Source organism: Numenius arquata, chromosome 10 (genome assembly GCF_964106895.1).
Source record: "Numenius arquata chromosome 10, bNumArq3.hap1.1, whole genome shotgun sequence".
Classification (NCBI taxonomy): Eukaryota; Metazoa; Chordata; class Aves; order Charadriiformes; family Scolopacidae; genus Numenius; species Numenius arquata.
The window spans coordinates 42,056,964-42,301,486 of record NC_133585.1 but is presented as its reverse complement, the minus strand read 5'-3'; the positions used below and the strand labels follow the sequence as shown (position 1 = coordinate 42,301,486).

Here is a 244,523-nt window from a genome sequence, read left to right as displayed (position 1 = left end):
AACCTGCTTGGCTATCTAGTTCCCTGGCTCTCCTTATTGCTGGGATATGTCAGGTGGCTTTTTGGGGGTGTAACTTCTACTGCCTCATCTTGATCAGGGTATTACTACATTAGCCAACAAGAACCTGACTCTTCTTTTTCCCCCCTCAAGGGGAAGAAATGATTTTTCATTAATAGTGTGGCCAGCAGGACTAGGGAAGTGATCGTCCCCCTGTACTGGGCACTGGTGAGGCCTCAGCTCGAGTGCTGTGTCCAGTTTTGGGCCCCTCCCTACAGGAAAGACATTGAGGTGCTGGAGCGTGTCCAGAGAAGGGCAACGAAGCTGGTGAGGGGTCTGGAGCTCAAGTCTTATGAGGAGCGGCTGAGGGAGCTGGGGGTGTTCAGCCTGGAGAAAAGGAGGCTGAGGGGAGACCTTATCGCTCTCTACAGCTACCTGAAAGGAGGGTGTAGAGAGGTGGGGGTCGGTCTCTCCTGCCAAGTAACAGGTGATAGGGCAAGAGGAAATGGCCTGAACTTGTGCCAGGGGAGGTTAAGGATGGATATTAGGGAAAATTTCTTCACAGAAATGGTTGTCAAGCATTGAAACAGGCTGCCCAGGGAAGTGGTTGAATCACCAAGCCTGGAGGTATTTAAAAGACGTGTAGAGGTGCTGCTGAGAGACATGGTTTAGTGATGGTTTTTGTCAGTGTTAGATTGATGGTTGGACTTTATGATCTGAAAGGTCCCTTCCAACCTAGACAATTCTATGATTCCATACACCTGCCCTCACGCAGAAACCCCCCTTCACGGAAAGCCACCTGCTCTGGAAGATACCCTGGAGCTGCTGACTAAAAGCCCGCCCGTGAGGGGGGCACCGGCGTCGGCCCGGGGGTGGGTGAGGGCGGCAGTGGTGGCCGACGGCCGCGCCTCACGCCCCGGCCGGCTGGCGGGCACACAACATGGCGCCCGGCCCCCCCCTCGCCTCCCCTCAGCCTCGCCCGGCCCCCTGCGGGCCGCGGCGCTGGGCGGCGGCCGGGGCGGAGGGAGAGGAGGGGCGGCGGCGGCGGCCGGCGGCGGCCGGAATCGTTTCCTGGGTAAAGCGCAGCGGGCTGGGAAGCGTTTCCGGAAGGCTGGCCGCATCCCGCAGCAGGCTACCGGCGCCTCCGGGGCGGGCGGCGGAGCGGTGAGGCGGGCAGGTGCGTTTTGCGGCCGGGAGAGAGGGAAGGAAGGGAGGGAGGACGGGCAAGGCAGCGCTGCCTGCCCCGCGGCGGCGGCGGGGCTCCCGGTGCGAGGCCGCCCGCCGTGCCGGCCCGCCCGCTGCCGGCGGGGGGAGTCCCGCCGCCCTTGCCCGGGGGCGGCTGAGGCGCATCCCCGCCGCTGCCTGCCCCCCGGCGCCCAGAGGTGCCGCCGCCGCTGAGGAGGGCTGGCCGGAGCCGGCGGGGGCTTCCACCCCGCCGCGGTGGGAAACGGCGGCCGGGCCGGGTCTGCTGGGGATGGGGGGGGACGGACGACGATGAGGTAAAAAAGCATGAAAGGCAGTAAAAGTGCCTGTAGAACTACCTTTTTTTAATTTTATTTTATTTTTTTTGGTGGGTATTAGAGGGGGCTGTGCGAGTTCTGCGCTGTGATTGAATCGTACTTGAGGGTCGCAAATGGGAGTGTGCAAAAAAAAAAAAAAACCAAACCAAAAACGGGACTCGGAACAAAACCCCCTTTAATCCCACTGGAAGTTTCTCGGGGAAATCACTTGGGTCCCACGGCGGCAGCGGAGCCGCTTCTGGTTGCGGCTAGAGGGGGAATGAATTCGGACAGATAAGGTGGAAAGTGTAATGGTTCGTATTCGTGCTTCATTGCTTTGCCGGTTTGTTTGCAGCGTTTTATGATTCTTGGCTGGGCTCCGACTTGCTAGAGAGAATAAGTGCAGGTCTGTGCTTTAAACACAAAATGACTAAACTCAAGAAAAAAAACCAAAAACCCAAGCCTGCAGCGGTGATGGGCTGGTAGGCGTGTGTTGTGGATGCTGTTGGTGGCCATACAGGATAACGGGGATCTGCAGTAAGTTGTGCAGGACAGCAGTATCTGCAGCAAGGTTCAGCACTTCACCAAAAATCTGCTGTATCGCCCCAGAAGCCGAGGTGCGGGTTGCTGCTGAGCTGCTGCAGGCTTCCCGTGTCCTCTGTCTCTCCATCGTGTTCCTCCAGCTCGTTCTAGGTCTGACACCTCCTCATCCTGCCATCTCATGCTCTGGTACTGTCTGGAAGCTTGAATGAGTTGTATGTCTTGAGTTTAAAACTATTTTCTGCCTGTATTATTGCATTTGGTTAAAATAAGCGTGCAGATGTCCTGGCACTTACAGGGAGAGACATCCTCTTACGGTGACCTTGGGACAAAATCTTGGCTGATTAACTTCCTTGCCTGGAACAGCCATGCTGAGTGTGGGTATTTTTGTTCTTCCTTTACAGCGATGAGTGTTTGATGGAATACTTTCTGGCTTGTATTTTGGGGGTTTTTGGCCACTTATGGGAGACTGAGGTTTGGAGAGGACTCTTTGGGAGGAAGAATAGTTTTATCGTGTGTTAGGAAGAATAAGAATGTAACAAGGAGGAGGATTCTTGGCTCTGAAGCAGCATGAGTGAATGTGCCCTTCCTGGTGAAGGAAGCATCTAAGCAGTGGATCACAACAGTGTGGGAATCACTTCCTGGGAGAGGGGATATGTGACTTGAAAGCCTGGATCATTTCTTTTTTTTTTTTTCAGTTCTGCAGCTAAGTCAGGAACAGTGACAAAAATGGTCATTTTTGGTGGGGTGTTGGGTGGACTCTCCCGTGCCCTTGGAATGGTGGCTTCCTTAGAAAATGCCTGAGGAACGTAGAGAGGGCTGCTGCAGGTTTTGAGCTGAAGAGAGTGGTGACTTGGGGAGCTAGTTAGGAAGGAACGTGAGTGCTTGAGATTGTCTACTGCAAGGATTATTTTTTTTTTTTAGCAGAGGCTGTGAAAAACGAAAATGAATCCTGATGGTTGGTAGGTAATCAACTGATTGCATCTCCGTCATCTGTCAGATGGCAGATCTATGGGATGTGCGGTCACACCTGAACAAATCATCTGTGCTGAAAACAAACTGTGCCATATGTGCACCCCTGGCTAGGAGAAGAAGACGAGGTTTTGCCTTTGTTCCCTGCTGCAAGCAAGGAGCTCGGCTGCTGGGGACAGCAGAGCAGGAGATGTGCTGGATGTGTTAGCTCGTCGCCCACCAGGCTGCTGCTGTCCTCCTGCTGTGGGGAAAGTAAAGGCGATGGTGGGGTGTGTTAGGCCAGGACATGGGCAGGAGGGGTGGTGGGATGGCTGCGAGCTCCTGGGGAGTGCCAGGCATGGGTTGGGCAGGTGCAAAGAGGGGCTGGGGAAGAGAAATGCCAATTTTTCTGGAGGAGATGAGGAAAGCCTGGCTCGTTTAGCCTAACAAATGAGGCCTGAGAGGGGATACGATTGCAATCTGCAAATACAGCAGCAATATAAACACTAGAAAGGGAGAGGAGCTATTTAACCTAAAGAACAATGTTGGCATGAGAACAAACGGATACAAACTGGCACGAAGAAACTTAAGCTGGAATTTAGACAGTTTCTTCCCTAAACAGAGTGAGGTTCTAGAACAACCTTCAAATGGGAGAAGAGGGAGAAAGCCCACTAACTGGCTCTTGAGGATATACTGGGGGAGTTTGTATCGCGAGCTTGGCTGTGGCAGTAGGAGATGAGGCTTAGTGACTCAGGAAAAGCTTTTCTGTACATCTGAGTTAACTGAATATAGATTTTCTGCGGTAACGTTTTTTATTTTTAAAATCTGACATTCAAAACTGGCATAAAAATAAAATGCTTGCTCTACAACTTGTATTGCTACTTAGAAAGGGTTGTGATGTGCTTAGTGCCAGAAAGTGCCGCTTTCTGAAATGTTTTGCAAGTTAGCTTTTTTCCCCCCCTCTAAAATAGTAAGTGTTGGCTTACAGCTGCATCTAATTGTGTGGAAATTCCTTTTTCTTTAAGTCAAAACCATGCAAAAGGAGACTATTTATTAGTGTGTGTGTGTGAGCTGTTTGAGGTTATCCTTCAGGTTAAAAAATGAACTGCAGAAAGCCTTATATTTTTTTTCTATTTTCTATTGAAGTAATTCACAAATCTTCTCAAAAAAGGAGTTTTTTGGGGGTCTGTACAGCAGACCCAGGTGATGTGAACTGAGCCCAGTGCTCCAAGTTACACTGTCACTAGAGGACTGGAATAGATGAAACTTAAAGCAAATTTGAAAACAAGTAGTTGAGCTCGTTGTGCATGGGGTTTGTCTCATTTGCTGTTATGCAGAACACCCGGGAGCTGTCTGCTGTGGTGGTTGCAGTGGTTGAACTCGTACAGAAGTCTGTAGTCGGTTCAAAAAGTACTGTGTGTGCAACAGAGAATACAACCAGCCATGGATGCTATATAACAGCTTCTATGACTGTCAGCAGTACCTGACTGCTTCTAGGAGATGTAGTGAGAGTAGAAGAGCAGCTGTGGTCAGTATGCCACACAGGACTCGAGCAAGCCATGTGGTGGCTGGTTTCACCTCCAAGCAGCACCTCAAAGATGCCTCTGAGTGCTTCTGTGTTGTTTCCTTGCCCTGTGGCAGAAAGGAAAGTGGTCTCTTGCCATCGGAAGGGATGAGGAGCTCTTGGAGGCTGACTTATACTTTAGGCTAGTTTATCACCCACTGAAATCAAACATGAGAAAACTAATCAAGGAGGGGTGAAAAGGGGTGCATTTATGATGTGCTTCATTGACTCTGTGACTCGCATCCCTTTTGCTGGGAAAAGGAGACCTTGACACGTGTACATCTAATGCATGAGGCTGCGGTTCCTCTTCTGGCTCCTCCAAAGCCTCTTCCTGAGCTTATGGGTGGTTTTTTTTTGATTTATAGTTTTCCTATCTGCCACCTTATGAAAGAATGGGATCTTCTTGCCAGCGTTCTTCTGCTCCTGTCTGAGCTGGCCACAGCTCCATGGGCTGATCGGCTCCAGACTTGATGGGCAGGATCCCAGCATCTCTATACCTATTCCTCTTTCCTTGTCTCATCATAGTTCTAGGCAGAAGACTAATTGCTGCTGCCTCAGAGCTTTAAGGAGCAGAGGGTGCTGTTGAGATGCTGGGGGGGTGTGGTCCTGCTTTAGTTTTCTAGGGTTTTTTTTAACCCTTCACCTTCAGCCTGCACCCTTTTTGATCTGCTGTCTTCTGCAAACTTTCTTTTTTTTCCCCTCTTTTTTCTTTCTTTTTTTTCTCTCCTTTTAAGCAGGTGCCCAAGGAGAAATAAGAACAGGATGACCTTATTCAAGACCTCCTCTACAGGTGCTCTCCGAGCATCTATAGATGTTGTTCTCAGCTTGGGGTTGCTAGAGCTGGGTGCAACCTTTCCCTGTTTCAAAACGTTTGGTGGCTTTCAGTTCCAAATGCTTGTCTGGTCTGTCTGCAGGCCCCTGGGGCCTCCTTGCAGCCTCCATGGACTTTGGTCAGGAGTGCTGCTTGTTCTGTGGGTCTGCTGCTGGCTGTGTAAAGAATCCCCTCCTCCTGCTTGTTCTAGGCTGCCTTCCTTTATTTGGTGGTTCCTAGATCTTGTGGGACAGAGATGGTTACTGATCCTGCATTATGCCGCTCATGACTTTGTAAGCCTCTGTCTTCCTCATCGAGTTGGCTTCTCACCTGCTGAAGAGTTGCCTACTCAGATATTCTTTGTATGGAAGGCATTACTGACCGCAAGCATCCCTTTCCAAGAGTCTGTCCTGGTTCTACATGCCCTTTTAGGATGAGAGCATCTGGACTTTTCAGGATGTAGCGATCAGTTTTCAACATGTAGGGTAGCTTTGGGGCTATACAGTGGCATAACTATGCCTTGTTTTCTTTCTTAATGATTTGTAACTTTTATTTGTGTTTTGGACTGCTAGTGAGTTAATTTCGTGAATCTGTGAAATCGTAATGTCAAGATGTTGTTCAGGAGTATGGTCAGTTTAGAATCCCTCGGTTACGTATAGCCATGGCTGTGTCTTTCCCATGTGCATCTCCTTACATTTCTTGTGTTTATTTGCATTAACTTTCCTCTGCAGTGTTATTGACTCCAACTGTCTGGAATTCCTCACATCCTGGCCTTGCTACCACAATATTTATTTATGTTTTTTTTTATCATCAACAAACTTCTGCAACTTGCTGTTCATTCCCCTTTCCTTGTCTCACACAAATGAGTCAAACAGCCAAAGTCTGAGCATGGGTCTCTGCTGAACTTCATTGGTGACGTCTGTTTGCCCCAAGAAGAGACCATTTACTCCCATCCTTACCCTGTTTCTATTTTTTAGCCATCTATCTCTCCACACAGGACCTCTCCTCTTACCCCTGTCTGCCTAGTTTCCTTAAGAAAGCCCTTAGTTTTTGTTGAGGGACTTGGTTGAGTCCTTTTGGAAATTCACACAGATCAGGAGGAGTGGGTGTACATTGTCCATGTTTGGCACCTTTGATGAACTCAGGTTTGTTAGCAGGGTTTCTCTCCATACAAACTGTTCTGACTCTTCTCCAGCTGACTGTATATCCAGGTGACCAACTTCTTTCCTTTTATCACTAACATCAGTTGAGTTAATTATTAGCCTGGTAGAGGTGCTGGCTTTGCCACTGTCCATTCGCCTTCTGCAGAGGATGTTTCAAGTGGGAGGTTGCAGAGCCCTGGCAGAAGAATTTGACCGAAGCACTGCGGAGAGTGCCCTGGGGTTGCTAATGGACCCTGGTTTAGCCATGCCTCCTTGGGGTGGTCCTGGTTGTAGAAGCCTGTCTCCAAGGGTACAAGGGCAGACCCTGCAGCGAGGTGACTCTAAGTGAGTGTAGGAGCCTGCCCTGACAAAACAGCAGGCACTTGGCCTCCATCCCCTGCAGGATGATGAGTAGACCTTGTGTGGTGGTGTGTTTTATGCTTTGAAAAGATCAAATTTGATTTAGCTTAAGATCTAAAGTGAGCCTCGAAGTTCTGTCTCCTACCATCGAATTCCATTTTCATTTTTTAACTAAAATGTGCTGAGCTTCAGTCTCCCCTTAAAATGTGAAATTTGTTTGGGTAAGCATTAAGATGGTGATTTTTACTGCTGAACGCACTTTACATCTGTGTATAACACTGATTAGTGCATTTTAAAGTGGTCGGCGTAACAATTAGGATGATTAACTAGATGCAGATTTCTGCCTTTATCAGTAGTCTGCGCTGTGTTTGATACTGAACACTGATCTCGGATGAATGAAGTCAGATGCAGGTTACTCTAGGATATGCGTGAATGTAAACTTGGGTAGCGGTGCATAAGAGTAATAATATGTGACAGAGTACGGTTTGCTACAAAATAAAACATGTAAATTTTTGTATCTGGTCTCAATACAAGGTAGCCAGTGTCTGTAACTGGTTTGTTTTACCTTATGAATAGCGCTGCTGCTGTAAAGTGCTTTAAGCAAAACTCCTGGCAGACTTACATTTGACACTTTAATCTTTTGGACTTCAAAACTTAAACCTCTGCTAAAATGTCAGTGGTGTCCTCCTGTAGCTTATGCCAAAACAGAGTTGTAACCCACTGATTTAGTCAGCTAGTTCTTAGTGTTTGGCTGTCCTTTTTTTCCTGTAGAAATCTGACAGAAATCTTTCTCTCTTTCCTTTGTCTTCCTTGCTGGATTATATTGCACCCCAGGTAATGTATCCCATCAGACAAACATCAGCTCTGCTTGCCCTTGGGAAAACCCTCCCAGAAGCAGTAGACATGCTTTGCTGTGATACGCTTTTAACCAATTTTGTGGTGTGTTTAGTTCTTTCATTGAAGTTTAGTGGTTTTGTTGTTTGGTTGGTTTTTTTTTTTGGTTTGTTTTTTTGTGTTTTTTTTTCTTTTCTTTAGTGCAAGGGCAGTTTAATTTTCAAAGGCATCAAAAGGAAAACTTCTAAACTACTTCTGCAGATTTGAAGCATAGAATATGTGTTTAAAAGTACCCCTTGGGTTTGGTATCAGTGCTGAAATGTGTTTCATGCATGACTCTGTTAGTCACAACTGTTTGTGTTTTTTTTTTTTTTTCTTATGTCTATTAGCTGGTTATGGAGAGAGGTTTCCTGGTATAATTACTGTGTCTAAAGGACAGATTCCAAAGGGAAGGAAGTTGGCAGGCACTAAATGTTCCCTACCTTTATGAATTAACTTGTTCGAACAGAAAAAAGCTACCATAAACTTTACATGTTTTGTTGTTGTCTGTTGTAGAAACATGTCATTCCTTTGCAGCGTTCTCAGGGTAGAAAGCTCTCCAAACAGTTATTAAATGACAGTAATTTGGTGTGACTAATATTGGCACAAATTAGTTAAGCCTTTATCAGAACCCTCCTAAGTATAATTTCTCGGATGGGTTGGAGGGAGATGCTGCAGGGTGTTACTGGCCAGCTGCCTAATTCAGCGAATGAGGAGCTTGACATTAAGCCATCCTGTGTATTTAATACAGAATTTCATTATATGGAACTGGAAGCAGCAGTTTGGGCAAATATGACAACTAATTCATTGCTCTCGTGTTTGCATTTGTCTTGTTAATTCTATTTGCAAAGAAGATTATTGTTAGGAAGGGATGTTTCTTAGCAAGGTATTGGATTCTGTAGCTGTGGAGGAAACTGCACAGAGAACCAACATGAAAGATGAAAAGGAGCTGCAAGGAAGAGAAATAAGGAGGAGGGTTGCTCTCACATGGAGAATTCGGCGCTTGCCGGATTAAATTGGGACTTAAATGCAGCATAATGGAAAGATACCTTAATTAGGTTGTTTAAATGAGTTGAAGATATATGTATAGGGTGCAATCTATGAACTTATGGAAAGTCTCATCTGGAACTAAATACGGTAGGGAACCTGGGTGTTTGATACACAGGGTATTAAGGAAACCTCCAGCAAGACCTTGTCTCGTTAGCATCCCACATGCCATGTGCGTGAGCAGGCAGGAGAGGCTGGATTTCCATGGGATCGTTTCCCTGGTACCCATCTGGGTGTAAAACGGTGCTCTCTGGGGAGCGGGGAGCCGCAAGCCAGGGGTGTCCCACTGGTTTTGTCATGGGAAACTTCTGTTTGCCAGTGAAATGTCTGGCACTGGGTGCTTGCTGTCTACACCCTTGTAGTGATACTGGTCAGCAGAAGGAGGCACAAGGGTAACAGTATTAGGACAGAGTTAAATTTTGGTAACTCCCTTTTAATAGAATGATGTAAAGTATTTCAAAGGAATGAAAGTAATCTATGCAAAAGTTTCTTGCTGTTTTTTCTTCCCTCTTGAAAGCTTAAATGGCCATTTTTCCTGAGTGTATAAAGCTGTTTTCCTCTGACACAGGAAAATGTGAGAAATGGACAACAGACAAAGTCTGTGTTGTCGTACCAGGAGAGTCTGAGGTCTGTTTTAATGCCTTAAAGCCTCCCTGCTAGGATAGAGGGAGTTGGGGTGATGGAGTGGGTACCTGATCTCTGGGGAGGCAGAGGGGCGGTGCGGAGCCGAGGTGGCTCAGAAAAGGAAATCCAGCGCTAGCAGAGGGACTGTACTGTGGCACTAGCCCTTGTCCTGCCTTCGTCTCCTTCCTCTTCTTGCTGCAGCTCTGCCCTCTCCTCTCCCGTACCACAGAGACCCGCATATGCCAGTGTTCACCACTCATGGTCCCATACTGCTTCAGCCTTGTTGCTGAAGGACAGGGCTGTTATCTGGGAGAGGAGGGTTCACCCGAAGCGTGGGGGATGTGGGGTGGGAAGCTGTACTGCTCTTGCTTTGACGCCTATTGGAAATGTTGACAAATCAGAACCCTGTTTCAATGATATATAATTTCACAAGATAGTGGTGCGCAGTGGTGTGGGCTTGTGTAAAATGTCAATACCCCACCCAGATTTTCTGTTAATCCAGACTGACGAAAAGGCATCATACTCTCCATTATTTACTGTTAATTTCTTCTTATGGTGTGAGGTTTTTAGAAGAAATTGAAATGTTTCAAAAAATCTTTTCCCTTTAAGAAATTAAGTTTTATTCTGATATTATTTTTCCCCAAAAGTATAAATGTAGAAGTAATCTTAAAAATAAACCAGAAATGGAATATCTACTGATGGGTAAAGAGAAAGGGAAAGGTTATAAAGATCATTTCAGTTGACTCTGAATGATAGTGTGGATTGTCTGCTTGGGAAATAACTCATATTTTTAGAGTCCTGTGGGAGCCTGCTTGCCCCCTTTTTTTTTTCTCTCCTGTTTTTTTCCACCACACTTCAGGAAAACAGTGAAGCAACATGAAAACCATCAGTAAAGGGAATGGCTTAACTCACATCTGTATATAAAAAGCTGTATGTATTCAGGCAAATCAAATTTGAGGAGTTTGAAGGTTGTTAGCTTAAAAAGTTCTCGAATATAAGAAAAATGTTTGACGATACCTATGTGTTTGAAAAGAGAAGCTTTCAATTATTTGATGTTTGCTTGTCAGAAATTCAGAAATGTTTGCGATTGGTCTTATTGTTAGATAAGTTTGTAGGCTGCTAAGATGACTACGCAAGGATATTGAAATAACTTGGTGACAAAGCAATGTTTGCTTTAAACATGTGCTGTTATTTAAGCATGTGCAAGAGCTGCTAGCAAGACACACTTGACTACATAAAAATAAGGTTAAAACACATTTATAATCTTTGCATGCTGTTACATCAGCGCTCATCTAGCTGTATTTTTTGCCAATTCTTGGCACTTGGAAACTTTTTCAGTAAAACATCCTGTATGCTTCCCTTTGCAAGTATGGATTTAAACTTGGGTAAACATAATGGTCCTATATGTGTCAAAATATAGGAAGTTCCCTGGTAGAGGCATATGGGTGTTTAAGGACCAGTCAGTCTTTTTTTGAAAATCAATATAAATATGTTCTAATGTGGTAAAGATGGTGCTGTTTGTCAGGGAAACTGCGTAAGTGGTCCCTGGGAAATGTATCTTTGCAGCCTAACAGCACGTTGGTATTATGAGGCCTTGCACCGAAGTGTAACTCTAATGGAAGACCACAGAAAATTCTAATATTCCTGGGGAAGGGGGATCAAGAGAGATGATTGGGAAGCTCCTGGGGATGTCAGCGAGACTTGGTGCCAAGGAAGTCCTGGAGCGATGGGGCCCTCAGAGCATCATTGAAGGTTTGTACCTCAGGCGGGAGTCATGTTTCTGTTGTTTCCTAGCCAGGCTCTGTTTTAGCCCTGCTCTGGGCTAAAAATCAGCCGGCACTATGGTGTGCTGGTTCTGAAATACAGTCTCCAGCCTCTGGTTTTGGCCAGCCAGTGTGTGGGAATAGATGGAATGATGTGATGTGGTTTTACTTATTCATTTTTGGGCAGAGAGAGGGGGATCCCTCGGTGCTTTCCCAGTTCAGCCAGCAAGTCAGGAGGAGATGCTCTTTCTTCTCTCTCCTTTCCAACGTGTGCGCACGTGTTGCAGTGATGGGAACAGCTGACAGGCAGGACATGGCGAGGTGCCTCCCTAAATTTGCGACAGACCTTGCTGGTAAGAATTGTATGAAAGTGTTTCCCTGGCAGCAGTGGCTTTGGTGACACTGGGAGCCCCAGAGATGCCGCAGCCAAGAGCTGCCTCTATCCTTGCCTTGCAGTAACCCAGTGTCTTTAATGAGCAGACCTACCCTCCCGGTCTCTGAAGTGACACAGGAATCAGTGGCTGGCCACTTGCCATCCTGCAGCACAGCCCTTCGCTCCGCTGCTGTTAAACTAGCAGGTAGGAGCACTAGCTGGGCGGAAAACATTTTGTGGGATTTATGCAAAATAAATAGCTAATTTTCCATGGGTGAGGCTGAAATTCTTTGGCTGTGCCTCCTTCCACAGCAGAAGAGAAATTCACCTTCCTGGCAAGGCTTGTCTGAGTTCTTGTGCATGTGCAAGGTAAAATGATTATTTTCCTAAATTTAAAGCTTGGATCCTCCTTCCTTGAATTCTCCTGGATGTCTAGATCTGTACCACTTTGAAAACCCATTTGAAGACAGATAACCCAAACTTCTCTGAATCTTCCCCAAAAGATTTATGTTGAGGCATTTGGCCTGCTTCTCCACTTCTGCTCTGTGCTTCTGCATAATCCTTGAAGTGTAAATATAGAGCTGGAAAAAATAACACTCGATCTGGTTGACAGTATTCCAGCTTGCACCAGGACTTAAATTAAGAAATACGAACTTCTGCTATAAATCAGAAGTTTGAGTTTGTAACCCCTTAATTTTTGGCCCGATAAATCCTATTACTCCCAGAAAGCTGTTAAGGTTCATCTCTGTAAGTCCTGAGGATGTTTTAAATCTGTGGATTATTTAAGTAACACGTGTGCCAAGGTTTAAAATAAGACTGCTAACCCACACAACACGCTGGTGGTAAAACCAGGAGCGGATGGTGTGGAGCTGATTCGGGAGACGCCGAGAGACTGATCCAAGTCCAAACCTAGCCAGTGTTGAGCTTTAGCTCCTGCTGCCTGTATTGCTTTTGCTGCTGTACAGGGATGGAAAATTCATGGGATGCTGATGTTTGTAGTAGTATCATTAGTTCTCTGGAACTGAAGGGGTGGATGCTGGCCCTCTGTGCTCCCTTGGTATCTGCAGCACAGCAGCATCGGGCTCTCGTAGGGCATTCTTGCTTGGGACATGGTATTAACACGTCCTGAGTTTTCCCTGCTGCTGAATGTGAATGCTTGAGATCTTTCTCAAGTGGCCAGCGATCAAGTGGGGAACTGGGCTTTTCCCCATTTTGAGGTTGCTCTTTGAGATTGCCAGAAAATGTTTTTGGTGTGGGTAAATGCAATATACTGGTTCAGCGGGATATGAAGCCTGCTTGCAGAAGGGGAGTCAAAAGGAGGTGTGGAAATTCTAGATCCATTATGGTAGAGGATTGAGCTGAATTTGTGTAGATTTTAAAAACTGAGGGAGGAGATGCTCTAGGAGAGTGACGCATGTACCCTGTGATTCCAAAATGAAGATACTGATGATCCTAAAGGCTGGCTCAGGAAAAGCACTTGCCAGAGGGCTCAGGTGGAGGCAGGAGCCAGCACATAAATAGATGAAGAGGAATTTTAATTACACAGAGGAGTTAGATGATGAAATGGGCTGCAAAATGCAGCAGTAAAATAAGCCTAAGTCACATGGAATTAGGCACTAACCTTGAAGTAAAACTCTTTGGAGCAGCAGGAAGGCATGCTCTGTTCCAGGTACAATATAAACTCACTTAAAAATGTTTTCTGGGTTTCTTTTTTTCCTCCCCTTGTCTGTTTTAAGGACAGGCCTGGGTTTGTCCTGAAAGATTCTGAAAGTACCTGAAATTGAGAATAAACGCGTTTTTGTTTCACAGAAGCTGAAGTCTAGGTCTAGGAGTTTCACACTCAGCCTGTATGTTCCTTTGTATTTTCTTGGCCATTCCTAATGTAGTAGTGTCTATAGCTCTTATTATTTCTAGTTCAGAAGCATAAGCTGACTCAAATGCTTTCACAGTGCAACAGGAAATTCTAAAAGGCCTTGAAACATCCCATGCAAAGCTTGTCAAATGGGCACAGCTGGGTAGTAAAAATGGACAAGTAAAAACTAGCTTTTTCCAAAGGGTTATCAGTTGGATGTGGCAGGCTCCTGGGTGTGTTGCTGCCTCTCTCAAAACCTGTGGGTGAAAGAACTCTTTCTTCCAAGCAGAGCGGCATGCACATGAACACTTGGCTCTTCTGGAGGTCAGTATAATTGGAGGTAGTAAAATTATTAGTACTTTCAAAATGGATGTTTCCATAGTTGTTAGCCATAACTAAAAAGCATCAGAGTATCTTAAGCTCAATAAAATGCTTAAATTTAAAGCAAAACAGTTCCTTTAAAGTAACTTCAATCGTGGAGAACCTCTCCATTTTACAAGGTGAGAGTAATGCAGCTGGAGCAGATTGGTTTTACTAAGTGGCTGCTGAAGACTGACAGAGGAAAACACTGTAGTGAAATAACAGTGTGGGTTTGATCCCCTCTAATAGGCAGCAGGTTTTTTTTTTCTTTTTTTTTTTTTAAAAAAAAAGGCAACTCTATTGGGAAGTCTAACTCTGGAGCTTTTATCTTAAGAGGCACCAAAGATGGCTTCAGAAATTGAACTGTTATTGTAGAAACACAGCTCATCGAAAGAACAGAGATCAGGAAACACGCTTTTTTGCTTCTGAACAGGAGCAGTCTTAGGAGACTTCTACATGCTCACTGCTATTTCATGGTATAACAATTTCTGTGTTTAAAACAACCTTTTTCTTAAAAACCGAAGATAAGGAGTAAAGTATTTATCATGTTAGCATGGGGTTGGCAGCTTTTAATTAGATGCTTTAAATCCAAAGTTAAGAAATGGCATGCCAACAGGAATTTTTAGATCTGCTGGTTTTCCTGTTATCACATGGATTTCTCCACATTAATCTAACTTTTGATAATTGCTCCCCTGACCCAGTTACTGTTTTTATGCTGTCCTTTCCACAATGAGTCAGGCAAGCATAAACATTTCATGTATATTAGAAACGAGAAGTTTTGTCTTCAGAAATGAAACGCAGGCCACAGTGGAAGGAGAAAAGGAAGATCAAGTCTTGACTTGTGTCCCGCATCCTAAATGAAATTGTGTAGGCAGATGCTGTGTTTAGGTGCTGCTGCTGTGCTGGGCTTTACAATATCCTCAAGCTGTCCCTGAAGAAAGCTTCATCGCCTCTACGGTGTATTCTCACAATCACAGTTAGGTTGCTCGGAGATGTGACCCAAATAATAAAAGCTTATGGGGACCAAGCAATTTACAGAACTGGAGAAGTACAAAAGTGGCCTTAGGAGTGGGCCAGCCAAGGTCAGAGCTGCCCAGATGTCTACCTGATGTCCTCAGCTCCCTTGTCTCCTAAGGTGCCTCATGCTATCATGAGATAGCTGTTGTATGATGTTAGACCTCTCCCTGGCCTCACACATGAACTCGTACTGTCCCCTCTAGTGAGGAGGTGTCCTCTCTCGAGTGACAACAAGGCTGGCTTCACTCCTGAGGAAACCCTGCACGAGAGCCACAAAGGACAGGGAATGTCCCCCAGAATACTGATTGTGAGATGTGAATTTCTTTAACTGTATCAATTTTTTGAACTGAAAGCTTCGGACACAAGTTCTGTGTTAGTGATGATCATGTTGCCAGAGGAGGCCTGTTGTTGCCACTGTTCAGGCAAGCGGCACATTTTGGATTTTACTCCTGTGAGATGATAATTGACTGCTGCCCCATGTCCTGAGGGCAGAAAAAGGTATTTTAGTGAAGCTTGTGCTAGGTGTGTTTGAGCTGGGATACCTGGCCTTTGGGGCATGGGACTGTGCACCTTGTTTGCTTCCATGGGTCTCTGGTACCCCTTCTGAATCAAAAGGATTGTCATCCCAAAATGCCTTAGAAAGAAAGATGAGAAACAGGGTGTTTCCAGTTGTTGATCGCCCCCGACAGAGTAAAAACAAGAGTGTATTTTTTAATGAGGAATAATTACCACTTTCATTTTCTGAGTAGGGCCATTGGCCATAGAAAAGCCACTAGTCAATTCATTTTTTTGTAGGATAAAAATAGGAGCTAGGATTGATGACAGTATACTAGACTCTTCCAGGTTGCTTCTATCAGAAGGGATCTGTTTGCCTGAATATTCACTGTAATCACTGTCACTTATGTCCTTCTGTCTTTTTCTCTAGAGAAAACAAATCTTACTGGTAAATCACTAATTGTGCTTCTGTTTCATTAGGCTGTGGCCGGCCACCAGATTTGGGATCATAGTATTATTATTAAAGAACTCTGGTGTTTTAATTCCATGTGTGCTGCACTTCCCAGTGGTATGAAAGGGATATTACACACTGCCTGGGCATCCCAGCAAGTGTAGTGAGAATAATACTTGGGATTTTTTTCTGTGACTTTCTGAGTGACTTCTATTAAGACTGGCATGTATATGGAAGTCTTCAGCATACAGAGCATTAATTGCTGCTCCAGATAAACTTGGAATACATAACCAGCAGAGCTTTACCCTGGTGAATTCATTCTCATGCTCTCAGATATCTAAATTGGCTTGAATTTGGTGGCTTAATTTCATGTCAGTGGCCCCTTTGTACAAACGTACGCTTGTGTGACCCGGGACACCTGTGTGGGATTGCTGAGGAAGAGCCCTGAGTGCCACTAACCGAGCTGGAATGTCTCATGTGTCCCTTCCCCGGCACGGAGTGGCTTAACGCCTCCTCCCAAGGCTTGTGGCACAATCGCGCTTCCCTGCAATTAGTTGCTTGGCTAATTGCCAGCGTCGGTGGGTGCTGGTGTTGGTTACAGGGATAGGAATGCCATTGCTCTGGATTAGGTATTGTATAAAGAAGAGAAGTTAATGGGTATGTTTTGCTAAGGAAAACATGGTTTTTCTTGGGGTTGTTTTTCCTACTGGGAGGGAAAGCACAAACACTGAATTTCTGTTTCTCAGCAGACTGCTACTCCTTGGAGCAAGTGAACAAGAAGCTGTAGAAAAAGCTTTTATTTTCTTGGGTGACTAAACATATTGTTTATTCTCCACATACAGATCAACCCTGTTTGTAGCGAAAGAGAACTTCATAGGGTTTAGGGTGGTTGGGTGGGGGTTTTTTTTGGGTGGGGTGTTTTTTGTTGGTTTTTTTTTTTTTTTTGTTAAAAAGGATTTTAAACGTCTACCCTGAGCACTGAAGTACTGTGTTTTCATTCTTTGCGTATTTCTTGGGTTTGGTTCTAATAGAGTATGAACATGTGCAAAAGTTATGTATTTTCCTAAATGGTAACAGCCCTGGTGCATTTGAAGCACAGCGTTGTGTGTTTACAGAAGAAACAGTCAGTCTTTTGATATGTGAAGTTTTAAAACAAATATTAAAGGAAGGAGTAATTAAAACCATGAATGGAAAATGGGACAAAATGCAGCACAAGTTTATCCATACATAGGCTCTGCCAGAGTAAATGACCTCCCCCCCCCCCCCCCCCCTTAAAATGGGGGTTAGGCTAAATATATTGATTTTTTTTTTTCTGGTTTTTAATAAAACATTTATTATGGCATGAAGTGGGGAAACTTTAAACTGGAGGAGCAGGCCATTAAAATTACAAAGCAGTTAAGGGTCTGGCTAAAGGGGAAATAATAGAAGAGCAAAGGAGACCCCAAGGCTGGGGAAGGCTGGTGATGTGGTGTTGCCACAAAAGCTTTGGCAACCAGAAATTAGGAGTGCACAAAAGAGGCGGTAATCTTGCTGGTATTAAATGGGATGTTGTAGATGTGTAGATATAGCAAGCCATTATACAGTGTACTGTAGAAGCCTTGTCTAGGAAGAAATTAATCATTTTGATAATGAGAAGTGAGATAATTTTAAACCCAACTCGGTATAAGAAGGCTCCTCATTCTGAACACGTACATTGGCTTTGCCCCAAGTAATACCCAGCATTTTGTGGGGGGATGCTCTGGGATTTCTTGTCTCTCGTTTTCTCTGGTCTTTCCCAGTTGCTTTCCAGTTCCGCCTCAGTTTGCCTTTTTTTATCACACTTTTTCTTTCTGATGTCGTACGGTACTCTTCTGTGTGCTCATGGCTCTGGAAAAGCTAATTGAAACCAGATGTTGCTAATTGTCTTTGGAAGTGGCACTAAGGGTGACTGGACTGGCTTACTCGGCCTGGGAAAGGGGAAAAGTGCTCTATAGCTCCTGGGCTTTGGACCACTTGCAGCTGTGCGGTTTCCCAGGCTGTGGGTGCAGCTTCTCATTTGGTCTCTTGGATCTCACCAGGAGGTGGATTCAAAAAGCATCAGTAGAGTTTTGATTTTTCTCTGCTTGCTGCAAAGGCTTTGGCAAGGACATCACTGCATACATAATTATAAAAACAGTACATTAAATACAGAAGTTTGTGTAATATGTTACTATTAGTTAAATGCTATCATTATCTGAATTTAGTTCATAGTCAAGTTGTGTGTAACCTGAAGCCCCACAGGTTTGGGGCTCAGTTTGTGTTTTATATTTGTCTGACTTAAAAATACCAAACACCATCTCCCCTCCCTGATTTTTTTTTTTTTTTAAATGTCAGTGTAGCCCTGCTGTGGGTGAGTGATCGTATTTTTGAATGTAGTGTCGGGGAAGGGTGAACAGCCCTAGGAGCAGCGTTAGGAGTTTCCTGCTACCTGCCTTCCCCAGTTTGTGGTTGGTGGGCTAGGAACTGCCTATTCCATCGCTATCCCATAAAGACAGGGAGCGATGATCCCAGCAGTGTCTGTTCTTGTTCCTTGCAGACCTGCGCAGCAAATGAGGGCAGCTCTGTAGGGTAGACAGCAAGGACGTCAGAGCAGGGATGAGGGATGACCTCCCTAAATACACTACTGCACTGAAAATCTTCAAATTGAGATTTTTATATAGAGAGTCATTGGTGAACCTTTTATTCAGGCGGTAAGCTCTGTCCTGTGTTAGACTCAAAGAGCAGTGGAGGAAATAGGCTCTTCTTCTCTTAAGGAAGGCATTTGCCACCCTTGTTAATGATGCATGGTATGCTACTTCTAAGTAACCCGTTGGAATTGGGGTGAGTAAGGTAGGACTGACTGTGAGGAGGAGTGGTGACTTGGCGTCGCTTGTGGTTGGGACTTAAACATGGCATTGTGCATGCTTAATTCCATAAAAGATCTTGTTTCCAACTTCCTCAAAGACGTTTGGATCTGAATGGCTTGGGATGCTGCTATTAAGTTGTGACAGGGATTTTGATGTTCTGGGAAAACTTTTTTACCTGCCAGAAAAATATTTTGTCCTTTTTGCTTAGCGATGTCTGATTCTTCAGCTTTGCTTTTGTATTTTAAGCAGTATTTTAATGCCTGCAGAACTTAGATTTTTGGCCTGCTGGTGCTAACGGGATAAATGGGCTGAAGTACTTCCCTCTGATATAAGTGGGGCCTGAATCATGTTTGAAAGGCATGTCACTTTGTTCATATGAATTTATGAATTCATATGAATTTATTTCTCCCTCCCCAAATACTACAACGTCTTGACATCGGATCATTTGCATTCCGAAGAGCGCAAGCCAGAGACAGCTTCGCTTTTGCTTGAAGTCTCTGGCTCTCAGCTGGGTCTGGCTTTAGGCTGACAGTGTCTCAGGACCAGCCAAGTTGGAGCCCGTTTCCGATGCTCTTTCCTGGCAGACGATGTGACCTTTGTAGTTTCAGGATATTGTTTTTCAGATGAGCGCTTTTAGTCCTAATAGTTCAGCTGGTACTTCTTTAAAATTGATATATATCCAAGAACCAAGAGAAACTAACTACTTGTCTGACGAGGGGAAACTGGAGACTGAATTAGACTGGTGAAATACTGAGGTCAAGATATTCTGTAGTTGAAAACATGTGCTCTTGACAAGTAGCACGTCTTTATATATATATATATATATATATATATATATATATATATATATATATATATATATATATATATATATATATATATAATCATAGAATCATCCAGGTTGGAAGAGACCCTTGGGATCATCGAGTCCAACTATCTACCCTACACTACAAAGTTCTCCCCTATATCATATCCCCCAACACCACATCTAAATGTCTCTTAAACACATCCAGGGATGGTGACTCAGCCACCTCCCTGGGCAGCCTATTCCAATGCCCGACCACTCTTTCTGTGAAAAATTCTTTCCTAATGTTCAGTCTAAACCTACCCTGCTGGAGCTTGAAGCCATTCCCTCTTGTTCTGTCATTAATTACCTGTGCGAAGAGACCAGCACCAACCTCTCTACAGTGTCCTTTCAAGTAGTTGTGGAGAGTGATGAGGTCTCCCCTCAGCCTCCTCTTCCTCATACTAAACAGTCCCAGCTCCTTCAACCGCTCTTCATATGATTTGTTTTCCAGGCCCTTCACCAGCTTCGTTGCCCTCCTCTGCACTCGCTCCAGCACCTCGATATCCCTCTTGTATTGAGGTGCCCAAAACTGGACACAACACTCAAGGTGTGGCCTCACCAGTGCTGAGTACAGGGGCACAATCACCTCCCTACTTCTGCTGGAGTAGAATAGATACTATATATACTAGAATATATACTGGAGTATGTGTGTGTGTGTGTGTGTATATATATATATATACACACATATATATATATAATGTAAAGAAGCTGCAAATCATGAAGCAAAACTACCCAAAGCTAAAGATTTATTGACTTTGCTGCTATTTTTTTTTTTTCTTCCCAAACCAGGCTGCAGTATGTTGTGAAGGAGGGTAGCTGCGTTTGGACGCAGAAGTGTTCAGCAATCGCTTACTGACTGCAGTGGGTTTGATACAGGGCTGTCTTGGGAAAATGCATGGCTTTGTGTTGAAGGCAGGAGTACAGCAGTGGAAGATTCCTCATGGGTTTTGTACGTAATTAAGGGGGGGGGGGGGGGCAGAGGCAGGGAAACTGTGGCACAGGGCAGAGGAGGCACATGTGCCGTTTGGCCCCATTTCAGTCTGCCTTGGCAGGTTGGGCCATAAACATCTCTCTTCCATCTCCCTTCTTGTGTTTTGCTCCCTGCCAAGGAAAACGTGAGCTTGCAGTGTTGTTTGAGGTTTTTCTGTACAGACTTAGCTTTTAACTGCAACCAGTTTGTAATCAGAACACTTCCCTCCCCCATGGGTAACCTGCAGTAGCATTGCTTGTGTCCCCGTGTGACCACAAATATAGAGAAAGATTAATAAAACCTTTCCTGCTGTACAACTGCTTCCTCTAAGTTCAGATGGATGGGAAAGGTCAATGTGGCTGATGAGTTCTGGTTGGGGTTTTTTTGGTTGTTGTTTTTCTTTTTTTTTTTCCTGTTTTTTCCTTTTTACCCCCCCCCCCCCCCTCCCCCCCCAACCTAAGTAATTAAAGGCTGCTGCTAAATTCTCTTGATTTTCTTTTTAAACCCCCGGTCATATCAAACTGCTTAACTTAAGCAGTGTTTTTCACATTGTTTGGGGAAAGCATTATATTTAGAAAAACACTTTACTGTGGAACAGTTTTAACATTATATGGAAAAATAGTATTTAATGACCAATAAAATGATTTATGTTGCTAAGGCAACCGTGTTGCAGGACACCAGAACAGGGGAGTATGGGGGCTGTGGATTTGTGCCACGAAGGTGCCTGCCTTCAGTTCCCTGCAGAACCTCATCGTGCTTCATCACGAAGGGATCTGTCTACATTGGCAGTGCTGGGGAACTTAAGATGTGCTTTAATGTCTAGTTTATGTAAGGATTCCTGCATATATTAAATATTTGATAACTGTGATAATGGATTTTGGGGGAAAAAGTGGAGGGAGGTGGCTTGAGTAATGTGCTGTTGACAGTAAAATAGATACGCATCTGTCTTTTCTTACTGAGTCATAGATTTGGGACATAGGTGTCCCTAAGGCATCACTTTCCATAGCCCTGGGGGAGACTTCTCCACCTCAGCTGTTAGCTCTGGTGTTCTGAGTGCCAGCTGCAAGCTGGCATTTGGTCATGGAGATGACAACTAGTGTGGTAGGTACAGCCTCAGGGATCGTGTGACATCCAGGAACTGGCACGAGGGAAATTCTTCTGGCCAGTCCTTCGTTTACTTGCGGCTCAGCTCTTCTTTTATTATAAATGGTTAAGACAAGAAAAGACTTCATAAATGACCTCGAGTCAGTGCCAGGCTGTTTCTCCTTGAAAGGCTAGCCAACAGATTGTTTAAAAAACTTAGAAAAACAAGAATTAGCAGCCTGGCAGCCTAAGCTGACACGGTCTTTGAATAGCATGTGTTCAGGAGTATTTCTGCTTTTCCTCATCGGGGCAGCCATGTTTTACAGCAGGCATTAAGCTCCTGGCAGGACTTGCAAACACATCCAGTTGCGTTGAGCTCACGACTCCCGTTGCTGGGGTGTTTTGTTTTTCCAGAGTGCCTTTAGCTGCCTCACCGTGGGGAGAAAACCAGAAAGAGCTGCCTAGAAAGTAGCTGCCTAGACCCTGCTTGAAGTTACTTACGTGTTTCATCATCCTCTTCTCCCAGCAGGGATTGCTTCAGCCAGTGAGGAGGGGAAAGCCCAACCAACTCGTTGTCAACACGAGAAGCTGTGTTGTGCTGGAGAAGTGTTCCCTGGCACTGAGTGGTGGCGCTCTCAGTTGAAATGAGGAGACTTTCTTGAGAAATGTAAGTTTCTGGGTGTTCTTGAATAAAAAGAAGCTTTTTCTCTGAATTTACCTGATGCCCTAAATATGTGCAGTTAGAAGTTTGGTCAAAGTTGTGATACATCAGTACATTTAAATGAAAACCACCAAATGTTTGTGGCTAAGGAAGGCTTTTTGTGAATTTCCTGTTCAGTTCTTTAAAAGCATTAATACTGAGATATTCTGTTCCAACTGCATTCCTTTCCTTCATGTAAAAGTTCTTTTTGTTTATCCTGTGGGGTTTTTTGTGCCTTCAAAATTGCAGTCTTAGTTTTAAATTAACTTACAGTAAGACAGGTCAAAACAAAAGGAAAAATTTTGAAAGGAATTTTTTAGCTCTTTTTCTGTTCCATTTTTTTTCTAGACCCTTTTTTAAATTCCTCTGCTGAAGATTTAAGGCAGAGAAGCTTGGGGAGATTATAAAGTGATGGTTTGGGGATTAGCTGTAGGTATGGCCATCCCATCTGCAAGGATACAAGAAAGGTGCTGCTGTTAGCTCTTCCAAGAGCTAGCTGTTGAATCCAAAGGAAGTTTGACTTGGAAACCTTCAAAGACCCCATTCAGGCTAAATATATGTAGTTTTGGATTTCTGTTCTCTTTCAAGACTTGAGGCCCACGTAGCTGAGAGCAAGTGGTAAGAATACGTGAAGTCAAATGAAGGATACCATGCACCTCGCTGGAGCCAGTCGCCCTGTCACTTGGTGCTGTCACTTACCATTACAACAGCCGTGTGTGGCATCCTTGGTTGTTAAAGCTGGTTGTGGAGGGGGACTGCGTTCTGCTTGGTGGTTTCTAACTGAGGACACACATATTTAATGGTTAAAAGAATAATTTGGGAAAGATGTTGCTCATGTGACTTCAGTAGTGTGCAGTGCTAGGGCAGCTGTAGTTTATCTGTCTCTGACATGAAGATGGTAATAGCCTTCTTAGCTCAAGTAGAACTTGTATAAAGTAGTGCTTCAGAAAATCTTATCAACTGTTAAGATAAAAGATGCACTTTGGTTAGTGTGAATTACTGTTGAAGGAATAACGATGAGATGAAAAATGGAAAATCAGACACTGTTTTAACTACACAGCTGTGGTTTCAATGATAAAGGCACAAAAATTCCTTCACATGAAACGAACCGCAGTTTAGGAATTCTTCTAAATATTTTAGCCTGTTTTGAATATGTATTTATATTTAAAAATACTTTTAATTCTGAGAGGAAGTTTTCTTCTGTCTCCCTGATGCTCTGTGAAATCCTTTGAGGGAGAAAGGAGGGAGTGCTTAGAAAGCTATTTCTGACATTAAACAGCTTCTGAAAAGCTTAACTGATAAAACTCTGAATTTGGGGTTTGGGAGTTAGTGTTCACAGGGTGGGAAGAGTTTTATTGAAAAGCAGCTGATTGCGCAGGGGTGGAGGTTGGGTGGCCTTGGGGCTCTGGCATGTGTCCCTGGGTGTGCTCTGCTGCTGGAGATGGGGCTGGTGGGGTGCTGCCACCCCAGCTGGGGACCCAGGGCTTGGCACAGCCACTGACACTGCCAGAGACGCTTCTCAGGGCTCCCTTCCTCACCGGTGTACCATGAAGTTGAACAAATTCCAGTGCCAGCCAAGCTTGTAATCAATTAGGCACAAGGTGAAAAGGATAAGGAAGAGAAACAAAAAGTGATAGCTGGGTGTGAAACATCAGCAGGGCTTCATTAAGGGCCATGTGTGATTGACAGTTACTCAGCATCTTCGTCTGCGCAGGCTGGGCCAAAGCTTCCATTGCATCTGCTGCAAAGGCTAAGTCGATTGTATCCCCATGTCTAACCATTTTTTGCACATCTGAGGATGTCTTCTGCTTCCAAAATAACCAGTCCTATAGCGCTGCTCCATCCAATGTAGATGTTTACCTCCCTCTCGCCCCCCGCCAAGACCTTCTGGTCTAAACATTCAGGCTAAACCTGATTTATTCACGTCCTTTAACTTTGTTCTTATTTGGTTTCTATCAGCAATTTTATACAGCTTTCTGAGGAGTTGTGAACACTTCCCACAGTTTGTAGTCAGCACGCCTTTTTTTGTGTGTTGTTGTTTAAAGAAGGTAAGTACGAATAGCATGAATCAGACTTCAGGAACTCTCCTCCAGCCCCTGCTGCTGCTCAGTGTGAGATGGGAAACCAAAATCTGGAGGGAAAAACTGTTGTTATGGCAGCAGAAATAATTTTTGATTGAGACTTGCTATTCAGATGCTGCTTTCATGTTTCCTATTTCAATCTTGAAAGAAGTCTGTGTATTATATGATGAATTAAATGGCTTTTTAATAAGCACATAACTAGTATCTCCCAAACTGTAATTTAGGCACTTATGTGAATAATAGCACATGATGTATAATAGCATGTTGCCTTCAATTTTCCAAACTCTAATAGAGAGGGCAATGATGCACAAATGTATAACTTAATTAGGTCTTAATTTTTAGTGCTTTGCAGCCCACTCTATACTGATATCTTTATTTGTATTGTGGTGCAATCGAATCACCTTCTGAGCAGTTAGACTGCCCACTTAACGATTGCCGTGAGTCTGTAGAGGTTAATAAATACAACAACTCCTCTAGATTTTAGTTTTCTTTTCATTGAGCAAAGTGTGCTGGAAAGCACAGTTGAGAAAAATCATCTGTTTTTAACTTATTTGGTTAGTATACAAATGTATACTAACATGATTTTTGATAGGCAGAGATTGCGTATAGTATACACTTGTATACTAACACAATCTCTGCTTATTAACCTTCTCTGATGGAGCCCTACCTGCACAGCATGATTCGTGTCTGAAGGGGAGCATTGGCTCCCAGCTTCTGCAGCAGACAGCCGTCTCATGGCTGGGGCTTTCCTCTGAGAGGTTGGGCTCTCAGCATCTTCATGCAAGGAGGCAAGTGGTCGCAGTTCCCTCCACTTTCTGTGCAAGTGCTGCTGCTGCAGAGTTGCTGCATAAAGGGGACTTTCACCCCGTCGTAATGGAGAGTGCAAACTTGCACACTGTTTCTGGAAAGGACTAACCAGACACCTCCATGGAGTGCATTTGACCTGGGGCCTGTGGGCATCTTGGGTCCTTGCAGTGAGTTGAATTTCAGGCAAGTCCAAATGTTCTCATTTTCAGTGCTTTTTCCCCCACTTTTCCTTTTTTTCCCCCCTCTTTCCTTCTAGGATGCTGTCCACTGTTGAATACAGTGATGTACAATTTGCCACAGAGGTTGGGTACCTGTTTTCCCATTGGTGTCCTGTTCGGTTTCACATCGCCCTGCTTCTTGCAGGAACATCCTTTCATTACAGCTGAAGCATAGGTTTTGTGCTCAGACTGTACATCACGCTTTCCTATCCTTCCTTTGCAAGTGTTTGTTCTTTATTTCAAGCTGTGTAAAAGTCCACAGACAGCTGGATGACATCTTGAAAATATAGATGGGCCTTTGGCTGTTCTGGAAGAATTGAAATTGAATTGAGAGGGTTACTATTTTCGTCAAGGGAACAGTAATCTTAGGCTTGCATGACAAGCAACTCCATTGTATGTTTGAGTGCAGATAGTTGTTGTTGGGGAACCGGTCTCTTTACACGCTCACTGCTCCCCTCAAGTCTTTATTTTGCTTTCATCTTTGTAAGTCTTAAGTGGTGACTTTTGATATACCTGTGAAGCTCTTAGATCTGGACAAGCCATATTTTCTGCAAGCTGTTAACTGAAGTGAGGTGCTCTACTAGAGAGTAAACTCTAATACAGCCCAGAGGTGAATGTAGAGGGGAGCAGCAACCAGCAAAATGTGCTTCCTATGGCTGGAGTTGACAAGTTTCGTGGGGAAACAGTGGAGGACTTTCAGTTGCATCTCCTTCATTGAGGACAGTCACATCTTCCAACTAGGCAGATTTGTTAAGTGTTGGTAATCCACTGTTCTGTGGGAATAGGTAGGAAAGAAGGAAGGAAATTACAAGATAGATCTCTGTAAGTATTTTACAATTATTACATCTGTACACAGCTCTGTCATTGGTGTGGCACTCCAGTAGCACCTCTACTGAAATAATTATTGATGAGTTGTTGTAATTACTCATATTCCACCCCTCATTGAGGATTATCTGAACAGTTTGGTGGATAATTGGAAGGTAACCATTGAGCTTTTCCCGAAGCATTAAGTGGCTTTCATCACGTTTAAGGACTTAATTTCAATTATACTGGTATCAGGAGAGTGAGAGAACCTGGAACTCGTCTTCCTTTTGGAATGATGACTGGGCCTTCTGTAGGGAGAGAAAGGGAATGGGCACGCTCAGACTAGAAGGGGTTACTTTCCCTGGGCCTGTATCTTGGGCCAAAGGGGCTTTTAAAAGGAGACCCTGTAGAGAAGGTAGGATTTGGATGAGCTGGAAGACGTTATCCACTGGAGGATCTAATGTTCTGGAAAACCGGTAAATTGGACAACAATACTGGTTACTCTCCTAGCACAGAAAGGCAGATGACATGAAAAATCTTTATGGTCTCCAAAGACCACTTAATTAACTCTGAAAACAAAAAAATTAATCAAATTTGCCTGGCTTACGAAATGGCAGAAAAAGGCATAAAAACGTTATTTCTCTTCAGTTGGAAAGAAATTCTTCTGGACTTGTCTTGAGGGCAGCAAGATGCTTTAATCTAAGGGCTATTGATTTATCTGAGCTTCAAGCTAGGACATTAGTTCTCTGAGAAAATAGATCCTTGCCTACACATGACTAAATATATGCTTCCTGAGGTGAAAGGGTTGAAAAGTCTTTAGCAGCACATGCAGTACTGAGAAAATCGTTAAGCAATATGTACATTCCCAGATGCTGAGTATGCAGTTTCTGAAACAATTTAAACTTTGCACAATTTGTGTAGAGGGTCCTGTTGTGTCTATTTTTGTGTGGAGCGACGAGAGGCGGAGAGCTCTGTGGCTGGGGTAGATGGCTTCCAAAAAGGTCTGACAAACCTCCAGATGGAAAACGCACCAGCGTCATCAAAGGCAATATTCTAGAGCTATGTAAGAGGTGAGTCTGAGATCAGAGGGCATTTGGAGGAGGAGAGCTGCTCTCCCTTCCTGAGTTAAGCCTTTCTCTGAGCGGCCCCTGTGTACTGTTCATGTGGGGCTGTCATTCCCACTTGCAGGAGGATCAGAGGCTCCGCTGTTCTGGGCCTTCTGGTTGCCTGTACGGTCATCTTTCTGTATCCTGTATCTTTTTGGCTCTTGGCACTACGTGGTTGGTGCTTCCTTGTTTTCCCAACTAGGCTGGCTTTATGTGGCTGATAGTCAGGAAGGGCAGAGATGAGATTACAGGGCAGGCAGAATCATGGAATCATAGGATGGTTTGGATTGGATTGGAAGGGACATTTAAAGATGATCTAGTCCAACAACTCCCCCTGCCAGGGGGGACATCTGGCAGGGACATCTTTCACTCGATTGGGTTGCTCAAAGCTCCATCCAACCAGACCTTGAACACTTCCAAGATGGGGCACCCACAACTTCTCTGGGCAACCTCTTCCAATGTCTCACCACACTCATCATAAAAATTTCTTCCTTTTGTCCACTCTGAATCTACTCTCTTTCAGTTTAAAGCCTGGTCCAGCTTCAGCAGGCACTGCTGCTCCTCCGCAGGGCTCCTTTTGGCTGGTAGCAGAGCCAGACCCACTGTGGAGTGAGCGTCATCTGTGCCAGATAGATGGTGTGCTGCGTGCTGTGCAGATGATCAGGGTGGATCAGACCCTGTGTCCCTCTCTCTCCAATGTCTTATCTACAACGTGTCAGTGCTGTATGTTTCCAGAGGAAAAAGTAGGAGCATCTCTGTTTTTTATGGCGTAATCTCTCCCACTGTTGTTTTATCATGGTCTGTAATAGAGGTAGAGCCATGCCTTCGAGGTTGTTGGTAAATGAGTCTCGGTAATAAACCTTGTGTAAATGGAACCACTGTGCCTTGTCACGGTCCTCACATAAAACATGCCATACTTGACTTTTGTGACTTCCTGCTGGAATTAATTTTAGTTTGTATTTATATACACACACACAATCTTGTATATGCAGACAGAAACTGCCAAACTTCCTTTTCCAAATCATTTTCTGTCTTATTGTACTACAGATTAGGACTGTGCAGGAAGACGACCTGTTTGGAGGGTTTTTCCGTTCCCAGAGTCAGACATGTTACCTCCTTCTGAAAGAGGTAGCCCTGGCCGGTTTAGCAGCATTTTTGGGGGTGATTTAGCACAGCTTGTTATTCTAGAGGAGTCTGCACTATTGTATTCTAGAAGACTTTTATTAGACTAATGTTATTCATCATGTCAGTTCTGTTCATGCAAGGCTATGGAATTTGTGGTTCTGTATTTTTTTTAATTTTTTTAAACCACAGTTGTATGTTGAGCAGAGATTTTTGCTGAGCTGTTCTAACTCCCTTTCTGGAGCCATTAATTAATGGCTTAGTTAAAAATCCTTGAGAAGTTGGCATTCAGTGTGCATTTGTTAATACTGAATTCCATTGTTAAGTTCCATGTCCATCTGTGTCACTTAATTTACTCTTCAAACTCCTCGCAGTCCTGTCAGATGCTGCTTTACATCAGAAATTGTCATCTGCTTTCATCTCTCCTTACTGCAGCCTTCCTTTCAATTAGCTGGACTATGAAATACTTTAAAACACAAGGACGTGGGAGGCAGCCTGCAGCTTGCCTTTGCGGTTGTGCACATTGAGCCCTTGTCCTCACCGCTGCTGTTGGTCTCCTAACCAGGGTTTGGTACGTGTGCATCCCACCTCCTGTCCATCGCCTGCTCATCTCAGCAAGCCCGTGCTGCCTGGGGAGGTGTGCCTGGCAGTCCTTGTTTCCCTCCTCCAGGCTTGGGTAGGCAACGCAAAGCACTTCAGGAACTCCTGAATGTCAGACTGCTGTCTCGGCCACCGGTGTGCATGTCACGGTTGGCCAGGGTTACTTGGCACAGTGATGAGAAGTTCAGGCTTGCATAGTGGTTACTGGTGGCCTTCACAGAACAGTCTGCTACGGGTTCCTTTTTGCATTGAATTTGTTTTGTAGAATACATGCACATTGATAGTCTAACGCATGGTGCGCTAGTTCAAAGAATGGAGGGTAGTTCAGGTGAATTAAGACAGAGCCTTGTAACTACAGCTATTTAAGAATTAGGGGAAAGAAAAAAATTGTTTTGGCTGAAATAATATGAAGTGTTTTCTTCTTTGGCCAGTAAATGTCAGTTGCTTTAGAAGCATTAAAAACTTGCATGTGTTCCAGCCTCCTCTCCCAGCCTTTCTTGTTGCTTTCCCCTCCTTATTCAGCTTTATGCCAAGAAACACACCAACTCTAATGACTCAAACATGAGAACTCTATTTCCTTTCATTTTTTTTAGTCCACCTTTTATATACACGTGCATATCCTATTAACTTTTAAAAAGCCACTGTTTGGCATTAACGCTAAGCAGTAACGATGAAAGTGTGTGTTTGATTCCACTACAGTAGTTAAAACTTCTGGAGTTAAAACCCATGTGCAGTGAGATGCTGGTGGGTGCCCAGTGCTGCACACACACGCAAACCCCCCTCCCACCACCCCCATCCAAAACGGATTGTGATGATTTCCATATCTCTAGGTACATAATTGAAAAGCATCTGCTTTGAAATACGGCTTTCCAAGGATTTCTGTGTAGCGGTCAAACTTTTCATGAGCGCTGAGGGGTAGTTCTTTATTAATTTTTAATGACTTACAATGGCTTTTTAAACTCAAAATGAGTAGTCCTGATCCTGAGTAACCAAGGCGTTATTGTTTTATTAAAACATGACACCAGAACACATAGATGTGGTGAACTTGGTGTAATGGTAGTTAAAGTTCAGTTTGATAATAGCACCCATTCACGTATTGCTCTGGTTTTGCTGCACATGAACCTTAATTTTTAGAGATTCGTATCTGTTCTGTATTCAAATGTTAAAAGAAATGGTGTAGCTTCCGGCCATAAAACTAAACTGACCAGCTTTCCTGTGAAACTTCCAGTACTTCCTGCTTCTTTTCTGGCTTAAAATTAATGGTGTTAAAAAAAAAACCAAAACAAACAAAAAACCCACCCTTTCTTCTGTCATTTCCACTTCTGATTTTAGCCAGAATGTGAAAGCAAAGAAGCATTGTAGCAGTAATAAATAAAATTTTAAAAATTCATCATGATCACTTCGTATCATGACAATGGTCAGAGCTTCAGATTTCTGTCATTGTTTTTATATAAAAGGTTCTCTGTGCCTGCCTGTACTTCCACAGGCCGAGATCTCAGCGCATACATCCAGAGAGAGAGGGGGAGAAAAAAATGAGTTTATAGGAAAAAACAAGCAGCTGAATAAAGGCAAATCCTCTTGACTTGAGGAACAACTGGAAGATTAGACCAGATAATGGTGTGTGTGTTACTTTAGGGAAATTTATTGAGCAGCACGTGAATGCTGCCTTGCTGTTCCTAACGCAAGCCCAGCTGCTGAGATCAAGTGGGGATCGAGCGTTAGTCAATAGTTCTATACATGTGGGTCAAATATTTTCCAGCTCCTAATTGCCTTCTGTATATAGTGTGCTGATGGTACCCATTATTTTTCTTGTCCAAGATTCTAGCTGCTGTCTTCTTAAATTAAGTAGTGGGGTTTTTTCTCTTTTTTTTTTTTTTCTCCCCCCCCCCCGAGATCTCAGTTATTTTAGAAGCATTGAAAACCTGATGTGTTGCATCAAATTCATTCTGGACTATAGTTGTGATCCTCCCAATACGTCTTAGGTTCAGAGATGCCCAAGTGGTGTTCATTTAGGATAGCGTAATTATTTCTTGTCTTTGTAGTGCTTCAAAAACTTGCTGCATTATGTTTGGCATTCAGTGCCAGGTTGTAGTGAAGATGAAAGTGTCTGGAAAAAGAGGATCACTTCAATTTTCCGTTGCAACAGTATAGGCTAAATGAGAAAAAGTGGAGTCCTGCAAGCGAACCCGTGCTCTGCAGTATCTTAGTCTGACTCTTCAAACCTGAAGTCCAGACTGTGCTGTACTCCTGAAAAGAAGTAGCTCAACACACTGCTACAGTTTTGTGGTAGGATATGTTTCTGCAAAATTGTAGCCAATGTGCAGCAAAAGCATGGGCAGGAAGAAATTAAACCCAAGTTTTAGCAGCAGTGAAGGAATAAGGAAAAGGTTTTTTTTTTTTTTAGAAAAAAAAAGTGGTCATTGGGGTTGGATATGTAAATGAGTGTAATTTCTCAAGTAGGTTTTATTTGTGGAGTTTATAACTTGGAAGCAAGCTGGCTTTAGACGGTGGTGTTTATGGCAAAATAAAAATGTAATAATGCAAGCAAATGGTTTTCCTGACTTTTTTTTTTTTTTAAAAATCTAGATACAAGGCAAGCATAGCAGTAGCCCCCTGGGTGAGATTATTACAGAGTTTTATAACATTTCAAAACAGCATTTGGAATTTGGCCCTGTCGGAAGCAAGAACAGTTACTCTTGTCCTGCATCTGTATAAGCCTGATCTGAATCTGACTCAGTATCTTCTCCTGAGATCAGGGTTTCAGAGCACAGTTCTTCTGTGTGTTTTTTTTTTTTTCTTTTTTCTTTAAGCTAGTGCTCTGGCAAGTATTGTTTTAAATTAAAAAAGGTTTTAAATAGAAGAATTGAAGAGCAGTGTAATGTAGTAAACAAAGAACAAGATTAGGACGCCTGAGCTGGTGAAACCCTGTCTGTGCTTTGCTGAATTCTGCCTGACTATGGTGGAGTCAGGCTCTCGCATGGAGTTTCCAGTGATGCTGGGCAGATGATGCTGCTTGTATGATCTTTCATCTTTTACCTTGCTAAAGGGTATGTTTTGTTTCATACAGCTGGTATACTGAAATAAGAATGAGGAATTTGCAGCTTTCTTTTGCTAAAGTGGTACCCAGTACCTACCCAGGCAGAATGTTTCAGGTCAGGATTGCACATGCTACTTGACTGCTCTGTCTTGTTCAGTCAAGCGCTGCTGGAATTTTTCTTGTCCTGAATAGTCCCCCTGCACTGGGTTATCGTAGGAGGATTATCTGCACTGCACATCAATGTGCTGTGTCGGCGGAGGAGATAGGAGCTGGTCTCGTGCGATCTAGCTCAGGGCCAGAAGCCCTCAACATGGTTGAGCTTTGGGCAACAATGTGCAGCCTTGGCAGTTTGGGCTGGTGCCGTCTCAGGGCTGGATCCCTCTGCTTTAGAATCGGCATTGCTGATCACAAAGTCACAAAATGATATGGGGTTGGAAGGGACCTCTGGAGATCATCTAGTCCAACCCCCAACCTGCCAGAGCAGGTTGCACAGGATGGTGTCCAGGTGGGTTTTGAATGTCTCCAGAGATGGAGACTCCTCCATCTTTCTGGGCAGCCTGTTCCAGCACTCTGTCACCCTCAAAGTAAAGAATTTCCTCCTCATGTTTAGATGGAACTTCCTATGTTCAAGTTTGTGCCCATTACCTCTTGTGCTGTCACTGGGCACCACTGAAAAAAGACTGGCCCCATCCTCTTGACACCCACCCTTTTTAAGTATTTATGAGCATTGATCAGATCCCCCCCCTCAGTCTTCTCTTCTCCAGACTAAAAAGACACAAGTCCCTCAGCCTTTCCTCATAACAGAGATGTTTCTAACGCACTCCTGTACCTTACTTGGTGTAACTTGTATTACTCTTGTTTTTACATTTGCAAGACTATATTTATAGGTTTAAACCCCCCAATTTATTACTTGTGACAACAGTAACCTGTTCAGGTGTTCTGTCCTTTGCATCTTTACTTTGTATTGTGAATAAAGTTGTGATATATATGTAAATAACAACACTTGGACTCTACTATAATGTTATTTTATGGCACTATAACAGAAGGTCTTTAAGCCGTACTGTTTTATAAATTGGTTTTGGGTTTCTGTGGGGAAAACAGTGCTGATATATTCATCAAATTATATACATTCATATATTCATCAAATTTAAGGGATTAGGATGAGGAAGTTAAATGTTGTGAAAAGTCTGTTTGAATTGCAGAAACACAGGCAGAGTTGTATGAAAGTTATTAGGAAACAGTCTGTTCTCTGTTACAGGTTTAGAGATCTTTGGTGAAATGGGGGATTTTTTTATTTTTTTTTTGCACACCCTGAGGAATGTGCTGTCTTGCAGGTGGGGTGCCTTTGAATGCTGTTAACAGCCTAATCAGCGCATAAACAAAACCACCCCAAAGGCTGCTTTCTTAGTGGAAAGACTGCGCTTGTGTGGTATGCATTTCTGGCTAGATCCAAGTCGGGGGTTTTTTTGGAGGCCTTTTGCAATTTTTGTGGTAACCCTATGAAAAAAATATTTGGAGAACACACCCCTGTGGTGTTCCTAGGTGCTCTCTTTTGTCAATGATCTGTTGTTGGAAAGCTGTGTCTAGAAGAAAGTACCCGGCTACCTATTCAAAGTGTATCTCTGACCTATTTCTATGCTCTGTAACTTTTAATATAAAGAAAAATACTACCGGAGTATGCTTGTACGCTACTGTTGTTCAACACCTTAAGCCAGCTGGTGGTTTTGGCGGTGGTGCCTTTGTAGGCAAGCTCCAGGCATAGACTGCAGTGTTAGCGGTACGGGTTGCTGCGTAATCAGACTTTTATATTAGAAGCAACTGGATGTGTTTCCTGATTTCTGGAGAACGTAAGCATTCAGTTCCCTGGGGTGAATTCCCTTGATTAGCTGTCAGACTCTTCACTTTCCAAAAGGCAGCTCTTATCTGATAATTGAAAGTAGCGCCTGGCTGCTCAGGTTGGTGCTGAGAAGCAAGCAGGGCTCCCTTTCCCCGCCTCAGGCCTTGAAGAGACGCCTTGGGCACCTCAGGTACGTGGCTTGTGGGGTGCTGCTGAGCATCTTCGCCTCAGCTCAGTTTGCTGCCCTGCAGAGAATCAGACCAAGCCACTGATCTTGGACTTGTTGCTGCATTTCCCAGCTGGCCCTTCCATAGCAATGGGTAGATATTTCTCTCTAGCTTTCGGTGCTGCGGGGACGCTGACAGAAATAGTTCACAAAAGTGGGATAGCAATACTTTAAAGATGCCTCAAACTGTAGAAGAATCTAAATTTCTGTAATGCTAATATGTAACCTTCTCGCTGCCTACAACTGGTTGGTGGTGTTTGTTTTTAAAGCTAGCCCAAGCACAGAGGGGCCATTGCTGGTGTTTGGTTCCACTCTCATCAGGGGACTTTGTGGATGGTTATGTACAACCTCAAAATGCAAACCTTTAGTGGAGAACAACATAGTAAAACATTCTTATGGTGAGTAGCTGTGTTCAAGTGGGATTTTGGGTTTTGTTTTGAGCTTTTTGTTTGTTTGTTTTGGGGTTTTTTGAGGTGTTTGGTTTTTTTTGGGGCGTTGGTCTTTTTTCAGTCCTAGCTTGTGTTTTCTGTGGTAATTAAATCTGGCTTTACTTTTTTTTCTGCTTAGAAAAGCCTGTTAGTTGGGTAGCTGAACTGTGTGCACATGTGCTCTCCTTTCATTGTACCTGGAAGGTAGAGGTATTTTCCCAGGGACTTTTGGGATACGCCTTCTGGGTGTGCGGAGCTATTGGAATTGCACAGGCGTCTTTGTTTCTGTGCACTCTAAGCAACTGATTATCATTGATGTATTAACTCCATAGTAGAAGGAGTACTGAGCAGTTCAGGTATCAAGTTGTTGGATTACTTGGATGGAACATCAGGAGGATGATCAAACATCATTTGATTGAGCAGGAACATCAGCTCAATCAAAACAAAAGAAAAAGCTTAGCTAAAATATGCTGCAAATGGAAGAAAAGGAAGTGAGTTATTTTGAAGGAGTCAGTCCTTTTAGAAACATTTAGAGCAAAAGCCGTCCAGAGTCCTGCCTCTTTGTTCCCTTGTTTGGTCTCTCTGTGCTGTGATTTGTGGAAAGGAAGTATCATAGATTTGTGGTTTGGATTTGGTGGGGTTTTTTTCTCCTCCATCACCTCTTGCATTCAAAAGCAAGTGCAGAGGAGTATCGCACTGCAGTGTTTTGTGCAGCAGAAGGTTGGCTTGTGAGCATATGAACAGAAAAGCAGTGGGTTTTTTTCTGCCCTGTGTACGTCTATGATTGTGAACTACTAAAGACTGACATGCATGTCTTCCAGCTAGCGAAGAAAACTGTGTTCCTGAAGACTGGAGCCAGGGCTGAAAGCAGGGAGATACCGTCCTGGCTGTTGTCTTGACTGATGGTGACCTTCATCCTGCTGTGGTTCTGGGAGACCCAGTGGCCATCTACTGCCGGGTTAGGGCTGCTCTACTTGATAGGAGCAAGGCAGTGTTAACTTCCTTGGACCTGGCCAGACAGTGTAGCATAGCTGACCAGTGTGCTATTTTGGGTAGGTGTAGCAGAGGGTGATTTGCTTTATCTGTTAATGGGAAGGGTGCTAATGCTCCAGAGGATTCCTGTCGTTCTTGTGATGGAAGCTGGTCTGGGCTTTAACAAAACAGAGCCTTGGTGTTTATAACAAAAAAACCAAAGGTGTGAGGCACTAGTATGGCCTCACATCCCACTGTGCAGTAGCTCTCCAAACTACTTCTCTTGGTTGTTGCCCTTGGGACTGTCGTTGCTGAAGTAGGATGAGTAGATTAGCTATCTAGAAGGATCTGCTTTCTTTACTGTGGGATGGCTGCTGGCTTCTGTGTTTTGGATCAAAATACAGTTAGGCATTTGGGTGTATCTCTTTCTTTTTTTAAAGCTTCGGGATGCCTCTTTGAGTTCCTCATGTCCCTGCTACTCCTGCCTTTTCTGAGCTCCAGCAGGGACAGTCAGGGATCAACTTGTCAAGTATGGGATGAACAGATGTTCCTATCGTGGCACATTTCTTGAGGATGCAGTAGCCAAGGTCGATGAGACAGGCTGGGAATTGCTCAGTAAGTGCAAAAAGGAGTTAGCCTCCCTCTGTACACATGCTTGCCTAAGATATATAGAATTGCTTGTGGACTGAATTTTGCTATTGCTTTGAATCCTTAGTCAGCACACAGCATGGCGTGTGCATGGGAGGTGCATTTTTAAGCCAGCACAGCCAAGCAGAGAAGTAGTTTGAGTGCAGAGGGATGCGTCAGAGTAACTTCTCTGGAGAGAATGCAATGAAGTGTTACCACCTCAATTATAGTGGGTTGTTGTGGTTCTTTCAGACGTGACTTAACACGTCCAAGGGCAGAGGGAGGGAATATTTGAGAGCTTTGCAGTGTGCTTTTCAGAAGATAGTGGAATTATTTCAGCAAAGCTCGTGCTAAGCAATGTCTAAGCAAGGATTTGCTGTGGAGAGCATTCCAGGAGGTTTGGTTTGGAGGCGCAGAGGTGGACGTGCTGCAGTTTTGTTTGCAAGGAGCATACCTCTGGCTGGCGTGTGTCTCATGGTGGGCATTGTGATCCCTGTTAAAATAGTTAGTTGCATTAGATTGGCGGGGAGGAAGATGAAGTACTCCATTTTCCTTCGGTGATGTTGAAATTAATTGGATTTATCACATCAAGGGAGGAATATCAGCCACAGGTAGAAAACGTATGCAGTTTTCCTGTACTAACAAGCTCTTATTTTTCAAATTTAGTACACTCTGTAATGTTATGCTTTGCTAGTCTGAAGTAAGCATTTTAGTGAAACTGAGTGCTCATTCACTGGCTTCCATGTCCCCCTGAAACTTGGTGCTTTGCAAGTGCTTTCTGTTCCACAGAACTTCTGTTTTCCTTATTTTATTTTTTTGGACTGTTGCCTAGCGTTGCCATTTCATGCTCTTGCCATAAAGTGGTGTGTTAAAACAGGATGGCTTTGTCTGTGCTGAGGCGCCGGTGGTTTGAGGGGGGGTGTTGGTGGGAAGGAGCAGGTGACTGGTGCTCGCAGACCCCTGGAGGAACCAGGCAAAACGGTGACCATTCATGGGGCCCTGGTAGTAAAATACACCTTCCCTGGTGTTTCCCCGCTGTTTTACTTGGCTCTGTGAGTTGCCCTTGCTGTGAGGAGCTCCTGGCTGTCAATGCTCAAGGATATTTTGGGTAGCTGAAGGTGGAGTTGCCTCCGCCATTCTTCCCTGCGGTCTCTGGGCAGCGGTGGGCATGGCTGTCCTGTGCTGTGGGGCTGCTGCTGACAGCGTCCTGTTTGTCCCATCGGAAGCGCTGCTGAATCCGAGCTGACCCTGTGCCCATGGAGCTGTTGTGGTAGGAGCCTTGTGTCCCGTGGTAAATAGGTTCAGCAAAGGATGACTTCTGAGACCGAGCAGTCCTCTGCCGTGGCTCTAGGCAGGCACAGCTTGGCCTTGGCTGTCTTCTGCTGTACCTGGGCAATGGGAAGGGGAAGGTGGCAACAGAGGGCTTTCGCCATACTGCATTCGGTGTTTCCTTTCCTCTTGGTATTTTTGGGCTGTCTCGTTCCTAAACCCCCAGCAGCCTTGCTGGAACGTGGTAGTTCTCAATAGCCCTGAGCAGTTTCCCTTGGGAATTGTGGATGTATGATAAAAGTCACAGCAGGCAGGGGGAGGACTTCCTCTCTCCTTGATAAAAATATCCTTCAGCTAAGGAGGAATCATGATTCCCAGCTTAACCCAATGCACTGGGGAAAACTGGCCTGCTGGGAAGCACTTGCTGCAGACTTGCTCGTGGGCTCGTGGAGGGCAGATGTGTGGTACCACCTATGGCAGCCGAAATGCTGGGAGGAGGGCAGCCGAAATGCTGGGAGGAGAGCAGCCTGACCTGGGAGAGGAGTGTTCCACAGAAATCGGTTGTCATTGGCTGTGGATTAATTTCTCTGAGAGTTTGGGAAATTAGTCTTGGATATTTGGGGCTAAAGACTAACAAACTGGTGTCTGGGCTGGTTGTCCGCTTTAGAAAGGAAAACTAGTAAAAGAAAGGAAGTGAGATTACCTGCGTTTCTGACGTTAAATGGACATACTTTGTACATCATGAGAGAGGTAGGTATTTTTTGTTCTGTTTTGCAGTTCTCCCTTAAAAAAATTACTTTCTTTAGCTCTAATTATATATTTGCAAAACAGAACAATTATGTTGTCCTCCCTGATGTTTATTATCCCAAATTAGTCCAGAGGCACGTACGTAGGAGGACTTGGTGGGGAACTCCATAAACAGGCAGCATGGATGGGGGAGACGGCATTGCTCACCCGGGCCTTGTGGCACTTACAGGGAGCAGAAGTTGTGGTGGGACCAGCCCGGCTCTAGGCTCTTGTGGAGGTGTAGGGTGACTGTATACGCTGCCTGACATTCTTTTCCAATTAATTGCTGGGGTTTAATAATGAACCGCACTACATGCTGTGGCAACAGTACCGTACTCCTGTAGCAAGTACTGACTCCCACAAGGTATCCAGTCCCTGATTCCTCACAGGTCACTAAGTCACATTGAACAGGGTAACTTTAAATGGATGTGTTGTTGCTGTGTTGGAGAAGAACTCCATCTCAAATTAATCAGTAAAGGCTCGGCTCTATTTAAGTCAATAGCGTGCTTGCTTATCGTTTCTTCCCACTTAAAAGTTGTAGCGATCCTGCTGTCTTGGACCATGGGGAATAAAAACATTCAAAATATGAACTGTGGTCCTTTTACTTACCAGTTACCATAGAAATCTAAATAAAGAATGCTCTGCAAATAGTGTAAATATAGCACTTCACTTTCACAGCTCTCGCTTTCTTAAAAAGACATGCCATTGTTCAGATTCTGTGGTAACTGATCGGTTAAGGGCTGCTGCACGTATTCTGAATAAAAGTGCTGTATTTACACTATTTACAAAGTATTCTCAGAACTTTCCCATTACTGATTTTTAACATCAATTTGTTGTTGAGACTGGCTGTGGTAAATGAGTCCAGGAAAAGCTGGTTTGGACTCTTAAGAACTGCAAAACACTCCAGGTTTTATGGATTATTCATGAGTCACCTACTGAACTGTTCCTGTAATTCCAGTGGGAAACGCGAGCTACTGACATTCAGAGCAGCCAGCTTAAAACTGCAGCTAGAAACTCAGGAAGCTACAAGTAGTCTCCTCTGGAAATGTGCTGCTCTTCTGGGGACTGCTCGGACCCTCCCCTGGTCTGGTTTTCTCACCCAACTCATTGCGTAGCCCCGGAAGGGGAAATGGAGGTGAGCTGGATTTTGGGTGGCTTTGGCCTCTGCAAGTGGCGTGGTCAGACTCAAGGGAAGTTGGTTTGTGACCTAATAATCTCTTAGGGGATGAAAGTCACTGCAGAGTAAAGTTGCTTCAGGTTCCCCTCTCTGCCCTTAGGGATGTGTCTTATCTAGTGGGACTTGGTGGTATTTTGCCACTTTTCATTGTTTTCAAAGTAGTATTATGGCATTTATTTTATATTAAGGCATTTTTTTAAAAGCAGTTGCTGTGGTTTCATCAATTTTCATCTGCTTCCAGTCATCTTGTATAATGTAAACCACTTTCATATTCCATTGAATTTTTTATTTATTTATTTTTATTTCTGTGGCTGGTAGTAGTAACCTTCTTGCAGAAAGAGAGCTAAGCATGTAAGAATTTTAAATGTGTTTCCATCTGGTGTTGGTTTTGGCTTGGTAACAGGAATAAAAATGGTTTGTGTTTTTACAAAGAAGAGGATTTTAATTTTTTTTTTTCTCCTGATAATTAAAAACTGAATCTAAAAAGCAAAATGGAAATATACTGATTTCCAGAGCCAGAGTCACTGAGCTGTGCCCTTAATCAGCACACAGCTGAGGGAAACCAAAAAGCATTTACACCACGTGACAGATGAGCAAATTAAGGATTTTTATGGGCAAATCTGAGCTGGTAAGACTTCCTGACAGCTCTTGAAGCAACGTAGCTGTACTTCTGAGATGCTGTGCTCTTGGAATCCTCTAAGCTAGCTCTACTAGTCATCTCTTATGGAACCAAATACAGTTCCCACAGTCTACATCATGTTCAGGTAATATACACAGATAATTCTGTGCAGTGCTTCTGTGGGCACTGGCATTCCAATAGCTACTTAACAGCCTGGTGCAGGTTTGGAGAAACCCAAGCAGCAGTTCTGGATGGGAAGCATAACGCCACTTTCTTGCTCTCTCTTCTTTCTTTTTTTTTCCCTTCTTTTTCTTCCCTTCTCACTGCTCCCACTTCTCACCTTGCCCCAGCAGCTCTGGCTGGGTGAGGTGGTTGATCAGCACTTCTTGTCTGAGGAGGGCCGAGGCTTTTGCAGATGTTGCCAGTTGTGCTGCACCTTTATAATGAGTGGGACGATGTTGCATGAGGATGGCGTTGGGAGATCCACTCTTCTTTCTCAGTAACTGTGTGGTGATTTGGTGGGATTGGTGCTGGTCTGTTGCTGTCCTTCCTCTCTGTGCTGTGGATGCTGCAGAAATGACTGTGGAGGGTGCTTCACCTTCATGCTGCTCCGATCTGACCAATGTGCCCAGCTCAGGGTGCCTCCGTAGGGAAACCAGATCCCTTTCAGCAGAGGATTCAGCCTGAATGTACCTCTGAAAGTGAGGAGGAATAATACAGGCATCGGTCACCGTGGCTGAGACCATTCCTTTTTAAGCCTAAAGGATCTGGGGGACATATTTATTATTTAACAGGTATTTGATAATGTTTCAAGTCTGTTTTCTTAGTGTCCTGACAAAAGAGAGATAGTTGTTTCAGTAGCAATTTTACCAAACTTCTGTGATAAGAAACTGATCTGAAATCAAGGTGTTCGGGGTTTGGAGGGTCTTTTTTGTAGTGGATTTTTTTGTTTGTTTTGTTTATTTTAATGAGTCTGCAATTTTGCTTTATTTTTTCCTGTGTCCTGCTGTCGAAAAAGCCTACTCAGCAAACGTAGCAACTATTGTATCAGTTGATTACTGGCTGTGGTTTCAGATGCTTGCAAAAATAGTAGTGGTAGAATTTTAGCTAAGCAATTCTCTCCTTAGATCTATGCTAATACAGTGTTGCACATATTTTCCTCCACTACATCATTAAAATTGAAGGCAGTTCTCATTAAGGTGTAATACTATAAAGAAAAGTTGAGTTTAGATGCAACACTGCCAACTAATTGTAGTCTAGGGCACTAATACAAAAGTAGCTTGAAATACACTTAATTACATTAGAAACAATTTCAGCTGCAAACCAGTAGTATTTTTTTGACTTACGGTTTACACGTGGTATTTGGTTGTTTGTAGCTATTGGCTCTCTTTCTTTCTGTCCTCACAATAAAAAAAAAAGAATCATTTAATATTTAATTATTTAATAAACTTATTTATCTTTCAGTTTCTTCTACAGTTACCAAAAATCAAACATTTGTTAGGTGAAGGGTTCTTTTGTGTTCCCCTCTTCAAAGAACTGAGATTCACAAAACAGCACAGAATTGCTAAACCAAAGGTTAGAAAGTAAAGGTCCTTTAGTAAAGGACTAAAGGAAAGTAAAGGACTTTTAGAAGTCCCTGGCTTCTGACTTCAAAGAGATCAGGGATTTCAATGCAAGATCTACCTGCAAAACTCGTATTCAATGTTCAATACAGGGAAAATGCTTTAGCATGGTGATGAATGGGGGGGGAGGTGGAGTTTTGCTGCTTTCAGAGAAACAATACTGCTTTTTTCTGTATTTGTTTATATTTTTTAATGATTGTAATTTGGAGTGTCAAGTGTAATCACCAAACTTTGCAGCTCTGTGGTTTTAAGAACTGCGTTTAGGTGCGTAAGCCATTTGTTTTTGAGTGCTGCAGAAATTAGAGCTTCAACTGAATTGCTTCAATTATCATTGAAACTGAGAGAGGATGAGTGCATATGGGTACAGGAGGTTTTCTGGGAGAGGAGTTCTCGCAGAATGAAGAGCATCCTTTTAGCTAAATGGCTTTGAGTAGAATGAAAACTAATATTACAGCTAAGCCAGTGAGAAGCCCATCAAAGGGGCTATCCTCACTCCTTTTTTTCCACGCTGTGTGATGTGTCCCTGGACCCTTGTTTCAGCCAGCTCCGGGGCTTTTTTTATATCTGTCACTGGGAGATAAATACGCTGTCTGGGTTCATCCTACTCCCTCTGCCCCCTCCGTGTCCTGCTGGGTTAATTACCTGTGTAGGCTCCTTGCCCGATGAAGTGGATGCCAGGATGGGCACAGAAGGACTGGGCAGTGGGTGAAGGGAGGCTCAGGGGCTGCTGAGCCCCCCAGGTGAGCGGGAACCCCACTGAACAGAAACGCTCTCTGGAAATCCAAATTAAAGCATTTCTTGTGAAAGGGGAGAAGGGCCCATTGCGAAGAAGCAGAACTGTTGCACAGTTCTATCGTTTCACTGGCCACGGCGGTGTCAGATTTTGGGTGCGTTGGGTTTATTTTTTCAGAAATATCACAAGTTTCTTGGAATAGGAGACGGATGATCTGTCAGGGCTCTTGAAAACTGGAATTACCCAAATTGAACACAGGCATTGAAATGCAGTGGGTATTCATTTCCGTTCAGGTCGTTACAGTAGGTAAAAATACAGCTTGCGACTTTTGAATCCTTAGTATCTTGCCATGTATTGCTGTTGCTGCTGTTTGTGATCTGTGTTGTCAGTTGGCTGGTAATCCTGTTGCTTATTTTATGCCTGTGTTGCAGGTGTGAGCTGCCAGATGTATTAGTCTCTTGAGTTTCCTTCCAGGTGTGAGGGGGACCTCTTGTTGCCTGCTCCTGAGAAACAGTACTGTGAGAAATGGCCTCTTGCCTGTACGGAACCTGGCCTCTCCTCCAGCAGCAGAGTGGTTACCGAGCCTTTTTCACTTGCCCTGTTTATCTTTCTCTGACAAAGTAAATATACACTAATTACCATCTTGATTACATGGTGCAGTTTCCTTGTTCATTTTAAATTGCTGCAGTTCTGTGCCACTGCCAGCTTAGGGAGCTTTGACCCAGGTTTGGCCTTGAGTTTTGCAGTCACCACATAGGCACTATACTGCAGTAATCTGTCAGAAAAGAAAGTGCTGCAAAAGGTGAATGGACTTTGAGAATAAATGTTTCTAATACTTCTCTAATTAAGCATCAGCAGTGTCAAGCTTTTGTGTTGTGGAGGACTGCTGCAGCTGGTATCTGTTTTAAATCAGCCACTGCATTTGACAGCCATTCTGACAGCCGGTACTCAGTTGGGTGCGCTGCAGCAGCATCTCCAGGGAGAGCAAAGAAGATGTTGTATGTGAGCTCAGGGCTCTCCCTTTCACCAGGAAAGGTTTATCCTTTCGTGGAATTTTGCGTCAGCCTTAGATGCTTTGGAAAAGTCTGTAAGTAGATGTATTTTTGTAATCTTATTTAGCTGTCATAGATGTTGTCCTGTAAGGATCTGGTTATATCCTGTAGGACACTGAGCATCATCTCCTGCAATTGTGAAGGGAAAATTGTGATTCATGACACCGTAACAATTGATTGGCCTTGAGCTGTTTTTACTATTTCTTGAAGTTGACTTAACTTGCTCCATGTTTGCTCATAACCCACCCATAGTGTAGTAAAATGAGTGAGGATTGAAACTAGTCTGTCTTGAGACATCTTGCTGTTGGAAGTTGCTTCTGTGGATTGCGGTGTTGATCGCCAGTGAGCTGCAGCAGTGGATCGAAAGACCAGCTCTGTCAGGAAAGCAATAGCTCCTTACACGCTCCAGTCATGGGCTCGTTATCCTGCAGTTTGTAAATTGTTCAGTATCAGGTTTATTGTTGTTCACAGCTGCGTTCCACCCAACAGAGCAGCTAAATGAGTTGCTTTAGAAGAAATGCTATTGGGTCAGGACCATTTGCAGGCTCTTGGGTTTTCTATGAATTAAGATTAATCCTGACATTAGCTTTGTGCTTCACTCAGATGTGGTAGTGTATTACCTGTTTATTAATATCACTCAGAATATTAAAGTGATACAGTAGATTTTTCTTGTAATTAGCTAGAGCAAATTGCTGCTTCATTTATCACTTAAACAATCTTTATATAGCTGCCTTATTTTTTTTGGGGGTGTGTGTTTATTATAAAGTGCCTTTATATTTTATTATTTATTATAAAGTGCCTTTATCCGAAATGAAGAAAACCTTAAGAGCACAAAATAACAGTGCAGCTTAGGTTTACTGGTGATAACGTACTTGCATATTGTCTTTGGTCAGTGGCTCTGGAGGTGTTTTGCAGGCTTTCAGCAAGCCTCTCCTGTCCTGGAAGTTAGGAGTTAAGAATATCAGAAGATGTGTGATTCTGGGCAGGAAGCTGCACTACAGCAGTAGGTGACCGTAGGCACTTCACTCATCTTTCCTGCCTTGTGTGGGCAGGTTTGGCTGAATTCCTGAAGATCTGGCTTATCTTACAGGGGCTTTGGTGTAAAAATGATTAGTCTGAGTCTCCTCTGACTGTTGAGATATATTCTTATTAGTGAGTAATAGATGAGTTTGGTTTTGTATGACTCTTAACACATCTCATTTACTGGTTTATTGCTTTCTTGTACCTTGATACGGTTCTCTGGTTTGGAAATTGTGGAGAGAACTCCTCTCACTCTGTGTTTTGTGCACAGGATGTATCTAAATGAAGAGTCTCTAAGCAGTGTCAAAACAAATTATTAATACACTTGTAAAGGATGTTGCAGGTTCTCTCTTCCAGGATGTCTTAACACACCCAAAGCCATGGGTGCTACTTGTGATGGCTGTGTTTTTTCAGTAGGTTTGCAAACAGTGCACTTAACAGTGAGAAGAGCCTTGTACAAACTGTTTAATAGTAAAATAAAATCCTTGGTCTTCATTCTCTGAGCTGTTACCCTTTGTTTAGCCTCACCTGTGATTTTCCATTAGCTTAGTATTTAAAGAAATCTCGTGACTGACACTGGTTCAACTTGTATATCCAAAAAAATTGCAGATGCCTGGAAGTAGTCGGTAAGCTGTAGCCGACTAACAGGAATGCACCTCGCACATCTGTGTGGTTGCAGATATTTAACTTTTATTGTATTTGAGATGGTGATTCAGCCTAAGGAAGTCTGAAGTTTACTGGCATTCCAGGTGTGCTTTCTTACTGTGCAAATAAAGGAAACTTTATCCTTGCTAAACTGCATCTCTGGAGAAGAGATGGAGGCTTGAAAAACAAGTTTGAAGTGCGAAAGAAGAACCTAATCTCTTAACACTATCACATAAAAACTCTATAGCATCTGTGTGTCTTTTTTTGAACTGTAATCTCTCTTTCTATGTTTCATTACCTTCAGTAATCACCAACACTTTTTTTTCTTTTAGTGTAATACTTGACTGCCACCTTTTCTCTGAACAGGGCCCTATTGTATCTACATACAAGTGAATAAGCTAAATTCTGTGTCACGGGGAAGGTCTGCAGTAAAATAGCTTGTATTTTTTATTTTATTTAGTAAACCTTAGAAAAGGCTTTGCTTGTTTAATAAACACATTAGAAGAAAAGTGTTTTCACAGTTATTTTTAAAGGAATTGCATTTGTTCTAAGTATGAGAAGGCAATATGGTGTTTTAAACTTTTATGGTACCTTGTATTTTCATCAGAAGTCAGGCTTCATCTAAGTTGGGTTAAATGATACCATCCTGTTTTGTGCATCAGCAAATTGATGTTAATTTTGAAGTTGTACTTTTTTAGTGATAAGTTGTGGACAACAGTGTTTTTAGTTACCGTTTAAGACCAAACCTCTCCTCCCAGCTGGAGAGAAGACAGTGTATGCTTGGAAAAGGCAGATGGCTACGCTGTGTATTTACAGGCAGATGCCTTCTGTTTTGGTGTGATGTGTAGGTTAAACTCCAAGAATGAAGTTTTGAGGTAGTTGGTTAGACTGTCAGCAGTGTAAGGGCAGGTTTGGTTGGTAGCGTTTTAACAGGAGCTGGAGTTTGGGACAGGCAGGAGAAGGCAAACATGGTGCTGGCCACAGGCTGGGCCACTGGGGAGGCCTGGGGCACCTCGGCCTGAGGGGTCTCTGTCACCCGGCTTTGGGAAAAACAGGGTAATTTGAAGAAAAAGGGGAATGTTGCAGCCTTTAAAATGGACAAAAAGACTTCTGAAGGGATAACCTTTTAATATCGGTGTTGATCTGTCTCAAAATTGCTGAAGTGAGGATATGGTTTGGAGTCTTTTTTTTTTACCTGATAGGCTCTCTTTTTTTTTGAGAAACATGAACAATTACAATTAAGCCAGCAGAACCTACATGGCAGAACTGAAATTACTTAAGTATTCTTTCCCAAGAGGGAAGCTGATGTGACCCTGGCGAGGGAAGGCTGTCCCTGCTCTGGGAGGGTTGGTGTCGATCACACCTGACACAGGGGAACATGCCAGATGAGTCAGGTAAAGTTTATTCCCTTTCCTCTTGGGGTCTGTTATTTAAGCCATCGTAATAGAAATCTTTGATTGGCTTATACAAAGCACAGTCACTTCCTTTCCCGGTGGTCAGGATTCACGGAATCAGCCTGGTTTCATTTTTTGGGGGCTTCATGGGATTTTTTGGAAAGCCTTGTGAAAAAGGCAGCAACTGCTTGTGGGTTTTTAACTGTTCTCCTTTTCCTTATTGCCAATTCATTATACAGAAGTGGGACCAGAAGCTGCTGCTGCTGCTTTTTGGTCTGTCAGCCCTCTGGAAGTCCCTCTTCAGGTTGTGTGGCCGATCTTTGTTAGGTGTGAGGTGTCCTACCCCCTACTCAGCTAATGCAGCACCATAGTCAAATAACTTGCCTCACCATAACTTAACTATCCCTTGCCCTTAGGTTTGAAGCTCTGGTTTTGCTGACTGTCCCAGCCACATAGGGATAGCGTTAAATTTAAACATAAATCTTTGTGTGCCTGTACGATGATCAACTCAGAAGGATGTAGTTTATAATCTAGTGGCCCATTGCCAGTCAGTGTCCTCTACAGTGTACATTTTGTGTACAAGTATCTCTAGTTGGGACTTTTATCTTCTAGAGTAATAGTTCAGTGAGCACAGTGAGCTTTCAAAAGTATTATGTGTTTTCCACTGGTTTGATGTGGTGGCCTTGTAAAAAGGGGAGCAGCAAAGCTTGTCTCCTAGGAATACTTGCTGAATGGCAGTAACTGGGTTTTTTAATAATTCTCTGTGATAAGGTTTAAACATTAATTACGGCTATTTTATTTTTTTGTAACTAGAAATAGATTTGATTTTTGATTTCTTTTAGTAGACGATATGTTGGTCAGTTCAAAAGGTGCTTATTAGAAGTACAGACAGAAACAGGATTAATTAGGAAGATGATCAGTAATAAATATCCCAGGAGATCGGGTGGCAGATGATGGCTGGCATGAATGCACTGAGAATTTTGAGGTGTCCTCTCAAATCAGGTTTTTAAACACACACGTGTCTTGGCATGTTGGAGGATGTGTGGTGGTTTAAAATTATTTATTTAATGCATTGATTTCTCTAAAGATTTGCTAGAGAGCTGCCCGAATGTAAATGTAATTGAGAAAGTGTTAATTATGGAAACAGGGTGCAGACCCCTGGCCCCACTGATTTCACTGGGAACAGGTTTTGTCAGCTAATTACTGCCATGAACAAGGTTATTCCCTCACACCAAAGCATTCTCCATTGATTTAAGACCATGCTTAAATTACTGTGATTGAATGTACCTTTGCCTGTGGCGCTGTCTGTCTCCCTTAGGAAGGGATGCAAAACGCTTCCCAGGTTTCTATTACATTTTCTAAACTTCAGCTGCCTTTGAACTATAGGGTTGGTGCCTTCTCAAGCTTTATTTTTACTCTAGTACTGTTGTGACTATTGCATGAACTATATGACTTGCAGGAGCAATGGCATCTCTTTGGCAGGTAAATAATTCCTCTGACCTGGTATCCAGTGTGTAGGGATTCTGGTGATATTCTGGTGAAGCCCCGTTGCTGCTTGTTGTGCTCTGCCTCCTGCATCTGCTGAAGCTCCCAATTTTTGGAATTGAAGCACAATTCGAGAACACAGCCCCATAGCCGCTACTATGAAGGAAATTAACTCTGTCCCAGCTAAAACTAGCACAAGTGGCTAAATTCTCGTTGACTCACCGGGTGCTTCCTCAAGACTTCTCCATCAGCACTTCAGCTCAATCTGTTCTGTCTATTACATGCTTTGCTGCTTGTGGTAGAGCACCTTCTTTTTAATCTTTCGTTTCGTAATACTTTCCATCTTTTGTCACAGTTTAGCCGCAGAGGATCAATACACAGACAGCTCCAGAACTTTCCTGTCCAAGCCAGCATCGCTCCCGTGCTTCTAGTCATTATCAGTACTTATTTAAGAAGTTATCAGGCCCCTCTGTCTCTAGTGAAGAAGTTCTGGTTTTGTTGGGGTTTTTTTGTTTGGTTTTTTTTTTTGGTGGTGGTTGTTGGTTTTTGTTGGTGTGTTTTATTTTTTCCTATATTGATTAATTTAACTGTTTTGAGTGAATCTGCCTGCCTGTGGCTACTTGCTGTCCCTAGGTTCCTGTAGTACCTCCAAGCAAAATGCTAAACATAGCTGGCATTTTTGGTACAGCACGAGTAGGCATGTTGAGAGTTCAGGGGCGCTAGGACAAAGCCCTGCAGTGCATATCCAGGGCAATCTTTTATTTGGAAAAGAAAAAAAGAAAAAGTCTTATTTTGTGTTAAAATCATATCCACAGCGAGAGGGATCTCATCCCTCAACACTGTGCTCCCTAAATGAATTTATCTTCCTAATTTCTCTTCTGTGGAAAGTTTATTTTTTTTTTTTTCCTGTTGTTGCTAGAATGGTTAATCACCATTAGGATCTCTTCCACCAGTGTCCTCAAGTTGGTTTAAAAAAAAAACACCACCCCAAACATCAACACCCACCCACCCCACCCCAAATACAAGAACTATATGGATTAGGTAAGAGGTTTTAGCCTCATAGCAGATTTTGACACAGTAGGAAGGTGTGTGCTTGTTTTCTGAGATGATCAGAAAATTAATCTAATTCTTTTCATCAGGTTATTGCACCATTAATAGATCTTCCTATCAGAGGTAAGGAATTGAGAAAATACTACATAGCACTAGAACTGCAATCTTAAGTAAAAAAAAAAGCGTCTAAATATCTTTCTTTCCATGAGAATCGTGAGACCACGGCTGCTGCATTTTCATCCACTTCAGTTCCTTAGGAGATCAACTGTAGATGGTGAGTCAGCTGGCCAGCAGAGATGATTAATAAAGGAATAAGCTAAATAAGGATTATTTTTTTTCTATTAACCACCAGCTATTCTGAGCAAGAAATATTCCAAGTACTTACTGACCCTGTTTAAAATAAATAAATAAACAAACCAAACAAAACTAACCCAAACCCCAACAGTTGTTGTATTTGAGGTGATGGAGGTGGGACAGGTCTTACAGTTACTTCTGACAGTGATTTCCTTTCATAGGCTTGCACAAGATCTAGTGTGGAAGAAAAAAAGGTGCTGTAATATTTTTTTTAAACTTACTCTCCCCTTGCCCCACCCCAGCTGGAATGATGGGCTTGTGAAGTAGAGGAGATGGTCCCTTTTTACAGCTAAGCAGCTATTGTGGAAAAGGTTTTGAATAGGTTGTACTGGTGTGCAGAATCAGTATGATTTCTCTTAATAGACGTTGCCCAAGTTAAAGGTTCTTCATTATCTGTTAGCTGGCTTTGAAGCCAAAATTATGAAGACTTGTAACAGCATCATTAAAATTGATTATGACTGAAACTGGAGAGAGACTTGAGCCTTTTATTCTGTCTTTTTTTTTTTCTTTAGTGCACCCATTTTAACCATGCAGTCTGGCCTGAACTTTAATGAATGTAATTTGGTCTCCTGCTAGACAAATTTTCCTATATAGATTTTCTTGTGTATATGAAAATAATGTAAAAGAAATAGTGTGAAGCAGCTCAGATGTGAGACAAAGACACCTTTCTAGTGGCACAGTAAATCTGCAGGGTGAGTGGGCGCCCAGGCTAATGTGAAAGCTGCGTGAAGGCCAGCAGCGCTGGCAGAGTGGCTGCCTAAGCAGGATGCTGAACGGCAGAGAGTGCCAGAGAAGCCAAGCTGGCATCACTGGGCACCTTCTCTCAGGATGCCATAAGCTCTGTGCCTTGCCGTGGCATGGTGGGTATCAAGGATGCTCTGAGGTGGAGCACCCTGTCGGGTGCAGCATAAGCTGGAAAGTACTGGAGAACAGCAAGAGAGGTTGGGGAGAATTATTCAGTGATAATAGTACTACTCAGAATAGGAATGAATAGCTGAAGTCCTTTACTAGGAGAGTTTGTACTTAAATCACAGGTAATAATGCCTTTTTGAAAAGGAGCTGACTTGCAAATTCAGATTTCGCTTCAGTTTTGCAGTGCTGCTTTAATAACCTGCCTTCATTCAGGCAGGGTTACAAGCTAAGGCCGAGTGTGGCTCCATTTTAATTTATCCTGGCTTAGCTAGTGCTTTGTGAAAATGTCTTAATGGTGGGGAAGTACATCTCTCGGGAAATGTGAACAAAGGGCTACCTTGTTGGGAAAACTGTGCCTCTGGCTTGTGGAGCTCTTCAGTTGAGCAGGTGATGTAATATTTTAACATCACCTTGTGAGAAGGTGTATTGCATTTCTGTTTGTGTCCGTATTCCTTCTGCAGCAGCTCATCCCCTTTTGCTGGGTTTGACCTGTTTTAATGTATGTGCAGAACAGGAGGCGGAGAGAAAATAACCAAAGAGCGAGCTTGCGCCCTGGAGGGAGAAGGATGACTTAAGCTAAAATGCTGCCTCCATGTCCCATGGGTATGGTATGTGGTAGAGTGACTGGATCTCCTGCATTATTCATTGCCACTGGCTTCTGCTGTGACGTGGGTGTTTATCACATGAATAGTAGTGCTGTGGGCTGCTGCGGGAAAGGTGTGTGTGACCTGAATACTCATCACCCATACGTCTTTCTCTAAGTGATAGATAAAACCTGGTCTTGAGTATGGTACGTCTGCCAAGAAGTCAAATCATTTGGAGATGTTTTTATCTCTGACAGCTCATGGATGAGCATCTTTAGTTGCTTCTAACCCTCATGGTTGGTCTCTGCCACATGTATTAGCATGCATTTCCAGGCTTTCGATTCCTTCCTTAAAATTTGATGCCCGTATGAAAGTAAGTTTTGTTCTTAACATGTATTTGGAAAATTGTTCAGCTGGCTAAGTTGCATCCCATTGTGCTGAGAATAAGATTTTTTTTGAAAGAAATTCCAGGCTGCTTTGTTTTCAAATACTGATTCAAATTTCTTTCTTTCATTTTTAATTTTTTTTAATTAATTTTTATTATTCTTAACTTAGCTGCTTGAGCATTTTCAAAGGGCACTTATTTTGCTGCTGGAGTGCTAACAGCAAATTGCTTGTTGGGCTTCTGTGAGCTCCGAAGCTTGGGTCAGGAGGGATGAGCAAACAGAAAATGTGGCTTGGTTGCCATCCGCTGGGGGGAAAACCACGCTGCAGTGGTACTCCAACTGCGCTGGAGGAGTTGCTGCTGAGCCAAACACACCCCTCTGTGGGTCATGCTGTGCTTTTGGCACAATAACCCAGAAACTGTCAGCCTCAGCCCAGATGTTTGCTCAGACCATTTTGTAACAGCAGCTACTTGTCTGGTTCTTGCTGTGAGTTCAACAGTGGACAGGACAGCAGTGATGCTGGAAGCTGGAGAGAAGGGATGGGCTTAGGGACACAAGGGAGGACACAAGGCTTAGTTGTGCTGCAGGAAGGATGCTCGGAACACTGAAAACCACCTGCCCCGGAGTGTGGGAGCTGCGTTCAGGACGTTTCTGTGCTCTCCTCCTCTTCCACTGGCTTTTGCACGTTGGATGTGTGTGTGCTGAGACCTAGCACCAGAACAGCATCCGTATTTGTGGAACAGCTCCTGCCCTGGCAACCTGGGTCAGCCTTAGGAAGCTGATTACTCACCAGTAGAAATACCCACTCCTTCAGGCTATAAGGATATTTCCATAAGGTTTTACTAATAGGATATTATGATTTATGGCTAACTATAGAAGCAGAACGTGAATTGAAGCAGGTTTTTTGGGGTGCACAGTCTGACAGGACCAGGTGAGCTGGAGCCAGCGCTGTGCAGTGGGAGATGTCAGCCTCTCCTTCAGATGAATTCTGCTCCAGTGTCAACTCGGTGCTTTGCCTCCTTCTACTTTGGTGGCTCTGCAGCACAGCTCAGTGAGCAGTAAGACTTGAGACAAGCAGTAAGTCGTGCAGCCAGAGGACTAAAGTAACACCTTGGTGTTTGGGAACAGTCACTGGCAATGTGGAGGTTTGTGTAAATGATTTGAGGGCGATGGTGGGGAAGATTAGTTAAAATGAAAACACAGATTTGGTCCAGAGTGGCATGAAAGGCAAGTTTCTTAGCTCTTCCCTTCCATCCTTCCCTGCATCCCTCCCTCCTCCCCCTTGCCCTCTTCTGTACAAAACTTTAAAAGAAAAAAACAAAACCCACATTCCAATATCCACTTTGGACGTTTTTAATAAAAATAATCACTAAAATGAAGGGAACAAAATGTACCAAGACTTTCCCTCCTCACAGTCTCTTCCATAGTGACCCCACGGTCAGTGCATGTTGTGGGGAGGCAGAAGACCCATGCCCATATTCCTTCTTGGCCTAGGAGAACCTGAACCATCTTCTGCCCTTTCCAGGAAGGTGTCCAGAATATGCCTTTTAACCTGGAAGGGGAAGAGTGGGACCCCTCCTGCAAATCCTGGATAGCTAAATCACTTCGGTTTTGTTGGACTTCTCAGAGTTCGTAAATAAAAAGTGCCATGTGTTTTTGTTTCAGTGTTTTAGCCGCTAATTGTGAAAGAAATGCTTCTTCCTGACCTTCAAAAAAAATTGTGCTTCAAAAATTTGGGAAGGTAAAATACCATTTAAGTGATGCTATTTTCCTTTTGGCCCTCTAGGGCAGTAAGTGAATTAATGTGTAAGATACTTCCTTCTGTGGATTTGGCAAAACCTGCTGTCAAAGAACGTAAGACGCAGACAAAGAAAGGTAGATGCTAAAAACCTGAGGGAATTCTTGAGGTGGTGACAGCAGCCTTGTCCCCCACCCCATCTTTAATGAGTCTTTTACCCATCATTATGTTATGAGAGTTCCCCACATCTGTCAGTTTGAAGTGCCACTTGTTAATCCATCTGGCAGGTTTCTTTTTTTTGTTTTTAAGAAAATCATCATTTGTTGTTTTGGTCTTTTTTTCCCCCTCTTTTAAATTATTTCCAAAGTAAGGCCCCTAGAAACTTCAGAACAAAACTCAGCTCTTCCTTCTCTCCTCCTTTCAGAAGCCAACCCCAGCAGTCTGGGTTTTCAGGGCCCTTGTATGAGGCTCACTGGGAGACACTGATGGACTGGAGTTAGAAACTGGTAATGTCCTTTCTAGAAGGAAAGAGAAAAATTTGTGCCTGAAATAGATGACCATGCTGTACTCATTAGTTATTGATGTTATGCTGGATTTCTTTCTTCTATTTCTAAATTGGAGGAAGAGGTGGAAATTTTAAGGGACAGGTAGGTGTGATCCTATGATTCCTGTTTAAAAGCCTATTAAAGGCAGAGTCCCCAGTCTGATGACATAAATGCAGGTGGCCTGCACCTGCCAAGAGAAAGCTGCGCTATGAAAACTTATCACCCATTTCGGAGTGGTACCAGTTCACTGTACATATATAATGTCCTCAGCCTCATGCATGAGTTCATAACTGTGCTTCCATTCTAAAAGCACAGGGATTGGGAAATCTATAGTTAGTTTTCCCAGAGCAGCTGGATCCCTGCCAGCTGGCACATTAACTGATTTTACACCCTTGCACCCTGCCCAACATGGGCAGGTTTGCAGGCCGTTAGCAATATATAGCCATTGCTATAAAGAATATAGGAGGACTGCTCCAGAGAGATGTAATCCTTAAAATTTGTATTCCCTGATGCAAATAGGTATGTTTGTTTTCCTACAAAACAAGCTTTGGAGGTGAAGAAGCGGAAGACTCTGTTGTTTGCCATGGAGAGACGTGCCACCCCCAAGCCCAGGCTGGCTGCCCTCTGCTGGGGCCCTCCAAGAAGGGGCTGCCCAGTGGGGAAGGGGGAAGAGTTGGTGAATCTTTTTATTTTTTTTGGCGTCAATTTTTAGATGAAGTGGATTTGCATCAGAGTGGCTCCATTTAAGTCAATAGAAGCATCTGAGAACCTTACCGGTGCAGGTGTTTTTCTCACTTAAAGGCAAGAACAAAAATGCAATTTCATTGCTGAGGAGCACACCATTTGTATAACATGTGCTTCAGAAAAAGAGAGTTACTGAAGTATGAAACCTATTTTGGTACTAAATGACTCCAGTTTAAGTTTGGCAATCGGAAACCTGCCACTTTAATGCTGAACCTAAACTTTAAAGTTCCTTACCAAAAGCAAGGAGGTTGGAAAGGAGAGCAATCAAACCTGCTGACCACCTTAGCTCTTGGCAGGAAGCCCCTGGGCATAAGCGCAGTCTGCAGTGGAGCAGGAGGAAGGAACCTGCAGTGATTCCTAGCTCAGTAAATCCTGCTACAGCTCAAGAAAGTAGCTTTGCTCTGACTTTAGACATTACAAATGTGTGGAGGGGTCTCTATCAGGTAGTTGTCTTTCTATTTTGAGTAAGTTTTGGTCTAGCATCTCAACAGGAGCAATAGTTCCCAGACTTCTTCCTTGCTGGCTGGTGTTTTCTGTTCAGTTTTATTATTTCTAACTAAAACTCTGTGATGTGCCCAAGATCGTGTTGCATGCTGTCACCTGTGAGATCCCTCGTTTCTGAGGACTGAATTGCAGAGCTGTGTCCCGTGGAAATCCAAGTACCTGGGAATATCGAAACCCATTTTAAGTGTATGTAGCCGTCACCACATCTTTGCAAAAGAAGGAAACAGGGACTATTTAATTTCTTAAACTTGCACCTAGTATTACCTCAGCCAGCCAGTTGTTTATCTCATTAATTGTAACAGTATGTTCCCACTTTGTCATCTGTGGGCGTTAAACATTTGTAATTCATTTTTTAAGAAGGGTATCAGTGCCTGCGTGCTATCTGCCTTCCAATTCACTGTTTTTAATAAATTCCTAAATGAATTATTCTGGCTTGGATAGGTCTGGGAGGCTGCACTTGCTGCACTGTTGGCTGGCTGAGCTTTTCTTTTGAAATATTAAGATTTATAAACAGGAAAAAAAAAAGTCTGTTTTTTTCATCTTGGAGTTGTTATTTTCAAGTCTGCCAATTTTCAAAGCAGACAACGTGGTAAAAATATGCGTGGAGAGGTGGATGTGTTCAGTGGAGAAAAGGGAAGGACGCTCAGGGTGGGGGAGAAATTCCCAACTGGGGAATATGAAATGTTGGGTGTGTGGTAGCACAGCTTCAGGAATTTGTCATCAGTGTTAATATCCCTTTGGATCGGAGGTCAGATGTCTCGTGTTGAAACTTTGTTTTGCAGTTTCCTGTCTGCTGTTTTATCGGAGGGCTTGGTCATTCCTGCCTTCAGGAGCTGTATGTATTTCAGGCTTTCCTCTGATCTCAGAACCAGCAGCTGACCCTGTCTCAGTTGAGATTGAAAAATTGTCTTGTTCCAGACATGAAATGCTTTTTGTGCTGTTGCTTATTTCTTATTGAATTAACCACTGTTGCTGTTGCAGTTACACTAGGCTTGGCCTACAGCAAATTAGGTTTCATGTATAGGATGAAGAGGGTTAATTATAAAAATGCCCATGCCAGCGCAGATGGATGCATCTGTTTGTTTATCTCAGGAAGAAACCCCTTAAAATCATTTGGAAAAAAGCTAGCTATGCCCAGTCTGTGGAGAAGATTGGGATCTCAACGCTTACCCCAGAAAGTCTTGTTTATATAAACCCTGTGAATTTCAAACAGAAGGAAATCACTAGTTTCTTGGCTTTACTGGGACTCTTAAATACTAAAATCTTATCATCTGACACAAGTCCACAAATGTGCCTGCTAAATTGGACTGGAATAGTAGTTTAATGAGCATTGTTCTGTTTTCTTCCTGCACCCTTGAAGAGTGCTTTAAAAGTGCAATTTCATTATCAAAATAAAAATTAGTATATTTTCTTGATTTCTTAAAAAAGCTTTAGACTTTAAAATTATTTTTCATCTGGTTTATAAAAAGGTCCCTTTTCAAGTTGCCAAATGACAAATATGATTTTTAATGAGAACATTTTTCTCTCTCTTAAATGATCTTTTCTGTCTCAGTACTTTCTAGGACTTATAGTTCTTGGTTCTCTGTTAGAACAAGGACAGGAAAAAATAAATCTCTCTTTAAAATGGAATATAAGTTGGCTTCATTTAGCCTGGCTTTTGCTTTAAAAAAGAATAAAATTTTTTAAGCTCTACAGCAGATGAGATTTGTATCTTCAGTGTTGCATATTTATTTTCTCCAGATGGGAGAACAAATACAAAGTCAAATAATACCTTGGATCCTAGAACATGGTTTGAGTGACAGATCTGCTGCCATTGACTGAGTATCTTTTGATGGGGAGATAACCTCGCTTCTGTCACTATATGGCAACAATCCCAATATATTTTTCACTACTAAACCCCATAGCGTTAATGTAATCATTTACCAGGGGGCAGAACAGCTAGGGACTGACTGTGATACAGCATAAAGACTTTGCAAAAATAAATTATGTACTTGATGTCTCCTGAACACAAGCGTAATTGAAAAGGTGATTTTTTTTAATTTTTTTTTTTTTTTTTACTAAAATTAGGTTAGGAACATGCTGCTTAGTGAGGACTTTTTGCTGCTTTTTTCAGACTCATCTTTACCATCTAAATTCACTTCCTTTGTGATATTCAGGGTTTGTGCATGGGGAAAACCACAGGTCTGTCAATGCAGTGCAGGGAGAGAGAATTTGAAGCCGCCTTTGCAGCATGTCTCTGATGTGCCCGAGCTGCCGTGGTCCCACAGCAGCTTGCGACACTTGCCCAGCTTGGGAAGATCCCTGCACTGGAACATACGTATCCGCTGTTCCGCTTCTACTTCTGCGAGTGTGTTGTGAATGCGGGTGGTTTTTAAGGATTTAAGCTGAAGGTGGCTGTTTGGGTTACTCTGTCATTTGTACTGCTTGTCTGATGCCCAGGCTCCCCCTGCTGCAGAGGGCGACCCTGCATGTTTCTTCTGGTAACCTGCACCTGTGTGAGCTCAGTAGTTTCAATTAATCCCTCCTTGACTCTTGATAAACAAAAACTTTAATACATGACTTGGTTTTGTTTTGCAGCTTTCCTGATTTCTGCAGCGACCTGAGGGGGTGCTGGTGCCCAGTACGCCAGGGCTTGGTGCTCTGGTACAGCCTCTACACCAACGTGCTGGGGAGAGTAAGTAACCTGCTCCGTGTCTGGGGATTTTCGGGGGGGGGGGGGCCCTTTCTGCTCTTTTCTTGTCCCATGTCTCAAACACTGAAGCCTCAGATCTCTCCCAGCACAGAGACCAGAGGTACCTGTATTTCTATGCAGCATTTATGTTGTTTATCATGGTGTTTGTTAATGAAGATTCTCCAGCTCTTCTAGTTCTCCAGCAAGAGCAGTTCTTGGTTTATCCATCCTTGCAGATTAGCTGTATTTGTGCGACAGAACACTACAATTTACCACCTCGTGTGAGAGAAGGTGGTACACAACAGAGGTGTTTCATAGTACTGCAGTGGGGTCAGTAATACTGTCTGTTAATGCAGAAAGCTGTGTTGGATTTCAATGTACAGCAGAAGTGCAGTCTCCTGCTGTGTGGGTTCAGAGTGGGAGGGAGACTCAAACCGGCAGCTGGTTTGTGTCACCAGCTGAGGCCATCTATGTGGAGGGGTTATCTGGTGCCACATTCCCCAGCAGCCTCTGGCGCTGTGGCTTTCCCTTCCTTCTCATGACAGGCTGGGGACATACTTCCCAGTGCCTGGCAAGACACGGGGCTTCTCATCTTCAGAAATAAGATAGGTGAGAGGTCTGGCATTGTCTGCCCAAGCACAAAGAAAGGGCTGTTAGCTGGAAGACTTGGGCTAAGCGTGTCTGTAGGTTTGCCTGCACCATACAAGCAATTGTACTGGCAAAGCATCACAGAGAAACTCCACCATTTGCTGCCAGGGGGAGGAAGTTTTTCCATCAGGATTGCTGTCCCACCTTTCTGAAACACAGCAGCGCTCTCCTGGGCTTTTGCTGATGTGATCCTTACAAGGGTATGATTTTGTACAGTCCTAACTGCTGGAGGTGAGTTTGCAGAGCTTGTGCATGCCTTGAGTTCTTGCTTTACTTGAGGGGTGCACAACTGCAAACTCTTACCCTGTAAGTGTCCTCCTTAGCTGGTTAGTTAAAATGTAGAAAGGAGATAAATGCTAGTACCTAGCTGAGACATGGATTTAGAAAATGATCTTTCATGCTGCATGTTACTTATCCCAAAGAATTCCTTATTTATGAAGGGCTTCTCATCCTGAAGAATTTCAGAGATTTCATCGCTTTGAGGTTTTCTTTTTTTCCCCTTAGACGAAGCTATACTCCAGTGAGACAAGATATCTCTTATTAAAGTAGCCTTTGCAGAAAGAGAGTGGTGAGACTGCAGCCAGGGCTAATCTCATGTTCGTACACAGATGTGTGAGATATGAGTGTTTTACCCATGAGTGTTTTAGTGCAGTTTGATGGCTCTGAAGGGCTTGTGTAAGAGTTCAGTGTTAGTCTTGGTCTTCATGCTTTTTGTGTATGTTAATCAAGCAGCCTTAGCGGCCTGTAATACACAGGAGGCTGGGCTAAGGATGCAACCTTTATTTCCAGGTTGCTTCTCTTTAGTCTCTGTACCTGTTTGACAGATCCTCAGTTCTTACATGGGAACCGAGCAGTATTCTTCTAAAACATAAAGTTGCCATGCACATTATTAATTTGTATCATATACTAGGTAATTCTCATGTCTCTCTCTTTCTTTTTTTTTTTTTTTTTTTTATTCTTCCCTCTTGGTCCTCTTTCTTTCACTAGGAGAGCCTCTAAGTCTTCTTGCTGTCCTGAGTAATTTTGTGTATCAGTAAGAGAGCCTCATAATTTCCCTTAAATAAGTTCCCAGTCTTTTCTCTGGGGAAGAAGCTATTGGGTTGAGGACCTTCACCTTAATAGGACCAGTTGCCCTAACTCATTTTGCTCCTCGTCGCAACCATGTCCAGTTTTCCAAGGAGCTGTCCCTCAGAGCATCTTTAGGGGAACTGCTGCTTGATGCTTGGCTGGTCTCTCATTTATGGTCAGGAAGCCCTCTGCCAGGGCACGGTGCAGCTATTGGCCTGGCCTTAGCTGGGTGTCTTGCAGGCAGCTTTGTGAGACCACCCCTGCTAATTTTTAATCAGCATTATGTGCTTCTCGTGGCAGACTGCCTTGATGCCAAGCTGAGGGGAGCAGTGTTGTAGTCATTGTTTAGTGCAGTTGAAACTCCTCACCCCAGGTGCTCAGGGAGGATACAGCTTGCCAGATCCTAGCTTTTCAAATTAAAAGGAAAGGCTACTCGTTTTATGATAACTGTGGGTTTTGGAGGTAATGGAGTTGGTGTGGGCTCAACTACTAGAGCAGCTATTGCTACTTTTCAGAGTCTTTTAGCAAGCCTTGCAGAAAAGGATGGGTGTCATGCTCACAGTGGAACTGCTGCTCACCATGTCATCTCTGAGATCACAAATACTAACCCTTTTCTGGACTTCACTGGATTAACGCTTAAAATGTATTCTGTAGACATGTTAAACATATAAATGTGAAAGTCTGTGCCAAGGACAAACTCCATTGGATGCAGCGATAGCTCAGGTTATCCTTCAGGCCACATGAGCATCTTCCTTCATGCCCCAGTGGGATCTTTGCTGCTAATAACGGGAGAGTTCAGTTTTCACAGCTATATTGTCGCTTGGCAAACATGGTTGCAGGACCTCCATGGTAGCTCCCCAGCAGTGTGCTGCAAGCCCTCTGCTGGGGCCCGGCAGCGGCTATCAGAAAGTTCCCGCTGTGTTATCATCTCTAAGGACTGGAGAGAATAGCTGCTTGTTTGCAGATGATGTTATTCACAAGATCAGACTAATTCTCTGGTGCCTGATTTGGTTAATGATAGCAATAGGTTGTGAAGGAAACCTTGGGGGAACTTCTCAAATTGCAGCAGGTGAATGGAATAGCCTGTGCTTCTGCTCCCAGTGTTGTCATTGTTCATCATCGCTTTTTGCCACAGGTAACAGCAGCAGAAGATGTAGTACTGGGTAGTGTAGGATACAATTCAGCCCTTTTTACTACCTTAGTATATCATACTTTCAAAAAGAAATAAATTTCTTGCTGTATTGATAGCAATTGTCCTTACAAACCAAGGACACAGCTCTTGCCTTGGGGGATGGCGTTGTGGAGAGACCTGAAAAGAAATAATTGAATCTCAGCTGGTTGATTGTCTTGAGCTGATAGTTTATTGTCCCCAGACTCATCTTATTTGTCAAAAAATGGAAAGTGGTACCATGAGGTAGAAATTAACATCATTTTAGAAAATGTTAAATAAAATTGCTTTTTTTAATGGAGTATTGCAATATTTAACGGGATTATTCATGGTTCAGTTAGGATTAGGAAGCATCAATGACAACGTGAAACTCTATTTTGATTATTCTGGCAGATGTTTAATTATTTAAAAAACTGTTTTTTTCCTGAGAATAAGTTCTTCCATCAAGAAAGGTGGAACTCTTATGTGATAACTGCAGATAATGGACCGTATCTTGGCTTGTGACTCAGTTAAATTTTTCTTCTTGGGCGCTGAGAATCTTTTCCACTGCGTTGTCGCAAAAAAAACCTGGCACGTGGTGTGTCAGCTTAGGAATGATTTGAGCTGTATTGCAGCAAGGTGAGGCTAAACAAGTACTTTGACAGAAACTGAAATACAATTTTTCAGTGTAATTACTACTTTGTTAACTTTTTCAGAGGTATTTCAGTACAACACTGACATGTTAAGCATGAGGTTTTGTTATAGAGCTAAAGAGGTAGTTTGTGTAGCTACCTTCTAGAAAGATGTAAAAAAAACTTGGCTTTTTATTTCCGTATTTCCTTAACTGTTCTTAAAGTAATTTTTTTCATGTAAGAAAATAATAGAAATAACTCTTTCCAACATTTCTTTAATTACTAAAATGCTGAGGGCTTTTGTACATGGATGAACAACAGTTTAGTCGATAGAGGTGTTGTATGAGAGTTCTTGGTATCAAATGGCTCTGCCATAAAACCTGCCAAAACTGGAACCAAAGGAGAGCTTTATTTTGTATACTCTATTTGGATACTACAGCACTGTTGTCCATAGGAATTCCTGATTACTTTCAATTTATTTTTCCTTAATATCTCTGTGGGTTAAAAAACAAAATGAAAAAATCCCAGAGGGCTGAATTGTTTTCTTGAAAAAAATGTACTTCTTACAAATGAGACTCTAGTCCTTCCTTCGGTTCAGCAGCAAAAAGAAATGTGCTGCTTCTGTTGCTAGAGCTGTAGCTCTTGTCCAGTTTATGGCAAATTAACACACTCAGACATGTACTTGGTAACTGCACCTAGAAAAGGGGGCTTTTTAAGGAAAGAATCAAAAATAGTAGAAATAAAAATCCTTATTCGTGCCTCAAAAATAATTCGTCTGCTTTCAGTCATTCCTGGTTTTGACTGCTTCAAAGAATTAAGAAGGCCAAGAAATTGTGCAGAAAGCAGAGTGAAAAATCTGTTCACAAAGTTTCTTCAAAATCCTATTAGATGAAAGACATCTTTTCCTTTGAAACTTGCCACCTCAAATCTTAGGTGGGTTTCTTTTCTTGGTTGGTTTGTTTTGTTCTGTTTATTTTTTAAAAACCTTTGTCCTCTGGACGTTCTTGTTATTCACTAACAATGCACTTTTATAATCCTGCTGGATTTTTGTCCAAAGGTGGTTGCTTAGATTCTTGTTAACCTCTCAGTGAATTCCACAAAAAAAATAAATTGTTAATGCTCTTTTTTTAAATTAAAAAAAAAAAATCACATCAGAGAAAAGTATCTCCCATTCAGATGCTTACCCCCATCATATTACACAATTCATTACTTCTGAGATTATTTTGTTAGATGATTTTATACCCTTTTGGAAGGCTGTTCTTGGACACCTTTCTCTGATATTAGGTATGTTCTAATTTCTAGACTAAATTTAGCAATGAGTGCTTTACATGCACTCGTTTCTTGTGCCAACATTACACTTTCAACTTTTTGTTGCTTCTCTCAGCCTTCGTTTTCCTGTAAGCCAAACCCTTAATATCCTTGTACAAGAGAGAAATCTGGTACCTTGATTATCTTCCAATTTCCTGTGTTTTCCATTAATCCCTGGTGTGCGAGGGACCAGATGCTACCGGGCTGTTTCAGATGAGGTCTGGGCATTACCTCGCAGGATGGTGTCAGTGTTTTCCCAGCTCTCTCCCAGCAAGAAGGGCTGTAACCAGAGAATGTATTTGCCTTCCCCGGAAGGATTTCTGCCTTCCCTGGAAGCTCTGAGCAGGTGAGTGTCCTGCTGGTGTAGCTGAGTCTCTTTCTCCCATCACTTCCAAACATCATGGCCTGACGGTGACAGCAGAATTTTTCTTATGGATACCCCGACTGAATGACCTTGTGCTCTGTGTTACTTCATTACATTTCTGTTATGCTCCTTCTCTACATCCAGTTTTCCTTTTGGCAATTCCATCTTTCTCCTTGCAGCAGAGCATCCAAATTTTGTGTCACCAGACAATTTCACTAACACCTTTTGTGACAAGATCATTAATGATAATATTAATTGCAATTTCCTTTTATCATCCGATTTTTTTTCTACTCTTCTGGTTAATTTGTATTTTCCTTTCTCCTCTTACTGTATTAAAAGGAAAAGTTCCCAGTTTGCTTTCACTGAACCACTTATTTGGACCTTTGTTTGTGTTCCCTCTTGTTAACTCCTCTGAGGTAAACATTTTGTGCGTCCCTCGGTGCATCAAAGCTCCTGTACAAAAGCTTTGATAACTGTCCATTCCCTAAGACTTCCTGCTTTACGGTCTCTGAAAAAATACTTGAAGGTACTTGGGCTTGTCTGGGCTGCTGAAGTTTGTGTACTGTGTCTGAGATCAAAATCAAGCAGGGAGGAAGCCTGTGTTAGTGTCTTACAGCTTTCCATTGCCACAGGTACAATAACATTTTGTTAAAGTAACGGTTTGCTTCAGTGTCCTTCCTCTGCTGTGAACTGTAAATGGGATTTTAGCTGGTTGTCCAGTGGTCAGGAGGCAGTTACACAAATATAAATATATATAAAGCTTCATATATTTATATACAAAACATATATATTGTATATCTATATCATAAATAGATATTTATATAATTTTTAATATATAAAAACGATAGGGTAAACTTTGTTAGAAGAATCTCTACCTAGAAGTGTCAAAATACAACCCACGCTACATTTGTTACTGCGTTTGCTACCACCAAGTCCCCAGGGAGCAGCAGCAGCAGCTGATGCTGTGGCTGTTGCATTGCAGACTGGGGGTAGAATGCGCTCGGGTTAAATAAAAATAGGAAACTGATGACAAGAGGAATGAGTAATAAGACATGAACAGAATTGTTGTGATTTTGTTTTGGTATTTTGCTTTCAAGATAGAAAGAGTGGAGGCTGCTTGGGACAGTGATAAGGAAAGTCACAGAAGGTATCTGCTGGTGGTGGAACAACTCTTCCAGAAGGAACCGTTTAAAGAAATATCAGTGCAGGGTTTGGTTTTGGGGGTTTTTTTGTTTGTTTGTTTGGGTTTTTTTGTATTGCTTTACAATTCTCTTCTGTCCTCACACCCTGGAAACCAGCTGAGCTCAGCTTTATGTTATGCTCAGCTTGTCTTTTGAGGGCTTTTTGGTAACCATGGGAGTTAGAAACAGCCTTGGCTTGAAACCCTGATCTTCTAGCAGTAGGTGAGTTCTGCTGTGCCCACTGCTCCTGTGGAAAGGTAAAACTCAAGGAGTGCAGATTAGATTGTTTAGATGCAAATGGGCAAGATGGGTAAGCTGGGCATTTTTGTCTTGAGTAATAAAATTAGGTCATTCTCTTTATTACATTTCAATATTTAATGGAGGATACCAGCAAGATCAAGAAGGTGGTGGTTTTGTTTTTGTTTTTCTCGCTGAACAGTTGACAGGTGTTTTTGGTTTAGCAGACACATCAGTTTGAAGAGAGAAGCTGTAGCTCATCCCATTGGTTAATTGAGAGCTGGCAAGCACGGAAATTATGACATTTTTTCTGGAGTTTCTGGTTCTGTTTTGTCTCGGCATCAGAGTTTTTGCATCCATTCTTGGAAGGACAGCAGTAACATTGTGTTCATTCCTACGAGATACAGGGTGGGGAAAAGCATGGGGAGTAGTGATGAGATGCAGTGACAGAAAATCCAGCTGTGCCTGAAAAAGCTTCCCACGGGAAACAAGAGCACAGGGGCATCTCTAATGTCAGAAGAAACAAGCACCTTCTCATTCTGAATTACTGCTGTTACCTGGCAGTCAGCTTTGAAAAACGCTTTTTGCTGATCTCGATGTGAATGAAGTTCAGAATGCATCGCTGCAACCCTAAGTATCACCCTCTTGTTTTTGGCTTTGCAGGAAGATCTGTGTTACCTGGCGATGATTGCTTTGATTGTGTAGTGCCTTTGCCGCTCCAGCACGGCTCTGTGGCTTGCCAGGCTTCCTTCTGGCACGCAGCCCGACCTCACTGCAGCCCCAGAGGCTCACAGCATGGCCATAGTGGTCTTGTCAGCCTTAAACTTAAAGGTTTTTTTTTTGTGTTTGTACAACTTTACTTTTAACTGAACAAATCCTCCCGCAAAGAGCAAGTAAAATTGAGATTTTTAGCTGATACCAGTTCAGATAGCTGCCCTGGAGTGAATGAAGCTATCTTGATTTATAACCACCTGTCAATATTATAGACAATGTTTTTCTTTGTGTTAAAATATATATGGACTTGTATAGTTCCACATAAAATGTCCTGAATGCCTCCTTTTACTGTTTGGTTGAACAAAATCTGCATTAACGTAACTTAATAGAGAATAAATAAATGAAAAAAGCAGGTGTGTTTTACTCAGTGTGTATTGTCTGTTCAGGGGATTGGGGTCAGGGGACTATGAATGACTTGAATTCACCTTGCTCTATGGGATCTGCCTGCAGAAGTAACTGAAACACTAAATTTCAGAAAACACGGCTTTGATGAGTTGGGGGACTCTGTGACATGTGAATTAGGGACACCGTAGGCATTTTGTCCAAGTGACTAACACTGATGATATCCCCTGGAACAGAGTGGGAAATCATAACATCCATCCCCACATAGCGTATGGGAGCCTCAACTAAGCGGGCAGGTGAGACAGTACCTGGAAAAGATGACCAAGAATAAGACAAACCATCATCAAGAACTTCTCAAAAATGGAGAAGAGGGAAAGCATCCAAATAGGAACTTGATAGGGGGGGGAGTTAGAAGCAGAAAGGCAGCCAAAAAGTATTCAGGACAGTAAATTGCGATCGAGAATGATTACGAGAAACCAGTATTTGAGTAGTGTGAATTTGTTGGAAGCAGAAATGGTGGAGTTGCCAGGGTTTTGGGTAGGGCGGGACTCTCTGAGCATGTCTGGTATCTGGATCACACTGCATGCCAGACAGGTCCCAGTGTGGTAAACCCATGGCGAGTGCAGTGCAGGCAGCACATCCCCTTGGCTGCGGGGCTGTGGTTGTCTTTCCAGCTCCCGGAAAGCTTTTATCCTGTGCCAGCAAGCAGGGATGATGGGGAGTGAGCCCTTCCATAAGCAGGGCAGCTTCCTGCCTCTCAGCAAAGGCAGGTGATGGGAAAGCGTTACCTCCTGGATGTTAGTGCTCCCAAACAAAACTGGAAAAGTAGATAGGTCTCTTGGCTAACAGAAGACTAAAATAAAAAAAAAAATTAAAAAAATCCCTAAATCCCACCTTTTTTAAAAAAAAGGTGGTAGTTATTAGATAAAGAGTAATGGATATGAATCATTAACGACCTCAAAAAAAGGTCACACTCACAATGATATTTGGCTAGTGGACAACATCGTGCTCTCTCCAGTAGGCAGTTTGGCGTGAGAGATCTGCATCTGATAGCTGTTCCCAGCACAGAAAATGAATGTGCCGTCTCTGTGTGTACCTCCAGAAATAGGCAGCACAATTTCCTAATGGCTTGGCTGTGCACTTCCCTTGCTTGTCTAAAATGTGTTTCGCTAATATTGTCCTACAGGTGATGCTCTGAGTGGCTGCTCTGAATGCAGGCAAAGTGAGAAGCAGTTGACTATGGGAAGTATATATTTGCACTGTATATGCAAATATGTACCTATGTATACAAAACTTATGTGTATCATAGAATCATAGAAATATACTTTCTTATCTTAAGATGAGCCATCCACCAGCCTTACAGGCAGATTTTTTTTTTTTTTATTTCTTTTTTAAATCAGCCACTTTCAGTGCCTGAACCCTTTGCTATAGTGGGCCTATTTTGTATAGGACCTGTGGCCCCTGTGTGGTTTTAAAACAATGCAAGGCATTCCTCTTACTTGTTCCCCAGCAGGGCTATTTCCTGGCATTCAAAGCGAGACTTTAAAGATGGGATTGTGTTGCTTGTCAGAATATCACCCACGGAGTACTGGAATGTAATTTCTTGACTAGGTGTCCCTTGAGAAACTAAATGCAATAACCTTTTTTCTTTCCCTGCTGTGTGTAGATGTTCCTCGTGAGCGATGAATGATGTAGTCAGTCACACTTGGATGACTTCTGTAGATAATTTGCAGTCATCTCTTTTTTTTGTATCCTTTTTTCTTGGGCATGTGAGGGTAGGTCTGCTGGCAATCTATTGTATGAGATTATAGCAGCCAGTAAGAATGTACTTATGACTGTGTTTGAACACACATGTATTGATAGTAAATGCTGCTTGTAGAGAACCAGGGGAGGTCAACGAGTCAGCTGGCCATTTAATACCCTCACAAGCAGCAGCATGCGTGAACAAATAAATTTGGGTGAGACCCAAAAAAGGTTTAATGTCAGTTAAAAGTGTGGAGGCTGGACTAGGAGTTGTTCATGCTCAAACAAAAGATAATGGAATTAGTTCAAGCAAACATGATCCTATGTTTCTGCTGTATGGACACAGCTCTTGGTTTGACTCTCTCATTAAAAAAAAAAAAAAAAAGCTCCAGAATTTAGTTTTTCTTTTTTTTTTTTTTCAGTAGTGTCAAAAGATTAATACTAGTAAAACGAAACTCTTATGTAGCAGTTATAAAAAACTAAGACATGTAAAAGAGCCACAACAAAAGCAGCTCTGTAAAGAAAATGGCTTAAGAAGATGACAACCTCAGCTGAAAGTCATGTCAGGCCTCTCTGCAAGATGATTTATGCCCTCATTACCTGTGATGGCGAGTAGCTGGTAGCTCTGGCACCACAGCTCCTGGAGAGGACTTGGCGTGAGGTGAAGTGGATAGTGCTTCCAGGTGCTCCCCTGGGGGCCATGTACGCCGTGATAGTGCTCAGGTTTTCTTTCCATGGCTGTCTGTAATTGCTTGCAGCATGGGGCTGGTCACCTGAAACAAATCAGGGAAGGTCATCAAGAGAGGACAAAAAAATAAATCTTGAGGCAGAGCGAAATCAAAATACTTCTTGAAGAGAAACCATAAGCCTATATGTGTGTTTGTGTATATATAGATTTTAATTTAACTATAAAGATGTAAAAATCACTATAAAACATTTTAAAGTAATTCTGCAGTAGAAAAATAATTAAAAACCAAAACAAAACAGAAAGCTGTTACAAACCACATTTGTTACAAAAAAAATGCGAGTGAGCAGGTTAAAAACTAACACTAAGAAGACTTGATCTGATATATTAGGTGCATTCAGATTTATGTGCAGTTGTGGATATCTAAGTTATGTACATTTAAAAACAAAACAGACCTCAAACCTGCACATACATTGTACTTGGATCTTTTGAAAGGTATATTTGAGACCTCCTGTTCTCGTGAATGTGTATGGAAAATAATTGCTAGTTTTCAGATGCTTTAGCTGTGGCATTTAGATACCAACAAGGTCACCTACATTTCTGTGGGAGCTCCCTGAGCTTGCTGAGGCTCAGGAGTCTCTCCGAGATTCACCTGGGTGAGCGGATATATTTAAAAGGCAGGTCGCTTTGGCTATTCTGGTCATAACTCAAAGCTGGTTCTTGAAAAGAAGAAAAAAGCCAAACCCAAGCAGCATCTTTGTTTATCTTGATGTGGGTATGTCCCTGCTGGTACATACAGTCCAGTAGCACTATTGTTTTGCAGAGCAGTTTAACTTCTCCTACTGTGTGGCTCTTGCTTTTGATAGTTGGCTTTAATCCAGGTCGTAAATCTTTGCAGTTCTCATTTTACACAGGATAATGATGAAACCTTTGCTATAATGAGAATGTATCTTTATGTTGTCTTTTACACTGAGATTTCTGGGGTTTTAGAATGTGATATATAAAAAGGTCGTACCTTTGGGTCCTCGTCTGGCCTCTCCTAAGAGTGGTTTATTCCCACAGTGGGCACGCTTCTTTAGGAAAACTGTCTTCTAGTTTAATTCAACTGTTTGAGAGCATAATTGTGGGGTTTGGGATTTTTAATTTATATCTGTTAGGGGTTTTTTTTTGTTATGGTATGGTGCAGAAGGCCCCCTCCAATGCTGTGCTGCAAGGCAGGGGAAGGAATAGTGAGTCTCAAGTGTAGACATTCAATGTAATTTAGTGAGTGTTACTGCTTTAGAAAAGTGTACACCTTCTAGAAAGACAAGAATGCATTTATGAAAAATGAGTAATCTTGCTGCTCCATACATACTGATCAAGCTCTTTGACATGCTAGGGAAGGGAACTGTAAATACTGTCATCTGCTTACAGTTTTTCTTTCCCCTCAGTAATTTTGTTTTTTAATCCTTGCACAGCTAAGGATTGTTCTGTTATATTCTGCTGTGAATTAGGAACTTGGTGTATAGGTATTTGAAGGGAGTAAAAATGTTTATGAATTTGGAGACTTAATTTTTTCTACTAATAAATATATTGTATTTGGGGGTTGTTTTTTTCTCTTCCTGATCAGGAAAGGGGAAGGAGCCATCTGCATTTTTTTTCCTTGCACAACATTACAATGCGTTGAATTAGTAGGGCACCACAGAAGTTTGAAAAGGCCTGTTTGGCCTATAGCAAGTTGTCATCCCATATTGCCCTGCAAAAGAAATGCAGGGGATTTGATTAATGTTAATTTTACTGTTTAATGCTCGCTTTTCATCTCAACAGCCAGAATTTTCCTTTTTGTTGCAAGAGAGTGCTCTCTCATTGATTCGCTGAACTTTCTCCACTGAGGAGAGTTGAGCAGGACACGCTTTTCCAGCGCTGATTTGGGAAGCAATGGAGATCTTTACCCGTTTTTTGCACTGTCAGATATGCGCCCGTGTAGGTGTCTGTATTTGAGGAGTAATCCACAGAGGCAGTAGCAAAGTTATATGATTGCATTTTAAGTCATTTTAAGCATGGGCTGCCATGGTCCTGTTCTTTCCACTTGCCCTTACTAGCTACCAATACTAGTGCAACCACTCTGAGCCAGTCCAGGAGCCTGATTTTTATACTGAAAGGGTTGTCAAGCATTGGAACAGGCTGCTCAGGAAGTGGTAGAATCGTCATCCCTGGAGGTATTTAAAAGATGGACAGATGTAGTGCTTAGAGATATGGTTTAGTGATGGTTTTTGTCAGTGTTAGGTTGACAGTTGGACTCAATGATCTGAAAGGTCCCTTCCAACCTGGACAATTCTATGGTTCTATGATTCTAATCCAGCTGAAAATACATCTTTATGTAGTTTTCAGCGGTGCTGGCTCCCAGAGCAGCTCATCGGAGAATTGCACAGATGCCAATATATATAAAAGGCTTATCTAATTCAGGAGTAAGCTGATGTTCTACTCAATCAGGGAACTGACGTATCTGAAGATTTGTGGAAATCTCCCAGTTTTGGTGCAGTGCTATTTCATCAATGTCCTGGTATTTTTCTCTGTTTCCTGGATAGAACAAGCTTGTGCTTGTAGCCGAGAGAATAAAAATCCTTCATGAATTAGGAAAAACACTCCCCAGGATTTGTTGCTTTTTTGGTCCTTTCAGCAAGGGAGAGAATGAAATAAAAGGAAATAGATCTTTATAAATTGCATGGTTGACATGCAGTGCATATTGGAAGACATCTGGGAACATGAAGGCTATTCAGATAGACTAAGAAAAAGATAAAGCTGAAAATCAGCTGAAAGCTGTATTTTTAGTACAAAATCTTATGCTGAAGAAAGAAACAGTGGGACTTGTTTTTAGACTAAAAGATTTTACAGTAGTTATTTGACAGGTTTGGTAACATTTCACTTAAGATTTTTGGATTTGTGATTTCTTATTCCAAACTGACCGTAAGATGTGCCATGCATTTCTTGTTTCCTTGGGTTTTTGATACTTCAAGGAAACTGATACACTCATAAATAGCCTCCATTCCTGGAGAGGCACTTGGGTTTTTAGGGACAGATTGAAACCAATGTTATGTAGCATGGGTAAGTTTTGCTCCTACAGCAGACTGTTCATACACTTGTTGCTTAGTGGTTGCTTTACAAAATGTAAGATGACATTTTATTAAACCTCACCTACTGGCTAACTGTATTTTAAAGCCAAAAGTAAACTCTTGCAGTGTTTGTTGTTCTGTCTGTATCATGGGCCGAAAGAAGCTACTGTATGACCTGAGACTTCTTTGTGCCTTAAAATTTATGTGAGCTTATTAATGGAGGCCAACCACTAATAATAAATTTGTGCTGCACGTATAGCACAACAGTTCATCTCCTCTGACAACATGACTATGAATAATTTATAGATGTAGTTATCCTGAAATTTGTAGGGGTCATTAGCATTTTAATGAAAAAGATACAGCTGTTGTACTAAATCTTCACTTTTTTTTTTTTTCTTCTCCCCCAGTTAAGCGTTTCGATCCGTACTTTGAAGGCAGCTGTCAGCGTGCGGTAATGTGCTGACTGGCACTATGGGCAGGCGGTACCCGGGGGCTCACTATCGGCCAAGCAGCTCATGTATGTATGCAACTGGTCTAATTTATTTGTCGCTTTATTACTTTTGAAGGCTGCTAAGTTTACAAATTTTGAAATAGTATTTATAAAGCATGATGACATATTCTAATCGATGCCAGCTCTCCTGTGTGTGTACCCAAATGGTAAGTATATTGATTTATGTTTAAACTGTGAAGGTGTTTTCTAGAACTTTAAAAGCAGCTTGCTGTGTGACTGGACCAGGTCTACTACAGTGTGCTGTGTTTTGTGTTCAAGGTCTCCAACTTCACTTATTATAGGGTTCACAAGTTTTAGCTGCTCTTCCTCTTCACTCCCATCCCAAGTTTTTAGTACCAAATACCTTCAGATTAGCAAACTATTTGAGGTTATCCTAAAATGTCACTGTACACTGTAGCTTTAATTACTTACACCTGCAACTAACAGCTCCAGTTCCAGATTATTTATATGCTTGCATTCGATAGTGTTCACATTGTTTTTTCCTCTGAATTGTATCCTGTTGGATTATAGTACGTTATCTCTTACTGAAGGTTGCCTTCTCTAAAAGTGCAAAGGCAAGTCCTAAAATTTATCACCTGCACCTTCTACTGAGTAAGCAGACGTCTCCCATGCTAGTGCAGATGGCAGCCACCCACACCTCTGGTCCCACAGTGTAGACTGTGTCAAATGAGCTGATGTGACATTCCCTGGAGGGCGGTGGGGGTAGCGCCCCGACTCCAGAAGGCTGCTGCCGATTCTGCTCCACCTTCTGTTGATCCCTCAGGCTGCTGAGGTGAAGCCTTGGTAGGTTAACTTTTGTATTTGCTCTTCTTTCTGCTGTAGCAGAACAACATGATCCCACAACGTGTGGCTTTTCTTGGCATTAAAGCCATCTTAAGAAGCTCTCACTTCTATACTATTCTTTTGGTTCCTTCAAAGACTTCTTCAAAAGCCTCCATCACTTCAGGCATCCAGCTCAGTGTTGGCTGATGCAAGTAGTAAACCGCAGTGAGAGCTTGCAGCTGTGGCAGGACAGGGACTTCCTAGGGTGACTTTGCCATCAGATATGAGGAACTGCACGGTGAGGTCCTGTATTCAGAATTGTGGGATTTTTTGCTAACCCCAAGGCTAAATCCTAGGAAGTAGTAAAGCACTTCTACTCTAGTAAACAAGAGTTTAATGTTTACATAAGTAAACTAGATTAGTTTTACTTCCTAGGAAGTAGTAAAGCATGTTTACTGTAGTAAACTAGACTAGTCATAGGTGTCATGAAGATGTGTGTTAAAATGGTGCATTAGATCCAATTTAGATCCTACTTTTCCAAAGATTTTGTCTTGTGTATTAATGTCAGGGATATTGTCTATACTAGAACGGAGGAAATAAATGGTTGTTACAGTTCTGGCAGGTCTCTGGTCGTCAAGTGCTGGAGTACAGAATTGGACTCATCTGTTTGAATTACTTGACATTAAATGTAGATGCTGGCCTCCAAACCATGTCCTGTTGGTGTACCGCGGGGCGTGATATCTCTGGCTCGTGCCTAGGCTTAAATCTCAAAGCTTTAAAATGGTCTCGTGTAGAGGTAGGTAATCAAGTCTTTTCTCTTCCTGCTTAGAGAGAACAAGTAATGGGCATTAAATTCTTACCAGAAGAGCCTAGGATGTTTTCCTGTTGTCCAGTTGAGTGGTTGCAGACAGTGAAGAAGTGGAATTGTTTGCTTGGGGAAGCGCTGGAATTCCCATCATCTGCCAGGGCCAAAACTTGCATAAGAATCACTTGGCGCCAGAGCTCCCTCTGTTTGAGGACAGATATCAAAATATCTATTTCATTATTGCTTTATGCTTTTGTTAAGCCAAGTTTTCTCTTTCCTTAACCTGTCAGGGTTTCTAAGCCAGGAAACCCTCTTTTATTTTTTGATTTTGTTACTGTATGATTTGTGCAACTTCCCGGTGCCTAACATAATAAGCACATTGGGCATCCAACAATAATGCCATTGAAATTGCCCGGTCTTTGGGAAATGCGGATCATAATGCAATCTCTGATAGCAGATTAGATCTCACGGAAAGTGCTGCTGAAATACATCATTTTCCTTTTTGTTTTCTTTGCATAAATAATGAGTAACTTCACCATCCCAGCTATTGTATTTCACATTTGCAATTGTTGCAATCTTAATGTTGTACCATTAAGGACTTCGTGCAGCGTTAAGCCTCAGTCCCTGACTTTTATCTTCTCTCTGTACGTATGTATATACCTAAATGAAGTTTGTGAGGGGAAGAATTAGGTCTGCATGGAGTATGGCAGTTGTATTGCTGCTTTGGTGGTGAGATAGTATTTCATCCATTTATGACAGTGTTTTGTTGAATGATTTCATAAATTTAATGAATATGATAGTACGTGGTCTTAGGAAAATAGCAAAATGTTTTGTATTCAAGGAACACATAACAATTTAAATAGAAACCAGCTTATTTGAAGCCCAGTGCTAGGAAATGTGTTTGAAATACAGGTGCTGAAGGTATAAGAAACAGCAAGGTGTTTAAAATGTAAAATTGAAGGCTGTGAATTTAACAGGTGCGTGCTAGTTTAGACTTTTTGAAAGTGTAATTAAAGAGCAGTGATCTCCCTTGGTTACTGACAATAACCAAAGCAGTCTCGGGTGTATCCCTGGCTCTGTCTAGCACTGCTTGTCCTGACTTAACACTCCCTCGTGTGCTGTTTTGTTGGGTTTTATTTTTTCTTTTTTGTACTTGTGAAAAATACAGACTGAGGATGTACAGTCCACAGCTACTGAGAAGTCTGTTTACAAAAACTAGCTATCCTTCCTGAATTTCTCCTGAGCTTTGTTTATATTTTTCTAATATTTGCTTATAAACCCCCACTTTTCTGCATTGGCTGCAGCAGCTATCCTGAAAACATGGTATTGTTTGTGTTATTTAGGTAGCCTCAACTTTTCTTTCATACTAAAAAATTTTTGTTCTGTGCACAGAGTAGAAGTTTTTTATATGTCTGGAAAAACCTTTAGCGAGTGTCCATACATATCCCTGCAGAATAATTCCTTTGTTTTAGTTAGTTGTAGTGTTTTGCACAATATTGAAATCCGAGCAAAGTGTTTTGGAGAAAATGGAATTGATTCCACTGCCATTCTGCTGGCATTAGATGCTCAGGAAGGGTTTAAACAACAGTAACAATAATAAAATGCACAGTTTTGTGGCAGTGCTTTTTTTTTCTTTACAAAAAAGCCCTCTTTTTTCAGAAGACATTGGAAGTGAGGAAATGCAGGAATTAGTGGGTGGTAGTTTTCGGCGCTTGCTGACCTTTGGAGTGTGCCAGGGTGGAGGCGCAGTCCTGCGGTGGCACGTCACCGTTCACTGGGAGGAAGGGACCCGCTGGCGCCTGGAGCCCTGCGACCAGCCCTTGCTGCCCACAGACGGCACCGCATCTCCCACCCTTCAGTCACCCTCTCGGTTTGTGGCAGGCAGAGGTGGACTTTTATTTCTTTTTGAACTATAGGCATCTCTTATTTAAAGACAACTCGGACTCGGGTCCATATGGAATGTTTTATTGATATAATTCTACCGATTAGAGCTGACTGCAGTTTTATTTCAGAAACTTCTGATGGAGGGTGATTTTTTTTTTTTTTTTTCCCCTTCCCCTCAAGCAAACCTTTTTGCGGAAATACCATTTTGATGAAATGTTCATAAATCAAGGATGAGGATGAAAGGAAATAGCCCTCGCGGGAAGGCACTCCCCTGGACTGTGGAGGGGAGAGGTTTGAGTCTCGCTTCTTCCTGATCATCTCCTGTGCTAGAGCTGCTCTTATAAATAATTTAAAATACTTGAGGGTGGAGAGAACAGGGTTGATTTTATAAACTTGGTGTTTTTATTTCCAACCAGAAACACTCAAATTCCTGCTTGCCTGTGCCGCTTCAGCTTCCCAAGGAGTGCCCAGCTGCAACCTTCTTTGCACTGGGGCAATCCCCCGCTGCTGGTCTTGCCAAGGGGGCAGTTGCTTTGTGAAACTGCTGGAAAATCTTAGCTTCACTGCAGTGAAATAAGGAAACAAATGTGAGAATGGTGACATTATAAATAACAACAAACCCCGGAAAAAACCCCCAAACTTCCAGTCTTTCAGCTAACTGCCAGTAATTTCATTGCTATCATTAGCCCAAGATGAGTTGGTGTGAAAACGTACCGTGGAGTGGTTCTGTGGATTTGGCTTGGAGCCACTTCCAGAGTAACAGAAAACTCATCCAGAGAGGCACCCTGACCCCCAAGGAGGAGTGTATCCACTGTGGAACTCTTGGTAGAAGTGCCCCAGTAAAATTCTACGTCTGCAAAATCCTGCATCTCATAGAATCATAGAATGGTTGGAGTTGGAAGGGACCTTAAAGATCATCTAGTTCTAACCCCCCTGCCATGGGCAGGGTCACCTTCCACTAGAAAGTTGATCTCCTGACCTTTTCTTTCCAGAGAAAGACATCTTGGTGTAAATGAGGCTCAAGCTCTAGCACTGCTCAGGTCATGCTCAGAGGGGATGGTTTTCTGTAAAGTTGCTGAAAAGCTCCATGTAATCATTGCTTAGCTGAGGAAAAAGTGGGAATACAGATGATTCGTGCAGTGAAAATTGCAGAAGCGCCCAATGACCCATACATTACTTTCGCTGTTAAAGCCTCTCTTGTTTGGTTTTCTGCTTTTCCTGGGTAGTTGTGTGGAGACTTGCACAACAACCTCGAGGCCTCTGGGTGATCCTGGTGAAGCCCCAAAACGCGTACCGGTTTCCACAGATAAGAGCTGACTCGGAGCCTGCAGATAAAAAACCTTCTCTAAGAACTGTGTATTACTCTGAATAAGTGTTGTCACTTACGGTTTTATTAGCATAGTTAAATAGTACCCCTGTCACAGGACCCTGACAGGTCCATTTCTTCATGGTGAAACCAGAGGAAGAGTGCTTTGAAGCTGAAGGTTTTGTGGTAACTCTGCTTGGGGTTGTGGGTGTTCGTGGAGAACCACCACGGTACCGGATTTGCATCGCATGTTTGTCCCCTTTGACAGGAACCCTAGTTCCTTTGGTGTTAAAGTGCCTTGTGAAGATCTGTGAGCTTGTAGATAAGAAAAAGGAGTAGAGGATTTCAGCTGGCAAGTCAACAACTCAAGACTCCCTGTTGAAATTCAGGCCAGTAATACTACCGGCTTGTTCTTTTCCACTTGTTCAATGTCACCTACAGCCAAGTTTGCTGTTTGTTGAAACCAAGCCCACTTCTAGCCACACTTCAGTGTAACATAAATGCCAGTAAGTGCAGTTGCTTTTTTGTTATGTTCTCCTCCACTTTATTATGGATTGATCTGTTTAGTTTATGGGGACCATAAAGCAAATACGATACTTTGATTTTATTTATGAGCATGTGGTTTTGTTTTCTATATGAGCGCTATGGGTAGAAGTTTCTCAGCGGAAACAACAGCTTTCTCAAGGATCTCTACTTGCTGTAGCAGGCCAAGATTAAAGTTACCCCTGTATTATAGTACCATAATTACATCGGGAGAGTTACTGTAGGGCACAGCTATTTTAGTCATCTCTTGGCATTCTGTTAGCTTAAGCAGTATTGCAGCACTTGGTTTATAAACTGTATGTTTTGAAGCATTTCTGATTGTTCCCTTCAAAGTTTGAAGACAATACGTAGCTTTGTAGGCAACTTTCAGCCTTGCTGAGACATAGTTCTTTGTGTATTAAGCCTTATGTTAGTTTAGCTTTTAATGGAAAACCAGACTAGAAATGTGGAGACCTTTTCTGGTTTGATGCATCCCGTTCTCTAAAATGCATCCTTTTGCATTACTGGGAGCAAGGGATTTGTGGGTAGGACATGAGAGTCCAACTTTAAAACAGTTTTAGCAATGTAGTTAAAAGAGCACATATAATAACCTTGCCTAGGTGAGATACAGAATGTTTTTAATGTATGTGGAACAGAATTAATCTTCTCAATGTGCAGAATCTTAATTTCCTCTCTTTGAGAGCCCTGATAGTCTTGTTTTGCAAAAGGTGGCAATCAATCTATTGCTCTGTTCTGGTAATAAGACTTGGACTACTTTATTTTTGCTCACAGATCTCAACTAACTGTTAGCAATTTGAAATTATTTGCAAACACTTGGGAATTAGTGAAATTAGAGGTTTCCGTTATATTGAGACTTTTAATATACATGTATTTTTATTCTTTGTTTCTTCCCATATAGAGCTGCAGAGAGTCTACTGAAAGATTTTTCCCATTTATTTAATTTTCAGATTTCCATCTCTAGAGCCCAATTTGACACTAAGTGCAATCTTACAGTAACAAGAAAACAATTTTGGTGTTCCATGCTCTTTCCAATGCATTTTAAGTTCTCAGCTGTGAAGCGATGATTATAGGTGGCTCAAAACTATTGCTACCACTCTGGGTAATTTGAGGGTAAAAACATTTCTGGATAACCTTGTTAAAAGTTTAATGTGTAACTAGCCATCAGTTAATTATATGTAATTCAGAGGGCAGGTGAAGGTGTAGCAGGTGAAATCATGATGCCAAGCGACCAGAAGTTTAATTGTTAAACTACATTAGTTTAAAAAGAGAAGCTGAAATGTGCGCATTCATGTGCGTGCAGTTAGTTGTTCTTGGAGAAGCGGGTGGTGCTCGGGAGTATGTGGTGTTGTTTCTGGGCTTTGCAGGAGCAGTTGAGTGTTTGCAAGCTGCAAATAGCAGGGCCACAGACAAGATGTGTGGGAGGCGGTTAATGATAATCATCTATTTAAATTTTTTTTTATGGTTTGGTTGTGTTTTTTTTTTTTTTTTCTGTCCAGCACAGATGCTGTGCTGGAACTTAACTCATCCATTGCATCTGGCGAGAGCCTAGGTAACATTTTTGCTGCTCCTGTGTGACCTGTGCTTATCTCTTTCCTACTTTTGCTGCCTGTGTCTCCTGATCAAAGAGCTTGGCATTTGGCTAGTGCCAATACCAGCAGCTGGAAAGATGGTGCCAGACCCTGCAGGTTTCTTTAACCCTGTTCAGGAATCGATCATCTTCTGAATGGTTCTGCTTCCTGATTTAGGAGCTGTCGAATGGTCTAAGTTAAATTTATGTGGGGCTGAAAAATCCCTGAATCACTCTTAAGTAATTTTATGTGCCAAATCCATGGCTGTTGATTTCTTTCTACTACTCCATTAAGCATATGGGTATGCCTATGTGTAGCATATAGGTTGCCTGTCCTACAAAGCATTTTAGTTTCCTTTTTTTTTTTTCCTCTGAGACAGCCTATCCTAGATCCCTTTTTCATATGGCATCTTGCTTTGGTTTTGGTAATTCTTATCAGGTCTGATTATGCATTGTTTACCTTCACACTTGGTAAGAGTTATTTTTGAATGGCACTTGAGTTTGAGGTTGCAAGATGTGGAAGACCAATTCCTTCTTGCTTTATTGGTCATCTTAGTTGCAGAAATTTAAGTTACATTTTCTGAGTCTGTGTCTCTGTAAGAGAGAGTGAGGTTTATGCTTGTGCCCTATGTTAGCACATGCATTTAAAGTAGAGTTGTTTCTAATTAACAAATAAGTCTGAGGTGTGATCTTTATTGTAGAGGTTCAGTAATTTATATATAGATTAAAAAAAAAACAAACCCAAACCAAACACCCAACGTTAAGGCTCAGGAGTTTAATTTACACAACAGGATTAGAAAAAATGGCTGAACTTTACTTAGCAAATGTCACTGTGAATGTATAGATCTGATGACAGAAGGTCTTATTGTCTGTGCTTATGAGTAGCCAATAGATAAAAACCCGCTCCATTTTCTTGCCGTGACAAGACTGTTTTTGCCTGCCAGACTGTTCCATTCCGCACAGGGGGGGAAATCTAATTAAAGGGAGAAAATTGAATTGGGAAAAGACTTAGTATGCCATCTTGTTTTTTCCCTTACTAAATGCAGGTTTAGTCATGATTGCATGTCATGGTTATGCCTTACGTAAATGAAAGAATTCCTCTTTATTTCTCCAAGTGTTCACTTGATTTAAGAATACTGTAGTAGCATAAGGTGACTCAGGTCGTCTGCAATGTGGAGTTTCAGTAAGTCAAATATATGCTCATTATTTAGAAGTTTCTATCTTAATAAAATTATAAGTAAAGGAGCAATGGATTTACCCCGTTTCTTTTTTTCATTATTCTTTTTATCATTTTTCTTTTTCCTTTGTAGCTATTAGAATCTGATTCTGAGAGGCATCTTGTGTCTGAATTTTTACTGGATGAAGAATTTGACTTGCTGTGTAGGAAGAGGGGCGGAAAAATTGGCAAATGGGAAGGCGTACTCCACTTGAATGCCAAAACTCATTGCAGGGTCTGAAGTTGTTTTTTCCTTAATAATGTTATTTAAAGACCGATCAGCATTATGGATTTCCATTAATAAGAGCATCACTAGAACAGAGACAGCGCTGCTGCTAGGCTGTTGCAGTTGGTTGGCAGCATGATTACCTCTAAAAAGAAAAATGTAATTATTGTGGCAGCAGGGACTGGCAGGTTGCCTCTTGGGGAAGGAGGAGCCAGGACAGAAAGCTGATTACCAGGTGGTGATTTCAGTAGGACTAGGTGAAGCAGAAATAGCTGGAAATGCGAGAAGCTGCATTTAGCAAGCAGATCGAAGTAGTGGTTTTGTACTGGTGTGAGGACAGAACCAGGGTGGAGGGGAGAGGGCAGCAGTGATTCCCTGCTTGGGCAGGGGGCTCGGACAAGATGATCTTGAGAGGTCCTTCCCATCCTCAACAGCTCTGAGGTTAGTGTGGAGGAGTCTGCAGTTGGGTTTGAGAGCACATGTGCAAGCTGCTTGCAGCCCTGCTCTTTTTCTGCTCGTGTTCCCCAGTTTTGCTCAACTCACCATCAGAATTTGTTTTCCTGGCTTTTCTGAGCTTTCTCTCCAGCTTCCAAGCTCAGTCTAGCAGAGATGTCATTGCTGGAGGGAGCAGCAAGAAGAAAACCACTGGCTGTAGGAACATCATCAGTTGCTCCGATCCACCACAGCACTTCATTCAAGGGTTTTCTTTGCTTTCCCCTTAAAAGTAAAGCACGTTCAGGGAAAGTGTTTTACTTTGAAGTAAAAAGGGAAAGTTTAACGTTTAACGTCCCCGGGAATTTGTGTAGATGCGTAGACAAGAAGGACCACAATGACACTTGACACTAAGAAAGCTTCAAATCACAGTTCTGATTTCAACTACATTAATGTAAATCTAGACTTCATTAGGATGCTTTGCTGATGTCTGTTTAACTACTACCATTTAGCTTGCCCTAGTTGAAAAATGAATGCAGATGGGAGCAAACAGTGTGTTAGGATACTTCATTAAGAATTAATGTTTTAGCATTGGAATTCACCCTTTGAAACGAGGGGTGCTAGTGTTGAGTTGCAATCATTGTATAACGGAGACCTTCTCTCCAGCTGCTTAGGCTTTAACTAGAGCCAAAGTGTACAGGACCTGAGGCCGTAGCCCCATGGCATGAGTTTGTCATCACACATTTTGCACTCAACAGATATCCTTGCAGAAAGGAAATCTGCTTTATGAAAAGGTTTGTATTATTTCTTTCGTATGTTTCCTAGACACAACAGCAGAAATAGTTCTAAGCGCATAGAAATACCTTGTTGTTCATACGCAAACCAGAGACTTTAAGGCAAAATGGTTTACTTTTGAGAAGGTGGCCAGGAAAGAGTCCTGTACAGGAGCTTGCTGCTTAGCTTGCTCTTTACGTTTCCCTCCTGTGGGATCAACCCTGCAGACTGTGCTTCTTAGTTTTATATGCTGGATCTCATTTTGCAGATTTTCATGCGAACATGCCTTATTGCTGTGTTTATTTTTGCCAACGCTGCTGTAGCTTCCTGAGTAAGCTGTAGTTGGGTAACTGGGGGGAAACCCCAGATTTTCTAATGTCATGTCATGAAGTTTTTTGCTAAAGTATGTTGATTAAAACTGGAGAATATTGTTGAACTTGTGCTCCTCGTAAAGTGTACTTTAAGAAAAATGTTATAGTTATTTTTAATTACTTGTTCTCATTGCTGTAGGCCAGCCTCTCCCATACTTTAATGACTGCCAAATATTATTGAAAGCGCAAAGCATCCTTACTGTTACATTCCAGGGTTTGTTTAGAATGCTTAACGTCTTTCAGGAGCTTCTGAAATGTGGTGTTTTTATTTTGTGCTTTCCTTTGGTTTTAATTCTTAAATGATCCCTCTTTTCAGATTTCAAATTATAATCTATTTCCTGATGCATTGCTGACGCCCCGTGAGCCATGTCAGAAGTACTTCCAGGTCAGATGCCCTTTAAAAGATACTGCTATGCAAATATATGAAACTTTCCTCTTCTTTTTCTTCTATTTCCTCCCAGGCCCATATTTCGCTTTCATTTTACACTTATCCATGAAAAAGAGCAAGCACTTTCATTTCTGTTTAACAGTGCCTTTTTGAATAAACTCTGGATTCAGCTTTTTAAAACCTGTTCCTAGAGACAATACAATGCAAAAAAGTCTTATTAGAGGTAACGATCGCACACTGTTTTCTGTTTGCAATGGCATTTTCTCTCTGCTGCTTCCAGGTCTGTAAGGCTTATGACAAGATTGAAAAGCGTCAATAAAAGCCATTCAAGTAATAGTGTTATTTGTATTATTATGATGCTTAGAAAATTGAGACTGCTTTGTGTTAAACACATTATAGTGGTGAAAGTGTATTAATCTATATCTGTAGGTATGTTTCTAAACATTAGAAGTACGCAATTGAGACTGATTTAAGTCGTAAACAAGCTAAAATCATGAATGAATTGCTATGACAGCTTCTCTACCTACTGAAGCTCTGTCTTTAAGTGCATTTTAATAATTTTCTAATTGTTCTCAGTAATGATAATGTCCTAAATATTTTTAGTTTTCCACCAGAGTCCACTTTTTTTTATAATACCTTATTTTTTACTCACTTATAACTTACCACTGTTCACCTGCTTTAGCTAAAACCTATGTATCAACTCAGTCATTCCCGATCTGTTTGTCCATTTGTTTGCTTTTCAGCAGAAGGCGGAGGAGTTGAAAAAAGGGGTGCCCTGGGCCACTAGCCTTTTCCTTGTTGGTGGCCAGGCAGCATGAGGACCTGCCCAAGCAGAGGCGGGAGACAGGGTCTGCCTGCAGTGGGGTCCCCGGGTGCAGGACCCATGGCACAGGGTCCTGGTTAGCAGGTGAGGGGCACAGCACCAACCTGCATTGGGTGCCCCTGGGGGCAGGGAGGCAGCGTCAGCAGGAGAGACAGAATAAAACCTATGGGAAGTCAGCGATTGGAATTTCAGTCTTGAAATTATAGGCACGGGAGGAAGTTGTATTTCCTTGAAGTTTTTAATTGGAAAGTTGAGATGTGCTTCCTCTGGGAAAAGTGATGTGTTTCGAGCATCACCTAGTCCTGTATAAAGGAGGAGGGACAGGCGGTTGCTCTTCTTCCTTGTGCTGTTCTACTATGCAATATAAGGTTTCTTTAGTGGATTAAGCATTTCCTTGCATTCAAATGTTTTCCAGCCCTTTAGTTAGTCCTGGTCTGGTGGCAACTTCTGCCCTTGAGATGCAAGACTTGACTGTTTCCCATCTGAATTTCTTATTCTCTTTTCGCCTCTTCTGTTGCTTCCCTTTTTCCCACCTTTATATCTTTTTCTGAGAGCGGAGGGATGCCTGCTGCATGTATCCCAGAGCCTGGCTGGGGATGCCAGGTGATGGCCAGCAAGCAGGCGCCTGCCCTTTGGGAGGAGAGCTCTGTGCATGCCTCCTGGTACTGTTTGTGTGTTCATTGATCATTCCATCATGATGATTTGATCAACGGATCATTTGAAAGGGGGGCAGGAGGGGAGGGGGTATCTAGCAAAAGGTTCATTTTGACATTTTTCTGCTTACGATCATACACCAACCCAACTTACAAACAGTTTGGGTTGCAAAGACTTTGGAGACTTTGGCTCAGTCAGTGAGCAATGTGTTGATGTTCATAGAATCATAGAATACCAGGTTGGAAGGGACCTCAAGGATTATCTGGTCCAATCTTTCTTGGCAAAAGCATGGTCTAGACAATGGGGAGCTTTATCAAGGATTTTAGTAAAACATAACACATTTTGTTTCAGTGTTTCTGTGTGCTTATTCTTACAGTATTTTTGATAAGTGAAATGCTAACTGCAGGAGACTGGCTAAAGATAATCTGGCAGGCAGATACTTAAGCTTTATCTCTAGGAAGATTATTTTTTAAGAAATTTGTTCAGTGGTAAAAATAGTGCCAAATGTTGCATGAAGCAACTCATTTGTAGCACAGAACAAGAATAAATTTCAGTCTTGTTCCAGATTGTGGGAGTTGTATTTATTGATGGGAAAAAAAATATGCTTGTTTTAATTTACTGAAGCATGAAGTAAAATATAATCTAGTGAAATCCATAGATAAGTGTACAATTCTGTAAATTCTAAAGGTCAGGTAGTGGGTCAAAATTATCCTGCTCTAATAATTTATTTTTTATGTGACTTCCAGATTGTCAGACTTTTAACCGATACAGAAAAAATATAAATCAGCCAGTCCATAAACACAGGCCATTTCGTGTTTTTAGATTAAAACATGTACTTTGGTAACATTATGTAGGATCACATGTGACCTTGCTTGCCTTAGTCTTGATTGTTTTCAGGCAAGATGCAGAAAGCAACATTCATTGATGTATTTCTATGGGAAGTACATGCACAAAGTTCCTTTAAATTGGTTGTGTTTGAGAAGTCTTTTCTGGCTAAAGCTGCAATGGTCTGTGGGATGTTTGTTAACTGTTACCAGAGCTGATGGCTTTTGCGCATTGTGCGTGGGGTGATCTGTCTTCTGAAGAATTTGCAGTTGGTCAAGACTGGTTGGTGCTTGAGGAAATGGCAGACATGAAAACTTGTAAAATTTCATTTAAATTCTGCTTCGAACAAGTTCTAGAAGTTGTTCTAGGTGGGTGATTCAGGGAACAAAGACTATACTTGCTCTGCTTGGTTTTAAACGAACCAGAGGGATTGTTGGAAGTGTGCAGCTTTGACAGCACGTCAGAGGAGGGAACGTTGTGAAGTGCTCCTTTTCACTTTGTGTTTATGTATATGTTCTTTTAAAACCCATGTATTTAATCTCTTGTAAATCTGTACAGCAGTCATTTCTATCATATATCAAATATACAAGGATGCAGCACAACTCAGCTGGAATGATCTGTCATCGGCTGGCTCAAATTATAGCTTTTCATTCCTGGATAAGCCCCAGACACATTTTTATGTGCAATATAAGCAGTCAGTGATATCTGAGAATTAGGAACAACGGAAAGGGTGTTTCATGCTGTGGCAGATGGGAGTGATTTATTAATTGGCCTCTAATATGGTTGCCAGGTGTCAAACAACAGTGACTATGACAGTATGTAAATTGAGGTGTTCATGGACTATTTGTGCAGATTAGTGGGAGCCATAAATAGACAGTACAGGAGTAAATTATAGTTTTTAATAAATACATTTTTGATCATTTTTCATAGGCTAAAAAATTGTTCGCTCAACAAACTGAATATTTTTTCAAAAGGTGAGCTATGCCCCTGGCTAACAAAAATCAGAAACTTGTGTCTACAAGTAGACAAAAGAATGGTTTTATTAAACAGCAGAATATGCAGCCCTTTTTTTTTTTTTTTAAAGTTGATTAGTTGATTGAATTAGAGCAGGATATTTTGCCAGGGGATTCCGTCCCTTCCCTGTTCCTGAAATCAAATACAATATTGCAAAATAATCTACTTCTTGTATCCCTATCTTCTCACCCTCTACTTCCCCTACACAAAAAAAAAAAAAAAAAAAAAAAAAAAGGAAGGGAGAGAAAGACAGACAAAGAGCAGAGAAAATGCAGGTGTTAAGAGGCAAGAGCTGACTGGCCAGTCAGGCTTAAAATGACCAGTACTGGAGTTCTACCCTAGATTAAGAAGGAGCAGCATCTGCCTGTGGTCTATTTAGAAATTTCTCGAATTTTCTGCTTCCTAGTGATGAGCGCTTGAGGAGATCTTCCTCTCCTCATAGGAGGTAGAGGTGGAATACTAAAATGAGATGATGGTATGGATGACTTCTGGACTCCCAGGCATTTGCAAAGGGCACCTCTCTTGTCCCCAACCCTGTCTGCTGCAGAATCAGATGTGAAAAAACTGCCCTAAAACTGCCTCGTATAGGGTCAAGCTTTCTGCGGTTTCTCAGCTTTGCGGTCTTGATGATCTCTCTATATTTTTTTCTGCCTCTTGTTTTTCCTTATTTAATAAGCTAAGCTTTTGCCTGCTGTCTTACCCACTTAGGTTGTGGTAATTTTCATGCTGTAAAACAATTACGTAAAGTGCCGCATCCCTTTACCAGAAGCCCTAGCAAAACAGTGTATATAATGAATGTGTTTCACGACTGTTTCTTTTGCTTTTCTAGTCGATTCCGGCGTGGACGCGTTGGCAGTGTTTATGGCAAGCAGCAGCACGACAGATGTTGTGAACCGCAACAGCCCGGCCACCCCACCCAACACCCTTAACCTGCGCTCCTCTCATAACGAACTCCTGAATGCGGAGATCAGGCACACGGAGGCCAAGAACAGCACTCCCCCGAAATGCAGGAAAAAATACGCCCTGACTAACATTCAGACAGCCATGGGGCTTTCCGACCCTGCGGCGCAGCCCCTTCTGGGGAACAGCTCTGCCAATATAAAGCTGGTGAAGAATGGAGAAAACCAGCTCAGGAAAGCCGCCGAACAGGGACAGCAGGATCCCAACAAAAACCTCAGTACCACTGCGGGCATAAACGTAACTTCTGAGAAGTTTGAAGGCAAAGAGCCGATCCCGCAGGATTCCTCTGGCTGTGAAATATTACCCTCGCAGCCAAGGAGGACCAAGAGCTTCCTGAATTACTACGCGGATCTGGAGACATCTGCTAGAGAGCTGGAGCAGAGTTTTGTCGCGATGGAAGATAAATCGGCCCAAAGCAACAGCCAGGCTTCCACCCTTATTGTCAATGGGGAAGTCCTGCCCCGGAAACAAAACAAGCTGTCGAGCCCAGAGGATGGCCAAGTTGCCACGGTGTCATCAAGCCCTGAGACTAAGAAAGACCACCCAAAAACTGGGGCCAAAACAGATTGCGCCCTCCACAGAATTCAGAACCTGGCCCCAAGCGATGAGGACTCCAGCTGGACCACGCTGTCCCAGGACAGCGCCTCGCCGAGCTCGCCTGACGAAACAGGTACACAGCTAAAGGCTGCTCGTGGCCGCTGATTTAGAAACGTGTTGCTTAACCCTTCCCCAGCTGTAGCGAAAGCTATAGTTGGGGTCCTAAAAATATGCTAACTGCACCTTTTGCTAATTTATAAATAATTACTCTTCACTAATCAATGGGTACAAGTTGTGAGAAGTACATGATTGTCTGGAGATGCTAAATTACTGGTAGGTGCCTGCACACAACAGACTTCTCTGAGCAATGATTTTTAGGTTCAGCAAAGATTTTTACTTTTTGAATTCAAACCTTTGTGAGCGTCCCCCCTCTGCTCCCAGTCATTTGATGATATGCTTTTATTTAAAAAACAAAAAAAAGTTCTCCCAAACCTAAGGTAATTTAATTTCTGTGTTTTGTTTTCCCTGTGCAGCAGTTCCATGCAGTAACTCAGAAGCTGAAATCGTGGTATTTCATATTTTGGATGCCTGGGCTCATTAATTATTTGAACAGTAATGATGACTTCTGCACTGGCTCTGTTGTGATTTACAACACTTGTATTATTTTAAAACTCTAGAGATCTCATTTACTCTAGTTAATGGACTTTGTTGCCTTTTTTATATCCAAGCCAATCTATAAAGGCAGAACTTTATGAAATGAGGGGAGGCAATCCGATCCTTCAGACTGACATGGGGCTAAAGAAGTTCGTCATATATTGTTTGTATTTTAAGTGATTTCATTATTACATTCTGGAGATGATATAGAGTTTGGAGGCCACTGTAGTCCAAATCCATAGCTGCGTTACGTCAGTTGTGCATGATTATGACAATAGTGATTTTTATTTTAATATATAAGGTTTTTTAAAATCACAACCAGAAATCCCCACTATGTGACACATAATGGATATTCTGATCTTTTTGATATGTAACAAACTTTACTGTTCAGACAGGAAATTTTTGTGAGGTCACCTCTTCACGTGCAAAATGAAAAAGTTTTTAGTTTACTAAAATTGCTGTTTGAGCTAATATTATTTCTTGGGATACTTGATATAATATGTGTGACATCACTGGTAACATTTTCGGGAGAAACTATCAATAGAAGATATTTAGATAATTTAATGCTGAGCTTGTTGGCTCCTTCTGTCTTTGTACTTGCTCCAGGTTTGGCAATGACAAACTGGGGTGAAAGTTATATTCATTGGAAACTAAATTAGAGTAATTCCAAGTAGTACAATTAAATAGGGGTGGTCTAACATGCTAAGAGCTAGCATAAGTTTTCTTTCTTTTTAAATAATGTAGTTAAAATTTTCTTCCCGCGTGTGTATTGCCACTGTATGGTGTGTGAGCTCTTTTAGCACTCAGGAAGGGGGATTTTCTGAGCTGTTTTCAGGTGTTAGCAAGTTTGCTTATTTAAGTAACCAAGTGTTAGCTGAGCTGTGGTTTGTTTGCACTATGGAAATAAAGGGGAACTTTTCACCTGCTGAGTATGGGGAGTTTCCTCATTTAAAAAAAAAAATTTAAAAAAATCTATTAATGAAGCCCTCAGAGCTCACCACTCTTCTAAAGCAGAATAAAGGGCGTTTTTAAAATTCTCCACTACCTTCACCATTCTAGCAACCAATGTATTATAAACAGTTATAGAAAAGCAGATGTCCAGATATCTGAGTTCCATCTCTATAAGAAAAGAGTAAAAATAAAAAAATTAAAAAAATAAGCAGAAAGCCCTAGAAAACCTTAAAATTGCCTTTCAAGATCAAAGTGCTAGAGGTGTTTCTTTCTCATCTTGTGGTCATTGTCAGAGAGCACCAAGTAGGACACAGAAGCTGTCATACTGGATTGGATCGCTGGTTTTAGGATGTCTGTATATATAAGTATTCATGGACTCTCAAAACCTTCAACTATTGCCATTTACAGACACCCATCTCTTGGGATTATATGCTGTCTTTAATTTACCTCCAGTCTGATAAAATTGTTTCATTAAGTGCTTCCAGTTTCTTTCCAAAATGGCCTATCAATTTCTATAACAGGAGAGAACTAAGAAATAAAAACGTCGAGTTGCCATGGATGCCAGGACGGCTTTTGGACATGATGAAACAGGCCAGTTTCTCAGGCTTCCCTGCAGCTCCTTCTGGTCGGCTGAAAAGGGGAGTGCAAAAAGCAATGCAGCTGGTGTAGGAAAAAAAAAACCCACCACCACAAAACCACCAGAAATCACAACTGGTGCAAGTATCTCCAGACTTACTCATATGGGGGAAAATTTTCTAGTCATTCTCAGGGGCCTTTTAGATCTGAGTAATGTGCCATCACTGGGAAAGTTCGTATATCCCCAAGGATGTTTGAAGGGTAATAAAATAGGAGGTGAAATACAAGTTGAATAAATGAACTGCATTTTCCTTTTTGAGGCAGGGTCCATAACAGTTCAGTGTTTTGCATTGTAATAACTTGTGCCTTTTCCATCTCCTCCCGAAGAGCTTCTTGAGTTACTGTGGTGCTGATGGACAAGCATTTGCCACTCACCGTGCTGGGTCAAGCAATGGGAGTTACCTCACTTGCCAAATAACTTGGATGGAGTTGGAAGTGCTGAAGGGAATCAAGTAACACTTGCTGCTTCCCAAAACCCCTTGCACCCTTCTGCCATGCTGGGGACAGAGAAGTAGTTTTCCACAAGCAGAAAATACATCCAATGTATTTATGTCAGTGGCGGTTGACTGAAAACCCAAGAGATCCCAGGGGGGCATGTCTAGCCCCTCTGAGGCCATGGAATAGATGTAAGAGCCAACATTTAGGAGTAGGCAAAAAGAAGAAACCTCAGAAAGCAAGGATTGGTGGTATCTCGGCCCATCCTAGACGTCTGAGATATTGGGCATGGCCAGGGCTCCTCACTGCTGCTGTACCTGGGTGGAAGGAGAGCACCGTGTGGGGTCTTCGCAGCTCAGCGCTCTCCAACCCTTCCATTTATGGTCCAGTAGCAAATGTTTGGGACCAAAGGGAGAAAAGCATCTGGGAGAAAAATCTGCAAAAATAGACAGTTGTAGTCATATGACTTCTGGGAAGGGAAAGAAAACCAAACAGTTTTGAGAACACTTAATCCATTAAAGAGCGTAGTCCAGCAGATACCTGGAGAATTATTAATGCTCAACCCAGAGATTATATTTGGCACTTTAGTATACATAGGGATATGATGTTGAAAATAACAATATAATTCTTTCAGGGCTTCTCAATTGTTTTGTCTTGCTTTTCCCTCTGGTAAAGCAGCCTCCTCCAGCTCCTCAGCCTTTGGCTTGCACAACGCTTCTCCCCGATTGAAAATGTTATTTACAGTGGTATCAAAAGTACAAGTGTCCTCTTCTTCAGGGAGTGCCACCGCTGTATGTGACTGCCACACACCAAATGCCTGTCTGCTGCTGCTCTCTGAGCAAATCCGGGATGGCAACCTAATAGCTGGTCACAAATAAACGAGTTCAACCCAGTGCAGAAATGACAGCGATGAGGCTGGCCCCTGAGGAGCAGGAGTGTGACTCTTGTAAATAGAGCCAGGTATTCTGAAATAACAGTATGTCTGGATAGAATAGCCCTCAAATACAATAAAAATTACAGCAAATCATGAACTAGGCAGATTTATACCAATGGTCAGTTCTGCCTCTGATTTCAACCAACATCTTTGACAAAATTAAAATGGATGTCTTCTTAAAAGCACCATTTTTCCTTTGCAGTACCTATCTGATATAGACAAGAAGTACGTTATTTACTACAGAACATGTTTTCTGTGTTCCTCAGTGTGGAAAAAGGTTTATGGTAGTTGAAATACATTCGATTACACTGTGGATAAACACAAATCCTGTAATACTAGAGAAAGAATATATTATCATCTTCGCAATTGTAGGGTTCTAGGTAAACATCCAATTTTCAGATTTTGGGGCATAAGAGGCTCTAGTTCACACTTGCTACGCATCCTAAAGGCCTGTCAACTTTTAATATTGGGCTGGTATTTTGAATCCTGCATGTTACTGATAACCATGTGTCAAGAAGGGTGCGCGCTTTATAGACTCAGACTTGACCGTTTGCTGACTGCTTTTGAAATAGGAAAGGTGACTATTGCTGTATATCCCCAGTGTTTGTGTAGGTAACATGCTGTATGTGGAGCTACTAACTCCATGTTTATCTTCCTTTTAGCTACCCCTGTAAGAAGATTTTAGGGAAGAAAAAGTAAGCCGGTTTAAAAGAACTAAAACCTAGAAGGCCACGCAGTTACACAGTGTTCACAGTAATGATCAGCGTTCAGGATCTACCGGTAGAAGGCCATAAAATAAATTGAAATTGATAGTAAATTGAACTTGAAGGATGACTCTCTGGAGTACACGCAGCTGCTATCAGTTGTACAGGGAGGCCGCTTGCTGCGTTTGGGCAGTCAGGTCAGTTTTATTTTGTGGTTCTCAGTGGAGCTACCAAAATCCGTATCTTGAGTGCTCGGATAAGTACTTTGACTTGAAACTCAAAGTTTCCATGGTAAAGGGGGGTGATCAGCACCCTTTTGAATTGGGATAGTTAATTAAAATAGGTATGTAAAAGTGAATTAACATGCTTAAATTCAGGAATGGGAGGATAGATGTTTTATACAATAGTGATTAGCATCCTCTCCCAAATTCTGTTTGCAATTACCAGGGTTTGGCACTATAGAAGCAGCTTTCCAGGACATGTTGTGTGGTCACAGTTGCAGTTTCATACTTACTGTTTACCAAAAAGATAAAGAGTGATTCCTCATTTCGCCAGAGCCGTTCATTTTCCTCCCTAGGGAGGGCTTGATGCAACTGCCTGCCTGGTGTCCCTTGAGATGCCTGGTGGTGTCCGAGGCAGGCAGCAGACAGGAGGCAAGAACTAGGGCTTGCATTGTAGAGGAGCAACCGCAGGCGACGTCGGACACACATCAAGTAACACTCACAAATGAATTAACCAGCTGGATAGAGCCTGCAACATCTACCCTGCAGCGCAGAAACAAAATCTGTTCATTTTCTGGGTCTGGTTTTGCTTTAAAAATCACTCCTTGGTTAATCTCTGCTATATTGTGCCTAAAGGGTCTGGGATGGTTTGTCATATTCTTTCTAAACACAGTGCTCTCCCAGCATGATATCTCTCCCTAGGTGCTCCAGGGCCGGGGGAGATTGAGTTCAAAGATAGTTGCCTTCAAGTGGCTGTGCTTTGACTACCAAAGCATTGCTGTGCCTTGCTCAGTGCTTTGGCTAAAAGAGTGTCAAATGTGGCCCTGTCCTAACTGACATTGCTTTATTAATTTTGACATTATTCCAGCTGAACTCCTTGTCACTTGATGGGAGTTTAACAAGCTGGCTTATTTTGTCCTTGATATTTCATGTTTTGTTTGGTGCTTGTCTTTTGAGGGATGCTTACCTTGCTATCATAGTAAAGCACATAATTCCTAATCCAGATGAAATCAGAGTGCTGCTTTGTATAAGTGTATAAGATTTCGAGTGTTTTAAAATGAGTATTTTCTACTCATTAAAATGCATAGTTGTGGGGGTAAACAAATGCCTGCAGGCCTACCTGCTGGAACACGTGGAATAGCGGCTGGGGAAGTGGAAGGTGGCAACGGAATAGAGGTTGTGACAAGACAACATGAAAAAGTGAATGCCAGTGTTGTACTACCAGCTGGGTGGAAGCTATAGAATAGTTCACAAGATCTTCAGAGCACTGAAAGTTTCCCCTAACTCTGTAGTGCAGTTTCCATTGATGTATAATGTTGAGGTATTAGGATGTGCTGTTTATATAGAGCTTGTTGTGTGTTTTAGCAGAGTGGAAGACTCTTCTGAGCATCTGTAGGGAAAACTCAAGTTTCAGAAGAGGTAAACAGCTTAATCATGTCTGGTACTTTACTTGACAAACTATTTTTGGAAGCTTTTAAAGCCTCTGTTGTTTCAGGGAAGGACAGGAGTAATTCTGGATCCTGCAGGTCCTCTCTAAGGTTGGATGCATCTTGCTGAAAAAGCTCTTCTGTTCGTAGGATTGTCTGTCTTCACAGGTCTCTCCTGAGACCGTGAAAAGAGCTCAGGTCCAGTCAGATGCAGGACCAAGCAAAGAGGAAGGGAAAACAAACCACGGAAGAGGAACCAGAGAGGGTAATGGGGAAAAGTCAGGATATGATGGCCCTTTCAGAGGGATCATAAGGCAGGAAGTTGCACGGAGAAGAGCCACCATCAACTAATGTCATACTAACTGCCCCTCCTTTAAAAAAAAAAAGTTCCCAGTTCATAAAACTGTGCAAGTAATAACAAATTACAACCAAAATCGATCCAGTAAACCTCTGCCTCAGCATTTCTGAATGCTGCATAGAACTCAAGCCAAACTTCAGTCCACCTGATTGATGCTTTGAAATGGGTATAGAAATCTCTGGGGAAGGGACGGAAAAACCAGTGTTACTTGTGGAAGGACTCTTAACCTTTGGGCCCAAGTTCGTTAGGGCAAGCTGAGAACAGGGCTATACTCTGCTAAGTGGGTTCTGTGTGCTCTGGAGCTCTTTGCATCCTGGTTGGGTGCTTGTTTCTCGTCTTCCTATATCTCCTATATCTCAGCAGCGGGGAGGGGTGGTCGAGGAGCGGTATTGCTGCTCAGCAGAATGAGTCTCTAGTCTTTACAGTGACCTCCGAGCTTTTGGAGGATCACACAGTTGCTGGCTCAGCAGCGACTCACCTGGGTGTACATCACCGGGGACGGCTGGGACAGTTTGGGGAGTTTCCTGCCTAGAAGTGATTCCTGCCTCTTTGCAGCTCAATCCCCTGCAGGGTGGAAACCCAGAACCTGAACCGCTGCAGTTGTTTCTCCGAGCATCTGCAGTGATACCAACGTCGGGCCCCAGTACCGGTGGTGAGCTTGTCTCACTGCTGCTCTCAGCAGGGGAGAAAGCCGATGGGGGAAGAAGAGTTGTGCGGTGGGGAGGAAGGTGGGAAGGGTTGGAAGGTGGGAGTGTCACCCGGAGGCTTGTTGAGAGGAGGGACCCACTGGAGGGGGAAGCAAAAGGTGAGTAACTGCTGCTGTGGAGATAAATGAGAACTTGGCACAAACGGGGGGGAAGCTGCAATAAGCAGGAGCTGGAAGCAAGTAGGGGTATTCATAGTCAGTAGGTTAAGGCAAGCAGGGCTAGCTCAAAGACAGCAGTAATAAACAGGATGGACTAGGAATAAGAGTAAAGCAGCAGGAGTAAGTTCTGGGGAATTTCCATGTGTTTGAGGCTGGGATGTTATTTCACAGAAGTTCTGAAAACTTGCAGCAGACAACACCAGGGAAGCTCTAGGTGAGTTATTTAATCATTAAGTACCACTAAGAGAAAATCAAATCCTTGCTCAGAAGTGGATTCAGGCCTTGGTGGAAGGAGATGTCTGTGCAGTGAGGGGGACAGACCTAAATTCCCCTTGAGTTCCTACCTGGTATATTTGCACCTGTAGGTACTTCTTTTAGTCTCCCCAAGTTAGTGGTTAGTGGCTCCTTTAGACCTTGATCTCTCAGTGCACTGGTTCCTCATGTGCTTAACTCTCTCACAGGTCAACTTTAGCTGACTGAAATTCAATTTAGCTATAATTAACAACATGGGACTGGCTGGATGTCATGAGTCCCTTGAGTCACAGCTGTGGTACTAAACGCACAGAATAGCATGTACCACCGAGATGTGGACTAGGTGGTGCTGCAGGCAGCCTTGGGTTTGTTGCCACTGCATCAACAGAAGGTGGGCAAATTCAGGGCAGCACCAAGCCATCTCTGTGGACCAGGAGAGGTCTTCTGTGGTGGGACTTGACATGCTGCAGAGACCTTGCTCTGAACTCAGTCCTTGCTTGAGAGTGGATGTATGGTCCCTGCCTTAAGGGACATGAAGCCTTTTTTTAAGTAATCCCATGAAAGAACATATGTTTGCCATTAAGGCTCAATTGCTTCATTTTGAGATGTATGGAGCCCCTGGGTACTCAGCATTAGGTCGTAAATGTCCAATATCAGGATGCCACAGAGATCAAGATAAAGACATTAAGTGGGTTTCCTGTAGTGTCTGAGATGTGGATTCCTAAAGCCCAGCAGTGCGTGTCCTTCGGTTTGTACAGTAGATTTATCCATGATACTTCAGTGATGAGAAATCCTCGGGGGAGAAGGGGAGGACAGCCCCAAATACGAAGCATTTATTTTTTTTCTTCCTGCTTGTAGTGTGTCTGGGGCAATTTAATCCATTTTTATATGGTGTTATGTTACAGGGATTGTTTTTAACTACCGTTTATTATGTTGATCATATTATATGTACGTCATTTGATACACTGGACTAATTTATTACCTAGTATGATTTTCAAGCGAAAGCCTTGAAGTAGTCAGTCTTAGAACTATTCACGAAACCATTTCTTAATGATACTATTTTTTTCCTAAACAGTAACACAATTTAACATGAACTAGACTCATTTTTCCTATTGTTTTGTTTTTAATTGCTTTTCAGTTGATCTTCTGCAGGGCTAAATTTAAATATGAAACACTTATTCAATTATTAACTCAAAGCGATAGTTGCAGGGCACTGAGAGATAGGTAGAGTAGCACTGTCATAATACTCAAGAGGTGTAACTCTGTAGAGTGTGTTGTTTGTGCACAACTGATAAAATACTCTAAAGTTATGGCTTCTTTTACTTTTAGAAGAGGATTTTTGGCTCTTTCCTGAACCTGAGAAGTTTTCAGTAAGAAACAAAGGAGCCCTTCCCTCCCCCCCTTCTCAAAATGAAAGCCAAACTGCACAACTCAGATTGGTCAAATTAATTTTTAAATTAGAATACATACCCATTCAGACTTTAATTTAATTTTACTTCTACTCTGCAAGAAAGAGACAGTCAGTTACCCTGGTCATTTTGGCTGACATGATTCTTGGCTTTGCTTAAATTATTGATTATAGCAAGGGGAGGGACTTTGCATTGAGAACAGTGCTCGCACTAATAGAAGCCTTTCACTAAATCAATTTCTACCATTGCTGCAATGCACCTTCGGGGAGTTGGAGATTAGCAGCCTTAAGAAGAATTTTGTCTTCAAAGAGTGGATCTTTGCCATACATTTTTCTAAGCCTTTTCTTTTCGTGTTTATACAGGCAGCTGAGGAGAAAAAAACAACATAAATATATTTCCAGGGGTTGATTTGCAGAACAGAGGGGCTGTTCTGGTCCAAAGTTGAGCTGATTAAATCTTGATGTGATTGATATCTTAAAGGCTTGTGGGCTGAAAGTACTGTTTCAAAAGCTTGTCTTCTGAGCAGAGTCGGTCAGAAAATACATCAATGTCTTGCAAGCTGGAATCAATTCAGTAGAGAATGCACTGTATGCACAGGCTGCTGTAATTCCTGTATAGCCATCCCTCTCATTTTTTCCTGGCTTATTAGAAAACGCAATCATTTATATGGTCAACATGTGGTGTTTCCTCTTGAATAGGGGTGGCTTTTCTTTTCTTCCACCCAAAGCACCATTCCTCGTTAGACTAATTAAGTAAGTGTCTGTTTAAACACGGCAGCGTATTTTCCCATATTTGAGTTGGAGATGCTACACAGAAGGAGAATATGAAGCTGTTGGGACATGTGTATAGTAAATGTAAAGGATGCTAGTAGCAGATCGGTACATGTTGAACTATACGGGAGCATCTGGTAACTGTAAGTAACACTTTTTTTCTATTTTACTTTTTTTAAGCTCTGGTTGACAATGTCGCAGGTCTGAATATTTAATACAATTACTTTATCTGTTACTAAATATTCTGCTCAGTGGAGGATCAGCAGGTATCTGACAGCTTAAGTTGCACAGTGCATGGTGTGCAGTTAATGCTATAAAGGTATCTGTCTGAATGAATGCTCATCATTTCAGTAGTGAGTTGACAAGTGATGTTTTAGACTTGTGATCTGTAGACCTCAAAGGTTTTTACATAGGTTTAAAATAAACCAGACTTCTAGTTTCTCCTTCAGACGTCACAAATCCCTCCCCTGGCATTGCTTTATTTTCCTTGCAGTCAAAGGGAAGAAAAAAGTCTGCCTAAATAATACAAGAGCAGTACTCTGACTCATTCCCTAAAGTTCAAGTTAAAGCAACTTTTGAGATACTGAGTGAGGTTTTGGGGGTTAGAAATGTGAGGTGGTTTGTAGCCAGTATTTGCTTGGGATCCGTCAAAGAATGTTGTCTAATATATTGGACAGGTTTTTTGTTTGTTTTGCCACCCCTAAATCGATAAGTTTGGCCAGGTCAGAAAAATGATCTTTTGTTGGAAAACTGGTTCATGCAAAACCTTTGCACAACTTTTTGTCTTCGTTTATGGAATTGTAATTAAATAACATAATTGTATTTGCTCCTTACAAAACCAAACTAATAATAAGAAATAGTGATTTGATTTGGCCTTTGTAAATTATTTGAAATTTAGTTCAATATTTTTTTTTCTTTTATAGGCAAGCCAACATCATTTGACACACTCTTGTAGCAGGCTTTCAAGATACCATTTGGTGTTAAACTCAAATTACCTTATTTTCTTTCATGCTTGACTAAACCAGAATAATGAGTCTCCCTTTTTTGCCACTGGAGCCTGTCAGCAGATCAACTAAAGAGGAACTTTGTTGTCTCTTGACTATGTTAATTTCCCACGGTTAATTGTGCTGAAACATAACCAACACTTTTTTAACAAAGAGATCTGAAAAGTAGGAAGAAGGTATCAGAAAACTAGAGATTGTAGGGCTAAGTTTCCACTGGCACAGAATAGGAAGTTTATTTGATTTTTTTCATACAGGATTTGGGTTTTTTTTTTTACTAAAATGCATGTTGGGCTTTGTAAAATTATATTGCCTATGTGTGTTCAGGATATGTATAGGAAATATGGCCCTTATGCAGCTATCAAAATGAATATGTGATCATTAAGAGATCATTTTTCTATATTTCTCTTGATTTCATAGTTGAAATGTCACTTTCATAACTGTACTCCAGATTCCTGTACTTTAAATATACCAATTGTACTGCTTTATGGGAAGCACCCCTTTCCTAAGGTTATCTAATCCTACAATTACTTCACAGGGAAAATGCAGTTTCTTAAAATAAGCTGCTTTGGGAGTACGGTGACGAGGAAGTTGCCCCATTCTCTGTTCCTCCTGGTGGCTTCTGTCCACATCCACTTTGGTTTTAGTTTCAAGAAGCTGGTCCAGAAAACAGTGGTCCGTGGTCCAGAGTGCTTAGCACTTCCCAGAGGAAACCTGCCTTTTTCAGGGGCGGTGTGGGGAGCAGGTGTCTCTAACTTGAGAGAGACTTGTTAATCTGGGACAGGCTTCAGCTGTCCCACCATAAAGTCAATTGAGCAGTGACTCGGGAAGAGTTGTGGTTTTCCAGGACTGATGCAGAGGGAGGGATTTGCTCTCAGGTCTCTCTGCCAGAAGCAGGTAGAGATGCTGTCTACATGTTTGACCAACGTTTCAGGTTCACTGCTTCTAAATTTTGCTCATGCTGGTGTAATAACTATTTGACAGTATTTAAAAATAAAAACCAAACCACCAGACAACATCTACTGATTTGAAAGTTGTGCTCCCTGCAGACCACACTTGAAATACTCTAATATTAGTAATTACTGATTGTATGTTTTTAACCTTTCTTTTTATGTATTCAAGTATACAACAGAAGCTTTACTGAAGGTGAGGGAACATATCTGGCGTTTGCAGAGTACATCTCTTACTTTCCTCTGCTAAACCGCCCCGTCTGCAGGCAGGGCCAGTGGACAGACTGGGCACTGGGAGCAGAAAGGCTCTTTGGAAGGGAGGAGAGAGTTTTCAGATCTTGCTCTTTTATTACTAACACATTTATTTTACATCATCTCTTTAATTACACAAGAGTGCTTAGAGATGTAATGCAACTATAAAGGCTGTAGTACTGATGAATAAGTATAAATGCTTTGGTTTACACCAAGAAGCCAATTAAAAACTAAATGAAAACAGTTATAAACTTTTCTTGAAACAAGTACACCTTGTCCCTAAATGGGAGTCTAAAAAGAATGTGTCTTCAAAACCAAAAATCAATATTAGTTAATGTTTATCTTTTGGTGTTAAACTTTCATTCTAATTTTATTTTTTCAGCTTTTTTTCCCAGGGGGAAACATGGGAGATTCTGTAGGTTGTAGTCAGAGTTTTTTGTTGTTTTTTTGTTTTCAGTGGACAAGCTGCAATTTTCTCGTGATTTCAGGAGCTGGGGATTTAAAAAGTATGAGGTATAACAAGGCACAACACAATTTTAAAAACTTCTGTAAAAAATGCTGAAAACAAATGTAAGTTCAGAAGAGTAGTATTCCATTTCTCTAGTGTTTTAAAAATAAAATTCTTGAAAAGAATGAGCTTTGCAGCTTGAATTCTGCGGTGATGAGCAAATCTACTGCCTGATTTGGTAACAGGCTAAAGGTCTTTTGGTGGGATGTGCTTTGTTATTTTATGACTTGCTGATGGGCAAGGTTTATTCTATTTATTAGAATAAAGAGAAAAAGCTCTTTGTTTTCTCCTCCTGGTAACGTTACTGCAAAAGAGTCAGTGTAAAGGCCACTAGATCAGGTTATTTTGACTTAGTTATTTTTCTTTTGTTTTATCACTTTACAGATGCTGTGTCAGGATCGTACGTTGTGCTGGCCATAGTCTTTTATCTGGGCTAATTGTGTTTTCAGAAGGTAGCAGGATTGAAAATTGGTTATCAGTGCAGAGAGAGTGAATTTCTAACTAGCATCTCGCGTCTAGTACGTTGCTGTCATCTCTCCTTTCTATTTCTGATTTTTTTTCTGGAATGCAAGCAATATAAGGGAAGTAAGACTGTAAACATTTACGACATAAGAGCTCTTTTGAACTTTAATAATTGTCATGTGTAAAAGCCTGTAGTTTAAGTGGTGTTAATTACCTCTCAAGAGCAGTGGGCTCTGCAGGATTCACTAGATGAGATACGCTATTAGTTACTGCTCTTCGTGGTAGTTTTAATATGTTCCCCTTTCCTTATTCATACAGATATTTAAGCCCAATAGATGTATTTGCCTATAAAGAAATTTTTATCTATTAGATGGCTCTTTACAATTTAATATAAAAGTATTGACATCTTCCTTTTAGATACGTGTTAATATAAAATTGAAGGTGACAAATGCGTAAGGATGATAATATTCAGTCCCATAATGCCTGCATTGCAGTTGTTATTGTGTATCCCGGGGGAGGAAACTGTGTACCTTTGTACTTATGAGAATAAATTTATTGTTGATTTTCCTTTTGGGAATATATATACTTATCTCTCTTGGAGGAAGCTTGGATATATCGGTTTGAGGGTTCTTATATCAGATGTGGCTTTTTAATCAGACCCAGTATAATTGTTGTGGTTGTTTTTATCAAAGTATTTAAATAATGTTGTTAACGCTGCTATTTCCATTGCAAACTAACACACCGACTGGAAGCTAGAGCTCGCCTTTACAAGAGTTACAGAGGTTACAGTCCCACTTTGTTCATCACCAGACAGTACATGAGCTTCTAAGAATGGCTGTATCCAGCAGAACTGAACCTCATGTAATTCATCATGGGTTGCCTCTGACAGCAGTTGGTAACAGAAACTTACAGGAGCAATAAAAACAGAAAACAGGGCTAGCATAAAGTGGTCCTCCCCCTATTACATCTTTTTCACTTCCAGCTATTGGTGGGTTTAGGGCTTTCCGACTTTGTATGTCATTCATGTTATCTTCTTTAATTGCTCTTTATAGACTTTTCTGACATGAATTTATTTAATCATTTTTGGTCTCATTTGTATTTCTGGCATCCACAACATCCTGTGACCGTGAACTCCATAATTTAATTATATGTTGTCTGAAATAGTACTTCCCTTTGTTATAAAATTGGTCTCCAGTAATTTCATTAGGTGCCCATTGCTTTTCTGTTATAGGAAGCAGTAAATAACAGTGAATGATCATTTCCTTTCCATCCTTGCCTTCTTCCCACCATTCATGATTTTACAGATTTCTGTGACATCTATCCTTCCCTCCTCCCTGGCATTCCTTCTCCAAGCTTGAGAGTCCTACAAGACTCAGTGTCTCTGCAGAAGCAGTTTTATCTGTCCTCCTGTCTTTTCTAGTTCTGCTCCATCATTTTATAATAGGGCATGTGGGAGCACATGCACTAATCCTGTGATAGTTCAACTCTCCATTAAAACTGTAGACAAAAGGATTTTTGTCTTGATATTAGTTCCTAATATACAATTTTTTCAGATGCCAATGGGTAGCATTCTGCTATTCTCAAAGAATTCAGTGGCCTTGATCTTTCCAGAGTGCCAAAAGGTAAATAATTGCCTGCCATTGTATGTGGGCATTTTATTTTATGAGCAAATCAGAAAAGTAACAGTAAAGGAACTCTAAGAAATTACGGAAAACCCAGGACATGGACATCTGTGTGGTCAAGAAACTGAAAAGTGAATGCTGTGCGTTAGAAATGCAGCTCTTGAAACTACGTGTGCCCCAATCCCATAGGACCTATTTGCAGTCTTTTGGTTTTCCGCAGCAGCAAAGGTAGTAAATACAAATCCAGAGAGGGAAATCTTCTCATACTTTGTAATGGTGGTTTTCCTGCTTCCCAAGACTACCTGCAGCCCTTTGGCATGTCCACAGATTGTAAGGTTTTCACCAAAGATGAGATACTGTTTTCAGCTGGGGGAAGGACCATGCTGTTGCTTGAGCATCTCGTTTAACTATTGGAGACAGCTTGTGATGACAATCAGCAGTGTCTTTTCCATAGTGCTAATAGAGCTCCATGACTTGTGGACATCTTCTGTGTATTGTTTTTACTGTGCTTTGACAGGTTTACGTTCTTACCAAGCCAGGTGTTTGTTTTGAGGGAGACTCTAGCTCTGGTTTCACAATAGAGGAAGATTTTGAAGTTGTCATATTCTGGGCTTATGCAGCTTTAAGGAGAGTTTGTCCTCAAGTTTTCGAAGTGAGTAGCTATTTTTGGTAATATACTTTGAATCAAAGGCAGTGCTAGTTGCAAGTGAAATTCTGTTGCAGTTCTGCAGAACTGTAAAATTAATCCTTCCCTTTTTCTCTCTCAAATGCTAGTCTGGTATAGGACTCCAGGTGTTGTGTGTGACCTTTGTTTCTGGCTACTGTTTGCTAAGTTAGACTTACCAGGATGGTTATTTTTCTGGATTTTCTAATTCTTGGTAGTTGTGTCAAAGGTACCATTTCTATCTCTTTAAGCATCCATAACTGAATCTAGATTCAGAAATCTATGTAAATCCATTTCTGTGAAAAATAAATACAAAATTTTAGTGCTGGAATGCCATGAAGTAGATATGAGAATGAAAGCATCCATTTGGCACTAGAAATATCATTATTTTCAAAGATAATTAACATCTCTGAGTTTGCTTAATACCAAAAGATATCTGGACAGTATGAATAAAGATTTAATAGAAAGTTTATGGCAATGTGGCAACGTAGCAATGTGAAATACTTAAACTTCTGGGCTACCAGAGTCCCCTGTGCGCTCTGAGTGTGATCCCCTCTCCCACGGGGGGTGAAGTACCACCAGCTCCCCTGACGCTTGCATCTGCTGTCAGAAGCCCCTGTTCATAAAGCCTCCCCAGTTTAGATGCCATACGTTGGGTTCTGTACATGGCCGTAGGCATTGTGCAGAAGACTTGGTCCAACTGAAGCAAGATTACTTTTGAAAAGGTTAAAGTTGGGGTTGGTTTGTTTTTTTTTTAAAAAAAAAAAAAAGTCTCAAAGCTTGAAGGCTGGTGAGTGGAGCTGAGTTCACATCTCACAATGCCTCAGCACAATGCTTGATATGCCCGAGCTTCTCCCGTAATATCCTTCTTTGCAGGCAAACTGTAGGCCCTGAGGGCCAATGAGTTGCCTCCTATGCTTGTGCAATAATTGATGCTTATGCGTCTCTAATGGTAAAAGAGAGGATTTTCACCTTAATAACTTCTTCTCTCTTCCCTTCAGTGCTGTAGCAACGTGAAACGAATTTGGAGGTGGGGGAAACATTAGGTCTTCAGCTTCTGTGTTGGAAAAAAAAGGAGCCTTCAGTTTGTTCTCTAATGCACATTTGACTACAGCTTTAAAGAGGTGAACTAATCCATTATATAGATGATTAAAAGTAACATTCTGGCTTTACTGATAGTACTTACCTGACTAAATTGGGTAGGATGGGGTAGGAATTACATTTTTGCCACATCAGGAGGAGCAACCCTTCGTGTGGGACTCTGTCACATGGACATACCAGAGGATGGTGGCTGGTCTCTGTGCGCCTTGTGGTTGGTGTTTGGGTGCAGGGAACCTGCACAGATCCCAGGGAGCGCCCAGAGTCTGGGCATGACTCCCGGCAAGTTATTTAATGCCTCTCCTACCTCTGCCTGGCTTTGTTTGAAACAGGGCTTGAGCTTTCCTGCCTCACAAGGTTGGTGTGAAGATGAAGTCGTCGTTCTCATGGTGCCCTAGAGCGTCTGCCACGCTGTATGTGGAGCCATGTGGACTGAGGGATGTGCACTGTTTGCATCTGAGACGGAAAATAGCTGTTCTTGCAGGTTTTGCTTTTTCTTGCAGCACAACATTTAATTTCAGAGGGTAACTCCGTTGTAATTCTCTTTTATGCTCTGTTTTCATTGAATCATTAAATTCAGAAAAAGGTTTTTCTAATGCATTTGCACAGTGCTGTAAATGAAACTGTCAAAGAAAAGCTGCTTTAGTCAAGCCACGATTTGAATTGTATGTCTGTGCCACTGGCCAACTTTACTGGCTTTTAATTAGCCAATCATATGCACAAAACCCACTAATGAGCATTTCTATAAAATTTCAGACTATATCAATATATTTATGCAATTTGTTCTCCGTAGAAGTACAGTCCTTCCTTTCTCTATGTTGTTCTCTCCTGAGGTCAGTAGACTTCATCATTGTTTAGAAAATTATCATTTGCCTAGTACCTGACTTTTAATGCAGATTTCTTTTTTTTCTGCATTTTGAGGCTGTTGAGGTGACTGTACTGCTGTGGCATACGGTGGTGCAGGGTCTCCTCCTGCTCTGCAGGCATCTTGCTTCTTGAAGTCAGAAGGACGTCTGTGTTTAACTGCTTTTTGTGTCGGTTTTTATAGACTGAATCTTTCTGGTTTGTGTGATTATTCCAGATTATGTTTGTTTATTGCCCAAAATGAAATCATTAGTGGTCTTTCCCGTAGATGGTTTGACACCAAGATACCTATCAGTTTTGAGGTGACAGGAGAATCAGGCTCTTTATTCTAGTAGAGAAATACATAAATTCAGAGCTGCCACCAAAGTGATTTTTCCCTGTTTTTTCTGCCCAATGGTGGCTGCTGTTGCTGAGACAGATAAATTGGGGGGGGGTAAGGAGGGCTGGACTCCACGTGTACCAATGGCTTTTGTTGAGCGTGCTGGGCGACAGTGCGTGTGCAGGCTTTGCTGTGTGAGTCCAGCAGCCCCTTGGCTGAGATGGTCTTTTAATTTTTCTTCTTTAGACCAAGCAAACCTCCCTTCTAAAACAATACAATGTAGTTAAATAGGGTATGAACCCAGAACACAAGATCATATGCTGCAATCCTGCTCTCTGCAGGGAGTGGCAGGAGAAGAGGACATAATACGCCAAAAAAAAAATATCAGAAAAGCAGATGCAGATTGCTGCTGGACTGGTTTAACCCTGAAAGCTAACTCACAAGACCATTTTTAGTGATTTGTTAAGGAAGAAGATACTGCTGTGGATGAATTATTTGTTGCTTGGAGTCCTCCGTGGTGAGGAGGTCCCTTGGGGTTCAATCCCACAATGCACGGTCACAGTGGATTTAGATGGAGCTAGAGGTGCACTCTGCTGTGTGTTGGACTAATGTTTTTAAGTAAAAGCTTTTGCCATCTAGTGGGAAGAACAGAGAACTAGCTTTTCAAATAAGCAAGAAACCCACTAATAAGGATAATATACAAAGTGTATTTATAAGCAGGAATAACTCACTTGCTAGAATAGTAGCAAATTACTCTGACTTCTGTGGAAATTAGCTAGTAGAAATTTTCCCAGGTAATGGTGCATTTTGTTCACATAGTATCTGGGACTATCTCTCATTTAAAGTAGGTGAACCAGGGCTGCTCTTGCTCATTTGGGACTCCTTTTCATTCCGCCCTGGGGGGTACCTGTCTGCTCCTCCCTGGATCCTGGGCTCGGTGAGCATGCTTTGAATGCTTCTGTGGTGGCTCATTCCCCCCACCGGTGGGATGGAGAAGAGAATTGGAAGGGTAAAAGTGAGAAAAATTCATCAGTCAAGATAAAGACAGCTTAATAAGTGAAGGAAAAAACAATAATAAAAGAGAAGTGATGCAAACACAATCACTGAATACCTCCCACCAGCAGGCTGATGCTCAGCCAGTCTCTGGCTGGGGGTATGGTGACAAATAGAGAAGGTCTTGGCGCTATACAAGCACTGCTCAGCAATAGCTAAACCACTGGTGTGTTTCCAAAAGTTGTTTTGGTCACAAATGCAAAACACAGCACCTTACAGGCTGCTGTGAAGAAAGTCTAATTTCATCCCATCCAGACCCAGTACAGCCTCTTAGTTGTCCAACTTCCCTAATGTTCATCAGCCCCCTAATCAAGAAATGGAGGTCTCATCGCACAGTAAAGTTAGTGCAAGAGCTTTAGGATGTGCCTCCACTACAGCACTTTCAGGTAGTGATTCATTAGCCTTTGCTCCAGCTGAGGTGGCCCTTCCTCCATGTCCATCATTTCATATTGCTACCACTGCTCCACCTGGCTCAGCAGCCACCCTCCTCCAGGTGGGACAGGTCTTCCCAGAGCCTGGCTTTTTCCTGGTCCACAGCTTCTGCCATGACAGCCCCCTGAGGCAGTGGTTCAGGTCACCTGCAAGTCTTCTTTCCTTTGCTGGTCTCTGCTTCTTTCATGGCTGGATGTTTTTGGTTAGTGAACAGGCTAGTCCTCTTTTTCTTACCTATTTTTGGCCCATTTTCCAGGAAGGAACACATGGACCTTTCCTCATGGTCTTCCTGTGGTATTCTTCCCCACTGGTTCAATTATTGGCATCAACTCCAGTAAACACAAGCTGCAGTCCTGGTGTCTCACAGCTTCACCTCTGGACCTCAGGCTGCATTGCCCCTGAGCAAGCACCTCTCAGAGCTGCCTGAAATTTTCCCACTTAAGTAGGATGGGTAGTGCCATCCTGAGGCTGTCATCAACAGTTCTTCTGAAATTATCTCCTGAAGTCACTTCCTTTTAGTTTTTCTTTGGTTATTGTACTAGTTCTCTGGTCCTTATGTCAACAGCCTTCAAAACAAGTGGGTTTAATAGTGTGATTTTTTCCGTGAGCGTTGATAAATCTGCTTTCCTCTATTTTCCTTAAGATTAGTCATCTCTGCTTGAACACCTTGCATGCCTGTAGTAACTCGTGATTTATATAGCAGGATGAAGATCACATCACATTACAAAAAATAGTACAGGCGATTCATCCCAAGCTTCCTTAGGATTTTTAAGAAGTCAGTCTTTCCTGGTTATGGTTTATGTTACAGTTGATCAAAACAGCTGTTCATTTTTGGCACAGATTGTGTCTGGTTATATGTATGGCTGTAAATCTCACATTTCAGCATTTTTTTCCAGGAACCTGTTTGAGAATTTTCCTCTCCCTGAGAGCATGTGGCTGGTTCAGCGATTCAGCAAGGAGGACGACAGGGTTGTCATGACAACCAGTTGCATGCTGTGAGAAAAGATGATGCCAAATGACCAGCTTCTGGCTGTTTATCACTCCTCGTTGAGTAATGTTCCCCAAATTAGACAGGCTTGTCTGATTTATAATTACTTGTCCTAGTGGCTTGCATTTTTGCTGCATTTGTTTCTGAGATAGCGTTCATGCTTCTTGCAATGATGCTGAGGCGAGACTACCTGCTGACCACCATTGTTGTGAGTGATAAGAGTAGGTGTTGCTGTCTATTATGCTGTAGTGTGGGCAAAGTGAGGAGAAAATTTGTCTTTGGGGTCTTTCTTTTTTTTTTTTGTTAAACCAGAAGCACTTAAACTTGCACATTGAGTCCACTACACGAAATAAACGGGATAAAAACATTCAGGGCCTGTGTCCCTTCTATTGTGCTGCTTAATGGAGAGTGGTCCCTTAGGGTTTTTTTGCCTTCACTCATTAATACAATGTGCCTTCCCCTCCCAATGTCTGTGTGCGTATGGGGTGGGGGAGGAACATTCTCTCTCTAGGATGAAATCCTGGATCTGCTGCAGTCATTGGCATCTTCTCAAGAAGACAAAGTTTCTGTGGCTTTCTTGTCCTTTGTTTTTGCTTTTATTTAGGCCCAGAAGGGAAACATTTTTATTTCAAGATTTTGGAAGTTCAGAAGGGGAAGAAACCCCTTTCCTCCATCCCTTTCATTTTCAATAAAAGCTTTTTATCCTCCTGTTTTCCCAGCTCCTTTCTTGTTCTTCCCCTTGTGTGCCCAGCAGAATGGCACCTGTAACACACGCTCGCCATTGTGGGCAGTGAAGAAAGCCATCAGATACGAAGTGAGTGGCTTCCCATTGCTGCCTGAACACTAGAACAACATATTGTTGGATCCTGTCGCAGTCTCATTCTTGGCAATTTTTGACATGGAAAACTTTGCTGCAGACTCCTTGTTTACAAACAAGGCGCTTTGCTGTTTGAAATCCTACATTTACATTGTGCAGCCACTGCTGGAATGTGAGTGATGGGAGAGACAGAGGCTGACAAGTGGATTTACAGATTTATTATTGGCCAGATTACTTTTCTAGATTTGGAAAACTCTGAAGGTGTCTCTGTTTGGACCGTCATGCTTCCAACCTGGACACTGAACACCCCTTTTCAGTTAACTTTTCATGGTGGAAATGTCCTTTTGAGATGGTAGTAGACAATCGAAGACTTAGATCAAATCCTGTGTTTGGATGGTATCCTTTTTCTTCAGAGGATCTTTACAGGAGAAAAGTTGCTACAAAACAGTCCTAAGAACTGGGATAACTAAGTTACAAGAGCGAAGTACAAAAAAGTGAGTTCTCTCATCTTTGTCTCTGTAGAGTATGGGTATTTTATTCCCTAACCTGCAGTTTCTCTTATTCAAGAGTATTCTTCTTAGCCATAATTAGACGTGCCAGCTGTGCTGGTTGGTGGGATTTGGTTTTTTACCTAAGAGCTGTGCATTCAAAATAGTCTTGTCATTCCCCTCCAGTAAATCTTGCAGTTCAATACACAATTTATTGCATTAGACCTGTTGCCTTGCTTAAAAGTATTTTGTTCAGGAAGTAGGTCTGCTTAGCCTTTAGTGAACTAGGTATGAGGCTTTAGTTCCCTGATGCACAAGGAGTTAAGCAGAGAGGCCCTGACAGTTCACTCTGTCCCCAGCACCTTTGCTTATCATCACCACCAAGTTCTCTTTGGAGTGCAGATAACACCTTGTTGCCGCTTTTATCCGTTTTTGTTTAGTTTATCTCAAGCAAAGCAGAAAGTTTGTTTATTAACAGTCTATTTTAAATTGTATTTTATGTTCCCATACTGTTTCCTAGATGGTGCATTTTCCCTTGAGGTATCTATTCCTGAGGTGTATCCAGCTTTTCTTTATGTCATATAAGGTGATCTTTTTTCTTCCAGTCCTCAGTAATGTGTAAATATGCCAGTCACCTTCTACTACCTTACCTACAGAAAGGGAAGGAGCTAGATTGTCTTCCTTCTAGACAGGAGTGCTAGGATTTGTTGTTGAAATGATACAGCATATTTCTAGTCTTTATCAAGAAAAGATCCTGATTTATTTAATTTAGCACAAGCACAATGTCATACTGCCAGATTTTTGTGCTGTACTGGGTGATAAACCAACTTATGACAATGGTGAGTGGAGTATTTGGTTGGTTTTATAGGAAATCATGCATCTTGCCAGTATTCGTCCATTCTGCCTTTGTTATAGCACCAAATCTTCCTTGATTGACTGATTGAAGGTGTTACTTCAGTGTAGTTCTTTCTAAAAAAAAATAATAAATAAAAATGAATAATTATTGTCTCAGAACTTTAACACAACTTGTTGTTAAATTGAAGTATATTGTGCTGTACTTTTGCATTCCTGCTCTTCCAGAAAGTGCCTCTGGAGCTCCTGCCATTCTCTTTCTGTCTGTATTTATTTCAAAATGACTACCTTTGATCTTCAGTGAAAGGCATTTATACCTGCACCTGCAGAAGAAACCCTGAGTTAGTTAAAAGCTACTTCAGTTTCATGGCATTTAGTCTCTCTAGTTATGAAATATCCACAAATTTCATCAGCAGAGAATGGTGCCGACATAGTCTGGAACAGCAGCTGGAAAGCTGCACTGCGTTTGGATACAGAGTGTACTATTTGCATCTGCTGTGATGCCACCGATGTGACCTTGCCTTATGAGGGAACAGTTTGTGGCATCGCAAAATGATGGAAAAATAAATGGTCTCCGTTTTACTGCACAAGTTTGTCTGCTCTGAAAGATCCTGCTGAATGCCATAGTTTTAATTTCTGTTTAATTCAACAAGGCCTAAAGAGTGATTCATTTTGGCAGCAATTGGATTACTATCCTTTCCCCTGAAACAGCAATAAAATAAGTGGTAAAAATACAACTTTTTCCAAAGAGCTTAGTCACCAATTACACGTGCTCTTCAGTGAATTATTTGTATTACTTACTACCATCCCTTCAGTATCGTAACACTGTTTTTGCAGATCAGCCTCAGATAGTAAAATAATTTAAACTTTAAATAAAAATGAATTCCTAAAATTTCTAATTATTACACCAAACTTAGTATCTGAACTATAGCATGGCATTTATCCCTGCTTTGTATCAGGTAATTGGCAGAGGCTGACATATGGAGAAGGCAGTTACGAACAGCAATGCATTACATTATATGGGCTCTATCCTATCTTCTTTAGAATACAAAATGTGTTCACAAAGCTCTCCTAGCCAGAATTGCCAGTTAAATATGGCTGTGTTTATGGTTTTGTGGAGGTACATCTCTGTTGTTTGTACATCTGTACATCTCTGTACATCTAACTGTTTCAAAAGAATGAATTAATAGTTTCATATTGTGTAGCAGATTTCGTTTTTCCAGTATTTTTTTTAAGTTTTAACTGCTCTCCTCTGTTATAGTGATACCAGGATGAAGGCTCTATTCATTTTTTTCTATTACAGCCTCTGTGTTTCAGCCATTCAGACAAAAATTCAGACACAAGCATTTATTTCTGAGTGAAACTTGACAATTTCAGCAAGTGGGAATCTCTTCAGACTGTTTTACTCCTTAGTACGTTTATTAAAAATGGAGACAACTGTTTATTCCTTTTTTTTTTTAAAAAAAGTGAACATTTCTTTGGTATTTTCCTAAGCCTCACTGGCTTTTTGTTAGTTCTTTCTCTTTATTTTAATTTTTAATGAGAAGTTACTAACATAAATTCCCTGTTTCTTTTTAAAAGGGAATGGTAAGGCATTGCAGGCACTGCCTTCCCCTTGGGCTCTCACTTCTGATTATTTAATCTTTTTCATTATTTTCTCATTCTTTTAAAAACATTCCCGCTGTGAATCGCTGTGTTGCTGAGTCTCTGAAGAGATGGAGACTGTACGGTGGGGTGCAGCAAGCTCAACTCCAAGTTCTGCAGAGACCAGACAAAAGGTTTTTGGGGAGCAGCCCTGTTCTTTGTCGTATTGGACCCCAGAAGATGGGACTGTGGTGCCAACTCCAAGCAAGCTTTAGGTAGAGGAGGAAGATCTGGTTTTGCAAGGCTCATGCCCCATCCTGGTGCAGGAAGGTGGTGGAGGCAGGAAAGCCCAGTGAAGTCAGCTCCGTGTATATCAGTTTTCCTTAGATGAAGTTAGCTTCTTGTTTTAAATCACATCTGTGGTTTTTTCTTAATCTGCCATTTTAGTCCTCAAAATCCTCTCCCATGTCTCTCTTACTGTCATGTTTTTTCGCCTGAATTGACCCATGCTTCTTCTATAATAACATCCCCATGAACATCCAGGTTGTGGATCTTCCCCTGAATGGATAAGGCTTTAATCATCTGTCTTAAGTGAGACAAAACTCCAACTGGAAAATATCAGTCCTCTCTTTGCGACCTGTGCTTTCAAGTGACTCTGTCTGCAGAAGACCAGCTGTGAACTTCTGACTATGTTGACCTTTTTGCTGGCAGCTCCGCGTTTCGGGAGTCGGGTGGTCACAGCTGACACTTATCTTAGGCACATTTCCAGGTAGCGGCTCACCCGTGAGGGCTTGCTGGCATGTCCATGCCAGTGGCAATGTTGAATTATGATTGTTTAATACTGTACACTATATAAACATGAACTGATCTGAATCTTTGCCTCTCTGCATAATAAAATATTATTTTACTATCCCAACATGCTTTGAAAGCCCCAACATGTGAGTTTTATGAACACTGATATTTTGGAGTTTTATGAACCAGTTATTTAAACTTGCCCATGTGTATCTGGACTTGCAGATGTTGCCCTGCATGTTCAGTGTGATGTTCAGATATTTGATCTTTGCACCTAACTTTTTGCATGATGTGGTCAAATTATTGGAAGTGTTTTATTTTCCTTTGATACGGTTGAGAGGAGTGCAGCTGAGTTGTTCAGCTGGAAGATAAAAGGGCTAAGGTTGAAGAGGAATGGGCTTTAAAACATGTAAGACCTCGGAGTCAGGAGCTACGTACTCTTGAATGCAGCAGAGGCTGCGTTTAGGGGGGCGTTTAGAGGCGGGTGTTTAGCGTACTTGGGAATTTCTGGAAGTGATTATATGAATGTTGCTCATTTCAAGTATTGGGCTGTGGCTGAGGCTCATTATTGAATTTAAGTGTAATTATATTGTCTGGTTTTACTTCTGCAGAATTTGCTGAGATTAGTCCTCAAGTGGTAAATCAGTAACTTAAGAACTCTAAGTGGCTCTGGGGAAGTATTAGGCTGGTTTGTGCTTTGGAGTGTAAGAGCTATTTCAAGTTATTACACCATTTGTGTGGGTATGTGCATAAATGTGGGTAGCAGAAATGAGAGAGATTCAGAAATAAGCAACTGCGATAAAACACCTAGCAAGAGGCTTGAGGATAGACTAACAAGAAACTTCCAATTCAAAACAGAGGTTAAGAAGAGCAATGTAACAACAGATTATTCATCTGTCATGCACTGAAGGTGTTTTGAGGACTGTCTTTGAAGGTTGGAAAGAAGTTGCCAGGCTAGATGAGCCGTGGCTCATTGGTAGAGTGCTTCCTTTATTCTTGGGGTTTTTTCTCACTAGCTCAGATATCTCCTATATGTATCTATAATCCCAGGTAAATTTGGGAATGTCTGTAGTTACAATATGAACTCTTAGCACATTCTTAAGTTAGTAGGTTTGTCAGTAGAGCCAGTATTTCATCTCTGTGTTGGCACTGTGGATGAGTTTTTGATTTTTTTCCCAACCCCATTATAAAACCAATTGAAAACAGTATGTTTGTTTGTGGCAATCAGGGTGTGTGTAAAATGATCGTTCAGTTCCTTTGTTCTCATCATTTTAAACAAGCAGTCTCTTGGATGTTGTAAGTAAAATCCAATGCGGGTTGTTTGATTGGGGGGAGAGGGGAGCTGTGTTTTGAAAAGCTGACTTTGATTAGCAGAAATATATGCTCTGCTGCCATGCATTGAGAAGGGAAGGTGCCGTGGTGAAGAGGACAGAGTACACCACAACTCCAAGTGTCTTTTTATATGCTATGATTTAGTGTACTTGAAGCTAAACCCTATTAGAAGAGCTGGTGTATCTGATGGCGTTAGATAGCTGCCATATTAGAACAGTGCTTTGGTAAGTCATGTATTTTTTTTTTCCCTCTCTTCATAGGCCAAGTCAAACCAGACTTTGTCACCTTACTTTGAGCCTTAATAATTCAGTATGTTTTTCTGGTGTTCATTTATGCAGGAACTGTACAACAGCAGAACCAGCTGTGCATCACTCGCATCAGGGCAGACCCATGGAAGAGCTGTTCATGCCTTAGGAATGTTGATTCATTTTCTTTTTTTTTTTTTTCTTTCCTGTTCCCAGCAGATATATGGAGTGATCATTCATTTCAGACGGACCCAGACTTACCGCCTGGCTGGAAAAAAATCAATGACATTGCTGGGATCTACTACTGGCACATACCAACAGGAACAACTCAATGGCAACGTCCCGAGTCCATCCCAACAGATCTCCAGGGCTCACGAAAAGGATCGCTTGGTTCCATTACTCCGTCTCCTACTCCAGAAACTGAGGTAACGTACTGTGTCTTCTTGTGGGCTGCATACTGTAAAGAAAATTGAAATAACTTTTTGAACTTGCAGGTTTAACCACTAGCTAAGCTGAGCTTTAGAATATGGGGCCTGATAATATCCCAAAGTGTAGCTATTTGTTGATAATACATCGTAAGTATCTATTTTCTATGTGCATTTTCTAATGGCCGTGCCTCATGAAACATCCTAAACTGTGGATGCGTAGGATGAAATCAGACATACCTCAGATAAACTAGACAGCCAGTGCCTGATGAATGTGAAACTACTGCAGTTCTCTAGCATGCGCTGAAGCATTGCTGCATTATATAGATACAGGATACATAAAATTTTTACACATTATAGCAGTCTTCTGGCTGGACTCTGTTTGCATCTTCTTTCTTTTTGGTTCACTTGGTAGGACTATCACACAAAGACATAGGAGTCTTCATTTGAGCCACTAGTTCTTTTACAGGGTCATTTCTAGTGAATAAACGTAAAGGATTCTCAAGTGTAAGTGTCTTAACGTCCTGCCAGTACAAAATACCTGCACAAGTGGATCAGTGTGGTACAGTCAGTCTTTAACTAGAAACAGAAAGAAACGCACTCTCTCTTCCGCATGTGCTGAAAGAGCAATATGTGATACCAATCTGGGGGGGGAGGATTGATGTCATAGAAGTAGAAAAATAACATAAACTATCAGAGAGTACACTTCAAAAAATGTGATCATTTTGTTTTGGTATTCTGGGAGGACTTCTATGGAATGAAATGCTAACATAGAATCAAATTGCTTTGAAATGAATTTTTTCATGCTGACTTTTCAGAAGAACGTCCACAGTTTTATGAAATCCAGGAAAGTCTTTGTACTAGCTTTGAGTTTTGGGTCAGGCAGTCCTTAGGTTTTGGTGGGTTTTTTTAATGTATTTAGATGACACTTCTGTTTTTGAGTTTTGTTGATACATGCACCAAAATAACTTAAACGAAAGTTAAGAGGAGTTAAGGACATTTGAGTATGTATTACCAGTATGTATTACCATCGTAACCCTGAAACTTTTATTCTGTATAGGCTTAAACATGTACATTCCTGTTTGTTATTTTAGAAAGATTGCTCCCATATGTTCAGAAGTGCTTCTCATAAGATTTGCAAACTTGACCATAACATTTCAGTTGTGATTTACATCAGTCAAGCTCCCATGGAATGTACTGTGCACCAAGCACATTGGAAATTATTTCTGAGAGGGTTCATGGAGAACGAACAGCAATTCTTATCATTCAGATAGAAAACAAGAAAAAAAAACATTCAGAAATGTGGAATGTAAAAGTGCTGCCCTTGCTTCCAGTATAAATGCCTGTAATGTACATGTGAATGATATAACTTCACCATTAAATATTTTTCTTACTCTAAAATATGGAGAACAAGGCTTTAATTAGTAAGTTATAGATATCTTTCACAACCCCCCAGAAATCATAGAATCATCATAGAATCATAGAACGGTTAGAGTTGGAAGGGACCTTAAAGATCATCTAGTTCCAACCCCCCTGCCATGGGCAGGGACACCTCCACTAGAGCAGGTTGCTCAAAGCCCCATCCAGTCTGGCCTTAAACACTTCCAGGGATGGGGCATCCACAACTTCCCTGGGCAACCTGTTCCAGTGCCTCACCACCCTCACAGTAAAGAATTTCTTTCTGGTATCTAATCTAAATCTCCCCTCTTCCAATTTAAAACCGTTACCCTTTGTCCTGTCACTACACTTCCTGACAAAGAGTCCCTCGCCAGCTCTCCTGTAGGCTCCCTTCAGATATTGGTAGGCTGCTATAAGGTCTCCCCGGAGCCTTCTCTTCTCCAGGCTGAGTTTTCATGATGTAAAGAAGCTTGAAAAGGAAGAAAACATCATGCAGGTCCTCTCCATAGTAATATTCCCTCTTCAAGATAAGGTCCAAGATTTTTGGCTTTTGACACTAAGGAATTTACATGATACTTAAACACGGTGAAACCGAGTTTATTGAATATTCCTTTTTAACAAAAGTCTGATAAAAATCTTGATGTCGGCTACTTCGTGTTACATAATTTCTTCAGAATATAAAATATTTTAATCTCTAGAAGAGTAACCAAGTACAAGCACAAGTTTCACCAAATTGTATGTAAGCAACAATCTGTCTCTCCAGTATTCTGTCTTTAATCCGATTCAAGAGCGATTTAGCTAAAATATAGGTTGGGGTGGGAAATCAGAAAACTGAGACTGCACCATGCGACCCCAGAATAAATACTCGCTGCACCAGGCAGCCTTAGCAAAGGTTCATTATTAGATTGCCCCTGTAAATCCACCCCTTGGTCTTACTTGTCACCAGATACACACTGGGTTCGAGCTTTAACCAACTTATGATAGTTGTGAAAAATAAAAAAGATCAGTAGTCTTTTAAAAAAACGCTGCTAAAGCAACATTGGAACTTTTTGAAGAATGAAAATATGGCTTTGCATAGAAAATAACAAGTTCAATTTGGTTAGTTTTGTAATCAAAGTTTTTCTAATCATGGTATATTTATATAAAGTCAAAGTCTATGATAGTATAAGCCATAATTAAAAAATCATCAATTTTCATCCTAAACCAAGCTTCACATAGTTCTTACGGTGTCAGGGCTGTAAATCAGTATGGTTGGTAAATTGCAAAGAGAAAATGCATATATTCATTTCAAATATTTTTCTACCTTTGTTTAAAATGCCTTTACAATGAAAATTTCAGACCTGCTGGTAATGTGGCAGATGTACCTTTAACTTTTCACAATTTTTTTGCTTTAAATGAAGAATAGTTTGCGATTATAAAGAAAGATCATTAATTCTTAGCAGCATCATGGAGAATGTGAAATGTATGAATTATAATAGCATAGATTTTTATATAGTGTAGATGCATTAAATAAGGCATTTGAGGAGTCATTCTAAAATGCCATTTATGTGAGAATGTAGTAGGCTCATCTAGGTTTTGATATGGCAGTTGTAATTCAGCAAGGAATTTGATCCAGCAAAGATTTATGCGTATAGAGTTCTGTGGCAGCATCAAGGCCATATACTGTAGTGTAAAAGATGATACAGAAAATAAGCAAGTTTCCAAAATTTGTATTAGTATGACATTATATGGTTATTTTAATTGTAGATATAGACAAAGGCATTTGTCTCTTGAAGGTTTCTGCATTCATTGATGAGCATCTTACATACCATTATTTAAATAACACTGATTTTTTGATTTAGTGGTCATTAAGATACCATGGCAATACAAGAGCAGCAGAGTTACAGTAATGGAGCTCGAAATGAGAGTCTGAATTGGGCGTGGGACTTTGTGCACTGCCAAATTCTGACACTGCTACAAAGAAGGGGCATAGCTGGATTTATGACGAGAACTGTTAGGAAAAGTCTTGCATTTCTTGAAACCACAGATGTTGAGCTTTATTAAGAGGGAACTGGAGAAAGAATCCTTTGGGATTCAGCTGGTTCTGAGCAGAGCCAGAGCAGTAAGAGGAAAATAAGCCATGGTGTGGGGTTAAGAGATAGGGGTAGGTAATGAAATAATTTGTGGTCTAGATTTAACAGCCAGCTCTCATGGATCTTTGTTTTTTTTCATCTCTCCACAACCAATACTTGCCATCACTTAATCATTTCCAGGTCACTTGCAGGTGATACTGGTTTCTGTCCCCATTCACTGCATTGCAGCCTACCCCAAGTGCTCCCCCTCTCCCTCCCCATGAAGGATTAACCTGGACATCTGTGGTACAGCCAATCACTTCACAAAAGATGAGGAATTTGATCTAGAGTAGGAGCTCCCAAAGGCCTTTATCCCGGCGCTACCCTTGGCAGCAGCAGTTGTGGTGGCCAGCTTCCAGCTCCACGTTGGACCACGTTTGAGCTGCATACTGCTGGTTCCCTCAGTGCTCTTTGGAAGCCTGTGCTCCAAGATAATCTGGTTTGGGAGGGCTGGTTTAGCTCATTCCCACATGCTGGAATCTGTATTGCTTGCTCCTGAAAAGCTTGGGGGATATAGAGGTTTCAGGCAGATGAAAGAGTATAATCTAGGACTGAAGACCGGCACAGGTAGCAATTCGTATCTGTCTCAATAGGCTTCTGCGAGTCCATAAAAAATACTTTTGTCTTTATCACATTTGTCTGTGAAGCATCATGTGCTAATCTTGAGATGAGTTTATTTGGGCTCTTTTAGCTTTTGAGTTTGTCAAATAAACATTTAGAAACATCTCTTTTTTTTTTTCCCCAGAGTAATGCCTTTTTACCCTTTGTCTTGTTTCCTCCTCTCTTTTTCTGTTTTCTTTTGTATTAATTATTTTGTGTCCCTGTCTCTTAAATGATGTGATATACAGAAGCTTTGCTTTGTTTGGTAGAATGTGGCTCACAGCTGAGGGCAGTCAACAAAGAACAGATCAAGTCAGCCATTTTTATGTGGAAGCTTGCTCTGGATATTTAGCATAAAGAAAAGCAGTTACTTACTGTTGTTGAGCAGAGAATCTGAAAAAAAGGGGTTGGGAGGAATGATGCTGTAATGCATACAAATGGCAAAAAGGGTTTTAAAAAGGAAAAAATGTGAAAATGTCTTCTGCACAGGCTGTAAGGCAATTTTTCTTTCTCAAGATAGTAAATTTCAATCCAAGGCAATTATGAGTTAAGCATTGTGTGAAAATCCTGCAGATTTAAAAAAGATGCTAATAAGTGCTAAATAGGAATAAACTGGAACATTCTTTCCCTTTCTTCCCCTCCAAAGCATGAAACGTATTTTGGTTTTGCACAGCTGATTAAATTTGACTTTTCTCCTGTGTGTTGACAAGTCACTTCCTTTGTGAATCCTCATCTTTTGTAATGTTCTGTTCCAAATTCTAGAGATTTTTGTTGCCTTTTGTTGCCTCTTTCCTGTTTCCTGTGCAAAGGAAAAGCTGTGGGGTTTAATTTTCAATAGGAGCTTCTTTGAGACCATGGCAGAATTCGGTGATGGTAGTTGTGTCTTCTTATAGCCTGACTCATCCCAGGCCTGGATCACCTCTAGAAGTTCTTCTGTAGGTAACATAACCAGTGGCAGCTAATAATTAAAGAGAAGGAGCTTAGCAGGAAAAGCTAACAACTCAATTGATTCAAAGGCATGTTAGGGAAGACTTACTGCTGGGAGTTGTTTCTCACAAATAATTCTCCAGTGGGGATGTACTGAGAATGCTTCTGAGGTGGGTTGTCCACCCTGCAAATTCATGCATTGGGCCATATTAATAGGTACCACTTCATCTTGGTGCTGAGCTGGACAACCTGGGAGAGTTCATCTTAATAGGGGCTGCTAATTACAGGAACAGTTGATTTGGTGAAGCTACAAAGAGGTGGCTCTGGGTCTCTCAGCAACCAAATCTTGTGTCCCACCTGGCTCTTGCACAGGACTGTGGGGTTTCTGTCCTCGTGGGGAAGAGGAGAGGGGTAACTCCCACACCAGCTGCTCCTCCCAGGCTTTACAGAGAAGAGTGAGCCTCAGGTTGCTGTAGTGCTAAATGCACTGCTGCTTGCTTGGTTGTACCAGTGAACGTCTCTGACAATTTTGAGAAACTTGAATGGAGGAATATGAGAGGGTGGGTGGTTTGCTCTGGTTTTGTTGTTTGGGGTTTTTTTTCTGTTTTTTTAAAAAAGCTGCTAGACTTTACAAAACTACTTTTTCAGCAAGAAATCTCTCTGTACTCCTTATTTCTTCTCTTTGCTGTCCTTTTCTTGTGCTTTCTCTCTAGAAATATTTAGTTTTTACCTTGTGTGTATCTGATCCTTGTATATATATCATTGTGTTTCAGTATTTCTAGCTCCAGTAGTGTTAGGGTCTTAACAAAAATGCCAATCAAATGGAAATCCTAATGTTTCCACTTAATTGCTGTTTATCAAAGGCTGTAGCAGCTGTGGCCAACATTCATATTCAGATTCATTTTGCTTGCTTTTAAGACCATAGTTAAAGAGTAATTTCATTGTCTGTTCCTAATTTATATTAACTTTCCTTGTTTCAATCATTTGTTTTGGTAAGTAACTGTTAGAGGCATGTCTTCTCTCCCCTTTCCTCCAAATGCCATGGTATAGTGGAGTAATTACTTAAGTTTGAGGTGATCTGTTCCCTAACCCATCCTGTAAATATCAATGCTAACAACAGTGTCTTGTGTTTTTTTTCTTTTTCTTTTTCTTTTTTTTTTTTTTATCAATGTGCTTCTTCCTGTGTGAATAATTATGTGTCTAGAAACAGCCATGGAGTGATTTTGCTGTACTGAATGGGGGAAAGATTAATAGTGACATTTGGAAGGCAAGTATATTGTCAGATTTTAGAACCTTTAATACTATTACCCTTGTTTTTTGCATGGCAGTGGCTGTTTTTTTTTTCCCCTTTTTATTTTTCCATGAATGTCATTCATAACCTAGGCCAAAGTGAATGGGGGTACTGCTAGGGATGTCTAGCTCACAAACATGCTGCCTTTTCTGATCTTTCCACTCGGAATGGATGCAGTCTAAACTAGCAGGACAACTGCCATGACGTAACGAATGAGATGCCTGCACTGAATGAAATGCAGCTTGAGAATATATGCATGCCTCTTCTCAACTTCAGCCAGAAATACTATCGCTTCTTTACAGGGAGGATTTAATTTCCCTTTGAAATATGAAATAACACAGTGGTGTACTTAATACTATATTCGTAGCGCTTGATACTGTATTAATAGCACTGCCTTTATCTCTAGGATCTGCACGCAGCCACTGTGAACCCAGACCCAAGTCTGAAAGAGTTTGAAGGAGCAACGTTGCGCTATGCCTCTTTGAAGCTCAGGTACAATAACTTCAGCAGTCTCTGTGGAATGACCATCTCCATTTTGTGCCGTCTTGTAATTTTTATATGATTTTAAGATTGATTTTGTCTTTTTTTTTTTTCCTTCTTTTTTCTGTAACAGAAATGGTCAGCAATCTGATGATGATGATTCTTGTAGCATCAACAGTGATCCAGAAGCCAAGGTCTGTAAGAAGATCTACAATGGGGTAACAATTAAAAATTTGCATTTGTAAACACAACTTGCAAGGTGCAGAATGTCTCCTAAATCTTGAGATTAACTGTACTCCTCCTCTTGGCACAATGTAGATTGACCATGCAAGACTAATTCCATCAAAGAATTTGTAGATGTAAAGCTTCATTCAGTTTGTTCAGGAAAGTGTGACTTATTTTAAAATCACGTAAGCCAAGGGGAATTGAATGTTACAGCTCAAGATTCTACTGTCCAACTGTAATAACTGACCCCTTGCACAACTAACTGAGTTTTCTGTCCTGAGTGAGAGAGTTGTTTGTCATGGCTGGGTAGCTTCCTGGGGCATTCGGTGACAGAATTTGCTCTTTATTCTCAAGTTGGTCCCTTTTTTCTTGTTTATGTGGTTGCTTGAGCTTGCAGCTAGTTACTCTTTAGAACAAGGAACTTTGTATTTTAGAACAGAGAATGCAACCTAGTTTGAGGATGAAATTTATAGAGAAAAATGAGATCGTTATGTGAACAAGCACCATAATTAAGAGCCTCTACTGTTGTAATCTAAGGTTTTTTAGGAAAAAGAAGCAGCAGAAGGTTTTGAATGCTTGTATACGTATCTCCAGATTGTCTTGCTGATGGTTTTGCCTTGTGCTTGTATCCATTTTTAAGGATGTATGTGAATCTCTATAATTGGAAATCCAAGTAATTTACATAAGTGTTTTAGCTGTGCTGTACACCTGCAGCGACTGACAGGATCAGAAGCTACTTATATGCAGGAAGACAGTACATAACAGAGTTAATAATTATAATAGCATTAATGATATATTTTAGGAGAGAAAGCAGACTGATCAGGGTACTTAAACTTCTTTGTCATCTTGATTATTTGGCTTGTGGTGTTTAAATCAGATGTGAATAAATGTGTTTTGCTTGGCAGGCTGGCAGTTAAAAAGCAAGGGTTTCAGCTGCTGTCGTTACGATGACAGGCACTAAATACCAAGCACAGTAAATGGAGTTGGAAGAGTGATGAGCATTAGGTACCAGTCCTCTGAACCAGAAAGCTGTTCCTTTTGAGATAAGCCTTATGGTATGGAAAGCATTATAGGAGGCAGCATTTTGATATGTCTGAGTCTTTCCCCGGTGATCTGCACTGGGTAGAATTAGGAGCCCTGCCTGCATGGAGAACCATGGCGGTATTTGCGCAGATGAATAACTGGTGTGTCATCATCTCCCTTCCCTCTCTGGTTTGCTGGTTAAACTTCAAAATTTATGGAACTGATACCCATCCAGCATCAGGGAAATGGGTCAACGCCAAAAGCTTGTCCTCTTTTGTCTATCACAGCCGGTTTTGTTTCTTCTGTTTAGGCAAAACCATGACGCTTAAACAGGTAATCAAAACCGAGCGCGGAAACATTCACAGAAGTGACTGAGAGGAGCAAGACAAGAAATAGAGGAGAAACTACACGTGTTTGGGTTTTCTTTTTTTAAGTCACTTGAGTCAAAGCACCTTACCTGCTGTCTGTCAGTGCCGTTGTGCTGGGGCAGTAGTGACCACGTGTGTGGTCCTGTGGGTGATGCTGGTTTGCAGCAGGAGAGGCTGTGGGCAGAGCAGTTCGGTGCGTCTGCCTCTGCCCCAAGGACAGGACGAGCAGCTGCTGCGTGGCCCTACCTCACGGGGACAGGGAAGTGGTCTGGAAACAGCAGGGAGAATCTTCAGCTGTGGAAAATGCTCTGGGATCTTCAGTTTTCACATGGATGGGAAGGAAGTGGGGTACGTGTTTTCCTTGGTAGCCCATTTTACCCAGAATATTATGAGACTGAAAGAAATTTGATAGGATTTAAAACTGATGACCTGATGAGACTTGGAAAATTAGATTATTTTTTTTTTTAGCCTCTTAGGCTCTTCTCTGCCACGTGACGTGGCCTTAACTGTATTTGATTGAAGCTTGCTTTAGTGTGGCAGCAAGCACATACTTTTTATTAATTTCAGTATTAGAAAAGGAAGCTTTTTTAACTCATTAAAATCTCTATTGGAAGAGTTTGTTAAAATGAACCTTGTTAGAGGTATTTTAGAGATCTTAAACCTATTTAAACCTATTAATGACAGCGGCCAGTACATTTGAAAAAAATGAAATTAAAAAATTAAATTTCCTCAATGGCCCCGAGTAATGCTGTCTTTCATCAAAGGGAACGGTGCCACCTTGTGGAAAGCTGAAGTAGTTGTCTTCCCCCAGAGTCTGTCAACTTCTGCAAAGATTGTAGCACTGCAAAAATGTCAGTTTTGGGAAAAGTATGTCATATAATTCATGTAATTCTTGTAAAAGAAGTGAATTATGCAGCAACACAGTTAAGCATTCAAAATTGTCAGTAAACAACAAATGTTTCTCTATACATCATGTGCTTAAGATGCAGTTCAGAGCTCCATACTCGTCGCATCTTGGCGCAGGTTATCTGCGCAAGGCCATAAAAGAGAAGGGGGAGAAAGGGGAGAATAATTACATCCAGCTTCTTGATTTCAGTAATTTATTTTGGTAGGAATTTCTTGAAGAGGTGGCTCATTGCACTTGACAAGAATCCTAATTCTGCATGTGAAATATGCACAGGTGGAAATGAGTTTTGAATTGCTATTTCCCAGGAGACAGATCATAACCTTCCTGGCTAATTTATAGAGCAACCTGTGCCTTCCTAATTGAGTTTCAAGAGAGGTAAAAAGATGCTTTTACCAATCCTGGACTGTAAATTCATCTTTTCACGTTGTTGTAAAATATGAAGGCTGTGTGTGAAAGTATAGAAAGGTGCTAATTTTTTTTTCTTGCTGTCATGCATAGAAAGGGAACCTCCTGGGATACCTGTCTCTGTCCCTAGGAATGGGATGAAAAATGGAAAGCTTATGTGGCCCAATTTCTCCAAAATCTTTTCAGAATTGGCCTCTTTGGCCTGACATTTGGGCCCACCTTTATTCTCTCCTTTTAAATGTGGCTTTCTGCTAAGGCTTAATTTAGTCTGTGTTAAGCATGGATTTTCAAATTCCCTGTCCACATTAGCCTGTTCAGCAAAGCTTCATTTTCCATCCTTGCCATCTTAGAGTAGTTTCAGCTACATATCGATGTCTAGGAACGGGAAGAATCTATTTATACCTGCGGAAGTACTAGGCAGTTGATCCAAAAGTCTGTTTTAAACTTTAGAAACCTGTAAATGCTCAGGATCTCAAAAGAAAGGAAGAGAAAGGAGGCTATTTCCAAGAGGGCTAGAGGTAGGAGATGCTGATACTAGGGATTTAAATTTAATTACTTAGCAGTAGGTGAATGAAAACACAGTTGGGGACGTGGGAGGTGAGTTGGTGATGAACTCTCACGGATTACCTGGGCATTAGGGATTAACCAGTTGGGCTTTTTGGAGTGATGTGAGGGATGTTTCTGAGAAGCTGACATGTCAGTTTGGTTCTGGCTGTCATGAAAGCGGCCTGTAAATAGTGCTATCAAATAATTTTACAAAATACCATATGCCCCAAAAAAGTTATTATTCATCTCTCAGCTACTTTTCTTGCTGTGAAGGCGGGTTTGTGTGTTTTGGAGACATTCTGCATTGCATGTTTCTGGTCTTCTCCAGAAGCAGATATCCTGGCTAGACACAGGACCATTAGTTAATAATCAGTGTGTCTCCTTGGTGATGGAGATGAGTCTGATTTCTGGTCCAAGTGAAGACTTAACCAGAAAGTAGGAGCTTTTCCATGTCTAGTAATTCCAAGAAAGGATCAGCTTTTCACACTGAAGTCCATAATTCTCTCTCACAGTCAGTGTAGCTTCTGAAATTATTGATGCAAACAGGGAGTATTCAACTTTTTCCAGCAGTTTCACAGTTCACCTCATACTGCATATGATCTTCTCATGAGCACACAACACACTACAAAAAGCCTCAGTTCAATTCATTTCGAATTAATGGACTCAATTCAGTTAGTTAAATCTGAGGAGTTTATTCCATCTTAAATCTCCTTACAAAGATAAAATCTAAAAGAAAAATTAGGCACCTTCAACAGTTTTTCTTCCAAAATGTTACTTCTGCTTGATTTTGGAATAGGAATTTGTTTCTTTCAAAAACAATCCTTGATTTTCATTCCCTACAAAGTAGGATCTGTTACAGAGGACTAGAAGAAATCTTGAACCCATTACTTTACCCTTGTAGGGAACCACAATATATAATCCCATGTATTAATTTCAGGTTTCTTCTTAAACGTTTACTGGGTTAGGTATTTTTTTTTTTGGCCTTGACTAGTCTTACTGACAGACTAATTCAAGCGTTACCTTCCTCTGATGGTCAAAACCCTTTTAAACTAAACTTTTTTAGGCCGTTTTTTATCCTCTTATTCTATTTAGCCATCTTCTAGTGCATTTATAGCAGGCAATTATGTCTCTTCTTCAGCTTTGTTTTGTTACGGTAAACAAGCCAAGTGCTTTTAATTATTCATAATGAGGGTAGCAGGGTTGCCATCTTCTTATGAGTCCCTGTTTCCCTGACTGTTGTAGCAACTCTGTGTTTCCTGTCTTTAATTTTTAACTGTGTGTGATCAGAGTTGTTACTCTGGGTGGAGTTTTTCTAGTGTCTTGTAGAGTCGCTTTAAAATGTCCTTATTCTTTATTGGAAAGTTCTTGACACATAATTTCATTTACTTTTTCAAGTCCTGGGTAGGTAATCATTTAATTGCAACTTAAGCCGGAATTATAATTTGTGTTCATAAATTTGTAAGAGTGAGTGAAAGAAAAGTTCTGGTTGTCATCTCAACAAGTTGAATAACACCTTGGTCAGGAGGCGGGAGTTGTTTTGTTTTGTTTTTCAGAGAATCATCTTGCCTGTAACTGAAAGTTTCTTGTGAACAGCAGAATTTTGTATTTTGGGGATTAGCCTAAACAGTGTGTACATACTTCTTTTAACACTAAGCTACTGCCAGTAGAAAACTTAAGTGCATCTTTGAAAGCACTGCATTTTGCATTGATGATATGGTGTGGAAATGTAGGAAAGCTTTCACAAAATGCAGGAAAGCAGATTATGCTCCGTGCTCATGGATCTTCCTTAAATGATGTTTTTAAGTATTTTAAATCAAAAGGACTACAGAGTAAGAATTAAGTAGTTTTAAAAAAAAAATTGTTTCCTTTTGGTTTTGGTTTGTGCTAGCCTTTTGGAAGGAAGAATGATAATCTGGGAATAAAATCTTTAAAAAAAAAAAAAAAAAAGCCAGCCTAAAACTGAAATAAACATTGTAGTGTTTGGGGTTAGGTTTTTTCCCTTGTTTCTTTCAAACACAAAAAGGTGCCCTTAGGTTTTTGCCCCCCTCTAACCATCCCTGTAGTCATTTTAGCAGCTTTCAAAACTATGAGTCAAAACACTGATTGTTCCCTGGATGTTTCAAACAGAAGATCTAAGACATGTCAGTCTTGACAATGGCTATAGTACAGCAAACGTTTCTCCATCTTTCCATCCTTGCAGCCTGTGGGTACCAGCGGTGAGTGATATGGGGACGGCAGTTTCTGAACTGGTTGGTTGGTTCTGGTTCTGGCTGTCTGCCACGAGCAGCACTGAGGCACCCTCCCAGCTCTGGAGACGCTGCAGGTGAATGATGCAGGTGCTCGAAAACATTCAGCTTTGAAAGCGGTTTTAGAAACAGCAGACTGAAGCACTAAAATACATCTCCTCAACAAATTCTTTTTAAATGGTGTTCTTTTTGATATTGTACGTTAGAACTTCTGGAGAGTGTGTTTGCTCATTCGTTCTCTCTCCATGATTGATACTTACTGCTATTGACATCTATTGTGTCATTAGGTGATGTTATAATTGATAATGTCATGATGTGAGGTACATCATAATACAGATTTTCATCTAGAGGATATTTGCTTCAATCTTGTCCCTAAATGGAGTCTTGTTTAGTCAAATAAGACGATTAGTCCAGGGCAGAGGAAGACCTAGTGTTTTTCCCAAATCTAAGCAATTTTTTAGTAGTATACAGAGTTAAAATATGTTTAATTGTTATAATATATGTATAGTATAAATATCTGGGATAATGTAGTTTCATTTCTTAAGCCCTTCAAGATTTATAATTAGATCCTGTGAAATATTACATGTCTTTCACTCTTAGAAATCCCACGTATCTCTGGGATCTAATTAGGTGCAAACCTTCCGTGCAGGATGAGGGTGACTGAACAGCAGGAGAGATGTAGCAGGAGCTTGTAGCTTTCCTTAGAAAGATATATCACAAAGCCATTCCTCACGTGAAAGAGAATGGAAACTGCTTTAAAATTTACCATTAATTTCCATGTTTGTAATGCAATAATTATGTCTTGAATGTAGGGCATTGTAAGTATTTTCTTAAGATATACCATACAAAAGATTTGCATTGGATTGCTGGATTTCTACAGGGTTGGGAAAAGAGAAGATAAAATATAAGAACCTTTTTGTTTCAAATCCGATCAAAATATCTTCTTGGCCTGTAAAGCTCCTGTACTGACAGCTGTCATGATGCTGTTTCTTCCACCTGTTAAGAAGAGTTTTTTATGCCTTCAGCAGGTCAAAGGCCAGTACCATTCCATACTTTCAGTACCATTTTTCATGGAGATGCACGGCGCAGTTTTTCTTGGCTGGGGTGTGTATTACAGCATCTCGCTGTACACAACCGCTTAACAAGCCTGGCTGGTGTGCAGAATACAAGAGAAACCCAGCTGCTGCTCTTAGAGACAGCCTTTTTCTTGGAAGAAACTGCACTTCCTAATATTTTAAGGGGTTTTAATCACAATTTACTCAATGCTCTGTGGTGCAGCGCAGTGGACTTTGTGGGCCAGCAGTATTTTGTGTATGACTGAGGAAGGAGCCCTCAGGAATGGACAGAAACCAGGGGAAGGAGCAGTCTTCACCATACCCATGTCCCGCAGGCAAAAAAGCTCCTGTTGCCCTTCTGCAGACCCATGGATTTGGTGCGCGGCAGCTCCCAGTTTCGCTCAGCCTCTGCTGGTGTTGCTGACCCTCCCCACCTCGCTGGCACCTTTGCTAATACACTGCAGAGGTAATCACAGCTTGCAGCCCTTCGTATTCCCCCACTGGAGAAACAACCATTTCACCTTTAAAACAATACATAGCCTCTGTCTGCTCCAACGTTAGAGCCGCCTGTTAATCATGAACTGCTTCTTGAATCTCTGGTCATTATCTGGCTGCTACAAATGAGCTGCACGGATGATATTTTTGTATTTCTATTCAATTATTTATATTAGCTTGCCAGTTTAAGGTGGCTAGTTCTAGTTTGCAATGTCACAAAGTCTACCATTCTGTTGCATAGATTTTTTTTTTTAATGAAAAAAAAAAGTAGAGCACATACTTACCTGGGTATATGTAAAATATGTATTTATGTATGTTATATATATATTCTATATAATATATACACAGTTTGAAAACAGCATGATGCAACCTTGGTGGGTTATTTGTCCATTGTGGGCCTGCTGAAAGGTATGTTTATGAAGGAAGTTAATTTTAAAAAATCAATTAAAATAGAACATTGTGTTGAATGACAGAGCAGTATTTAGATAGCTCTAGCCAGCATGTATATTTATTTTGGTATGAGTTCTAGCTCTAAATTTCGCTTTGAAGGAACAGAGGTCTTGCTTGGCAAAATTTCCTGCATTTCATCAAAGAGAAAAGTGACTGGGAGGTAATATTTACCTATTAAGAGATTTAGAAACATGAGATATGCAGTACATCATAATGTCATGTTGCTGCTACATGGGTATGCATTATTCTGTATGCTTGAAGACGATCACTCCGTGGTCCTGCAGGGAGGCAGCATGACAATAAGTAGGTCCTCAAACGTGGGAGTCCCACCAGGGCTCAAGATTTCTGGACTTGGGATTCATGTTCATTTGAGTCTTTTTCAAAGGGTGGGAATCCATCAAAAGTGATTTAACTTCATTGACTTTGGATCCTGTCATAAACAATTTCTGCAGAAAAAAAACCTGCTCTTAACAATGTTACTTCTAAAGAGACGTGAAATCCTGACTCTAGTGAAGACAGAAGGTTTTTCTCCATTGATTCAAGAAGGTCGAGAGTTCACCTAAAGGCTTTTTTTTTTTTCCCCCCTTTTTTTTTTATTTTAAGTTGGATATCATGCATATTACCTTTGAAATTATGCGCCACAGTACTAAGTAAAGTGCTGCTGGCTGCATTAGAACCACTTACATCTGTCAGCCTGCAGAAAAGCCCTCATCAGAAAAATACAACATCTAAGGTTAAAGATAACAAGTGCAGAGCATTAGTTTTTGAGAAATAAATGCACACATTCTTTCATGCCCTGTAAACTCCTGCAGTGCTTGTCTTTACTGACAGAGCATATGTGTGTTTGTTGGGGTCATTTTTGTATGTTGCAGAATAATGAAACCTGCTTGAGTTCCTTGACACATAGACCCTAATTTGAGCATCATTGCAACAATCACCCTTTATTAGTTCCTGGTGAAAAATATAACTGCCTTTTCTTCACTGAGGAAGCATGTTTTTTATTTCACTGTATTAAAATGAAACCCAAAACACCTTTAATAGCTTAAAGCAAAGTCCATAAACCAAGCCCTTTAGGATATGAAGTCAGGGTACCTGCGAAGCATTTAAAATCAAAGCCTGTTCTTTACTGAGAAGACTGGAGAAAAGAATAAGGTGATTTTAATTTCTTCTTCAGAACTACATATAGCAAAAGGGTATTAGTAGAGAATAATACAGTCCGTTCCATTTTTTGCTTAATTGACTAGATTTTTTTACTTGAGTCAGAAATACAGTAATGAATAAAAAATTTGGATTAAAAGAAATCTTGAACCAGCACAATGGTCCTGCAACACTTTCATGCCTTCATAAAGCAGATTTGACCTCTGGCTGTGAGCCAGCAGGAACCACTGAGACAGACGCATTAAACTCGAAACAAAAGAGGGACTTCTGTCATCCTGTGCATCGGAGTCTGTGAGTCTGGAAAAGATGAAACTGTTGTGTCTTGGAGAATGAGTGAGGGACTAAGAGCAGAAAGTTCAATATTGACCTGCTCTAGAGGAGTAATTTATTATAAAAGTTATTTTACAGTATTTGTAAAGCCCTCATATTTTATTCCACAGAAGCTTAGTTTATAATCATCTACTTGAAATAGTAATTATCAGTGGATTTCTGAATTCTGTTGTGACCTGAATATCCGTGAGCTTATTTTTGTATTATTTCAAATAATAGAACACGAACTGCAACAGAAAGCTGGAAATATTGAAAAATCTTTTTAGCACTTTTTTGATTCTGCATCTTGAATTTTCGTAGTCAAGAATTTTTATGTGACAACTGTAAGTATTTCCCTGAGAAAATGGATACATCGCAGTCTATTCATGTCAATTAAATGAAAGTGTTTGCTTGTTCATTAATTGCATAAGATGCCTTTGTTCTTTTGTTACTCAGTTTAGCTTTGATCATCTCCAGTATTTTCATCTGGAACCAATGCAAGCTTTCTTGAAGCGTAGCAGGTATATATACTGGAACATACTTCTTTCTTGGAATAGAGTGGTTATGTTTTATGATATTTGATCTTCCAAAACATAAAATAGTATGATAGTTTGTTTTATTTTAAAAACATGAAAGAAAATGTAAGGGAGATCTCCAAGAACGTGTTGGCTGCATAAGAAATGGTTAATTATGTGACCTACATGCTGTGTCTCAGACACCAGCCTGCTCAGTGGTCTGTGATAAAAGACCTTATTAAATACTGTAATGATTTACGTATGTCTGCAGACACATATAACCTTTAAAAAGGAAAAACATGAAGCAAAAGGAAACTGCTCAAAATCAAGTCCTGTAGGCTCAGAAGAAGAAATTAGTAGCACAGATTTAAATCATCAAGGCAAACATACTCTAGTGAAGATGTTCATAGTGGCTACCAACAGCTGTGCGATCCGAAAAACAATTAGTCTGTGGTTTTGTAATGTACATTAGTTTGTTGTTCAAACTGATGTGCTAATCTGTTTTTTCCCTGCAATGGGATCTTTTCTACCCGTGCCCTTATGATCCATCCAGTTTCCAATACTACTCTGCCATCAGTCACGTGTAATTGATCTCTTGTCCTCTGTCTAGTAGGGGATTGTATTTGCTTTGGTTTTCTTGATTATTTTAAATTATTTTTAAGGTACGTGCTTAGTACTACATGAGGCAACAGCTAGAGTGTGGCATTTGCTTATGTGCAGAGATTTGGCACAGTTCTGCGTTCCTGTCAAAGCTTCTTCCGGAGTTCCTCCTGGAGAAGCTGCAGCAGAGCAGAACCCTACCCTGTGGTGAAGGTTTAGTGGTGCCAAAGAGCAGAAGTGTGAGCCACGGCTCATTCACTCCCTCAAACCGTAAGCTCCCCAGCTTTAGGCGATGTTTTAGATCAGAACTGCACTGCGAGGGAGGTTTACAGATTTTTACAGAGTTTGGATTTACAGCATTTATGAGTTTGGTTCTTTGGCTACAGATCATTAACCCTGAAACATTAATTGGATTTGCAGCCATGCAAACATATGTTCCCCAGGGTTGTAAAACTGAGCAGTGATACCTGTGTTTTCATTTCTGTTCACCTGTCTTTTCATGGGGCAGTGTGTGATAAGGTGGCCTTTTTCCCCCGTGTATTTTCTTTGCACGATGTCCTTTGTAGCCTCGCAGGAAATGTGAAGTCTCCAGTCGAGATAAAAATACAAGATTATTGACATAACCATGGTTTTAAAGACATTTTTTCATTCACTTCTCTCAGATGCGCAGTGCTCATGGTAGTATCTTTGATCTTCCCAATCCCAAACAGCAGTGATCCAGATACAATATACAGTTCCGAAATCTCTTTCATCCTGCTGTATTTATCAAGTTTCTTTGTTTTTCTTCAAACCTGTTTTTGTTTGCCAGCTCTTGGGAAGAGTCTGGGGACAAGCAGATAGGAAAATCATGTTTCACTTATCTTTATTCAGATATAGTTATTTAAATCATCGTTTTTAGAGTATTGATTTAAGATAAATCAGAAGGTCTGACCAGGCACAGAAAACAGTAAGATTTTATTTTGTAAGTTAGTACTAATAATGTATAATGTGATACAAGGGTTATTTGTTTATTCTGTAACGGAGAAAAGAAATCAGGTATACTACTGTAAGCCAAAGGTTGGTATCTGGATGACTTGGAAATTATGATGGGCCAATAGTTATGATTTGCCAGTAATTATCTGTGAGCCTCGAGTAGAGGTGCTTAACCAACTGGCATTTCCAGGAACGTCTGTTTTACTGAGCTCATTGACTCTTAGTCAAGGAGAGCCGCGCTCCGCTTTTCAGCTTGGCTTGTTTTGACTCTGGATGTTAGTTCCAGGAGAAAGGAGGGTGCATTAGCAAAGCTCTTCCAGGTCAAAGGAAGCACTTTGTCTCTTGGCTAGTAAGTGTTGTGGGTGGGAGCCGGGGAAGGGTGATGCTGTATTACTCTGCTAGAGTCCTAAGCAATTCTGCTGTCGTGGCTAACTCAGCTAGCCCTGGTTTAAGAATTAGGTCATACCTGATTGGAGACACTGGGTGGATTCTTTCTGCTGGGTTTTGTGCTCTTTTGTTTTAAAAAGAACCTCTTTGAAGGGGCGGGGGAAGAAACCAACAATAAAACATGAAGTGGATCTTTTATAATGCAGTCGCTGGCGGTATGCAGAAAGACACAGACACGTGTGACACACTCCCACCGCTCTCCCACCCCACAGGGGTGTGTATAGATACTCCTTCTTTACTGATAATGAACAAACCAGGGTATGTATCATGTGTTACTCGGAGTCCTCGTATTTTCTTGTGCTGAAATCTGCATGGAGCTCTGCCATCATTTCGGAGTCATGCCAGCATGTATATTCGGTTAACCAAGAAGTAGAAGTTTTTTAGTCTTTACGTGTTTTTTGAACAAAAGAATGTTTCCTGCATGTGTATACTCAGGTACATGCGTTGCCTTGTGGGTCAGGTGTTGAATCTTTCTGGGGTTTATTGAGAGGTTTTTTTGTTTGCAGTCTTTGGGAAATAGGTTTGTTTTGCTGAAGGTGTTCTGAAGCATTTTGTGTGGGTTATGGTGAGGGCTTCTTGTAAAACACACAAACAAAAACTTGCCAGGTGCTAGAACCCAACGGGGTTTCTCACTGTCTGCCTGGCTTGAAAGCACCAAGAGGGAATGAAAGCAAGGAAGGAAACCAAGCCTATCCATGGAGGGGAATAGGTGGGATGGACAAGGTTTCCCTTTCAGCTCCCTCTGCTGTCACAACAGTGGGCTGGGAAGGGAAAGAAATACAGTGGATGCCTCCACTGGGGAATTTCAAACAGAGACTAATAACGGCCAGGAAAAAAAATACCAAAACAGTTCACCATCTTTACTAGTAAGAGATTTACCTGCTGTCAGCTTGAACTGATTGTCTTACACTAGGTTTTTTGCCTTTTACTCTGTTCAATGCAAGGAATATATTTATCTTTGTGTTTGGGAAGCAGCTAACAAATTGCAGATGTGGTTGATATATGAACGGTAATGAGGAGACAATATGCTTGTTGTCTTCACCTCTCGTAAGATGGTTTAGAAAATATATCTCTCGGCTAGAATTCTGTTATTCAATTTAATATTGATGTACTTGTAAAAACACCGTTTCTTCTGGCACAGTAAAAATCTGTATTTTAAAAGCTTGCAAAGATAAATATTTAATACCCCAATGGGCATCGCAGCACTTTCAGAAAGATTCATGAGCATCTGATGTGCCAAAAACAATTCTGCAATCTTGAGATTAGATGACCTTAATAATTGCTAAAAAATGGGTATTTTAGTATCTCATGTAGCCCTGAAGTGAAGAGCACCCCTGAGTGGTGACCTCTCTTTTGTTTCCTCTTTCACCTTCTCCTTCATCTCCCTTTAAATTCTTGAAAGTTAGTGCTTTTGTGGGTTTCCAGCGGAGCTGGGTCAGGAAGCAGCAGTGTAGGAGAATTTGCATATTGGTTTCCTTGCTTGCAAAGCAAAAAATAATTATAATAAAAAATAATAATGCTTCCACAAAAAAATCTGGAGGCATGAGAGGCTTTAATTTTTTATCCACGCTGACTAAAGGGTTTCACACAATTTGCAGAGTGCATTTGCTGTCTGATGCCTTAGATGAAATGCATCATTAGTGACTTGTTGGCGCAGGCACCAGGGGCGCGAGAGGCAGACCCTCAGCTGGGGTTTCTGCTTGGCCAAGTGGGCTGGATGGGTGCGTTGTGCAAGCTGAAAGAAGGCTGAAGGAGGAGAGAAGTTTTAAAGGGAAGGAAGGAGAAACTCATTAATCTTTTTTACCCACTGGTGAATTTTATTCCTCCCTTAGTTTGCCAAAGTTGACATATCATGCATATTTAAAACACCTTGGTGTTTTGGGGTCTTTTTTTGAGGACGGTGGTTCCCAAACGGCACACCAGTGATGGTGCATGAGCTTGATCTACTCACTGACTTCACAGCAGTTTTTAGAAGGCAGCAAATGAATATTCAGTGCCTGCTTTTGAACTCCGAAGCTGATTTATTTACTGTATCTCAAGAAGAGGGATTAATTGGTAACACCAGTTTGGACTTGCTGTTGCTGCTCATGGGCTGTGTGCCCATGTGGGCAGGGTCCCATTGGAGGCAGCAGGGTTCCCAGTTGTCACTGGTGCCAGCTTTCTCCGAGCAGCTCCCAGGATCCTTGCCTGCTTTCCCAAGACCCTTGGGATGCTGCTGGCAACGAAGAAAGCTCTGTGGCACAAGGCTGGACAATCAGTGTTGGTCTTTGCAAGGTCAAAATTGCACTGACTACCTAAGAGGGAACTGGATTGACTGGGACAATTGCAAGTCAGTTCACCGGAACAACACGGTATTTTAGGACAGCAAAACATTTCAGAAGAAACGCATGAATAACACTGAAGCAAGCAGGGTACCACGGACTGAGCACTAATTGACATCAATACGTGATCCGTCTTGACAAGGGGAGGCTTGAGGTGAAAGAGATGTTATACGATGGCAGATTGTCAGTTATTAATTGTAAATTTTCTCACTTCAGCTTTTGGAACTTGTGCCTGCCGAGTCCTGTGCTTCTGTAGGAGGCATCATGGCTAGCAAGGAGGATCTGGGTGTAAGAATTGAGTGCATCTTGATGTCAGTGATGGTGCACTGTCTAATCAGTGACTCAAGCAGAGTTGCAGGGAAACCAAGCTCGGAGATGGGATGGCATTTTATTTGGCTTTGTTCAGTAGCAGTGCCTGTTGCTATATTAAATGCTTAGAAGAGAGCAGGAATTTGGTGTGGGGTCATTCAGGAACTATTATTGCTGAACCTTTAGGGGCCATCATAAACGTTTGGTGTGCCTGTTAAGGAGCTACACCAGTAAGACTGTTGTGCATCCTTCTCTGGCAGTGCATGGCAATCTGTGAATGAGATATACCCATAATGTTCTCCAGAGAAAATCCTGGTCTCATAGACAAACTCCCATTGACTTAGTGCAAGGTCTGTATTTCGCCCACCATAAAGCCTGAGAGCAAATGTGTAGGGTTTTTTTCAGAATTAAAGTTTTTTATTCTTTACCCTAGTAAATGTTGGGTAGAGATGATGCCACTCGATTTCTTCCATTTTGTTTTGTTTGCAAAAAGCACCATATGTGCAAAGTAATGTCGCCTTGGCTTGTTCTGCCAACTGAGTGCTCTGGTTGGCTAAACATCCTTCTGCTAAAAAACTGTATAATTAGATTGTTTTATTTTAAAGGTCATTTTTAATTTCTTCTAGAAAAAAACCCCCTGCATTCCTCTTAAGATATCTTGTCCTTTTCTTAGTGCTTTGAATTCGTTATTGTTTGCTAGCTTAGTTAAACTTACTGTAGAAATGTTTGCTGTAATCCACAAAAAATTTAATTTTCTGGTTGAAAGCCAGACAGATATAGCAAGTGAGTGTGAATCTCACAATGGATGTAATCCAGTTGTATTTTCTTTCTTTTCAATTAGAGCTCTAGATACTAGCTAAAATTTCAGTTCTACTGTATCTGTATTTGTGCTTTTTCCTTTATTTCTCTGTGGTTGTGTGTCCTACTATTTACTGCTCCCTTCTTTCCTCCTTTATATTAACAAAAGTATTTTACTGTAAAGAATTTCTTACCTCCACAGCTACCTTCCCTGGCAAGTCATGTGTTCTTCTTTGTTCCTTTGAATGTTTTCACTTTGCCATTCTCAAATTCTATTTTAATTTATTTATCTTTGAGCGTAAGCTCATCTACAAGGCCTTGATTTTGTTCTCCTCCTTGCCAGGGTTCTTTAATTTTTAACTGACTGTTTTCTGTTGCATGACAAGATTTCCGTAGCTGGATACAGCAGCATAATGAGTGCTCTGATACATGTTCAGATATTTTCTGTTTTCTTTTTAGTGCTTTGCTGTGCGATCTTTGGGCTGGGTAGAAATGGCAGAAGAAGATCTCGCTCCTGGAAAAAGTAGTGTTGCTGTGAACAATTGCATCAGACAACTCTCTTACTGTAAAAACGACATCAGAGACACTGTCGGCATTTGGGGAGAGGTAAGAAAGGGGGGAACCTTGCTGGAACATCCTTCTCATGTCATAAAACATCTTGAAATAACAACTCTGTAGGCAAATACATCCGTGCTGTGTGTTTGGGACTTCCCTATCCCATCTGTCACTGCTAGAAAATGTAAAAGGTTTCAAAGAAAGTGTTGACGGAAAGCGTTCCAAACTTTTCAGGACAGCAGGTGCCACAAAGACATCATCTTTGCATTTACACCTATATTAGTGCACACCTGTGCAACAGTGTTGGGACAAACTGTTGAAATCAGTGGAAGTCTTTCTCCTGACCAGAGGTTTGAGAGCGGTGCTTTGGAACAGCATTTTCACACATTTCCCAGTGACAAAAGGGTTTCAAAGAAACCTAGACTGGTGTGACCCAAGCTCCTAAAATGTTTGAGAAAATGGAGACTGATGGGTGGACAGATGGCTTATTTTAAGATGATTATTTTATCAGTGTTTCAGAAGGAAATTAATTTTATGTCATCAGTCTGTCTGTTGGTTCCTGTCCAATAACTCTTGAATCTGTTCACCAGTGTCATCCAGTTTTGAAGGATGCCAAATTTCCACACACTGAGGGGAAAAACAGAGCCCAGCTCTCTGCTTTCTTGGTTTGGTGATGGCTCAGTACGCCTTCATCAGCTGAACCCTGTGAGCTCTGTGCTTCTTTATGAATTGACAGCGAAGCCAGGATAATGCCATGGGAGCTCAGGGAGAAACATGAAAGAAGGGAGAGATGCTGTGGTGTGGAAAAGAGGTGTGTGCTGGGCACAGACGAAGGAGTGGAAAGTGGGGGCGGATCACTAAATGAAACAAGAGGAAAAGGAAAGCTGGGGTTATAGTTGTGGGATGCACAGAGGAAATAGGAGGCAAATCCATAGAAGAACATCTTCGTTATTTGATTGATCATGGAGCAACTTAAACTTCAGCCAAATCTTATTCTCTACCTCTCCCCTAAACTGTTTTCAGGAGGGTTCCACATATGTGGGTTTACTGGCAAGATCTGGGTGCAAAACTGACATAAGAGTGAATGTTGTTACCTTCACTGTGTGATCTAAGAGAAGCAGAACTGCCGAACAGAAGAGGAATTAAAAGAAAGACTTGTCTGTTTCAGTAAAGATTTTTGGAAAAATATCCTTCAGTCTCCCAAGTTATTGTTACAGTTTAAGGGTTGCGTTCAGTGTCCTGGCAATAACCGTAACAAAGCATATACGCTTCAGAGGAGCAACTGGGGGAAAGTGCCTGTTTAAAAATGAAAGTGATCTTTTAAAGGACACAATTAGGGTGCCCTATCTATTTAAAGTCATTTCAGAAAGAGGTTTTTTTAATGTAAGAAATGTATGTACATATAAATGAACAAGATAACATTGATCTCCTTTTACCTTGCTTCCGGGAACAGTTTTATTTAGTTAGTGTAGCTACAGAAGCAATTAGAGAGGTGTCAGTCATGGACCTTGGACTTACTGCTGACCCTGGAAGGGAAAAAACCACTCTCTTTACACGTGTGTAATCCCGTCCATTTTTCAGATGACAAAGTTTTGATCAACTTAGAGCATGTGATTTCAAAGTAAATGATACATTTTATTTTGGTTTCAGAGTTAATGTTCATGTTTCTCCATATTTCTCTCTGTCAGTCCTATTGCTCTTTGTTGGAAAGCCTTCCAGGGTTTCAGGCCAAACCGGTGAAAAGTTTTGGTCCTCCTGAATGGAAGTTTTAATTAAGAATGCTAGTCATAAAAAAAATTAAAAATAAATAAATAAATCAGCCTGACAAAACAATAGAGACACTGTGCTTGAATAGGTAGCCCCTGAAGTAAATTGTCTTCTTGATTTTAAAAGAAATCATTACAACCACATTTTTCTGCTGGCAATGTAGTGCTTCAAGAGTGATTGCAAGAGGCACGTTTTAGAGAGGAATCTGAAAAAACTGGGCTAGTCACTGACATATCAGATGGAGCACATACAGAAGAAACCTGTTATGAAGCCAGAACTGATGACTGCAGATAGAGGTTTTAAGATAGCCTAAAGATTTATTTTAGCTAGAATGTAATGAAAGTGAAATTGGGAGTAGGACCATCCCCAGGTTTTCATGATTTAGAAAAACCAAACCACAAAAACTCCTCACACTCTGGGTGAAAACCTGACCCTGCAGAAGCTTTGTCACTGGCTCTAATGTGGGATTTCATGCCCTCCGCTCCTCTCCAAAAGAAGTTCCCTGTAAATTTCTAACTTCCACGGCTCTATAAAATCTTAAGAAGAAAAACGCGACTCATCTGTTTGTGTTGCTACTTTGCCATGCATTACACTCTTGTACATTACAAAATCACTTACATGAAGAAGATAGGTTGGTGGTATTGACCTGTATACCACAATATATAACACTTCCCTGGGTATATAACACTGTTGGGACTGCGCCTTTCTTTCCTTATTCCCTTTCCCTGCGTGGCTCTTCCAGTGAGAGCCACCTTCATCTTGGACTATCAGGTCTCTGCCACTCTTCAGCAGTATGAGACAGTGAGGTCTATCTTCAGGCTTCCAGTCTGTCAAAATAATTTCTTCTTGCCCTATGCAGTGTTTTCATCTCTAAAGTAGCTTTTGTATAATAAGGCAACAAAACTTAGCCAAATATATTGCTTCTGGCTGCGGCCAAGCTATCCCTTGAGCATTGCAAGGATAATTTCCTGTGACTTATGTTGCTTATCTGCCCATTCTCCAATCTTTTCCAGCTAATTTGGATTCCATTTTATTACCCTAATCCCAGTCTATTTTGCATGATGAACAGATTTTACCTTCTTACAATAATTTCCTCCTGTAATAAATATATAAGTAGAAAATGGGTCCAAAAAGCAATCTTTGTGACACTTGGTAACGTTCTTCGCACAATCTGTTTACTGCTTCTGACCTCCAAGCAAATTTCTCACCCTTTTTCTTTGCAATGACTCTGTTTTCTGTTTGGTTTCCTTTGTCACCTGGTCTGCCTGGTGCTATCCTGGCTTCTGTGTTTTATTTCCCGTGTTTCTGCATGCCGCAAGCAGCACAGTGCGGCTGATTCACGCCATTTACACGCACAGCCATCGCAGCTACGTCTGCTTCTGCTTCCCGAGGAGCAGCCTATGTATCTCCAGCCTTGCATCTTGGCCACAGCTGTACTTTTTCCATCAGGCAGAATGTTCTTGTGTTGGCATCACCTGTGTCCCCTTCCTCTCCCACACCCCTCTTGGTGCACAGCTGTATGTCACAGCTCCCTTTTGAGTCCCTGTAAGGAGATTTTGGGGGGAGAGAGGTGGTCGGCAGCACCTGCCCTTTGCTGCCTATCCTGGAAACCCTGGAAGCAGGCCCTTCCAGGGTGACGTGAATGTGAGTCTTAGACTCAAAATTAGGTGTCATTTAAAACATGAGCCACTGTAATCAAGCAGGAAGAGGGATTCTGTGTCGCTGAGGTGAAGCAAAAGGTCATTTTTGAAACGTGTCAGTAGGAAGTCAGCCCCTTCCCATTCTTTCTGTTCATTTATAGATTCTGGCACAATAGACAGGAAACAAATTACTCTATATTTAGCTGATGCCTCCCACCTTCTTATTATTCTTATCAGCAGGAGCTTGTTTTATCTCTTGGCAATAGGTCCGTGACCATTTCCATGGGATCCCGCGGTCTGCAGAGTAGATTTGCAGCCTCTGAGAAGGGAGCTGGTAGCTGTGACAGAAGAGGCAGCAGACCTTTTGCAAATCCTATAACCATAGGAGGAAGATTAGCATTTGTGAATTAGCATCAAAAGGAAAATTGTCTCTAAATTTGTTTCCTCTAAGGGGAAAAAAAACATTCTGCTTCTTCTTACATGCCAGAAGAATGAGGGAGAAAGCCTGGCTCCAGGATTCTCCAGTCACCGGCAGAATTCGCATTCATGTCTTAATGCTAGGTTTTCCCCTTTAATTAATCTTTCTTCAAAGAGTATCCTGTAAATCCTTTGACACTTACAAATTGCTGTCTGTTCCCACAACCTATTGGTTGAAGTTTGTGGAAACAAAGCATATTGTTTGAAGGAAAAAACTCTGCCTTAAGAGTACAGGTTCTGATGCGAACCTTTACTGTTAACACAGTTCTTGACTTCTATTATGTTTGGAAGAATTTACTTGAGAAAGGATAAACACGTAATTTGTGGAGTAACTCAGTAGCTTGGGGTTGAATGAGTCAAACAGTTGCATTTAAAAGACATCAAAGCTTTTTGTGATTGGGATCATTTAAAAATATAGTAGTAGCAAGATATTATCTTACACTATCTTAGATATTTTTCACACCAGAAGTAAATGAACGTGTTTTCAATTGCTCTTGGAACAAACTGAAACTTTAAGTAAAAGGATGCAAGTCTGAACAGCACAGGCATAACACCTTGATCCCAGGCAGTCTGAGAGGGGGATGTACTGTGTAACTGTACTTTGTCTGGAGTTGCAGGGCAAAGACATGTACCTTATACTGGAAAATGACATGCTGAACCTGATTGACCCCATGGACCGCACAGTTCTTCATTCGCAGCCCATTGTGAGCATCAGAGTCTGGGGCGTGGGGCGCGACAATGGCCGGTGAGTCTCCCCTCTCCTTATCCCTCCTGACTCGGTGCTATTTCTGTCTGCTGATACAGAGTACACGTGCGCCCGGAGCCACTTTGGTATCAAAGCTATTTATTTGACTGAATAATTGTGTCCCAGGGGCTACGAGAGGATGGGTAAATTCTTCTTCTTGCTGGTGTTACTTTTTAAAATCTCTGCTTTTGGTAGTTTATCACTTATATGCTGTTTTGCTAAACCTGTATTGAGCAAACCTTTCAGATTAATTCAGCCAGGTGCATAAAACTGCACATGCAGCACTATTTTGTTTCAATTACTTTTTAATATAAAACTGTTTTTTCAAATTGTCCTGTAGTATGTTTTTCCTGGCTATGTGAAAGCATGTCTTCCTGCTGGTCCAAGTTAAATGTGCTGCTTACACTCTGACTGTATGCATGTTTTTCCACTTTCTTGAGATACTGGATTTGATGGAGAAAAAAGTTGGATTGAGGGAAGAGTAATGGTTTTAAGCCATTACAACTACTTAATAATCTTGATGCAAGAAAGTTCCTAAGGGTGTTGCAGAAAACTGAGGTTTGTCCTTGAAACCAGACTGCCTGCGAGCTGAAGTTCTTCCTTGCCGTAGGGAGCAATCATGAATGCGTGCTAAAGGCCTTCCTGCCCCGGAGCCAGTCTTTCCTTCACTTTCCTTCCTGACTGGTCTTCCTTTGGTAGCATCCTTCTTTGTCATGTAACACTGCTGTGGGAACAGCGCTGTGAAGGTGACTTGATTAGAGCGGGGCAGTGAACTGTCTCCCTGCTCCATTCAGCATTTTGATGTACCCAAAACGTGGCCGTTCACACTGAGTAATTCCAGGATGTTGGGACAGTACCCATCCTGGCACATGGGGAGTACGGATCAAATAACGCTGACGAGCTGCTGCTTTTGTGTCCATGTTTGATTATTGAGATATTTGCAATAGTAGGGTTGTTTGACTTTTGATGGGAAATGTCATTTTGGACCCAAAAAATCTTTCCCAGTAAAAGATTTTCTGAAACTTCTTTAATACCTCAAAGTTACCTATTATCTCTGAGATGACCTTTAAAGGTTTCTTTCAACCCAAACTATTCTATGATAAGTGTTTCCGTTTCCATCTTTCTCATTTTTTTACTTCTTTAAATGGCTGATGGTTGGAGTGCTTTTTTTTTTTTTTTTACTGTTTTTCACTTCCATTGGTGCAGATTTTTGACATCTAAAAGGGGCAAATCCATTTTGAAATGGTAGGAAGTAAAAAGGTTTTAACTTATGAATAAACCATTACAGTGCTTTGTTTGCCTCGGAGAATGAGTGCATTGGACGTTTCCCTTCAAGTCAGATTTTGTGGTAGCTTGCTTTGCTCAGGAAATATATAGAGCATCTTAAGGAGCACCCAAATGTGATGCAGCTTTACAGAGGAGAGGAAGCCTGCTTTGCTTTTTGTTAATTTTTTTTGAAGCATTTATAGTTCTTTTTTCAAGTATTTAAATTTTTTGGAAAATAATATCATTCTATTATGTTGTTTATAAAATAAGATAATAAGTCACATTTCTTCAGGCTGGTTACCTGCTTCTCCTAAAGACAGAACTGGTCATAGAAACATCAATGTGGAAAGGTGACATTTGAGAGGAATACACCCTTTGCAATCATGTGGCACCAAGAATGTCATAAGCTTTTGGTGAAGTGTATCTAGGGGTGGGAGGCAATAGCAGACTCTCCTAGAGGAATGTAAGTCCAGAAGTACAAGATTTGGTGGGAAAGATTGTGTGTGCACAGGTCGTTGTGTCTGCTCTGAGCTGTGGAACTGCCATGGTATCCCGCAACATTTACCAAAAGCTTCGTACAAGGCACAGGAAATTGCATCTCTGATCCCACTCCTGCCCTTTTTTATGCCATATCTGGGGAACAAAGATGAATTTCAGTTCTGTTGAGACTTCTGCAGAAATTCATGTTTCTGTTAAGAAGTTATGGAGTATGTGGGAGAAGAGCACATACAAATTGAAAACAAACAGAAAAAAACAAGAAAACCCCAGACAAACTGAGTGTTCTCCCTTTTGGTCATAAAAGGTAGAAGCTTCCTCTGCTGTTTTCCTGAAAAGAGATTTTATTTGTGACATTGACAATAGAGAGAACATGGAAGAGCAAGCAAACTAATCTTTTCTCATATTTCTACCATCAGCAGTGGGAGTTGGCCTTTCTGTGATGAAAGTGAATGTTCATTGTGTCTAGAGATCACCACTTGTAGTGAGTGGTTGCTATAAATAACAGCAAGAAATAGTTTATTGAGGGTTTAATATATAAACACAATCAAAACCAGCCTTAGTATTTCATTTTCTGGCACAATAATGTTCTTAGCCACTTTTATTGCAATCTGTTTTTTTCATCATAAGAAGTTTGGTTTTAGAGCTTTCCTATTTTTGGCCCTTTGTAAGAATTTTGATAGATGCTTCTACAGAAATTTTGTGTCCAGTCTTTCAGGACTGGAGCCCACTCTTTTTGAAATTGAATTTGTTTAACATTTTATTGACCCATTTAAAAAATAAGGTTGTAGGAACAGCAGTGTAGCCATTATTTGTAAGTAAACTCGGACCGCATGTGATGTTAAATAGCAGAAGATCCAAAAGACAAGCAGAAAGAACAAACTTACAACTGAGTAATCAGATGTACAATGTGTTTTGGGCATAGAGAGGTTCAGTATAGGAAACATGTTTTGAAGGGCAGCATAAAGGATGTAGCACTTGCTGAAGAAGCACTAACACACAAGACAAAAGCATTTGGTGACAGAAGAACCTGAGCTGAGAAAACCATATAGTTGAGCTGGAAATTGCAGTGCGTCTCTTTTCATGTAGACATCAGCATGCGGTCCTTGGGCTCATCCTGGTAAAATTACTTACTGGTCCTGAGGTGAGAAACAGCAGAGCCATTCACTGACTGCAAAAGCAACTTTCCCTGGTTATGAGTTTGCCATCATCAGAGAAAAGTGAGGGAATTGCACTGCTGCTTTAGTGGATTAATTGTCCAGGAAGTTGATGAAATCCGAGTTTCTGGGATGACGCTCTTCCAGAAGTTGTTGGACGTGAATTTTATTAATTAGCTACATCTTCTGGTCCGAGAGCCTGCATAATAAAGTATATTGGATTTCTTGTGAAAGGCAGTGTTTCAATTTTAAAATATTGTAAAAATGTATATTATCCTCTATTTTGAGTTATTTGAGCCCCATAATGATCTGCAGGCCCTCCTTTTTAACTCTGTTTTGCTTCTAGTAATTTATTTGAGTAGATTTTGCTTTGGAAGATGAAGAGGTTTTCTAATAACACCTGACCAGATGATTTTCTAAGCTATGCCATAATGAAAGATTGATGAAATACAGAGATCTGCTGATGAAAGTTTAATCTGAGGATGTGTCTGCTAACTCACCTCGGGCAGAAACGTCTTCTGGGAGCCTGTAATCACTCTCTCCATACGTTACACTATTATCCTGACCTCTAGAGTTCCTTCTTTTTTTTTTTTTTTCCTTAACAGTTCTGTGATAAGCAAAGGCTTCTTCGTTAGGTTGACTCTAGGCTGTGTGGTGATTTTCTCTTTCGAAAGGTAGCATCCCTTGTTTTCAATTAATCAGTGAGTAAAATGTGTTTGACCTTAAGAAAAGCTGGAGCACCTTCGTAAAATTGTGAACAAAAGCCGGTTCCCACAAACTGGTGGTTATGCATGTATGTATGTGTATGTAAATGTATATATAAATGTAAATATATAGACTCTGAGCTCTTATGTTTGACACGGCATTAAAGGAAAATAAATATACTGTATCTGTCCGTCCTTTCGGCAGGTGATATTGTGTGATTTTTAAAAGGAAAAGCCACAGTGCTCTGTACAATCTACCTCTCCTGCTGTACTGAAAACAGAGCCATGACGATTCATTTATATTATTTGTAAATAAGAAAAGTCCTCGCGCTGGCTTCAATAGTGTGATTTCAGGATCAGTAAGGTCATTGGCACCTGGAGGATTTGTGGTATCACAGGTGTATGTCGTGGATTAGCCCCAGCCAGCAACAAAGACACTGTATCAGCGAATAGTTGTCAGTGCTGTGTTTGCTTCTTAACAAGCCACCCATGACATGTTTGAGGTGGGTTTTTTTCGGCGTTAAAAGCATGTTGGAAAATATTAGCGTAGTGAAGCTATAAAAGAGTTGTTCTTTTCACTTGGGAGCTGCAGGACTGTACGTTAATCATTCCTCAGGCTGGGTTTTGTCTCCCCTTCTCAACTGCTGGTGCATGGCCTTGGCTTCCTGAGCAGCTCGCTAACAAGGAAGAGAGAAAAGGTAATGCCCCGTCAATTTCGTAAAAGAGTTTCTGTTAGCACATTTCCTTGAATCCTCCTTTATCTTCATTGTTCTTCCACCAGCCCAAAGCATACCTCCACTTTTTTAAAACCTCTATGGGACCTTAATTGCCTGAGAGATCATGGTTCCTTCTCTCCTGGTGTCTCCATACAACAGTAGAAAATTCCAGCTGAAAAATTCAGCCACTGGCTGGCCAGGAGACCTGTGGGTGGGTTCAGGACACAGCTTTGGTGGGGCTGAATATGGAACCATTTGCTGGATGATGTGGGCCTGTGGTATGTTGGACAGAGAGGCAGATTCTCCAATACTGGAGTTTTTTGATCGTGGGCTCTCTGACTAGACAGGGTGAAAGCAAGCTCCTTCCTCTGCCCTAGGAATGCCCATTTTGGTAGGTGGCAGTGGTGGGGATCTCTTTGTCCGTGTAGATGTCTGTTACCCTCCCTCTTTGAACCGCTGCTGGTTTTCTGCTGCCTGGATATCACGGAATAAAATGAGTCTGGGGAATCAAAAAAGGGAGAAAGGCAGAGAACAATTGGACTGAAGAGAGTAGGATGATGCACACACCAAAGATGAGGCTCAAGCAGCCTCTAAAGGGGAGGAGTCTAAATGGGTAGACACCTCAAGTGAGATGGACATAATCCTGTAAGGCTGGAAGAGAAGGAAGTCCTAACAAGAAAACAGAAATTACCCGAGCTCTGGTATCTCAAGAGCTGTTAGGGCAAGAGCTGAGAAAACTATTGCAGTGATGTGGGTGAGAAAATGGGACGAAACTGTGGAAAATGAGGCAGAAATGGCATAAAAGTGATGGCTTAGATTCCTCAAAATATCAGGAGTTAAAAATAGTATCCTGTCTTGCTGTTTGGACAGCTAAATAAGAATGTCCTAGTGGTAAAGGTGCTTAATGCCTGCACTGCCTGCTGACTTCAGTAGGATCGCCGTATATTCAGTGTCTTCAAAAATCCAGTGTCTAAATACAAATTCAGGAACCTTTCTCTAGACAGAATGGGAAGTTTTCACTTGAGCAACAGTGCTACAGCAGGTTAAATGTTTTCTTTTCAGTGTCAAGCTCATGTTAAGAGGGGTAGGGACATGTCTGAGTGAGAACTGGTCTGTTTGAGGGCAGAAAAGGGGTGAGCAGGGAATGTGGCAGCTGTGCTGCAGGTCGAGTGCCCATCTCCTGGGGTTATGATCTGTATCTCCTGGCTGAAACCGTGTGTTTGCAGGTATTACCTGGCTTGAGCTCCAGGGCACATCTATCACGTGGATGTGATATTTTAGGAGGGATACCTAGCCTTGATTAGAGAATTAAAAACTAAGAGAAGTACAGACAATAAATACAAATTTAATGTGATTAGGGTATCCCATTGTATCTGTAATTTCTCATTCCCCCTTTCAGAGCATGCTGGAGCGTGTCCAGAGAAGGGCAACGAAGCTGGTGAGGGGTCTGGAGAGTAAGTCTTATGAGGAGCGGCTGAGGGAGCTGGGGGTGTTCAGCCGGGAGAAAAGGAGGCTGAGGGGAGACCTTATCACTCCCTACAGCTACCTGAAAGGAGGGTGTATAGAGGTGGGGGTCGGTCTCTTCTCCCAAGTCACAGGCGATAGGACAAGAGGAAACGACCTCAAGTTGCACCAGGGGAGGTTTAGATTGGAAATCAGGAAAAATTTCGTCACAGAAAGGGTTGTCAAGCATTGAAACAGGCTGCCCAGGGAAGTTGTTGGGTCCATCCCTGGAGGTATTTAAAAGACGTGTAGATTTAGTACTATGGAACATGATTTAGTGGTGGACTTGGCAATGTTAGGCTAAAGGTTGGACTTGGTACTCTTAAAGGCCCTTTCCAACCTAAATGATTCTATGATTCTAAAATATTTTGTGTACAAGCAACACAACATCGAGCTTCAGTGACGCAGTGTGGCTTTTGGCTGCATCATTCAGGGGGGTGTTTATGGCCTTCTGGGTTCATCTTCCCTTCGAGGTGATGATTGAATGTGCTCTTAAATTGAGTCTTTCTCCAGTTTTGCGAGAGAAGCTTATCAAGCTGTATGAGATAATGAACAATAAACTTTCTCTTCTGCATTAAAGAGATGCGGTCAAGAAAAGCAGAAAATAAATTAAAACTGAGATGGTTTCTGCACCTGCTCTTCTGAAAAGATAACACCCTTCAAAGAATGTGTAATTCCAGCTGAACTCTTCAAACTCTCAGATACCATTAATCAATATTGCCTATTCCCCTCAGTCCCCGTAACCTTGGACTAAGGACAAAACATGCTGTGAGGAATCACGTAAATAGGGCATAGGTGAGGGATTACACTGAAGGAAAAGGATTTTACTGGATTTTCTCACCCTTATTCTTAGCTGTTGTTTTTTTTTTTTAGAGTAATCTTTTCCTTTCTCCTCTTCTCTAAGCCAACTGCATCTGAATATCCTTTTCTGTGTGTTTTGATAGCATTTTCCCTGCTCACTAGGAAACAGTTTAGGTGATTATTTATATAAAACTTCTCATTTATATCCATAAGGCCTGACATTATTGTTTGCTAGTGCAGCGTGTTCTGGGAGGGGGGTAATGAAACCATACAGCTGTGGAAGGGGAAATCCAGTCAAGCTTACAGAATTAATGTGGTTTCAAACAAATGTAGTTAAGTGGGTGCAAAGAGCTGTATGTGTGCGTTCTGACTTTGATTAATGGAACTGGTTTGCTCTAGTTTTGGGATTTAACATGAAAGGCATGGTAAACTGCAGAGGCACATTGAAATAGGCCCATATTATCTTGAAATAAGCACCCGTAGTTTTGCACCAGTGGATGGTTTTGTATCACTAGTGGCTTCAGCTGTGTTAGAGCAACATCACTCTATCCCTCCTGCCTAATCCCACTAATGAGGTGAAAAATGATTACATGTGACAGTGAGGGATTTTTTTGATTTTACAGATGAGGCTTGTGAGGAGCTCAGGTGCTTATGAAGGGTGGATTCACCCTTTGAGAGCAGCTGAGAACAAAGGGTATGCTTAGGGAGAGTCTTGGCCACGGAGCTATAGGTATTTGGTAACCTTTGAAAAGCTTAAATGCAGAAGCAGCAGCTGAGAAGCAATAGGATTGGCACAAGTGCAGAGAAGTCTCATGGAGCAAGGGAATTGGGACAAAGAGAGAAGAGGACAATTGTCAGGATTTCTGTGGGAGAGTGGGACAGGAACAGAGAAGTCCCTGAAGGAGAGCTCAGGGTACTGCTGTGGCATTTGCTTGTAAGGAAGTGGGGAAAATGGCAAGAGGCTTCCCTTCTTATTAGGAAAAACAACCAGACAACCATTTAAAATGTGTCACTTGCTCTGCTAGTGGCTTGAGCGTGGCAACGAATGCTTAGTCACCTTAAACAGAACCCTGGTTACAGTATTTTATTGTAGAATGTCTTTACTATTCTGTATTTGTTTTCAGGAAATAATGGAAAATATTGCATATAATTTGGAAATTGTATCTAGTGTTTCTTCTGGGAGGCAGAATAAATAGTAGGTGGAATTGCTCAGCTGTAAAGCTTTCAGTTAAGACAAATGATATGTCTAAGCCTGGACTACAAATAACCACTGCAATATAGTCAGGTTGTCTCAATTAATGAAAAAGATGGCATATTGACTGAATCCCTGGATTAAAGTGTTTCTACAGATTTGTGCTAGAAAAGCTCCACAAATTCCCTATGATTCCAGCTGTTAAAGTCAAATGCTTTAGGATACAACTAGGGTAATCAGTGAACTTCAGTGGCTGTCGCACAGGTCCCTCGAGAACAGCCTGAGCCACCTATGAAAGTGTCTGCAGCTCAGGAGAGCTACTGACTGCCAGTTTGGGGTGGAAACCCCACTCTTTCTTCTATCATTCTTTTTGCTGTATGTTAATCAAGCAGATGCCACATCCAGGTTGAATCCCTGTATTTAACTGCTTCTTTAATTCTGTGGCAAACCAGTGATGCAAAAGGCAGCTGCTCTCCGGCTCCTTAGCTGGGAACAGAAGATATCCCACTCCCAGGCTCTCTGCAGCCCACCTTGTTTTCAACACTTGAGCCTTAAGTGAAGATCAAAGGTGGTTTAAACTTACCATATTTTCTTCGACTGGTCTTGTACTTGGGTGCATACACAAGGCTGTGCTAACAAAAAATAGCATCCTCTTTCCCAAACCAGTCAGAGCTGATTGAAGGCACCTGCATTTCACCCCCTTCATCTCCAGCGGCACAGAGGTTAGACTCTTCTTTACACATCTCTCGGGTGATACGTCAACAGCAGGGACTGTGTATAGTGGGAGCCACCTATGGAATAAATTTTTCACAAGAGAATTAGGCTTGGAAAGCCTTATGAAGGCTGTCAAATAATATCAATTCAGTAACACTTTTCTTAAAAAAAAAAAAAAAGCAACCCCCGACTTTACTGTATTCTTTTATTCTCATCTCAAGACCTTGTCCAGTCTAAGGTCTCTGTAGCAGATGAGAGAGAACCAAATTAGCCCACTAGTGATTTCACTTTGCTAGTCTAATTTATATTGAAGCTGTTTGGTTACTAATAAGGTGAACATATTAAAAAAAAAACTTCTGAAGAGAAAAGCCACGGAGACCACTGAAGAAAAGAACAGTGTTTTAAGAAAAATTGTGCTAAGCGTACTTAGAAGCACCATGCTGGCTGAGATGTCCCATACAGCATTTTGTTACCTTGATTATGTTTGTACGAGTAGTGACAGACTTTTCTGCCATGTGGTGGCTTTCTTGAAAAGGTCAACCTTTAAGACCTATATTTACTACACTTACTGTTTTCTGTTGTAGGCTAAAATTTGACTTCCTAAAAATTGTTACTATACCAGGCGAATAATTACTGAAGAAGTAATTCAGAGAAAACTTACTGTGCAGTGGAAGGGGTTTCGTTTGATTGTCTCTGTGCTACACTGCTTAATGAAATGCTACATTCACAATTTTCTAACATATCAAATTGAAAAGCAAAGGTGCAGCCAGAAAATGACCTGTCTCTAGTTCTTCTTCCTGTCCAGTTTATGCCCGTGCTGTACGTGTGGGTTGGAGAGAGATAGGATGTTTCTATACATGCCTTTTTTGGGTAAATATTTGTATCCCCCTACATAAAACAAGCTTTTCATGTTTGCATCAGTGTTATGATGTCAAGGGAACTTTTGACATGCCTATGTGTTTGTAGAACCCTGAAGGTCTTCTGGAATTTGGTATGTGCTATAGTAAAATAAGGTCCCAATTTTGTCCTGTGTTTCTCTCTTAAGTACAGTCACAAACTTGCCTGAACTGCATAATAATTTGGAATGTGCCTCTAAAATATAAGAGGATGCTCTTACTATCAACTTGCGACATTTAAATAATTGAAGCGTTATCTGCGTCGGGATGCTTTTCCATGTTTGCTACTAGCTGATTCCAGTTCAAATATTTATATGCGTTACATTTTTATGTAAATCATAGAATATACTGTCTTATGCATTACATGTATTTAGAAAGCATTTTCACTTCAGGCTTTTAATTCTGAAGATGGTACCTTGGCTTGATTCCTAACATCGGCTCCACTGGGGAGAAGGGCTTTTGTTTGTCAGTGGGTTTCAGCACAATTTGCCCTCGGGCAATGGAGGTAGATTGCCCACTGAAGTCTCTTTGATACTCGCAGATCGATTAGCAGAAACTAAAACTCTAATTTGAGCAAACTAAAAGATTTTTTTTTTTCAACAGATAATTCCAGTGTCTTAAACATTTGGGAATTTTTTTACTGAATTGTTTTTGTATTTTGAAACTGTGTTACATGAACATCTCTTTTTCTGAGGAGAAAATTGTGCTTAATGACATTGAAAAATTTGTGTGCATTATATCTCTTGTGATGATGGTCTGCTTCACAAAAATGCAATTCATCTTAATGCCATAAAAAGAATTTCAAATTATAATTTGAATGATGCATTAAACATATATCTCAATTGTCTCTAGAATTTCAATATTTCACTGCTTGAAGTTCCCCTCTCCCCACCTTGATTAATTTCAAAGCTGGTGGAACATATGCTTGTGTGCCCCCTGAGTCTGACCAAATTCCCCTTAGAATTGATGGGAAGTTTTTTATTGACTTCAGCATGAGTTGGGTTAGTCCATAAAAGTACAGATGTGGACCTGGAAAACCTGGATACTGCTCAGCAAAATCAGTGTAGTACTTCTGGGAGCAGCAGGGTGGATGAAATGTTGTTAGCGGGGTTAGGGTGGTTCTTGGTTCTTGTAGAGAACTAAATAGCAGGTGGAAAAGTAAGGAGTCTGCTATGAATCTTAGAAGAGTATGAAAGAGTTTGAGGTCGGCAAGGTGGCTGGCCTCAATATTTGACCTGGTATCCTGCTGATCTTGTGTTTAACAATGATGAAGTAAATTAATTTTTCTGCTTCAGAAAAGCACCTGTGAAAGTGAGCTTGCCCGTGTCCTGGGGTACCTGTCACTGACACGTGGCAGTCTTTGGGATGATGCTCTATTTGTCCAGAAGACACAGGAAGAAGAGCTGTAGATTACTTAATGAATAATTTTTTTAGTAGCTCAGACTGGAAAGGTCCACCTGCGTCCTTGTGGCCTGTCCTCTGTGATTGCAGACACAATCTCACAGTAGTTAAGGTCCTTCTTTTGGCAAGCTGACAGCAGGTCTAGTTCAGTTTGCTAAGGATGTATTGAGTTGCTTTTGCTTTTCTAGTTGTTTATCATCAGCCTTTCTTCAGTCATTAAGAAGTTTATTACTTCTCTGTTCCTTTTGGTGTTTTTGAAGAGTCTAAAGAGACTTTATGTGTGTATCTCCAACAATGTGCATATCCATTTAAGATAAAAAATACCCAAACCCATAAGAAAACAGATGCACTAAGGAAGGGGGTTTTTTTCTTTCTTTTTTTCATTTTTTTTTGTCTTTTAGTGAGGGGACACTTATATGTATTTTATTCAGAATATTGCTTTTCAGCTCTGCTTTTGCTCAGCTACCATCAGGAACATAATGAGATGAATTAGACAAAGCAAACCGAGCAATTGCTCATGCCCTCTATTCATTTATGAAGTGCATACATGGCTTCAAGGGCCTTAGTTTAAAATACAAACAAAGTCCTTCTGGGGTATTGCCAGCCCAGGCATTCATAACTGTTATTCAGGCTGTCACTTGTGAGCCTTTAGGATTCAAGGTAGTATTTCAAACTTTCCTTATCCATCCATGGATGCTGGAAATTTGGTTTGTGCCGTGTATGGAGATACTCACATCCCTTTCTGAATCTAGGATATAAGCTTTATGAAATGTTTCCTTACTCATCCCTTACCTTCTCCCCCTCTTTTTGAAAATAATAGGAAATCTCAGATAAATTAGAAGATTGTGCACTGCTGTTGCTGCTCGGTAATTTGTGGTCAAAGTAGATGATCACAATGATGGGGTGGGAGGTTTTAAGCTTCTAGGTTGTTAAAGATTAAACAAAATTACTGTTGTGCTCTGAGTGTTTTGAAAAGGACTAATTTTTTGTTTCCTGAAAATGTCAAAATGTTTTGCTTCAACATAGGATGGATGCCTCAGAATAGCAAAGGCATATCAAGTTTGGGAACCATTTGTTTCTCTTCCTGTAGGGCAGAAGTGGAGCTTTGAACGCTGCAGGTACAGGAGCCGGGATGTAAACCTGTTTTTTGCTTTTATCTCAAGTGTAGGACTACAAGTCTACTGGTCTATAAGTGAGATCCAGCAGTGTGAGGGCGGCTGCTTGGGCTAACTACCTCCCTACCTTCAAAAATTGCACTCTTGGCCTCACAACATGAATTTGTCGCTATAGTATCACTTTCCTTATGTTCAAACTGGAATAAACTGCAACCAGAGTCCTGGTGCCTTACTCATAAACTCATCTTCTTTCTTCCTCAAAATTTTCTGTATGGGGGATCTCAGCCGCTGATAGTGGTTTTGTTTCTTTAGTCCTGCCACGGCTCTGCTGGTGATTCCCGGGCTGTGTGTGGTGGGGTACTCTGTGTTTTGCTCCAAGGAAAATAGCTTCTGGCCCTGCAATAGGAGTATTTGAGCAGTTTGGGAGAACATGGTCCCACCTCTTTGTCTAGAGTATAAGCTAATTTCATGTACTTGGATGCCCTGCTGTTCGCTGGCAGTTTAACCACAGTTGGGCGCATCCTCATTGCCAAGTGCATGGAGATCTGCCCGGATTCTTTACGGTGCTAAATACCCACTCCCTGATTATGAGCTTGGCTGAACCTTATCTCCAGCGAGGAGCACAGCAGCTTGGGGGATATAACCCAGTTGGGGTACCATGATGGGGCACCACGTGATAGCCAGGAGAGCCTGGAACAACTTGTGTTGTATTTATACACCAGGCATGCCCCAAAACACCCCTGTTGCCTTGAATTTGGCATTTTTGGCAGTGCAGGAGTTGAGTTTGTTGGATCTTCATCAGCTGAGAGCTCTGGGCAGTTTTCTCTGCAGCCGGCCAGGGCTGGCAGCTTGTTATGTTTTGGTCAGCGTAAATTTGACCCGTTACCTGCTGCAAGCTCATTCCTTTTCCAGCCTGTAGGTAAAGTGTAGTAAAAAGATCCCTCCTGCCGAGCAATTTGGCTGAAGCTCAGAGCGCTGGCTGGCAGTGGGAGATGGGACTAGGTGCAGTGTTTGGGCTGGGAATTTTTTTCCCGTGGTTTACGGTAGCAGTTGTTGCTGGGGAGAGGCCGTCAGCCAAACTCAGCAACTGATGCCAAGTGCTGCAACTTCCATTACTTGTCTCCAAACTTACGTTATTGATGATAATTCTTTAAAACTCAGTTCATGAAAGAAAACTTTTGTACAAATTTTGCCTTTCATTTTCAGAATACATCTATAAGGCAAAGTAAGTTCTAAGGAATCAGAAATCAGACACCACCACCCCCCACAGCCTATACATAAAATCTTAAATATGTTTGAAGTTAGTCACATGATTTTTTTTAATTTTTTTTTTTTTTTATGGTATTGGGATGGGTAAAGCTAAGTTTCACCAGAACAAGAAGCACAGGGAGGCACAGCTGTAGTTACTAAGCAAGTTGCACGTGCACAAACGGAAAGACATTGGGCCCAAATTGTTTTTTTGTTTTCAGACGCTACCTGCCGGCCAAGCCCTAGGAGATTCCGCTAATGCTGGTGGCAGAGGCTGTTGCCGTAGAAAGCAACTAGAAAGCAACTAGAAGCAACAAACTCAGAGGAGCAGAGAGTGTGGAACAAGGGGAAGGGAAGCTGAAATGCTGACACCAGGGCAAGTTATTTCTCAAGAGCAGAGCCAGCGTGTTTGTATCTAGCCATGTTGGTACCGAAAGGTGCACAGACAGTAGGTATCACATGTATTGCTCACCAAAATATCAAAACCAGCACAGGATTAGAATTCAGTCCCAGTTCATTGCTAGTTAGCTAGCTAAAATCTCAAAGACTAGGGTGTAGTTCCAGAGTTCTGCTGAATCTCTTTTCTTGTACTAAAGAGAGGGTCAGGGAAGAGTGGTTTCTCTCCCACGAACTGCTCCAGCATATTAAAACGGCAAAGTTTGGCTTCTCTCCTTAGAAGCCTTTTAAGTCAGAGTCTGACATTGTTCTCATGAGTGCTGTCATTTGGCCAGCTGGAAAACTACCATATCCTGTTGTACGCTACTTGCTGGGAGTGAAAGAGAGGAACAGCAACTTTGAGAAAGGGTAGTTGTCATAGTTATCAGATTAATTCTGTCTTCATTTGCAAGTCTAAACAAATTATGTTGCATGAGTATTGGAACCTGGATTAAAAATGTAACACATGTATATCTTACACCATTTAACCAGTTTCAGGTGCTGTTTCACTTGTCCATAAAAATGTCCCTTTCTTCCCTCACAAGTGAGGTCCATCCTTGTGTCAAGACTTTCAAGAGCTTACTTGTTTGCTTCAGTGCAAAAATTATTATTTGGCCTTGAATTCTTGTTAGCACTAAGCATCCAGCACATTCAAGAAAGGAGGAGTTGGATCTGTTTCTTCTTAGGCAGCATCAACAGATTTGTTTATTAAATTCCAACCTGTTACTCCCGTGGAAGTCAGCGGAAAGCTTTCAGGATGGCACAGGTTGTCTCTTGAGTGTAACTGGTCCTGCCAAAGCTTGTTGATGATACGCAGGAGGAAGGAAGGAAGGAACCTCACTAGACTCGCAGGGTATATTTAGGCTGTGAACAAACATCCTGCTCCCAATGCATCTGTGCGGCTGGAAGAAGTGACTGACAGAAAACTGTCCTTAACTGCTTTTCACCCTCTCAAATCTGCTGGCGGACATGCCTGTGTTCACGTTCCCTCCCCTGCTTTCACTCACATTGAGCTCAGCTGGTTTAAAGAGGCTGGGTGGTGGGTGTTTTCCTTGGGGAGGGCAGGGTGTGATGCCACAAGCAGCTCTGCCGGCTCGTTTGAAGGAGCGAGTCCCTTGGATGGAGAAAAGTGACGTGCAGGGTGGTGGCCCACATCCTCATGCCATTGTGCTTGTTCCTTGGTCAGAATTTGCCCTGTCCCCTGTCCTCCCTTGCATCCAGGAGGAGTGATGTGCCATGCCATGGGTAGCTGGGAGTGCCGAACGCCCCGGGATGGGGTTTAACCCCCGCCATGTTTTGAGTGCAGTCCCTGGGGAAGCGGCTCTTTATTGCTGGTTGAGCACGTTTGATGGGGAGTTTTGCCAAATAAAAATTGGAGCTCCAGGAGTGTTGTTTTCAGTGTCACCTTTAGAGGAAGCAACACCTCTAAATTAGATTTACTGTTATTGCATGTGTCAGTTCTGGAAAATCAAATTATTTGGTGTGTTTGTTTTTACAGCTCAAGGATAAATCCCGCTTCTAGCATAAGCAGGTGTAATTTCATTGAGGTAAATGCGCTTGTACTTCTGTCTGAATTTTTGGATTTGGCCGTAAACCTTTGCTGCCTTTTAAAGAGATTCTCTGTTGCATTCAGTTCAGAGTCAGGCTGTGAAAGCTTTGCACTGGTTTTGGAAAACTGGGAGGGGAGGACTCCCTGCGCGCTTCAGCTTTCCCCCAAAAGATTGCTTCTGTCACAGCAGATTAATCCTGGAAGTTTACAGGCTAGAAACACAACGCGTGGCAGTGAAGATTTGTTTCAAGGAGGAGGAGAGGGGCCTCTTCTGCAGGGCAGAGCGCGGGGAGCTGGTGAATGGTAAAAGCGATGGGAAGGGAGGAGAAGACCCACCCCTGATGGAGCGGTGCCTTCCAGGGAGCAGCACCCACTGGCTCCCAGCTGGAGCCGGGGAACACAAACGTGCACAGTCCGTGAGGAGGGTGGGAGCTGGCGGGATGCTCTTCAACTCGATGCAAAATGAATGAGCTGCTGTTCTCGGGGGTATTCGGCCCCCGCCGTTGAAGTGCAAGTACATGGCTGCATCAAGTGCACTTTGCATCATCTGGTGCCTAGATACACGCTAACGGAGACGGGGACCAGACAGAGCCTTGAGTTGGGTGTTTGTGTATGACGTGCCTGGCATTAAAGTCCTGTTTGCTGCAACAAAAAGGTAAGAAACTTCAAAAGTGACAAGAAAAAAACCTCAGCCTCCCCTCCCTTAATCCCCCCCCAGACAACAGTCTCACGTTAGGAGTAGCCTTTGTCTGGAGCTGTATTTTCCAAGCTATGGTCCATTAGTCTAAAGCTTCTGTGTGGATGCCTGCAAGGCAAATTACAGCTCCTAGTGTGACAAAGGCAAGTCAGATTTCTTTTCTCCAAGAGCTGACACTTAGCAACCTTCAGGAGAGCGCTGTAGCAGAAACGCTGGACTGTGTGCTGGGCGGTAAGTATTCGATGCTGTTCTCCCTCTCCTTTATCCCTTCAGATGCTGCTCGTTTGAGCAGTAAGCTAACTAATGGGTCCTGATGATTAACATGTTCGGGGGTCTGTGTTCAGCTCAGAATTATGTGTTCCTAAACTGGCTGCGGTTACTGGCTGCGTATTCACCAGCCTGATTCTGCAGAGTATGAGCATAATTTGTTTTTTTTCTAGTAATGCTGTATTAACGGATAAAAAGATGCTGTAGTTAAGAACAGCAGAAACCTCATATACTGAAGAGAAGAAACTTCCCTGTGTATTCCTCCAAATGTACAGTGTCTGTATAATTATTTATGTGTAATTCCCAGCTAACTTCTACCTAGCCAGTCTGGGCTTTCTTCTTTCAGCCCATAATTGACAATGGAGATTATGCAATTTGAAATCTTTGTAGAGCTCTGAAAGAAGTAAACATGTTTAAATACAGAAGTATTACACTGTGTGGGGGGATATATGCATGTAAAAATATATTTAGTTGAAGTGAAATGGTTAATGGCTCTTTTGACAGAGGAGGAAACTTCATGATTTAAATGTAATATATTGCCTTGAGGTCTCTGTGCTTGCTTAATCCTATCTGTATTCATAAAGAATTTGCAGCAGGAGAAATTTCATTGATTTGTTAATTGATATATAGCTTTGAATCCTCATTACGCTGGGTGCAGAGGGGAGGGAAGAGAGACAAGCACATTTATCTTTTTCTTTAAACTCAGCAGCTTCACTCTTAAATTAGGTTGCTCGCATGTTATGGAACCTCATTGCTCTCCCTGTTCTGCGCAGTAATTTTTGCTTTCTTAAAAGATAGCAAACATTGCTGGGTCTTGATCTCCATCAGGGAAATATATGAAGTGTTTCATCTCTTAAAACTATGGCTTTAATTATGCTTTTGTAGCTGTTGCCTTGCAGTTAATGTAACTATAACAACTTGTGAGCAAGGAAAAGGGTATTATTTAGCCCTGGAGCATTTCTGAGTAAAAATTGGCTTATTTATTTTCATAAGGAGTTAAAAGGGAGAAAGAGCAAGACAGTGGGGTTTTATTATGTAATATGAGTTAGAATTATTTTTTTTTTAAAGTACAAGTTAGTTTTCTCTTCTACAGCAGTGGATGTATATAAATAAATAACCTTGTCTATGAAGATATTTTAAACACTGATCAGTTGGAATACAGATGAGCATCAAACTGTGTAAATTAGTATTTTAGATAATTAAGGTGTATGTTGATGGGCTGTGGTGTTTCTTGTATTGCTACAGTCTGTTGGGTGTCCTGTTGGGCACGGCTTTCTGGTTCTCCATTCGGAGTTCCCTGTGTTCCGTCACGTGAAGTAAAACTCTTGTTACTGGGGAAAAAAATCTGATCTAATTGATGTATTGGTTCAACTGCTCTGTAGAGCTTTAATATGTGTGAGAGTGCAGACTTCGCTCCAGTGTAGTTTGTGATAGGCTGAGAGAACCTTATTCTCTGGGCAAAGTTAATGCAGGTCAAAAACTGAAATTTAAGAATCCTGAATCAGGGGCTATCAAGTCAGTAAGAAGTGTACAGTTTCATTTCCTCCAATTAGAAAATAACTGGCATGTCCCTGAATTTGGTTTGGTATGTGCCAAAAAAACCAACATCCTTTTGTTGTTGTTGTATTTTAATGTGACATTAAAGCCTTCTCTACATATTTTAAGAAGTTTCAAAACTGGAAATATCTTTATGGCTGAATTTAACAATTCTTTAAAAAAATAAACCAGAAAATCTCATATCCAACTGATCCATCTAAAACGGTGGTCTAGTGATTTGGGAAAAAGGTGGCCTGCCATTCAAACTTCTTTTCATACTTCCAGAAATGTGTTTGTTTTCCCTAACAAGCCAAATGTATCATTTTCTAAGGAGAGGGAAATGGTTTGCAGTGGATTATGAAAGATGTCCCTAGCTCACATCAGGAGAAGGAGGTGCCTGGGGTGGCCATGTGCTTTGGGGAGCTGTAAGTGCACCCACTCTTTCATCTCAGGTCCTCAGTCACTGTCATCTAGCGTGTGGAGATGAGGGAAACCCTGAAGAAATGGTAAAGTGACCTGAGGTTGCTTATTTATGGAGAGGACTTGAAGAACCGGCTTGCCTGTCAGATACCAATGTGATGTCTAACACCCATACTACCAGTGGGACTTACTGATTCAGAGCCTCTGGTCTTAAGAGTCCTATTTAGTCTTTACAAAATGTAGATTCATATAATGTGTAAGGCTGCTTCATATTTTCTTTTTATTTTAAAAATAGAATCTGACTAAGTTATAGTAGTCTTCATAATATATGATTAGCAACAGAAGGCTAGATCAAGTCATCAATTTTTAAGCAGAAATCTACTTTGCTACCAGCGGAGAATTGCTTAAAAATTGATGGCACAATCTGGCCCACAGTGAACAGGGGATTTCTGCAGAAAGTATTAGTTGTACTACTTCTCAGTCTCCATCCTGGTGGTGGCAGAGACCCAGAAACTCGAGGCCAGTCGGCTGGAATAGTCCGATACTTGTTGGAACACAAAAGGCTTAAGGATGACTATGTAAAAAAAACCCAAACCAACAACAACAAAAAAAGGTTAAAAAGCTACCAAAACCCATAGAAAAATTATAAACCACAGCTATTTTCCTCTCAGGGAAAACAACTGTATTTCTCTAATGGCATACATAAGTGAAGGACATAATCATTCTCTAAGCAAGAGAGAGACTTCCAAGTGCACAGAAATGAAGGTTGTTTACTTTATTTGTTCATGTTATGGTGTAAATACATTTTATGTAAAAATTTTGCTGCATTAAGTGCTACTAGACTTCGTAATTACAAATTAGAAAACCAGAGTAGGGCCTCTTCTGTGCCTCAGAGGATATGCTTGGGCAAGTACTAATAACTGTAAATAAAGACAAAAGGCTGATGCCATGCATCGTTATTTTTAATCAAGTAAAACGTGTTTTACTCCACTAAAACTTTACAGTAACTGAAAGCAAAGACATCTCAGCTGGTCTTTATCTCATTGGAAGAAAGGTGGTCAGGGCTGCTGCTGGTGGGTGCAGTCCCACGTGAAAATGTTTAAGGACCAGGGAGGTTGGAGGACAGACCTCTGTACTTGCTCAGGGTGTAGGTGACACATGGCAGCCTTATTTTTTCTGATCTGCTCAAAAAAAGACGACTGGGGAGGTTGCAGTCAGCCAGACTCCAGGGGAAGCTCCAGGAATGAAGAGATGTGAAGTGTTAACCTCTTCACCCTGTTAGCTGAATGCCTTGGTCACAAAAATGGTTGGGCTATAGACTTAAATTAACTCTGCTAGGTAGAGAGAGTAGACCTAATGCTCTCCCAGGCTCACGCAGTGTCATGCCCCACTAAAACATTAGCTGAGCATGGGAGCATCACTTAAATGTGATCACTTAAAAGATCCTTAAATACCTTATTAGAGACACCAACAAGAACAAAATCTGTTGGGTTTGTTGGTGTGGTTTGCTCTCCATCACATTGTAGTCTTGCCATGGCCCTTGTTGAAGACGCAACAGTAGCAACAGTGGAGTATTTGGAGTCCAGGATGTCTGTCCCAGTCACAGGGATGGGTTGGGTGCATGGGGGTCCTGAGCTGCCAGGGCTTTCAGACATGTCATTTCTCCCCTGCCAGCCTCCCTCTGCCCACTGCTGAGACAGGCCCATAGGCTGATCGTCTGCATAAGCACAGCATTGCCATGTCTATCTGCACAGCATGTCTCCATTCTGGGGGTTGAGGTGTTTCTGTTACAGAGTCACAGGGAAAAAGTTACCCTGGAAAGGACCGCAGCAGGCCACCTAGACCAGCCTCCGGCCCAAAGCCGGCTTCAGGATTACCTCAGGGCCTTTCCCGGTTGGTATTTTTAAAAACCTCCAAGAACAGAGATTGTGCAGCCTCTCGGGGTATCTCTCTGGGCTTACCCGTACTCTTGGCAAAGAAACTTGGGTTTGCGCTATTTTTTTTTAAACCCTCCCATGAATAAGTGGGAGACACTAATTAGATCTTTCCCCCAGTATCTCATCCCCAGTCTAAATAAGCCCACCTTGACTCCGAGCTAAACAAGCCCACCTCCAAGCTAAACAAGTGTGGTTCCTGCAGCCCTGGTGGCCCTCAGCTGGCCTCGTGCCAGGCTGTGACTCCCTCCTGTGTCTTGGTGGGCCCAAACCTGGATGCAGAAATCCAGATGTGGCCTCACAAGTGCCACATGGAGGGTGGTTTTGGGGGTACAAGGGTGTTACCACTGGTGCCTCTCAGTTTATTCACCTTCCAGTGAAACCTTCATTATCCTCCAGTTTGTGGAGTGGACATTGTATATCAATGATCAGCCTCCAGGATGCAACTTGCATCAGACACTGATCTACAAAACCCGGGGCTGGAAGGAGAAATTGTCTTCTACTCAAGCATTGTCACACGTTGTGCAGACCTCTCCCACAGGATGGTGTCCCATCAATAATACCGTTCTCCACAACTGTCCTGTCTCTGCTGCATCTCTGGGCTCTCCCTCTGCGAGAGGAGTGTGGAGGAAAGGGGGTGATGAGGGAGGCAGGCACCCCCAGCAGTACCGTAATGCGCTGCCTTCGAAGGCATTAATTGGAAAAGAATCTAGAATAGATGGGCCTGGCAGAAGTAGTGGGGAGGAGAAGACTGTCACCCCCTCCCCAGGGAGGCAGCATTGCGTCGGGGCTGAGTTTGGAAGGGGGGCTCCTTTCTCACGCCTCTGCGGGCTGGAAGGTCACGGGCTGTTTTCCTCTGAGATCTTGGCCTTTTCCCCTCAGAAAGGAATCTCACATCCCGCGTAGCAGCCCTGACACAGTTTCTGGGTATCATCTTCCCATGTTACTGGCAGGCTCTGGCTTGACCCCTTTTAGCTCAGTCAGCTTGGAAAAGGGTATGTAGAGCACCGTATCCAAGCGCTCGCACAGCTGCTCCTGCAGCATTTCTGGCACTCGGAGCCATCGACAAAATCTGCCATTTGAACTGAAACTTTCCGTGTCCGCTTTTTAGGCTTGGGATGGTTTATTTACTTATTTATTCATTTTTAAGTCTGAAGGTAAATCATTTAACCATATTTCAGCTACCAGAATGTGAAGGGAATACAGACAAATAGTCTTCTGTGTGAAATTAATTCATAAATTACAATACACCCTATGAGGAGATTGGATGAGTTAATTGGAAAGCTGTAATTAACTGGTTAGAAGGAGGATGCAGACCCCCTTGATTCACGTGCATCCCATGGTGTGGGAGTCCCTCAGCCAGAGCCCCAGCTCGTTCCTCGCTGCCCAGGGAAGCCCAGCATCCCAACTGCTTGTGGTTTTCTCTCACCTTCCTGAATTTCTTCCTGTGCTTTTTTTCTTTGTCTGTGCTGGCAGCTGCAATGGTGATTGTTCTGTGCAATTGTATCTTGCATAACGATACAGGAATTAACAGATCTCCCTTTAAGAGTTTGCACCAGCCGGTCATATTTTGCATCTCATTGTACTGTGTTCAAATTCTGCTAGATCCAAGAAATTTCTTTTCCTTTTTTTTTTTTTTTCCCTCTGCTAGTACATTGTGTCTAAATTGCTGGAAGATTTTTCCAATGTAAAGTTTTTTCTGAGAGATAATCTCTGCTTGTCCACTTCACATAAAGCCAGTGATTAATGCATGAAGAAGATCATATATATTTTGCTTCTCATACTAGTTACAAACATTGACTGTATTTTCTGGGAAAGTAAAAGTGATACTATTTTTTCAATTCTGAATTTCAAATTGGCACTGAAATATAGAATAAAGGGCTGTTTAGGCTTGAAAAACTTCCAATATTTGCAATACTGAGATCTAATTTTAAACTCTTAATTTATAAAATGTTAGAAGTAGCCATGGTGAAGTCCCTCCTGACTCTGCAAAGCTCAGTAGAAAGCCCATGTAGCTGAAGCAAAGGAATGAGAGGGGATTTAGTTGAGGAGATCCACGCAGGTCACCACTGGATATTGAAAAGGGGAAACTCCCAATTTCCACTACGTGGAAGCCAGTGGAGCAGAGCGCCCTCTGTTTCTTCTTTATGATGAGGCAAAATCTCACACTTCCATTGTAAAATTTCTGGGAATGTCCATTACATTTGTAAATATGGATCTTCTTTCCACCTTCACTGCTTTCGTACAATCATAGAGCAGCCCAGGCTGGAAGGAACATCAGAAGACCGTCTGATGCAACCTTTCATGGGAAAGGCAGCCTAGATGAGATTGTCTAGCGCCCTGTCCAGTCACATCTTGAAAACCTCCTGTGATGGAGGCTGTACTATGACCCTGGAAAGGTTGTTGGGGTGAATGATTGTTCTTCACAAGGAGTGACATGGAGATTACAAGGGGCAACGGGTCCAAGTTGCACCAGGAGAGGTTTCATCTCAGCATACAAAAGAAATGAAACCTCTAGCTGTGTACATATGCATCCATGTGTGACTTGCGCTCCCGTGTTGGACTGATGCATTAGCTAACCATATGCACATTTAGTTAAAACCTGGCTTAGAAAACCTGTGTTTGTCCCAGAACTGCTCACTAAGCCATTCCTAAGCAAGGGATCAATCCCTGTAAACTTTGCAAGGTTGCTAAAGCGAGGTGCCTACTGGCAATTGGATCCTTTCCCTTCAGCGTGCTCTGTCTTTAATCCTGCCCTTATTGCTTGCGATGGGATGATTTTTCCACTCGGGTACTATTTTCTCAGAGTCAGTTACAAACTGGGATGATGTAGGGTCACACGTTTTTGTGCACAGTGCGTGGAGATGAGCCCTACTTAGAAGAGGGGAGCTGTGAGATGCGTGCAGGAGGCAGGGGCGGGAGAGCAGGACTAAGCAGCTCTCTCCTGGAGAATGGTTATTATCCCTGTAGAAACACTATATGTTGCATAAGTGGTGTCCGAGCAAGCAGGCAGTTGCGGTGGGTGCCGGGGGCTGGCAGAGCGGCTCTGCGGGAAGGGGGAGAAGGGCAGCCCCCTGCCGGGGAAGCTTGTGCCTCTCCTGCCCGCCTTTGGGAAACGGGTGTTGGTACCAGGAGTTAGTGGTTGCTGAAGTGCTTCAGAGATGAAGGTGTGTAGTGATTTTATACGTCCCGGCTTCAGCTCGTGTGAGGTTGTTACCCAGACGGACACTTCTTCAGGGTGCAACTTTCAGAGGAGCCCAGGTGACCTTGCGGCATGAGCTTTTGGAAAAGGCATTGAAAAAAAACTCACTACGATCTTTCTGCTCTTTCAGTTTAAACAATACAAGGTTTCCACAGCCTGAAGAATTATTCTTGTTTGTTTTGTCTGTGTCCGCTTTAAATAGCGTTATTTTGGAAGAAGGAAGGTTCATGCACTCTGTATGTCTATTTATGCTTTCTACATACTACTTCCCAGACTTGTGCGTGGTATTTTAAGCTTGATTACCTCCCAGTGTTGATATGTCTGTGCTGCCTCTCTAAATTCAGCTGATGCCTGTTGGCTTCATCGCATGTTTCCAAAAATACAAATCTCAGAGCAACAGGATTCAACCGAAAGAAGTGTCAAAAAGAAATCGTGGCAGTACGCTGAGATACGCTCTGCTACAAACATACAGCCAATGTTAAATGTACAGCACTTCTTTCAGCCACCCTGTCTCATCATCTGCTGGAGCTCTGTCTGCGTGAGTGCTTTCTAACTTGCTCTTTCTGTTTCTTCATGCTTCCCTGGATTCAGAGAGAGGTAAATGACTTTCGTTTTTCTGTTATTCTCTGTGTTTATCCTTCCGGCATGCACCAAATAATGCTTGTATCGGTTTGCTTGTATCAGTAAACAGAAGCTAAACTTCAGTGAGTAAATTCGTATCTCTCTGCCACCTTTTCACCTTGCTATTAACAGTGTTATAAGTGGATATTGCCTGTTGTTTTTTTTTCCAGGTCCCAAACCCTCAAGTACTAGAACAGTTTAAAATCATGCTGTGCAGTGATTCAATATTTGCTTCTGGAGCTTTGAGTTTAAAATTTAGTCATTGTTGTTCTCTGTAATTTGAAATGCAGGGAAGTGGTATTAAAATCCCACCTTTTATTTTTAAAAAAAATTAAAAACCACAATGCATAGAGCAGGGAATTTAAGACCTGAGTTTAGCAAGAATTTGAAACAGTCTTTATTTCCTACTTTTGGTATTTGTTTCGGATCCAGCTGGGTTTGTCGCTTGCCTTTCAAGTTCGAAGAAAAGTTGTCCCCAGTATGTTTGGTTTGTTTCAGCGTACAAAGGCATCGTTTGGGATTCTCTACAATGCTTCCCGTTTCATGGGAGCGCAGACAGTGAGGCATTGTAGTCAGGTGCTTTGCAGCACAAGGGCTGCAGCCACTCCAAAGGCTCTTACTGATAGAATTGCATCCCTCAGATGAGATTCGGGGTTTGTTTGCTCTTCTAAATTGCGAGGACTTGATGCTGGGACTGGGTGGAAGGAATGTGGCTTGGAGATGCGGACCGTTCCTCGCGTTTGCTTTGTGGAATGTAATGAGAACGGTTTCCAGGCTCGACTGGTTTTTAATCAATTCGTTGGGGGGTGCTGGCCTGGGGAAATGTTTGAACTTTCTTGATTATGGCTTTGCAATCTAATGTAGATTTCATGCATGTGGGGAGGGAGGATCCTCCCAGACTAACACTGGCAAAAGTGTGCTGCAAGCAGATTCGTGGGTAGTGTCTGCGCACGATTGCTGTGTTCTCTGTCTGAATAATAAGAACAAAGGAGAACTAGTAAGCAATGCTTATAAAACAAATCACACCAGAGAGATTAACTGTTCTGGTGTCATCCGCTGTCTTCTTCAGTTAAATCTGTAGTAGTGCTTTGAACATCTCAACTTGATGTATTCCTTTATTAAATCTCTAGATATTCCTTACAAACAAAGGCCCACGTCTTCCAATTAGACCTGGAAGAAGCATTGTCAAAAATATCTAAATGCTAATTTGTCAAAATCAAATTTACAGGATCTGCTGCAAAGAGGCTCTTCAGAGGTTCACGGGCATATTAACATATTCATTTTACTTAAAGGAAATTCAGCATTTATCAAAACTGCTCGACTGGCCATCCTGAGGACTTGAACCAGTGCTACAAAGGAGAAGCAGCAATTACAATGGCCTTGACAACCCACCTCATTTGTGTGTCTTTTCCTTGAAAACCACTGCCCAGGGTAGGAAGGCAGCCCCTGCCCGTGCACATTTCATAAATGTTGTGAAGCATCTGAGCACAAAAAAAAAAAAAAAAAAAATCCACCATGAAAAATTTGTAGCCATAAAGTCAGCGTTCAGTGATTTTCATGGGATCTGTCCCAGAAGTTCTGTCTTCCTGTAAGTCCATTTGTAAAACAAGCTGAGGTCTAAGATGCTGCTTGACTTTTCAACTTGCCATGTGTGTCTAGCAGTTGGTGAGCAGCAGGAAGCCCCATCTGACCCCCATGCACCAGCTGGATGCGGCATACTGTTCGCTGGTCCCCCCTCCTGCTGCCGGTGCTACAAGAGTGCAGAGTCTCCAGGGAAGGCTTGGTGGTAACCACAGCATTTGTGATGGACTGTTCTCCTTGCCCTGACAATAATACTTCGGCCTTATCAGGAGATGAGGTTGGGAAGGAGGACCAGCATGGAACGTAAATCTTAGCTGTACAATCCGTACTGTTGTCACTATGTTAACACAGCTCGTGGATCTGGAGAGCTTATAGATATTGAGTTGCGCTTTGACGTGACTCCATCTTTGTGCATCTGTGGCCCTTTGCAGGGGTGGAATATAGCCCTTGGTAGTACAAAGGGAAATGATTTGTAACATCTCGAAAGCAGGGGTGGCAAGGCTGACAGGAATCCTGTCCCCTCCCCTGCAAAAGGAGATGGAGGGAAGCACGTCTTCGGGAATGGCTTCTCCAGCTTCACGAAGATCAGGCCATGGGAAGGAAATTGGAATGAAAGTCATGCAAATGCTTTCAGGCTTGGAAGCGCTGGGCTTGGAAGGGCTGAGCTGGGTATCGAGCATATCAGCTCTGTGAGGGTTTTAACAAATTTTGGAAGTGCGCAGAACTGTGGCGATGATAAGACATCAAAGGAAAACTGGCAGGCTCTGTGTTTTAGGGCTGCCAGATTAAAGCCTCTGAGTATCGCACAAAGTAGCCATAGCTCCTCCTTGAGAGTTAGCTGGTGACGTTATCAAGGAATGAAGCAAGCAGCCTTTCAGCAGGGGATAATTGCCCTACAAACTTTATGCATGAATTAGAAAAACAAGCTACACTGTGTCAATGCCAGACAATTTGAGGAGAATTTCATAAATGCAGAACTGGTGGTTTGCTGCAAGAAAAACTCATTTTTAAGTTGTGTGAGAACTGAAATAAGAAAAAAGTCTCTGCTTGAGAGGGCATCTTAACTACTTGGGTTAAAAATTAATGACCAGGCCAAGTCTGCACCTTTCTGGCTGCTCCCCAGCAGGAGCTCTGTGGGATGGAGCTCTTGCAGTGAAGGAAAATTCCAAGGCTTTTGTATGTTTTTAGGATTGCCAGAAAGTGTCAGGAACATAGGTAAATTTATTCTCTCCCACATCTCTTCCAACTCTAATTACTGAGGAGAGAGTACCTATGGTTAATATTGGGGAGGGATTCTTTATGAGGGAGTGGAACAATGGGACAAGGGGGAACAGTTTTAAACTGAAAGAGGGGAGATTTAGATTAGATATCGCGAAGAAATTCTCTACTGTGAGGGTGGTGAGGCACTGGAACAGGTTGCCCAGAGTTGTGGATCCCTGGAGGTGTTCAAGACCAGACTGGATGGGGCTTTGAGCACCCTGGTCTAGTGGGAGGTGTCCCTGCATATGGCAGGGGGCTGGGACTAGGTGATCTTTAAGGTCTCTTCCAACTCTAACCATTCTATGACTCTATGAAATGTGAAGGAGAAGACGCGTGGGAATAGTTATTTTTTTTCCTCCTGCTGCAGGTTTTGATTCCGAAGTGATTGGTGGAGTCACCTGGAGAAGTGGCTGTGGGTTTCCTTTGGAGGGTGTGGAAGGGAAGCAGTGGTTTCATTTGGTGTCTATCTGATCTCTGTTAGGTGAAATGGAAGTTGAAAAGTCCTCAGTAAATCTTCTGCAAACAGATTTCGCAGCTTTTGTGAATGCTGTTTGTTTCAGCTAATTCTGGTTTCTTACCTTCAGGTTTTTCTCCCTAACTTCACAAACTCCTTGGCATGAGCCTAATAAAAAGCCAAGTGAACTGAACAAGAGTCCCAGGCTTCATTTCAGCTATAAATCATTTTCCTTCCTCCTATGTAAAAGAGCACTCTCAGTCAAGGATTTAAATCGTTGATCGAGAAGGTCTGTAATTTCTGTCATACGTATTACTGCAGGGTTTCTTGCACCTCATCTTCTTTTGCTGTTTGTGATACTAGAATATTGGCGTGTCATGGAAAACTCCCATCAGGGCATGGTCTTGTTGGTGTTTATCCGCTTTTCTTCTCATGTGTCTTCTCTCACTTTCCTTGCTTATCTCCTTCTCCGCTCCTTCATTCTGCTCCCATGGACGTTCACGTCTCACCAGTGAATGGCAGCCTCCTGCCACAGGTGCCTTCTGACCCCCTCCCTGCTGTAGTGGTGGCTGCTGTCCCCTTTCTTCTTCCCGCTGTCACAACTTGCCAGTCAGCTCTCGGCAGGAAAGCAAAAAGTGAAGTCTAGAGGTTTTAGACCAGGGAGATGGTTTCGCTGCAGCCCGGCAGCGTGTGCTCTGTGGCCCCACGGTCGCAGGAGGCTGTACGGTCACACCAGTGCGTGGAAATCAACAGTCGTTTTCTGTAGGCTATTCTGGATGAATTTCAATCAATTTTAAGCCAAGCCCAGAGGATCTCATTTTCTGGTTCAAGGATTCTTGTTACAATTTGTAGTACATAAATCTGTAAAGCAATTTACATTTTCCTGCATGTGTATCATTTTAATATAGCTGTTTTAAATAGTGGCAATTTAATTTTGATTCATAAGAGTAAAAAATTTTCTTTCAGACTTCAAGGCTAGGTTGTTGGGGTTTTTTTTTAACCAAAAAAAAAAAAAAAAAGGGGTTAATGCAGTTCTACACTCCTTTGAAGAAATAAGTTTATAGTGAGAAGGTAATGGAGGATGTGCTGCTCTTCCAGGCTGTGCTTAATTGGGATGTCTCCTAGGACTTTAGCCTAATAGTGGCAAATGGCTATGGCTGCTACTCAAAGAGGACAGCATTAGCATAAATTGCATTTAATGTGATTATATTCATCCAGGGTTGAGCAGCTAAGTGATGCTTAGCCAGGTGTTAAATAGGTATGGCTATCTAAGGTTTAGTCAATTACTGTAGACATTTGCCAATTAAAGAGGGTAAAAGAGCAAATAAAAATGAAATTCCTTTCTACTTAGCACCTTACATTGTCTTTGCAATTCTCTAAATTGCTTTTAAAAATCTCTTTCCTGTATTCTTTCAAAATAAAGAAATTTCTACTGAATTTGTAACTGTTCAACAGAACCAGTTACTCATTTGTGCAGCAAAATAATTTTCTTACCTATTTTTCTGCTTTTCTAACTTTTTTTCCAGAATGCTGATTTATATCCAGTTCCTATAACTGGATACCAATGGGTCATGTAGTACCTGCACAAATGATTAAAAAAAAAAAAAAAATTACCTGCTATGCAGTACCCCTTCTCTCTAATCCGGGATGAACAGAAGTAGTGCGCTTATGTTACAAAGTTTTAAGAATATACAGCTTTTTTCTGCAACGAAATACGCTGTTTTGCCACTAAATACCTTGCTGCTCTCCCCACTGACATTGAAGGGAATTTTACCAGGAGCTGCGGTTCAAATCCCACAGGGTTCATGTGCACACACTTTATTGAGACAGAGGAGACTCCAGCTGAATGGGATGTGACCTGTTAACCCCATGCTAGCTCTGTATCCAGCCATGGGCTTCGTAAAGTCTTTTGACTCTCTTTTTTCCCTTGTTTTCCCAGCAAGGTGTAAAGGGAATGGTAAGAGGAGGCATTTACCCTTTTCCGTAAATTTCTATTGCAAACACGTTACTCGGCACTTCTTCATTATCAAATGGAGCCTGTTGCACATAAATCTCACTTAAATGTTAATCAGCTTCAAGAGAGCTGCAGTCGAATGAAGGTTTACAGATGAAGTGACCCAGAAGGGATCTGAAGTGAAAGAAGAATCAGAGAACAGTCTTCTGGCTTACTTGGTATTCAAGGCTTTGGTCACACAAGCTGTTGCCTTTTCTCCTCTGCAGGGAAACACAAAACTTTTCCAAAGTTTTCGCTTGTTATTGATGCCGCAGGGAGCAGATGCTCAGGAATCCCGAAAGCCATACCTTTCTTCTCCAAGAGGGAGCACAGAGGCTAGTTCTGTTTTCCCAACAAATGCCCAAAGCAAGGCTGCAAGGCTCCTGCTGGCCTTGGAGGAGCTGGCTGCCACCGGCCTGTGCCACCATCTCCAGGTCCTGGCTACTGGGCTGCCATGTAGGACCACTCATGTTGAGAACATGGGCATCTAGGTGGCTTCATGAATTAATGAAATCAGTAGTATAGTTTGTGCAGTGTCAGAAGGGAGAGGGGAGGTTCGCCTGCTAATTTGGATTGATGATTTGAAAACAGATGGTGCTGGCAGGGTTACGCGTGATGCAGTGCCACGGGTTTTGAAGAACTCAGATTTCCTCCTCTGCCCCAGCAGATTTGCAGATGCAGGCCCTGATCATCTAAAAGTTTATGCATATTCACGATCCATGCATGTAATTAGCCGATTTACTTTGTTCAAGCTATTCAGGTACTTAAAGCGAAACGCTGGTGTGTGTCTGAAACACGTCCACGAGGGTTTTATTAGCTCTCAGTAGTTGAAATTGATGTACTGGCTGGTGTTTCATCTTCTCCTGAAATTGTGCTCTCCTGCCTTGTTTATGAACGCCTGCCTTACAAGCAGAAATAGTTACGGAAGCTGCAGGAGCGAGTGCCGGAGAGGCTGATGGAGGCGTTCTGTGCACCGCTGCTGTACTGAGGCAGGGCTGGCTGAGCCGAGGTCTGGGCCAGCTGCCCCCGGCAGCACCTTCCCGGCATCCACCAACAGCCCCGCGGACGGGAAGTGACTTTCTGGCACTCCTTCAAGGTGACTCAACTTAAGTGGAATTTCACAGGACAAAGATGAGGCATTCTCGCAGCCTCTGGGGCTTTCCGGGCCATACTCTGGAGACTTGCTGCAAACAGTAGAGGCGTCAACATTTCTTCAAGAAGAACCCCCGGTATCGATACAGGCTGGGCAATGAGTGGACTGAGAGCAGCCCTGCCAAGAAGGACTTCGGTGTACTGGTGGAGGAAAAACTGGACATGACCTGGCAATGTGCGCTCGCAGCCCAGAAAGCCAACCGCATCCTGGGCTACATTAAAAGAAGCGTGGCCAGTAGGTCGAGGAAGGTGACTCTCCCCCTCTACTCCACTCTGGTGAGACCCCACTGGAGTACTGCATCCAGCTCTGGAGCCCTCAGCACAGGAAAAACATGGACCTGTTGGAGCAGGTCCAGAGGAGGCCACGAAGATGATCAGAGGGCTGGAGCACCTCCCCTGTGAGGACAGGCTGAGAGAGTTGAGGTTGTTCAGCCTGGAGAAGAGAAGGCTCTGGGGAGACCTTATAGCCCCTTCCAGTACCTGAAGGGGGCCTAGGGGAAACTTTTTAGCAGGGCCTGTGGCAACAGGATGAGGGGTAATGGTTTTAATCCAAAAGAGGGTAGATTCAGACTAAATATAAGGCAGATTTTTTTTTACAATGAGGGTGGTCAAACACTGGCACAGGTTGCCCAGAGAGGTGGTAGATGCCCCAACCCTGGAAACATTCAAGGTCAGGTCGGATGGGGCTCTGAGCAACCAGATCTAGTTGAAGATGTCCCTGCTCATTGCAGAGGAGGTTGCATCAATGTTTGAGGATTTACTCAAAATCAACACGTTGCATTTTGAGTAAAATAATGTCTTTGTGGGTAGTATCTGTCCTTTGGCAAGTGCAAAGCAGATCTGTTCCATCAGGACTGCTGTCATCCTCCTCTTGCAGGGCCAACAGGGTTGCAGGCACTTCTGTGGCAGGACTAAAGTGAGCCTCTTGTCACCTGAAGTGTCCCACTACAGATACCACGTCCGTAACGCCCATCAGACTCCTCCTCCCTGCCCTCACTACAAGTCTCACCATTCAGGGAGGTTACTGAGCCAGGCTGTGCATGGTGGCTCGTTCATTTGGCTGTCATTAGCCTTCCGGAAACAGAGGAATGTTCTTGCTGAAAGAGTGCGCAAGCTCGTTAAATGTCAGCGCTGCCCTCCGCATTGGTCGCCTTTGATCCGAAAAGTAAATTTATGCTTGTGAGAAAAATGAGACTCAGCAGACTGCCCCCAGTCCACCTCTCTGCCTTTAAAATGCTGTTGAAAATACTCTCATCTAAGGTGTTTCCCACCTACGGGGCATAATTATGAGTTGTATTCCTTTATGACCAAAATCTTTGATCCTGTCAGAATTCAGTCTTTAGTTTATCACAGTTTTAATTGTTTGGCTCATTTTTATCTGTGCAGTCCTTTGATTCCTACCTCCACTGGGAGATAATGTGCTGACTAAACACATTTAGTATTATCTTCCAGGTTCCCTTACAGCTGGAAATCCTTGCAGTTGAGCTTGGGTTTCAGATGAACTCTCTGCAGGGTGAGATTTAATGTGGTCTCAGGAGTTGTCCATGCAGCAGGGACTTGGCGGGGCAGTGGTCACTGCCTGACACAGTCTCCTACAGCAAAGCATGGTAGTTTCATTGGGACAGTTGTGATGTGCCAGGGCATTGCCAGAACTGCTGATCAAAGGTTGGACCACCGTTTCTTGGGCTGCTACAAATGGGTTTTGCTGGCAACGTGTGAAGGCATCTAAGCCCCAATGACTTGTTTCAGTGGCTTTGTCCCGTCTTAGTTTTGATTAACGATAAAAGAAGGTTCTAACAGATAGCTGTATGGCTAACAGAAGGGGCAAGTTATCTTCTGTGCTTGTGCAACTCCTTGAACGTGGTGGTCTTACAATTAGAAATCCTGGTATTGTACAGTTTCCTGGGGCTGTGCAGATTTCTGTTTATTCAAACAGGCTTCTGCGCAGTGCAGGCAATTTGGCAAAATAACACAGGATGCTCCTCCTAGGATCATCTTGTACAGGAATGATTACCAGTCCTCAAAGGAATAATATTGATTTGAGGTAAAAGCTTGTAAATGGTAATAAATAGCCATTTAATGGTCACATAGATGGCTTTCAATGTTATCTTAAGTTAATGCGAACACAGGTTTCAGCTGTTATGTCTTCACTCCGAGAGAATAGACCTTGATCCAGTGGTGAGGTGTGCGCAGCAGTCTGCTTGTTCGTGCAGCTTTGCTACCCTGCGGCGATGGTCACTGCCAGCAAGGTTTTCTTGCGTGTAAAGAGGGAGAAGTGGTAGCAAATCTGTGTCTGTTAAGTGAACGATGTTTTCATGTTGCAGTTAAAATATTTGTAAGGGAAGGTATTTGGACTCAAAAATGTGAAATCTGAAACTTAGGGCATTTAAAAGATGGCAGCTAAAGCCAAATACATAGAAAACAAAAATGCCAAATGCTTAGGATGTCTGGAAGTTCCTCACTTAAAGCTCTCGAACCAGGCAAGGTCTCATCAGAGCTTCAGGATATTGCGTGTGGGACTTCTGTGAGCCTGAGCATTTCCAAGTACCTGCTCTGCAGATCATTCAGGAGCATGAGTAATGTTGAAAGCTTACTTCAAAAGGCAAAAATCTCAAAAGGTTTTTTATGTGGTGCTTGGTTTCATTTTTTTTCCCAGAACTGCTAATTTTTTGTAGGCCATAAGTGAGCCATACCCCCTTCTCTTAGTCTTATTACGAGAGTCCAGCTAGGAGTCTTCAATTAGCTTTTGAAATGCTAAGCTAGGAGGAAACCCTTCTATAGCAAGGCTTGGCACGTGTGCACAGGAGCCAAAAAGCATCAGCTTTTTTCCAGGAATAAGATTCCGACTGGAACTTGGCATCTCCGTGAATTTGTGGTGCAGCAAAAGGGAACAATGTGCCAAAAGGCTCTTCTTGCAGATTGTAGCCGAGGTGCTTGGGGGTCAGGCTGGAGCTAGGAAACCTCAGGGCATCTTCTGTAATAGCCAGCACCTTCCTGAATTATTGCTTTGCGATTTTCTTCCTCCAGGTCACGAGCAATTGGGTGAAACTGTCCCTCCACAGGGTGCCTGTGTCACACGAGATGGCAGGGTGACAGCCGGCACAGCCCGTGGGCTGCGTTCCCTGTGCAGGAAGGGTTCAGGTGGCAACATCCTCCACGTGCTGCCCCGCTGCCTCCTGTCTCTGCTGTACCCTAATGCGTGCCACCACATGTTGGGGTGCAGTGAGATGGAGAAGTCCCTCCAGCTTCCTCGATTTTCTGCATGGTTCTGTCCTGTGGAATTGCTTCTGAATCTCAACTCCCAATAGTTTGGTTTTGGGTTTTTTTTAAGTATTATTCCTTAGGCTTCAGGTTGTGAATCAGTTAAACAGAGGAACAACCTGTGCCTGTCACTGAGCATCCCAGCCTGTGGGCAACTGCCCCTTTCATTGCAAGGGCTCACTAAATGACAAAATCTAGTGCTGCCAAATTAAATACAGATAAGGTACTTAACTGCAGGACAACCTTCATATCTCATAGAGAGCTGGAAGCCCAGCTATCAGTCTCTGGTTCTCCCTGGGTAACTTCAGTACAAAATTCTCCAATTCACTGGACATCTACAATGAATGAAGAAATTGGGAATCCATGCTGCATTAAACCCCACTCAGCATAGTTACAGACTTCAGTATAAACTGAAGTGTTCATGTATATAAAACCTGTGGTTTAGGAGGGGAGGGACAATATGGGGTTTTGTCCACCTGGAATATCCCTCCTATCTCTGCGTCAGTCAGGATCTTGCTGGTAATTAGTTACAGGTAAAGAGGAAAGGCACTGAAAAGGGACTTCAGGCATAAGAGGCTGTTGGGAGCCCCAGCTTCCCTTGTCTGCTGTCACTGTAGTTAGCTACTCAGCGTAGCTCTGCCAGGGACGCAAGTCCCAAAGAAATCTGGAGACGGCAGGAGGATCACAAAGTAGGACTGGGCTGTGGTTGCTCAGAGGACATGTACAGGCAGAGGTGTAAGACCAAGCAGTGGAGAGCCTGGTGCAGCAAGAAGATAACTGAGTCGGGAAGAAGCCTGGCTTTGCCTGGCTGCCATCCTTACACACCTTCCCTGCTGCAGAACCAGCTTCAGGTCCCCACCCCTGAACGGGTTAATGGATGTCTTTGTTCCAAGAAGGTCATGAAAGCAAATTAGCTCTATGGGACCATGGTGATGGGGTCTTGGAGCAGGGGCAGTCCTTACCTTGGTATCCAAAAAATTGGGATGTATCCAAACTCTGATGCTTTCTTTACACCATGCACCCACTTAGACTTTTCCAGAAGAGCTCCAAATCTTAAACAGCCTGAGAACAAACAAACATAATCCTGGCATTTCCATCACCTGTGATAAAAACCTATACTGTGTTGTAGTGACTGGCCAGTATGGTGCAAGAATCTCTTTTGTCGGGCAGCTTTATTTAACTTTTGAAAAAATAAGGTCAGAAATTTAGGCCAATTAGTGTGAGCAAAGCTCAGCAGGTTCACATCTCCCTTATGCAGCCAGATCTCTAATTACTATCTGCATATTTTAAACACTTTATACAATCTTTTGAAACGTGATTTTTCTCTGACTAGAATATTGCCTGCTGTTTCTCAGATTTTTTTAGGATTTAAGACCTGCATGTGTTTTCTGTCTTAATCTGTACTTCTCTCCACACTTAATAAAATAAATAAAATATTTGAGTAAATTTTCCCGTGTATTTACAATTGCAGTTGGAATTATGGGTTGTAAGTTCAGTAGGTTGCCAGGGTTAGCAAACCAGTGAGCTCTTTAATTATATAGATTAAGCACCAAACTTTAGGTATGTGTTTCACGGGTATGCAGTTTATTACATTTGTACATCTGCTTCGTCTAAGGCGTGTGTTTCATTCTTCTACAGCTGAGAATTAACAACCTGTTAAATTGAAATAGGACTTGCCGTTTTGGAGATACTACTCATTCTAATGCCTTAATGTGTTTTGCTTGTTTCTAACTTGTCGATTCGTTTTGTTTACACAGAGACTTCGCTTACGTGGCGAGAGACAAAGACACGAGAATTTTGAAATGTCATGTGTTTCGATGTGACACCCCCGCGAAAGCCATCGCCACAAGTTTACACGAAATCTGCTCAAAGGTAGGTGGATTTTATTGTCTGTTTAGAGGTCCCTGAGCCTAATACACACTATCAGCAATCGCATGCGGTGTTAGTTTAGTTTATATCACTGGCAACGAGCAACGGTGTAGAGAATTTGTAAAGGAAAGGATGCAAATAGATGGGGGTAACGGGAGGGTGAGCATTTCGATTTGAGGAAGGGGAGGAGAAGTGCTTTTGCTTTGACAAGGGTGTATAGAAACTGAAGGTTTTCTGGAATAGTAAAGAAGCTGCGGGTTCAAAATGGAAAAAGACCATGCAGCTCATGCAGCTCAATTAATAGTAAATGGTGATGTTAAACTCTGTAAATAAGTCAGACTTTGTTTGAATGGCATTATTCAGTGGTATTCTCCTGCAGGAAAATAGCTGCTAATGTTACTGCCCACTTTAAAAAAAAAAAAAAAGAGGGAGAACAGGGGATTTAAGCTACTCTGGTTACAAATACTGAAGGATCTTAGTTCCTACTTGTGGTGGTGGTGTCTGTAATACTGAGAGGACTGTTCTCTTCAGTCGTTTTATCTTGCAGATTTGCCACCATTCCCTGGTTATTAATTTTGGGTTTCTTGCATGATCAGTTCATGAGTGTCCTCTGTGCGGTCCTTTCATGCAGCGGGAGCAAGGCAGCACATCCTTTACAGCGGGCAAATCTGATTGAAACGCTTTACAGAGAGGCAGTTAAACCGAGCTACTTGAAACTCTTTTTCATTTTTTTATTGAGCTACGGTGGATCCAAGGCTGCATCCCCCTTTTTAAAAAATATTATGCTGTTCACTTTGGTTTTCCTTGAAACACATCAGTTTGCACCACAGGAAGAGTAGGCTGCAGGGAAGAGTAACCCTATCAGTTATCCCTGTGTAACTTGTCCCTCTTTTAAAGTCACAGCTCTTCTAGAAAAGCTAGTTAGGAAACCTTCAAGTTTTAAAATTCTGCTGATTTACTGTATGCTTGTCACTTGCTTTTTACATTTTGTCTTCAAGTTAGTGAATGGAATCGGTGATGTTAAATTCTCCTCTGTAGCCGGTCGTGTAGTCTAAAAAAAAATTCCTTTTTGTGGCTACTGAACTTGTGATGTTTCACGCAGACAACCTGAGCATTTACGCGGTGTGCATTAGTCGAACCTTCTGGGCAGCAGAGTTTTGCCTGAGGCAGTAGGTCCCCCAGCAACTGTGCAAAGCCTGACAGGTCTGTCCGGGCTTGGGCACCTGAGGAAATGCGGGTGACAGGGCTCAGGGAGCCTCTTGAGTTGCCCAGGGAGCCTCTCAGGTTGCCCAGGGAGCTGCAGGCTGTGCTCGGTGAAGTTTGACACTGGGGACTGCAGCGGTGGCTGTGGCTGGAGAAGCCTGGACTTGGTATGTCCCTCGGGTTTCTCCTCCAGCTCTCAGTTCTCACAGATGTTTGCAGTGAGTCCAGCAGGGAGAAGTGTGGAGCACAGGCCCTACTACAGCTGCTTTTGTCCAGTGGGGTCAACATCAAGTAAATGCCACCGTAGCTGTTCACAAGGGTAGCAGAAAGGCAGCAGAGCTGTCACACATGTAACTACGATATGAATTTTGGATAAGAGAGCAACTAAGCATTTAAAACCTTAGCTGACAGTCACACAATAAAACAGGATAGTGGTGTTAAGTAGGGCATGTTCCTTCAGAATTCAGCAATAGGTGTAATCCTGATTCCGGGAAGCGCTCCGCATGTGCTGACACACTGAACCTCTTTGCTGAGTCAGGGCTGCTTCCCGAGCAAGCGTGTATCACTTTTCATCTGCGGGGGGGAGATTATCATGTGTCCCTGTGACAGAAGATGCTTTAAAACCCAAAGGAAAAAATAAAATAAAAAAAGGAGGAGAAATTTGCTAGAAGCATCTTCAGACCAAATGTCATCTGCTGAAACATCAGTTATCTTTATAGCTTAATTACAAGTAACAATCATAGCGTAAAGAAGCAGACAGCAATGCTTCATATATGGGCTTTGGACCTTCCCTGCGTCCATTCTCAGTCATATATTTGTAGAGGATAATCATCCCAAGTGATTATTTAGAAGTGTTTTCTGGTTTTTTTCCTCTTTTGCTGGTATTACACATTTTGAGGGAAGAACAGGTTGTATTTTGGATGGGATTTTTGATTCCAAGAAACACAAAAATGGAGGAAAAAATTATACACAGCGGAAGATAGACCAGAAAGGAACATGAATAATGAACACTCTTCCCTGTGTGTTAAATATTTATATTTCTTGCTATATTACTCCTCACTGCAATTTTGCTGTTGATAAAAATGGCTAGAGTTTTTTTCCCCTCCTCCATCTATCTTTTATCTAGGCTTGGATACAACTTAAGTTCTTTATGTAGTTAAGGTCAGGTGAATAAACTGGAGGAAAATTAGAAGTTGTTATTTAAAAAGAACAACCTGTTTAGTCATGTACCTTCTGACTTATTTCAAATTTCAGAAACTGTGGTTGTAATAGGAGTAAATTTATACTTGTAGTTGCTACTGTACTATATATATTTTTTTTACAAAAGGCTGTATTATCACTGTCCTCTCAGATTATGGCCGAACGGAAGAATGCTAAAGCTATGGCATGCAGCTCGTTGCAGGACAGGACGAATGTCACCCTTGATGTTCCTCTGCAAGGTACTGTGTGTTACACATAATACCTTGGGATGGCCCTGTTTTAGATTTGTTTGGTTTCTGATGCTACTTTTGACCAAAATGGAGCGTGTTGAGTGGAGAGGTCAGGAGTGTAATCCTCCTTTTTAATTTCTGTATCTGACTGTGTTACATTTAATATTGGTTGTGTTGAGAGTTGCTCAGTTATGCCAACTTGTGCACGTCCTCTATTATTTTGAAATACAGATTTTGCAAATGCAGTCTTACTTATTTGTGGCTACTTGCACATATTGTCTTGTTCACGGCAAAATACCTCATGGCTTGAGACTGCACAAATTGGCCAAATCTTCCTTAAAAACAGGATATATTCCAGTAAATCCCTTGGATTTAGGGGACCTGTAGGAGAACGCCTCCTAGGTCTCAGCATCAATTTTAGCAACTTCCAAGGCAAGAGGTGCAAGTGGACTGTCATCCAGCTTAAGGGTCTTTTGCACACTCAACTGCATGGTAAAAGTTGCCTTTGCCTGTATTTATTAGTCGTAGCTTAATAGTTGCTATTTTGAAAGTATTGCGGGAGAAAAAACATACTCTGCGTTAGCTTTACAAGAAATTACGTGCTTCTAGATCCACCAGTTTATACTGAATATCTTATTCCTAATCCATACGTCAACTTGTGCAATTGTCTGCTGACAGTAGTATTGATTACTCGTAGACAGTGTTTAACATATTAACAGGGATGGTACTAAAAACAGACTCCAGATTTTACATAGTTCTGCAGTGGAACTTAGGTCTGTGTGTCTCAGAAACACATTCATCTCTATTTTCTGGTTTTTAATATAACGGCAATACAATGTGACCTTATTCTTAGCTTAGATCAAGAAATATGGTGATGCAAACTGATCCCTAATTCTTTTAGAAATTATTGAGCATTTTTCTTGTCAGAGGGAGTGAAAAATTGTTTTAATCAATACGATACCTTCGGAGTACAATTACTGGGTAAACTATTCTATGTTATTGATGAAATCAAAGTGGTTTTCCCTGCTGCGAATGCTGATAAACAGAAAATTGATTTTTTGTTCCCATGCAGTAGATTTCCCAACACCAAAGACAGAGCTGGTGCAGAAGTTCCACGTCCAGTACCTGGGCATGCTGCCTGTGGCTAAACCCGTGGGTATGTAACACTTACTCTCAAGTGACTTCCAAAGTACCTTGCAAAAACTCCAAGGGCAGGACTCTGCTACCCGAGTGGAAATGCCTGATTTTCGAAGGGTGAGGCATGAAGGCACCTAGTATTCAGGGCCTCATTTGAACACGTGTTTTGTAATCAGAGTATTTCGGGAGCTGCCAAGAAGGCAGTTTCTACTGCTTTCTTTGAATCTGGGCTCTGCTTTTAATGAGAAGGGCCCTAGAGACCTGAAACGGTGCAGCAGCTAAACAAGATGCGACCCTGTTTTTTCTGAGCCAGAGGCACCTGTTTTGTTTCTGCAGTTGAAGAAAACCAGCTTCACAACCCTTCCTTCCATCATCAAATTCCTTTTAATAAGGAGTCCAAACAAAACTGTTTTCTCTACTACTATGTGTAAATAACCGTTTTGTTCTTGTTTACCTATGTATTTATTTTTCATTATCACATTTTCTTCTGTTTTAGGAATGGATACTCTGAACAGTGCCATTGAAAGTCTAATGGCTTCCTCGAGCAAAGAAGACTGGATGCCAGTGACCATGAATGTTGCTGATGCTACTGTCACAGTCATCAATGAACGAGTAAGGCAGACTGTCTTGTTTAGAACATGATTAACATACTATGAGTGTTGAAAACCAGGAACACATAAACATTAGCAGAAAGAGTTCCTTTGTACTAGAACTCATTTGCTTACCTTGCTTTTTATTTCTTTCCAGGGCTGTGAAGCTGCAGAGGCTCTTGCTTGTATGAGCTTCGGCTTTATTTACCATTCCAAGCGTGTTCTCAAAAATATAAATTACTATAAGTATTCATTAGATATTTAAAACAAATTCAGTGTTATCCTTTCTAGGAATTTTCAGCTTAAAATGTTGTAGGTTAAGCCCTAAGGAGAAATCCTAAACTGTATTTACTTGATTCTTGCTATGGAAGCCAAGAGTGATTGTAGAATCTGTGTTTTGCATCACTGTCCTTTTGTAGAGCATTTTCCACAGAGATGAATATGGTGAAACTTTCAAAGAACTTCTGTTGATGAGGTCTTAAACCAACATCTCTAACATGCCAGTGACAGGGCAGTATCCTTTGGAGTCATAATAGCCGTATATTTCTTCACAAAACAAGCAGTGCTTGAAATGCACAACGTGCTCAGTGCTCACACTCAGACCCTTGGTCTTCTGGTGACAGCCGAGCAGGGGACATCCCGTCCTGAACACGCTGGCTGCGTGCAGACAGATAAAAAGGAATCCCACAGCACTGCCCCAGCCACTCTCCCCCTTTTAATCAAACTTCAGTGTTCCACAGAATATCCAATAGTAATGATCAATCATTTGATTCCTAACCAGAATGAAGAGGAAATCCTGGTGGAGTGTCGTGTGCGGTTCCTGTCCTTCATGGGAGTGGGCAAGGACGTCCACACGTTCGCCTTCATTATGGATACAGGAAACCAGCATTTTGAGTGCCACGTTTTTTGGTGCGAACCAAACGCTGGCAACGTATCAGAAGCTGTTCAGGCTGCCTGTATGGTAAGTGCCCTTCTCCAGAGGCACCGAACAGCACTTGGGTTTTTCACTGCCTCTGTAAATAATCCTCTTTCCAAATTTGCAATTATATTAGTCTCAATACAGAAAATAGAAAAAACAGATAAAACTAGCAATTTGGAATCTGATATATTTGATCAATTAAATGCCAGACGTTCTTAAGTTTGAAATGTCAATTTAGTGAACGATGCCCCTTTAATCCTCTTCCCTCCTAACCTCTGCAACGCCTGCGTTAAGTTAGAAATCCTTTCTTTCACTGCACCAGTTACCTAGTGCTGGAAAAGCATTTTGCTCGCAGTTGTGTTACACAACCCAGTGACAATGTAGTGAAAAGAATCCTCATTCAAGAATAGCTGAACCCAGAAAACTGATTTTTCAGTTTTCAAAGGGCTGTTCATATGATTTAGTGTCTTAATTTAGCGCTAATGAACAGTGTCTGCCCACAGATTGACAGAGCGGTCTCCCATTAACTTCAGCTGGGCTGTTTGTCATGGCCAAAATGGAAGGCTGTCTATATTTTGTGAGAAAGTATTAAAAGTGTATTTAAACTGCTGTGTGCGGGCACTGGGTACAGCGGGGATCGCAGGCTGTTTTTGCTTTGTTGCAGTTGCGGTATCAGAAGTGCTTAGTAGCCCGACCTCCTGCCCAGAAAGTCCGACCGCCCCCACCTCCTGCAGACTCGGTGACCAGGAGAGTGACAACCAACGTAAAACGAGGGGTCTTGTCCCTCATTGACACTTTGAAACAGAAACGCCCGGTCACCGAGATGCCGTAGCTGCGCGAGAGAGAGGATGCTCCCGGCGTTTAACCGAAGATAAGAGCAGCTACACCAAGGAACAGGAACTGACGGTGTCTGGCCTTCCATTCCCAATCGCTGATGCTTGGTCTTCAGAGAATTTACCCCGCATCGAAACAATGTTAGACAAGCATGTTCTCTCCTTCTTGCCACCATCGTGTGATATGAAAAGAAGCATGAAATAATTTTTTTGCTGTCAGTGAGTTACATCATGAGCAAGGGAAGGTCTGTTTGTTTGTAAATACATGAACGTTACCTAAACTCACACACACACACACAAAAAAAAAAAAATATGGCCACATCCCTCCCAGTGAACTCCTGCTAAAGTCCTTGGAGCGAGTGATGCCGGAGTCGATAGTTTCACCGTCTTGAGCTGGATTTGTCACAACCCAATCTTAAATCCCACAGCACTTGGCTCTGTTTTCAACACTGGAGTGTAGGTACCAAGGATTAGCTACCATCGAGTTACTGTAGATTCAAATAACCAAGTTTTATTTTTTACAGAACTACACCTGTTAGTTTTAAATTGTTTATCAGCATTGGTCCAGCAACAACTTCTACATCTCCCTGATGTAATTTTGAATCACGGTGGCGTTATTTCATCTCCTGGGTCTACGTTATGGTCTTGGAGAAGAATCGTGTTCAATACCAAACCAACACTGAAAAATCCAGAGGTGTTTTCAGCAATTGAGTTGCAGGGTGATCCGCTGAAGCTTTTCAGCTTTAAATATACAGATGCACCTGTTGGCTGTTAAATTTATTCTCCTAAATCTGCCATTAATTCATCTGAAATACCGTTTGTTTCACGCAGGGCTCATACCAATCAGGAGCAAGAAAGAACTAGTCAGTAATTTTACTATCTTGAAAGGCTTACAGAGACTGAAACGTTGCCTACCTTACCCGTACAAATGTTTGATGAAACGGTCGATTTGGCGTCCGCTTGCACGAGTCCCCCCTCCCCGCAGAGTTTGTCGCTGAAAACTTCACGTGCCACAAAAAGAACAATCGTGTTTCTCGTTATTTACAAAATTCCCTTAAATTTCTTTTCATGCTCTCGTGACAAAATAAAGACGAGCTGTTTACCAGGATAGTGCTTCAGGGGGTACAACCCGATTCCAACGCTTTTGCTCCAAAGGCTTCATCCAGTTGCTCTGATCTACGCACTACTTCCTGCAGCCCCTGACAAGCTCGGCCCAGTGTTGCCCCTTAAAATCGTAGCTCAGGCCAATTTGCCAGCGCAGTTACGCAGCCTGAAAGTCTCTCCCTTTGCCATCTTCTGCCTGGGCCTGCAGATCAGTACACGTTTGGGAAATGGAACGTTAAAGATATTTTTAACTCGCGTTCAAAACGTTTTGCCTCCATTTTATGGATATGTTCCAAACTCTAACTGTCTCCCAAGACTGCAGATCTGGTCATACTGTAATTTTAAAAGAACATTGTCAAGGTTGGTATTACAAGAACTCTTTTATTTTTTATTTTCCTATGCAAGAGACTGTTAGAAACAAACTTATTTTTCTTTTTATTTCCTCGTTTAAAGAAGTTAACAGCAGCACCTGGGCAAAGCGAGTTAGGAACACAAGGGGAAAAAAATGATGATTCAAGAAATTTCTGCATTTAAAAATGCAGAAAAATCATTAAACTCCACTTGGCTTGACGTACGAGCTCGTGTCAGGTGAAGGCCGGTTATGCAGCTGCTGCAATTAAACGTAGCTCTCTAGAATACTCTCTGAAGAGCTGATCCTCCACCGATCTCAAGTCTATGACCGTGATTCCCCTCCCAAGGCTCACCTTCCTGTCACGTCCATTGCACCAGCTCCTTTGGGAGAGCAGGAGGAGGAGTCGCTGGTGCCAAGCAGGCCGGGAGAACGGGGAGCCTCGGGGGTGCAAACCAACCCACTCCCTCTGCCACTACCAATGGTTTGAACTGCCCACGGAGCCAGATCTCGGAGCGTGGAGACGGCAGCTTGGTTAGTTCAGCTGGATCCCAGCTACCTCTGCCAGGAGCAGCCCAAAAACTCACTTCCTATCGTGTGGTGGCCAACGAGGTACCTTTTGGTAGGATCGTGAGGTTAAGAGAGAAAAGTTTCCTTATTTATCATCGTGCTAGTGAGTCAGACTTTCCCTTTATTTTATTTTCAGTTATTTCTGACAGTGTCTTTTTAAAGTTCCAGCTGGAAACGCCAGGATTTGGGCTTCTGCAGCTGTTCTACAACAGTGAATTTTACAACGGGATCATTAAGTTTTGTGGTTGCATCTGCACGATGCTGATCCTCCCCAAGAGAGACACCTTTAGTCTTAAAACTAAAGCAGCGCTTGGCCAACAGCAGGGGTGTGAAGGTTCTCCTGCATCGGTGCTGCCAAGGCCGAGAACATCCCGTTACCTCTCACCGGCAAAGTCTGTGAGGAGAAGACAGAAAGGTATTTGCAAAGCCGTAGGTCACTTGCCAGTATCTATTTTTAAGAGTTTTTGTGTCTGTTAACAACACAATTGTTGTTGATTTTGCAAATATTTAAGTAGTCTGCTTAACGGTCTGACCGCACGGGGCCTTCTTGCTTCAGTAGAGCTCCTTATTCTCCAAAAGGTTAAAAATACACCCAGGCGTTTGCAGAATCGGAGCCCGATATCTCAAAGCCGCTCATCTTTTGTTAAACGATGTATTAAGACACTCGTTTTCTCATGGCCAAAAAAAGTATGTATGGGGTACGTGTGTTTGAGCAACTGCCACCCTTTCAGTTGATGTTATGGCGACCCTTCAGTTATCTATGCATTTTTTTATAATACCTAGTGATACCGTAGGCAGGCAGCCGCGTTCACTATGCCTTGTATGTCCGATGCCATATTTTAAATTAACCTGTTAAATACAGCTTAAAATATTTTTATTTTATTTATTCTATTTTTACTGAAATATCCCGCATTATTATGTTGATGTATTGTCTTTACTGGACGTGCTCTTGTAACATTCTCCACTCTGTACGCTCTAAGTTGCCTCAGAAAGAAGGCAGGCTTTGTAATTATTTGTAGTCACATTTTTATTGAAGTCTGTAGAAAAAAAATCATGTAAAGCAAAGCTAATTTCTTAATTTTTTTTCAATGCGAGTAGTCAGTTAGAGGTTGAGTATCACCTGTCAGTCGGGTCAGCAGCAGCTCCCTGGCAGAAGCAAAGAGCTGTATATTCACAGTCAACAACTAACAGATAAAAGCCTTTCTGTGGAACTCCGCGGCGCTGGCTGTAGGTTTTATTGAAGCCATTTACTGTTTCAGCTGAAGGGCAGCGAGGGGGGGCGGGACGCGAGGCTGGAGGGGCCACCGGCGGGTGCTTCAACAGGAGGGACAAAAGCCGCACGGAAGGGCACAGGCTCCGCTCACAGGGAAAAGAGTTCTTGGTCACAGACTCCGTGTGCGGAGCCCCCTGGACCTGCTGACATATCTGCCCTTCCGTGACACAGGAGGAAAAGCTGCAGGGTGTCTTAACAGCCTACCCCGCTTCTTTTCATTTTATCAAACACTTCCTAGATCATTTAACTCGGGCTCTAAAATCTTTCCGTAAATCACCCGTGGAAAAGAGAACTTTCTTATTTCAACAGCTAATAGGGGCTCAGCCTTTACAGCGTTGCCATTAACCCCATTACTCCTTTCTTGGGCAGGTTAATGAACACGCTGCTCAACCTCGGGCTGTGCAGGCAGCAACAGCCGCTTTGGTTGAAGAGCAGCGAAAAAGGAGGAAACTCCCCGTTTATGAGCAGAGCTCAGTCCTACGTAAAGCACCCCACTGACCCCCAAAAAGGACAACTTTCCCCCGCTGTTGACACTTCCCCACATTTCAATGTAATCTGTTCCGAGAATAAATTTAGCTGCATAAAGTGATTGTCTCAGCTGTTACTGGTCCGTGAAACTGGGAAATTATTTCTTTTGTTCCAAATTGTGGTTGAGGGGAGGGAAAAACATACTGGTTGTTGAGAGGCAACGGCAGCGCAATGGACACTTTTGTATCTGGAAAGCTGAATCAACAGTTTCGAGTTAAAAATTACAACTACCCAGCTGGTAACAGAAAACAACTTCCATAAAATAAAGTTTTACTGTAAAAAGTCATCAAGCATTGAACTGAGCATACGGTTCTACCCACAAGCCATCCGAAGTCGGCCCCAGGTGTTGCCACCAGGTGCTGGTCGGTGCTTACAAAGCTGCTGACCTGCAGAACCAAACTCTTCTCTAGGAGGTCTCTGCTGTGCTTGGCACGACAGCAAGACTCGGACTGGTTTGGCCCCCAAATGCTTCACAGTCCCCAGAGCAAGACGAGGCCAACCGTGGGACACTGATAAAGCGTTTTACGTAAGTAGCCCAGAACTTCTGTCATCAGAGAGGTGTATGTTCATTTAGAAGTAATTTTAATTACATTTAATAAATGAATGATGCAGATTTTGATTTAAAAAAAAATAGTTTAATTCTCTAACTGCAGAATCTGTAGCATTAAACAGCCATATTGAAAAAACCACACATCTCCTTACTGCCCATTCCTTTCAGCTAACATGGAGAATCTCTCTTCCTCCAAGATGGTTTTGAAATAAAATAAGAGATTGGGGTTTTTTTTCAGTTCTATACGCTGCATGCACTCAGGTCTAGGTCTATCCTTAGGAGTTTGTTCAGAAACAAGAACGGACGGAGTTCACCCTGTTACGGAACAGGTAAGGAGCGGGGGTTACTCACAGGGATGCAGAGCAGGTGAGCGATGCCCCTGGCTCGGATTAAAATGCTAAAAGAAATCTTCACGGGTTCAGTGAAGCAGCAACATTTGTCTGACGCACAGGAGCCAGGCTTCCTGTTCTTCAGGCCATGGCTACCTTTGCCCTTTTATGTTCCTGTGCTGTCTTTGTTTCACTCTACAACAGTGTAACCTAAATACATACAATTCTTCAGGTTCTTCTTACAGTCATTCTGTCATTTTCTGCCCTTTTTCTTCTTTATACTGTCCACATTTAATACTGTCAGATTCTTGTTAAAAGTATCTCTATGGGGCCCTTTTATCCTCTGCTCAGATGACGAGACAGCTGTAGATATTTAAACAGTTATTTTTATATTTGCTAGCAATAGAGAGGAGGTTAGAAGTTTACAGCTATTTCCAAAGACAAACTACTCCGTGTTCAGCCATTATTCCACCGACTTGCAATAGCGTTTATAAAAATAACTTACATTGACAGTCGCTGCTTGTGTTAAGAAAGTTGGTGAAAAGCAGCCGTGACCCACGACATAGTCTGATACGAACATTCTGATGACAATTCAGTATTTTTAGTGTGAGAATATAGTTTTCATTGTTACTATTTTTAAAGCACATCTGAGTGTCTGCTCAACAACCAGGGGAGGGAGTAGCAGAAAGCCTGTGCGTGGGCTTCAGCGTAGTTGGCCAGTTATCTCTGCACAATTTCACATCTAGTTTTAGAGGTAACTGGCTTTACTGAGCAGGGCTTATGTTCCATGTGTCACAGTCTAAACTTACAAAAATGTTATCTAGCACTTGTAAAGAGAAAGACACACTTAAAAAAAAAAATCAAATTGAAATTGAGCATTCCTACAGATCTGTGCAGCTCCTAAGCGGGGGAAAAACCCCAAACAAAATGCTTTAACTTGTCACTTTATCTCGCAGGAGAAGCTGTAGTTTTTTGATCTCACCCCCTCAATGGTCTATCAGCCTTATGCAGCCGAGCTGCAGTCACTTTAAAGTGTAATTACTGATTTAAAATTGCTATCTAACGTGGATATTTCCATGCAAATATCCCATAATATATTTATTTCCCACAGCAAGATTATCCCATATAAATATATACTGTAATCTAAGTGTAGTGATTAATATATACAGGAATCTTTACCCTTTCTATAAAGGTAGGGACAAAGTTCGCAGAGCCTTACAGCCAGGGCCGAGGATGCTTGACCGCTTTAGTCAGAGGTGGTGCAAGTGTCCCCCCACCTGGAGGTGGGGGAGGTACCCGACCACCCCAACCCTTTGCTCCAGCACAGCAGGGATGAGCTGATGTCCTGGGCTTGTTCCCTTGCTGACTTACGTATGTTGGCGTCACTGGAGGCAAAACGATGTCCACGGTCTTCAAGACAAGCCTCTTGCGTTCTGCCCGTGCCCTTCTCACACGCGCTCTGCCCGCAGAGGCCGGGCGAGCCTTGCGCTTCCACACCCTGGGCAGAGCTGAGGCGGGAACCCGCTTGCGAGATTTCTTCAGCTGAGCAAGGCTCTTTGGGAGGTTCACGTTCTGCTGCTGCGCGTTACTGACTGCCTTAGGCAGGAGAACTTCAGCCTTAGTGTTGGGTACAGTCTGCCGGTGAAGGAGCTCAGCAATCTTTGGCTTCGTACCACCAGCAGTAATGTCACTTCTACGTTGCGTTACTTTTGGTTGCTTTTTCTCCTCTTCCTTGGATTCTTCTACAAGAAGGTCTCCTAGTAGCCCTTTTGATGCAGCACGAGCCAAAATGTCTTTAGCAGACACATTGTCAGAAGAACCTTTCTGAAAATTTGAAAGGAAACAATAAATCTAAACGACAACACAGAGCTGTAAATTCAATACTGTAATCCCAGATTCCTCAGAATTTACTCCATGAGAAACCTATGGCAGAATCCAGCAGGAAGACTTATGTGACATGTGGTAAATGCTAAACAAACCATTTATTCGAGAAATTAAGAACGTGACTGTTGTGACAAGTGGTATCTGAGTATTTGCTCTTCGGAGACTTTGCCCTCTACAGGCCTGACGAGGGGAAACACGATTCTGCACAGCTCCCACACTGGCTTGCTCTGGAATGTACCTGTAATAGCATATATACATATGTGTGTGTACGTGTGTGTATCAGAAATAATTACTAAAATACAGAAATCCTATCAATAACATTAAACAGTAATATTTTTCATGATAATGAAACTCCTTGCTCGTGATACACAAGCAAGGAGCTCTCAAACTAGCTTATCTAGGAACTATGTCAATATCCAACTACATAAAGAGAAACAATGGGGAAGAAACTGTTCAAAACTGGCCAAAAAGAGGGGTAGGTACCTGGAAACCAGACATTTCAGTTGAATTATGCTTCATAGTTCACAGAAAATGCTCGTTTCCACAGTCACCTAAAAACTGGCCTTTGATGCAATTTGGAGCAGTTCTTTCTGTGCCTTAGAATTTGACTCAAAAATTATTCAAATCAACTAACCGAAAGAACAGTGTTTCTTTCTCTGGAGGGAGAGAATATGGCAGACAGGACTAAAACGTACTAGCTCAGGCAGCCAGGCTAAAAAATACTCTACATTGAAAAAAAGTCAACAACAGGTAATTTGAAAGGCTTTTCATATGCGATTCTCTTACTCTAATAAAATCTTCCTCTTCTAATCCTCCCCAAGACACACACTTCTTTCAAGCAGCGTTGCTGCAGCGTGACAGAAAGTGGTACAAATAACCAAATAACACCTCCGATCTTTAAATTTCAAGGAAATTCTAATGAGCTCCCCTGCCCTTCCTCCTGTGGGGAAAAAAGCCCTACTTTTCTCAGAGAGGGAGGAAAATGTTACTGCTCAGAGATGCAAACGAGCCCTTTCAGGCCCCTCCTCAGGAATCACACCAAGACTTTTCCGTTTACTCAGCAAAAGCCCCCCCCCCCCCCCCCCCCCCCCCGCCTTTCGAGCCAGATTTGCATGTCCTTAGTTTTGGAAGGAAACCTATTCATACCTATTTTATTCAAATTATAATGAAGTCTTAATCCCTACGGGTGACCCTGTCTGCTTGGATAGCAGCAAATCTTGGTGACACACACACAACAAATAACTTGAGTAAACAGCATTTATCAGGAGTCTGATGGATCTGTGTATTTCATTCCAAGGTGTAACGGCAACAACAGGTTTTCCCTCCATGTTCCCAGCGCCGGCGCAGGTCAGGAAACTGCTCTGCTCACAAACGGCTCCCGAAGAGGCACATGTTGGGAAGCCGCGCTCACCATAGAACTCTAGAGGTGGCACATTTCGACTGCTCACCTGCTCTTTGTTCTTAAAGACAACTACAGAACAGCCAGGAGTTTTTATTTTTTACATCTTTCATTCCGTATATTCTTTTGGGGAAAAATGGCGATACTCTTTTTCTGTGAAATGTTTTTAAATGGTAATTTTCTTCGCTTACCTCTCTTTCTAGAACAGCTAGAAAACAGCCACTGGAAATTTCTGATGGCTCCATTTTGAAAAAGGTTTCAGTGGAAGCCTCTGGATTGGAGCAAGTAGAAAAAACAGGAGGAATAAGCCTGTAAAAAATAAACAAATGACCAGAAAAATAATATTTAAGAATATAAAAGGAAATAAATGAGAATATATTAAAAGTAATTTCCAAATTATATCTTTTAATGACAGTCTTATAGAGCATTATTTCATTTTTAAAAACTGCAAATCAAGAAAGACATGAGAATTCAGCTTTTTAGAATTAATTCTGGGTTTTTTTCCATTTTTCCAATAATTCCCCTTTAATTTTTTCCAATAATTAACCACCAGATAATAAATATGTAGGAACATAATTAACAACTATGTTCTTTCTCAGGTCTGCTGGATTATCAAGTTGTCCATGAAATTGGGGAATGCTCTGAAAACACTGAGCAGCACACAGAATTGTAGAGGTGTTGACCATGAGTTACTAAGGATATGCTCATAATAAATAACATAACTATCTAAGCTAAAAATCTTAGGTTAGAAAAATTGGCCTATTTGTAATAATTGAGTGCAGGTTTTATTCAAATTTCACAGAATGATACGGGGTTGGAAGGGACCTCTGGAGATCATCTAGTCCAACCCCCCTGCCACAGCAGGTCCACCTAGAGCAGGTTGCACAGGAGCACATCCAAGCGGGTTTTGAATGTCTCCAGAGTCGGAGACTCCACCACCTCTCTGGGCAGCCTGTTCCAGTGCTCTGTCACCCTCCAAATAAATAAGTTCCTCCTCATGTTTAGATGGAGCTTCCTATGTTCAAGTTTGTGCCCGTTACCTTTTGTCCTGTCACTGGGCACCACTGAAAAAAGATTGGCCCCATCCTCCTGACACCCACCCTTTACGTATTTATAGGTGTTGATCAGATCCCCCCCTCAGTCTTCTCTTCTCGAGACTAAAAAGACACAAGTCCCTCAGCCTTTCCTCATAAGAGAGATGTTCTAGGCCCCTCATCATCTTTGTAGCCCGTCTTTACAGTTTTGCAACGCATCCGTGGGGAAGGAAGAACTAGCCTTTTTTCCTGTTCTCCCTGTGCTCCAGTAACCCCTACCTGTTATAAACAGGCCTCAGGGACTTGGCTCACAAGGCTGCTCAGCTACTACTAAGCTGGTTTGGTTCAGTACAGAAAAAAAATGCTCTCAAAATGTCCTCACGCATCTTTTACCCCATCCTCTTCACCTTGCTGAGGACTGTACGATACAGCCGCTCCTCCACGCTCCACTGATCCTCAAGACAGAGCTTTTTTCCAAGATGGTTACAAAGAAATGCGTTCAATATTTGTAGCAATATCCCGAGCTGGCTGCCTACTCCATTTCTAATTGGAAGTCTGCAAAACCATTTGTTCCCAGGTTTTCACCAAAATCTGAATTTTTTTTTTTTTGTATGTCCCTTGGAACTTGGTAAAACAGACTACAAGGCTCAGATCCTCCTTGCATTACTAAATAAAACTACATCCTATGACACATAGGAGACTTTTGCTTTTAGATCAGGTCATTCAATGCAAAGAAGTGTTAATCTTTACTTGGATTGATGTATACACATTACTGTTACCAGAAATCCCTTTAACGAATGGTCTGACCCTGAAAATGGATGCAGAAATTAACTCAAATTTGATAGGCCAAAGGGAAATGCATGGATGGTTTAGATTCTCCTCTATACACACCCGTTTGCCACGTGTACCCTTATATAAGGTAAAGCCTTTGCTATAAACTGTTGTCATATCCTTAAGGTAAGCTCAGCTTAGACAGTGGGTACGTGTTTAAAAACACCTTTACGATGTCACAGCCCTAAAACCAGCTCTACAACCCCAAACTCCAGCACAGCCATATTTTCTTCAGCAACACTGCAGAGTAATTCCAAAAGATACAATACACATAAACACAACTGGCCTAAGAGTTTCCTGAAAGCCCTGTATTTTCTCGGAAAAGGAAACTAAGTAAATCTGTGATGATCACACAGGATGCTTTATTGGTATAACCTGCATCTCCAAGACACTACTGTGAACACAGGGGCTAGTAACTCCGCAACAAAGTTTTTATTCTATCCTGCATTCTTGTAGTCAGATAAATTACCTAATTAATTTCTAAGGAAAGTGTACAAGGAACTGCCATAAGCAGTACATGCATCTTAAACGGCTTGAGCTTTCATCTTAAGACAAGCATAATCACACTATATATTTTATTTATGGTGTTCTATATTACTGCTCTGTTTATGCTGGTTACCAGCAGCTTTACTGTAGCAAGCACTACACTTGAAAACACCCACGACACATGTGTGACACTGAAGGAGGAACTGATTCTGGAATCCTCATTTAGGAAGTTCAGTCTTCAGTCACAAATTTGCTCAGGTCTGCAAAAATCCTAATGTAATTTTCTTGTCCCTTTCTTACTATCAGAGATTGCCTTGTATTTGAAAGTAAAAATGTCATTTGGTGGTGTGACAAGTCTCATGTTTCTGCAAAACACTGAATAGGTTTTGGTTTGGATTCAGGGGGAAGGGAGGTGTTTTAGACAAGGGGGATTTTTTTCCTGAAAAAATTAAAGCTCCAGAAAAAAAAGTCTCAGATTTTTTTAAAATACAAATTCTGTTATATTTATCATGAATTTATGTGCTATTCATCTTTAAATAATTCAGAGACCATTATGTCCCAAGGTCCCCCTAATTCTCCCCATAGAGTAATAGCTGCATAGAGGTCAAGACATGACAGACTTCACAAATTTCAAAACCCAAAGGAAAACACAGTTTACAAGAGTCCCTAAATGCTTTTGGACAAGCAGAGCATCGTTGGCAAGACACACCCTGACTTCATCCCATTTAGTGTAAAAATTCAAGCAGGCTGCTGTTTTCTATTGGTGATTTGCAAGAAGATTCATTTTCTTGTACTGTCTCTTAATATCATACATAACATACCTATTTTTAAAATCCTTTGGAACTGCCACAGTTAACATTTACCATTTTAATCATGCAAAATTTAACTACGCTGAAGTACGATGAGGGTGGTGAAACACTGGCTCAGGTTGCCCAGAGAGGGGTGGATGCCCCATCCCTGGAAACATTCAAGGTCAGGTTGGACAGGGCTCTGAGCAACCAGATCTAGTTGAAGATGTGCAGGGAGGTTGGACTAGAAGACCTTTAAAAGTCCCTTCCAACCCAAACTAGTCTATGATTCTATGATATCTTGAGCCACAGTACCTTTCTCCACAGTGGCCAAGTCATTAACATCACCTAAAATAATATAAAATCTAAAAATACAGTATTACTCTACTAGTCTCCGTTTTATCCTAAACGAGATTCATTCTCTGAATGCCAATGGGATGAAAGCCATAGCTCTATCAGAAGCTCACTACAATGTTCTTTCCAACCAGTGATGCTTTCCTCCTATCTCAATTTCAGATGGGAACAAAAATATTAGATGAAAAAGTCAAAAGGATGCTACTTAGTACTCACGTAACATCAAAAGGAATGGAATGAGAGGCGACAAAAAACTGTTTTAAATGTTATTCTAATGCAAGACACAGATCTACCTAGGAGAAGAATTATGCTACAATTTAAAGTTATACTTAGTTTTTCCATAGACAAAACTACTTATTCCGTACCTATATGGTTGTAGTTTATTTCCTTCCACTCTAGATTCCAGTGCTTTTTTCACTACTAGTTCATTTTCTTCTGGGTAAACCGAACAAGTGCAGTAAACAATAGCTTGTACCTTGGTAACTAAAAAACAAAGCAAAAACTTTTTCTACTCTTCAAATTCTTCATACACACAGTGGTTTTGTAAGGACTGAAACCAGCATTAGAATTATGCTTGGATGTCACTTTTACCAATAAAATACATCCTCCTGCACACATCAGTATTCAAACTCTACTGCATTTTAATAATTAAAATCTTTTCAAATCTTTGCCGATTTCAGCAGAAATTCAGGGTTGTATCCAGTCTTTTCACGCAGCTGCCAAAGGAGAGGGGAAGAAAGTGGCAGCACGAAGATGGAGCCAGGCTACACTTACTCTTCCAAAGCAGGGTATGACTAAGCCAGTTCTCTACACAATGCTGAAGATTATTGTAGTAATGGCTGGTGAATACTAGAACACAGATACACCTTTAAACTTGAGGTGTGGTTACACCCTTACTGTTAATTAATAGCACAATCAGTGTATTATTAACTATATAAAACCTGGAGGCAGTACAGTGGAATTGACAGCACAGGATGTTCCCAGAAGTCAAAGAGCTCGCACACTTACACTTCATTGCGTGCATCAGGTCATGAAGCTGCCGCTCAGCCAGAGTATTGAGTTTAACCTCGGATACAGATCCTTGGAAAACATCTCTTAGCAATCCTGCATCTAAGCGCAAAGAGTTGTAAATTTATTGTATTAGTGTCTTAAAATTCAATTGTTTGCAGAAAATGCTTTGGTAACAGACCTGTTTATTGCTGGTGCAGTGGGAAAGTAGGTTTTATAAATTAGAATACCAAGGAATGCCTAAATTATTCTTCTTTCTCTCTCTACCTGTAATTACTACTGCCTTTTTTTTGTTTCTGTTTCATGAAAATGGTACAGTGAATAGACTTACACAATCAATCAATAAAGGAATGTAATCAAGGGAAAATTGTATATACACATTGGTTTCTTGAAACACATTTTCTACCTATACTCTTTTTTACTTTAAAAGGAAGGCTATATATGCTCTGCTCCCCAGAATAACCCTCAAACTTCACACTATCAACTTGAAATCGCCTTTACAAACACTCTTAATCCTTTGGTGCCACCTAGAAAGATTTCATTTTCTTGTTGAGAATCCTAAGCTCAGCCAAATACGTTCTTGCTCACCTTCTGTGGAAAAATCATCTCTGTAATTTATTTATTCTTTTATATTTCTACAGTAGCCTGCATGTACATTACACATACAGAATTATGCAAGTTATTTAGATTTTGATTTTAACTACAGTAAAATACATAATAAAAGGAAGAATATTTTATAAAATTATATAATTTATTGAAGCAGCTACAACATCCAGACCACAAGACTTGAATACTATTTCTACCAGAAAGTATAAGCAAGCTCTTGTGTCAGAAGTTACCTCCGTGTTCATTTACAATAAAGTCTACTGGATTGCCAACACCCAGCCCAGAGCATTGTGGCAGCAGCAGAACAACTTTTGCGTTTTGAAGTCTCGAGTCTGTTGGTTCAATCTCAGTGAAGACTTCATCGATCAACTGAATATCTGGGGGGAAAAAAAAAAAAAAAAAAAAAAAGAAGGGGGGGAAAAACTCAAGAGTTTTTAGGCAAAATTCAGCAAGCCTGTCTAATTTTAATGTGATAAAGGTGAAGAGACTGCAGTGTTACACAGACTTCCATAAAGCTAGACCCTCCAAAAATATGTCCCACTGATTCCAAATGGATTGAAGGACTAGTCTTTACCGTCTTCCACTGAAAAGTCTGCTAAAGGGGTTTCAGAGTCCTGTTGTATTCTGTTCCGATTGTGTCCTCTGGGTAAACCGGAGAAGTGCACGTGGTTTTGACTAACCCTCTCAGGAACAGGTGAAAATCAGGCCGAAAGGAACAGCCAAGACACCAAATAAATGGATCCAAAGGTTCCCAGCTACACCAACCACTATACAGTGACCATTTATATGAAAAAGTTCAGTGACCTTTCAGGACCCTGCACCTATCATGGTTAGTCTGCAACCTTTCATTAACTTGATTGTAACTGAGGAGTTGTCAGTTCACCTTGTGGCAAAAAAAGTTGTTACTGGCCTCCCCAAATCCTCAAATGAGATCTCTGAATCACGACAGAAGCGTCGTAGTTAAAGATATCACAAATATCTACGTTACAATACTCTATGCATACCAACCCTTTTAACACCTACTTTTACATCCCATCTGACTGAACAAGTTCCTCAGTTCAGCTGATTTTGCTGAAGATTTTACACCACAAACAAAAATTCTGGTCATGCTGTGAATTGTCAGCGCTGACATATGGGCAATGGTCAGATGGGAACCTGCGTGAGCCACTATAACGTCATCATCCGTGTTCAGCAGTGCCTGTGCAGAGTGTACCGCAAGGCTGCGAGACTTATCCTAGAAAATAATGGCACAAAATTAAATATGATCAACTAATTCAGTTTCTATGAGTGCCAATGTTCCTTTCCAAATTAGGAAAGTATTCCATTGTTTTCATGATAAACCAGAAAGAGGGGAGGAGAAAAATTAATCATAGATAGCTGCTAATACAGAATTAAATAAATTAAACTCACTAAATTTAAACAATTTAATTCTAATGCATAAGAAAGCATAAGGCCTATAGGTGAAAAGAAATGTGAAGTGCCTATCATCCCCATAAGGAGGAACTCTTAATGACAGCCAGATCCAGAAAAGACAAATATAGGCCACAATACGCAAAATTAATCCTCAGAGGCAGTTCAACAGAGAAATGCAGAACTATTCACACAGCTCTTGAAGATAATTACAGGAGAAATGAAGCCCTTACAGATCAAAAACTAAGATTTTGCTGAAATTTGAACACTGAGGCAGATCTGAATGCAGAAAGCACATTTACACAAGTAAGTGATCTCATACTACTGATGCTGAAGAGAGAGGTACGTATCAAATATTTTCTCTATCAAATTACTTAAAAAGACAAAGACTGAAGACATGGACCACGGGTACCAAGTTTTGCACCAAATCTGGCAAATACTGGTGTTAACGAAAAGAAAAGAAAGCTAAACCTTTAAGTTCACATTAATGTCCACGTATCTACTTACGCCATTCAAGTGCCACCCTACCCCACCACACAGAGATGGAGTTTTTGACGGTTCAGTTTCCTAACTCTGAATATTCTTAAGCAATAATACTCAGAATTTTTTCTGGTGACCTATGTGGCTGTCATCTGTGGTTCTTCTCTGTAAGTTTTCTATTCAAAATATACACATTGAAATGAGATATTCAGATTTACTTTCTAAGTTGGGTAATAAATTTTCAGGCTAAAATTTCCAGAAAATGCTAAGCATCAAGTGAAAACGCCCTCTGAAATGCCTCTGCTAAGCACTCAAGAACCATCAGACACTTTAGGTCATTTGTGGTTGTGTGTTGCTGCAGGGTGACTCCAAACCACCGCTCTACAACAGGAACCTCCAACCAATCTCGCCTGGAGAGGCTCATGATGGCAAGTCAGGAAAAAAACAGTGGGGTTTAGGGAGATTTAGGAACGACGCTGCACAAAACACAAAGAAATGCCATCATTCCATCACAAATGTGCAGCTGAGGAGGAAGAGATGTTATAACACTCACACACCGTTATCTACTAACTGGGGGCAATGCATGTAGAGTTACACAGAAACTTTTCTCATCTCTTCAGACTGCCTCTTTGACCACTTCTGATGTTTATTCCAACAGGGTTTTAAGATTAAATCAGTAAAACATTTTACTAATTTAACTGTAGCTATCAATTATAAGCATTAACATTTGCAAGCTAAATTTATTAAGTGGATCAGTTTCTAACCTGATTATCAAAAACATCCAAAACCTTTTGAGAGTATGTTGCTGCCTGACTGATTTAATAGGACAGTCACACAATAGGTGACCTCATTCTAATGCAAAGCTTTATTTTAGTTTGCAGATCATATTGCTCAAGGGTGGCATCAACTCACCTGCAGTAAGAGCTTGCAATCTGCAAAAAGATCTAAATTAAGGAGTTCTTCTTTAAGAGAGGAAGGAAAAAACACTACATCATTGCAGTGTTGGTCCACACAGTAGGTATAACGGTCGAAGTCCGACACAGACTCAACTCTTGTGAATCCCTTCTTCTTCAAATCTCCGAAAACATCTTGAAGGCTGTATGTTAATACAACCCTGACCGTTAAATATACAGCAGTTACTTAAGCAATATAGTTTGCATTGATTATACAAATTTTTGCCTTTTATTTTATTAGTGTGTTTGTATACATAGATGTATATAAAATGCAATGCTGTCTAATGCAGGAGGGGAATTCATTCAATTTTACAGAATCACAGAATCACAGAGGTTGGAAGGGACCTTTTAAGATCATCTAGTCCAACCAATGAAAAAAAAAAAAAAAAAAAAAAAAAAAAAAAAACCAAACACAACACAAAAAAACAAAAACAAAAACCACCACACACGCAACCCACACACACACCACCACACCACCCAACACTAATCCATATTCCCAAGCACTATGTCAACTCCTCTCTTGAATACCTCCAGGGATGGTGCCTCAACCACCTCCCTGGGCAGCCCATTCCAATGCCTGACAACCCTTTCAGTAAAGAAATATTTCCTAATATCTAACCTGAACTTCCCCTGGCGCAACTTGAGGCCATTGCCTCTTGTCCTATCATCTGTAACTTGGGAGAAGAGACCGACCCCCGCCTCTCTACAGCCTCCTTTCAGGTACTTGTAGAGAGCAATAAGGTCTCCCCTCAGTCTCCTCTTCCCCAGACAGGCATGTAAGTTCTGGTTTGAAACAATTAAGTTAGCGAGTCTGATAAAATAAATTAAGAAAGAGGCATGCGTCTCCAGAGGATGATTCAAAGCATCAAAACATAAACATCCATGTGCTCGGGAGACACTGTAGCAAATTTGCTGCTGGAATAGGTTAGTTCTTTCAATTGCTTCCAATTTAGCCCAGCTCGCCAATGAATTTAAAGGCTGATAACTGAAATAATCCTTGTGTAAATGTAATGAAGACATAAATGCTGAGGCTTGCAATTCAAATATAATAAAGATTTAAAGGTATATACACAAAGACTTGTGTGTTGAAATGCCGTTGCAGACAGTGCCATAAGCTTATATGGTACATTAAATGTATGATCAATACAGCAGCTTTTAGCTTAGTCTTATTTAAGGGTTGCAAAATCACAACCAGAGTAAGACACCTTCTCTACCTTGAAGAGCCTATAAGCTAAGCACAGAACATTCATCCAAGACAACAGTATGAATACAAAATTCTTGAAAACATAATAAAATGGGTTACCTGTGTAACAAAATAGGTAACAGGATAACCTGATATTTTTCGTCACAAGTTTACTCATCCATGTATTTTTTTTCTAACTCCATTTCCTCATTTATTTGGTGAACGACCCAGACAAGCAACAGAATAGTAAGAAAAACTGTTTCACAACTTTGTTACAGTTTATGAATACCATTATTGCAATATATAAAAACCACAAACACGCACAACACAATGTCAGTGGACTAAACAGGATGTACTACAAGAAACTTAAATTATTGGTAATAATATAACCTGGAAATTCTACAGCAAGTGTGTAGTAAACTATATCACTTCACAGGTGAAACCATCAGTATTAGATGATACTTCAAAGATCTTACCTGATTTTAAATGTGTTTATCCAAACACATAAAGGTAAAGCAGAAGCCCTTTGTACCTGCTTCCGTATGGCTTCTGGTAGAGTGTATTCAATTGAAAGAGCATCATGTTTGATGCGACATCTTGCTAGCGCAGCTGCCAACTTGGTCTTAAAACTACAAAAACATAATCACAAGTTCAGTAAGTTTTAGAAATATTGCATAGAACTATTGCAATAGACATTTATATTACAATACTCTCTTGCTCAGAAGCCAAAAGCAAAAGTGAGGGCTCATTTTGCAACCTGCTACAGAAAACACAGTTATGGGACATTTTCTACCTCAGACAATGGTAGATGCAAGGTAGTAGTACAAAGCTGAGGTTGTTTCACTTAAATGCACAAGGGACTGCAATTATGATGGATGACTCTCAAATACATCAATTTTCTCAGACAGCTAAAACCAAAAAGCAAATACAGTTTGGAATTGCGACCTGTGAAACACAATCATCAGATTTTTTTGTATGTTTGAAGGTACAAATACGTGTATGTGCAGAATGAGCATTTGATGAAAGCTGACGTCTAAATGTCTACAGAAACAACACCAGTATGATGGCAACCAGGAGCCGGTTTTATTATTATTACCTGAAAATCTCAGAGGAAATATTCCCAGCCTTTTCTTCCCAGAAGCTTTATGCATAATCTTGATACATTATTCTTCAAAGCAAGTAAAAACTTCTGGTGAGCTACTTCAGATGTCAAGGTATATTACTTACTGCCCTCCAGGAATACCTTGCACTTAGGATATTCATTAACTTTTTGGGCTATTCTAAATCCAGCAGCAACACAATTTTGTCCAACAAATGCCTGTTGAGTTCATCAACAGACTGACGAAAGAAATACTTGACTACTACTTAAAATGTTTATTTTTTCATTCTAATTACTTAAAATAATATTTAACAAAGTTCCGTAATAGCAGTATTGCTAAATAAATGGATATTATTCCATTCCATGACCTCTTCACTCTATTACACTAACATTTATCAATGTTTACTGAGTATTTAGTTTCTTTTCTAAAATTGTACAGAAAAAGTTTTAACAACTCCAAAATAAGATACCTTTTTCTAGCAAAACCATCCACAATATAAAGATGGTTTGTTAGCTGTATTTTTAACTATAGGAATACAAAAGTTTCCCTACAAACTAGGTGCTCATTAAAAATAAAAAGAAAGCTCACAAGATTTGAAGCTGAAAGACATATGTAATATTGGCAATTATTTTAAAAAGGCATCAGTTATACAAATCTGTATTTCTGCTAATAGGTATCAACAAAAAGTTCTTAGCATGTATACCTGTACAGATAATGCTCTATTTTCCGAACTTCTGCTACAGATTCCTCTTCATCAAAAATCTCTCGTGCTTGAAACTTTCGCTCTTGTAGGTCATAAAGCATCACAACAAGCAAACTGGTTAATTCATCTGGCTGCAACAGAAAAGCAACAGGATGTAGAAAGTGACACAAAGCATGCCTTACCTCTGCAAAACCATCCAGATCAAACATGCCATGTAAGAGGCATTAAAACAACTGAAATGCTTATTTATATGAATATGAAAGGAAAACACTGAGGAGTTTTTTAAAAACTCAAACACACAACTTGGTTTTAAATTTTGATAAGCTAAATAACTTCTCTTTCTCCACACACAGAGATTAAATACTGTATCTTAAAAACCTTTACTGTTACCAGAATTTAAACTTTGACATTATTTTCTCCTCATAAAATAGTTTCTTGAATAGCTAAGCTAACAAAAATACCTTGTCTATCAATTTGTCTCTTGTGGGATTCTTCAGTATATAACAACCAATAAGCTCAGTCACAGTAACCATTCTGCAGTCAGGCCATATTTAAAATCTCCTTCTCATGTCTAAATGTTTTAAAGAGGGAGCATCTCCTTCTTATGGACAGTAACTAACAGCACTTCAGTAACTTTTGCCTACCTCTTTTCATGAAACTCCTACAGCTCTTATGCCTTCGAAAATTCTTACCTTCTCACAAACATGACTGAAATTGGCTAGAAAACTCCAGTTATTAGGAAAATAATCACCAAACACAAAATGTTACCACATAAGTCTCACTTCCTTACAAAAACAAGCCAAAAATCAAATCTGTTAGACCATTTGGCCACTCACATCAATCTCCGCAAACAACATCAGTTTAAATTAATCTTGTAATTTTCAAAGGCATCAAAGACTAAACTGGAAGGAACAGAAGATTACTCTGCCAGCTCGAGATTTTCTTTTCATGGCAAAGCAGGAAAGCATGTTGAGAGAGTAAGCTGGACCCATTTTTGCCAGTACAAGTGCAATATTTGTATACAATGCAGTTGGCCCAGGAAATGAAACATGGGTTCAACGCATTCTTTTGTCTGATGGGGCTCACTCCACGCTTTACAACTCCCAGGGATGGGAAGGAAACACAGCTTTTTTCCCCACTCACAAGGGGACGCAGCTGGAAGGAAAGCACATAGACATGAACTGCCTCATGGACAACACCACATCAAGTACCACACTGCAGTAAGCAGTTCACTCTCCAACCTTCTTTCTTTGAATCCTTAGAAAAGATTCTAATTACATCAACTCAGAAAAGACAAAATTTATTTCCTCACAAAAGTATTCACTTACTATTGAGTGGCAGGGGTAAACACAACTATCTAACAATATTTCTTCAAGAAGATCTTGATCTGCAAAAAAAAAGAATATTAAGTTACACTATGGAATCTATGGAAGAAAAACTTACAAAGAAGAAGCTGAAAGTTTAATCAACGTGAAAATAAAGGGCAAATTAAATCACAAATGGTAGCAACTCCAAAAAAGCGTAATTCCTTTATATGAAAAAGTATAGAGTTTAAACTTTTGATTTCACAAAATGCTAACAACACTTAGATATATTTAAATATCTGAGGGATACAAGTAGTCTAGTAGTAATCTGTAATTTAACAAAAAAATCCCCAGATCTCTGCAGTCAGGCAGAAACTAAACACTTTGTTTTTCCATATTTTCTCTGCTGCATCATTTCTGTTGGCAAGTCTTGGAAAAGTTTTGTACTTACACTTTAGAGCATTGAACGCCAGTTCGTAAGATACACGCAGGAGAGATTGATTTTTAAGAGTCAGCATGGGAGATACTGAGTCATCGCCATACCGCACCAATATTCTGTCCTTAAGCTTTTTAGTATGAATGCCCTGAAAAATCTTAGCTGCGTTTATGTATACGGAGTCATGATAGCCATTCTTCTCAATCAGAGTCATTGTTCTTTTTTCAACAGATCCTTGTTCATCCGAAATTTCCTTTTCACTCAAGCCTGAAGTATCGTTTGTAACATCCTCATGTAAAGACACCAAGTTACTTTTGGAATCTGGCATTTTTCCAGTTGCTGATTGTGTAAGTCCAAGTCATACTCCTGCTGCCTCTGCAAAAAACAAAGTTTGTATTGAATGATGACATTTTCTTTCACTTTTCCCTTCATTTTCAGGTTTTCAATAGAATTTATTTTCTTTTTAGCCTCTAGTCCCGCAAATACACATATATGTATATCATCTATACTTCTATACATCTATCATCTTACATATAATAGAGGAATACTTATAATAGTTTTCTTACCTTATTTACTTTCAGTGATGCAGATGCAAAGACCGGTTACTTGTTTCAAAGAGGCCAGTGCTTTACAATAAATGATCCTTAGCAGACTATATGCAGAGACTTGCTTCTCTTTGTCTAGTAGGAGGCATTATTATTGCAGACCGAACAGTATCTCTTACTAGGAATTCTCCTTTAATAAAAAGACACTACAGAAATTTCAAAGCAGACATTGTCTCTTCCAAAGAAGAACCATCTTGAAAAGAGTTGCAGTGAATTCCACATGCTTGTCCACTAAACTGCACATCTGTTCCTAAAAATGGGTAATAGAGATCAACAAAGTGTTAATGTGTTTAATATATGACCTAAACAGCACAATTTTAAATGCAGGAAATCCATTCTGACAGTCTCTGGTGACATTATCCAACTCTCCATAAATCCATGTGCATTTCTTAAATTTTCTACATGTCTTACATAAACAGTAAAATAAAAATTACCTTCCCCAGAGGTGGAATAGGCCTTCAAGAAAAATAAAAATAAAAAGTCCCAGTGTTAGTTGAATCAAAAAATATTTGCTTAAGTTCCACCTAAAACCTAAAATATATCCATCACAGTGCTTGGATTTCCCCTACTTACTCCAGTTGCCATAACATACATTTATGACAACACCTGGAGGCTTAGAAGTCAGGTTAAATGTTCAGAGGAGGGCTATCTAAGCCAAGACAAATTAGTCCCAGAAGAAAGAATTAAAAAAAAACCCAACCCAAACTAGTCTTCCTGTTTGGAGAAGAAGAATACAAGAGAACCACAAGGAATTTAGCAGTTGCAGCGCAGAAAGACAGGCATGGATCTGATGCCGACAAATAGTTTTGGATATTTTAGGATTAACAGTAGAGAATAGCAGAATTTATTCTTTTTGCCAGTCTAAAAATCCAAAAAAGGTGGTGATGCTCTGACCAAACAGAAAGCATCTTCTCTTTTGCTACATAATTTAGTTCAGTACAGCCATTCTGTTTGCCTGCGCTTCCCCACATTCCTTGGGATGAATTATGTACCTCTTCTCCCCGGATCAGATGCACTCGCTCAGCATCCTTTTTCCTCTCCCCTTTCCTGTCCCCATGGCACTAAACACAATGGCGAAGGAGGATGGCAGCACACAGGGCTGGAGGGGGAAGGAGGAACACAAGCTGTTACTTCTCCAGCAGGCAGCCATGAAACGTCCCATGCTGAGTTCAAACTCCAACCCCAACACAGGTGAGGCTCGGTTCATTCCTTCCCTCTCCAAGAGCGGCGCAGGTCAGTGCCTGCTCCAGACAATTGACCAGTGTTGCTTCCTGAGTTCTGGCAGCTCATCTGGAGGAGGCCACATCTCATCCTCCTTCCCCAGGATTCGCTCCCCAAAACTGAGCGCTGCTAACGCTGTAGAAGCAACTTTTACTGTCTCTTTACAGAGGTCCCGGGCCTCAAACAGCTTCTTCTGGTGGGAGTCAAGCACCAACATTCCTAGTGTTAGATACAGCACTAATGGATCCATGGAGCAATGTTAAATATTGAAAGAGAACAAGCAGGGCTATTAAAAAAAAGCACTATTCTTCACTAGAATAAAGTAATAGATTACCTCAACCAAATTGAAACTCTCGTGCTTAGAAAGGAAAAAAATGATAAATGCTTCAGGATGTTTTACAGTAATTTGACCAGAAGACGTGTATGACTTCACAGAAATGGGGAAGGCATCTAGGAGGGACCTGGAGCTCAAACCCCTTCTCCAGCTGAACACAAAATACTCCTTTTTAGAATATGTAGCAAGTGAATGAATGTTTGTGGTGTCAGGCCTTTCAAGTCTTGTAGGGTTCCCCACGACTGTTTGTGACTTTTTTGCCAAAGCTGTTTTTGCTGACCCACAAGACAGACTGCTGTTGAGATGATTTGATGAATACACTCTCCACAAAGACAAATGTCATTTAATAAAGATGAGACGACAGTGCTCTGCCCTGTGCAGACACACTGCACGGTTGCAACACTGTAAATCACAGCTCGGATTACTGAACTGTGTGCCAAGCAGAGAACACCAAGCTTGATTAATATGAAGCTCAGCTGGGAAGAAGCAGAGAAAGGAGAAAAGACCCTGCCTTTGTCTATGGAAGAAGCGAGCTGAATATCAAGCAGACTACTCATTTGAGGGAAAAAACCCTCAAGGTCCCAAGGAGACCAAGATTCTTCTAAAAGAGAGAATGGCCTTCAAAGTTGAAAAAGGTTTTTTCCATTGCGTAGTTAACAAAATCTTCAAATGAAACATGAATTTGTTGTGTTAGGGCACTGCTGGACAGAGATGAAGAAAGAAGGTGAACATAGAATAAAAAAAATTTAAAAGAACAAACCCAAAAAACAAAGCTTATAATATTCCTGAGTCCTACAAACACTAAACCAATCTGATTTGGACCCAAATGCAGCATCTCTCCGTACAGTCATAATACACTGATTCAATGTTAAAAATACATACAATACTGTCAGTGATCTGGCTGACTAGGGGTACAACTGCCTCATCTACAAAGCAGAAACTTGCTGTTGCAATTAAGCTTCCAAGTTCTTGCCAATATATTTCCATGCCGTTTTCCTAAAGCTTGACTGGATTTACAAGTTAGAGTAGTCACAGAGTATGCAGAAGAAGGTAGCTTAAAGACACCTGCGACTAAAATTTAACAGCCACTGGACAGCTGTTCTCCATGACACATAGAGCTGGTGGTGTAAACAGCAAGCACCTACCTCAGGACAATATTGGTTGAGAAAGCAAAGAAAATAGGCAAGAAAGGATCTCCCCACTTCTACTAACCCATCATAACCCACTAAACTGATGACAAGGATCAGGACTACTCACTGTTAGCACAACAGTTCAACAAGCAGTACCAGTAGCATCACAAGGCAAAGGGGGTGCTTCTTGTGTATGTTACCTGTGCAAAGCAATGTAAAAATCTCTTGTCTAAAAATATCTATATTGCAGAAGCAGACAGATTCCTCTTAACACAAGTTGCTGTTATTCAAGTAAAAACAACAGCAATAAAAAATAAGAAGACTGCACGTTTCAAACAGTAGAGTGGAAACTAGAGAGGTGGCAGGGGAACTAAAGGGAACTATAATGCCTGAGAGCCAGGCAGCACAAGGTAAGAGGTCTGGAGGCATTCACAGTGGAGGAACAATGTTTTTGCTATCTTTTTTCCAAAGACCGAGTGGAGCTCTCAGCTGCTCTGGCAGGCTCTGTATTTGAAGAGTTCGACACGTCTAAGACTAAGCCCACAGGAAAGCCACTGGAAGAGCACCCGAAGAGAACGTGGGTGAGAGAGGAAAAAAAAGAGTTTATGCTCACGCTCTAAGAAAACTCTTGAACAAGATATTTGAGGTAACCTTCCTCTCACTCCCTAAGCCATTTGGGAAAGAGTAATACATGAAATATCTGTCAGGTACCCTCACAGGATGCCCACCAAACAGAACTGTCTTGAGACCAGCAGGTTTAAATCTGTAAAAGAGTTTTAATCATTGCTTCCCAATGTCAGAGATATCCTACCCTTTTGGCCAGTATGCTTGCCAATGGAATTGAAGAAAAATTGGATTCATTTATTTGAATGTTCTCAGTTTCAAGTGAAGCTGTCCACAGACCATACAGTTTTGCCGTTATGAACTAACAGCCCTAGACAGAGTATTTGTGGCACACAATATAGGTCAATACGAAAAGCAAATAAAGATGTTCCCAGTTTATATGTAACTTCATTTAAAGTGGAAGTTAACCAGTGTAACATAAACACCTCAGTTTGAAGGATGGCTCCAACTTTGATTTAATGAATTCAAGTGAATAGAATTATGGCATTTCCTCACTACACAGCACAGTAAATGATTTACACACACACGCCTCCATCAAAGGCACTAATTCCTCTGTTTATATACCAATACATGTATTTTTCCTATTTCTTCAGTTGTCACCTTTTTCAGTAGCCTCTACCATTATACAGTTCCGGAAAAGAGATAAACAACAAACAACTCCACAGCATTTCTGTCTTACTAGTTTATGGGTATACATGACTGTATCTGCTTTCCAACATCAACCACGACTGTCTGATACAGAGCTCCAATGGACCACAAAGCTTTGACTGTCCCTAACTTCAGTTGACTAAGCTGGAGGGAAGGGAAGATTAGTGAAAGTTGGTAAGTCAACCAAGAGATCATTCCGCAACTCTGACTTAAGAGAAACGATCCATACCAACTCAAAAGGAGGCTGAGGGAAGACCTTATCGCTCTCTACAACTACCTGAAAGGAAGGTGTAGAGAGGTGGGGGTCGGTCTCTTCTCCCAAGTAACAAGCAAGAGGAAATAGACTCAAGTTGTGCCAGGAGAGGTTTAAGATGGATATTAGGAAAAATTTCTTCACAAAAAGGGTCATCAAACATTAGACCAGGCTGCCCAGGGAAGTGGTGGAATCGCCATCCCTGGAGGTATTTAAAAGACGTGCTGACATGGTGCTGAGGGACACGGTTTAGTGGTGGGTTTGCCAGTTTTAGGTTGATGGTTGGACTCTATGACCTTAAAGGTCTCTTCCAACCTAGACGATTTTGTGATTCTATAGTACAGTCATACAGAAAAAAAAGATACTTCTTTGTATAAACATGCAAAGGGTTCCTCAAAACCTTTAAGGCTGCAAGGCCTTAAAAAACAACCAACCTCCCAAACCCACACAGGCAGGGACGGGGGGACGACTTCTAACCCCTTTCCCCTCAGCGTTAACCCGACAGCCCTTTTTTCCTGACAGGCTTTCTCCCGCTCGCTTCTCCTCACGGGGTCGGCGGTGCCGGGCCCTGCGGCAGAGGCGGCCCCCGCCAGCGGCCGCCGGGCCTGGGGGCTCCCCCGGGGCAGCCCAAGCGCTGGAGCCTCGTTGCCGCGGCTGGACTTAACCCGTACCGGGCAGGGGAGCGGGACCCTCACCACCACCCCACCGGCGAACCCGCCCGCCCCGCTAGTTCTTACCCGCCAGCGAGCGGCTCGGCCGCCCCGCGGCCCCCGGCGACTCAAGCTCCTCGCCCACAAGCCACCTGCCAGGCTGCGCCAGGATGGGGGCCGTTGGGTTCGGGAAGGGACGTCGCCACCCTCTGCCCTCCGGCGGGGGGGTCCGCCTCCCCAGCTGCGCCGCTTGCCCGCACCTCCCACCTGCAGCCCCCCTGCGGGCGCAGGGGCATTTGGTTGGGGCCGCGGCAGGCGCGAGGGCGCGGCGCTGCGAGGCGGGGGCGGCGCGGGGTCCCGGCGGGTCGGGCCTGGTGGGACGGGGATCGGTCTGCAGGCCTCCCGGGGCTCTCCAGGAGCCGCGCGAGTAATTAACCAGCCACAACAAAATGCCCTGATCCACCCTGGCAACGGCACGTGTGTGTGCTGAGATGTTCCCAAGGGTTGCCCTTACTGGGCCTCTGCACAAACCCCTGCCTCCGGGGAGCAAAGCCGCTCGCGTGTTCCGGGTCGAGCTGTGTTTAGATTTGTGTTTAAAGGAAACTCGTTTGATTCCCCAAACAGCATTAATTCTTGTAAACTCCATGATGACTTTTTAAAGAACAGGTCTTACCTAGCCTCATGTTCCTCACTGCATCAAAACACCACCAGTTACAGGACCGGAAATCCCAAAACCACAGGAATAGCCCCAGATAAGGTGCTGGGTTTTCGTTTGCAGTTGGAACTAGCAGGACGCTGTTAACTGTATGCCATGCTCTTGTAACGTCTTAGCTCTCTCAACCTCGTGTTTTATTCAGAGTCTCGAAAAGCGTAAGTGGATCAGGCTTTTAAGTTGTTTCCAGAATTCTTATTAAAAAAATAAAATAAAATCTTGACAATACTCCAGTCATCAACCAATAAATTCACTGTAGCCTTGTCAGAAATCTACTTTTTCCCCCTAACCTTTGTTCCTGTGACATCAGTGCAGTCATGGGCAATCTTTAAGTTCTCTTTAAGAAGCGAAAATGGTAAAATCCCTCATGATTCAGTTAAAACCTGTGATGGCCTTCGGTGTGTCCTTCCTCCAATACAATCCTGCCCGGCACCTCGCACAAGCATCTGCCACAGATAGAAATGCTCTTACATGGGGAAGTTGGAAGTTCAGACCCAATTTTAGCACTGGGACCGCACAAAAACGAAGTAGCCAAGGCTTTGGTCGAGGTTGACTGTACATTAAGTAAAGCTTAATACAAATCTCAGCACATCCGTGTTTTTACAAATCGTGAGGTCCCAGAGTTTTTTGGGAACAAGCTCAGTGGAAGCACATGAGCCAACGCTTGTTATCCCTGCCGAAACTGGGACGTTAGCCAGATCTCTTTCTCGGATCAATATTATCAGATATCTAATCAAACCCAGCTGTGACTCTGTGCAACCAGCCTGTAACTCCGTGCAATCAGCGTGCATCAGGACTAGAAAATTCGGAGTTAAAAGCAATCCTTAGTTTGCTGGTAGGACAAAGACACCTTTCTGGTCTGGACCTGCTACGTGCTCCAGCAACTCTGCTGTGATTGCGACAGCAGCAATTAATTACAAAGCAAGCCAAGTAGGCTGGGTAAACTTTGCGCATAGTAGTTCAAACAAATCTTGAATCCTTCCTGATGAAGGGGAAGAATATGTAATTAATAGGTTGTGTGGATCAATAGGGCTCTATAGTAGCTACAATACAGATGGAAAGGAGTTTTTTGTGCCGTTTGTTTCATTCTGTCCAAATAGATATGGCACCTCTTTTTAAAAGACCCAACTGGAAGTTACGGCTCTGTGTAACAGTAGAGGTGCCTGCCGCAGGTCACTGATCAGGTGGTGTGTTAATTTGGTGGAGCTGATTCACTGTGACTGTCTTGGGATGTTCTGAACTGTAGGTACACCAAGACCAAGGTCAGATTCTGCTGTTATTTGGGGAAGTGTGAGCCTATGTTATCTGGCAAGTAGTTGTTCCATGTGTAACTGAGGGCATTGTTTGCCTGTTAATTTTTTAATCATTTTGCCCATTGCATTAATTCATACTCATTAATAAAAGTTTTTCTCCTGAATTGTTGCAAGTAAAAGAAAAAGGTTATCAGAACCAAAAAACCAAACAAACCCTGGAAAGTTTTCTCCATTCATTTGCTAATGTAGAAGCTGTTTATTTTGCTAAGAATTCTGCTAAGAATTTTCAGTACTTGGAACCATTTGTCTTTTGAAATAAATAAATATATATTAACACCACTATCTCATCTCCTTTTCATCTGTGGCATTATTCGCTACCATCCCCTCACTGAAATCCCCTTTAAAACTCCTTCATATCTTAAGTTAGACTCTTCCGCCTGGATACTTTCAACTTAGTCATGGGGGGGAAGAAAGGAAATACTATTCTGTATTTTTCTGGGCTCTTTCTTTACGGAGCTTAGCATGTCCTGGAAGCTGAGTAATCTCATTAGGGTTTATTTGGTGGGAGCTGAAGTGGCTCACCAGTTTGCAGGCTCAGCCCCCTAATTGGTGCATGAGTGAACTGCTGACCGAGGTCAAGTAGAACATTAAGAATCAGAATAAAAGGTTAAATCTCATTTCGCTCCTGCACAAGTTGTAATACTTGTGTGTGTTTGTTAGATTAAATCATGTCAAATTTGTTACATGAACTTGTTTCATTCAAGATGAGTATTAGGAAGCCATTAAGCTTTTTTATGTAAGCTGGTGGTTTAAACTGTATATAGTGCTACTCAAGGACTGGATATGGTAAAACCCGAACTTGGTGGCTCAAAGATGGTACCGTGCATTGAGTTGGTGCTTTTATGGAACTGTCTGTGACGGGAACGAGATCTCGCTCCTGAGTGGCAACTTCCAGCTCTGAGTCCACTTGCCAATATTTGAAGCCAGGTCTCTGTTTTTTTTCCTGTGTGTGTCATTTATCTGCACTGATTTTCATCTGTCATTTTGTTGACCACTCACTCAGTCTCATCAGGTCTTTCTGACCCCATTTCTAATACCTTCCCTTATTCTCACTACTCTGAATACTTTCATATATCGGCAAACTATCACATCTCATTGCTCCCCTCCCTTTCCAGGTTGTTGCTGGACACAAAAAAAATCCCAATGTGAATTACTACAGAGCTCCACTGATGACTTCCTTTCACGTTTTCCCTTCCTATCTTTTTACCAATTATTCTTCCATGCAAGGACATTCTTTCTCATCCTTCTAATTTTGAAATTACAGTCCGAGTATAATAAATTATGCAAAGGCAGAAAGACCAAAATCTGCCAAACTGGTCATGCCCAGAAATATCTTACCTGCTAGTATCGTCCGTGCTGATTTCTGAAACGCTGAATTTCTCAAAGAAATCAAGAAACACCAAATATTTGATTTTTCAAATGAAGTGGCAAGTACTGATAAGATATATCAAAACCTAGTTATCAGTTCGTATGAGTTTCCAAGTCTTTCACCCTGTAGAAGTTTTCATTACTCATTTCACCCACAGGAACTCGGGCTTGCTAGCTTGCAAAGTTCTTCATAATGAAAGATCAGTAAATAATTGACTTAAAGTAAATAAAAAGTTGTTAATATTATTTACCAGGATGCCATGTGTAACGGGCATGTCTGTATTTAGCATCGTGTTGTTCTTGGTGCCTATGGAACCTAACCCTTTTGTGTTGCTCTGTTTTGATAGCTCTTTCAAACATACTAGATTAAATATATGAGGAAGGATGCCGTTTTTATTTGACCCAACACAAGTTGCAAAATTAATGTGTAAACAGATCTATTATACAGCAACTAGCAGCTGGTAACAGAACAAAGACTTATTCTCTCTCCTTTGAGCACTCTGTGAGTAACTGTTGTTTAAGTCAAACCAAAAATAAGTTTTATTGCAGAAACTTTCAGAAATTTGATGGTTCAAAACTGAGAGTCACTGTAATATTTTGTTTGACACAAAGATGTCTCTTTTATTTTACTTTTCAAACCATTTAACAAGTACCATGTCTTAGCCTTTAGGGAGCTATAGTGGTTAAAGACATAAGAAATCCTACCTTAAATTCTTTTTTTTCTTTTATGCCATTCCTTCTTGTTGAAGTGTTACACTTGCCATAAATTTCTGAAATATTTGTTGGTATCCTGGTTAGAGTCAGCTCTCCTTCTCAGAAGTAGAAGATTTAAGTTCCAGAGCAGAGAGTCTTTTGTTAGAAGTTAGTCTGAACGCAGTATAGCAACTTCAACCTTAAATACCATTTAACCATACACAGGCTGCTTCCTGGATTCTAATGTAAGCTGAGACCATAACACTGAGGAAATAAAAGCGATAAAACAAATCTTCCTCTCTTGCTTTTCTAGTCTACTTGCAAATTCAGCCAAAAATGTAAGAAATCAATTAGAAAAAATTTTTTTGACATTTAATTTTTCTGGATCTTTTTGTTTTATTTTTAAAGATAATGGCCAAATGAGTCAGAAAAAATTGCGAATAGCTTCAGAATGATCAGCTGATCCCTGGAAAGGTTATCCAGGTATGTTCTTTACTCAACAACTATGCTTTTAATTAATTTCCTGTTATAACAATTACAAGAAATCTTGGATTATGCTTTATAATAAGGAAAAAAAAACAAGTTTGGTTTGATCTGGAATGTTATAATTTTTCCTCATTCACTCTTCTGACCATTTATTTTACAGCTTGGAGGACCATGACTGTAACTCAAAATAGCACAGAGCAACTAACAGGAATTGGCTAGAGACTGATAAATACCCTGGTAGGAAACAGTAGGATAAATAAAGCATTATTTTAGCAACTTGAAGTGTGGAAGACAAGGGACAGCTGACTATGAGGTCTGAGGAAGAAATCTGGACATCAAACACCAGAATAGATGTTCTTAATAAGATGGGTAGAAGCTTGGGAAAGATCTGGATGCAAGTGACAAAAGGAATAAGAAACAGAGGAAACAAGAGCCAAAATTTCTAGCCAGAAGCTATCAGAGAAGAAGGAGCAAGGAGGAGTAGTGGACCTTCCAGTCACACAGAAGGAAGGTAAAATGGCCATCATTGCAGCAGTAAACATTTTTTGGCACTCATGACCTTAGCTTTCCAAGTCTTCAAATAGTATGATTAAGATTTTTTGTGAAAACACAGCAGTCAGTGTATTAACAAAACATTGCTCTTCAGTTTCATTGGTTTATAGGTTATGTAAATGCATTTCTGTTGTTTACTTACTGAAAAAAATGCAAAGCTGAGTTCCTTGTTTCTAATGGTTATGACCTTTAGCTAATATAGTAATCATTGCTGGTAACATTACAATTCAACAGCGATTTTCTGTTCACAAATACTTTCCATAGACATTTCCATCACAGACAGAAATTCCTATTGGCATAAATGGACGATTATCAAATTAATACTGTTTAGCAAATCTAGTTTGACATATTCATACCAAAAAATCTTTCAGATGTTCTTAAAATAAATGTAGATACATTTATAATATTATTCCTGAAGTTAAGAACAGGGGAACAATTACCAGTACAAATATTTCCTTGTTTAATCTAATTACAGCTCGAATGTAAGGATTTAATATATGTCACCTCAGTTGCCAATGTTTATGGTTTATCAAGAAAAACAAAAGTACTGCATGCATTCCATAGATGCCATTTGTGCAAGACAATGTTGATTTATGTATACATCAATAAAATTGCAAAGATATCTGCCAGGAAGGTAAAGGAGATACAGTACACGAAGTAAAGCACAGTCAGATAATTTGACACCAAAAAGCAGTACTCGTGTGGTTTGGCAAGGTGTAAGAGAGAACATTCTTTCACCTGTCAGGGACAACGTGTTCAGGTTTTAGTGACATAAACAACTCATTTAATTTTCGTCTTGTACAAAGGTAAGCACATCTATACAGAACGGAAAGCCCTGAAGCTATAAATGCATGATGAACTGAAGCTCGAAAGATTTGTTCGTGTCACTACAGTTGCAAATATATTTATAACCTGCCTTGTTAGTATATTTTGTATGGAACGTGTCTAAAGTGGTGCATGTCTGTTTTCCTTCTTTCTCCTATAACTTAGGTTCAGAGACAATCTGAATGTTGAGGACAACTTGAGCAGATGCGAAGAAGTGAGATCTTCTGTTCTTCCCCAGCAGCCCTGCATGAGTAACACTAGACATCAGGACAGATTTTGGCTCCTGGGGCCCCAGCAACCTTCCCTCTCACCACCTGCCCCCACTGAACTAAGTTTACACACTCCTGCTGAGTTCAGTGATACGGGATCAGGCTTTGTTGCTCCATGCTGCATGCTTTGTTGCTCCCATGGATATGGTAATATCCACCAGTGGTGTCAGCCAATTGTTTCAAATTACTTTTATTCCATTCACAAGGAAATTGTAAGTATCCAGTTGCATGGGAGGACTGGTGGTGTGGGTTCATGCGTGTTCCTTTCCCCACTCTGGCTTTCCACTCAATTGCTGATGTCTCTCTTACTATGGTGGCAAAGCATCCGTTACAGAGACCACAAATCTGTGCCTGCTAGTTCTACCTTAAATCCAAATTCACCTCTGTCCGTGTCACTCCTCTGATCTTGCCTTTTCTGTGAGAGTCACATGTCAAGGCCAAGGTAAACTCTAAATGAGACATTGAGATATCTGTGTGTCTAAACCAAGTGAACACACATGCTGTTAATGTCCACAAGCACCCGCTTTACTGTGTTTAGTTTTATTGTTAGCACAATCAATGATATGCCCAAGAATCCTCCTGAGCTTAGTTAAATTTTCCTCCTTTTTTTCTGGAGGGGGATTCCAGTTTTCATATTCCTTCCATCTTCAGCTGAGGCTCCAGCCCCTTACTTAGAAAACTAATGGGACCTGTCAGCCAGATCAAACAGCTCTTACAGCTCTGCCTGCTTATACAGGGTACTCACAGCGGATGTTGGGGTGATTTAGCATTCCAATAGTCTTCTCTGTGACTCACTATCATCTAACAGCATACTTTTCAGCCAAGGCTGTTTTCGTACGTCTCTTAAAAGTTTGGAATATGCGTTAGGCAGAGTTAAAAAACGAACTGTAAAGCTTAAAAAGATGGAGATTCGTACTTCCAGGGCTCAAACACTCAACTGAGACAGATGTTGTAAGAAATCCTATTACAATCCAGTAGATTTTACAGGATCAGGCTGTTAGCTATAAAGTAAGGCAGAAAAAGAGCATCTTTGCCTTGATTTTCCTGCTTTCTTTGCCTACTGGAAATTATTCATCTAAGAGCTAAGTCTCAACTGAACGTCAACATGCTGACTTTGCAATTCAAGATACACCTGTTTGTTACAGGACATCTTTCTGATTAAGAGCATTCATCACAGTGCCTGTACATATTTTTCTCTGCTGATGAAGCTGAGTCCTGTTTCAGAAATCTCTGGCACCGCTCTGTAGATAAGAATATTGTACAGAAAGCCATGAGCCTAACTCTCCTTGGAATGCCACCAAGCATTTTAAGTCTCAAAATTAACTTAACCCAGCCCTATTCACAAGATCAATCGGTTCCCTCTCAAATATGTTTTACGTGAAACAGATTTGTGAAAAGTGTTTCCTAAGCAATAGAATTTCAATGCAGCTATTGTGGCAGTGCATATGCATCATCAAATCATTGGCTGGGGATGAGGTTGCTTGATATATTATGCAGTCATTGGAATAAGAAACACACTGTGCTCCTATTTATTGCTTTTTGCCATTTGCAGCTCACTTGATAAGTGCCCTTGTATGAAATTTTCCTTGCCCTTGCATTTTCCCTTCTGAACATTTTGTCACAGTTTTTCAGCAATAATAACAAAATAGTCTGTTAATAACATGAGCTGACAAGTTTTTTAGTGTGACCATTGAATTCTCACCAATAGCTAGCAAACAGAGATAATGAAAAAGCACATTCTTTGTCCTGACAAGTCACAGTTGCATTTTCATATTCTTGAACAAACAGAAATGAAAGAGTTCTCCCAACCAAGAATTTAATTTGAGAATAATTTAATTCACTCAACAAGCAGAGGCAACATAAGAGCATTCATCAAAGGCAGGAGGATAAAGAGGAGGCATAGTGGTTTTGGATCGCAGTTTGTGCTCTGGTCTTTTGCTGGAATTAATTCTTACTCAGGAAAAAAACTGAAATTAGAAGAATACGGCACTGGGTGCCTTGTGACACATCTCAGATTAGTGGCTTTTTTTAGACCTATTGTCTGTAGAACCAGTAACCTGCACATTCCAGTGACTTTCAAACTTGGCTTTTTGTTGTGTAATAGGACAGACACTGCTGAGGCTTGGAGCCTGTCCTCAGTGCCTTTCCTTCCCTTTTTTTGTATTCCTGGTTTCCTTCAGGGAGTGAAGAACAGCAGTGACCTGATACAAAGTCTGGCACTTCCCTAGCCTCTACCCTGCAGCGTTTAAGTACTGTGTAAAATGGGGTAGGCTTTAGAAAATGCAGCCTTCCAACTGATTTCATGCACCTAATAATAGCCTTGTAGGGGAGGAACAGTGCATGTGCCTCATGTAAGTGATCATACTGCCAAAGTAGGCAGAGACATACAAGCTACAAGCTCAGAAAACTAGTTTTGTAAGCTGCTGATAAGTTTTGGTTCTTTCCATGCAGGCCAAAGGCATCACTTCAATGTTGGGATGGCCAACACATGATGAAGAAGGCAATTTCCTTCCCTGTGGTTTCAGCATAAAAAGATTTATGCAGTTCTCACTGTTCTCATTGAGGACTGGCTTGAGTATATCTTGCACTTGACTTCATGGCTTATTTGCTTTTTTGCATTACTCAGTGGATGTTGGTGATAAGGTTGCATTTTCTGAGTGGTATAAATTCATTAATAGCTAGGGCCAAATCCCATTGTGCTCCACTGTGATCATATTGAGCAAAACTTTCCTGAACAGAGATAGAGTGCTTATCTGTCCTAAATCAAAACAGCCATCAGGCTTCCACTTAAAGTTTCGCTGGTTCTGCGTCTGTATGCCCGTCCGGTTGAAGCCAAAGAACACTGTGTACATTAGCATTTCACAACTTAGTAATCAGTCTCAAACATTATGGGTTCCCAAAGAGACTGTTGGAATTAGATGTGATGCTTTTCATAGGAAAAAAAAACATTTCTATTCAAAATACCACAAGGAAACTAACAGGAAAGTACTAAGAAAAGGATGAGAAAATAAACGATTGAGAGTATTTTTACATTTATCCTCCATCTCCTTTTCCCAAAGCTTTAAATTTACTAAATTCTTTGTGAACCATTCATTCTATTATGCCAGCAAAAGATACTGTAACATTAACTCATAAAATGACACAAAGTTTGTTGCTGCTCTATTCTTTCAGTTGTTAAAGCCTTCAGTGATAGTATTAATCATAACAGGAGCACTGCAGGGCCCTGAATTTCATCTTATTAAAAAGATGAATGAAATACTGAATGTTTGATATCAATGTATTTATTGGTACTTTGGAGGTTTTGTTCTTCCTGACAGCAGTTTCATTTTTGCCTCTGGATTTCCCTTAATCTGTAGAAGTATCAATGACAGGAAAAAAAAGGGATGAAAGTCCAAGTTTTCTGAACCAAGATCTCAAATAGATTTATATTTAAGTTACAGAAAGAGCCCTCAATTATTTAATCTTTCTTTTCTAATTTATTAAATATTTGTCTTGTTCATTCAACTCCCCTTGGTTTCAGCAGTTTATTACTGATCATAGCAAGCCCTGGAAAGGCAAAATACAGCTTGAGTTAAAACTGTATGAGCTAAAGGTTTGAATTAAACATGCCCTTGTTACACGGAATTGCATCCTTTCTTAATTTACTTATTCAGGTCACTGGCAGTTAGGAAAACTAATAAAGGTTGCTAGAACAAATGAAAAGTGTTTTACTTTTGCCTGAAGATATTCACCCAGAAGTTTCATGCCACTTAGTGAAACTTTTGACTTGAGGTATACCAGTGAAAATGAGAAATAATTATAATGATGTTAATTTCAGTGATATTCCAATGATGAACCCAAACCTTGTCTTCTAAACAGGTATCAAGTTACTCCTGATAAGGTTTCTAGGTTTAGTCTCTCAAGTTTGTCTTTCAAGTCCACAGCATGATGTCCAGCAATGGAATCAGAATTTACGGCAAAGATCTCATATTTCTTTTACAGATTTCAGATCTGAGACTTGGCTGCTTCTGCTGGGCAATAACCCCCCGTGATGTGAAAGCTCCCAGGATGTATGGAGAGGACAGCTACGGGCTAGGGGGCTACTTTCCCGATCTAAAACATTTCTAGTAGTGAGTTGTGTTATAATTTCACTACAGCCAAGAGAACAGTTAACAATAGTTAAAACCTGACCTGATTCTGGTGCTAGATTTCCTGTGTTTCTAGTACTTCCTGGCAGTGTTCAGACTCTTTAAGCTTACCTTGCAGAACTCAGGTCACACTTACATCCTGATACCTGAATTGAAGCATTTGTAAACAGAAATATACTGCCTGCTATTTCTTAGCATAAAAAGAAATTCCAGAGGAAAAAATATTATTCCCAAACTGAATTTTGCCAGAATAAAACAGTTTTTTTATTAAACATTACTATAAAATTCTGTAATGTTACATTAAATTTACTACACAAAAGATGTATATGAATTCAATAGATGACATGGTCAATTTGGCAATGTTTGATCAGACAGCTCAGTTATCTGATTGCATTAATGCTACATACCTAAATTCTCCTTGTTCTGTCTTTATATCTCTCCCTTTTGGAATCCAAGCCCTGGAGTCAAATAAGAAAATTTCCCCGTCTCTTTGAAAGTCTTGGATCAAAGGAATGAGTGACAGCTCTGATCTCTAAGAATAGAAAAGCACACACTGGTAAAATCTCGCTCACTGTTAAGAAACTGTGACTGGAGACACAGCACATGGTTAAAGTGGAGATAGGGCCAACTTGTGAAGTCCAGAGCTCAAACGTCATCCGCAACGGAATTACTGTTGTGATTCTTGGTGTTTGGATTCAGCCCCACACTGAAAACTACAGATCCAACTTTTTCATGTTTGGAACATAAAGTTTAAATATGATAAAATCATTAAGCTTATCTCTAATTAATTTTAATCAGAGCCTCTCCGAGCCCCACATGCCCATCTGCTTTTTTTTTCCTGGATTTCTGATCCATTGCCATCACTTCAAGGGCTGTGAAAAAATATCACCCCTAATCAAATAAAACAGCATCACTGCCTGGTTCAGAAAACTCCTCAGGTATTAAAAGAGACTGCTGCGTAGCTAAGTGCTTAGTGTCAGTGGTTCAGTAAGACTGTTGTGAAGCTGGAAAAAAAACCCGTTGTCATCTACAGCATCATGCATCACAAAATGCAAAGAATAAATCACTCTGCATACACTTGGCCATGCAGGAGCTATAATCAGCTTGGATGCAGGCTGAAAGCTGTCATCCCTGCAAGGAAAGCTGTGTCCTGTCCTCAGGAGCACGTATGGGCCAGAGACCCTGGTCTCCAGTTCTGCATTGCCACCTCCTGGCCAAGTCCCGGCACACTGGTCTGGGAGGCTCTGCCTTAGCAAGAGGCCCGGGCTGGTGCTTGGACAGCCATTCCTTCTTCATTTCCAAAGCAGCCCCAGTGTGGGCAAGGTAACAGGAATTTCGGATCTCCCTGCGGTGTTGCTGTGTGGTTTTTCTCTTACCCTGGCCCTGTAGGGACAACTGGTGAACAACATGTTGTTGCATGAGAGATGTCCTCTCCCATCAGCCTCGTGAGCTCTCTGTGTTGCTGGCTCACTTCTGGGCAAAGTTCAGTATTTCTTTACTAGTACCCAGGAAAAATGGGAAGCAGACTACAGCCTCATTTTTTCTTGCCCTTGCTTCTCCATTTATCTCACTGTCCTAAACACAACATTTGGTAGGGACACGTCACGTGTCCGTCACAAAGCTAGGTTTAGACATACCTTCATTTAACAAATGGGTTAGGGCTAATGCTTTCTTACCACACCTCTCCCCCTGGGGTTTGTTATCTCCTCTCTGCCAGGTATCACTGGTGGAATGGCACATGTGAACACTCCTCACCCACCTCAGTGCAAAGTCTGATAGCTTCACCTGCGCTGTTGTGCAAGGCGGTTCAAGCTAAGCTGCAGGGTTGTGCATGGGCCATAGAAAATGTCCATATACTCTCTTCCATCAGCAGAACTGAGAGGGCCACACATCCAGAGTGGGTAACAGACAGCTGGGAGCTGTATTGTGAATCTCTGGAGTTTTTTTCTGTGAACATCTTGTATCTTGTGTCTGATTTTTACATGTCTTTCACTGGGGGCTTTTAACAAAAGTGTACATAAGCCTTGGTCTTATTTAAAGTAGAGTGAGAGACTCATCATTTCATTTAAGTATTCCTCAACTTGCTGGGTATGAAACATTTTAACATTAAATTTAGAAAATGCACACACACCCCCTGTGGTTTTACAGATGCATTTTCTTTTTAAATCTGAGAAATATATCGAAACATTAAATTGCTGAGTGGTTAATGAGTACAACAATAACAGTAGAAAAATAATATGGTTCACATTATATAGCCTTTCTTCTGTGCCTCTGGTGGGATGAATATGCCCAGCTTTAGAGCAGCAGAGAAACCATTTTAATTAGATTTTTAAATTAGATTTTGTAGACCTGTGAAGAAAGCAGCAAATACAGGCCAAAAGATACCACTGACTGCAGAGAAACTCATCATGCACCAGCAGCATCCTGCTAAAGAAGATAATGCTCTCTAGCCTGACCACACTGGAAAAGAAAGCGTTGCAAGCTTTATCACAGAAAGAGTGCTTGTGTGAGGACTTCAAACTAGCAGGCGTGCAGAGGCTCTCTACGTATTTGAACACCTCAGGAAAACATACCAAGATAGAGGGAGACCTGAACTAATGGCAGTGGCTTAGAATTCCTGCATCAGTAGCTTTATATGCAGTTTTCCAAAGAAGAAACTAATTTGCTGAAGGTTTTGTAAAGCAGTATGGCAAAGCTGAGGCTCGGGTTTGGATGCTTTTATCCTCTGGGTAAATAGTACATGCCAGTCTTCAGGACTGGCAGCTCAGCACTTTTCACCACCTTTCCATTAAGAACACTTTTAATGTAAAAAAAAAAAGCCCACGGGTCTGCTGCTTTGGAAATAGAGCAGAAATCACAGTGCTAATTGAGAGGCAAACTTCTCAGAGATTATTTGTTCCTTGATGAGGGTCGTGAACTGAAATTTAACTAGATTCAAAGAGCTGACTGGGTCAACATTTGGGGTCCCACCGATCATGGTAACACTATTGGGAGGTCAATAGCTGTAATATGGATGCTGACTTTTGAGTTGTTTTTTCAACTTGTCATCTGAGTGCTGTGAAACTAAATGTCTGGGCTAGTACTGACTAATATGTATATCACTGTTATTATCAATGCATTTTGGTATTTTTTTCCTTGCTGTAGGATCATCTCAGTGAATTTCACAATCATGCAAGCCAGCAGGCAACATTTTTTCTTCCATAAGGACTGGTGGCATATAACCACACTATTTTAGTTCTGCGTTATGGCTGCAGATATTTTCAGACATTTCCCTTTATTACATGATGAAAGGTTTCATTCAGCTCAGGAAAATGACTGGTCTTGGCAATTGCTTACAGCACACAGAGCAAGGAGTGACTCTCTTCTACCTTTTTTCCCCTGCATCTCTACCACTCGTCCAGCAAGGGGAGTTGTAGGAACAATGTAGCCAGTTTCTCTCAAACTTAATCCTGAAGAAAAATACCTGTGATCATTAGTAAGGCAAGTTCCCCTTTGTCTATTCTATACAGGTCAAATATAAGACTTTTATGAGATACTCATTTACTATCTACTGATTTATTCCCAGTTTTGTGGGGGAGTAAAAGGTCTATCATGTAATTAGCGTTTTCCAGGCCCTGATGTTGGTTACTCATCAATAATAAATTTTTTGAGTTCCAGCTGTCAGTCATTAGCAACTGAGTACATGACAGCTGTGCAATCCAGGTAGAAGAGACATGAATATGTTTGAAAAGGAAAGTATAGGTTTGTTTAGCTTTTCGTTATTTAGTGCAGTATTTTTAAACAAAGAACAGTGCAACATAAGCAGAGGAAATGAAAATGGAAGCCTAAATTAATCAGCTGTGCATGATAATAGATATTTAACTATGGATAAAAGGAAGTTTATACATCTATTCAGGATATAGTTTTTCCCCTATCTTACCTGTATATTGATCCATTTCATTACTAAAAGGTATTCATCCTACTGTCATATCTTGGTCTACACCCTTGCTCTTTTTCATGGAAGTTTGTTTTTTACTGTTCATTTGTCTTACCATAGTATTCTGTCAGGATCAGATCCTGTGACAAGTTGTCTGAGGGGGCTGATTTCATTCTTACCCCTGTGCCTACAAATGCTTTTGTACTTTTGGGGTAGCACGAATAGACCTAGGGAACGACGGCAGCAAATAGACAACTTACGTGCTCCAAGTTAAGCAAGTGCAAAGCTCACTGTAGGATGTGGGTCTTATTCTTATCAGGTTTATCCAATAACTTCCCTCTGGTTAGGTTTTGCTGGCCGGTTTGGTCATTATCTTTGGTCCTCATGGCTCTTTCTCAAACCGTGCAGTGTCACAGTGATCTTTTTTTCCCTCTCATTAGGCATTTGTTAGACCAAGACATACTATCTTTCATTCACCCAGCTGGGCACTGTAATAAACAGAAAATAACTGGCCAGGTCCTAAAAGCATTTGACATTCATGCACAAGGAATTAATATAAAGTTTTTTGGGACTCCAATAACTGGATCTTTATACTGTGCTTTTTTGCCTTAATGCCCCTTATAAACATGCAATGTGCAGCTCCGGTAGATCTTCCCGTTCTGGGATAGGCTGTTGTACTACAACTTCCATCATTGGGTGTGCATCTAAACTATAGAGCAGAAGCAGCCTCCAGGCCAGGTAAAAAATGCCCAAATCTGTACTTCAGCAAAGTTTGGGTTTAGACATGGATCCAGAACTTTGCAGTTAGTGCTGCCTCAGGAACAGGCTTTTTCAGGTGATTTGCTCAACGCTTCCTCAAAGTGCCAGGGCCATGGTCATGACAGTCAACATGACAATTTGCAGAATATATTCACTTCCAGCCGTACTCCCCTTCTGCTCTTCTACACCAGCCTGATGTGCTCCTAAATCCAGATAAAAAAGTAACAGAACTTTACTGAAATGAAGTTTGTCTTCTTATCTGCCTGCTTCATCACATGGTCAAAGGATGCATTAGCAACCACTTCATCAGGGATAAATTTATGTGGGTCTTGCCACACAAGGAGTTGTTACAGTCAGGAATTGTTTCAGTCAAATTGGGACAGAGGAATCTCCTTTTCAAAGAATGGGTGAGGCAAAGACAGAGCTTATTCTGGAAGCTTTCCATGACAGACTAGGTGATAATGTCAGATCCTCTCCTTCCTTTAATCAAAAAGGTGTACTTTTAGCTTTGTGAACATGTTTAGTTGTTCAGAGCTACTTGATCAGGTGGAAATGGGACACAGTCACACAGTGGGGTGACCACAGAGGAGCCAGACTGGGACCAGTCCCTACAGAGCTGTGCGAGTCTTGAACTGAAAAGGAAGAAAATAGGAGGTTGGGCCGTCTCTGCCTCACCAGGCAGAATCACCACACTTTTGTATGAGGAGGTGATGCAAAGAGACAGTGGCTGCATACATGCCATGCTGGGGTGGTTCTAGAAATCTGCCCAAGATCCTGATGAATGCAAATTATTGTGAAACTGTTGTGCATATTTGTGTTTAAGTAGGAAACAAGATGCAGTGGCTTTGGCATGTTTTTTTCATAACTTTTTCTGATAACCTCCAACAAGAATCTCAGACTGGAAACAGGAAGATGGAGCTTGAGGTGTAAATCTGGTGCAGTTGCACCCTGATAACTGCATGCACACACAGGCTGGGCATTGAAATGCAGGCATTTGAAAATACGAAGAAAAAAAATGTCGATGTGCATCGATAGTATTGGGAAGCAATTGCACTGCTTCTGAAGACCGTCTTATATCTGCACTTTCTGAAAGACAGGGCAACTTTGCTTTTTCCAGCTTCTCTACCTGAGCTCATGTGCCATCAGGAGATGCAGGGACTCAGTCCTACTTCAAAGTCTAGTTGAGACCCAGGGGTGAACATGTACCATTATCTTCTTCACATTCGTTTTTCTGGGAGCCCTTCCTTTGTTTACTCTCTCCTGAAACAAAACTTATCTGCCACCCTGTTCAGACTACAAAGTAAGTGATTTTCCTTCCCCTTTCATCACTTGTATTTTTTCAACTATCACCTTATCTCCAGTCTGAAAGGAGGGATAAGTTACATCTTCATTTGAGTATAGCTCCAGGCTTCCACTTAAAACATTACAGACCGTGCTTTAGCATCTATTAAGAGCAGTGATCCTGCTCCATGGATTTAGCTTTAATATATGTAGGTTTGAAAGGTCTGCACTCAGTAAGTGTCCATCTCTGTAGCATAATTATTTATTAGATTCTACTCGATAATAACGATCCCAACTTTTCTCTCTAAATATATCTGGGGCTTGGAGAAGTATTTTCATTCTATGAAACAGCTGTGGATGTAAACAGAAAACTTTTTTTTTTCTTTTTTTTTTTCTTCATGGCTAATAAAAATATAAGTAGATATAAATAAGTATAATATGGTGTTTGATTTTAAAAGATAAGAAATGTTTTATCAAATATCAGATAAACACTGAGTTTGGCTTTATTCTAGCACAATTTTACAAATTAAAGGCAATAAGATACATGTTCATGGACTAACATTTTAAATTACCATTGTTGATGGATAACATTGTTAAGGAAATAATCGCTGTATCTTTTTATGCTAGAGTTGGAGAGGGAGAATTTACAGTCAAACGTGTCAAATTTCTGAAGAAATGTTGCCTCAAATGTGTGTCTGTTGTTATGTGCCCCAAACTTGTAACAAACTGGGTAGATTTAACCAGAACTGCTTGGGGTTTAATACTGGGTGAAATAATATCAAAAGTATTCTGTTTTGACACAGATAGTTATAGCGAATGGGTATCTCCATCTGGAGTGGAGTCTTATTCTGGCCTTTCTTGGTAGAAAGATTAGTATGTTTTAATGGAGTATACCCAATGGTCTACTCAATGATAAAGAGTCCCTAATCCTTTTTTCTCCCTTGAAAATGATAAATCACTGCTGTATATTTACTACAGTTTTTCATTATCTTCATTTACTATGTGCCCTTTAGCTCCCTGATAGGTAATTAATAATGTATTTGGGCTTGGGGTTATTTTTATTTGTAACAATACTCTTGGGGAATCATAACCAATCGGGACCTCATTTTTCAAGTTTTTCTTAAGAGCAAAGTTAGTCTTCTTCAGACTTCTCAAGCCAAGTCAGGCATTAATGTTTTCAACGTAACTACCACAATCAAAATCCCTGCTAGCGCTTGTTTTTTTATTTTATTTTGATTGTGTTGGGTTGTTAACCAAGTAGCTAAGCAAGAAAGGTGGCTTCATGATGTGGCCTCATAACCTTTTGCACTTGCACTTTTGCTCTGACGTCATGAGCAGTACAATGCTGGCTTTATCAAAAATACAGTCATGTCCTTGAAAACTATTAAAATCGCTTATGCATTCCTTACATCATGACAGACACACATACGTGCTCACAGGCACGCATTCATGAAGGTAAAGACTTTGCTAGTCTAGTAGGAGTCATTGAAATGCCACTTGTTATTAAGTAAAACCTTGAAATGTACCTAACAACAATAATCTCTACTGAACTTTCAGCTGCACGTTTTATGCGTCATTTCTGTTGACATGCCTCCTTCATTTTTTTGCCACAAAACTAGCAAACCACTCCTTTCTAACGTGAAGAGGAGGCAGAGCATTAATTGTTCACGTGGAACTTGGGGATAACAATTACAGTGACTCCCAGGATGCTCTTAGTGATCCAGAAAGCTGGATATCAAAACATTTCCCTTTGTTTCACGTTCTCACAAAGCAAATCCGTAGAGGTACTTGATGTATGTCAGGTTTTTTCCCTCCTTGTGTGCTGTACAGAGTGTTCTGGCTTCCTGCCATTGTCCCCGTTCTCCATTTTTCTCCCCATGCCACAGACCCTGGTGCCTGTCCCTGCCACTAATTGCTTTTCTTTACAGGTAACATGTGCTGCGTGTTGCCATGCAACTCATTGCCCTTCAGAAAATCCTTTAACTCCCCTTTCTCCTCCGATAGTAAGGCAGTGTGCCAGCAGCTCCTCACTTTTCATATTCAAACCACCTAGCTTGGGTAAGAGGCACAATATTGGACGCCACTGCTTTGGAAGGTTCTTTTTGGTGGCTTTTAATACAGGAGAGTGCAACCTGGATGTGGCAGAAAAGGCAGGGTTCAGGGCTGTTTTCCAAAGCATCCCCTGGCAGCCAGACCCACTGTACCGAGTCAATGAGTAAAACATATATTCCCTTCTGTGCCTGTCATGGCAACAATATACCAGTGTACAGATGGACCCGTTAGCATCGCTGCCTTAGCCCACATTGTAGTAGTTTGGGCTTCTAACTTTGGAGGTCCCCAGTGATGGTAGCATTACAGGTGGAGGTTTCCATAGGTGCAAATCTTCCCCCAAATTCCTCAGAGGCACAGAGAGCCCACCTTCCTGATCTCTTCCTTTCCAGTTCAAGAGGAGGTGGTTAGAAATTACTCAAAAGTTGCAAAACTGTAAACTAGATATAATCCCCATCTGCTGAAGAGCAAAGGATTCAGGAAACCATTGGCAGTGGCGAAAGCCACCCAAGGGGGAAAGGTTTTCAGGGAAAAAAAAAGTCAAAAAAGAACTATCCGTATTTTTCTCCTCCAGAACTGCCTGAGCAGCTATATACCCTCTACTGGGGCTACACAATCAAGGTGGCAGCAAGCTCAACAGTTTCAGAGCTGAAAGTCTCATGGGTCAGCAGAGGCTTTGCTGGTAGAAGATGTAATGTTTGTGCTTCCTTGGGCCGACTTCAATGAATCCAACCCCTCACTGCTTGTAATGTTCAGGCAATCTAGAACTTGCAGTTCTGCTCTCCAGACCTTTATTCCATGACAAATAAATGAAAGTTGTGCCTTGCGACCTCTTTCTGCCTCAGTGCATGTTGAATTTGAAACTATCACTAAAGTAGACCCAGGAACATCCATGTTAGTTCATCCCAATTAGTTAATAAATCTATCTGCCTGCTCCTATGCATGCAGTGGAATATTAGAAAACTAAACTGTATTCCTGCATTACCCATAGCTGTTTAAAGTAGAATAGAATAGAATAGAATAGAATAGAATAGAATAGAATAGAATCATTTCAGTTGGAAGGGACCTACAACTGTGACCAATTCAGGGCTGACCAAGTTAAAGCATGTTATTAAGGGCATTGCCCAAATGTCTTTTAAACACTGACAGGCTTGGGGCATTGACCACTTTTCTAGGAAGCCTGTTCCAGTGTTTGACCACCCTCTCAGTCAATAACTGTTTCCTAATATCCAGTCTAAACCCCGCCGCCCCTGGCGCAGCTTTGAACCATTCCTACGCATCCTATCACTGGGTACCAGGGAGAAGAGCTTAGCACCTCTCTCTCCACTTCCTTTCCTCAGGGAGCTGTAGAAAGCAATGAGGTTGCCCCTCAGCCTCCTTTTCTCCACACTAGGCAAACCCAAAATCCTCAGCTGCTCCCCATAGGACATTCACTCCAGTTATTGGGGTCCCAAATAACCTTATATTAATTCCTTGTGCATGAATATTTGGCTGCCTCTTCCAGGGGATTTTCTGATTGCCTTACACCATCTCAGGAACACAGTGTTGCAAATTTGAAGCCCCAAACAAGTCTTTCACATGACACTCAGAAGTGCTCAAGTGCTTGGTACTTTACAGCTCATCAAAATCTTGCCAGTTCTTGAAAATAATTAAGTCACTTTAAGTGAAAATTCAGGAATATTCAGTCAGCATTATAATAGGACAGAATTTTGCCACGTTGGATCACATAACACTCCCATAAGCAAGGAAAGACTGTTATACTACTAATTAATCTACTATTATGACAGTACATAGATGAGAAAAAGAGAAATGGTAGCTTACCTGACTTGCTTGAGGATCTGTGGAAGCACTTACTTAGCAAAGCTCCCACTGACGGCGTGTGACTAGGAGTGATGCCTCGAGGCAGGGAAGGACTCTCACCTCTCTATGTATACCTGATGCGTTTACACAGTGTTTTCTAAAACTGGTCTCACCTGCAAGATGTGGCTTAGCGAGAGAACTCACACGGCCTTTGCAATGGGCTGTAACGTACAACAGGGGCAACGCTGAAGTTCTGGGTTACTGTGGAGGCTCCCCCAGCCCTTGGCTTCTATCTCTTTTGGAGAGTGTCCCTTCCTCTGTCAGGACACGTCAGGTAGGTCACAGTGGCTGAACTGCCAAACCTGACTGACAGCTGCTGCCCAAACTGGAACCAAGACAACAATTTCCAGGAAACGGATCCTATTCTGAGCAGATTCCAAAGCTCACAAAGAATTATGTGGGGGACCCTCACACTGCGGCATGTGCCATTTTTGGATTACCAATATGTTTTTCTGCCAGTCAAGACTTCCAAAACCTTCCATTTTATGGATTGCCTATTTTACTGTATTTTGGAGGAAAGGCACAGAATTTCTGGACCTGTTTCACCTGACATTGATAGACTCGGCACATGATTTTTTTTCCATTAGACTACAACGCTAGCTTTATTTACCTTCTCAGCTTTTGTATAGGATGTTGCAAGATTTGTTATAAGGCCTTTGCTACTCCGCTGGATCCGTGGAATCCATGCTAGAGCTGACTTTGAATAGCTCGCTTGTCCACATTCACAATCTATCTTTCAACAGCCAGCACAAAAGAAAAGGAGCCAAGTAATGCTGCTGGTTAGAAATTTCCCCTATTGTTCATCAAAAATAAGCACATCGTTAGCTTAAAGCCAGCTGAGGGTTCTGAGAAGAGTGGATACAGTCTGCAAAACCCTAGCTTCAAAAAAAAAAAAAAAAAAGGGAAAAAGAAAAAAAGAAGCTCTGAGAGTGTAATTTTTACAGCCCTCAGAAGTAATTCAAGAGAGGTGCCCTAGGTCTTGTACCTCTTATGTTTTTCTTTCACTGAAGTTTCCCCAAATACTTCACAAATGCTTGCTCTAGCTGGTGAATTTGACACTATTGTTTAGTACAATGATGTGTTTGCAACACTGGAAAGTAATGTTTTGCTACAATGGAGGGATTTTTTTGTATAGTTGTGTTTCCATTCTTTGATGTGGGTGAGGTGATCTATACCCAGTCAATGCTTTGGAATGGTTTAAACAATGTTAAAAAAAAAAAAGAAATAGAACTCCATCTTCTAGATTTCCTATATATTAGATCCCTTTTATTCCGTTGCAAAATGCCAAGAACCTAAACAAAAGCCTGTCTATCTATGAAGAGAGCTATCAGGCCAAAGAGGGTCTCACTGAGATTTTGAGAACCTGTTTGGTTTGTCTGAAGCCTTTCATGAGAGCCATATTTCTGAATTCTGTTGTTCATGTATTTTATGGTAATGGCCAGCTGGTTGTACTGAATATATGTAGCGGGGTATGCAGAATGCTTGCAGAAAAAGTGAAAAAACATGAATTTAAAGCCTTTTGTGGAGGAAATACTAAGCTTTTTTCTTCTTCTTTTTCTCTTTTTTTTTTTTTTTTCCCTGAAATCTAGTCCTAGTTGATAGCAATCCTTTGCGTTCGGGGCTTCAGGCTCAGTGTGTCCTGTGCTGTTCCTGAGGTGTTCAGGGAAGACTCAAAGGCTGGAGTGCCCGCAGATCCCTCTGTTCCACCCATCTCACTCCCACGGATCAGCATTTACCCCAGAGGTCTTGCAGAAAAGCCGAACCCTGTAAGCACAATTTTCACCGACAGCACAGCACCTCCAATGGCACAGGAGCGCAGCACTCTCGGTTTCGTTGCTGTGTCACCCAAATGAGTTATATCACTATTATATGATATGACTCATTATGAGGAAGACAAGGTTATTTCCCTGTAACCTGAAGTCTGTGAGTTATAGTGTTTCTGCACAGCACTATTAAGTCCAACTTAATAGGCTTGCCTTAAATGACCATGCAAATAGGTTTTTTTAACAGTTTTCTGTTAAATACAGGGGGGTTAAATTCAACGGGCATTCTCAGCGTTACATTGTCAGAGTTCATGCTCTGCTGAAGAGTTCATATTCAAAAGCAGCTGCTTTTTTCTGAGCATCTCTGCATTGCCATGAAGGTAATAAAACAGTGCTGATATACTCACTCTCAAAATCAGATGGGGTGGGGGGTAAGGAAAGAGAGCTTTTAACTTTGTATCTGCCTCTTCCAGTTCTTCCCAGATAGCTTTTTTCAACTCGGAGCAGGAAAGCAGGAGGCCTGTCCTACCACTTCATATAGCCACATCACGGCGTTCGGGGGATGACACCAAGGGAGTTCATCTGCGATAACCCTGGGGCAGAAGGGCTGCTGGGTGGCCTGCCAAAGGGTTTGAAGAGATATTTAGGCCTTTAATAACAAAAAAAGCTTCTGCATCCCGGTGTAAGGGATAGAAGGAGAGAGAATCTGGCAGCAGTAGCATCACAGGAGCTCCTCATCAGCTTCCTCCTGGCCCTGATCAGGCTGGTCACATGTGCTACCAGGAAAAGGGAGCTGAATGTGGCACCTTGGTGGCTGTGGACCTGTGTCCACACCTTGTCCTCTCACGTCCCTGTGCAGAGCACCCCTGAGTGGTGTTTACTGTCTCTCTGGACAGTTTCAAGGAGTGGTGGATGCTCTCAGGGGTGTTCTGCTTGCTATCAGCCTCCAATCCTCTTCAGATCCATTTTCAAGCTTGTCACTTTTTTTTTTTTTTTTTCCCATTTGTTGTCCCCTCAAATCAGTTGTTTTTCTTCTCAAGTTTAGTTTTTCTCTTTTTTTTTTTTTCTCATTTTTTTTAAGGCCTTTCCCTTCCTGGGAAGCACTTGAAGATTTCATTAGAGCCAGGAGCAGATAGGGTGAGTTGCTGTCCTGAGTGCACCCAGTGGTTAACTGGAGAACTTGGGAGCTTGGCTGTGACCTGCCCCGAGATAAGGTGCTGGGCTCCCCAGGGGTGGCAGGAGACCAGGGTGTGGTAAAAAGCTCAACTTTTTTTACCTCCAGCCTCCTCCCATCAGGCTGGAGGAATAGGAGCTCTGCTTGCGCCGAGGGGGAGGGAAGAAAATGGCTGGGCTGTGCCTGCCGTTCCCCCTTCACCAGGTTAGGCTGGAGTCCGTACCCCCTTAGAGTGCCACCAACAAGGAGGTATATAGACCAAGAGGATTCCCAGGCTTTTATTTTCCTCCTAAAGCCATACTTTTCCCTTTCTCTTGATTTTACCAGTTTCTGTTTATACTGCTTTTTTGAAACTCAATAATTCTGTCTGCCAGAAGTTTTACATCCCAATACAAGTGTGATTTGTGTCTGTTAGTAAGTGTTCGGTGAGCAGTGTGGGAAAGAATATAGGAATTTTCACATAGGCAGCAGTTTTCTGGGTTTTCCTGATGACAGTAATGGCTGGAATTTGGCTCGTGGTTTCAAAACTCCAGGCTGGAACACATGGAAGAAAATCCTAGCAGCAGGTTTTTTTCCAGAACACCTTTCTCTTTAGGTAATACAAGTGAGGTCAGCTTCAAGACATGAGGTTTGTATAAGCAGAAGACAACCAGCCCAACTGAGGAGTTTGTGCCGGAGATGTCAAGTTCAGCTGTCCTGGACGTTTGCAGTCACCTGTAAACCCAGGAAGACAATTCCCCAGTATGAAGCCTTTGAGACTCTTAACCTCAGACGGTACTGCTGGGTCTTGCTGCTCTTCAGGACATCTGAAACTACTTGGGGCTGGAGAATATACCTGCAAATTGCAGGCAGTCACGTTTGACCGCACTGGGGTTTCAGTTCTAACAACCACACGTACAAGTGGAGTGTAACTGGTACCAGTGCTGAGCACTGGAGTTTGACTGGTGCATGTCTTTTGCAAGATCTCACAGTTAAATGTATGCCTAACTCTACATTATTACGATGTTTTTAAATATAGGCTGGCATTATATAAATGAATAGCTTTACTCAGCAGTTTTCTGCAAATACTAAGCACTTTATTAAAAAAATTCCAGATCAGCTTACAGCTTAACCCCAGTCATTGACAACCATCTTTAACAACAAACCTCTACTTCTCAGGGAATGGGACTCATGCAAAATATTGAAAGGTCAAGCCTGTGGCTGACATACTTTATAAGATCTTAAAAATTAGGTACCTTGAATATCTTTACAGAGTGACAGTTTAAACAGCTCCTTGCTTGCATTAGGACGGAGTCATTTGTTGAGTGGCAGAGCCTCTTACCGAGGTAGTTTGTAGCATTTCTTTACCAGCATTTCTTTACCAGCATAGTTCCTAACAGTAGTACCTAAGGAAAATAGTCTATTGAGAGTGTATGGTCTAACAGGGAGCAAAGGATTGTTTTGCCAGTCTAATTGCCAAGCCACTGGCTTTTTCTTGCACAGGTTAAATCATTAATTTTGCACTTGTTTCAACATAGCTAAGCTGGCAAGAGCTGTAAGCACCATCTGTGCCTGTGCTTACTTAACAGATAAAGTAGAAACATCAGACAATTCTGAGAAACTGAAAAAAAAGCAAAACAAAGCAGGTACGATTTAAAATATCTACTAGCGCTCCTCATGCCTTTCGCCAGTGTGCCTTCCCTCAAAGCCAGCCTTTGTTCCAAGCATTTTGATACAAACTGTAGGTACATGGGTCACATTTTCTCCTGAAAGCAAATGGCTTGGCTGAAGCAGGCTGCAGGATGGCCATGTTTTGGGTAATCCAAATATTAAAGGTCTTTTAATCCATCTGTGACGACAGGGCTGCACTAGCAGCGGGACCATGGCTTGGCTGAGCTGGGGAGATCTACGTCCCCTCTGCACTTCGGAGCCCAGGGTGGTTGTCCCCGTGCAGAGGGATGGGAGGTGGCCGTCACACAGGCATCAGTTCACTGGTGCAAGGCACTCATCTGTCACTCAGCCGCAATGACAGACGGAGGAAAGCCTGAAGATCACTCTTCCTCCACCATCTTCCACCTCCCAAAGGAATCTTTTGGCAGGTCTGGTTACTTCATCCAGACATTAAGAAGCTTTGCTTTATCATCCTCCTGTCACTGCCAAAAGCTCTGAATAGTTTTGTGTGTCAAAAAGCAGCTTCACTTTAGACCTCAGATAATTAAAATCAAACAGAAATTGTTACAACTTTAAAAAAAAAGCTTAAAACCTGTGGGCTGAAGATAAGCTGGGGACAAATCCATTTTGAAAAAAGGCTTCTCCAGTTGACAGAAGTTTAGAAGCCTTGTGTGTTTATACAGGTACCTACAATCTCTCTATCCCTTCACCAAGCATTAATGTAAATAAATGGAGAAGGCATTAATTTCTTCACACATGAAAACCACTTTCGTTGCTGTATGGTCACAAAATTACCAAGGGTAGATTTTTCTGGCTTCACAAAACAAAGCCATCCATCCACATTAGCTCAGCGTCCTGGCCGCACTTTATGCCTGTTCTGTTTTTCAGCAATGGTTCATTCCTCAAAACATCTTGTTCTTGGAATAATCCTGGCAGTCAAAGAGACAAAAATGGCCATTTTTTGGCTGCTTTTCTCCCTCTGGTCTTAGGCTTAGTGGGTTGCCGGTGCTACCAGGCCTTCCCCCAGGGGACTTGGCAGTGGTTCTGCTGTTGGTAACTGCAGAGGTTTGTATCCATCACTTTTTTCTGAGATTTTCAGAGGGGAAAAATATTGTTCTTCTCCCAATTTTTTCTCTTGAAGTCTATGGAAAATTAGAAGTAAGTTCACAATGCATCTCTTTCAGAGTGAACAACAAAAAAAACCTTTTAGAGTAGAAATTGAAACCGTGTTGTTAGTGCTGTATTTAATCCTTCAGACCACTTTTGCTAACTAATAAGTCATTTTAAGAAAGTTTACTTCAAAACTTAGGTACTAGGTTATTACAGTGCCCGCATACTCCAGGCTTATATGCTACAGCTAAATATACTTTTGATCATACTCTGTAATGAGAGTATGAGGCCAGTCATGTTTCTTTTCCAAGCTCCTTCTTAAGAAATTCTAACATTAGGTCTCAACATAGGTGCTACTTCTAAGCCTTATGGATGTGATCTTCCATTTTGCTTACAAATCAATAATAATAAGGGTGCTTTTTACTTTAAATTTTCTGTGTTCTCCCATTTTAGAAATACGAAGGCAGAGCAATGCCCAGGAACAATTCTGGTAGTTAGGAATTGTGTGGTCCCCCCTGCTCCCAGGCAGGGCCCAGTGATCCCAGTTCTCTCACTGGTCCCCGGCTGTGGCCACCCTTCTGGCTGGGCAGCACGGCCTGAGAGCTGGGTGTTTCTGAGCACGCTAAGGAAGCTAAAACAGAAACATTTCCAGAAGAGCAGGGTGGGATGATGCACTTTTTTTCCCCTCCAAAAAGGGGTTAAAAAACGGCCAGTACAAGACAAAATAAATCAACTCTCTAATTACTTCTGGAGAGCCAGACTCCTCCTCTGACATTTTAAAGTTTTAGCTCCAGCTGTGTCCAGGCATATCTCCTCTGTGCTTCTTTGCCTATGTCCTCCCTGGGTCTATTTTCACCATTAACTAAAGATTGTCCCCTGGAGGAGCTGATGCAAGATGCCAGTGCAGCATCCCTTGTGTGACCTGCAGCCTTGTGTTTGCAGCTCAACAGTCTCCTTTTCTCCCCCACATTTGCACTCTTGGTTTCTTGTCAGAGGTGACTCCAGTTCTGTTTATCTTGGGGAATCAACACAAATCTATTTGCTGTCTAGTAGCTTCGAGTTTCCCCGGGATTACTCCCAACTGTGGGAGTTGTCCCAAAACATCTCTGCTGTTGCGGCTGCCTTAGCCAGCACCGTTTTGAAATGCAGGCTCCTGGTGATTGACTTCCAAGTAAGAGGAGCTGAATGGGTTTAGACAGATTAACATTCTAGCAGTAAGTGGCAGTCATTCCAAGGAGCTAAATCAAATTCTCAAGTGCTCATTAGCAACAGGGAAAAAAAAAAAAAAAAAAAAAAAAGAAAAAAAAAAGAAAGAAGGAAAAGAAAATAGTTTGATTGAGAACATAAAAAAGAATCAGCACATAATGGAGAGATTTGGTGGAAACTGTTTTCTTCATTAGAATTTTTCATTGATGGCCCTCGCCCTGAAAGACCAGATCATGGGGTGCCACTGCCCAGCATTTGTTTATAACATGAAGTATGAAGGTGCAGTTGACCCAGGTTCACTTCAAGTTCAGAATCAGCCTGGTAAAGTTTGTCTGGCAAGACCCACGTTAACAATACCGTGCTTCAGTGGCAGGGTAAAAACGACTACTGCTGCCATTTGCTGTCCCATCTTGGAAGGACTGCTCTACACCCCTGAAAAACAAAACACAAGTCTGCTGTGATGATTTCACTCAGGTCATCCAGGGCACTGCGTGTGCTCGTCATAATTTGTTTGGAGTGTCCTAATAGGACCTAATTGCAGAAATCGCTGTGTGGGGGAGGTAAAGAGGACGGTCACCACTTAGCAATCCAGACAAGAGCTATCGCTCTGTCTCGGGGCGTGCAGGGACAGAGGCTTCACCACAGGTTTGGAAAGGCGCAGCCTGCGTTTCACACCGACACTAGCCATTTCCAAGCAGCACGGTGAGGAGGGGGGCACAGGGTGGCCACGCAGAAGCCAGCCTCTGCAAGGCCACCCTGTGTTCCCCTCCTCTGCCAGCACAGCCCCTGCGCTGCCCCGCTCCCCTCCCCGGGCACCCACCGATCCTTCCCCTCCCCGGGCACCCACCAATCCTTCCCCTCCCCGGGCACCTACCAATCCTTCCCCTCCCCGGGCACCCACCGATCCTTTCCCTCCCCACACTGTCCTCATCGCTCACTTCAGGCTTGGGAGCAAGGCCGAAACATGGGCCTGAACCTTACCAGGGAGTGGAGAAGTTTACATTAATTAAAAATATTTACAGTTTTTTCTGAAGCTTGTTTTCCTGGAGTTCCACAAATCATGCAAACAGATTTTTGCAGTTTGGGCAACTGCCCTGCAAAACTTCACTAGTTGTCACTAAAAACATAATGAAGGGCATAAACAGGAAAGATTTGAAATGATCAACAGGTAGTCCCATAGAAGTAAAATCAGCTCTACCTGGGTAAGATTTTTCTATGCAGAGTGAAGTCCCCCATTTACCTCTTACATTTCAGAAACAGCAGAGGCAAATCCTGCCCCGGGTCCCCTTTGCTGCTTGATTTACTCAGAGAAATATTTTTGCTGTGTGTTTCACGCAGCGCTAATGAGTTTAAAACCGGTTGTGTTGACGGCGGCTGAGCGGTGGTGAGAGCACAGCCCTGAGCTGTACACTGCTACAGACTCGCCTGGAGGAGAGGAGGGAAACCTGAAAGCACTTTGTGGATGGGGATGCTTGAAGGAAAGCTGTCTGGGGGCTTGGTTTCAATCTGTGCTTCTTCATCCCCCGCGTTCTTCGCCGGCTCTGGGCGATGGTGCTTTCAGTGTGGCCCACCCTCGTCACAGGAGCATCCCTGACGGAAGGTGCCTGGGTGCTCTGGTAACAGAGTCAGCGTGAAGCCTGGAGACAGACAGTTACGTACATTCCCTTGACCAGCACCCACAGTTTTCAATGCCTTTTAGAAAGCTGTTTTTACTGGGGAAAAATAAATAAATAAATAAATAAAAAGGCAGCAAAGAGATCAAGACGCGAGGAAATGCTTTTGCTGACTTGGTGTGAAGAAAATATTTTTCTTATCCAAAACGCCAGAAGAAGCTGAATAAGCCACTTCACCTTCCTTCCTTTCCTCTCCTCCCTCTCTAGGCCTTCTGCCTCTGCAAAGGACATTTCCTCAGCCGTTTGACATCCCGCTTAGCATATTTATTCCCGATCCGTTCTTTTGCATGGTCAGCCCCTGGGACTATTCAAAACAGTGGACACCTCTTGGTTTGGCTCCTACCTTGCATCGATGGGCACGGCAAAGCCTTCTGCTTGGATCCATCGCACAGGCATGGTAGTAACAGATTTTTGCGGTGCCACAGAAACAGAAGCTGAAATATAAGCAAGTGAGTTTTGTTTCTTGGATTCTGAATCTCTCTGCTAAAGTCTTGATAGTTTACAAGCAGTAAATTTGTGGACCTAAGCCCGTCATGCTTGAAAGCACTGCACACTGCAAAAATTCTTGCAGGAATTTGAGTGATTTCTACTAGGAAGTGTCATGCATTGCTCCCATGATCACTATTACAAAGTATGATCCTAATTAAAAAAAAAACCAACAAAAAAACAAAAAGTACCTTTGTATTCAGAATCCTGGCTCTTTGCTAGCCTAAGTGATTATTTCCTTCCCCTCTCCTTTGGATTTCTGTGTTCCTCTAAGCCAACCAACAAGTAAAGAACAGGGAAATGGATCCTTCTCCTACGATACCGTACATCAGCAGGAGCTTAATAAATCCTAATCACATTCACCTGTACAGCCCCCACTGCAAGCATTGTGAGTGCAACATGATGTCCAGGATCATTATTAACAGTGATGATTAATGGACAAGTATCTGTCAGAAACAGCGTGGGAATAACTGATCATCCCTTTAGGCAGGGGGATGCACTGGATGACCTCACAAAGTCTCTTCCAGCACCATGACTCTCTGATAACACGAGGAGAAAGGGACTCCAGCTTGATTTTCAAATAGTCAGATGTTCGTGGGGCTGCAACTTATCAGCTAGGAAAAAAAGCATCCTTCGGTCTGTAAGCAGAGCTCATTGATAGCTGTGCAAAATTCTCCTGACGTAAAATTTTCAGAAATATTCGATCGTAGAATCATAGAATGGTTAGAATTGGAAGAGACCTTAACGGTCACCCAGTTCCAACCCCTCACTAGAGCAGGTTGCTCAAAGCCCCATCCAGCCTGGCCTTGAACACTTCCAGGCACGGGGCATCCACAGCTTCTCTGGGCAACCTGTTCCAGTGCCTCAACAACCTCACAGTAAAGAATTTCTTCCTAATATTGAATCTAAATCTACCCTCTTTCAGTTTAAAACCATTACAGAGTAAAACCATTTCTGTTAAAAAACAGTTAATGATTTTCTTTGAAGTATTACCACACTTTATTTGTACTACTGCCAATGGCAGGCTTCCTGTTCAAAGTGATGCTTTTTGTGATATCTGTTATGTATAAGCCTGGAACCAGAGCCTGGGTTGTAGTAGGTGTCCTGCTGCCTAGTTAGTTTAGAGAATTCCCAACGATGCATCGTACAGCTACTCTTTTCTTATCTGCTTCAATGGAAACAGATCTATGTTAGAGAAGAATGAATGAAAACAACATATCTCAGAGATTTAGCTTTTTGTAAAGCCACCCTTTCTGTCTTCTGCAAGAAAACCAAGAAGAAGAGCGCACTTCAATGAAAATATCTTTTTTTAAATAAAGATCCTCATTTCTAAAAGGGAGAAATATTTCACCTGGTGAAACTTTGCTTGATGAAGATGTGAATAGAAGTGTGATGGCATGAACTGGTGCCCATGCAATAGATCATGTGTGTGATCAGGTTTGTTTCCAGGTGGTGACTTCTCCACTATAGCTAGGCAGTGCCTTCTGTGCTGCCCCAGCAGCCAGTAGCTCAGGGGCTATTTATGCTGCGTTAGATGACTTTACCTGAGCTACATTTGGGAGTGCTTACAGGATTTTCTCTGTCAGCTCAACTGCAACTTGTACTAAAAGAGTGGTAGTAGATGGGAGGGAACAGGCACTTTTCAGAGCCCTCCAGGTTTTTGTGCGGTGTCTGCCTGCAACCTTTCCACAGATGCTCAAAGCCTAGTTCCAGTTTTCTCCAGTTGCTCCTGCACACTGCCTGTTACTCGTCTCACTGGGCAGGTTCTATGATTTTCGCTACCTGCAAGTTAAACTGGTGAATTTTGAGATAAACTGGGACGGGATGGGTACATCTGGGAAAAAGAAAACAGGAAAAAGTGAAACATAGTAAAGATTACGGAAGTAGAAGAAGAAAGAATTAGAAGAAATTAGAGTACTACTCAGGAGAAAACCAAAACAAAACCCAAAAAGCACCTTGGCCATTGCAGTAGAAAGTGCTGCTAACACCACAGTTGTCTCAGCATTGGCTAGAGGGGAGGTGCTTCTGACTCAGCTCACCGCATTCCTCTCCGTCTCTCCTGCTTAAAACAATTCTGGCTCTAATGCCAGTAGATATTTTGGCTTTGTCAAGGTTATTATTAACAAACCACTAATTACTAAGCTAATAGTATATATATACCAAAAAAAAACAATTAAGGCCTATAAAATTCACATAAACTCTCTGCTTTTGTAGGAGCAGTCTGGTGGAGCCCATTGCACGGCGCTGAAGGTAGGTCCCAGGTGGCTTCCAGGCAGTATAAGTGATCGGGTCTGCAGCAACTGATACTCCTCAGCAGAGGTGGGAGGCGATCTGGAAAACTGCTTATTGCAAGAAAATGAAAGCTAGTTTTCAATTTGTATTTAATTTCCTAGGTGAAGGAATGTTCAACTCTTGATTATTTTGATTAGTAATAGCTCTGCAACAATTAAGCTGAAGCAATTTCTTCTGATCTAGGTTTCTTTCTGGTTAACTTCATTAACAAAGAGAAATGCTCATCTAGTGAACGAGCAGATGAGCTAGTACTGCTTTCTCTTTGAAGTTAAATGTAAGCTCCTTGGCCTCATCATCTACTCCATGTCTGTTTTCTGCCACCTTCCTTCAATTCACCTCAGGTTAATTATCTCCTTTGCCTTCTCAGCCAGGCAGGACATGTCTTCACCATCCATTTGCACTAGGTGTTCCTTGCTTCCTTCTTTTTTACCCTCCTGTTTAAAACTAGCTTTGGTAGAGACCTACCCTCAAGTGGAGGCAGCACTGAGACACCACTAGCATCACCCCACACAGCTTCCAGCCACCACTGCCCACGACACCCCTCTAGTACGGCCAGGACCTGGAAAGTGATGTATGAAACAACACTTCTGTCAAAGCAGCACTGCATTTGTTGATAAGAGACTATTTTAGGGCACACAGGTCATCACACAGAGTGTCATCTCTTGCTGCAAATAAACTATTTCACGATTATTTGATTTCTGCTGTGTCCAAGAAATCACGCAATTAAGTATTTTTGCAAGTCGTCTGAATTTCAGTAAGTGTTCCTGGTTTTGTTGCAAATTGCTAATAAAAAAGAAAAAAAAAAAAAAAGCCTTTTAATTTTACCTAGCTATTTAGGTCAAAAAAAATCATCACTGTTTATCAACATAAGGCTTATGTGGGACAGAGATCTCCCCTATCTGGGTGACCTTCCTGTACGATGGGTTCCTTTTTCTGCATTACAGTCACACAGCCTGTGTCCCGTGTCCTGCTGGAGTACTTTTGTCATTGGAGAGTGGAGCGGGTTCAGCTTTCACCATTATTTTCAAGTCACTGAGTCACTTGAGTACATTTTTTCTTTTCCTGCTAACCACCCATGACTATTATGGGATGTGCACGAACACCCCCTCCCTCCCACAGGCACAAACCTTCCTAGCTGTTCTCCTGACCTCTACACAAGCTCATGCCCAGCCAAGCATGCGAGTGTCTGCGTGTGCTGCGGTGATATCTGATGTTGTCCTGGACGAAACCTTGCTGCTTCTGTATGCTGAGAGACAGAAACTTCAAATTTAAGCAACTTCTTTTGTTTTCTTTTCCCTTTCTACAAGGATTAATAAATAGCTGAATTATACTCGGCTTGATTTTTCTTCTGCTCTCCGAGCTTGCTTCAGTACACAGCGATAATTTCCTGCTGAACTGCTTTTGCTGCGCTTTGCCTCTTTCACTTCCCTTCCAAGAGAAGTGACTGCAGAGTGAAAACCAGACCAGCACGCAGTGTGTGTCCTAGCCAGGGTTAAATCTGACCACACAGCCTTGTGATTTTACCCAGCTCCTGATTTCACCAGCGACAGCTTCTGGTTTTGAGCTAGAGAAATGTATGTTTGCTATGAAGAGAGCGCCCAAGTATTCACCTTTGAATTCTCAACCCTCCACAAGGCAGAAGTCCTCTCCAAGATCCCCTATGCAAACTATCCCCTCTCCTGAGCTGAGAAATTAAGAGAGAAAAGCAATACTGCATTCAGAGGGTTTTAACATAGCATTTTCAGGTCCTCATTTTATTATGAGGACTGGAAAATTACTTTGCATATGTGAGAGAGAGCTCAGCATAATAGTAACAGAAACAACATTACTATTATTATTTCTGTGCTGGAGGAGGTGCTGCCTGTGGCTGTGTGAAAGTGCAGAGCTCTCTTCCCTCCAGAGCTTTAATAAAATCAAGAGGTAAGAGGAGCAGCAGCCTGTTGCAGCACCCTGAGAGCTGTGGATTTGGTTGGAGGTGCAGCGAGGGCTATCTAAGGGCATGTCTACGTGCAGCAAAGGTGCATCGTGCAGACACTCCGGAACTAAAGCACCCCAATGGACAGCCCTGCCTCCAGGAGCCCCCAAGGAGTATTTCCTGGCCAAATGCAGCAGGAGCACAAGGTGTACCAAGCGTGCCCGCTCCCCGGCGTAAAGGGCTTCCATCAAAGGTAGAATAGAGCCGCTGCTACCAAAGCCAGGTGTTGCTCTGACATCCCGGTGCTGGGATTTGCTGTGGGGCAGAGTCCCTGGGCAGAGAGGAGCAGCCCATGGAGCTGCTATGGCTACACGTCCGTGGCTGGAGGCTCCTGCACAGTGCGAATGCAAACCTCAAAATCCACAGACTGCTTCGTACCTGGCTCCCACAGGCATAACTGGTTACACAGGGTGCACAGTGATGGAAAGCTGGGAGTCAGAGGTCGAGGAGAGTTTTTGCAAAGGGCAAAAAGAGGACAGCGAGCTGCAGCTCAGCCGGGCAGGCAGCACAGCTTCTGCCAGTGCCAGGTGAGGACACACCTCCCAGCTCATCATCTCCATCCCAAAACACAACACTGGGAACCTCTCAATGCTGTCACAACAGACCTCTGTCTTAATGAGGAAAAGGCTTTACCAAAAACCAGTGGCTTTACCTGTTTCTTTTAGCTTGGGAATTGTACTTGGTGTGAGGGCAGCATGGAAGAACATATGAGGTTACTTGTAGAAAAGCAAGTATTGGTGTGACCTGGGCTGGCACTGCTGGAGTCATGGCAAGGCAGAGGCAAAGTGCTGAGAAGGGCTGGGATATGAAGGGTTTAAATGAAAGCCTGAATCTGGAAGTGTGCAGATAGAAGACAAGGCTGTTGAGAGGGGTAGGGTGGTCAAACCACCAAGTAGGAAATTTAGATGTATAGCCTGGGAGGAGATGATGGGGAGAGAGGGAAGCCACAGAGACAGAGGTTGCAATCAGCCTGCATGGAGGTACCATAGAGAAAACAACACAGGTGAGAAAATATGAGAGGACAAGAGGAAGGAGGAAATCATGTCAGCTGCTACAATTTCTTAATAATTCATAGAATTCAAATTATAATCCTTATAATTCAGATTATCAAGAATAACTTGAGCTATTCCATTAAATTTCTGCATTCAATGTGATGAGGTGTTTTCACAACCACATGAGGGAAAGAGACAAGACTTTTCCTCTACCCATAAAAAAATTTCTGAGCAAATTCTTCTGTGACGCCTTTCATGAAGTTGTGTGTCTGGATTTGATCTTTGAAAGGAATTTACTTCTCTTACATTACACTCTTTTGGCCTTGGTGGAAACTGATCTCGAACCAAGCCAGTTTTGTGAGTAAAAAGGCTTTGTATCCAAGCCACAGGATCTCTATGCGCATCCTAAGTGATAAGATTGAGTATAAGTTGAATAATTCTGGACTGGTACCAGTAGCAAAATACCTGTAAATACATTCTGAGGAGAAGCTGAGTGCTTACAATATGGGGAGCTTTGTTGATAAGGGGCATTTAAACCTATAGGCAGAACGAGCTCTGATGCTTTCAGCTGTGCTGACAAAGGGATGTTTTTTCTGCCCCGATGGTACGCAAGCCCCAGCCAGCTCCAGGGAGAGAGCATGGGACAGAAGACAGGGTGGTCCTGGGAGGCCGAAGATCTGCAATATTTTGCTGGGCTCTCTCTTTCCCTCTGCTGCCTTCCTCATTAGCTGCCCTCAGAGCTGTCTGTCTTATCCCCTCTTCCCAAGAAATGGGGTCCCAGATCTGCTTCTACTGGAGCAGAGAGTGCTGTGTCACAGATTAAGCATACTGAGAACTTTTACATAGGAAATGACAATCTTTCATAGCCCTCTCTCAGAAATGTTCACTCTCCAAGTTTCAACTTTAACTGGGAAAAAATCAGTGTAAGATGACTGACTTAATTGCAGATTGTCTTTGCAGACTGGATTATATCCAAATATTTAACCTGTACTAGGAGACACTCTGTGTTAGAAAGCTTAAACAAGAATTGAAAGAGTTGAAATAGAGGCTTTTTAACTTTTCTTTTTACAGAAATAACAAATCTTCTTCTTCTCCAATTATTTTTTTGATATTCAGAAACATTTAATTCCTGAGTAGCACATTTTCTCACTTGTGTTTTTTGTAGTTTCCCAACTGGGGGTGGGGGGGGAAGGTTTTTCATAATCTCCTGAATGAAATGCAGTCGCCAAACTTTCAACATGCAGTTTCTTGCTGCAGTAAAGTCAGCTCTTGGCAATAGTGATAAACTGTACAGTAGGTATTGCACAATTGACACCACAATAAGCCATATTTAGAAGGAAGCGTTACAAACTGGGAGACACACACCCCCCCCCCGAAAAACCCCAAGCCCCCCAACACCGAGTGTTCATAGCCAGACATTTTGTATTGCAATTTTAAGATCAGTTTTGGAGAACGCTTTCCTTAATCAAATACTGTTGCCTTTAAAGATTAGTGTTCACCATCTAATCATGCTGCACTTAGCTTAATTTGCTTTGCTATGGACTCATTAAATTCTTTTCTTTTGGTCAGAAACCCTGCCATGGCTTGGCAGAGGAACAGGAAATCTCTGCTCGGTGCTACAGGGTTGTGTCTGCTCTTTCATTTTAACCCGTGGACTGGAGGGTGCTCCAGCGAATTAGGGCTGGGTCACTCTTTCCTTCCTACGCAAAGATCTCACACTGCCTTAAAACACTTTGTCAGCTGAACAATTGGGACTTCCAGAGGGAGAAAAATTGTTCTGATGTCAAAAATGGCTTAGACTGCCATTAGATCAATTAGACCTAATGTTTAATTTTAGATGACCTGAACCCCCAATGGCAACAATCCCTACAACTGATGATAAGTTTTCAAGGATGCTTTCATCCCATCTCAGCTTGCAACAAATCCAGCATTTGGGGGTCAAGAAGAGACTTTCCTGAATTGCCACTGTCATCTGAATGGCTGCTGCATGCTGAGAAAGGAAAGCGCACTTCAGGACCAGCCTGGCAACATTTACCTGTTATTTGAACTGGAATCTGTGAATCAGAGTACAGTCGGAAATACTTTATTTATTGCCACAAGCAATAAATAGTGGAGGTTTTACACTACTGTGCAGTGTAAAAATCGCTGTCCTCGCAGAAGTTTGGAAATCCATTAAAAGGCTGTGAGCAGATGTGTCACGGTCATCCCTATACCTGCAGGGATGTGCAGACAGATGCGGTACCTTGCAGTCTCACCTGGGCCCATGATAGGTGTCTTGTCACACACAGACAGTGAGCAGTAATGGATATTTTAATTGCTGGATGAGCTATTGCCTGGCATTAGCTCTAACCAGATGCCCCATATGCTGTAACACTCTTCACCTGCAGCTGAACTGTCTTAAGAAAAATGTCTAATCCTTTCTTATCTTTGATATTTTCAAAGCAAACCTACTTGGGTCCTCCACCAGAAAAGAAGGCATGAACTGGCTTTCAGAGAATGTCAAATCCAGCCTGACCAGCACTGACAAGGATGTCTCGTGGTTGGGTAACTGGTACGGCTGTTACAATAAGAGGAATTTTTTGTTTTTCAGAGATATGTCAGTCAGAGGTGAGACCCAGAAGCACATGTGAAGAGTCAGTAAAACAGGCAGAGC

At 41.8% G+C, this 244,523-nt stretch overlaps 2 protein-coding genes across 7 annotated transcripts; one reads left to right on the top strand and one right to left on the bottom strand.

The window, feature by feature from the left end:
* The first annotated feature begins 1,047 nt into the window (after positions 1-1,047).
* APBB2 (amyloid beta precursor protein binding family B member 2) lies at positions 1,048-181,510 on the top strand. 6 transcript variants are annotated; one of them, XM_074155295.1, is made up of 18 exons: positions 1,085-1,174; positions 22,013-22,150; positions 57,245-57,341; positions 70,967-71,076; positions 81,273-81,341; positions 85,490-86,290; positions 112,316-112,521; positions 118,762-118,824; positions 119,255-119,340; positions 119,462-119,522; positions 134,937-135,083; positions 139,534-139,661; positions 174,989-175,103; positions 177,655-177,742; positions 178,806-178,889; positions 179,367-179,482; positions 180,242-180,421; positions 181,044-181,510. In XM_074155295.1, the coding sequence occupies exons 5-18, from the start codon at positions 81,323-81,325 to the stop codon at positions 181,209-181,211; spliced, it is 2,262 nt and encodes a 753-aa protein (XP_074011396.1). In that variant the 5' UTR covers positions 1,085-1,174; positions 22,013-22,150; positions 57,245-57,341; positions 70,967-71,076; positions 81,273-81,322; the 3' UTR covers positions 181,212-181,510. The 6 variants fall into 6 exon arrangements, with proteins under 6 accessions (XP_074011397.1, XP_074011396.1, XP_074011394.1 ...); XM_074155296.1 differs by lacking the exon at positions 118,762-118,824 and having other exon boundaries at positions 1,048-1,174; positions 112,313-112,521; XM_074155293.1 differs by lacking the exons at positions 1,085-1,174; positions 22,013-22,150; positions 57,245-57,341; positions 70,967-71,076 and adding an exon at positions 163,501-163,506 and having other exon boundaries at positions 81,323-81,341.
* A 5,620-nt stretch (positions 181,511-187,130) lies between these two features.
* Positions 187,131-202,202, bottom strand: NSUN7 (NOP2/Sun RNA methyltransferase family member 7). The gene is made up of 11 exons (XM_074155004.1): positions 201,890-202,202; positions 201,463-201,521; positions 200,135-200,265; positions 198,808-198,960; positions 197,108-197,291; positions 195,329-195,539; positions 194,539-194,682; positions 193,700-193,801; positions 193,057-193,174; positions 189,390-189,507; positions 187,131-187,739 (listed from the first exon to the last, which is right to left on the bottom strand). The coding sequence occupies exons 1-11, from the start codon at positions 202,200-202,202 to the stop codon at positions 187,131-187,133; spliced, it is 2,142 nt and encodes a 713-aa protein (XP_074011105.1).
* Between the last annotated feature and the right edge of the window lie 42,321 nt (positions 202,203-244,523).

Bases quoted from the DNA above. Each gene is read 5' to 3' on its own strand.
- NSUN7 (XM_074155004.1), bottom strand. From the start codon at position 202,202: ATGCCAGATTCCAAAAGTAACTTGGTGTCTTTACATGAGGATGTTACA. The intron at 200,266-201,462 runs GTAAGTGAATAC...TTTCTGTTGCAG, and splicing joins TTTACCCCTGCCACTCAATA to CCAGATGAATTAACCAGTTT. The intron at 187,740-189,389 runs GTAAGCGAAGAA...TCAAATTTTCAG, and splicing joins TAGCTGTTCTAGAAAGAGAG to AAAGGTTCTTCTGACAATGT.
- APBB2 (XM_074155292.1), top strand. The intron at 178,890-179,366 runs GTATGTAACACT...CTTCTGTTTTAG, and splicing joins GCCTGTGGCTAAACCCGTGG to GAATGGATACTCTGAACAGT. The intron at 179,483-180,241 runs GTAAGGCAGACT...ATTCCTAACCAG, and splicing joins TCACAGTCATCAATGAACGA to AATGAAGAGGAAATCCTGGT.